At 42.3% G+C, this 285,191-nt stretch overlaps 16 protein-coding genes and 1 long non-coding RNA gene across 36 annotated transcripts; 6 read left to right on the top strand and 11 right to left on the bottom strand.

The window, feature by feature from the left end:
* Positions 1–426: 426 nt before the first annotated feature.
* LOC105014959 (phospholipase A2) lies at positions 427–1,760 on the bottom strand. Its single transcript, XM_010877687.3, has 4 exons — positions 1,702–1,760; positions 1,308–1,461; positions 796–929; positions 427–653 (listed from the first exon to the last, which is right to left on the bottom strand). The coding sequence occupies exons 1-4, from the start codon at positions 1,748–1,750 to the stop codon at positions 535–537; spliced, it is 456 nt and encodes a 151-aa protein (XP_010875989.1). The 5' UTR covers positions 1,751–1,760; the 3' UTR covers positions 427–534.
* A 6,320-nt stretch (positions 1,761–8,080) lies between these two features.
* Positions 8,081–14,129, bottom strand: prkab1a (protein kinase, AMP-activated, beta 1 non-catalytic subunit, a). 4 transcript variants are annotated; one of them, XM_010877688.4, is made up of 8 exons: positions 13,971–14,129; positions 13,112–13,283; positions 12,318–12,481; positions 10,718–10,811; positions 10,446–10,572; positions 10,126–10,259; positions 9,925–9,993; positions 8,081–9,758 (listed from the first exon to the last, which is right to left on the bottom strand). In XM_010877688.4, the coding sequence occupies exons 2-8, from the start codon at positions 13,253–13,255 to the stop codon at positions 9,681–9,683; spliced, it is 810 nt and encodes a 269-aa protein (XP_010875990.1). In that variant the 5' UTR covers positions 13,256–13,283; positions 13,971–14,129; the 3' UTR covers positions 8,081–9,680. The 4 variants fall into 4 exon arrangements, with proteins under 4 accessions (XP_010875990.1, XP_010875992.1, XP_010875991.1 ...); XM_010877690.4 differs by having other exon boundaries at positions 13,127–13,283; positions 13,971–14,128; XM_010877689.5 differs by having other exon boundaries at positions 10,458–10,572; positions 13,971–14,127.
* Positions 13,263–15,810, top strand: LOC117595576. Its single transcript, XR_004576825.1, has 2 exons — positions 13,263–13,451; positions 15,106–15,810. It is a non-coding gene; the product is annotated as an uncharacterized LOC117595576 (long non-coding RNA).
* A 5,030-nt stretch (positions 15,811–20,840) lies between these two features.
* phf24 (PHD finger protein 24) lies at positions 20,841–50,372 on the bottom strand. Of its 2 annotated transcripts, XM_010877692.3 has the most exons (9): positions 49,898–50,372; positions 41,857–42,293; positions 32,806–32,991; positions 27,472–27,550; positions 25,210–25,412; positions 24,948–25,114; positions 22,524–22,556; positions 21,656–21,736; positions 20,841–21,278 (listed from the first exon to the last, which is right to left on the bottom strand). In XM_010877692.3, exons 2-9 carry the CDS (start codon positions 42,289–42,291, stop codon positions 21,182–21,184), a joined length of 1,281 nt encoding a protein of 426 aa, XP_010875994.2. In that variant the 5' UTR covers positions 42,292–42,293; positions 49,898–50,372; the 3' UTR covers positions 20,841–21,181. The 2 variants fall into 2 exon arrangements, with proteins under 2 accessions (XP_010875994.2, XP_010875995.2); XM_010877693.3 differs by lacking the exon at positions 22,524–22,556 and having other exon boundaries at positions 49,898–50,369.
* Positions 50,373–74,872: 24,500 nt separating this feature from the next.
* Positions 74,873–76,094, bottom strand: ccl19b (chemokine (C-C motif) ligand 19b). The gene is made up of 4 exons (NM_001304077.1): positions 75,993–76,094; positions 75,617–75,737; positions 75,339–75,463; positions 74,873–75,211 (listed from the first exon to the last, which is right to left on the bottom strand). Exons 1-4 carry the CDS (start codon positions 76,051–76,053, stop codon positions 75,180–75,182), a joined length of 339 nt encoding a protein of 112 aa, NP_001291006.1. The 5' UTR covers positions 76,054–76,094; the 3' UTR covers positions 74,873–75,179.
* Positions 76,095–83,282: 7,188 nt separating this feature from the next.
* pigo (phosphatidylinositol glycan anchor biosynthesis, class O) lies at positions 83,283–91,753 on the bottom strand. Of its 2 annotated transcripts, XM_010877695.3 has the most exons (11): positions 91,580–91,753; positions 89,643–90,121; positions 89,381–89,524; positions 89,181–89,304; positions 88,843–89,002; positions 88,564–88,746; positions 86,719–88,315; positions 86,413–86,616; positions 84,622–84,809; positions 84,141–84,211; positions 83,283–83,975 (listed from the first exon to the last, which is right to left on the bottom strand). In XM_010877695.3, the coding sequence occupies exons 2-11, from the start codon at positions 90,118–90,120 to the stop codon at positions 83,846–83,848; spliced, it is 3,279 nt and encodes a 1,092-aa protein (XP_010875997.2). In that variant the 5' UTR covers position 90,121; positions 91,580–91,753; the 3' UTR covers positions 83,283–83,845. The 2 variants fall into 2 exon arrangements, with proteins under 2 accessions (XP_010875997.2, XP_010875998.2); XM_010877696.3 differs by lacking the exon at positions 84,141–84,211.
* A 2,276-nt stretch (positions 91,754–94,029) lies between these two features.
* On the top strand, positions 94,030–99,015 carry stoml2 (stomatin (EPB72)-like 2). Its single transcript, XM_010877699.4, has 10 exons — positions 94,030–94,413; positions 94,614–94,775; positions 94,885–94,984; positions 95,090–95,148; positions 95,238–95,339; positions 95,425–95,559; positions 95,908–96,052; positions 96,329–96,408; positions 97,140–97,268; positions 97,354–99,015. The coding sequence occupies exons 1-10, from the start codon at positions 94,372–94,374 to the stop codon at positions 97,471–97,473; spliced, it is 1,074 nt and encodes a 357-aa protein (XP_010876001.1). The 5' UTR covers positions 94,030–94,371; the 3' UTR covers positions 97,474–99,015.
* Positions 99,016–101,974: 2,959 nt separating this feature from the next.
* Positions 101,975–182,059, top strand: unc13bb (unc-13 homolog Bb (C. elegans)). Of its 6 annotated transcripts, XM_034296867.1 has the most exons (48): positions 101,975–102,218; positions 108,499–108,528; positions 116,317–116,416; positions 119,126–119,243; positions 120,259–120,382; positions 122,190–122,263; positions 123,669–123,726; positions 125,185–125,398; positions 137,161–137,469; positions 137,961–138,051; positions 158,082–158,128; positions 158,259–158,337; positions 158,645–158,650; positions 159,223–159,297; positions 159,391–159,610; positions 160,111–160,338; positions 160,518–160,659; positions 161,386–161,555; positions 164,339–164,454; positions 164,542–164,705; positions 165,388–165,538; positions 165,656–165,724; positions 165,828–165,917; positions 166,355–166,492; positions 166,863–166,993; positions 167,411–167,496; positions 169,554–169,680; positions 169,768–169,864; positions 170,482–170,625; positions 171,361–171,438; positions 171,698–171,775; positions 172,350–172,370; positions 172,738–172,779; positions 172,865–172,900; positions 173,482–173,514; positions 173,778–173,819; positions 174,158–174,172; positions 174,566–174,589; positions 175,290–175,316; positions 176,164–176,252; positions 176,717–176,863; positions 177,049–177,172; positions 178,124–178,255; positions 178,474–178,621; positions 178,992–179,048; positions 179,270–179,362; positions 179,464–179,623; positions 179,743–182,059. In XM_034296867.1, exons 1-48 carry the CDS (start codon positions 102,197–102,199, stop codon positions 180,026–180,028), a joined length of 5,052 nt encoding a protein of 1,683 aa, XP_034152758.1. In that variant the 5' UTR covers positions 101,975–102,196; the 3' UTR covers positions 180,029–182,059. The 6 variants fall into 6 exon arrangements, with proteins under 6 accessions (XP_034152758.1, XP_034152754.1, XP_034152755.1 ...); XM_034296863.1 differs by lacking the exons at positions 172,350–172,370; positions 172,738–172,779; positions 172,865–172,900; ... (3 more) ...; positions 174,566–174,589; positions 175,290–175,316 and adding an exon at positions 126,742–136,566; XM_034296864.1 differs by lacking the exons at positions 158,645–158,650; positions 172,350–172,370; positions 172,738–172,779; ... (4 more) ...; positions 174,566–174,589; positions 175,290–175,316 and adding an exon at positions 126,742–136,566.
* A 1,082-nt stretch (positions 182,060–183,141) lies between these two features.
* On the top strand, positions 183,142–197,291 carry atp8b5b (ATPase phospholipid transporting 8B5b). Of its 2 annotated transcripts, none has more exons than XM_010877708.4 (28): positions 183,142–183,534; positions 186,593–186,674; positions 186,852–186,910; positions 187,037–187,150; positions 187,494–187,592; positions 187,717–187,778; positions 187,981–188,053; positions 188,249–188,319; positions 188,440–188,522; positions 188,640–188,798; positions 189,164–189,252; positions 189,656–189,849; positions 189,992–190,200; positions 190,329–190,372; positions 190,510–190,675; positions 190,812–191,000; positions 191,163–191,278; positions 191,572–191,736; positions 191,855–191,966; positions 192,054–192,159; positions 192,443–192,593; positions 192,733–192,916; positions 193,356–193,579; positions 193,854–193,937; positions 194,059–194,304; positions 194,521–194,659; positions 195,393–195,523; positions 196,256–197,291. In XM_010877708.4, the coding sequence occupies exons 2-28, from the start codon at positions 186,620–186,622 to the stop codon at positions 196,520–196,522; spliced, it is 3,591 nt and encodes a 1,196-aa protein (XP_010876010.2). In that variant the 5' UTR covers positions 183,142–183,534; positions 186,593–186,619; the 3' UTR covers positions 196,523–197,291. The 2 variants fall into 2 exon arrangements, with proteins under 2 accessions (XP_010876010.2, XP_010876009.2); XM_010877707.4 differs by having other exon boundaries at positions 183,142–183,744.
* A 2,219-nt stretch (positions 197,292–199,510) lies between these two features.
* LOC105014968 (iporin) lies at positions 199,511–206,691 on the top strand. The gene is made up of 10 exons (XM_010877709.5): positions 199,511–199,642; positions 200,167–201,396; positions 201,556–201,844; positions 201,953–202,957; positions 203,838–203,914; positions 204,091–204,265; positions 204,380–204,485; positions 204,591–204,637; positions 204,742–205,450; positions 205,539–206,691. Exons 2-10 carry the CDS (start codon positions 200,713–200,715, stop codon positions 205,648–205,650), a joined length of 3,204 nt encoding a protein of 1,067 aa, XP_010876011.2. The 5' UTR covers positions 199,511–199,642; positions 200,167–200,712; the 3' UTR covers positions 205,651–206,691.
* Positions 206,692–206,807: 116 nt separating this feature from the next.
* On the bottom strand, positions 206,808–212,422 carry fam166b (family with sequence similarity 166 member B). The gene is made up of 6 exons (XM_010877710.4): positions 211,971–212,422; positions 211,299–211,522; positions 211,041–211,186; positions 209,564–209,696; positions 209,235–209,447; positions 206,808–206,966 (listed from the first exon to the last, which is right to left on the bottom strand). The coding sequence occupies exons 1-6, from the start codon at positions 212,033–212,035 to the stop codon at positions 206,869–206,871; spliced, it is 879 nt and encodes a 292-aa protein (XP_010876012.2). The 5' UTR covers positions 212,036–212,422; the 3' UTR covers positions 206,808–206,868.
* si:dkey-106l3.7 lies at positions 211,457–217,680 on the top strand. The gene is made up of 7 exons (XM_010877711.4): positions 211,457–211,528; positions 213,404–214,205; positions 215,415–215,579; positions 215,741–215,921; positions 216,047–216,126; positions 216,820–216,920; positions 217,256–217,680. The coding sequence occupies exons 2-7, from the start codon at positions 213,507–213,509 to the stop codon at positions 217,371–217,373; spliced, it is 1,344 nt and encodes a 447-aa protein (XP_010876013.2). The 5' UTR covers positions 211,457–211,528; positions 213,404–213,506; the 3' UTR covers positions 217,374–217,680.
* A 741-nt stretch (positions 217,681–218,421) lies between these two features.
* rnf208 (ring finger protein 208) lies at positions 218,422–225,627 on the bottom strand. Of its 2 annotated transcripts, XM_010877712.5 has the most exons (3): positions 224,683–225,627; positions 220,070–220,473; positions 218,422–219,604 (listed from the first exon to the last, which is right to left on the bottom strand). In XM_010877712.5, exon 3 carries the CDS (start codon positions 219,438–219,440, stop codon positions 218,640–218,642), a length of 801 nt encoding a protein of 266 aa, XP_010876014.2. In that variant the 5' UTR covers positions 219,441–219,604; positions 220,070–220,473; positions 224,683–225,627; the 3' UTR covers positions 218,422–218,639. The 2 variants fall into 2 exon arrangements, with proteins under 2 accessions (XP_010876014.2, XP_019909283.2); XM_020053724.3 differs by having other exon boundaries at positions 218,422–220,473.
* Positions 225,628–234,250: 8,623 nt separating this feature from the next.
* Positions 234,251–242,517, bottom strand: slc5a1 (solute carrier family 5 member 1). Its single transcript, XM_010877713.3, has 14 exons — positions 242,313–242,517; positions 241,579–241,650; positions 241,011–241,115; positions 240,843–240,902; positions 240,630–240,734; positions 239,819–239,924; positions 239,070–239,150; positions 238,769–238,980; positions 237,927–238,170; positions 236,287–236,437; positions 235,964–236,132; positions 235,573–235,788; positions 235,361–235,469; positions 234,251–235,247 (listed from the first exon to the last, which is right to left on the bottom strand). Exons 1-14 carry the CDS (start codon positions 242,409–242,411, stop codon positions 235,033–235,035), a joined length of 1,944 nt encoding a protein of 647 aa, XP_010876015.1. The 5' UTR covers positions 242,412–242,517; the 3' UTR covers positions 234,251–235,032.
* A 1,669-nt stretch (positions 242,518–244,186) lies between these two features.
* ywhah (tyrosine 3-monooxygenase/tryptophan 5-monooxygenase activation protein, eta polypeptide) lies at positions 244,187–247,234 on the bottom strand. Its single transcript, XM_010877715.4, has 2 exons — positions 246,756–247,234; positions 244,187–245,788 (listed from the first exon to the last, which is right to left on the bottom strand). Exons 1-2 carry the CDS (start codon positions 246,840–246,842, stop codon positions 245,135–245,137), a joined length of 741 nt encoding a protein of 246 aa, XP_010876017.2. The 5' UTR covers positions 246,843–247,234; the 3' UTR covers positions 244,187–245,134.
* Positions 247,235–247,908: 674 nt separating this feature from the next.
* Positions 247,909–272,798, bottom strand: depdc5 (DEP domain containing 5, GATOR1 subcomplex subunit). 7 transcript variants are annotated; one of them, XM_013137110.4, is made up of 43 exons: positions 272,759–272,798; positions 271,598–271,662; positions 271,416–271,503; positions 270,761–270,807; positions 270,522–270,607; positions 268,801–268,884; positions 268,663–268,712; positions 268,507–268,576; positions 268,312–268,390; positions 268,101–268,162; positions 267,919–267,988; positions 267,755–267,827; positions 267,533–267,636; positions 267,360–267,434; positions 267,136–267,270; positions 266,970–267,031; positions 266,301–266,374; positions 266,061–266,130; positions 265,768–265,804; positions 264,764–264,881; positions 262,915–263,147; positions 262,621–262,821; positions 262,299–262,434; positions 262,103–262,206; positions 261,861–261,920; positions 260,425–260,608; positions 260,166–260,326; positions 259,378–259,498; positions 259,118–259,285; positions 258,779–259,016; positions 258,531–258,664; positions 258,332–258,428; positions 257,963–258,025; positions 257,454–257,584; positions 257,278–257,358; positions 256,953–257,085; positions 256,741–256,849; positions 255,207–255,446; positions 252,258–252,427; positions 251,553–251,724; positions 250,421–250,481; positions 248,673–248,755; positions 247,909–248,505 (listed from the first exon to the last, which is right to left on the bottom strand). In XM_013137110.4, exons 1-43 carry the CDS (start codon positions 272,788–272,790, stop codon positions 248,207–248,209), a joined length of 4,860 nt encoding a protein of 1,619 aa, XP_012992564.2. In that variant the 5' UTR covers positions 272,791–272,798; the 3' UTR covers positions 247,909–248,206. The 7 variants fall into 7 exon arrangements, with proteins under 7 accessions (XP_012992564.2, XP_012992570.2, XP_012992566.2 ...); XM_013137116.4 differs by having other exon boundaries at positions 255,267–255,446; XM_013137112.4 differs by having other exon boundaries at positions 260,425–260,581.
* A 169-nt stretch (positions 272,799–272,967) lies between these two features.
* rab36 (RAB36, member RAS oncogene family) lies at positions 272,968–284,901 on the bottom strand. 2 transcript variants are annotated; one of them, XM_010877718.4, is made up of 11 exons: positions 284,771–284,901; positions 284,296–284,411; positions 281,756–281,847; positions 281,570–281,644; positions 281,375–281,476; positions 281,208–281,272; positions 281,057–281,108; positions 273,908–273,989; positions 273,549–273,639; positions 273,266–273,382; positions 272,968–273,059 (listed from the first exon to the last, which is right to left on the bottom strand). In XM_010877718.4, exons 2-11 carry the CDS (start codon positions 284,371–284,373, stop codon positions 272,998–273,000), a joined length of 816 nt encoding a protein of 271 aa, XP_010876020.2. In that variant the 5' UTR covers positions 284,374–284,411; positions 284,771–284,901; the 3' UTR covers positions 272,968–272,997. The 2 variants fall into 2 exon arrangements, with proteins under 2 accessions (XP_010876020.2, XP_010876019.2); XM_010877717.4 differs by having other exon boundaries at positions 284,296–284,396.
* Between the last annotated feature and the right edge of the window lie 290 nt (positions 284,902–285,191).

The following is a 285,191-nucleotide window of genomic DNA, read 5'->3' as shown; positions in this document are numbered from 1 at the left end:
TTCTATAAAAAATTGCTGTGAAAAGAAGACAGAATATTTATTCTCTCACAAGGGGTTCGGAAATATTTTCTTGGATGCAGGCGCACTTATGAGGAAAAAGGTTAAGAACTACTAAGATACAGGAAATAACAGGTTACATTAACAGGTGGAAGTCAAATACAGCTCTGGAAAAAATGAATAGACCACTGCACCTTTTTCTTTCCTCCAAAGAAGTCGAAAATGAAGGTTTTGAGTGAGGAACAGAAGGGTTAAAATTAAGACCACTTAAAATTGAACGCTTCTGTTCCTCACTCAAAACTTTCCTTTTCAACTTTTTGGGAAAGGAAAGAACAAGGTCCAGTGGTCTCTCAATTCTTTCCGGAGCTGTACATTCAAACAAAGAAACCCATGCATTTAAGTCATTGTTAAGACTATGGGTAAGGTTGTTTTAGCAGTGGTAAACAATTAAGTAATAATTTGCACTGAAGGAGCTATTTGAACAATTTTTATCTGGCGGTTGTAGGTCCGTCCTGCAGGAGAAGGGTTTCCTGTCCCTTATTTGCACCTGTCGCTAGGAAGATTCAGATGCTCTGGATTCCAGGTGCTCCTGGCAAAACACTCAGCAGCCTTCCTGTCACACTCGCAGATAAACATCTCACATGGATTGTTGTTGCCTAAGAATGTCAGAGAAAGAATGGTAAGGAGGATGTATGAGGAGAGGGAAGATGAAAGGACAACCAAGGTGAAGATGGTGATGAATGCTGTGAGCATTACTGTAGTGCAGAACATTAGGGAGGTGACTCTAGAGCTACTCACTCGTGCAAGTGACCTTTTTGAGAGTCTTGTCGCATTCATAGGCATATAACTCAGTGTAAGGATTGTCAAAGATGGGCCAACAGTCCTTGTGTTGCATGGCATCATTGTAGCACTGGTCATGCACCTGACAGCAGCTGTTAAGTGATGCCATAACGGAAAAAAAGGTTTAAAACTGATACATGCCCACAAAACCTTGGCCAGTGTTTGGTAGGAGAAACAAAAAACAAAGAAGAAAAAGCATCAAATGTACTATTTGTATTGTCTTTGTTCCAGCACTAACTTCATTCATTGAGTTCAACGTTTTTACTACTATTGAGTGCCGAGATTTTTCAACCTAGGTACCATGCATGCGCCAAATACAGTTCTGCTAAATGACTTTTACGAAAAATGTAAATAGAACCTTAATTGATGTCAAGTCAACAAAGTAATTAATGGTTAGGATAAAATGTGTATGGACTGGAGGTGTTAATGCTATATTCCCAAACCCAGTCCTTTGCGCCTTTAACCCTGACCTGTCCAGATCATCCACAGGGGTACCGGAGCCTCCCTTGCCACAGTAGCAGCCGTAGTCAGCATAGTCGAGGGTTGGCCAGCTATCAGGGTTGACGCAGAGGATCATCTTTCTGAACTGCCACAGGGACTTTTCATCAAAGTTAGATGCCTGGGCTGTGAAAAAGCACAATAAAGGATGAGCCAGATTGAGTAAGTTGAAACAAAGGTATTTGTCTGATCTGTATATGTACAGTGTTAACATATTGTTTTCTTCATCCATTTAATAAATTTGACCACTTCACAAATATTGGAAAATGCTAATGATGATGACAAAGATAATAATTTATACAAATCAATGACAAAATGCTAATTTAAACTGTTGTTAAAATTTGATTGTGTTAAGCTGCTGCTCACCAAATGAAAGGCCCAAAGCAACAAGGAATACTGCTTGAAATGTGTTCATGCTGTCAGCCAATGATAAGTAAAAAAACATTTGACCTAAACTTCAGCAATCTGGTCTATTTATATTATCTGCAACTTAGCGTCCTTGAAGCCCTTTTCTGAACCTCTGGTTTCCCATATTTGTGCATAGCCGCAGGTACAGAACGCGTGGGAATATAAACAGTGTTGGGCAGCATATGTAGAGGCAAATGGAAAATCCCACGTTTTTCATTCTCACATGACTGCTTTGAGGTTTCTGTCATCTTACTTTCTGTCAATTTGTTTTAAATCTGTCAATTTCTCTCTGATCCACTGACCACACATTGGCCACATAAAGGTCCAGAAAAAATAAAGAGACCACTGCACATTTTTCTTTCCTTTCCAAAGAAGTAGAAAAGGAAGGTTTTACAGTGTTCAATTTGCAGTGGTCTCTTCATTTTAACCCTTCTGTTCCTCACTCAAAACCTTCTTTTTAATTATTTTGGAAATGAAAGAAAAAGGTGCAGTGGTCTCTTAATTTTTTCCAGACCTGTACTTCAGATGAAAAATGTTTTATATATTAGAGTTGACTTACAGAAATGCAAATCAACTAGGTATGTTGTGTTTCAAACACAAAAAAGTGTTATAGGTTGTGGCCAACGAAAATACAAATACTGGTCAGTTGAAGTACTGGAGCAGACATGTTTTGATTTAAATTTAAAATAGGCAAACACAGTCATCATGAAACGTTGTCTTTTTATTCCCAAAAACGCAGCCATATATTCTTTCAAAAACTCATCATCATAGCTCCGCAAGCACAGAGGTAAGGTTAGCGAATCGGCTCGCGCTACTTAGCCAGCTAAATCCTATTATTATAGCAATCTTTTTTTTTAGATTCAACTTTTTTGTAATTGAACAAGTACACGTACAGTATAACGACATGTAATATATCCTGATGATAAGATTTATTGACCATTACTACACAAGATGTTTTTTTACCAGTAACATGTTTGATGGCCTTAATTTGCAAGAATCTTATTTGCAACACAGATTAATATTAGAAATACAGAATTATTTATTATTTATTTTCTATTCTGCATTGCTATGGGCTCTGGAAAACCAATGCCTATTCAAACACTAAAAATGCAGTTTGCATTTGTACTTTCTTAAATAATGTTTCCTCGTTGTTACTATGGCGTTATAATGACTTGAAATATGTAACTAGTACTCAAGTACTTGGAATTGCATGGTTAACTGAGGTATGATAGTAAATTGTACTCTTGATGAACATATAAATAATATATCACAAATCCAGCCCAAAAGGGCAAAGTTTGAAAAAAATTGATCATCACAAATGCTTAAAATTAATTAACAGGATAATTTCCATTTGGAATGCCTCTGGGCTGCTTGAACTGATGTACTCCTGATGCCAGTGCTGTTGATGGTAGAATGTATGGATGGTCCTGCATTTGGAAGCAGTTTTACGCCATACTGAGATCAGAAGCCCAAGATTACCTCCAGAAAATATCTTGGACATAACTGCAAATACTTCACACTCTTTTTTTAATTTATTTTACATAGAAGCCCTGAAATATAGATGTAAAATGTGGGGACCATATAAACATTACCAAATTATTATTCAGGAAAAGTGGCTCAATAATAATCTGAAAAAAAGATTTGTGTCTAATTTAAAAAATGGAGGAACCAGAAATATACAGTTTAATCCAACAGACTAAGATATCTTGATTGAAAGGACTAGGTAACTCCAAATATTGAAGTGACCTATTAGTCCCAAACCTCTTGCATTGAATACGTCAAATAACAATAAAAAGATTATTCTAGCAGAATAATACATCTCCATTCCTTTGAAGACAATAGAAGTATGCATAGAATTGAACTATATTCATATTACTGTACTTTACTGTAATTACTTCACTGGATATCTGTAAACTTGCACATGTTGAATAAAACACTCCAGGTATTTAAGATATTTGGATGAGCCAATGATTAACATGTCAATCAATCAATCAATCAAATGTATTTATAAAGCCCTTTTTACAACAGCAGTTGTCACAAAGTGCTTTACAGAGACACCCGGCCTTAAACCCCAAGGAGCAAACAACAGTAGTGTTGAATTTCAGTGGCTAGGAAAAACTCCCTAAGAAGGTCGAATTTTAGGAAGAAACCTAGAGAGGACCCAGGCTCAGAGGGGTGACCAGTCCTCTTCTGGCTGTGCCGGGTGAGATATTAAGAGTCCACTTAGAATAATAAATAAATTTCTCTGGGCTAAATCCAGAGTCTATTTGATTTTAGACTAGGTCAGAAGTATGACCAGGTGGACAAGGACAGGGACAGCAACGGGCCCCCCAAACCAGGTAATCCGCAGGTGTGGACCAGGACCTCATCTCCTCCTAAAATTTTAAACTGGAGGAGACTGAGAAAAGATGTAACTTTCAGTAAACATTTGTTTTTTTTAATTTAAATTGTATCTGTCTGTGCCACTTTGATTTCAGTCTATTATTATGTGTACATCAATATCAATTAGGGCAGTTATCTGCATACACCTTTACAATTCACAGGTCAATCTTTGGTTTGAACATGGGTCCTGACCTGGTTGCAACACATTAGGCCAATTTCACAGACACGGATAAAACTTTGTCTAGGACAAAACAATCTAGTTCAACAGAAAACTCCACTTGAGTTTTTATTTTTTTTGTCCTAGACTAGGCGTAATCTGCATCTGTGAAACCGTCCCCTTATGTTTGTTCACCTAAGTGGCTGTTCTCTATTTGCGTAGTAAATAGTTTGTGGCACCACCTTCTGGATTTTTGTGTGCGGTGCAAAATGTTTTGTGTACAAAAGTTGGTGTCGCTTTCTTCCTTGTGTTTGTCACAAATTAATTTGGATGTGGTAAGACCTTTCAGTACCATGAATGTCGAGGACAGTAGCAGGGCTCCAGTGTCCTGTCTCATGGTGTTGGTACCAATCAGTATGTGCTGCTTGGATTCGTCTGCAATTGGTCTGCATTTTCATTTCATTCATAGTAGTTTGATCTGTGCTGGCACTGTTTTCATCTGACTCCCCAGATCTCAACACACTAAAGGCTGCAGCAGTTTATATTGCAAATTGTCCATTGGAGTGTTCCTGTACTCCCAACAGTAAGAGGTACGGGTCCATGCTCTCTGCTCTTGGTTTTTCCTGAATACACTTTGCTGCTTGGTTGGTTTTATCCAAGCTGATTGCTTTGATCTGTTTGATGTCTGTGCAACTCTGCCCTTTTATCTGAGCTGTAGCCAGACCCACTGTCGCTATGCCCAGCTATTGTTTCTTTTATTGTATGTTTGCGTATGACTGTTAGTTTTTTGCTGAGCAAGCCAGGCCTACTCTGGGCAAAATGCCATAATTTGTGAGACCCAACGTCCACCTGATGACTTTGCCGACTTCTTGTTAATGGTTCACAAATAATATTAATGGGGAACAGCAACCTCCCAATGTCTGCCTTTGATTTATTTATTTCCACCACTTTTCGCTTTTCACCTCAGACGCTTCCAAGGCAAGTAAAGTGCTTGACCTCATCTTTACAGGAGGACGCTTGTCAACTAATCTCACTGCAAGACCCCTTCCTGTCTCTAGTCCCTATGGTCATGCACTGTCGCAGTCTCACTGCAAGCTCACATCCGGACTGCAGACGGCTTAGTGAAATTGGAGGAAAGCAAAACTTCTGGATGAACTTTCATCCTGCCACTCTCCTCACTACCTATTCTTTCCACTTTCTGTCCCAATACAATCCAAATGCTATCTCTAACCAATGCTCCTGTTATTTCTCTCAGAACAATCTCCTCAACCTAACCAGTCCGATTTCAAGACGGATTAGTGAACCGAGACTGCTTTCCTCTGCGCCACAAAAGCTCTTGGCACTGCCTAAGCTGACTCTCTTTTGTTCTCATCCTCCAAGTTCTATCTGCTGTCTTCAGCACATACAAGATCTGTACCTAAATAAGCTTGACTGCAGTTCTTCTATTCCGGAAGCCAAGCTGGCGATAGAGCATTTCAATAGTGTATTCACTTTCTTTGCAGATAGGCATGCTCCGTATACAGTCATGTGAGTACACCCCTTAGAAAGTTGTTTTATTTTTTATGTTTTGACATATGGGTATGTCCTCTACACTATTGATAGATAATGGTATCTTAATTTAATAAATAACACTGAATGATTATATTTTGCCATCATGTATTTATCAAAAATCAACAGAAATTCATATTCATACTGCTGAAAAGTAGTACACCCCTAGCTTCAGTAGCTGGTGTTGCCTCCTTTGGCTTTTATAGCTTAATGTAGCTTTTTCCTGTATCGAACATCTAAATAATTCTTGCCCACTTCTTTAACTGTGCCATGTTACATTAAGTTAGCATTTTGTTGTGGGCTTTGACTTGGTCATTCCATATCTCTGTATTTCTTCATTTTGAGCCTTTCTGTTTGACTGCTGCTTGTCTGTTTTAGATCATTGTCCTGTTGCAAGATCCATGTTCATAGTTGGTAAGCCAGACTCAAGGGGGAGTGTAAGTCTGCAAAAATAATATGGCAAATGAAATTGATTGGGCATGATTTAGAAAGGCACACACCTATCTATGTAAGGTCCCACACATCACAGTGCCACGAAATCCAAGGAACTCTCCCTAAAACCGTGAAATTGAGAGAAATATGTCCAGGCATAGATCTGGGGAAGATTATAAAAAAACGATTTACAAAAAATTGGCTAAATCATTGTAAGTTACCAGGAATCAAGTGAGCTCCATCACAGAGAAATGGGAGGTTTGGAACCACCATCTCTGCAGCACTCTATCAATCAGGCCTTTATGGTAGTGTCTAGACTGAAGCCACTCCTAAGTAAAAGGCATATGACATGCCGCCTAGAGTTTGCCAAACGGCACTTACAGGACCCGGGGGGATGCTTCTCAGCGGCAGGGACTGAAAGACTGGTCAGGATTAAGGGAAGGATGAACAGCTCTGGCCTCATCTGGGCTCTGCTCCAGTGTTGTAAGAGCCCGACGAGATAGAAGAGCAGGAGAGATGGGTGGAGAGGACACTAAATGTAGGACCGCCTGAAGTACTTCCCTCCAAAATGCCGCCTTCTCAGGAAAGCAGTTATGTTGATTTTGATGAATCCCTCACCTCCTGCCCTATCACCCCTGTTTTCTAGAATATACCATCTACCAGGGCTTTAAACACATACAATAAGTCCATTCTCTGTTTGTAACACAGGGCTCAGGTCTCACACTGACTTAATAATAATCAAATGCAAAAAAACTAAAATGTTACTTGATATATAAAGATTTGAAAAAATGTAAACCAATGCATGGATTGCTGACTAAAACATTTCCAAAGGCTGCTTACAGGGTAAGAAAATGAACATGTTGTTGTATAATTTTGTTGAACGAACTCTTCAAAGGACTACAAAAATACATTGTGGCTGTAATCAAAAAGTTGAATCCCTGAGTCGACAAGGTGTACAACATGTTGTTGTGCCCTTGAGTAAGAGAAGAGTAGTTGCTCGCTTAAGCTGCATTTTTAAAGGAGACAGTGGACTTCAGGAGAAACACAGCTGCCCACCCCCATCACCCTAGGTGGCTCCCCAGTCAACTCTGTGGAGTCCTTTCACTTTCTGGGCACAGTCATCGCTCAGAACCTCAAGTGGGAGCTGAACATCACCTTGCTTACAAGGAAAGCTCAGCAGAGGATGTACTTCCTGTGGCAGCTGAAAAAGTTAAACAAGCTACGCTGCAGCCACTTCCATGGACAAGGGCAGTTTGCAGCGCTTCATCCGCTCTGCAGAGAGGGTGATTGGCTGCAATCTGCCCTCTCTACAAGACCTACACACCTCCAGGATGCAGAGGCAAGCAGCAAAGATTGGGGCTGATCGCTCTCACCCTGGAAATGGTCTTTTCAGAACTCTCCCCTCTGGCAGAAGGCTGAGGTCTATCAGGACCAAAACGTCTCGCCACTAGAACAGTTTATTTCCTACAGCAGTAGGCCTCATGAACATGACCCTGGAACCAAAGTCCCTTTCACCCTAAAATGCATATACATGGAAAACATTTCTATTACTTTGGTAAGATTATTTTTTACCATGTCATTATGTCTGTTTTCACTTTTAGAATAACATCTCTCTCTTTCGCCCATAACAACTAAATAGATTCCAAATATTAACATTCTAGAAATACTGTGAGAAACCAATAAAAAGGGAAAGGAATAAAATTAGATCTCCCTTTTGGTTAGATAATACTAAAATTGAGTTAAGAGGCTATGTCCATTTAAGAGTTGTATTCCATAGTGGTAAACCCTGCATTTTAAAGATGACAAATAACACCATAATACTATAAAACCAATGTTCTTTATTGGGATAGAAAACTGGCACAAAGAAATGAATGTACACCACATCATGGTCCAAGAGGATTACATAAAGAAGGATGTCAAAGGAGCAGTCCTCCTTAATCTGTCCAACTTTACCAGTCCATTGCACCTATGAGTTGGTCCCTTGGATTCACATGTAGGGGAGTTGTTTTGACCATATACAGGACAGGATTCAATCAGATCTAGTGTTCACAGGTAATAGCTGACATTTGCACAGCTGGTGTTTTGGCGGTGTCAGAGCTGCAACGGCATTAGAGGTGTCAGGTGTGTAAGCAGAAGCCATACACCCCAATCACGTTATACATTCAGAATGAAACATCTTAGTTCTATAGCATATCAAGATGACACTCAAATTAAATATCATTCAGGCCCTGGCATTTGTGGAAACAGTTAGTGTTTCTGCGAATGCTCCTCCCCCACCAAAACGTCTTTCTCTAAGACTCTGCCTCAGGATGAGTTCAAAAAAGTCTTCACTTTTTTAATTATCATGAATTTTGTTTTAACATGTAGAAATTACAAGAAACATAAAATTTAACACAATTTCAATCTCCTAAAAAGCATTTTATCAAACACTTTTTTTCAACATAAATGTCCATGTATTAGCAGTGCTGTCTAGCAGAACATAGCATCATGTTTTCGAGAACGCATTGGGGTCCTGAGGCCAAAACCTTTGTGAAGAACTTGACAAGTGACAACTAATGTAGTATCACCTCCAACATAGCCAAATGCACCAGTATGCAGATATGTAGTCTAAAGTAAATCTGATTGATTGAATTAGGCAAACTAAAATACATATACACATTATCAAGTACTTTCTAATAAAATACATTCCTGTTCACCTACTTAATATGATTTAAAAATGTGCACTGATGCAAACTGATTTAGCTGGTAAAGTACACTGATAAAGTACAAATTCCAAGCATACCAGTCAAATGGCAAGTAATAAAGGCTGAAGAGCAAAGCACAATGAAAGGTGGGAAAAAACTTCCCTGGAAAAAACTACGATTATCACAAGTGTATAGCAACACTGGAGCTTCCATCCTAGATCGAACCCTGTATGGGAAGATCTCAATCTCATAATCTTTGGATCTTCTCTCCTTGTGTCCTTCTCAAAACCCACTGGAGGTCATACGAGAGGGACCCAACTTAGATCTGCTAATGCTCTTCTATTATGCTGAATCTTATTTACTACTTCCTGTCTTAGTATTTCCCTTTCCTGTCTCACAAAAGGACCTCCTGACATCAAGGACAGGATGAGTATCTCTTACAGGTCCACAACACAACCCTTCAGTATTATCAGTCAGGATTCTCTATCACCCTGCCAAAACTAGATTCTTCAGAAGTGTCGGCTTACTAGTGCTCCTCTACATCTATAACAAAGCAAAGCTGATGAACATAAAATGGCCAACACTCATTGAACAAGAGGAAAGGCAGATTGGGGATGATTAGGGCGATAGAAATCATTCTAAACTGAGTTATTTCAAAGTGTAACACTGAAGGCTGTGCTGTGTGAGAAGCCATGGTGTCTGCTGAGAAAGCCTGAGAAGTCATAGGCCTATGATTAGATTGGCTTATACAACAGGGTGGTGACATACTTCTTCTTGTAGCGATGAGTCGCACTAAGCACCATCACACCATCCTGAAAGAAGAAAGGGGAGAAATTGCATATTCCTTGATTATCATATACTTTATATTTTGTCATTATTAAAAAAAAACTCAGGTTCTGAAGAAAACATTCAATGGTTGTATTCTATGGTTGAAAATTGCTCCATCTACTAATTCCCAAGTAATTTTTTACATTTTACCTTGATGGACAAGGCATAGAGGTGATTGAGCATGACATGGTTGGGTTCTGGGAGCAATGCAGGGTCACACTGAAGAGGAATGGAGAAAAAATCTTTAGTACAATCTTCAGTTCAGTACATACAAATTACAATCAACGACATGAATAGCTCTCTCATGTCTTCATCATTGATATTCCTAGAAGGGATTGGCCTTGTACTCACAGAGATTCCTGTGTCCTTGTTTAAGATGACCTGTAGCAAGTGAGGTGGGAGAATGGGCGGAGACTTGAACTTTTCTTCTTGCTTGTGTATGTAAGGTTCCTGATGATATGGTCCAGGGGGGGAGCTGGACATGTCTGAATCACAAACAGATGCAAATTAATAAATAACAGAGAACAATTAGGTTTTCCTAGTTAATATTAAGCTGTTGCCAGTTACTATAATACCTTTGAATGTCTTTGAAACGTTTTCCAATTGAATAATTTGCCATGGTTACACAGTCATTAGTGTTATGCATGGGTGGACAGTTAGTGGACACAGACCTGGATGCTGACCTGATATATCAGAGCATTTCAGGGAGTCCACCATAAGTGCATCAAACACCTCAAAGTCAGTCTTCTTCACTTGGATGATGTTGTTGACTGTTCCTAACTGGTTGGTAACAACAGGCTGGAGGCCAACAATACAAAACAGAGAACTTCAAAACATCAATTAGACTACAGTCATTCACTACCATATGACTGAATTACAAGAAAGAGTGGTTCCAATCACGTCATTAAAATATGGTATTGGTCCCCCAACACATACTCCTCACCTCGTTGGGGTCGTGGGTCCACGTTCCGTCTACATAGAACTTATACTGATGCTCCCCTTCAGGGAGATCAACAATTGCCACAAAGTTGTTCTGGCTGAAAGACAGAACAAACTAACAGTAAGCATTGAGGTGCATACACAAACTACCAACACAGTGTAAACTGTACTGTCTGCAGGTCAACAATAATGTTATGAGTACCATGACTATTCCAAGTCTAGTGTAAGCAATGGTCCCTCTAATTCTTCTGGTTACTTAGCAAATGTCTGGTCACCAGAGCACAAGTCTAAATATTCTGCAACTTCTGGCACAGAATAACAGTGAACACTGTGACTGAGTGACCAATAGGCTATTGGGGTTATTTAAGCATAATTAAGGCCTATAAGAGTGCACCATGAAGAAAACCAGTTGAGCAATGCTATAGAATAGAAATACATTAGCTTTTACTTTAAATTCTGCTAGAGAAGCCTTTGTGTGGTATTTATTGAACACTTACATTCAATAAAACATTTTACATTAGAGCCTGACACTCATTCTATTTTACTTGGTGTGTAACACAGTGGTCCACCACTTTAAAAAAATAAAATAACAATAATAATCAAATGCATTATAATTTCCATGATGTGTGATTTAAATTAATTGGCATTGGTTAAATGGGTACCGCGATCTGACCAGCAAGTTCCTATACTTGTAAGTGACCAGGTTTGTTGTTAGCGATCTTTGACGGACAGATGTATAATTCTAGAGGGTTTATCTATTTGTTTGCTAATCGCTCTAGTGGATATTCTTGCGTACTGTAGGTTGATGTGCTCTATTGAGGGAGAGTGAGGCTTGTGTGGACTATGGCATAGGCTTATTAGCATATACAGTACATCCCCCGTATCTCTGCGGACCCTCGCAGATGCGGAAAACCACGGATAAGTGACGCACCCTTAAAAATCCCTCCCTGACACCCAGTTATTACTTTTTTGATTAGCATATAGAAGATATAAAACACTTATAAATACATTAGATATACATAAAACTATGTGTTTTTATGTTTTTTTGATAGAAAAACTTTAGAATACTTGTGGATACTTGAGTTCGCGAATGTGGAACCGCGGATAGCTGGGGGTACTGACAGATACTGACTGGTTTTCAGACCCCCCCGGACCCCCCCAATACAGTGAAACTGCACATTTTAGAGTGGCCTTTTATTGTGGCCAGCCTAAGGCACACCTGTGCAATAATCATGCTGTCTAAAATGCCACACCTATGAGGTGGATGGATTATCTTGGCAAAAGAGAAGTGCTCACTAACACAGATTTAGACAGATTTATTAACAATATTTGAAAGAAATAGGCCTATTGTGTACATAGAGAAAGTCTTAGATCTTTGAGTTCAGCTCATGATAAATGGGGGCAAAAACAAAAGTGTTTATATATACATGCAAAATAATTTTGTTCAGTGTATATTGCAACGAACTGGGCAAAATCAGTGAATTTTTTTTAATTCAGTCTGTGTGGGCTGACATTTTTGTTCTGCAGTGCAGACACTGATGCGCGGCCGAGGATGCGCGGCCGAGCATGCGCTCAGCTTACGGGGAACATTGCTGCTAACCCACCTCCTGGTTAAGGGAATCTTGTTGGCCCAGTTGTTGAAAGATCCCGACAGAAAGACCTCCTTCCCATTTCCGGTCCAACGGAACACAGTGGGGCGGTCCAGAGGCCCTTTATCAGCTTCCAGGTCCTGCCGCCATGCAAGGTACTCCTCTTTCTCTAACGGAGCCTGGGAGACCAGGAAAATGGAAAGGATAAGCCTCTTTGTGTTAGACGGGATGGGCAAGACATGAGTCTCACTGGCTGCATTAACACTCATGTAAAATATTTACTCTGGATTGAGATTCCAAGATGTATGCATAAAGAGTAGAGAGTCGGCTATGATTTGAAACCTTCAGAGAGGTAATTAATCCAGAGTAAGTTTACAGAAATGCATAATTATGTAATTAATTATGCAAATTAAATGTATGAGAGACAGGACAAGAGGGAGATGCATTTTGTGAATGTTTTCACACTTTGTCTCTTACAAGCAATTTTTTAGAACTCAGTGTAGTTTAGCAAAACATTTTATGCGGTGGGAATGCTCCCAAAGCAACACACCCCTTCAACAGTCCCTCTGAAGCTTAGCATCCTGAGACCAACTGGAGAGGTGGTCTGAGTTATTTCCAGTGGTCCCTGGATTGCATGGCACTGTGCCCAATGTGGAATAAATTAAGGTTTGGAAAATATAGCAATGTGAATGCAAATAAAGTAAACTTATAGAAGCAGAGTTCTCCTTCAAAAGTAAGTGCATGCGTCGATACAAAGCTTAGAGTTGGTTATTTTAAGAATGCTGTTTAAGTGACTATTTGTGGCTTACACCATTAAAACCGACCTTGATGTCCTCTCCATGAAACATATCTGCATCCTCTGGACTGTCCATGAGGATTTTAGGCCTGTCGCCCTCCTTGGCGCGGCTGTCCCTCCTGTGTCCCGTGCCCATGCCAGTATTAGTATTACCCATCGTCCCCTCAGTCACAAAGCCTAAGTCCCTGTGGATAAATGGATAAACACTTGTTTAAACCAACAGGGCAACTCTCCAACAATAAACAAGGGACACAATTGTCAAATATAATGTAGGCTACGACCTCGAAAGTCTAACCGTCTGACGTCAGCCAACGTCATATCATCACATGATCATGCAGCACATAATGTGACAGGTGAGCGGGCATAACATATTGCAATATAGCGGCAGTCGGTAACGTCACTGCTATACAGCGTTGTCAAGATAGTAGTTACCCCAATAATAGATATAATAAGAGAATACACTAGTAACAGTAAGCGTTAAAGTGCATAAACAAACAATGTGAATTGTATTGTATTGTACACCTCAGACAGCTATGGCTAGATCATGCGTACAATATCGGACCGCAAGATGTGATATTAGGCTAGCTAGCAAATATCACATTTCTGTTTGTGTCCCAAGGGTCACAGGTCCCCAAACGATCAGGTATTACATGTTTTCTGGGTAACAAATAGCTCTAAAGATGCCATGGTGTAGGCAGTAGGTTAAGCTTCAAGGACGGGGGCGCTGAGCCGATGCGAGTGAGTGAAGAGTAATGTAATGCTAAGCTAGCTACCTAGAACCGTTATCGTGTTAGCTAGCTAAATACCGCTCTGTCTACAGCTACGTTGTTATAGCGCATGAAGAAAAATGTATATTAAAAAACAATTCATACCTTAAAATTGATGGTAGTTAATACAACGTAATTCCTTGTTTCTTTTATTTTACCATTTTATTAGCTATGATCTGTTGTTTTCAACACGACCTTCTGCGTCATTCCACAGTGCCCCGCCTTCTTTTTTTCCTTGACTGTCAGTACGTGCAGTGTCACTTGCTACCGCAAGGTGGAGATTATGACCTATGAAGCCTGTGTCTTCCAGGGAAAGGTTTAGCACCATGAATTACAGACCGTATCCCAGTTAAACGCTAATTATTGAAGTATTATTGAGTTCAATTAGGATTCACAGTTAAAAAATAATTCATAATCCGTATGCTAAAAATCAGTAGCCTTGGTCCTTGTGTTTTTCATAGTCACTGAAGTTCCTTTTATTATGAGGTTCACGGTTAGGAATACAACAATGAAGAGCTATTCGCCCATAGCTTAGAATTTTACCACAACCTACAGCTCTCTCCATTGCATTAAAAAATACAACCTGAGAGTCAACAGATTTAAGATGCTCTGTCAAGGACTTGTAATGGACCATCAATATTGTCAGTACAACTACTTAAGGCCACTTATGAAATGTGGAATGTCACACTGGGTCCTCTCCAAAACTATTGCTTCATCACTGACAGAATCCTGACCGGCATGCATCATGGCCTGGTAAGCAAACCGTTTTGCATATGACCAAAGAGTCCACCTGCTGGTCACGAAGAAAGCCCAACGCATCACTGGGGTCAGCGTTGTCTAGGACCATTCACACCCCAGCCATGCACTGTTTATTTTCCTACTGTTGGTTGGATGGGGACCATGCCCGAAGCATAGAGTGTCTTACTAAAATACTCTATCTTCAAGCCATCAAACTGCTGAACACTTGTCTTGGTCTGACCACCTACACTGAGTTGACTGGTCTACTGGGCACAAATGCACTCACAAACAGACACACACAGACATACACACACTCTGTAAACACATTAAATGTTATTCATCCTGTTTCATGTCATTACTTCACATGGAATGGTACTGATCCTGTGTTATATTGTTATTGTCTATTTTTTTAATATTTTGTATCATATTTGTATTATTACATTGTTGAGCAGAAACCAAGTAAGAATTTTGTTGTTTTGTTTTCCTCCTTTATCTTGTGCAGATGACCAATGAAAACATAAAACATGAACCTACCTCGGCGCTCCCCCCTCTGGCCGCCCCACCCTGAGTGTCTGGCTGTAGCTGCACTGTCTGGTGGCTCCCTATCTACAGTTTGGCCATGAGAACAGCTACAGGGGAGACTGATGATTATTCTGTCCATGTTTCATCTTCTCTGCATATCCTGTGTGCCAGTACCAATTACGCTTGCCTCCCTCGAAAATACACAGTGAAGTCATTTTAGCAGACACTATTCAGAGCAACTTAAAGTACCGAGGGCATACAAACTTTTTTTTCAAAGGCACATACACATAAACAGACACTCATTAGTTGCAAATAAAGTCAGTTATCCACATAAAAACACTCTGTTTCACCCTATATCTTATGCATGTCAGGTACACATGCCAACAGACAAACAGGCTTGCTCATACTTTAGGCATCTTTCCAGGCACAAACACATGGATACCCTTCCGTACTGCTTGCACAGTGAGCCTGTGTCCTTTGGTGTGGACCATAATGAAGTCCGGGATCACAGGGGTGCTGGGTTGTGCTGCTCATGGACAGTTGGAGGCTAATTGTCTTTACCCTATATAAAACAGGAAATCATACAACAGAACAACCTTACATGGATGTGGTGCCACATTCCTGATAATAGGCCCGTCGCTGAATCACAATTGGCTGTGTACTGCAATAAAATGGACGTGTGGCATCCAATCTACTGTGAACCTCATTTCCTTAATAATACAAGACTGACCTTAACCTTTTCGAGCTGTGAAATGGGTTCTATAAACAATTCTCTTTTGTGGAATTGTTTCATGAAGGATAAGTGTATTATATTTAGTGACCCAACCCCACTCAATGCTTAGGAAGATGTCTGCTAGCATGGCAAAAACTGGGTTAAATGTAATTCATTTGACTAAACTGTGTCTGTGTGTACTGGGGAGAGGTGGTGGTGTTGTATAACATTGGAGAATTATATTTGTTGATCACTTCAATATTCCATAAAATTAGCTCTTAAAAAATGCAACCAGAGATGTTAGACGTGGTGCCCTAAAGCCAGATGACTCTATCGGCGCAAATACAGTACACTGGCTGGAAGGAAGCATTATGACTGAGGGAGGTAGGAGGTACAGTGTTTTGTTTGTGTGGGCAGGTGTTAAAAGGGATTGTTTGGGGAAAATGGAAGGTTTGTGTGGGATGTTTAAGTTTTAGGGGGATTTAGCTGAGGTACTGTGTCAAAATGTACAGTACATGATGACCTATGGCTGTCGCTGCAGATTTATGGGAGAGTACAAATAGCATTACACACACTTGAGAACAACCAGAAATACAACTGCACTTACACACCCACTTGAGCACTTCAACATATAGCATTACACTCACACAACTGTCTAATAAGTAAATGGATCCTTTGAACTGTATGAGGTAAACATCATGATACGTAGAATAGTATGCCCTGTAACATACTCTGGTTTGAAGGCACGTCAATGAAATAAACATTTTATAAAAAAGGCATAGTTCAACTGCAGCAATAGTCTTTCAGCACTGTCCAATTAAAACACAATCAATTCAAGTATTGATCACGACTTATCACACTTGTTCAAATAAGACTACATATGAAAACTTGGATCAATAGGACAAACAGTTCACAAATAATATGTAATAAGCATTAGCAAACATGATAACATTGCATGGTAAGAATTCATTTGCCTAGTTTTCCTATATTTTAAAATATCATAGACTTTGACAGTCATTCATTGTAACATTGTCAGCATTATTAATAATTGGGTTGAAGGCCATAATACGTTTTAGTAAAAAGTTAAAAGCATTTGTAATTTGGCCTATATATTGTTTTGCACGGTTACAACATTTTTACTGCCATTTTGGAACACAATGCTTAGCTTTGATCAAACTTTGGTTAGACATATATCATGGATCCACATATAAAATCTTTAATTGATTGGCATTACAGATTGTTTTTAGTTTTTTCTAAGGTTTTTCCAAAAAGTTATAAATTGTGTAAAAACCATCATTGGAGACTTTAGGTGTTCTTGACCAAAATGTGTCTATCATGACTATAGAGGCAAGTACACACATTTCCATGCCTTATAAACAGTATTGACAAACACTTGGTGATAGTGCTCACAGTGGTGTTCATGGCAGCTACAATTCACGGTTAAAATGTACATTTCCAGCTTACTGTGGAGGGAGTTAACTGCATGATCTTAACCCAGTTACACTTGTCCCTTCTAAGCATCCTACATAATTTTCCGAGTTGTCAAGTTAAGCCAAACTGTGCATAAGGATAATGGCACCACTGTTACGGATGTTGCTTAGCAAGCACCGCTTTCCCCTGATTTGACTCATTCCTGGCTTGAACTCTGAACCTCTGCTTCGCAACAGAGTTGCCTTCCCTCCTTGGAAAATGTCTAATGAGTAGAGATAAAAGGTGCTCCTGGATTTCTTTACCTGCAATATTTCAAACGAACTGTGATGTGAGTTTACATTTCAAGCTACCTGCAGAGGAAGTTAATGACTCAGGCTAACTGTAGAGTTAATTGGTTTCAAGCTAATTTAGGATTTAGTTTCCTGCATATTCTTGACTCAGCATGCACACCTCAGGGGGGTTCCAATGAGTTGCTTCACTCCACTCTTCATTTAACACCCCCAAAGAAAAGATTTGTCCAGTCAGCTGCTAAGACAATGGTTAGACTAATAACTATGTACAGCATGCCTGATATTTATTTCCAGTTTTATTATTTGTACCTATTTGCTGTGTCAGGAATGTAATACTCCCTATAGATTAGGATCACTAGTCTAACTCAACTTCGCAAAGGTGTTCAATGCTGTTGCAAATGCACATGTCAATTCCAAGAAATCTACAGTGAAAATTTGGTCCAATATTCACTTCTGATCTGTTTTCACACAGAATATGTGCTGCATGGGTTAGTTCTTGAAAAACATACACAGATCTTAAGTAATTTTAGCAAATGAGGAATCTTTGTGTAAAACATGTTAGAAAGTTGAAATATGGAAGTAAAACTTTTGGAATTCTGCAAAAAAACACTTAAATCCTACATTAGTTTAGCCCCATTGCAGAACGTTTAAATTATATTGCCAGTGCCTTGGGTTCTCAGTCAATTTATCTGGTACAAAAATATTAAATAGGTGAATAAAATATAAATAAAGGAGCTAATGCAACCTAGTAAACAAAACTCCCTAAAAATCTCTCTACTAGCATTTCATCTTTTGCTACTTTAGGGAAATTGTGAGATAATGGTTGATGCTGTGTTGAACTGAAACTGAATTATTTATACAAAGCCATTATTTTGTTTCTTGGGTATTGGAGTCTTAACAGAAAGAAAACAGTATATCCAGTCAATTAAGAGGGTTAATGCCATGCATTTATTTTAGCACTGTCACAAATTCCTCAGCCTTTATCCTCTTACGATTTAAGTACCCGACATGAGACTTTCATTACAAGAGCCTAAACATGATATTCTGGAGCACCAGGGGAAGGTATAAACATGTCCCCTTAGCAAACCTCCCCATGCAGTATCTCACTTCATGAAACCAATACATTTCAAAGTTAAAGCTGCAGTCTGAGATTTGTGGCCAGTGGTTGTTAAAGTGGTGCAGTCGAACGCAAAAATAGGTTCCCAAGAATTGTGTACTATGTACTATGTATATGCCAATTGGTGCCCCAAGTCATGAAAACCACTTGCTCTCCATCTTAGAATTTCTTGGCTAACTAAGATCTAATAATGATTCTAGATATAGATTATGCATATATGAACAATATAAGGGTTTAAAAAAAGTATTTGGTAAATGGCAAAAGTCACAGACTGCCTCTTTAATGTATCAGTCAGATCTGAAGCAATACAATAAAAACGCAAGTATCAAGAAGGCCTGCGTTCATAATCATCCTAAAGAGATCTTCCCTTCAAAGACATTTTTAAATTGAATTCTAAGACAAACATCTGTACAAATCTGAATTTCAGTGTCCAAATAAAAGATTGGGATGTAAGCAGCAGCTATTTCAACTTTATCATAGCATCCATGTGCAGTGGTTGTAGTAGGCTACTACAGAGTAGTATCTTACTACAGAGTAGTATCTTAATGTAAATGTGGCTAAGTGAACGGCCAGCTACTGGGTTAGTGTCCAAAGCTAGGTTTCCATTAATTTGTATGATTTTATTTTCAACATTAACACATTTCACACAGAAAGTAAATATGACATTTGCCATTTGTGTCAATAAAGACATCCAAACCTAACCACGTTAACTACATTAAAAAACAAAACTTTTTCATTCAAATAGAATGCGGAACTAGGAAATTGCACATTTCTACTACTTAATTCTGAAACTTGGAAACTGGAAATCAAAACAATCTTTGGCTTGATAGCCAAATTTATTTTGCTATCATTTAGCTTAGGCTTCTTTAAATGTGGAACTCATAGTTAGACAATTACATATATATATTTTAAAAAGGGTAAAAATAAATGTAAATAAAATACATCTGCCGTTTTAATTACAATTAAAATATTTTCTAATAGGAACAATGCTTTTGTTGAACAATAATGGGTAGATATAAAATCTGCATCATTACAACACTGATGACATGAGTAAAGTTGTATAAAACAAATATAACAGATGTGATGTTAGTAAAATATAATTAATGTAAACAGGTTATTTCTTCACCTTTACATGACCAATATATGACAGATAATTATGTTCTGTGGTCTTCACAAATTGGAAAGCATGGATTATTAGACCAGAGAGGAAATGAGTTATGATGAATTTCCTTGGATGGTAATTATGCTGTTAAGGCTCTTATTCAGGTAAGATAATTGATGCGTGGTTGCATTTGACTAATCCATATTAATATAATGTTACCTAGGCTAGTCTACCAGCACTGGATTTCTGAGCTGTTGGCTATTGTGCAGGTGTCAGCACTGGACACATATGCAATTTACTGCAAGCATGTTTGTGACAAAACTATTCATAAAGCTGAAAATGTGTTGGAAACATGTAATTTCAGATACATATTTGATACATGAAAACAAAAAAGTGCTTGGATTTGCACTACGTCACCACACACTTCATTAAAAAAGTTAGTTTGATGAACTGTTGGGAAAATGCACACGGTATATAATCTGTAGCCTATTGGATGGAAGTCTAGCTACATTCACAAACTTCAACATAGTTTTCAGATAAAAATAAATGGATCTTGAATAAGTGAGTGGAAAACTGAGCTTGAAAAGGTTTGAAAAAATCTCTCAATCACAGATATGCCTACTTGAATCAACAATTTCAATGCCAAGTGATACAATAGTGATTATATATATATATATATATACATACATATACATACACATATACATACATATATATATATATATATATATATATATATATATCAATACAGAAACAAATCCATACATGATGCTTAAATACCAGGAAATGTGATAGCATAAGACAGCCAGCCTCTCAATGTTATTTTCATCCAATTAATTGAATCACGAAAAGGTGTGTTGGACTGTTTGATGACAAATGGAATGTATAGTAGTTATCTTTTAGGGGATAATTAGCATCCCAGGATAGCCCGAGCCCAGATATCAGTGAATTGTTGCCTTTTTCCAAAGGGTTTCATGAGTACCTATGTTCAGTTGGTTGTCAGCTTGTGTTTTCTGTTGGTGTTTCTGGTTGTGTTGTCTGGTTGTCTGGTGGTGTTGTCTGATTGTGTTGTTTGGCTGTCTGGTTGTGTTGTTTGGCTGTCTGGTTGTGTTGTCTGGTGTCTTGGATTCTGGTTGTATGTAATTTTACAGACAGTAGTTACTTTCAGGTCATTGTTGTCAGTTGATTGTTGATTGTTGCATGGATCTCCGGAAAACCAGAGATCTGTTGATGGCTTATTCTGTCCTGTCCAGTCTCTTAGAGGTGCAGTATTCATCTGGTGGGCTCGGGTTTGTCCCCTACAGTGCCATGGTATTTGCTCTCCACCTCTCCTTCAAAGAGACTTAAAGGAGAGGCCTTCTCTCTAAGGTGGGGACCGTCCCAGGAAGGGTGATGTCGCCAGGGCTATAGAGGCAAGCGGATATGCATGGCAGAGCTGTTGGGCCGGGCAGCCAGGATGTAGATGGCACTCTCCCTCAGAAAGTCATCCCAGCTCACTGGTCTGGAGATGGGGACAGAGAGAAGGTTAAGGAGCAATGGGTACAAAAGTTGTACTTAAAAAAAATAATTGAGCTAACCCCTAACCTTAACCCTTATTTTAACCTCAATAACCTAACCTTGCCATGCTTAACAACTTACCCTAACTGCTAAACCTTAACCATAACCTAATTCAAAGACATATTCTAACCATAATCCTAAACTTAATCCCAAATAAAATAAAGGTTGTGGTTAAAGTGAGGACCGGGCAAATGTCCTCACTTGGTATTATAGATTTTCCTTGTTTTACTCATGTAGAAAAAAATTGACACACACACACCAACATACATTCATTTAGGCAAGCATACAGGCCTGCTTAATGCAAAAACAGGCAATACACACCTGTTGTCATCTTTCTGAGTGCTTCTCTCACTGCTGGAGCTGGCTGGGCTGCTCTCAGATATGGGTCCCACATGGCTAATACTGCTCCAGGATACACACACAGAAAATACAGGTATAGTTTTACAATGGGAGGCATTGAGCTTACAACTGTCTTGTTTTGAAAAGCGCTTTTTTTCAGTCGTGAAGCGGTAACCTGCAAATATAGGGCAAAACTACATTCGCACACTGATAATATCTCAGAGACCTTGGCCACAGCCAACTGAGGAAAGAGAGACGTAATGTGTGCTATGAGAACCTCATCTATAAAAGATTCATATTTTAACACTTTCTGCTAAATCCTCAGTCTTTTTAAACTCTCGGGCTTTATATTATGTCTATATTATGCACGTTAAGTGAGCCCTAAGCAGAAAATGTAAAGCACAGCTTCTAGCTGTGTCTGACCTAAGAGGTGAAATAAAATCCATGCTTAGTCCTGGGTGTTGGGGCCAGAACCCTCACATCCATTTCCTAGAAAATGGATCAGTGAAGGCTTGTGGAGCTTCTCAAAGATGAACAAAAGCCACTATTTTGATAGTTCTAATATGAGGACTGAATCTTTCACATCCACAGCTCAAGCCAACAGGGAATTATTATATGCAGGATTGTTAGTGTAGACTAGACAACTTGTTCTTTGAATTCTGTAGCTACCACCTGTAATGTTTGACCAATCTATGACATCCTGAAGTAAACTTATTCCTGGACTTGATGAGTGAGGGGGTGAGAAGATGGGTGAAATGTAAAAAGCAATAGGTGGGGTGAGATTACTTGTGAATTGAGGTGCTGAAAAGAAGAAAAAGACATACAACCCGTGCTGTGTTGTGTGACTTACCCACAATTCAAAGGAGAACACAATCCCATGAGTCTGTAAAGGATGAAAAATAAGGTGGATGGAATGGCTTTACATGACAATTAAGGACGCTAACACAGGTTAAACTGTTAAAAATAAGGTTATTTGAGGGATAGGTTCTACTCCTGTTTTGAGTTAAATACTTTTTTACGGGACACAAGAGTTATTGATCTACACATATTTTTGCCAAACTATTCCCGGCATATTTTTGACAAACTATCACACCTAGAGAAAAATGGAGGAGGGTCAAACCTTTCTATCATTTCAGTTTGAAAGAAAATCTGAAACAGGAGGGATTTGTTAGAGATTACATTTTAATATTGCTGAATGCTTTAGAAGGAGTTGCCTTTATTATTTTTGATGGTCGTCTCTTTTTATGAAGTCAAAAGGTTGTAGTTAAAACCTTTATATCCTGAGAATTTGTTTTTGGAAGAGATTTTGTTTTGATGATTCCTTTCGAATGTTTAGTTGAATGTGTTTTTCTGGGACATTGATTGGTTTATTTTTTGTTACTCTCATTGTGTAATCCCCTTTTCCCCTTTTGTTCCTATCCCAGTGTTGTCATATTCAACTGTATCTACAACCCAGTCTAATCACAACAACTTCCAGTTGATTCGGGAGAGTTGAAAAAGCTTTCCTCATACACGTCTTTGCCAAGAAATTCAGCTTTTTCCATACTGCTCTTCCAACCAGGACATCACTTTGGTTGAAGCCTTAGCGGGCACTAATTGCTGACCTCGGTTAGCTTGGCAGGCATGCAAGCCACCTGAGGGAGTCCAGAGTCTGTTGAGATCAGGAAATCCTGATGATGATGCTTTCCCATTCCCCCAGTGATGCTGGCCAATGTGCAACATCCTAGTCCTGCATGGGTATGTTTTTTTTAGAGATACTTCCGAAATGCTTTGGTTATATCTGTCAAAAAAACACCCATTAACCAACAGATTCTTCTCCACAACTGACCCACCTGCTTAGATTGATTTCTGAAATATTTTACAAAAAATAAATCACCCCTCCAGCCTGCTTCCTTAGACCATTTAACGCTAGCACGCTCTGTACAGTATGTACAGAAAGTTTTACTCTTCCTACTCTGAAACAAACACTGCTTGTGCAGCCCCTGTGCATTCTGGTTTATTCACTCAGGATAGGCTTTCATTGAATTCCTCCCCTTCTAGTTACATTAGGTACACATTTTTGCCCAAGCTAAAAACTAGGCTTGATTTATTTTGGTTCCCTGTGGGTTACCGACCCAATGCAGCACTATACAACACCCATGCAGCTAAAGTGCCCTGTGTCATGGTTCATTTTATTTTATTACACATGAATCCAATAGAGACACCACGTTTTTATCGAACAGGGTTTTCCCTTGTTTTGTATATGTCTATGCGGAATCCTGTCTGCATGAAAAAACAATTCCATGCTGTAAAGATCTGAATGGATTCACATTTTGAGAGTTATGTTAAGGGTATGTGATTACTAAAGCCCATAAACCTGGAGGTCCTGACCAATAGAACCACCACTTGCGGGACCCCTATGCTAATCTGTTACCAGGATTCAAACCCTGGTTTACCACTGCGCCACTGGGTCTCCCCAAAATTGTAGTTAGTTTTACCTGTATTTGTATTTATGCTACACTTATCTATAGTCATTTTTTCATGAGCAAATGAACACTGACCGGATTAATCATTTTAAAACATATTCTGAAGTGGTCTTAGATGTTTACACAGTATTGTATTTTTTATGCATAGACTACTTCGAGAAAAAGAAGAACAAAAAAAAAAACATACAATGGATTATGGCAATATTGTAGAAAATGTAGAAGTGGCGGTGGCACAACATACATTTGCACCCCTATTTTATTGTGCTTTATGATGAAGTGCAGCCTACGCTGAAAAGCTGTCAATCGCAACATGGAAGAGCAGGTGTTCTGATGAATACATGTTGTCATGCTGGTGGTTGCTAACATTCAAAATAAACCAGTTCCTAAACCATAACACAGGCTTAAAAGAATGTACATGTTATATCATAAGAAAAATTATGTCATTTTCAATTAAACATCCCAAGAAGGATCTGTGTTTTTTAAACTGCAAGGCCAAATACTGGCCAAATACTTACATACTTTTTCATATTCTGACTAAAATACAAATTACTTATTTGGTTGAACTGTTTTACAACATCATAGGCAAGCTATCTTTATTCTGCTCATTAAATCTAATTGTATAAAAAAATCTGTATTTAAGTGGAGTTTGATGAGTATGAGGCGGACAGAACAGGACTGAAATTTGTCTTTCAACCATGTACTGAGCAAGTTTTGAGTGATTATGAGTCTGTGACAGAAAGTTAATTAACTTTTCAATTCTGTGGATGGATGGTCACGGCCCATTCTCACCAGCATTCTGCTTACTGTACCTTACATTACAGGACTGGGATTCTTTGCTTTTCTTCTGAAACCAGGACTGCTGTGCCAAGCGGGTCTGTGCTCCTGTGACCAAACCATCTTTATCCAGGTCCAAACCAATGAAAAGTGACCGCACACGGTCCCTTTCCTTAGCGCTCAACAGCCGCACCAACGAGTTCTGGGAACAAGAGCATCCAGATTATGTGGGTTTGTATGTGCACATGATTTCCACAGGCTTAATGAATTTGGATAAATTCTAATGAGTTGTGGTACCGCTGTGCGAAACCTCCTTAGCACTCCTAGGGACTCGTGGTAGAGGAAGTCGGACCACTCGATTTGGCCCCTCTTCTCTGGGTCTAGGGCAGCGAACTGAGCCAGCACCTCCTCCTCCTGCTCATCCGACAGGTCCTTCTCAAACAGCTGCTTTGACACAAAGTGTCTGTACTGTAGCAACTCATCTGACACCAGGCATGACTCTTTACAGAAAAAGAGTAATCAACACCCGAAATTAATCATAACATGTATTCATTATTGGTATTATTTTCATGTTACTTTCAAGTTGAAACCGCTTCACATTGCTTTTCCTTTGGATCCTTGGACATTGTGGGAATGTATGTTTTTGGGTTCACAGTGGTTCTGGGAATGGAGCCATACATTTTCTTACCAGTAAAACTGAATGTTTAGCAATTTTGCCTGATCTGGAAATACAAAAACATGATTTGGAACCATCCCATAGAATTAAAAATAGTTATGAAAATCCTGTTAGGGACATTGAGGAGATCTATGAAAACAATCCTATATGATGGTTCCAAATCCTGATGGAAAACCATTGCTTGAACACGGTTACAGGGAGCTTCTAGTCTTACTCTGGTCCCCTTAAAGTGTTCCTATGTTTTTTTCCTAAAAATGGGATTCTTAGTTGTTATAGAACATTTTCGACTTCTTAATTAATGATTTACTATATATCCACTGATTCTTTAAGACCAGAACTTGTAATTTCCTCATTGGCTTAAAATGCAAAGAAAAGATTTCAGATTTGCTCTTCACTGCGAATGGCGTAGGACCCAAGAACTGTGGCACCTCGTTCCCTTCATCAGGGAATAAAGGTTATATATATTAGAAGGTTCCCTTTAAGTTGGTCACTTTGGTGGCACAATGGATACAACAGGGTCGCTAAGATGGATAGGTGGAATAATGACGTGAGGGGCCAAAAAGAAGGTGGCAAGATAAACCACAAGCCCCCCCCCCACCCACAGCCAAGGTCGCTAGGCCATCCAACCCCTTAGCCAAAAGCACCAAATGGACTAGGGGCAGTGACATCAAGGTGGTAGAACTTCACAAAGGTGTGCAAATGTTTGCCACAGACTAGCCTTTAAAGAGAGCCCTGGAGGCCAGCCGCTCTGCTAGTGGAGTGATCACACAACCAAAGAGGCACTGCTAGGCCAATGAACCCCAGCTGCAGAGTACAATTCTCTGAGCCAGTCACGCCTGAGCCGGTCACACACAAGCCTAGTCTGAGGATCAGAGAGAAATGAGCCCCAGAGGAAGTCACCGGAGCCAATCAACAAACTGATAGTGTAGCTTGGGACTTAAAGCTGCTACACACATGTAGGGCCTTATCAAATATGATTGTATTTGTTTTCAGGGACATGATCGATGCATGCCTGTTCCCCACCGTGGCACCAAAGTGACAGACCAAAAGGGAACAGATTGTGATGCAAGATGTGCTTTTTGTGCTTTACTCAAGACTTTGTAGGGGTTTAGTGATTGTTATCTGCTTTATCATCAATGTTGGCAATCATTTTAAAGGAATGAATATTGTAATTATAATTGAAATGTTCTCATTATGGTGAAATAAGTTTGTACTTATAAGAAATGAGGAGCAGTATTTACCGGGCTAAAAGAGAGCGCAGTATATTTTGTTAACAGCAAACTCACTCTCTACCGGTAGAAAGAACTGGATCATTTTGAATGTGCTATTGGTTGAAGAACAGATTTGACTTGTTCATTTTTATATGGTCCAAATAAGGATGACACCCAACATTTTTTGTATAACAATATATTAAGAGCACAAGCAATGAACAGTCACATTACTATTTTAAGTACATTAAGACCGACTCTGCCATGTGGACCTATAGAGCCACTGACAGCCCTAGATTTATCCGTAACTAGGTATGTTCAAATAAAGCCATCATGTTTAAGTAAAACATATAGAATAGTGGGAAAGTTCATCGAGTTACTGATAATTACTGAGATATTATTTACTTACTGTGAACATATTTAAAGTACAAAACAGAGAGCTTCTGGCATATTTCTGTATTCAATCATTTGGAATGTGTTCAGACGGTTGATTCAGAGATATTACAATACTGTATGGGAACAACCATGTACAATGTTCCCTGGGGGTAAATTAATCTCTCCTGTTAACAGTGCAATACCCAATAAAGCCTGTGTGGCCCTATGCTATGTCAGCTGTGAAATGTATTGTTCATTATACTAGTCTTGCATCGGTACCACCATGAGATTATGACTCACCAGGTATGATCTTGCACTGCTTGAAGGTTTCCATTAGGCTGTACATTTCCTCTTCAGTCAAAAGCAGGTTCACATTGTCCTGAGGAAGGAGGCAACGTCACTGTTAATTTAAGAGAGATCTAATTCAAAACCTAATTCTGAAGAATAGTGGAGCAGAAGGTATAAATCATGCCAAAATTTGCCCCACTGCCCTCATAATGTATGCACTATAATGGAGTTGTGCTGTATTCACTATCCTGCAGTGGATTATATGGTTTGTGCTCAGATGGATAAATGTGCAGTGTGTCTGAATGCATTATGTTCAGTGTGTGTCATGCATGTTGCGAAAAGCCCTAGTGTGATTATTATACAGTTTCTCTGAAGCTATTCTTATTCTATTTCAAGTGTTTTTTGTATTATAATTTGTTAAGGAACTGCCATGGAAAAAACAACTATGGTTATAGCAATATACACGCCTATCAACAATTTTACTAAACTCAGAAAAGGTGTTAAGTCTGAATGTCTACCTGATTGAGCAATGTGTCCAGCTGATTATATCTACCATGCCTTTTGCACCAAAAAAACTGAGGTAGCAGTTAATCAGTTCAGACTGCCTTGTATACTCTGCATGGGCCAGAGTCAGTTCAGACTGTCTTGTTTACCCTGCATGGGCCAGAGTCCGTTCAGACTGCCTTGTTTACCCTGCATGGGCCAGAGTCAGTTCAGAATGTCTTGTTTACCCTGCATGGGCCAGAGTCAGTTCAGACTGTTTATCCTGCATGGGCCACAGTCAGTTCAGACTGCCTTGTTTACCCTGCATGGGCCAGAGTCAGTTCAGACTGTTTACCCTGCATGGGCCAGAGTCAGTTCAGACTGTTTATCCTGCATGGGCCACAGTCAGTTCAGACTGCCTTGTTTATCCTGCATGAGCCACAGTCAGTTCAAACTGCCTTGTTTATCCTGCATGAGCCACAGTCAGTTCAGACTTCCTTGTTTATCCTGCATGAGCCACAGTCAGTTCAGACTGCCTTGTTAACCCTGCATGGGCAATGACCCAAAACATACTGTGAAAGCAACTCAGCAGTTTTTTAAGGCAAAGAATTTGAATATTCTGCAATGGCCAAGTCAATCATCTGATCTCAACCCCGATCAAGCATGCATTTCACTTGCTGAAGACAAAACTTAAGGGAGAAAGACCCACAAATAAACAACAACTGAAGACAGCTGCAGTAAAGATCTGACAAAGGAGGAAACCCAGCGTTTGGTGATGTCCATGCATTACAGACTTCAAGCAATCATTGTCTGCAAAGGATTCTCGACAAGTATTAAAAATGAAAATTTTATTTATGGTTGTGTTAATTTGTCCAATTATATTTGAGCCCCTGAAATAAGGGGACTGTGTATGTAAATGGTTGCAATTCCTAAACGTTTCATATGTTCATTTTGTTAAACCCCTTTAATTAAACTGAAGGTCTGCACTTTTTTTTGCATCTAGGATGTTTCATTTCAAATCCATTCAGGTGGCGTACAGAGTGAAAACTATAAAAATTGTGTCAGTGTCCAAATATTTCCAGACCTAACTGTAAGTTCTGTATCTCTACATGGAGAGATGTGGAACTTTTGTGTATATAACAACACACAACCCAATTTCTTGGCTAATGTACGTAATTATGTTTTCTGTGTCAGGTTTTTTAAACTATTGCAGAAGCACAAAAGACATCCATGGGGAAAATAAACCAATTTCAAATCTTCAGCAAGCATACCAAACAACAATAATACCTTGGATGATCTGCCCTAGTAGATGTTTCTGATCAGATTTTAGTCTTCAGGATAATGCTTTAAGCAAAGTTCTTCTATGTATATCTAAAATTCTAAAAAGTTTGAATAGGTTACTTGAGCACTTGGGGGATTTTTGCACCATACCCAAATTACAATGTATCAAGGAAATTACATATTACCTTGAAAAGACTCTAAAGCAATAACAATTCAATCATTGGGACACTGTAGGGTGACTTTCTGGTCCCTTTGACAATCTCGTCAGAGGTGACAGCAGCACCATCTCTTAGCACTTTTGGCAAAGCTCCAAGCCTCATGACTGTGTATGAGAAGAGAGGCTAGAATGGCATGACACCAAAGCTGTGAAATTAAATGTCAAAGGCAACACAGCTGGACATTTTGGATGACTGTCCTATAAAATAAACAGCATTTATCTCAGCAGCTTCATTCACAGTCCTTAGAGCTCAACTATTCAGAGATAAAAACATTTATCAGTGACACTGTTATGCTCTGTCACTATTACTGTCACGTTCTCCCTTAAACCCATTTTGTATTGTGGGATAGCAAGGACATATCCTATTACTAAAACTCTCTTATACATAAGAAATACTGGCAATTGGTTTCTACTTTTACAGCGTGTAAAAATAATACAAACATAATCCCTCAGCTTCAGTTTGAAGATCAGCATCACTTGGTTTGTAGTTTAATTTCACCACATTGCATGATGCTTCAACAAAAATCATTGGACATCTTTTGAAAAGCTATTAAATGAACTGTAATATTGAGAATCTTGGCAAACATTCAACTTTGGCACAAAATGACGTTACTGACTTTTAATTTAAAAACACAGGGGCGAAGAGGATCTGGCTGTATCTTAAGAACAGATGTGTGTGGGTGCAAGGTGTGTTCAGGTTCCACAAGTACCTGTTGTTTCACATTGTGCCTGTTTTACTTGTGGGAATTTCATTATTCTGTGGGCAAGGTCACTTTGCCTTAAGGGGCTGCCTGATCTGTCAGGCACTGAGGCAATAAGCAAAATGTCCAATTCAGTGGCTTGAACATAAGCAATTAGAGTGGAATAGTGATTGAAGAAAGCTTGTATATGACTGCATGCCTTAGTAACTTGTAACTACTCTGTCCCTCCCTTCTATTCTTCTTAGGTGTGTGTGTGTGTGTGTGTGTGTGTGTGTGTGTGTGTGTGTGTGTGTGTGTGTGTGTGTGTGTGTGTGTGTGTGTGTGTGTGTGTGTGTGTGTGAAATAGAGCAGCAATGAAAAAACATTTATATCAAGACTTCAAAATAATTTCTGGTCCACCAGCTACTGCATCAGGTAGAAAAAAAAAACTACTAGCCAGACTATTTTACCAGACAAAATATTTGTTTCCCCAGTTACATTATAAAACATATAACAAATCAGTATGCTATGTACGTTTTAATTTTTAAAAATGTTTTCCCAATATAAAAAATATGGTATGTTGCTCAATTTCTGTCACTGGCTGACCCTGCTGCACACTGCATTGTTCTTAGCCCCAGGCTATCTTAGCCCCAGGCTAAGACTGGCCCTGGGCTAGCTTAGCATATGTTCACACAGGAGTTTGTTAACCCCGGGCTAAGGTTAAACCCTAGGCTAAGGACTCACACTTGTACTTCTAAGCCCTGGGCTAACAGACAAATATGACCCGAGACCATTTTACATTCTATCTGTGAAAAGATAGAAATGTCATGTTCTAATTTGGCACGCAACTAATGTTACATTTTCATCACTGACATGCAATGTTTATGCTGACTTTTTGACATCCGTTAATCAAGATGACCACTGTGTCTGCTTTTACTTTAAAAAAAAGTTGTTAGACCTAAAAGACAAAAACAACGACGTAAAAATATTAACTTGAGTTGGAGAAAGTGCAACGTTTTTGAACAATTTAAAACTTACGAAAGGTTGGGTCACGCATACTTTCCTGCACTAACAATAGCTGAATAACTTCAAAAGACAAATACAGTAACAAACTTGCTAAGATAAAGCCAGTAAATTACATCATTTGCTGAATGAAAGGACGGAAATATAGCAACAATGTATCTGTTGTGAATGGCCCTTGTCACAAGCGTATGTAAATTGAGTAAAAGTGCAGCTTTGTGACTGGACAATAAATATTCTATGGTTTTGTTCTTGACCCTGTTTCACACTGGTTATTTTGTCACTGCGTTTCTTGGGCCAGCTAGCCCTTGGCTAAGGGTGGTGCTAGCCCACTTCAATATATGCAAGTGTGAACACTTGCTTAGTCCTGGGCTTAAAAGGCTATTAGCCCTAGGCTAAGGTGCAGTGTGAACACACTTTATTAGAGATTCATAGTCCAGATATAAAATTAAACAGCAGAACTACCTTCAAAATAGCTACAGATTTTTCTTTGTTAATAAATGATGATGTATATAAAGACCTATTATTTTTGTTCCAAAAAAGGCACTTGGATGGACCCTGCCAGTTTTCTTTTGGCCACAGGTCAAAAATAATGAAAAATACTAAGCATTAAGTGGATCATCCGACCTACATTCATATTTGGGTGAAATTCTTGTTCTTGAAGACTCATGAGTTGTTCTTGAACGCTCATGGAGTCCTTTTTCACCCAAATATGAATCTGAACTATAGCTTTAAGTTCAAGGTGGGATAGAAAAATATGTTGGGTCAATGTCTGTGCTGCAGAGTGTGGTTGGTCAGTGTCTGTCCCCACTGCAGAGTGTGATTGGTCAGTGTCTGTTTCCACTGCAGAGTGTGATTGGTCAGTGTCTGTCTCCACTGCAGAGTGTGATTGGTCAGTGTCTGTCTCCGCTGCAGAGTGTGATTGGTCAGTGTCTGTCTCCGCTGCAGATTGTGATTGGTCAGTGTCTGTCTCCGCTGCAGAGTGTGATTGGTCAGTGTCTGTCTCCGCTGCAGAGTGTGATTGGTCAGTGTCTGTCTCCGCTGCAGAGTGTGATTGGTCAGTGTCTGTCTCCACTGCAGAGTGTGACTGGTCAGTGTCTGTCTCCGCTGCAGAGTGTGACTGGTCAGTGTCTGTCTCCACAGCAGAGTGTGATTGGTCAGTGTCTGTCTCCGCTGCAGAGTGTGACTGGTCAGTGTCTGTCTCCACAGCAGAGTTTGATTGGTCAGTGTCTGTCTCCGCTGCAGCGTGTGATTGGTCAGTGTCTGTCTCTGCTGCAGAGTGTGGTTGGTCAGTGTCTGTCTCTGCTGCAGAGTGTGGTTGGTCAGTGTCTGTCTCTGCTGCAGAGTGTGATTGGTCAGTGTCTGTCTCCGCTGCAGTGTGTGATTGGTCAGTGTCTGTCTCTGCTGCAGAGTGTGGTTGGTCAGTGTCTGTCTCTGCTGCAGAGTGTGGTTGGTCAGTGTCTGTCTCTGCTGCAGAGTGTGATTGGTCAGTGTCTGTCTCTGGTGCAGAGTGTGATTGGTCAGTGTCTGTCTCTGCTGCAGAGTGTGATTGGTCAGTGTCTGTCTCTGCTGCTGAGTGTGGTTGATCAGTGTTTGTCTCTGCTGCAGAGTGTGGTTGGTCTGTGTGAATAGCTATAGGCACTTCAAATTGACTGAGTGACTCACACAATAATAACAACTCCAGCCTGTCGCGGTGTGGGCTGTCTCCCTCATTTCCTGCAGGAGTTCAGTCCTCAGGTAGCCCAACTCCCTCAGACAGCCATCATGGAAGACTTTTGGGCAGATCCTGCAGGGGAACAGGTCATCGGCTGTCCACACTTCACACACGTCGCACATCTCATCATTGACCGGCTGGAGGAAAATACAACTAAGGTCAATGAAAATACAACAAGTCTATACTCATAATTCAGAACACTAATAACACTATGTAACACATTTTTTTACCCTGGGTAGAAAGTGTTATTTCGTAATTGCTTATGCCTAAAAAGTATAGAAAAGGGTTATCATTCCCCATAAACTTTGCTTTTGTGACCAGGACAGTGATATTTTAAAATTTTAATATTTCCAATTAGAAAATTTGGCAAATTTGTGTCTTTTCGTTCACATGAAGGCAGAATAAATCTACATATGAATCCAAATTAACGTATTTATATTAAGTAATACAAAAATGTATTAGAAGTGAGTAGTTTTTTGAGATTTTCAATTGTACTGTAAATCACTTTAACAAATCAGCCCGAACATGTTGTCTCTCATCATGTTTTCTTGTAATACTGTGCTTGGTAGCGGGGTTCAAAGTCCAATATATCCTGGTGGAAGTATTTACTTTGCTCCTCTGACTATGCTCCCATGTTCTTCTTGAATATATCAAGATGAGCATCAAGGATATGGACTTTAAGGGATATCATACAGCCCATTGTACATCCTATAGTTCTTCACCAGAGTCTCAACCAGCTCCACATAGATTTTGGCTGTGTGACTGCCCAGGAAGCCCTGAACTACTTGCACTCCAGGATCTTCTTTATCAGTAGTCTGACGAAGACACCAGCTTTGACCTTTGTCTCAGTCAAGTTAGGTAAAAAGTATTGAAGTTTGACTTGAAGGCTGCTGGTTCCTTATCTAGAGCTCTGACAAATTGTTTCATAAGGCCGCTGCTTATGTTGCTGGAGTAGAATTCTCCAGAATCTCCAGAGTAGATTCTCCAGAATCTTTGCATTACATAAGTATTTGATACATCAGAAAAGCAGAACTTAATATTTGGTACAGAAACCTTTGTTTGCAATTACAGAGATCATACGTTTCCTGTAGTTCTTGACCAGGTTTGCACACACTGCAGCAGGGATTTGGCCCACTCCTCCATACAGACCTTCTCCAGATCCTTCAGGTTTCGGGGCTGTCGCTGGGCAATACGGACTTTCAGCTCCCTCCAAAGATTTTCTATTGGGTTCAGGTCTGGAGACTGGCTAGGCCACTCCAGGACCTTGAGATGCTTCTTACCACTCCTTAGTTGCCCTGGCTGTGTGTTTCGGATCGTTGTCATGCTGGAAGACCCAGCCACGACCCATCTTCAATGCTCTTACTGAGAGGGAAGGAGGTTATTGGCCAAGATCTCGTGATATATGGCCCCATCCATCCTCCCCTCAATACGGTGCAGTCGTCCTGTCCCCTTTGCAGAAAAGTAAAAGAATGATGTTTCCACTTCCATGCTTCATGGTTGGGATGGTGTTCTTGGAGTTGTACTCATCCTTCTTATTCCTCCAAACAAGGTGAGTGGAGTTTAGACCAAAAAGCTCTATTTTTGTCTCATCAGACCACATAACCTTCTCCCCTTCCTCCTCTGGATCATCCAGATGGTCATTGGCAAACTTCAGACGGGCCTGGACATGCGCTGGCTTGAGTAGGGGCACCTTGTGTGCGCTGCAGGATCTTAATCCATGACGCTGTAATGTGTTACTAATGTGGTCCCAGCTCTCTTCAGGTCATTGACCAGGTCCTGCCGTGTAGTTCTGGGCTGATCCCTCACCTTCCTCATGATCATTGATGCCCCACGAGGTGAGATCTTGCATGGAGCCCCAGACCGAGGGAGATTGACCGTCATCTTGAACTTCTTCAATTTTTTAATAACTGCGCCAACAGTTGTTGCCTTCTCACCAAGCTGTTTGCCTATTGTCCTGTAGCCCATCCCAGCTTTGTGCAGGTCTACAATTCTATCCCTGATTTCCTTACACAGATCTCTGGTCTTGGCCATTGTGGAGAGTTTGGAGTATGTTTGATTGAGTGTGTGGACAGATGTCTTTTATACAGGTAACAAGTTCAAACAGGTGCAGTTAATACAGGTAATGAGTGGAGAACAGGAGGGCTTCTTAAAGAAAAACTAACAGGTCTGTTAGAGCCGGAATGCTTCCTGGTTGGTAGGTGATCAAATACTTATGTCATGCAATAAAATGCAAATTAATTATTTAAAAATCATACAATGTGATTTTCTGGATTTTTGTTTTAAATTCCGTCTCTCATAGAAAAAAATGACAGACTTCTACATGCTTTGTAAGTAGGAAAACCTGCAAAATCGGCAGTGTATCAAATACTTGTTCTCCCCACTGTACATGGGTCTACACTTTGAGAAGCCATTAGCAATCATGCTAATGAAAACAGGTCTTCTGGTAGATAAAGGCATTCCGAAACACCCTGTTCATCAATTGTACATTTAAAATGGCATTGCTTACCTGGCATAGTAACATCATGATAATTTTTATTAAACAAGTGAATATTTGTTTTGCAAACACAGTCACATGCGCTCAATAGTCACATAATCATAGATAAAAAGCAAGGCCACTTAGTACTAGAATCAATGTCTAACTATGCCCCAAAATCTAAATTTTATGGATTTTTTTCCAGACCTCAAAAGTAATCTCCTAAAGTGTTTTCAGCACTGTTGTGGGCTTAGGCTGTTTTTAGGCCCATCTACTTGGCTCCATTTTTCTCAATCTTTGTAAATCACCACACACCCTGAGTAACACATAATGCTACAGCCTGTAAAGTGTTTCACAAATATCATTTCTGGTAATATATCATGACTGTCACAGGCTCTTGGATACTCGATTGGCACTTATATTTGACATTTTAAGTCATTTATGGGGATTTTTTAAATTTTGAATATATTTAAACACCCTGAGATCGAAGGCATTCATTATCTATTATTTTCTGGTTAAAGTTATATACAATTGTCCTAAGATTAATTTCTCATAGATCATTCTGCCATTTGATAACAGGTTTTTGGACCCCAAAAATTATGGAAAGGTATGCAAGATTACAAAAAAAGTTCCCATCAAGTTTTCCAAAGAAAAAAATGTAGATTCATTTTCCATTTCCCAACTGCATGCTGTGCTTAACTTTACCATGTAGTTCTGCTTGTGGGCATCAAATAGCAAAACCAGAAACACCTCTAAAAGACTGTATTCTGCCAACGCAATAGGCGGACTGAGTCTGTGCATGTCTTACTTAAATATTTCTTAAGATTATTATTAAAAGGCTCAATACAGATGATTTTGCTGTACCACTAGAATAAATAAAAGCAAACATTATATCTACAGTTATTGTTAAGTTAATGTTTCAAATAGTAATTTTCTACAAAGCTGATCAGAGTGCCCCATTTAACTTCATTTGTTTTTTAACATTTTACATTGACTTGTTATCTCCTTACACTCGTTTTAGACAATCACAGTTCTGTCCTTCCCATGCTAAACCACCCTGTACTAGCTAATACTCATTTGGCAAGGGTAGATGAGGAGGAGACAAGTCATGTTATTGTTTAGAGGCAGGATTTTACACAGTCCCCCTTTTACACAGACTACTATAGTAGCATACTGTATATACTGTATAAGTAAAGTAAAGGTAGGCTTCTTGCCACAAAATGATTTTGCTCAAAATGAGCGATTTTGCTAACACACAGTGTTGCAGTCTAAAGCAACTGCAACACACCTGGTCCTGTCATTGCAGCTGCCTCAGCTCCAAGGTTTTACGCGGCTATATTATTGTGCTGGGGGAGTAGGGTCAGTTTCTCCTTCTCAACTGTAAATCCTTGGAAACCTAAGGAATGCACTCTCTAATTTTTCCTTGTCACCTGCTCTGTTTAAAATTAGGAGGACATGAGGTCTTGGCCCACACCTCCCGAGTACCAGGCTCTAAAGACTTGTTGCTGGCCCAGTCCAAAGTCCTCCTGGTTGTGCTGCAGATCAAGACGATACCTGACAATTCCAGCTGCCACTTTGCTGACACCCCCCACCCCACCCCGGATGTCTCTGTCCTTGTCCATCTGGTCATGGTTCTCACCTGGATTAGGTTTTATAGACTCTGGACACAGCCCAAATGCATTTATTAATCATTACAACTTGTACTCTTAAGATGCTCACCCGGCACAGCCAGAAGAGAACTGGTCACCCCACCAAGCCTGATTCCTCTCTAGGTTTCATGGTAAATTTCAGCCCAATTTTCAATTTTCAGCTTAGGGAGTTTTTCCTAGCCCCTCTGCTTCAACACTGTTGTTGCTTGATCCTTGGGGTTTCAGGCTGGGTGTTTTGTAAAATCCGTTTGTGACAACTGCTGATGTAAAAAGGACTTTATAAATACATTTGATTGATTGATTGAGCTGACAGGGAGGAGGAATGCAAGAGAAAGTTGTATACATGTAACATGACTCCAACAAGTATCCAAAAATATTTTACAATTTGGCAAGCCTGAACTGAGCCTGGCCCGAATGCACTCTTTACACATGCCAAATCTGGCCCAAGCCTGTCGCAGGCCGTTGGGTAACTGTTGGTTTTGGGCTGTTATTGGCCACTCAAATCTGCGGATGTAAGGCCACTTTGATGTACTGCCAATTGCTCTAAAATATTGTTGGAGGTGGTGTATGGTAGAGAAATGAACATTCAATTCTCTGGCAACAGCACTGATGAACATTCTTCCAGTCAGAATTCCAACTGCTCTCTCTGTCAAAACTTGAGATATTTGTGGCATTTTGTTGTGTGACAGAACTGCAGTGTTTTGTCACACAAAGTGTGGCTTTTTACTGTTGAAGGCAAATGGTGCACTAATGATCATACAGTTTAGGTATAATGATTATACAGTTTAGGTATAATGATCATACAGTTTAGGTATAATGATTATACAGTTTAGGTATAATGATTATACAGTTTAGGTATAATGATCATACAGTTTAGGTATAATGATTATACAGTTTAGGTATAATGATCATACAGTTTAGGTATAATGATCATACAGTTTAGGTATTATAATCATACAGTTTAGGTATAATAATCATACAGTTTAGGTATAATGATCATACAGTTTAGGTATAATGATCATACAGTTTTGGTATAATGATCATACAGTTTTGGTATAATTATTATACAGTTTAGGTATACTGATCATACAGTTTAGGTATAATGATCATACAGTTTAGGCTCTTTATATGTATTCCATTGGAAAACTATTTTATTCTAGCTCCTGAAAAATGTGACCAAGACTTTACATGTTGAATTTATATTTTTGTTTGGTATATATAAGGTTAAAGCCAGTTTTAGATGAGTTTCAAGATTCTCTGATTGATGGGTCTGTTTAGGTGGGTGCTTGTATGAGTTGGCAGTTGGAGTTTCTTTTCATTTTTACTATGTGAGATGATCAGAACGTGTGAATAATGATTCACACCATATTTTCAGTAGAATATCATTTTTACAATAGGCCAGTAGAGTACATCCCTTTTGACATGATTAAAACAGAGTTCAAACAATTCCTTACAGTGTGTGTGTGGTGAATTTGCGGTGCGCTACAAGCTCTTCCTTTTCCTTCTGCTCTTTTCAAATGCCCAGTCCATTCTGTCCAGTAGTGTGATATAAATGACCAAATTGGCCATAGTGTGTAGGCTTTGATATCAATTTGTTCTGGTTGAAATTGAAACTAATAGATATCTGATAGGTAGAAATTGATCTTACAAGCACCTTGATTGGTCACCTTGTTGGTCAGGATCTTCTGGGTTGGTCAACTTGTTAGTATGAAGAGCTTTCAACTGTGTTGGGACAGCACACATTTAGGAGCTGCTTGCACAATGCATTTCAATGTAAGATAATTGTTTTCCCCCACTTATTAAGATAGTACAAGTCCAAAATGTTTATTCTCCCCTGTCAATTCTGCTCCTCTGGTTTTTATCTTGAATAAATGTGGATATTATGTTTAGCTAGCCTTTTCTGGGGCAAATTTAGAAGTAATTCTTTTTGTGGTCCATGAGTGTTTTCCATGAGTGTTTTCCTTAAACCTTTACAAAAATCCCCATTATTTTGGTTTGGTGATTCCTTTTTTACCTGTTTGTTAGATAATATTTCTGGTTTGTTACGGGGGAATGTAACAAAACTATGTGTGCCCAAATTCCGTATTGAGTTTCTGTCACTGAAGAACAACATTGTGATATGTCTGGTGAAACAAGTTGCAAAAAACTAGCATAACAAAGAGTCAAGCAACATATTTGGGGAAGAGCACACTTGAGGAAATAGCAGCCAGATGTACAAAAGCAAATCTGTTTGACATTCAAAAGATTTACAATACCAGTGTAAAATCAGCCCAGTCATCAGTAGTCAAAGAGTTGTTTGAGGTTGCCTTAATGGAGTAGGGGTAATAATCTTTGCTTAACCCATTTGAGGTTTGGATTGTAAGAATCAAATTCTCCAGGATCATCTCTTCCATGGCTGCCTGAAATGGACCTCCATCAGCCCATAGCTGTGTCTGTCTGCCCTTAGTTAGCTTATATCACTGCGCCCATACTCAGAGTTTATGTTTCTGGGTGATTCGAATTGGTACTCTCCATGCTCAATAGTCCTTGTCTGTTGCAGCTAGCGTTTATTACTCAAAAACCCTTCCATATGAAACAGGAACCCTGTAACGTTGCATGTAAGATGTATGACACAGGCGCAGGGAGAACAGAGGACTTTAAATAAATGAACTAAGATGAAACAAAACTAAAACAAAACATGGACAGAACAACAAAAAGTAATCACCGTCAAGATACACTAGGGAAGGAAGAACTTCAATAGGCACAGTGATCAGGAACACTGGAGAGGGCAATGTCAATAAACAGTCTGTGCACCAAATGAGGAAGGGAGGGCATTGCATCTTGACACCCAAGATGTGACAACAACTTTGATTAATAAGAGCTCTCTTATAGCTCATTGCTATTATTCTAACTAACATGCCTACCAAGAACAGTTTTCATTGAAGGCTTTAGGGAACACTGTAACATTTACTCTTTCCATAACAGTACATCTGTTAAATGCCATCATTTCCTTATTGTGAAACGTTTGTTATAACACTTGAATGAGAAGGCCTGATTGGCTTCTATATATTGGGGCAGATTCAGCGTTAGGCCCTCCATTTCTGAGTTGGTACAATTTTAATAAATCATTTTTTTAATTTCAGATGTTCTTTTTTTTCAGATGCACTAAGCCCAGCTACAATGGTACAGCAAAACATTTTGAAAGCCATGGGAAGTAGGGTTGCTGCAGCGTTTATGTTCTTCTTCTGTTCCAGACCTTTAGGACTTATTCTTCTGTGTGTTTTTCCACAACACTTCTAATTCTGCTTTTACCTCAGGGTGAAAAAAACATTACTGGTTTTTGAGTGATATGGCAGGTGACAGGTGATCTCAGCAAGATGGAATCATACACCCTCCATCCACAATGTTGAAATGTATTCATTCTATCCTTGAAACAGTGTCGTTTATAATCTTATCGCATCATGAAACAAACAGATAACTCAACAATAGTTTCTAACTATCTTGTATCATTTTGCAGAACTGTGTGTGAGTATGCTTATTCTGTAGATGTTGATAGGAAAGGAGAAGTTTGATTTGACCAAAAATGAAGGAAGCTAAATGCGAATACTTACTGTAACTCCTTAATGAATTATCATGGTAAGTTGTACTCTCTTTAGTAAACTATTCCACAGCTCCAAATACAAACAGTTTTATTTATGCCCGATATCTTTAATCTAATGAATTATATTTTAACATGTTTATCTGTTAAATAACAACAGTAGTATGTTTTGTTTCAGCTACAGCAATCTATTTCAGTCAGGTGTTAATTTTTCACTCTTCTGCTGCTGGTTATTAACGTAATGATCCTTCTTATAGTCCACACAGTCTTTTCCACTTATTACTTGCAATTACCACCATTAGAGTGAGAAAACATAACATAAATCACCTCTCTGATAATCCTATAATAAAAATGTGCTCTTCTCAATATCTTTGACTGGTCATCTGGTCCACTCCTAAACACTGTGTTCGTCCCTGACCACCACAGGATCCCAATTAGTCACGATGACCCTGGGCAGTGATGGAGAGGCCATGGCCTCTGCTCTGAAATGGCCTGAATACTCGCCCACAGCACAGCATGCTATGTATGAAGAGCACTTAGACACAAAGTCTCTAGCATGGAGTTGAGTGAAAATACCTGCTGTAACAAAATAAAGTCTTTTTTTCAAACACATTAATTCACCATTTGGAGGAAGAGGTTACAGAGTCTGCATACTTAGCATATGTCTACAGTAGATCTCCTTTCAGGCAAACCATCATACCTCAACTAATGCATGGGAGATAAGACTTCCCTGTTGCCATGGTTATTCTGTAAAAAATCATACCATATCTTGAAAATCACATTTTCCAAAGGTTTAAAGAATTAAGTTAGCCAAATCTTTCTTGTACTTTATACTGTTAGTGATATAGATTCCTGGAAGAACGTTATGAGATTCTAAATGCTCCGTTATTTTGGCTATCCGTTTGAAAAAATTTAATTTGATCGTCTTATTAAGTTTAGTAGTTAGAAGTTTTAACACAAATATAACTTCCAATTCAGGAATTTGCATATGCTCTTGACAATCTTACACCTCCGTAAGCCTCATTGAACCTACAAAACTGTCAGTGTTAATCCTTAAAATGGGATGGAAATACAACAGAACTACAGTTACTCTAATACCTACTAAGCCTCATCTCCAGTCCTGGGTTTACTCAATGAACGAGTTACAACATTGAAACATTAAATGTTCCTCCAAAAACCCCTAAACCTTATCAAATGTAAATAAGAACCATTGGTCATTGAGGAACTCCAGTGATTCTTTGAGGATCTCTAGGGTTTGACTGGGTCACCACTAATTCTGAGAATGTAGCCAACATTACCTTACCTGCTCTCTCTGTCCGAGTGCTATTTCCACTGGCTGGTCATCATTAGCATCTCTCTTGGGACGTACAAATGCAGGTGGGGTGAGCTGATGGCCGGTTTTGTCCATATCCTCAGGTTCCACCCCCTTTCCATCTCGTAACCTATTCCAGGCCTCCTGGTTGACCTTACATTCGTCCCTGGTTGGAGCAGGGGCTGAAGCTTGCTGCGAGGTCCCTGAGGGCCCCACTTTGCTATCTGCGTCTCCGTGTTCCCCTTCCTCCTTCACCTTTGAGTTGGATTGTGGCGAGACCTCAGCCTCTGCTTCTTCTCCAGATCCTTCCCCTTGGTTTGCTGCAGATGAAGCACGTTCCTTCAAGCCTTGCTGAAAGGCAGAGACGACCGAGGTGCATTTCTGAACCTTCTCTACCTGCTGCTTCTTAGACATGAGCACTCCCATGACTAGAGGGAGACAGAAAGCAAGAGAGAGAGAAAAAAGAAAATAAGAGAGGAGTTTATTACTGTCTGAATGGCATACATATTTTTGGAGATATTGCTAATTAGACGTGCCAGTTAATCTAAATATAATTTTCTATTAAAATGACATGCTAAACAACTGTGTGTGTGTGTGTGTGTGTGCACGTGTGCACATGCCTGGTGAGTGTGTGTGCACGTGTCTCAGGTCTAGTGACACATCATGATCTATCACCAGACTGAGCTCAGCAGCTCATGGTCCTTGATTGCCGCCTTCTTCCCTGTTCATCAATCACATTATATTACTTCAGATAGGAGCAGTAAACCTGAATCAACCAATAAAATGTATGAGAACAGTAGAACCAAGACAGTGATCTTCAAAGACTCATGTAACAAACACAAAGACAACAAACTGTGGTACAAAAGACTTGTTCTCATACGCAGTTGCTGGGAGAAGTTTCACCCCCTGCAACCCATTGAAAATCCTGCGACCCATTGATCCTAAACCACCCCCAAAACGTGACACAAACCTACGCCCTTGTGTGTCACTATCTGAAATACAGCCGTGCCCCAGAGAGCTGGTTCTGAGATATCCAAGCCCAGTCATCCTAAAACTACAAGTACATTTACTCTCTGTCCATGTCCTTTTTCTACTCCTCAATGAATAGGAATAAAAGAACATTTTCAGGTCATATCTACAGACTTTAACTGCTGATAACACATTCTTATGAGAACCTCTTGTACGAGGGAGGGAGTGAGTGAGCAGTGGGACATGATGGGAACACAAGCTCATCAAAGTAATCAGAGTGACAGGAGAAGTTAATTATGCTTGTATAATCAACCTCACCCAGTGATGTGTCCTTCTTTCATTAGCTCAGAGTGCTGAGGTGATAGGGGATGGTGACACAGCAGATAGGCAGACACACTGATGAGGCACTGGAGCCAGGGTGTCTGAGGAGCTGTCTCTCAGGGTACTCAAATGCCTGATTTTATAGGATTTACAAAGTTAGGAGTAATGGCATGTTCCAAGGTTGGTTATCGTTGTTGATTGTACTTGGTAGTAAGCAAAATGTAAGGGGAAAATGTATAATGATATCTTTAATTCCAGTTTCCTGAGGGATGGAATGAGGTACTAGAATAATTTTTTTTTACAAACACAAAATTCCAACTAAGACTTCCAGGGACTAGGAATTACTGTTACGTCCTAAACAGTAACCATGAGAGCCATAATCTTAAATTCCTTTTCAGTCAGTCACTGTATGACACTAATGGGTTAAACATAATGATTCCTGAAGCTCACCTCATTTCCACAAAATGCTCCAAACACATTGAGTTACATCAGAAGTTATTTATTGTCAATTGAGCAGTACGCAAAAGTATTTTTGCGTTGCCAGGCAAGGCTCCTGCACAAACTGTGCACCGCATGCATTCAATATTTTCAAATCTTGCTTGTTTTTGCTCTATGAGGTGCCACCAGAAGTTGATAAAAGATTCAGTATATAAAGAATATTAATTTGGCTAATGCATCTTAAAATGCAACCTAAAATGTATTTGAAATGTTTTTGTTTTTTTCATGAGTATTCTTCTCTTTGGATTGGTGGATACATCTTGCTATTTGAATGCTAGTTTAAATATTTCATGAGGGTTGTTGAAATCAACTGCCTGTATTCAGTGGACTGTAACATGCTATGCTTGTCCATTGAATTTAAACAGGGACAAGCAATTCTGATATATTTTTTACAAAGTTGTTGGGATGTCACATGCATATTACTACATTTGGAACAAATGTAATTTACATTAAGTCAAATGAGCTTCACGAGTCAAGGTAGCAATTTATTTTCATCTGAATTCTCGTTTTGCCCGCATGGAAAAAAAACATTTTACTTTCTTTATCATGAATAATCTCAAATTCTGGAAAAAGAAAACTCTGTTGCATCACCTCTTTTAAAAAACAAAACATAATCTGCCTCTCATCCTTAAACACCCTCCAAATGAGATGGAGATTAAGCTGGTGACAGCATGACTGAGCAGCATTGCAAACCATATTATTTTAGGTTACTTATGAACTTTAAATGAGGGCCTTAATTTTCTTCTTTGGGCATGTGGAAGCTGACACAAGTGGGTCAATGCTTTGTAGCTTGATTTATTAAAAGGGAATGGAGAAATCTGCTACTGGTTGTGAAGTGGGTCTGCTAACCTAAAGCTTGACATGAAATTGTAAAAAAGGAAAGCATTTTCATCCCTAAACTGTCAAAATGGTAGTTTGTTTTAACATGACAGCCATAAAAATAATATTAAGGGTGTTTCAGCAAGTGTCTTCAAATCTTACCTTGGGAGACACTCAGAATGTGTTGTCTACTGTAAGCTCCAGAATCTATAGTGGTGAACGCCTATTTTATTTACAAAAGGACTAAAGATTTTATTTTGGCCCACTTAATACAATCTAAATCCAGATACAGTATGTGCATGGGAGCAGAGCCGTGGTTCCCTCTGGATGGGTGTTCACTGGTTTCCTACAGAAGCAGATGCCTGCGTTGCTCTGCACAGATCTGCACTGACGGTCAGACCGCTCTAAATAATTTAAATGCCACTGGATGAAAAAATGATATGTAAGTGGATGGGGTGGAAAACATAGCGACTCCTTGGGGCAGGACCTGACAAATATTCAAGGCAGATTAAGAATTGAACTGAATAAGCTGCACTGCAAAAGTCCGAATATTTTCCTGCGAAGTTGTTGAGATATAGTTGGGACATTAGACACTTAGGCAATTGAATCTTTAGTATTGTTCCATATAAGAAAACCTTGATGGAAAGGAAGATGGTTGCGTATGCAGGAAAGTCTCTCAGCTACCTCTTACTGAAGACCCATGCTAGGATCTAGTTTTGTTCATGTTAATAGTAGGGCCGCGAAGATTTTACATGATGGTTGTGTAGTAGAAGCAGAAAAGCTTGGTTATATGCTGCTGGGTGAAAAGGCAACAGTTTAAACAGGCATCATAGCTCACCTATTTAATGGACTAATTCCAAATGTTACCAATGATACTGGTAGTATGAACTTCCTCTGTATTTGTTTGATGATAGAATACCACAAGGTCTAATATGCAGAGCATGGGTTTGGAATTCTGAGTTGAAGGTCTATTTAAAAGATTCACTCTGTGAATCCCAAACCAGTCCCTCTCCCCCACCCACTTGCTTGGATTGCTCTCCATTGTCAAGTGTTTCTGACAAAAGTCTGACTTCCAGAGAGTGGCTGGGGAATCTATAAATCCACTTGAATTATTTGAATGATGCCATTCAGATTCCACTTTCACTTTCAAGTCTTTGCCCTTCCTTTCCTCTTAATTTGCAACTTGTACCAAGTTAACATGTACAAACGTTTTGAGATGAGTTCTTTAGTGTTACTGTGCATAAAAACACATTCTAATAACAGACATAACTTGGCTGAAAACAATATGTCAACATTATGTCCCTGTCACAAATCATAGCTACCAGCAAGTGATGATTTCATGTTCAGGGAGTAAAACGAGAATGCTAATAAATTCCCCCTTCTATTTTAAAATGAATAAAACTTTTAAAATTATTAAACACTTAATTTAGAAGGTATCTAATATTATCGAGTCTCAAAATCAGCATAAAATGTATTCATGAGAAAACAGCTGAAAAGACTCTTTTAACTAGCTAGAAAATCCACAGTTGTTGGGGCAAGGGAGTGTTACATATGTTATTTAGTTTTAAGGTAACATTCATAAAAGTGTGTGGTAATTACTGTTTATGGATCTAATGCAAGACATGTTTTCCACCATGTTTTTTCATTCTGGTCCGGGGACCTGGAGATGACGTATTTATACAATGACGTCACATACCAATTCAGCGAGTCCAATACAGGAAGGGGATACACTAAACAAGCATGATTAACCAACACTCGGAGGGTATTACTGCTACCACTGCACTGATGAAAGACAGTCATTTTAATTCATTATTCATTTTGTAAATTGAATGCATAATAATTTTTAAGAAAATTGTTAGGTACTTGGTTGTTACATTAAATATATTTTTGTCCTGTAGAAACAACATTTTGGCAAAGGCAGAGTAGTGGCCAAACAGGAAATTAATGTTGGGTTGGAATTCGAATCGGTCGGCTCTTGTAAGCTCTATAACACAGTGCAGCAGCAGCTGATAAAGACACCTTGGTTTTCAGACACCTCCTCTGCACAGGTGACACTGTGGAATGTCAGCCAAGTTCTGCTTCACCAATAAAAAAAAATGTATCCTCCATTATACAAGCTGGTAGATTTAACACATTCTGTTAAATATAGGCTATTTATCATAAAGAACAGCCATACCACAGATTATGTAATGGGCCCTGTTCTACAGTGGGGATTGAGGTGTTGGGTCTGACTACAGAGTTCCATTTTAGATGTGACTATAGTGCATTGCTGATGTTCACAGGTTCATTCTTGGTGTGTGCTGATTAGAATCACTACCACCCCTCCTTATCAAGTCAGAATCATGGGGGGAATGTCTGTGAATGTGGATGCAACAAAGCATTCCTGTTCCTCGGAAGAGCCGCCATTTAGAACTCATCCACGGAAACACAGAGCAAAGACCTGGAACTAATTACACTAACGAGTTCACCAGGCAGGCCTTTGCCAGTGAGCAGAATCGTAAAAAGAAATACACACAGAACAATGTCCACACGCAACAACCACACACACACTCACAAACTAATCATATACACAAATGGCAGAGGAAACATAGGCAAGCAGGAAACCTCTCTATAATCACAGCTGCTTAATCACTTTGTAGCCTTGAAATGTAAAAAATGCCAGAGACAAAATGTCTCTGCCCTGCTGGGATTCCTTATCTCTGGGTATAACAAGAGCACCTCTTTGCCATTCTGTACCAGAACCAAACAGACACCCAAGGGGATTGACATAAGTTGGTCCAAAAAAAAACATACAGGGAGTTTAAATTCTGTTTGTCGTTCACAGAGAGGCGCCTAGAAGTGGAGGAATTTCAATATAAATGCATCCTTAGAAAGGAGCCCCTATGTTGGCATTCACAGGCTGCCAGGAAAACAGAAACGATGTGGCTCTGCCAGCCCAACACACCGAGGAAGGCTGAGAGAAGCTTACAATGGGCATTATGAGAACGGCAGGGGAACCCCACAGGCTGTCACAGGCCGTGGTGGAAATATTAACCAACGGTAATACTAAAAGTAAAGATACCTTATTACAGAATGATCTCAAGTAGGTAGAAGGGACGCTGTAAAATTCTAATTCAGAACATTTCTAATTTTAAACTCTTTACATGAGGCAAACCAGGCAGCATCATATTCTTCTATTTTCAGACATAATTTGCAAGAAAGCATTTGTGAGTTTGCCAGCTCTGATGCAGTCGAAATGACCAGGGGTGTTCTCTTCTGGGTCCTTTTACTATCCTGCCAAGCATTCAAAATGTATTATATATAGTATATCGGGTATTATAGCATCCTAAACTTCTGTCTCATGGTAGATAAATAATAAATCTTCCGTGATCTAGCCACCTGAATTATACCCTAAATTCCACAAAAATGTCTCTTTCAAATATAACATATTTCTTTTTGATAACTGGTCAGGCTTTTATTATGGATAAAATTATCAATCAATGTTGAAATTGTTCTGGATGAAATGTGTGAGGTTGTCAAAGTGTGTTTGTTGATATCCCATACAGTAAACACACATCAGCATTTCCTTCATTGGTTGGTCTACTTCTGTTTTTGATAAAGGACAAGATGGAAAACTCCAAGCATACAAGCTCTGCAACGTATGCTGGCAGGAGAGTCGTAGAGATAGGGATTGCACTCCATTGGTATGAATGGACATCCACTGCAATGCATAAGACTTCCAGAGTGACCATTGGGTCATTTGTCATCTATTTCCATTGATGCCACACGGCATAAAAAAACAGAAGTAGCAAAAATCCAATCCGTATTGGTGCAGATTCAACTCCACTGGAATGAACACCGCAACACATGGTTTGATGCATTCTGTGTGCACCTGACATTTTTACAATGCCAATTGTTATAAACACATTTCACAAGTATCAGACAATCAGAGCAACTATTTCATTAATCAAAGCAACATTAACATTGACACACCCCTGTTTAGTGATACACTTTTCAAGCAATCTTTAATCACTTCATGTTTAGCTAGTTTCCAGCAAAAGATAGTTGTATTGTGGGTCAACGTAAATACGTTGAACATTTCGAGCCACAAAACTGCAAAATAGTATATCATTCCTACTGCAGAAGTATATCATTCCTCATTAGTATATCATACCTAAGGGACAGATGCAATATTAAAATGAAATTGTACTTAAAAATGTATGGCCCGAAATATTTTATTCAGAACATTCAATAAAAAATATCTATATTTGTAATTTGGAAGAAAAAAAATACAAAACTGAAAACCCAACTTTGGAAACTCCTACAAAATTTGGGGCACCCTTTATAGTTGTTTATTTTATCACATGTACTGACATAAAACGTTGGGCTGGATTTACTCTAAGAACCTAGGAAAAATTGCTGCGAAGAGTAGAAATGAATGTATCCAATAGAAAGCAAATTAAAAAAAATTGTACAGTAGCTTTTTTAAGCTCTCATGTTAAATTTCAGTAAATGAAAAAAACTATCCACAGAAAACAACCTTTCCCCGTAAGTGCTACCAGTCCATGGCAAGGTGTTAGAACACAACATATAATGTTTGTAAACACCTTATGATGTTGTGTTTCAATAGGCTACTCAAACTGTTAAAGTTTTGCTTTCTTGGTTGCAGCTCAGTTACCACTACTTTTTCAAAGCACTTTGTAAAAACAATGCACTGATCATATGTTGTCAAGCAAGGTTCAGTCTAGGGCTAGAGGACTCTGAAGGAACAGGACCTGTATTTACCCAGGATTACCACAGGATGGGACACATGCCTGAGTCCTACTGAACTTAAAGCTGGCAATTAGAGGACATAGGCGACAGAAAGCAACTAATCATAAATAGCCTGTTGGAGATAGCCTACTAAGTGGAACATGATTCATCTTTTGGTCTTGAGAAGTAGCAGCAGGCTACGCACAGGAGACCTGGATGATGTTGTCTTTTGCTTTTGGAGGGTTCACTTACACACCCTCTCAAAAAACCTCTCAAGCAACACAAATAGACACACAGTTGAATTAATAATCCAGCCTTAGCAAAGGTTTCCTAAATTGCCAAGAGAAGGTTATGATGCACGGAATGATCACATGCTGAGAGCATCCTCACACGTCCGAATGCTTACCTAATATCGGTTGCAAAACGCGCTCTATTAGCCTACGTCACCCATCCGCAAATGTTTCACTGCTCTAGCACACATATAAAGAGATGCGAGGAACTTGCATTAATGTTTATGTTAAAAACACAAACACTAATCATCTGAAAATGCCATAGCCTAGCTGATGTAACCAAGATGTGAATTTGAGCATCAATCAACAACTCATTGGATAAGATTGACCTACTGTGTAGTGAAACAATTCTGCTGTATGTTCTGCTGTATGTTATCTTGAAAATATAAATAAACGGAATTTACCTCAGATAAAATTGGACAAATCTCCACTGCGACTTGGGACTTTCTTTTTCCTTGTGTCTTACGCACGAATAGCAAGCATTGCAAAGGTTTCGATTGAATGAAAAGTATGGGTGCGTTTTGCCTACTCGAATAGCCTGGACTTCACGGTTAGCCTATATACTGCAAATGTGACATCAATAACCTATCTGTGACAAAAAGCTTGCATGGACAGCTCCAGTGCTGAAATCTTTTTCTTGCCGCTTGCGCGTGTGAAGACCGGCAGTGAGTGTAGCTTTGCTGAGAAGAAATCGCCCTTGAAAAAGCAGACACAGTCCAGTTACAGCGAGACTAAAGTTGAATCATGAAGCTACTGCTATTCACTGATCGCACCCACACTGGGAACACGCCTGGCTAGTCAATCAAAAGCATGGAGGAGCTAGAAAACTTGTAGGCTACTCAATCTAAAATGTTACCTTCTTGATTGGTTGGGGACTAGTTCAACACAAAAAATACGTTTGTGCCAGGATACAATAATAACCAATAATCTCCCAGAAAGGTAGAGAACGTCATTTAAGGTGGTGTGGAGTGTGGAGGCTTTTACAGCCCTCCCTCACTGCTTTCCTGGATCAATATCATCAAACATGCAAACTATAGTGGAGATCTAATGGAAGCCTATCGTTCTATTGGAGTTCAAATGTATGAAAAATGCATTTAACATTATACTTCGACGTATTCAGTTTCATTTTTGCAAATTTTAACTGAGCGGTTGAGAGCAGATTTTGTTTGCCATTATGCCTGAACACAGCATGCCCACATGACACCCCTTCAGTTTCTAAGCACATGGCTTCACAAATATTGTTTCAATTATTCGCATGTTTCCTCAAAATTTTGGCTACTGGGCTCCATACTCCCGCTTTTTAGATTTGAGTTATCTATTTACCACCTTTAGAAATGTAAGTAGTTTATGTATCTAATTCTTCCATTTCGATAAGTATGACTATGACATGGATAGTCATGAATGGATCATGAATAAAGATTCAGTGCCCTCCACTAATATTGACTCCCTTAGTTAATATGAGCAAAACGGGCAGTGAAAGAAAATGTTAATTCGAAATATTAACAAAAATCGAATCTTTAATTAAAATGAAAAAATTAAGAAAAATTCAACTAAATATTTTTCTAAAATATTTGTGTGCCACAATTGTCGGCACCCCTTCATTTAATAATATGTGCAACCTCACTTTGCCAAGATACCAGCTCTGAGTCTTCTTGTATAATGGATCATGAGGTTGGAGAACACATGGCAAGGGATCTGAGACCATTCCACCACACAGATCATTCATATTCCAAGGTCCACAATTGTGGACTGCCTCTTTAGATCATCCCACAGGTTTTTTCTGGGGATTTATGTCAGGGGACTGTGATGGCCTTGGCAAAACCTTGATACTGTTGTCAGTGTACCATTTATGTTTTGATTATAAAGTGTGATTTGGGTCATTGTCTGGCTGGAAAGGTCCAAGTTTAAGCTTCCTGGCAGGCAGTCAGGTTTTGATTTAATATCTGCTGGGACTTGATGGAGTCCATGATACCATGTATCCCAACAAGCTGTCCAGGGAAGAAAAACTACCACACAACATCATAGATCCATCATCATTTTCACAGTGAGGATGGGGTACCTTTCTGTATGCCTATCTTTCTGTCTATCTTTCTGTCCGTACCCACCACTGGTGTTTTTTCCAAAAAGCTTTGTTTTGGTCTCATCTGACCATAGAATCTAGTCCCATTGAAAATTCCAGTTACAATTGGCAAACAGTAGTCACGTGAGTTTATTGTTTAATGAAAGCAAAAGTGTTTATGGTAACCCTCCAAAACAATGTGTGGGTATATAGGTGGTGTCTGATTGACCCAAAGACCCAACTAACATTTGCAATACTCCAGGTTTGATCCTTGGAGATTCATTGTCCACTCAAACCATCCTCCTTGATGTGCCTGAGGTCAATAGAGACACAAGTCTTCTTCCAGTCCAAACATCTCCTGTTACTTTTAACTTCTAAATTATTGCCCCGATAGTGAAAATTTGTATTTTCAACCACTGAGCTATTTTCTTATAGCCACTTCCAGATTGGTGCAGCTCAACAACCTTTTCGATGCATGTCATTACTGTATTGTCAGGTCTTTCCTGTAGTGATGGATGACTATGGGGATTCAGCCTGTGTGTCACCTCACATGCATACCCTAGTGAAACTGGAAGCTATGGCTTACCACTTCAGTGTAAATACCTCAGACGAACTTAAAAATGCAACAACATCTTTTTGGGAATATACTTATGTTAAATTTCACTCATAAAAATTACTAGGGGTGCCTATAATTGGCACACATTTTGGAGAAAATATTTGTTTAATTTATTTCACATACATTATTTTCCCCAATAATTTTACTTCAAATAAATGTTTGGTTTTTGTGAATATTTTGAATGAAAGACCAAAGTATAAACAGCAAATCATTTTCTTTCACAGCCCGTATTTACCAAGCGTGCCAATATTAGTGGAGGGCACTGTAAGTAAGGTTGCAGAACCACAAAAACCATACCTGCCACAAAATTCTAACCTCCCTTGTTTTTAATAATGGTGAGTGGTTTGCATGATTTGTTGTGGACTTGGTAACCTTCTCACTCATTATTCATGATACATTCATGAGTTTTTCCTAATCATTAATAATTCAGAATTGTTCTAAAACATTTTATCTGCTCATTTAAAGGACAAATATTGCGTTATCGTTCACTGTTCTGTAACTGTTGAGTGAAACGTAATCCTAAACACAGCAAAAAATAGACAGATATACTGTATATGAACACCCTTGATTAAAAATGAAATTCAACATGGATTACTGATTACAAATCCAAGATGTTGGAGTGTACAGTAAAATTAAGAAATGTAGCTACACTTCAAATTCGACAAAAAGAAAGCAGTGCTGTATGTTCAATATGTACTGTATAGTATGATGATGCTTTCCTATGATGATGCTTTCCTATAAGTGCTAATACAAAAGCCTCGAAAGCTCCCAGTTTATGGTTCCAGATCATGCAGCATTATAAGCATTTAGATCTATACATTATTTATGTGGAGGTGAATGCATACTGACCCATGGGTCTCTGGGGGCAAGTCTTCTACAGACAAAGGGGTTTTTTGTGCCACACAGGAAAACTATCCATACTGTCCCTTTCTGGACTGCTCATGATATATGTATTTTGAACTCTTTACAGGTTTTTTCTAATTTGACAGCATGTGAGTTGTTCTCCAATTAAATAGTTGGCATACAAGCAAGATAATTAGAATTATCTTGAAGGTGGTACACAATAAACATTATGTATTGATGTTTCATTCTCAGTCTATTATTCTTGTCTGTTCACTTTTAGGTCAAAATAAAATGACTTATTGTCAGCAAGAGAAGAGCAAAGGACTTTGAAGTTCCAGATTTTTCTTTCAGTCTCCCACAAATGTGGTCCAAAGAAGATAAACAGATCAGATTAAGCCAGGTTTAAGACGAGTGAGAAATCAAAACCCTATTAATTGTTAATCGGTTGGGATAATGCAATGGAGCATATTAGCAGTCCTTCCACAATGCAACTGTTTTTAATTAGCATTCATTCTGCTGGATTTAGGAGAACAGCCTTGACGGCTTGTCTTTCACTCTACTGAACAAATGCCCCAGCACAATTTCAGTGCAGCTACAGTGTCTACTCCCCTTCTCTCCCCAGCCATACTAAACTATGTGAAGGATAATGTTTGGTGGGCCTTGTGGTTGGACCAGGGTGCATTTTTGGGTGTGTGCTTGTCTCTTTCTATGTGTGTTTTGTGGTTTTCTGCCTGCCTTGTAGTCATTGTATTCTGCTTCTTTTTGTGGCTTTCTTACAAAGACCCTCAACTCCAGGGCTTTCCAAGCTCTTTCATTTTTCGGTGGCATTTCCTGCAGTGATCCATGTGACCATGTCATTGTCCCACTGTAGATGGAGTTTCTGAAATGACTGACTGGTCAGGATTCAAAGCAACGAAGAGAAAAGTACAGATGTTTGTTGATATGAATCTCTCACCTCTCCCTCCCAATCTAACACTCAGCATAATATTTAAGGCCTAATTCCAAATATCTCTCATTTTAAAGAATTATGTGTTTTCAAACAATAAAAATACTGAATGGAAGCTGATTTTTAGAAGTTGTTTTAATGTTTTGATATGCAGTTCTGCATGTAAACTTTGAATACTTTGTTATAGTAAAAACAAGTAATGAAATCTTTATTTTGCTAGCCTAATCCTATCTGTAAGCAGTTGGATTTATTGCACCCATTAGTGAGATGTTTCTTCCAGTTCGTGTAGTTTAGCTGGTCTTGTTCATTTAGCCTTTCATCATTACAGTCAGTTGGAATGCATACTGAGGGTGATAAAATGGTGTACAGTGTGATAATTTCAATTTAGCATAAGAGCTGATTGGAAATAATGCATTATAGAGCATTGACTGATCTTCTGGGTACGGGAGATGGCTCTAAGACTATCCTATTAGCAGTCTGTGTAGGCAATTACAAAAATAAAGACAATTAAAAACACTGGACAAAATGGGAAGAACAGTGAGTTTGAAACTTTGACAGCGAGGCATGCTCTCATTCAGCCTTATATGATTTAGTCGTGGAAACTGAGGCTGTACAATGTAATACTTTATATGCTGTAATACTTTATAAAGTGTGATGCTTCACATTCATGATACAGAGAGATTCATGCACTGGCAGCAGGTCCTGCTTTTGAGGAGCGCGTTTCAAGTCTTTAAATAGCTACAGTACAATAGAATGTTCTAGAAAAGCAGGTTTTTACATAAAGAGACAGAACCCTATGGGTTGTCAATCCTCTAAAAATGATCTAACCCAGAATGGTTTGCATCCTTCATTTATATTACTGACCCTACATCCTTCTCAATTTAGGATGCAGAAGTAAGCATTCTGAGGGGTTCAGAGGGGGTTAAATATAGACTTGCAGAATCTTAAGTAAACATAGATGCACATCCCTAAACTCAACTTGAATAGATAGATGTTGGTTGTAATAATATAGCATATATCATACAATAATGCCAACACCGTTGCCTAGCAACTAAAAGGCTCCCACTGATTTAGAATTGCTCCAATTTGTGATTTGTTGCTTAGTCAAAGTTTCATGTCTAGACCAACCTGGTTGGCACCGTGCAACTGTGGTTAAAGGCACTTCTTTGGTAAACATGGGAATGATTCCCCAGGGCCACTGCCTTGGGAGTCAGCACAGTGCACAACGTTACAAGACGTAAGAGTGACTACTTCAATCAATAATCTCCTAGATGCAGGTGTGAATCTCAATTACACAACATTACTACTTTGATTTAAGAATACATAGTGTCACCCCATTGAAACAAGCATTATCCCTTGGTCAGAGCCTAGGATCCCAGGAGTGGTAAATTAGCCTGTGGCTTAACTTTAAAAATCAAACATTATAACTAGACTGGTATTAAGAATAATAACACCAGATACAGTACTTCTTAATCTGATATGTGGTTTCTTATGTATAAGGTTACACAGCGCTAAGAAACTTACATTGAAATGAGCCAGTGGCCATAGTTCTGTTTCAGGCCTGAGTACAGACAGGTTACGCTTGATGGTTTACAATCTATCGATAGTGTCTCCTGCCCAAGCAATCAATTACAATGCTTTACGGTCTTTGAAGGGAGAGAAGAGTACATTGGGCATCAGTTTGACTCTATCACCAAGTCATCAGTTCACAAAATGGAAAGAAAGCCTGCAGAAGGCTGCTTGTCTACTTTTGGGTAGAAACATCTAAATCTTGAGATTTGAACCTTTGACTTTTACAGCTTGTACCTTATCAAGACCCGGTGATGGAGCATCAGTAGTACAATAAATAGCCAACAGTGTAGACTTGTCATACAGTCATATGGACCGGAAACATCCATTACGACCAGTGAGTGGAAGGTCCGGCAGAACTACTGACAGCTTAAGCAATTAATTGAATTAAATATGTCACAGGTTTCTGCCTATTTACAGCACGGCTGCAGTCCAGAGGACAGGCAGTAACTCTGGGGGCTCCCGCAGGAGATTCATGTCACTAATCTCCCCTGAACCCAAACATATAGAAAAGAAAACTAAATGTTAGACAATTCCTCACCTGAAAATAAGCAAATGGGTGATTCTCTTTTTTTTTTAATATAAAATAGGTTATACACTACTGTATAATTTTAGCTGAAAATCTACAGAATTTATGTTTTTAAAAAATACATTTCGAAATGTAGATTATTGGGAGCCGATTATTGAGTTAGCTATTAATGTCAGCTATTAAATTAATTAACAATTCAACAGTTCGAAGGTGGCAGGATGTGAGCACAGTCCAATTAGTCTCTGTCGTACAGATGGTTGGTTGCCAAGGACACAGCACAGGGAAAGAAACTGTTCAGGTCTTCTGAAGGATAATTTTTGGAGCAGTGTGTGACAAGAGTGGGAGGGGTCAATAATGATCTAACCTAGACACTTCCTCACCCAGGAGTCATGTAGGGTCTCGATATAGGGCAGGTGGCAGACGATGACTCTTTCTGTAGACCTCAACCAGATGGTAGTATAACAGGTGAGAATGGACTCTGTGATTGATGTGCAGAGCAGGATGAAGGTTGACCGTGAGATGTTATATTTTTTCGGCAATCAGAAATGGTACATGGTGGTGGGCCTTCGAGATTGCTCTAAAGTCGTCCCAGGATTTGAATAATTCAGCCGAACTAACAGGCGATCCATCAGTCTAAAATACAGGTAGCAGATTTTTCCTGAAGTCAACCACTACCTCCATGGTTTTGTTTGTGTTAAGATCCAGGTTATTTTGACAGCACCACACCACCAGTCCGTCGAGCTCTTTATAATATATGGAACGTGATGACAAAAAAGGGTGGTGTCATCTGCAAACTCGGGTGGTTTGACAGATATATTTTTGGAAGTGTACACAACAAACAGTTCCTGTCTAAGTGCTGTGTTGTCAATGTGTGAGAGAATGTAGTGGAGTCCAATATTGACTAGCCTCGCATAGTCACTTGAACAGTGTTGAGATGAGAGAGGACTAGGCTCTCAAACGTTTTCATGACGACCGAGTCATTCAAGGTGGGCCTCCAAATATTCCCTGATTACATCTGTTGTGATTTCCTTTAACTGCTAATTTAATTAATGTGATACATACTGTACATATATATCACCTACAGTGCCTTTGAAAAGTCTTCACACCCCCTCACTTTCTCCACATTTTGTTGTGTTGTAGACTTAAGTCATACTTGATAAAAAAACAGAAAGGGAACCTGCCAAGCCTAGTTCAGCCAGCCTCCAATGTTGTTGCCTGCACTGGGCGTGTGAGAGGCTATTAGCCACTGCATCACGGAAATGCATGCTTATCTAGTATTGGTATAGCATCTCGACATTAGATAATTCTGTCACCCATTAACGCTATTTAACAAGGGGTAGTCAAGTCAGTCAGTCAGTCAGTCAGAAAGAGACATTTGCTTTTCTAGGCTGGCTCTACTTACGTGGTCCGGCATAAATATGTGCCATCAATCCAAACAAATAACCCATAATGAAAATAAATGAAATGTGTGAATTTCTGAAAGATTCTAAATACATATATCTAAGTAAATCTAAATGTAAAACAATTAGATATTTAAGTATTCAGAAGATTTGGGCAGTTTCCCATATGGGAATAACAATAATTGTGTGAGCATGTTTGGTGAACATTTGTTAAGAATGTTGAGCATCGGTTGCTTTCACCACCTATCACACAAGTAAACAGTTGAGTGTCTAAACAAACTGTTTCTCTGACTTGGTGATGTATTTTGCTAAACGTAAAATACTCTTCTCATGCAATTGAATGAGGTGAACTTCAAGTTGTTTTGATTGATGTGTCCTTCTAATGGGTGTATGTGCATGTATGAACTTGTTAACTCCTTCTATGTCCATTTACCAACCTGATTATCAACATACAGTGGATATAAAAAGTCTACACACCCCTGTTAAAATGGCAGGTTCTTGTGATGTAAAAGAAAGAGACACAGATAAATCATGTCAGAACATTGTCCACCTTTAATGTGACCTATAATGTGAACAATTCAATTGAAAAACAAACTGAAATCTTTGAGGAAAAAAATAAATAATCAAAAAATCCACAATAACCTGTTTGCATAAGTGTGCACACACTTAAACCAATACTTTGTTGAAGCACCTTTTGATTTTATTACAGTGCTCAGTCTTTTTGGGTAGGAGTCTATTAGCATGGCACAATATTTGCCCACTTTTCTTTGCAAAAGCGCTCCAAATCTGTCAGATTGCGAGGACATCTCCTGTGCACAGTCCTCTTCAGATCACCCCACAGATGTTCAATTGGATTCAGGTCTGGGCTCTGGCTGGGCCATTCTAAAACGTTAATCTTCTTCTGGTGAAGCCATGCTTTTGTGGATTTAGATGTGTGCTTTGGGTCCTTGTTGTGCTGAAAAGTGAACATCTTCAGCTTTCTAACGGACACCGGAAGGTTTTGTGCCAAAATTGCTAGATATTTGGAACTGTTCATAATTCCCTCCACCCTAACTAAGGCATGTAGCCCTGTTCCAGCTGAAGAAAAACAGCCCCAAAGCATGATGCTGCCACCACCATGCTTCACTGTGGGTATAGTGTTCCTTGGGTGATGTGCAGTGTTGTTTTTGCATCCAACATACCTTTTGGAATTATGGACAAAAAGTTCAACCTTGGCTTCATCAGACCACAACACATTTCCCCACGTGCTTTTGGGGAACTTGATGTTTGTTTTTGCAAATGTTATCCCGGCTTGGATATTTTTCTTTGTAAGAAAAGGCTTCCATCTTGCCACCCTACCCCATATGAAGAAAATGGGAGATTGTTGTTACATTTAGCACACAGCCAATACAGCCAATACTTTAATGTTGCTGTAGCCCTCTTGGAAGCCTCCCTGACCAGTTTTCTTCTCATCTTTTCATCAATTTTGGAGGGACGTCCAGTTCTTGGTAATGTCTCTGCTGTGCCATATTTTCTCCACTTGATGATGACTGTCTTCATTGTATTCCATGGTATATCTAATGGTTTGGAAATTCTTTTGTACAATTCCCCTGACTGATATCTTTCAACTATGAGATCCCTCTGATGCTTTGGAAGCTCTCTGCGGACCATGGCTTTTGCTCTGAGACTAAACTAATAAAATGTCAGGAAACAGAGAACAGCTGAACTTTATTTGTGATTAATCAGAGTCACTTTAAATGATGGCAGGTGTGTAATGACTTCAATTTTTTTTTTATGTGATTGGTTAATTCTAAACACAGCCACATCCCCAGTTATAAGAGGGTGTGCACACTTATGCAACCAGGTTATTGTTATTTTTATTTTTTATTTTTCCCCCTCGAAGATTTCAGTTTGTTTTTCAATTGAATAGTTCACATTATAGGTCACATTAAAAGTGGAAAACTTTCTGACATGATTTATCTTTGTCTCATTATTTTACATCACAAAAACCTGCCATTTTAACAGGGGTGTATACTTTTTATATCCACGGTAGGACCCAAAAGTTGACCCTGTGGAAACTCCTTTGTGTACTGCAAGAAACGTAGATTTAATTCCATCAGCTACAATAGTCGATGTTCTTTCACCAAGGTAATTTTGAAACCAGAGGCGAGTGTCCTTGGCCAGGCCCAATGAAGACAGTTTTTTGAACATGTTCAACAGGTCAACAAACAAATCAACACAGTTCATTTATATCCTAAGGCTTTGACAATATAATTTACAACCAGTGTTGTTGTTGTTGTAGTACTGTGCTCAGGTCTAAAACAAGATTTAAATCTGTTCAAAATGCAATTTCTTATAATAAGGCACATAGCTGCTTATTTAGAGATGTCTCTAGGAATTTAGCGAGGGATAACAACTTAGAGATGGGCCGACAGTTATCAAGGACATTAGTGTCTTGACCCTTATGCAGCGGGAGCCCTATTTTTCAGCCTTTAGGGATAACTTCCCAAATTATTGTTGGATTAAATGTACGTGTTAGAGCTCAAGAGATAATTGAAGCGGCATTAACCAATAAGCCTGGATCTGGCATATCAGCCCCTATAGTTTTCTTAGTGTCTATAACTAGCATTAAATCAGGGACCTCTTACATGCCCCATGCTCAGTCGGTAGAGCATGGGGCATGTAGCTCAGTTGGTAGAGTATGGGGCATATACCTCAGTCGGTAGAGCATGGGGCATGTAGCATAGTTGGTAGAGCAAGAAGCTTTTATTCCTATAATAATGAAAGCATCAGACAACACTGTGGGGATGAAAAGTTGAAAAAAATAAGAAAATCTAGTTACCTGTCAGATTGATGTTATGTCAACATAATGAAATTATAACCTAGCATTTAGGCTAACAAAAGCTGTAATATGATAATGATTCTAATGTCTTGTCCCACCCTTGCCCTTTTTTCAGGAGCTATCAGGAACATATAAGTCTGATATGCATTTTCAGATTGGGCCATGGGTTGGGTTTTTTACAAATAGTTTGTTCAGGTCGTACTTAGAAAGACTAATAACTTTCCTTTTAGATAGTAAGTAAAATATTATGGATTACAGAAATGTAATTCTTGTCGGTATGTATTCTCATTTCCAGTTGGTATTGTTCATGCTGTATTTGGAGACCAGACCGCCTAACTTTCCTTTTAGATAGTAAGTAAAATATTATGCATTATAGAAATGTAATTCCTGTCGGTATGTCTTCTCATTTCCAGTAGGTATTGTTGATGCTTTATTTGTGTAATGTACTTTAGCAATATACTGTATCCATGATTTACTCTGAGAGCACTTCACTTAAGATTACCTTCATAAAAGGGGTGAAGCTCTAAATGTTAGACGGTAATGAATTGAAAGTGCATTCGGTTTCGGGTAAGGAGAGAGGGGGCCCCGTTCTGTCTGCCAGACAATCACTCAGATGTCAAATGTAAAAACAGTTTACAGCACAAAAGGAATCCCATCTCATAGTGGCATAAATCCAACAAGACGCTTTATAGAGCTTGAAACTTTCAAAGAATCAAAGGAAAAGTCGGTTAGCAGAGTTTTTGCTTTCAGCACGTGTAACATACTTGACAAAGCCTATTTCAGAAATGTCCCCGTCTGTGAGTCTTGTCCAATTGCAAACTTCACACATTCGTTTATACAGTCCTTTCTTGGTCGTTACCATTACTGCTCTCATTGCACAATCAGCTTTGTATTGTGTATAGCACATGCAGTACCTTTCAATTCTTTCTATAGAACCATTACTATTAAATACTCACATTGTGTGCTGTGAGTACATCATTAGGTCCTGTCATCATTAGGTCCTGCAGTTAACAATAGTATTTATTTAAATAATACAATAATCAAAATGTTTGTGAATATTTTGTTTGGTTTAACCTTGAAGATTGAAAAACTGTATTTGAATCATCTCATATATGCACACCTTTTACATTCTCTGCATTCTGGAATGTGTGAGAAGATGTGTCTTTCGTTTCTAAATAAGAGTAATTAGTTAAGGTAAAATGACTGAAGTTCAACAAGTCGGTAATATGACAATTGTAAAGTATGAAATATGAATAAAAATGATAGAAAATGGTTATAGGAATATTCCAACATACTATGGGGTTTAAAGATACATAAGCAGTACTACACTAACAATTTGCACATCTTAGTATATTTGATTGTGCCCTGGAGAGCTGTTTAATAGCTCTATAGGAAAAGATGGCTGACATCCATGAAGATCCTGGAAAAAGTCAGATATAGAGCAGGACATGCCTGTAACATGAGCTGGATGCCATATTCCTCCACAGGAACTAAAGCATTAAAGACTAATTGCCTAAAAGGACTACAGTTACACTAAACACTGTCTGAAAAGTGCAGGCACTATAAATATGTCAGAGGAATTAATGGGATAGAAATAATATTCAATTCAAAATTTTACTGCAGAGGGCTGTAATGGCCAGGTCTCTCTTGGAAAATAGATTATTAATCTAAAAAACTATTACAATTAGAATTTTTTTTACAAGAAAATGCTGAACAGGGTATACTATAACGGCAGATAGACCCATTAGCAGGAAATTAATGGGCATCTATGTAAAATGAAGCCTAAAGACTAAAAATGAAGCCTTAAGACTAAAAACAAACTACAATTTGTAACCTAATACTAATATAATTACTAAGAAATAGACAGCTGTAACAATGTAGCTAGGCTAACAGGGATAAGTTAGCATGGTAATGGTAATGTATACATCATACATAATATGGAATCAGTGCAATCCGGAATACTCACTTTGGCAATAACACACACAGAACTAAAATAGTAAAAGTTAAGAACTCTAAATAATGTTCATAGTGGGAGCAGCTTGTCACTAAAAAAGCAGGGACTTTTTCATAAGTAGCAGGATCCAGAAACACTGTGGACAGGTTCCAGAAACACTGTGGACAGGGCCAATCAGACAAGAAACAGTTCCACTCACTTTGCCATGCACCAGACCACCAAAGGAACACAAACTGACGCATGGAGATGCATGCCCGGAAGGCAAAGACAGTAGGATGGTTTGTCTATCCTGTACTTTACCATTCACAATCAAGGCCCTGGCCAAGACTACAGATAATCATAGACCCCATTGAAGAGATGAGTATTCAGTACACACTTAAAGGATACAGTGGTGATTCAACATTGAAGAAGAAAAGGCTGTTTCAGCCTGGCTCTGTGTGTCGTGTAGAGGGGCAACTACAGAAAACAACCAGCCTGGCTCTGTGTGTTGTGTGGAGGGGCAACTACAGAAAACAGCCAGTGTGGGCTTTGATACATTTCTCTGGCAGTGCGTGACTGGCTCACTTGGTCTTGGACTGCTGTTTTCCATAATTTGACGGCTCCTCCAGTAATCCCAGATAATCATATAAACTTAAAGGACTTCCCCATTAATGAAAGATATCGGCATTATTACATTGGCATCATATCCAAAGCAACAACTCTTTACTGCTACTGCGCCTTACTGTTTTCCTACAAATGAAAAAGTAATGACTCCATTGTGCAAATCAACCCAACATAAGACGGGCCAACAATAAGTGGTAAACAAATGACTGTTGCATAAGGGAATACGTGACAAGTAATTTGGTGGTAATGCTTGAAAACAAAGAGCTGCTGGGGAACATCTAGAAGCTCAGATTTAATTACCCTTCTTCAGCACGTCTTTGCAAATGACTGTACGGCTGTCTTACTACAGCGCAATTAATAAGTAAAAAGTACCTCTCTACACGGAACCACAACACCCGAGTCACATCGACCCACTGCACTCAAGTTTGCGTTCAACGGATTCAGCACCAATAAACAGAGCAGTGGTTCTTAAGATTGGGGACGGATCACGGGCGCAAAAGAGACGCCCGCTAATGACATACAGGCATCGCACCTAAACTGCAGGCTTCCTGTCACTGCGCCAGCAAGGATGCTCTAATGTACTTGAGTCAGAAAGACAGGCTCATCTTGCATACATAATTGATTTCGTCACTAGGCCAGATGAAAGATGGGCACAACGTTGTGTATGATGAGAGGCGGAAAAAACATTTCCCTTTGGCTTAGCCCTAATGTGAAAGGAAATGGACTGCCACTTATCGGAGATGCACTGTTATGAATCCTTTGTTCGTTGGATGAACTCATCCTGTTGTCGGCATGGATACAGTGTGAAAAGAGAGGAAGAAACAAAGAGGTCAGAGATCAACATGCCGAATCTATAAATAAGGCAGCCTTGCAGTGAGGATGTGTGCCTAACTGGAAAAAGGGAGCTGTGTGAATAGTCACACTGTACTAACTATCAATGGATCTATGACGACAGCCTCCAGGTCCCATAGATTTAGGAGGTTGTTTGATGGTGATATTTGAAGTATTTTACACTTGTCAATATACACCCGGTTCGGTCATCTCTACAGGTTCTTTCTTCTGCATTTTTTAACAAAATTAAATCTGGCTATTACACAAATCTGGAGATATAAAAATTTGATTAACAGTTATTTCTTTACATTCTCTCTCCAGGAATGGAAAGTTATGAGTATACATTAATTGCAAGAACACCCACCTAAAGATATACTTTATTTTAAATAGCAACATTCTGTGTTCCAAATAATAATTACATTGTACTTGAAAAAGTTGTACTTTGTACTTATTGCAAGCTTGAAAAATTTGCATATATGGAATATGTATTTTGCCCATAGGGTCCAGAAATATGTTAGCTTTTTATGAAAATCTTCCATGCAATTCTAATTCAATTTACATGACTAGAGATAATCTAATGAAAATCTGAGATCAATAACAAATAACTGTGTTTTAAGTGTATAAAGCACATAGCCCTTACAGAAGGTATGTAGAAATTCACACTGAAGATTACAATATAGGCAGCAAAATATAGTCCTTAAAAAGCTTTCCAATTTCAATGACTCACCCAGCTCAGTCATTGGAAATGTCAGAAGTCTCTCTCTTTCTCTTGGTTTTACTTTGTATCTAGAATAAGCTACTGTTCAATATACCTATTTATATAAAAAAGCTATACACACTCAATATACATTTTTGGAGGTTGCTGAACTATTTGGCCTAAAGACATATTAGTCTTCTATGTTTTGCAGAAGACATACGCTTTTCACAGAATTGTATTTAAAAGATTGTGAATGAGATGCTTTGACTGAACGTATCACTGATGAGAAACATTTCCAACCATAGGATATGTCCATTAGGATGTGTCTTGTTGTTGGGCTACACATAAGCTACATCTATTACTCTGCTGTTGTAGTATTCTGAATCATTTATTATCAGTTTTATATGACAGCAGTAGGTCTATATTTCTAACTTTGGCAAATGTATAAGAATTTGTCAGGAGCGTCTCTAGAACCTTTCCTATATTATTCATATAAAGAAGAACATGTTGTGCTATACTGGAGAAATGAGTGTTGCAGTGGAAAAGAGTTCATGTGAATATCAGACTAGTTCTGTGAGCGTGCGCTCCGCTCTCCCTCACCACAGTTATGGCTTTGCTTCGGTCTCAAGACAATGTGGCCCAGAACCATAAAATAGCCACATTGCAAACAGTGACTATTACTTTTAATGGCAGATATTCTGGAATATACCAAATAAGTTCAGGAAGAAGTCCAAAAAAATTCATCACAGCGAATATAACCATGTAACTATGCTTAATATCTTTCAGACTGTAAGGAAAGTTGACTGTACATTACAACACATGTCTAGTAATTATAACAACAAAGTCATGAGAGTGATGTAACAGTAAACCAGTCCCCTGCAGTTAGTACAAAACTACAGAAAACATTTCTGTCCAATATTTGCAACAATGAGAAAGTTATTCCAGGTACTAAGTCTTTTGAACACTCAAGGCAATGATGACCAGGTATCAATGGAAAATATCTTAATAACCAGGGAGACGCATCGCAACACAGGTCAGGATTTGGCATCATCTAGAACGGGCTACACTTTGTAGACCTGAGAAAAGACCGGCTTGATTTTTGACTTCCCACTGAATCACAGTTGGTCTGACTTCTTGTTATGATTTCAGGCTTGAAAGTAACATTTTAGCAACTGGAAAAATGTGCTTGTGCCTTCTATGGCCTGGCATGGGATGGGATATAGGGCCATGAGTGGGATAGGGCATAGGGATGGGATTGAGCATTGGGATGGGATCGGGCATTGGGATGGGATAGGGCATAGGGATGGGATAGGGCATTGGGATGGGATAGGGCATAGGGATGGGATAGGGCATTGGGATGGGATTGGGCATTGGGATGGGATAGGGCATAGGGATGGGATAGGGCATAGGGATGGGATTGGGCATTGGGATGGGATTGGGCATTGGGATGGGATTGGGCATTGGGATGGGATTGGGCATAGGGCCAGGGATGGGATAGCTGTTTTCAAAGCTGTGGGTTACACAGTGAAGTGGCTTGACCCAGATGTTTTCTATACTCCACTGCAGGGCTGAAAAGCTGTCCAGGGACATTTGGGTGCTTTCACAGTTGTCTAGTTCTCTGGTCACTAACTCAAACGTGTTATGAGATGCATGGTCTGAGGTCCAGGTCTGTATGGTTAGGCAGTCATGCGATGACATGTGTGGCAGGAGGCTTCATTTTTCATGGTTTCATCTGGGGAAAACATCCACTACTACTTCTACTTTGAATTCCTCCATATTAACGCATACAGTGAGTCGATATTGCTAGTCGTAATGAATGTCAGATAGTGTCTGGCCTACTGTCCTTGCCACGGTGAACTACAGCACACGGGACTGCCCAGAATCTTCAAAGATCATTAAGGAAGAACTGAGGCTGACTTCAAAGTCATCAATATCAAGCTTAGCTGAAGACGCATGCTGGACAACATGTAGCAAGGCTGAGCTTTCTATTGACTCTGTGACTAGTTCTTTGGAATGATGCCACTGACCCATCCTAAGAACTGATGCTCATCAGGTCGACTACACTGCACATCTTTCAACATAACTTTTATGCCAGGAAAGATTGACCTGCATGTTATTGATGTTCACCCTCCGTGTACATCTAAGAGCCATTCTTGCTCCTTTTTTCCGAACCAACTGCTGTTTTAAGGCTCACAGAGTTTAGCTTAACCATCCAGGACTTGTTTGCAGCAGACACAAAACATCCAGCATGTTGTAAGCGTTTCATTAAAACCCCAGCCGTTGGCTACTGTAACCTTCAGGCTAACCTGTGCTGAATGCACATGCAATCTTGATCAGATTTAATCTGCAAACACATTCAGTGCAACACTCAGGCAAAACGAAGTCGAGACTTTTCAGCATTCCACTTAGTTGTAATTTAATTAAAAACTTGTTATTGCTTTATTTTAATGGGGTTTTAAGGGCAGGGTGAATGTGAAATATTCAAAATACATCTTCAGACAAAGTTGTGGCTAACAAATAAGGTTAACTTAGGTCACAAAAACAGACTATTAGGTCAATATCACTGCCTGGGATCTAATTCAACTGTCAGCCCAGAAAAGGGATAATATATATTGGAATGTTAATTTGTTCTGGTACCCCAGAGCCTCCCTTTTAACCCCACTATTGCTCTCACTTTTGGTTATGGCTCCTCCTGTTCTACAAATTAAGCTTTGTACACTCCTAGTGTTCAACATAACAGCTCATTAATTGCTCAGCAGCTATTAAAAAGCTTTAACATTTCCATAAAAGTAATCTTTTTCTGCCTTAACTGCCTTCCTGTAGTCTACCACTAAGTAAGGCAATTAGACAGCACACCGGGCACATGCTTCAAAAGAAAGCTTCGCTCAATCAGTTACACGTGTTCCAACACCATCGATTCTGTTCACCACAGGAAATGAATGGCAGAAGATGAAGAGGCTTCCTCCCTATTGTTCAAAGAACATCCCCCTTCTTCCAGGAGCTACGGTACAAGATAATGACGAACCTGTGATAGACAGCCGCCATGGAGATGGTTAGAAGACTTTCACTGAGGTAAAAAAACGAATCCAGCAAAGACATAGCTGATGAAGGCATCCACTATTTTAATGTTGTCAAATGGGGGGTACTTCTAATTTCATTGGCTGATGCCTCTTAATGACTAAGTTGTTTATTGGCTGATCCCTCCTGGAGACTTTGTTGGTTATGTGATCATAGAGAGAAATCTGCCAAGAAATGATGCTGAAATTATTTACTGACCTAATCATGAATATCAGGTGGTCTCACTGGTACTTCACATCCCGGAACAGACATCTTAATGGCACAGCTATACAGATGATACCACATTCTATCTCTACGATAGTTTCTGGGAGTCAGGCAGGTTTTCATGACCCAATCCCCAAAGATTGGTGTTGCTGAACAGGCTTTATTATGGTCCCCTATAGGTCCACAGGGCTAGAGCCATGTACATTCATTTTACAGGGCTCCTTAAGAGCACTTCAGGGGATTACTAGAGAATAAGAGGCTGCCTGAGTATCCACTCTCTGACCTGGACTTGCTTATGTAATTTAGTGTCCAACAATAAGACATGGAGCATTCTGTCTATTTTGGCAATTTAGTGTGACCCTTCCATTTGTTTCTTCCTACCTCTAACAGACAGCCATCGGAAATCTCTGCCCTTTCTTGTAATTGATAATGATTAGTTATGGTAATTTTTAAGTCAGCATCCTCATCGTGTTTCAAACCTGTCAATCCCAGTGTTAGCCCCTCCTGCTGTCCAGTGATATTCACTACTGGAGATACAAATAGTAAATGTAACAGGATAGTGAAGTGATATGAAGGCTTGCATCCTGCCCCCATCCAAAAAATATTATATTTACTGTTTCTCAGGTATTCATTCTAACTGCATTCCCTACTCAACAAAACTTTTGAAAAGTTTTTTGCCGGATTAAATCAAATTAACTTATATTAGTCGCATACAAAAATTATTCACATGAAATCACAAGGGTGTAGTAAATGCTTATCTTCCAAGCTGCTAACTATGTAGTGAAAAATAACTAATAAACAGCAATCAAATCAGGAAGATGAGAATACATATTAAAAAAATTTTTAATGAAGAGATTAACGAGAAGCACTGTACACTCCAGTTGAGGATACGATTATCTGAATACAGTGGCGCCTGAATGATAACAAGGTACAGTTGTGCTCATAAGTTTGCATACCCTGGCAGAAATTGTGACATTTTGACAGTGATGTTGAAAATATGACTGATCATGCAAAACACTCTCCTTTCTTTAAGAATAGTGATCAAATGAAGCCATATATCACCACATAGTTGTTTGGCTCCATTTTAAATAATAATGATAACAGAAATCACCCAAATGGCCCTGACCAAAAGTTCACATACCCTTGAATGTTTGGCCTTGTTACAGACACACACACGTGAAAATGGCAATTAAAGGTGAATTTTCCACACCTGTGGCTTTTTAAATTGCAATTAGTGTCTGTATATAAATAGTCAATGAGTTTGTTAGCTCTCACATGGATGCACTGAGCAGGCTAGATACTGAGCCATTGGGAGCAGAAAATAACCTTCAACAGACCTACGTAACAAGGTAATGGAACTTTATAAAGACAGAAAAGGATATAAAAAGATATCCAAAGCCTTGCAAATGCCAGTCAGTAATGATAAAACATTCAGGGATCTCTTGATACCAAGCCAAGTTCAGGCAGACCAAGAAGGATTTCAACCAAAACTGCCAGAAGAATTGTTCGGGATACAAAGAAAAACCCATAGGTAAGCTCAGGAGAAATACAGGCTGCCCTGGAAAAAGACCAAGTGTGGTTGTTTTAAGGAGCACAATACGACGATGCTTGAACAAAAATGAACTGCATGGTCGAGTTGCCGGAAAGAAGTCTTCACTGTGCCAATGCCACAAAAATGCCTGGTTACAATATGCCCGACAACACCTTGACACAGCTTCTGGCACACTGTAATTTTGAGTGATGAGACCAAAATAGAGCTTTATGGTCACAAGGCTTATGTTGAACAGAATACCATCCCCACTGTGAAGGATGGTGGTGGCTCACTGATGTTTTGGGGGTGTGTGAGCTCTGAAGGCACAAGGAATCTTGTGAAAATTGATGGCAAAATGAATGCAGCATGTTATCGGAAAATACTGGCAGACAATTTGAATTATTCTGCACAAAAGCTGCACATGGGACACTCTTGGACTTCCTATCATGACAGTGACCCTAAGCACAAGGCCAAGTTGACCCTCCAGTGGTTACAACAGAAATAGGTGAAGGTTCTGGAGTGGCCATCACAGTCTCCTGACCTTAATATCATCGAGCCAATCTAGGGCGATCTCAAACGGGCAGTTCATGCAAGACGACCAAAGACTTTGTATGACCTGGAGGCATTTTGCCAAGGCAAATGGGCAGCTATACCACCTGCAAGAATTCAGGGCTTCATAGACAACTATTTCAAAAGACTGCATGCTGTCATTGATGCTAAAGGGGGCAATACACAGTATTAAGAACTAAGGGTATGCAGACTTTTAAATTGTTGCCATGGTTTGTTTTATGATTGTGCCATTCTGTTATGACCTACAGTTGAATGTAAATCCCATAAGAAATAAAATATTTGTTTTGCCTGCTCACTCATGTTTTCTATACAAATGGTACATATATTTTCAATTCTCCAAGTGTATGCAAACTTTTGAACAAAACTGTATATAGTTGCCAACAAAAACATTGACACCTTTTGTTACTGTATCATTTAATCAGCCATTAGGTCAGCGTTCAGAACTGTCTTATGATATTATTTAAATAAACCGCATTTGTCAAGAATAAACAGGCTCTATATTTGTAGAAACCTAGAATGTAGCTAGGTTAGGTTAATAATCTCATCCATCAGCCAGCTATCTTCATTTGAATCCGACTGCTTTAATAGCTCCTCAGAATTGAACTTGAATGGAGATGAATAGAGGGCAAATCACCAGCTACTTTAAACACACTATTTTAATACTCTCAGTCCATCATTCACTGTTGCTTTGCAAGTCAAAATGTGTAACTTGTTAGCCGCATCCCATCTCGACTGCGGTAGCTAAAATTGTGACGTCGTTCCATCCCACATGATTATACTTGGTTAAGGATAGCAGCCTGTGGTACACAATAAATAAAGTATTTCTGAATATTGTTGGTCAACTGTGTAACCATTTTGTCACCACTATTCAGTCTACTGTTCATTGGGAAGAGTCGGCCCCTGCAAGACGGAAACAAAACAACACTGGAGGAAAGTGTGTTGGCTCTCAATTGCAGAGCACTGCAGTCGTTTATTAAGAACAGAGGGTGGTAGGGGAGGACAGCAGCTAGATCCATAATCCAATACCATGCCAGGGTGATAACTAAAACATTTACTGTGGTAATGTTCATCATCAGTGTCATCAAAAAACTATTCCAGTTAGCTGTGTCATTGCGAGACAAGGGTTCAAATTATTTTCGCTGATTAGCCCAGGGGTATCGCAGAGGCTGTTGCAATTAATCAAACCTTTCCATGTATGAGGGGTCAGTCATCGAACATGGTTGCCCACTATATTCAGTGGCCACAAAGTACAATTCCTTAACAAAATTCACAACTGGCCAGGCCTATGGACTGGCTAGGCCTATATAATGCATTTGTTGAATATATGACTAACAAGTAAATACCAATAAATTTGGCATGAATTATATTTAAGTGCTTTTGGAGTCTCTCTCCTGCCATGATCTAGAGCCGTTCATCCCTTACTTCCACACAGTCTCACCCTGTTCCTAGGCTTTGAGCCCGGGGATGAAGTTTGTTCCCTAAAGGTTCTGCTGTTAAACACACACACACAGAAAAACTCCAGCAGATTCTTCCAGAGAAACCCAGTGAATACCCAGTATGCTTTGGGTAGATGGTGCATTAGTGAACAGCGGTTGGGTAGGGTGTAAGAAGTAGCCCACTGGCTCTATCCATTAGCCTAATGTGTTGTTCCTTTAGCCTATTCAGTAGCACTACCCCATCCCATCAATGCCCCCTCACTCTTTTCCACGCACAAAAACACTCCTCCCTCCTCGTTGGATGTACTGACAGTGCTCTCCTCCAGGGAACTGAAAGAAAGGCGATATTATCACAGCCCCTCACTCGCTTGCACTCTGTCAGCCTCAAAGTGCCAAGAGACTGAGAGGAGCGGAAGCAGCTCTTTAAATTGCCCATGTGAATGTAGTACAGAGGAACCCAGAGAGCGGGGAGACTCAGACGGATGGAGAGACACAGAAAGAGAGGGAGGGGGAGAAAGTGAGGGGGGTGGGGATTACAATGTTTCTTGGGTGAGAGGCTGAGTAACAGGCTGCTGATGGGTCTGTGGTTGCTGGGTGTGGTAGGTGTTATTGGGGACTAGTACAGGAGGCTGAGACCGCCAGGCTGCACATTGGCTTGTGGTCAAGAGAATTGCGCAAGTAAACAAAAAGCTGGTTGCAATCCGTGAGTCGTCAAGACAAAATACAATCTGTTTCCGTGCCCTTCAGCAAGGCACTGTCGGCAAAATAACTCAAATATAAGTGCAGCGTATATGACTGTCAAAGTGACTGAATGGGCAAGGAAATACAGCAGCAAAAGATAGGATAGGAAAATACATTTTTTACACAGAACTTTTCCTGCTCTTCTCTTGCACAATTTAAATAGGCTAAACCAAAAAGTGCTTTTCAAACATAGATGACATAGGTCGTTACAATTGAATTTTACAATAAATGAAACAACAGATACTATCCCTTGCTGAGAAATCATCTAACCATGGTAGGACCAGATTGGTCCCTTATCCTAGAGTTTATGACAGTAATCAGTGCATTCTGGGCTGCAGGCAGTGAAGGATTCTGGGACATCTGGGATGTTTGTGTGTGTGAGAAAGAGAGAGAAAGAGAGAGAGAGTTGTGAAAGTCTTAGTCACAGCCCCAGAGGAGAGAGAAATCAGTCTCAGCCCAGCTGAGACAGACGCAGAGGATTACCTGCCAGCTGGGAAGATTTCATATCCAAAAGGACAGAAAATAACTCTGTATGTATGTGTGATGTTCGTTTCTGTGATATACAGATCCAGTCAAAAGTTTGGACACAGCTATTAATTTGAGGGTATTTCCTTATTTTTACTATTTTCCTCATTGTAGAATCGTAGTGAAGACATCAAAATGATTGCTAGGAATGGAGCTATAAACTAATAAATACACTGTTAGAGTTGTGGTTTTCCTAAATGACACTAAAGCTTATCTACCAATCAAAAGGCAAGCTGAGTACTATTGATGGGGAAAACATGGACAATGAGCTAATGGAAATTGAAGCCTATTTCTTCCAAAACAGTTAAATAAATTACAATATAAAAAAAAAACTGCAAAACAATCTTACCACAAAAAAAGAAAATACTAGCTGTTTCTTGTTTTTTTATTTATTTTATATTCATTTTAATGGTGCATATAATGGTGCAAAATATCTGCTTTTAAACAACCAATTTCACTGTAATTACAAATAACTGTAGGTTTAATCATTGTTTTGGGATACCTTCAAGTCCCAGAACTCGTTCTCTCAGGATTATTTTACATAAATATTTGGCAAACGAATTCTTAAGATATATTACGTTAGGTATAGTAATATTCGAGTAATAATCCAGAAAAAAAAAAGGTGGGTGGTGTTTCAAACTGGGGCCCTTCCACTCCCCAGATGGGCGCCGTGATGGCAGTTTCAAAAATCCATACAGTTTGCGAAAATGGGAGGTAAGACAGAGGAAAACTTTACTGCACAATTTAACAGTTTATTCTTGCAAGGACAGAGTACAGTCATGAGATAACAGTAAATAATCTCTAAACCATTTGATATTATTCAAAACCTATAGAAGAATGTGTGGGGGTAGGAATCTGCATGGTCGTACTATGAAAGCATATGTCCCTTATCTTTCCTACCCCCTGTTGTGGGTCTTCCTCTATCCTGTCCTAAAACCCATTGATCTGCATCTATCTCCATCCTGAAAAAAGGTTTTCGTTTACCTCAACACCTCATTCTTCCTTTCCCACAGTTACAGCACAACCAACATTCCTTCTCTTATTTAAACTTGGGAACTCACTCACTACACTACTTTAATCAGTAACTCCTTCAAACATCTATAGAATTAAGAATACATCAGTCAAATAAATTCCCTAACAGGGCTCTACCCTCTGCTCCAGACAGGAAGTTGCAGTGAGAGGAGGCGCGTAGTGGTGTTACAAAATCAATCAGTCATGTGATTTTCTTTCTAACCCTAACCCAAACCTTAACCCTAACCTTAACCTGTCAAATATGTTTATCTGATGTTCGTATTATACATTTTAATAGCGTTTGTAACATATGATACGTTCTAATAGCGTTCGTAAGATATGTTAGGTTTTAGCCAATTCGTAATGTATTATACGTTTTGGTAGCGCATTGCAATGTAACCTAAGGTAACGTAACATATCATACGACATGGAGACCACGCTGCAACATACAGTACCATGGTATATATGTTTTAAAAATACTTCATGTTAATAAGGGAGTAATAAGAATTTCAGATAATTTTGAGAAGCAAAATTACTATGTTATCTTATTCAATTACCCCTTCAGCCATCAACAAAATCACTTATGTGGAGCCAAGAGGTGAATAAAGCTCATTTCAAAGCATGCATTGCCTCGGATAAGCTTCATAAATCTCCACCAGATGCCGCACTTTCACTTTCACCTCCTTATTACTGAGGATTGTACTCAAATTGACCCACTTGTATCAGGTAATGGAGACAACCTTATGCTGAAAGCGACTGCCCTCATTAGATAAAGAACATTCAGTGGTAGGTTAATTTAATATGCATGGGTTAGAAAGCAGAGCTATCTGAAATCTATCGTATGTACAGTGCATTGCTGCCTCTGACTGAAAACAATGTTTTTTTCTGAGTGTAAAGAAAGTTGGCATTTATGGGTGTAGATCAATTCTACTTCACCCACATAAATGTATATGTCACACAAAAATAAATAATTTGCTGGTGAGGTGAAGGGAGGCAAGCAGCTGATGTCCCAGTGTTTCTTTAGGTGACATATAGCCATTATTTAAAGAGAGCTATGCTGCTGTAGGTCACACCTTGGCCATGACTAAGTGATTTTATCTTTACTTTTTTAGAAGAAATTGAACATGAAGTAGAATTATCAGAATAAGGTTATGGGAATAAAAAACATTCGGATGGAGTAATTCTTGGCAGAGAATATATTTGTTGCACCAGCCTGGCTCAAGAAAACCTGATCTGAAAACCAATCTAATAGAATAAGACATAGTGCCGTTCCCCTCCAATCCATCAATTGATGTTGCTAGAACCTGTTTTGCCCAGAGATTCTACTGCTTTAAATTCCTCATTGTGTTTTATGAATGGACATAAGACAGAAATGTAACCAAATCTCTAATGTAATACAGTGTGAAGATCAATATGTAGAAAAATTCAATATTTATTAAAAAAATATTTTTTTTATTTACATAATATGCCTGTAATGTCTTCCATTATATGCCAGTAATAAAAAACAAATCAAATCAAGTACTGTTAACTTCTCTGCAGCTATATCACAAATGAAACAGTTTTGATTAAAAGAAAACAGTATAACAGTACCATCCTTTTCAAACAAATAACTAATGTTTGGTTCACAAAATGTAGCACAATGTGACAAAGCAAAGATCGTAATTTCAAGGATGAGCCTGGAGAACCTTGTCAAAGGACCTATAGTATACTGAAGGTCTGTGTTCAGGTAGCAGCCACAGAATGTTGTCTCTTGCCTGAAAAGAAGGAATGTTCATAGAGGTCAATACAAAGAAAGGGTGGGACCATATTCAAGGAAGAATATAGACAAGGACCATAAATACAATTAATTTAAATTAATATAATTGTTTAATAGAAACTTACCATTTTTCCCTTTTCTGGCCTTTCCCTTTTGCAATTTTGTCTTCAGTTGTTTTATGAGCTTAGCCACCCACTTTTTCTTGGTGGCAGGAGGAGCACACAGCCTACGATTCTTTTTTGTGATGAACCTGTGTGCAGAAATGTATCAGATCAGACACAGTTGCAGTAACACACAGCCAGGAAACATTTACATAGTGGGAGGTCATTGACATTTTGCCTAAGTGGTGCATGGGTACATTTGGTGACCTATTGTACAAGTGTGATTTAATTGTGTTGCTTACACAGTGGCTGGAATCCGGCATCCTCCATTGGATGTCTGGATAATGTAGGTCTTTGCCATTCTGCTGGGAATTCTGGCATCTGTAGTTGTCAAACAGCAGTCCAGGGCCTTGCCTGTGTTTGCTGCATTGGCCCAAATGAACACACAGTAGGTTTGATTATTCCCTTAGTGTTTCTGTGCACATCCCCTTTGCATATGGCTTTATAATAACATTTTATTTCAGCATTCTCTTGAGCAGATCAGAAGAGCATAGGCAGAAGTTTGATGATAACTACTAGACATGGCTCTTTCTCATAAAACCAGGTTATAGTTGTAGGTACTGTGATGACTAAAAGTAGTAATGACAGCATCTCTGTAGAAGAGGAAAAGGATCTCACCTGCTACGTGGCTCCAGAGCACTGATGCCAACAGAAGAAGTGTAGCCACCCGTAAATACATCCTGTCTCAGCTGTTCTGTCTCTGCCTGTCCTAATGCGTTAGACAAGGACATGCAGAGGCACAGCTTTATATCCCATCACCTTTCACTTTCACTCTCAAGTCCCACACCTATTTTCTGTAAAGCCCTACTCAACTCAATAACTTTTTAAAGAAAACGTAAGTGCTGCCAGGGCATTCTTTGGAGTTAAAAGAGTACTTTCCCTGCAATTAGGCTCACAGCCAATAATATTTAGATACCATTCTTGCCATTGACGGGGGAGATAAGTAACCTGCTATTACTGATAAGGGTATAAGAATGGTCAGGTGTGGGTGTTTGTCAGTTCAGGTGAGGTAAAGGTTCATGTTTATTTTAATTGACTGCGTATTATTGTCATGTACTCTATTGTGACAGAGGACACACGCCCAAACCTTATGTATTCTCATGTTGAGTCTCTCTGCTTCTGCTGCATCATTCCTTGGGGATCAATAATTTGGATTCTAGTCTAGAATATACTTTAGAGAATGGTTGAATAACCAATGTGAGGTCTCACAGTGGTATGTGAATCTTTTTCATCTGCAGATGTGAGGTCCTCTGATAAATATAAAACAATATATAATTTTAAATATTGTTTATTGAACACATTAATAAAATCAGACATGCAAACGTAGTGTTGACATACATTATAATAGTGGGTAATATTTTTTGGATATCAATCTGTAGATGCTTTACAGCGCCTGTCTACAGACTATCAATAACATATCAGATAACTATCTACTAACACTTACCTTAACTTTAGGCCTCGTCCTATCCCTAACCTTAACCCTTTCCCTAACACTTATAGTAACCCTAACCTTAGCAAGCCTTTACTTAGTTTTTGATAGTTTGTTGGTGTCAAAATCTGTTGAAAATCTACAGATGGTAATTTTGACTATCAAAATAAAGCGTAACCAAATTGTGAAACTAATTTGTACTCAAATATCCTTCAATAAAATTAAAAATAATCAATACCTTAACCTGTTTGATGTGAAATGAAGGTTGATTACTCAGCTTAATTTATAGAGAAATTTTATTTGAGGGGGTCTTTGTTATTATAACCATGTAATTTCTACATGTGATCTGATGGTTTGTGTGGGAGGCTTGATTTCAAAAGCAGAAACTGAGTAATTTAGCATCAACCAGGAATTCAGGTATAAACATTATAAGCCAAAGAGAAAAAGGAATACTTCCTGCCGGTGGGGTTGGAGATAAATAGATAACTGTTCTTGATGTAGGTGTTCAAGGACACTAAATAGGTAGGAGCACGACAGTCTTTCCACTGGTTCAGTTTACGGGCATTGAAACATTTAAATAAAAATATTATTATTTTGTCCATACATATACTGTATATAGGGTAACTAAGGTTGAATGGATGAGTCTCACAAGAATCACAGTAGACAGTAATGTTTCTCACAGATTTCTTTGCTAGAGATTTTAATCTGCTAGTTTAAGAGCCACACATAATCCCCCACCCTGAAAAAAGCATTGCCAGGTATTCCCCTTGAACGCTGGTTACTTGCCATATTTGTTTTATATTTTTACTCAGTGTTACTTGGACTGTTACAGTACTAGTCAATTGTAATTATTTACAGGAAAATTGCTATATTTCCAAAATACATATATGTGGGCAATAAATGTGTCTTTGCAAACTATAATTGCATTTTTATAAATACAGATCAACATAAATACAATAAAGACATACAATGATTTATTATGTGGTCCAAAAGGTAGATGATATCTTTTGAGAAAATAAATGTAAGGAAAAAAAGAAAACATTACAGGGTCTTCTATTGTAATCTCTTTTTCCAACTTGATAAGTTCATATACATTTCTTTAAGAAATGTATTACGCTGTCTCACAAAAAATCACCTGACATTTGGGACAATACAAGAAATTGTTGATTATAAGTTAGGTATGAAAGTTATTTAGTATTCACTCTTATGTACCTCACCGCTGCATTTCAGTGGCACATACACCTTGAACATTCCATTTGCCTCTTTGCACATTTAGAATTCCCATTGTGCCTGGATTTCTACAGTTGTTACACATGCACGTCTATCTCGGGGCCTCACTGCTGCTATCTCTGCATCTCGGATGCACATGCTTAATACATCACTCCTTCATTTGCACATCTTGAATGCCATTTTGAAATTGCCATTTGTACCCAAACAACTATTATCCCAGTTATAACATACACTATACCTCACACTCGTAAAATGTCTGCCCTCCTCTATTTGCCTTATTGCACATTTAGTATTGCTCATCTACACCTTCCACTACTAATATACTTAATACTTGTACATTTTCTGCCCTCCTTTATTTGCCTTTTTGTAGATTTAGTTTTGCCATATGTACTGCATTTGCCTTCACTGAACATCTATACATTCCACTGGTAATACACATATACTTGTAACGGTCCCAGCCGAATGGGATCATTCCGGTTCATGTTTACTGTCTCCTTGGGATTTTCATGTCCTTGTTTGGTCTTTCCTGTTCACGTCTGATTTCATCAGTTCATTCAATCCACCTGTGTTTAGCCCCCACCTGTTGCTGTTCTCCTATTAGTCTATGTATTTAGTTCAGCCCTTGCCTCCCAGTCTTTGTGGATCATTGTTTAATGTTAGGTTCCTGTCTGTTGGTTTTTGGCCATTGTGGTTCTTCCTTTCAGTTTTGTACATTTCCAGCACACATTTTGTTTGAATTATATTAAACCTCCTTAGTTAATCCTGCATTTGATTCCACCTTCATTGAAACATGAAAATACTTCATACTTGTAAATTTTCAGCCCTCCTCGATTTGCCTTAATTCCACATTTAGTATTGCCATTTGTACTACATTTGCCTTTATTGCACATCTACACATTCCACTGGTAATAAACTGGTAATAAACATATATAATATTAGAACATATACTATACTTTTCTGCCTTCCTCTATTTGCACTTCTGGTTAGATGCTAACTGCATTTTGTTGTTCTGTACTTGTACTGTTCTAATATTAAGTAGTGTTTTTCCAGGTAAACACTACACAGGTAGCTTTAGAAAAGTGTCCTCCAACTTTTACTGGTACTGTATAAACACATTACCTACATTATCGACTATGCCACCTGGAGGATAGTTTGAGGGAAAGGAATCTTTAATCTTCCGTTTCGATAAGAGTGACAACTATGGTCAATCATGAAGGCAGAACTTCAACTAACAATCTGGGCATTTATTTGTAATGTAAATAAATGGAGGAAACTGTTTCAGCATGTCGCCCACACTCTTCTCAAGACAATATACACAATACAAGGGAGCAAGGGCAGTGGTTAGAAAATAATAACAAACCACACACTGAGCATGGTTAAGTTAATTGTGTGGTGGCTGAGTTATTACTAATATCTCCTAGACGCATTATATAAACTGTCCCCCTTCTGTACTGAGCAGCAGGACGGAAAGCAAACTTTTGATGTGTGTCACCATGTGGCCACTGCTGATTAAAAAGCAACATAGTTCAACTGTAGTGGTGGGAGACAACAGAGAACAGACCAACCACATTGAGACACATGACGCAGCAGGTAGCTTAGAGTTTAAAGCATCCGACCTGTAACCAAAAGGTTGCTAGATTGAATCCTGAGCTGACGAGGTTAAAAATATCTTGTTCTGTCCCTAAGCAAGGCAACTACACATTCCACCTGTAACATACAGGTGCTGGTCATAAAATGTTAATATCATCATAAAGTTGATTTATTTCAGTAATTCCATTCAGAAAGTGACACTTGTATATTATATTCATTCCTTATACACAGACTGATATATTTCAAATATTTATTTATTTTAATTGTGATGATTATAACTGACAACTAATGAAAATCCCAAATTCAGTATCTCAGAAAATTTGAATATTACTTTAGACCAATACAAAAAATGTATTTTTAGAAATGTTGGCCAACTGAAAAGTATGAGGATGTACAGCACTCAGTACTTAGTTGGGGCTCCTTTTGCCTGAAGTACTGCAGCAATGCGGCCTGGCATGGAGTCGATCAGTCTGTGGCACTGCTCAGGTGTTATGAGAGCCCAGGTTGCTCTGATAGTGGCCTTCAGCTCTTCTGCATTGTTGATTCTGGGTTTGGGTTTTTCATTAGTTGTCAGTTATAATCATCAAAATTAAAAGAAATAAACACTTGAAATATATCAGTCTGTGGAATGAATGTATACATTATACAAGTTTCACTTTTTGAATGGAATTACTGAAATAAATCAACTTTTTGATTATATTCTAATTTTATGACCAGCACCTATATAAATTCGTAATATTTCTGCCCTCTTTGCACTTCTGGTTAGATGCTTACTGCATTGCGCTGTACGGTACTTGTACTGTTCAATGACAATAAAGTTAAATCTAATCTAACCTCCCAGGGGGCTGCTGTAAATGAGGATGTGGTCTTATTACATTGACTTGGTAAGACAGCTTAGAACAGTCAGCATTCACATTCACTTATCAGCAACCAAGGCCAAATATTTTTCCAATAATACAATTAATCTTTCTGCTTGGCCAAGTTACAGTATTTACTCAGCATGTCAAACAAACTGGCAGAACTGCAGATTTGCAGTCTAGCTGTCATCCCCAACACCTTGACCAAGTGTGAAGTGGTATTACACAATCCACGAGTGCAAAGCTTTAGATACTTATCCAGTACGGTGTTTCTACCTGCCTTTTAACATCACTGATGTACAAAAAAATAATCGCCATTTCTTTATATCACACAATATTTTGTGGAGATTGTTGACCAAAACAAATCATCCATTCTGATCACACTTTACAATGCAAAAGTCAGACAGGGCTGAATAATAAATCAACTCAGTAAAATGCCCACACAGTGCAGATAACTTTGCCAGTTCCAACTTGTCACATGTCTTTATGTACGTGATTCAGATCACTTTCACTGTGACAGCTCCTTAACAGTGACATTTTTATAAAACACCCTATTGTGCATCAATTTCCCACTTTCTCACCATTTCACTGCCAGATCTCTGTTGGCATCAACATTGTATACTCTGGGAAAGAAAGCCCCTGATCCTGCACTGGCCCGAGGTGCCAGATTATGCAGGCATGGCACATGGGAAAGTAGGTGGCAGCCATCCAGGGGTTGTAAGTAAGCTGCTAAGTCAGGGCTTTTACCAATGCCTCTGCAAGTACTAAGATAATGGTAATGATGCTGAATGAAAGATGAAAGTGCAAACACCCATTCTCATTTTTTCAAAGGCCAGGACTGTTTAAGGCATAGCTAGACAATTAACCCGATGAAGAGGCGATTAATATTAATGAATGCAACTTGCTTCAAGAGTGTTCGACAATGTGTACCGCACATAATCTTGCAGATCTATTCCTTCATTCTTACGACCGGGCCTCACATGGGATTTCCAATAATTAACCTTGTGCTCGGGGAAGGCGATAGAAGTGGAGCATGATGATGAGGTTAATCTTCTACTGGTTGATAAAGGAGAGCAGGGAGCTGTGGAAAGCCCCAAGTTAACCGCAACAATCACAGATAAGGCAGCCACCCTTACCAAGGGGTCAATGGCTACAGTTCCCAGAATTCATCTTGCAGACAGAGGTGATGTAACCGTGACTGGAAAAACACCAGACCTCACAGGCTGAACCAGTCTGGTTCCCCAAGCGGTGTAGACTACATGGCGTGCTGTTCCATAGACTACAGGTGATACAGGAGTCTGAAATCATAGAAATTATTCTGCTTCACTTAGTTTATAACAGATACTGGACAGCGTTTGAAGTCTCAGACAGTTTAGCTGTAACTTTATAGACAGTGCTGATCTCTATACTGGATTATGAAAGAGGTTTTTGAGGAGTTTGGTAAATTTGGCCTGGCTGGGTTAGTAACCGATAAGTCTCTGGCTTCAGCCCAAGTAAATGTGTTTTGGCATATATCACTTTATAAGGTCATGTTTTGTCCAGGTTCATTTCTACTGCAACAAACCACTGTGACTTTCTCTGAGGGCAGGACATTTCACTGAGCCATCTGAAAAGTGGCATGATCCCATTCATTTAAGGAAATCATATTTTTATAAACCAGATGTTTGTTGTATTATACTATTATTAAAATACCAATTGCATCACAGATTTTGTTATAATAATAGGATCCATCCTAAAGTTCATGGAAAGTACGCACTGCCAAAGGCAAGTGTTTTAATGTGGCACTGACTCACCAATGGACTGATGCACTGACTCACCAATGGACTGATGCACTGGCTCAATGGAGAGCTTGGCATTCAGCCAGTCATGTGACATGCACACAGACACAAGCCTGCGTTTTAGTGGCGGGTGGATTAGCAACATCCATCTATTGTCAAGGTATAGATAAAGCCTGAGTTGCTTTATAAAAGCTTGTGTAAATCTAGATGCCAGTATACCATGAGGTTCTGTCCAGGGGTTTCCTGGCTGTCTGGTAAGTGACATGTTAAAGTACTAGATTTATTAGCACGTCTGACAGGAGGACTTCTGTGGTCCCACATATATCCAACGCTGTCGAACTGTGGCAGATGAAAGAACTGCAACAATGTCATGATGTACAAAATATTTAATTTGATTTTAACAATAATAGCAGTTCATTAGTTATATTAAACAAAAATAATATTAAACAAAAGTATTTTTAACAAACAGTATCTGTGCCAACTGAACCGATCTCCACTTCTCAAAACAAGGCGTGCCTCAGATTGGCACATATTACCTACTACCTTCCACCCTGAGCAGTAGACATCCAGGCGCTAACTCAACCGGAGCCCGACTTCCATCCCTTGTGATTCATCACTTCACACTGACGCAGAGAAATTAAATGTCATAGCTTTATGTGGCGATCTACAACACTCTGTACCTACTAGAGAAAATAAATACTTACAGTACCAGGAGGAAGTTAGGATACACTTACCCATTCAATAGGTGTGTCCAAACCTTTGACTGATACTGTATGTCCTGGAGTTCTATGTTTTCCTTTCACCAAACACGATCACACAAGGAATTCATTAAAGCTAGGGACTTGTCAAAGGGAAAACATTTTTCAATGGCCCACGTAAATTACTAAAAAGTATGATCAGAAAACATTTTATGATATTATTTTAGATTAATTAAGAGCATTATTCCTGATGGTGTAAAATAGTCATTTTATCATTGACAGTAAGAAAACCATGCGTAGATCTTTTAATCAATTTTTAAACATAAAAAGTTATAAAAAACATTTATTCAGCAGACACTTGAGATGACAGACATAATGCACTTTGCAGAGAAGGATTTATTAATTGCTTATGAACGCTATCCACCCATTTCCTGTAACCTGTCTCACATAACTGAGCATGTGCCAGAGAACATTGTGGGTCTCCAATCCATCAACAACCTCATTAACTGCCCATCAGATAGGCAATCTACTGGTGACTAATGTAATGAAGGCTTGAATCTCTCCCATACACAACCAAGGAGGATTTAGCCGGGTATGACAGATGCTTTTTTGATGAGTTTGTCATCTTGACGATGGACATGAACACTTCCAAACATCCAGTTCCATTGTGGTCCATCTTCTCTAACCGAGCACGAGAGCCGCGTTGAGACATAACGCTCTCCAAACACTGACGCCAGATACGTTCATCTGGCAACGTCCCCCGAACAACGTTGGAGACCCTCTGTCCATCTCCCCACCCCTGCCACTCTCACCTCGCCCTGAAACCGGAGGGGGGGTGTGCAGAGTAGGGTACCAAAGACTTGAGTCCTGGGCAGCTGGAGGAGCATTGCTACCTGGACGTGTCAGGGAGGAGTCTCTGAAACCAGCGCCCCACTGCCAGGTCCACCCTCAACACCAGGGACACACCGGCCAGCACAGACACACTGCTCACCAGGAACCCTGAGGCCTCGAACATCAACCTGAACGTTCAGAGGAGATATGGTTGAGAAGACAACGCTAGCGGGAGCATCACATGGGACTGGGACACACGCAGCAAGCGTAGGTGCGGTCACGCGTAGTAGGAAGGAAGGACAGAGCATTCAGACGCGGTTGGAGGTGGTGGTGGGGGGGGGGGGATTACTTACTTGGGTGCAAAAACCTTCCACACCATGAGATGTCTCCTGAGAATAGCAGCCGCACAGACTGATGCAAACACCTGAGAAGAGGGGACAGGAGGTCCTGAGACAATGACAGAGGACTGTGTGTGTGCGTTTGTTTTTGTATCTAAGTATATTAAAACCTGAAAAACATTCCTCATGGGGACATTTTTGAGGGCCCCATGAGGCAAAAGTCAATTTCCGGCTCAGGGTTTAGGGTCAAACTTACAATTAATTTTAGAGTTAGAATTGTGGGTTTTTTAAGGTCCAGGCATTGTTGGTTAGGTTTAGGGTTTAGGTTAGGCATTAGAGCTAGGTAAAGTTTCGGAATAAATGTTACTTTATTGAGGTTAAGGTTAGGTTAAGGTTAGGGTAAGAGTTAAGATAAGGGCTAGGGAGCATGCAATTTTGTTTTTCAGGTCCCCATGAGGATATAAAAACAAACGTGTGTGTGTGTGTTTTTTTTTACCTGTGCTCCGGTAATGAACAGGTAGCGTGTGGAGAGCTGAAGAAGGGCAGAGCTGAATTGCCGGGGACTTTCCCTCAATCGCATCTCCATGATGGCATTGTCATCCACTTCCTCCCCGCCCCTTCCTCCTCCCCGTACCCCGCGCACCTCACACACCAGCGGCCAGAAGAGGAGCAAAGGAGAAGCCACTGCGCAGACACACACACACTTCGGTAAAACAGACCTTGATTTTCATGATCACTACCGTAAACAGACACTGAAATATAGAAGAGACATGATTCATATCATAGACAGAAGAGACATGATTCATATCATAGACTGAAGAGACATGATTCATATCATAGACTGAAGAGACATGATTCCTATCATAGACTGAAGAGACATGATTCCTATCATAGACTGAAGAGACATGATTCCTATCCTAGACTGGAGAGACATGATTCCTATCCTAGACTGAAGAGACATGATTCCTATCCTAGACTGAAGAGACATGATTCCTATCCTAGACTGAAGAGACATGATTCCTATCCTAGACTGAAGAGACATGATTCATATCCTAGACAGAAGAGACATGATTCATATCCTAGACTGAAGAGACATGATTCATATCCTAGACTGAAGAGACATGATTCCTATCCTAGACTGAAGAGACATGATTCCTATCCTAGACTGAAGAGACATGATTCATATCATAGACTGAAGAGACATGATTCCTATCCTAGACTGAAGAGACATGATTCCTATCCTAGACTGAAGAGACATGATTCCTATCCTAGACTGAAGAGACATGATTCCTATCCTAGACTGAAGAGACATGATTCCTATCCTAGACTGAAGAGACATGATTCCTATCCTAGACTGAAGAGACATGATTCATATCCTAGACAGAAGAGACATGATTCATATCCTAGACAGAAGAGACATGATTCATATCCTAGACAGAAGAGACATGATTCATATCCTAGACTGAAGAGACATGATTCATATCCTAGACTGAAGAGACATGATTCATATCCTAGACTGAAGAGACATGATTCATATCCTAGACTGAAGAGACATGATTCATATCCTAGACTGGAGAGACATGATTCATATCATAGACTGGAGAGACATGATTCATATCCTAGACAGAAGAGACATGATTCATATCCTAGACTGAAGAGACATGATTCATATCCTAGACTGAAGAGACATGATTCATATCCTAGACTGAAGAGACATGATTCATATCCTAGACTGAAGAGACATGATTCATATCATAGACAGAAGAGACATGATTCATATCCTAGACTGGAGAGACATGATTCATATCCTAGACTGGAGAGACATGATTCATATCCTAGACTGAAGAGACATGATTCATATCATAGACTGGAGAGACATGATTCATATCCTAGACTGAAGAGACATGATTCATATCCTAGACTGAAGAGACATGATTCATATCCTAGACTGAAGAGACATGATTCATATCATAGACTGAAGAGACATGATTCATATCATAGACTGAAGAGACATGATTCATATCATAGACTGAAGAGACATGATTCATATCCTAGACAGGGTGGTTTGAATGTTTAATAACACCAGTTTATAATAGCAACATGGCTCCTGGGGATGGTGGTATATAGCGTTGAATCCAGACAGCTCTCAGTCGTCGTATATTGGCCATGTACCACAAACCACAGGAGCTTTATTGCTATTATAAACTGGTGCATTAATGATGAAGTATCCTTTTTGTCAATCAACCTCCAAAGACGGCAGCATTGTTCCTGCGTGTTGAACGGTTACCTGCGAAGAGGATGTTAGACGAGAAAGTGTTGAGGACGACCAGCGACGCGGGCAGCACAGTGCCCGTGTGCCCACCGGGGAAGCCCACGAAAGCTGCGGCCCACTGAATGGAGGGGAACGTGGGCAGGTGGCCGGTGGCGTGGAAGAACTGGGTGGCAGCCAGAGACCACAGAACCACCGGGGTCCAGGGCACCGTAAAGCCACCTGGCAGACACAGAACCGGCAGCACCTCTCAGTCAGCCGTGAAACAAAGAGAAACAGGCATCTACAGGGTCAGACCACATATCGACACGGTCAGCTTCTTACCAGAGGGCGCCCCCTGCAGGCCGTTTAGGGTGGCAGAAGAGGCGTGAATCTGCAGCATGGCTCCCATCTCCAAGAGGATCAGCAGGAAGGACAGGGACATGCCCTCTGGATGCAGCAGCAACAGGCCCAGCCCCAACAGGCCACACAGCAGGACCAGGGGTGCAGAGTATACCGTACCCAGGCCGTAGGCCTCCACCGCAGGCCTGCCGTCGCCCTCGGGGACACTGGCCGGTTCTCCGTCCTCCAGGGAGCGCCGCATGCGCTGGTACAGCTGCGGGATGAGGTGGTGCAGCTCCGCCTGGGGACTGACGCCCGTGCTGGCCCTGTAGCGGGGCGGCGGGTGCGAGACGGGGCTCCGGACGGGCACCGCCGCCCTGGCCTTGACGAACACGGTGAGCGGGTCCAGCCAGAGCAGGGCCAGCCCGAGGCCCAGCAGAGAGAAGGCGGCCATGGGGAGGGCCCGCTGGCCCACGCTGATCAGCTCCGCCAGGTTCCGGAAGCTATCCTCCGGGGTGGCCGAGACGGCCCAGTGGAGCCCCAGGCAGACCGACAGCAGGGGGACGACCCAGCGGGCGGCGAACACGGCGCAGCCGGGGCTGTTCAGGTTGCCGTAGTGGCGCAGCCAACGCCGCAGCGCGTAGGTCCAGGCGCCCAGAGAGGCCAGAGACAGGACGTAGTGGAGGTTCTTCAGCCGGCTGTCCTGCAGTCGTGACAGGGGGGTGAGAAACAGCGAGGGCTGGCAGGAGCCCTGCTCCTCACGACAGCCGTGGAACCACAGGGAGAGGTAGACACAGCCGGCCAGGACCCCCAGAGAGGCCAGGAAGGTGCCGCTCTCCCTCCTGACGGCGGGGAGGGACAGCCCAGGGGAGGGCAGCAGCCCGGCGGGTTTCAGGGGGTCGTGGACGGGCGGCAGTAGGAGGCCGTCCCAGTTGAGGCGGAAGGGGACGTAGAGGCTCAGGGAGAGGAGCAGGAAGGCGACCACGCGGCCCTCTGCGATCACATAGCTGTCCGACAGCAGGGAGGCGCAGCGCAGGAGGAGCACCAGGAGGGGCGGGTTCAGGAAGAAGTGAGGCAAGGTCAGCCACCAGCGCCTCGGGGAAGGCTCCTCCCCATCGGCCGCGACGGTCCTCCGGACCCGCCAGGCTCTCCAGAGGAAGAGGGCCTCAGAGGAGAGGGCTGCCGCTGTCAGAGCCCAAGGCCCATCCACATTGCCCCGGGCCAACAGCTGGCTCGCAGCCACACACGCCCCCGCCACCGCGGCCGCCACCAGGGGGGCTCTCAGCAGACGACTCTCCCGCGCCAGCGCGGAGGACATCTCGGAGAGGACATAACACAGAACGCAGGCACACGCCAACACAGCTATGCCGGCAGCCATCTTGACCGGATTGAAGCGGGCCCAGGTGGCACGGCAGGTGTCCCGGACTGAGGTCAGGTAGCGCTGAAGGGAGGCCACCAGCTCTGGGGCTGGAGAGAAGCCCTGTTCGACAGTGCTGAGGTACTCATTGGAGAGGCGGGTGAAGTCTGCCTGCAGCCGAGACAGACTCTCAGGGGGGATGTCTTTAGCCATGCTGGAATATGTCTCCAGGAAACGGTTGACCTTCAAAAGACAAAGTGGGTCAGATGAATGATAAAGATGAATAACCAAGCGGTCATGTTTAAAACTGAAATTAAGCGTGCAGTCACGCATGCGAGAAAATAAAATTTAGAAAATCACTGCAGCACACGACGTCGCCCAACCCTAGGCTGACGAGCCTTTCCATTTCAAAAATCTTTCCATTTCACGCCGACACACGAGGACATGAAATGTGTGTGGAACAGGACACATGAAAAGTTCTCTGCGGTTACCTGTTTGGCATTGATCCACAGCGCCTCCGCCTGGCTGAGACCTGCCGCTGCACCTACTGCCCCAGCGTCTGGGGCGAACAGAGGCAGCAGGACCTGCCCCACACTGCTGTAGGGGATGGGGACGCCCAGGAGCAGGGCCAGGGTGGGTACCAGGTCTGTCTGGGGCACCACCTCAGGATCACTCTGCCGGGGGACGAGACCAGACAACGCTCGTTCATTGTGGACCAGAACACTCTTCCTATCACAGGCATTCTGGTAATGAGCAGCTGTTATGCACACCTGGGACGGGGGTTCTGGGAAGAGGGGAGAGGGGCTGTAGAGGAAGATGGCAGCGTCGGTCTCCTTCTGGCTCTCTCCCCCGTGGTCACCGGTATCCGTCATACCGTGGTCCCCCATCACCACTAACAGGGTGTCGTTCTGCAGCCGATCGAGGACAGATCTGCGGGACGAAACGACAGCCGAACAGTCATCAGGACCAACGCAGCACACCGTATTTCAGAAGCCCTTGTACTACCGAGTTACTAAGCTCTTCAAATTGACATCGATGTATTCAAGTCTGCACTTGAACGCAACGGGAGTGCGCTGTAGCCCGAGAACAACATTTTCTTTCTACTGACCTGATGACCTCGTCCATCTGGGTGAGCTTGTCAGCCATGGCTGGGTGGTCAGGACCAAACCTGTGGCCACAGTGATCCACCCCCAGGAAGTGAGCTAGCAGCACATCCCAGTCGTCACCTACCACTGTGGAAGACAGGACATGTGAAGGGGAAGTCCAGGACTGTGCATCAAATGAGTCCGGCTGTCTGACGGCGCTTACTGATGTTGTAGAGGTGCTGCAGAATCCCATTGTCCACGGTGTGCAGATCCTTGACGTTGAACGAGGGGAAGGGCATGGAGCGGTGGAACTTTTTGGGGAAGAGATTTTCCCAGGTGTCATCGCCCATGAAAACCACTCTTTTGCCTACAGGAATAACGGAGTTCAAACTTTCTGTCCCACCTGTGCCTTTTCTGAGTATCGGCTGAGCTTTTTTAACTTACTGGCTGGCAAAATTAACCAGACTTCATGCAATGCCACTCACCTACTTCTCCCAGCTGGTGAACTAAGTTGTCCTCCAGGATGGCGCTGGAGGCAAAGTTATTGCCCACATCAATAAAGGTTGGAAGGGAGCCAGTGGTGAAACCCTTGATTCTCTGCATGGTGGTGGTTGGGGGGTCGGCACGGAACGGGTACAGGCGTGCATGGGAGGGCTTTGATGAGGTAATTTCCTCTAGCACGGGCAGCTTGTTCTCGAATGGGCGGGGCTCTTTGTTTGCACGGTCAAAACGGGCAAAGTCAATCTTCAGAGCATCTATGATGAGAACCACAGCCCTGCGAAAGCGTGGCTGTGCTTGGCAGAAGTCCACCTGCTGGCCCCCTGGCAGCAAAACATCCCCACAGGTGCTGGTCCGGTTGACCTCAAGCCTCACCAGCAGAAAGCCGCCCACAAACAGGAAGATGCCCACGTAGAACAAGGCACACAGCCACAGGAGCAGGGCTAGGATGGGGAGTTTCTTCATCCTGGGGACACATTGTATTAGAATATGTGGGCCAAATACATTTCAGTGTAAAAACAATTGGCAGGATGTAGCTCGAATCTTGATCGTTCAATAAAAATCTCATCAGCCAACTGATGATTACAGTTATTGCGTTAGCGCCAGCACTTGTAATGTAAAGTTAAAACTTAATTAAGGCTTTTAAACATGAAGGTTCATCTCTACGACACATGCAAAACAGTTCTTGAAACAAGGCACTCATCTTTAAAATCAAAAAATGTTTTAACAGAACTAAAGAGGATACAATTACTGCAGCAGATTTGCATAGATCCATATGTTTGTGTGCCTCCAGCTGAGGAACTACACTACCTTTCCAGTTAGCTAAGTATGTGAACACCTTCCACATCGGTGTCTGAAGCATGTGAACACCTTCCACATCGGTGTCTGAAGCATGTGAACACCTTCCACATCGGTGTCTGAAGCATGTGAACACCTTCCACATCGGTGTCTGAAGCATGTGAACACCTTCCACATCGGTGTCTGAAGCATGTGAACACCTTCCACATCGGTGTCTGAAGCATGTGAACACCTTCCACATCGGTGTCTGAAGCATGTGAACACCTTCCACATCGGTGTCTGAAGCATGTGAACACCTTCCACATCGGTGTCTGAAGCATGTGAACACCTTCCACATCGGTGTCTGAAGCATGTGAACACCTTCCACATCGGTGTCTGAAGCATGTGAACACCTTCCACATCGGTGTCTGAAGCATGTGAACACCTTCCACATCGGTGTCTGAAGCATGTGAACACCTTCCACATCGGTGTCTGAAGCATGTTAGGCACCGAGGATGCTTGTGTATCCTACCATAGACAAGACTTGAAATCTGCTATACCAATTTCTGAACTTTCACTTAAATATTGCACATATAGTTTTGGAAATTCAAAGACCAAGTGCGTTAGTCAATCAATGAGCTGATGCTAAGTGATTGGCTAGATTTTGAATCCAAATCCTGCGACTGGCCAGGAATAGTATAACCTATCCCTGGACTAAACTCATTCTCCTCGCATGCCAGGTGGCCTTGTAGGCGCCATCACCCTCTGACAACAGTTTTTTTTAATCAGAAAGGGAGTGTGGATGAACCCTCAAGCCCACCACGCCATCGACTTTGCCTCAGAAAAATGCAGTTGACATTCGATATCACCGCTTAGTTATAAACGAAAACGACACAGAACTTACTAAACAAAATATGGCCATTCAGCATCATAGATTTGGGTGAGAAAGTACTATACTTACTGATGTCTTTTTCAGAAGACTTGATTAGAATATCTAAGCTGTATTAGCTAGCTTGTTAAACAGTAACTAACGTTAGGCATAACATGTTTTAAATTACCAACCCCACTAGTACAGTCGTTGACCAGCTAACCTTAGGGCTAGCTAGCCAAGCTATGTTTGTGGTATTAAAAGGCTAGCGCTACTGACCTTGTAAATCTCCGTTTTGTCCTCCCTCAGTCAGGGGCAGTCGATAAAGACTATACACACAGCAAGACAGGTACCTCAGGTATACACACTGCGATAATACTCCCCCTTTGCTACCTTCATTGGAACTCAGCTATTCATTCAATTGCCAGCGCCTAGCACAGCAGAATCGCAATAGCGCATGTCCCATAGAGATGGAAAGAAGTTTCTTATCTGAGAAATCGGAGTACATCTGTATCATCGTAGCGTGAAGAGGATTTAATGTTAAACCCAAATGGTGCAACCTAGCCAGATTCGATCAGCGTTTATTCAGATGACTTGCAAAACTGTTGGTGTATCACAATTTAAATAGAAAAATAATATCATGACCCGGCATTTGTCAGACCACACCTGGGTAATGACCAAAACTACTGGAACAAGTTGTATGACAGATGACTCACTGATGGAGTTGTCTGGCTGGCATGTTTGCTGGCAAACTGAAATAAGCCTTTGAAGAGTAGAAACTCATAAACCCGTAGAGTATGGAGGCTGTAGCATTATGGTTTGAGGCTGCTTTGCTGTCAACTTGCCATCATTGATTCAACCAAATTCCGTAGAGAATTCTTGAGGACAATGTGAGGCCATCTGTCAAAAAGTTGAAGCTCATTCAAACATGGATCTTGCAACAGGACAATGATCAAAAACAGAAAAGCAAAGCTACAACAGAAGAGCTCAAAAAGAAAAAGTAAAAGCCCAGATCTTAATCATATCAAAATGCTATTGGGGAAAGAAAGAATGCCCTTGAACATAATACAGTTGAAGCAGTACTGTTAAGAGGTGGCAACAGGTCAATAACATGATTGGGAATTACAAGAACATTCCAGAGAGGATGGGTCTGTCAGACGTGAGGATCGGGAGGATTTCACCACTCTGTGAAAGACTGCGCAGGCAAATAGTGCTATAATTTAAGAATAAAGTTTCTCAAATTAAAATTGCAGAGTTCCGAGATCTCATCATCTATGGTACATATTATCATTAAAAGATTCAGAGAATGTAGATAAATCTCTGTACGCAAGGGACAGCACTGCCTTAAAAACAGCCACAATTCTGTAGTGGAAATCCTTGCATTGGCTCATGAACACTTCAGAAAACAACTGTCTGTGAACCATAATAAGAAACCATAATAAACAAGATCCAGAAATGCTACCGCCTTCTCTGGGCCTGAGCTCGTTTAAGATGGACCAAGGCACAGTGGAAAACTGTCCTGTGGTCTGACAAATGAACATTTGAAATTATTTTGGGAATCATGGATGCCGCATCCTCTGCCGCATCCACTATAGAGGAGTGGGATCATTCAGCTTCCTATCAGCACACAGTTCAAAAGCCAGCATCCGTGATGGTATGGGGGTGCATTAGTGTACATGGTATGGGTGACTTGCACATCTGTGAAGGCATTATTAATGCTGAACAATATATACATGTTTTGGAGCAACATATGTTTTCATCCAGACAACATATTTTTCAGGGAAGTCCTTACTTATTTCTGCAAGACCAAACCACATTCTGCACATAATACAACAGCATGACTCCGTAGTAAAAGAGTCTGGGTACTAAACTGGCCTGCCTGCAGTCCAGACTTGTCACCCAATGAAAACATTTGATACACTATGAAACGAGAAATATGACAAAGAAGATTCCGAACTGTTGAGCAATTGCAATCCTATATCAATCAAGAATGGAAAAACATTTCACTTTCAAAACTACCGCAATTGGTCTCCTCAGTTCCCAAACGCTTACAGAGTGTTGTTAAAAGAAGAGGTGTTGCAACATAGTGGTAAACATGCCCTTGTCCCAACTTTTGTTTCAACATATGAATTGTTGTCTTTGTACTATTTGCAATTAAAAATGGGGATAAAGGATTTGCACATCATTGCATTCTGTTTTTATTTGCATTTTACAATGCATCCCAACTTTTTTGGAAACAGGGTTGTATATTACTATGAATCCCAAACCAGCCCCTTCACCCTTAAAACTCCACATTATTGTTTAGTCTCGCAATATCAGACAACATTTCACCTAAGGTATGTCTTATTATATGAGATGCATTTGTTTAAGCCTGATTTCTAGACATATAACGTAGAATACATGTCAATTAAATAGTTTATTGTACTCAGTTTATGTATTTTTAGAAATGTATGATATTTCCTAAAAAAATAAAATATTACACAAGTGTGTTCTGAAGATAATGGGTCCATTGATACCATCGACAATCTTTTAAATTGCACGTCTCAAATGAACCAATCCTTTCTCCGCTCCACCCTTGTTTCTAGGATGGGCATGGTAGATTGGAATTCAAGGACGTCTAACCATCTCTATGGCATGTTCCCACACGGTCACCTCTCACTGTTACTCCACTTCCTGTCTATGCCGGCAGTATGCCAGTCTATGCTGACCGATTCTGACATGCGCACTGAAAAGGAGTGCATATGGAAAATACTGGAATATCGGACTCAGGTTGTTTTAAAGGCCACATAATTATATTAAAAATATCATAATATGTTAACGTAACGTTTTTAGCAATATTTTCTGTATATATAATTTCAACGTATATTTATGGCAGTAATTTACTTATTACCGTTTCACCTGGAACGTTCCGTTTCCACAAAAAGGGGGACACTTTTGATCAATGCTCTCCAAGTTGATGTAATTTCTGTTTCCTAGCTCGGCAAGGGTCACACATGAGAGCATAATTCATACGTTTTTCCACTTAGCTAAAACACATAGCTACTCATTGGTGTCTATATTAGAATAAGAAAATGCTCCGAACATTTTGCCGGACCAGCGGTGTCCTTTTAAAGGTAAGAGGTATGCTTAAACAAGCTGAAGATAATGGGGTCGTTTAGCTGGCTATCTAAATACTGTGCTCGCTACGTTTTCAACCATCTCATGTCATGCTGTATTTAATACATTGCATTTCATGATGCTACTCTCTAACTTTCAGATGCAACACTGTGTAATGTACTCTCTGGTAATGGTTGTTTTTGTTGCATCCCTTCAGCATTCCCAGAGGTCAGTGCCCACAGTGCCAGCGTTGTGGGCGACACAAGCCCAGCACCGATGGGCATCCAGTTTGCCCATGAACACGGTGGTTTTGTTTGTGCCACAACAAGAATCCTGGGTTGTGGAAAGGATGGGTCGCTTCCATCGCATCCTTGAGCCGGTAATTTATCTATTCATTTCCAATTGGCCTGTGATCATCACATTATAACCCCTGAATGCACGAAACACATTTTGCTAATATGTCTATCCCTCTTCTGGATGTTATGCAGGGCTTGAATTTTTTAATTCCAATCCTGGACAAAATTCGTTATGTGCAAAGTCTTAAAGAGATTGTTATTGATGTTCCAGAGCAGTCTGCAGTCTCTTTAGGCAAGTCATTTTACTGTCACTCATTTACACCGTAAACCAGTCCTCATCCTTTTCAGCCACTCAGTCCTAGTCTCTGAATTAAAAGATTTCTGATTACGTCTGCAGATAATGTCACACTGCAGATTGATGGAGTCCTCTATCTTAGGATATTGGATCCTTTTAAGGTAAGTTGGTGAAAACAATGTTATGATTTTTCTATGGAAAGTTGTTGCTTTGCTTATAGATATCGATAACAAGCTGTCCTTCCTATAAGGCCAGCTATGGAGTTGAGGACCCAGAGTACGCTGTCACCCAGCTTGCCCAGACCACGATGCGCTCGGAGCTGGGAAAGCTGACTCTTGACAAAGTATTCAGGGTAAGACTGTTCTATTTTCCCCAATTATTTAAATATGATTAAAAAATAAATAAAAAATTTACCTTTCCTTATTGTTTTACCGTAGGAAAGAGAGACCCTGAACACCAACATAGTCCATTCCATCAATCAGGCGTCTGATGACTGGGGGATTCGTTGCCTTCGATACGAGATCAAGGACATACACGTTCCCCCTCGTGTCAAAGAGTCCATGCAGATGCAGGTGGGCTGGCCCTGCCGCTAGACCAGTACATGAGACGTTTTCTTTCAAGAATAAATAAAATCACAGTTTAATTACATTTACCAGTGACAGCTGGCATAGGATGCGCATTCTTTCAGAACTGTGTAATGGTTACAAATACCGTGCAAAGCAGAGCATGTTTTTAGTGAGGACTGGCACAGTCATTGTCTTAATACAAATCTCATGCACTTCTCCTGTGCAATGCCAGCAAATGGACTGTTACTGTTTAGGTGGTTGTTCTTTCCATTCCATTTCAGTCCGGTGCTACCACCGGACTGAAAGACGCGAGTGATACATCGCCCATGATTCTGACTGCCTTTCATTTTGTAGGTGGAGGCAGAGCGGAAAAAGAGAGCCACTGTGCTGGAGTCTGAAGGGCACAAGGAAGCAGCCATAAACGTTGCTGAGGGTCGCAAGCAAGCTCAGATCCTGGCGTCAGAAGGAGAGAAAACAGAACAGATTAACAAAGCAGCTGGTAGGTTAATGCACGTCTACATGACTTAAGAACTTTGTTTTCCTGATGATGATGTTGTGAAACGGATGCTAACAAAGCAGGCCCTGGACATAAGCCAGTTCACGTTGGTTTTATCTGACCTGTTGTTGAATGCTGGGTTGATTTCTTTAGATGTGTTTCTGCTAAATTACCATAGTGTTTCTGTAGTTTCAATGCAGCTTAAAATACTTCACACCCCCTAGGCAAAGATTCCAGTGTTTTTAAGATTTCCACTGAATTACTTGAATCGTCTCCTAGGTGAGGCCAATGCTGTGTTAGCCAAAGCAGAGGCCAAGGCTAAGGCAATCCGTCTGCTGTCAGAAGCTCTAGCTGAACAGGTAAAGTAACTGCCGGCATTGTGGTGTACGTGTAAGTTTGGTTTGGGGATGTACCCTAGACCTCAGGTTTTAATTGTTCTAAATCCATCATGAAGCAGCCCAAAAATCAGTTTGTTACAAACTGTTGGTTGTGTTTTCACTCATTTTATTTACCCCCTCTAAAAATAACTAATCTTTTTTGTTTACAATATTTTAAATCATTTTCATTAATTATTCAGGATTGTAACAGTGAGGGAAGATGGAGAATATGGTATCTGACATTTGACTGAAATGTTGCCAAAACAAATCCCTGAGCCAGCAAAGTGAAAGATATGCTGTTCTATAGATGACCAAGGCAGTTAACTCTAATTGATCCCAGATCATTGCTGTAAATTTGAATGTGTTTTCAGTCAACTTACCTGGTAAAGTTAGGTACAATTAAATAATTCACTCACACAGGGCAGCTCAGAGAAGGTAGGTTGCATATCCATCTCAGAGCATCGATAACAGGAATGGATAATGAATTTATCTGTGCCGCAAATTCTACTGCTTCATATTGATGTTCATTGCTTGTAGACTAATCAATGCTCAAGAGTATTTTCAAACTAAACTGTTTTACTCATGTATAGTATCGGCGTTCATATATATAGATGTATATCGAATAGCGCTTCTCAGGAGAGATGCCCATTGCTGTTGTTGATGTATTATGTCTGGAAGGTACAGGGAACTAACTATGACTGTTTTTTGGACAGAATGGAAATGCGGCAGCCTCTCTCAGTGTGGCAGAGCAGTACGTCTCCGCCTTTGCCAATCTGGCCAAAGAGTCCAACACCATCCTGCTGCCCTCCAACTCTGGCGACATCAGTGGCATGGTCACACAGGTCTGTGTCTGTTGTCTTAACTGTTCAGCCCACCCTCCTCGTCTCTCTCCTCCTTGCCGTAACCGTCTCTTTCCTCTTCCTTTAGGCTATGACTATTTACGGCAGCCTGGCCAAACAAAGCTCAAAGAAGGTAGAGTCGGTGTCCTCTGTGAATCCAGAGTGGGCGGTTCAGAAGGAGGAGCCTGCACAACCAACCCAGCAGTGATGGACGTCAACAGAGCTGTGTTTTAGCAAAGTTAAACACAGAACAGGAGGCAGGGCCAGACAACCATCAGGCACTGGGGCATTGTTGCCTGGTCAGCGTCACCACACTCTGGCCAATAGGACACACTAAACCGCTGAATATGGGAGGACGTTGAAAGAAGACTTTGGGTGGGGTTTATGACCTGGAAACATCGATTTAATTTGGGGTGGATTCATGTCAATTTTTCTTTACGTGTTATTGTACATGCACATGTCCCTGTTACTGATGCATGAGCTGATGTATTGATGATCTCTTTGAGCCAATGGTCAAAACACTGCAGTGTTGCTGTTGACCTATGGTAAATGAGTAACCTTGTTTAGAATATTCTAAATGATGTCCCTCATGTGCTTGATTTGATAAGATGGGACCTGTTTAAGTGATGTTTGGATGATTCTCCTGTCTTTTTTTATATTTTACTTTGTCCAAATCCCAAGTCTGCCTTTCGGCCCTACACCATATCCACTTGTGGAGATCTGATGACATTGTAAGCGATACCATAATGGCGCCCTCTTGCCCTCCAGGCTTGGGTAAAGTTTTACCATGTTATATATGCCAGTCTAATGATCTCATATCTCCATAAGTGTGTTGTGTCTAGGGAGGTGAGTTGGGATTGGGCCAAAGTCTTTTACTTCATCTAATTGAGTGCTTTTGCCTTGACATTCAGAGCCTTCTGGGTTGCAAGTAAACAGTGGAGGGATGATGATTGGATATGAAGCAAGGCAGGGATGCTGTCTCCCCGTAATAGTTTACATTTTGGGCAATTCTGTAAATGATTTCAGTGAAACATGTCTTTTGTTTCGTTTTTGGTGTGAGAGGGTGGGCATTGGTGGGTTTAAATTGTCTGCAAAATCAAGTTAAAAGTAACCACTCAGTGAAAATCTCCCATTTTAAAGTATATGTTATACACAAATAATGGCTTTTGTGGCTTGTCCTATTCTCATTGTTGTGGTCAAAACATACATTTGAGAACAAACATCAGCCATATACTTGTATTGCTAACACACCATTTGTACACCTTTCAGAGGTCAAAGCTCTCCCATTATATTCCTACATTGAGAAGCTGCTTCTTAACATAATTAAAGATTTTTGGAAGTAACTATTTTATTAATTTGTAAATTATACTACATGGAAATCTGGAAACAATGTGCAGTTACCTGAAGTTACCAAAATAACTCAAAATGCATTTTGGAATATTGGAATGTTTTATTTCCATTTGATAGACATAATAGTCAATTAATTAGTACATCAAATCTTGGATTGGTGAATTATTTTAAATTGTTAGTTTCAATGTATTTTTTCCCCGCTGTCTCTGCTATGTTTCTCCTATGCTACCATTGAGGGGTTTTCATATTTTATAGAAAATGATTTCCAGAACAGTATGCACGTTACATGTTTATACCTCAGGGAGGTGGTGTTGAGTTATATATGAATATGTGGTCTGCTAGTCCCAACAATGCTGAAAACCATGACTGTTGTTTGTAGGCCAATAAAACATCAATCCATTGTTTAGTTTTCTGTTTAACAGCCTTTACACACTTTCCCTCAAGCTACTGCTAGCTAAATATCTATGGAAGCGATGAGGTTGACAAGATATGCCAAATATCTAAAATAACTGTTAAGAGCCATTGGCCAGGCATCAGATTTGTATCTGATATCAAACAACATATGGATGTTGTTTAAATGTCTTGAAATATCAGATTCTCTGTGCTAAGAGAAAAAGGCCAAAAATGTCACTTCTATGTTCAAGTCTTCAATACAAATTCAATCGAAATTGTATATAAGTGTGTTCATTTGGCAGCATGTTTGGTTTTGTTCGGCTCCTTGAACAGAACGCGTCCATCTAAAGTGAGCTCCGGTTAGTAATAAGGTGACTTAGCTATATTCAATTCTTCCATTACAACAGAATTCTGTTATAAAACAATGCATGTTTCACAGAAACATGTTTGTTTGGGCTTTTCAATGTAACTTGATCAGTTGAAGGGAGCTTTGGTTGTTAAATTGTGTTTTTAGAAGTCTTATCCATTATGTGTTTCATGACTTTATTCATATTTAAACAATTACTTAAACCTGTTTTGAATAAAATCTGGAAAAGTGTGTTTAGAAACAGTAAATGTATGTTAATTTATTATAGACTGTAGTTGACAGAAGAGAGATATATCCTGACTAATATAAGTGGCATAATGGGTTTTGATCCATATGTGGCGGTTTCATGACTCTGTGTAGTGTAGTGCACGTTCATGTACATGTATACACTACCTTTCAAAAGTTTGGGATCACTTGGGAATGTCCTTGTTTTCCATGAAAACATCCCTGAAATGAATTTGAAGAGGAGATATTGCTAAATGAATAGGACATCTAGTCATTGACACGGTTAGAAATAATGATTTTTCATTTAAATATTAATTGTGTCCTTCAAACTCTGCTTTTATCAAAGAATCCTCCATTTGCAGCAATTACAGCCTTGCAGACCTTTGCATTCTAACTGTTTATTTGTTGAGGTAATCTGAAGAGATTTCACCTTAACTCCCACCAGTTGGATTGGGTTGACATGTAATTCTACCATACGGTCAAGCTGCTCCCACAACAGCTCAATGAGTGTGATGGCCACTCCATTATAGACAGAATACCAGCTGACTGCTTCTTCCCTAAACAGTTCTTGCATAGTGTGAAGCTGTGCTTTTGGTCATTGTCCTGTTGTAGGAGGAAATTGGCTCCAATCAAGCATTGCCCACAGGGTATGGCATAGCGTTGCAAAATGGAGTGATAGCCTTCCTTCTTCAAGATCCTGTTTACAAATCTCCCACTTTTCCACCACCAAAGCACCCCCAGACCATCACATTGGCTCCACCATGCTTGACAGATGGCATCAAGCACTCCTCCAGAATCTTTTCATTTGGTCTGTGTCTGGCGAATGTTCTTTGTACAACTATTTAGATATTCCATAATCTTTTTTTGCAATTTCCATTTACAATAGTCATTTACAACATTAACAATGTCTACAATGTATTTCTGATAAATGTTATGTAATTTTAATGGGGGAAAAATGCTTTTCTTTGTAAGTGACCCTGAACTTTTGAATGGTAGTGTGTGTCATTCAATTATTCTCGTAAATATATTTTGCCTTTCATGGTATGACAGAGTGGATACATTTGGTTGGACAACACTTATAAAAGCACAGAGTGGATAAAGAAAGCTGAGACACAAACTGGAAAGATGGAGGGGGGAAGTGAACCCAGGTGAAAATGTTACAATTGCAAATCATCAGCTCTTTCTAGACCACAAGATATGTTAATGTCAGTGATAACTCCTCTTGGATTCCAACTCCCCTTGCCAATAGATTTCAGCTTGAATATAATGAAGGCAACATAACTTTGAGTAATGGAACTAAAGTGTATTCCTGTGGAACAAAAGTGTTTTCCTACTGTTCTATGCACTTAATTGGAGTGCCCTCCATAGTAATTTATTGTTACTACAGCTTTGAAGGAGCAACTACATTGCGATTTGGGATTTAACATTAGTTTCCATGGAAATGGTGGAGAGTGATTTAGAACTGAATTATGGTTTCACAACAGAGAAGAGATTCTGGCAAAACACTGACTGCAAACCCTGGAACTGGCTATCGGCAAGCGTTCGCAGCTGGAACTGTGGTTCAGAACGTGTCATGGGCGGTGGAGTCTCTAGGGTCTCTGGGTGGTGGAGTCTCTGGGGTCTCTGGGTGGTGGAGTCTCTGGGCACAGCGCTTACAGAGATGGCTTAGCCTAGTTATCAATCGGTTATCAACCAATTTGAGCGGTAAAAAGTTATGTTATGTCATACATGGTATGCTTTCATATAGGCAACTACAGTTATCAGCCAATCAACAGTCATCAGGATTCAAAGCACAGGGTTTACAATGCTAGTCATAACCGTTACTTGACACCTTTTTAAAACAGCATAAACTATTGCCAACATCCAGTACTACAATGTGCATTGATGATATCTCATAATTTGATTTAATAACAAATGTAATCGATTTCCTATGATAAGCTTGTTATTTATATTTTATAATAGGCTATAGGGGATTGGCTGTAATTGAATTGCTCAAAGGAAGTCGTAATTGTTACAAAGTTATGAATCTGGAAAGGGTGTGACTAAGAAAGACTAACCTACAATATTACAAATATGCATTAGTCATATCTTTAAAGGGGGGATATGCAGTCATATGTTGCGATTGTGCAAAGTTATATACGGTTATAACAAAGCATTACACAAAAATATAATGTATTTTGTGTATGTGAAAACTACAAAACCGGTCTGGAAGTGACAGGTCAGCGTCAGCACCGAAGATCACCTGTTCCCTCAACCTGCAGGTTTTACTCTTTCTTGGTGATTGGTTAGAACCTAATGTTTGGTCCGCCCTTTCCCGAGAGTATGCTTCCTCAATGGATGGGCTTGATGTCATTACAAAGTAATGCAGCGCCGCCTTCTAATCTCGGTCTCTTCAGGTTAGTTTAATGAATTTTGTCATGGCGTGCCTGTGGCAGGGGGCTTTTGCTCTCTGCCGAACCTTTATTATACGTTTTCCAGCATCTCAAGGAGACCTGTAACTCTGGAAATTATGCGACAACTTTGAAAGTTAATCGATTCTTTTCGGCGACCTTTGGTGATTTGTTTAAAATAGAGTTGTCAGAGAAAAGCTTTTGCCATGTCTCTACTCTGTGTAAGAGGTGAGTTATTCTTTGTTTAATAAATTTGTATTGATTTTTACTCCGTAAAACGAAAGCAAAGCACTTGTTTCTAATGAGGTACAATGTGAATCACAACAAACATCCATTGAAGCCAGTTTGACAGCGGGATGGACCAAACAGGATGGATTTTAACTTTGACGCTGTGATTGTTTTTTACTTGTTGAAGCATGTTGTTTTTGTCTGTCTCAATATGATTGAAAAATAATCTTAAGTCAGATTTTAAAATTATATATATTCCAACATTTTGATTCATAGGAGACTTGGCTGTTAAGAGTTAATTTTGCGATGAAGGTAGACACTGCTACTGACAGCTGTTTTCCAGTGTTTGGTCTTGTTAGCTGTTACTCAACATTTGTTAGTTTTCAGATTACTATAGTGGAATATGTAGTAAAGAGCAGTTTCAATTGATACACATTGTGTGCATGTGTTATAGTTTTAATTGTATTTCAAAATTCGTTTTCTAATTTTGTTGACGTTTATATCAAGTACTGTAAACCAAAGCCATTAAATCAGCTGGCAGCTTTAGTCCAACAAAAACGTGAGACTACCTTTGAATAGCCTACTACACCTGAAACCATCTGACCCCGTCTGAAACCACTCTAGAGAAATGTATTTGCAAATGTATGAGCCTGAACAAGTGTAAGCCCCAAAATTTGACCCTATTAATTTTGTTTTCAATTTGGATTATGTGTACAATTTAGACAAATCTAAGCATATATATTTTTTTAATATAAAGGTATTAGTTAGTCCTTTAATGCACAGCTAACAAGCCATTATCAAGTTGATCTTTCATGTGAAAATCCTCTCATTAGTGATTGGTAACAGTCATAACCTTCTTAAAAGTAATTAACATATTACGAGGGGTTACGCAAGTCTGCGTAACACACGGTTCTTTAATGATTAAATATGAATGTAACCACACCTTGTACCCAACAGGTTGGGACATTTTACAAGGCAAAATGAGAAATTTGAGTAGAATTCGCTGGATTTTTTGTCCTTGCACATAATGATAAGCCATATGAGAGTCATAAAAAGCATCTATTTATGAAAAGTAACGTTTTGTTTTGGTTAGCTGTGACTCCAGCAATTAATAGTAAATACATAGTTTGTGTGATATGTATTATTTGAGCAATTTCTTGCAATAAAGCACCAACTAATACCTAACAAAATGCATGAATAGCATAACTGAGGCACTAATTATAAGAAAATGGTACAACATTCAAAGTACAGGTGAGCACTGTATACAATTTAGAGTATGGGTTCTGTACAGGAGGGAAACAATGTATTATATTTGACTGTACTGAAGTATTCTGCAGAGCTGTACTATACTTTGATAAACTCAACTGCACTGCTACTGTCTTCACTGAACTCCACTGTGCTCTCTTGTTCTCTAGTTTGATTTCCAAATGTGTAAATTATAAACTACGATAATGATTGGTATAGATAGTTACTGTGTAGAATAATAGCTACTAGAGCACAGCATATATGTGCAATCCCTTCTGATTATGCATCACAGCTCCATGGGCAACACTGGTCAATTTTGATTGCCCATTGTGCTTTCTAGGCACTCGTCATTTAGTAGCACAGTAAAGACTGGTAGTCCGCTTGGTACTACCGAAGTGTGCATTAGAATGCTGCGCCATCTGAAAGGCCTCAGATGAAACCTTTCAAAGTAGCTAAAATGTTTTTAGGCCATTATCTTCGCTTAAAGTACTAGAGATTAGCTGTGGGCAACAACCATGCTTGGTGTAGTACTACGTTACAATACTTGATAGGATCCATTTTCATAACAAAGCAGGGTACTCCCAGAACTTCAAATGCCATTGTCTTTGTGTGTTTATTGTGTCAAGTGATGTTGTGGCCTTGTCTGGTGTCTAACAATGGTGTGGCCCTGCCTTGTCGTTTTGTCCAGCAAAATGAATGACATCCATTTTTTTTGATTAGTATTGGGAACATTGAAACTGGAGCTACTGTAGATTACACTACGAGCCCAAACACAACAGATAATTTAGTCCTAGACTGGATGGGTGGTCATCCCAGGTGATTGGCCCCTGTGACTCAGTCCTTTCCCTGTATAGCAGCATCATGGGATTTTGTATATTTATTGCCCTAGGATGGCCCATCTCCATGGCAATGTCTTTACACAACAGATAAGTGGTCTCCCCTATAAGTGGCCACTTGTGACAGGGGCACAGTCATGGCTTACATGGACACATGATATGGTCCAGATTGTAAGTGTGGAGACTGGATAGGCATCCTAGTTCTTGTGTGTTTTTGCTTAAAAAAGTAGTGTTTGGAACTACCACCAAGCCTTTTCAAATGCTAAATGTACCATTGACCATGGCCTGAAAAGAACACTGAGACATGTCTCTAAGTGCTATAAAAACAGTGTTCCTGACAGTCTTTATGAAATGAAAGCACACAATGTAATGATGAAATGGGCCATGTTGACTTAGGCCCGGATTCTGTTCCGTCAATAATCTGATTTATAGCGTCAGAATATGGACAATATGATATAAAATGGTGTAAGTTGGGACTGACATGGGATTTTGATGGAGAAAGGAGCACACGACAGAGAGGACCGATAGAGATTGAGTAGTGAGAGGTAGAGCAGTGCCATTGTAAGAGCAGAGAGAGCAAGGGATAGAGAGAGCTGAGAGATTGCAAAAGTAATCCCCTGGCCATCTGTTTCTCTCCCGCTCTCCCATAGGCTCCACCTCATCAGCTCCAGTACGGTGTGTAAATACAGAACAATACCAGACGCAACAAATGCCTCTGACCCCACTTCCTGCTCCTCTCTTCCTGCTTCCCGTGTCTCAGGGTGTCGTGTCCATCTCAAGTGTTCATGTGACAGGTCTCTTCTAATGCGAATTTAAGGGTTGCCAGTGCTAATCCTCAGAGCTGTGTAATAGTCACGAGCACAGTCCTTTCTTCCGGTGAATTGTTTTATTGCTCTAACTTCTGGATACAGTTACTTATCCTGTCCTTCTTATCATAGCCAATATCAAATGCTCAGTTAAAATGCTCTGTCAAATACCCGTGACCATGCAGTAGAGCAGTTTAGAAAACAGTAGGTTGAAAGGGTAACTAACTGTCCGCTGGCTGAATGCCCATGGCTTCCTCTAGCCATGTCCAAAAAGATGGAGGAATGAATAGAGGAGCGATAAGCATCAGTTTCCATCATATTGGCCTCTTGCTTTATAGCCCTCTTCTGTGTTTGCCTACAATGACGTGTGCTTGATGGGGACTTCGTGCCGCTGTGCCAACTCAAAAGCCGGAGTCACAGCCTGGTGGCCTAGAAGAGCTTGTGTGGAAACACAGAGAAGTCACACCCCCTCTGCTTTTCCACTGCTCTCTTTCCTCTTTCCAGAGAGCCGGTGGAAAAATCTCAATTCAATGTACTTGTGTTCTCTTATTCTTATCCTCGTGTTGAAAAAAGGCAACTGTCGAGATTAAAATGGTAAGGAGAGGAAACATCTGTTCACGTGTTAACGTGTTGACACCACAACACTTGGCAACCACTTTTTGGAGAGGAGGATGGGGGAGTTGAGGGCGCTAACCTTTTTCCAGTTGAGAAACTCTGGGAGGATGGGAGGGGGCCCTTAAAGAATGGAATATGGCATGTGGACAAAAGCACACCATTGTTAGCATCTACCTGTACATAGAAAATACAATTCACATAGATCGGTTATTACTTCTAGTATAGAAGTGACAATTTGGTTACCCATCTAATAACAGGTCGGACAGCTGGAATTCTTCAGAGCATGGTCTCTGCAAGGTGTCGAACTTTCTGTATGGATATTGGTCAGTGCTGATGCAATGACATCAGGCAGTTGCTTCAGATACGACGGCAGCACATTCATGCTGGGGACAGCCTTTTCCACCTCATCCCATTGGGTTAAGGTCTGGTGACAAGTGCTTTGAGACATGGCTCAAATATACTGTGGCATTTAAACATTGCTCAGTTTGTATCAAGGGACCAAACGTATGCCAGGAAAACATTCCCCACATCAATACACCACCTCCACAATCCTGTACAATTGACTCCAGACAGGATAGGTCATGGTGGTTACACCCAATCCTAACTGCCGTCATCATGACACATCAGAACCCAGAACACCAAGAATTGTTGATCCACTCCTCAGTTGTCCAATGGCACTGCTTGTTGTTTTTAGCTGATCGGTGTGACACCCAGTGTTGTCTGTTGCAATAGCCTGTTAGTGGAAAAGACGTGTTGTGTGTTCCAAGATGCTTTTCTGCACTCCACCATACTATTATTACTGTACCTATTTGTGGCCTGCCTGTTAGCTTGCACAATGTTTTGCCATTTTCCTTAGGTATGATTAGCCATTCTTATAGCAATGTTACGTGGCTAACCTTTAGATTGGTACCAAAGCTTTTGCACATTCCAAGGCAAAAACATGAAGATTCTCGTGTTCCAGAGATTACTAAATTTTAAATGTTTGATCATTTTTAACTCCAACAGTTAGGTCCCTTCTGTTATTTTTGTGATTAAACTACTTTAGGGAAAAATAGATTGGCATTGCAGAAAGGGTTTGTATCAGTCATAGCCAAAAGGAGCACCAAGATGATTGTGTTCCCTAGCTCAAACCGTTTGGGTACTTCAGATGTTTTATTTACTTTTGTAATTTCACAAACTTTCACTCTGATCAAACACTGCATTCCCAAAGCCATATGTAGTACAAAACATGAATGCCTTATACCACAGTGGATTCAGAAGAGCCAGAGAGATAAAAAAAACCAGGACATTTCTACCACAAACACATACACAAACTGTTTATGACAAAACGTAATGACGTCAAACAATCTCCCGGGTAAGACACTCAAGCTCTGGGTTAATCTCACAAACCACAACATGGCAAACTAAGATAGCTCAGTAAATAGAGCGACGCTCGTTTAGGAGGGACGGAGGGGGCGGAGGAAGAGAGCGAGCTATGTGCAGATATTAAAATCATGTAATATCAGCTCCTGTCACTCAACGCCACCCAATCCTGCCCATCTGCCGTCCCTGCCCTACCATTCATTCGCCAGAACCTAAGGCTGGAGCAGCGATCTCCATTAATCCCCTCTAAATCGTCTTTCCATCGCAACTGTTATTTTATTTTACAGGAAATCTCTAAAATAACCAGTGTACTAGAAGTTGTTTTTCTATTCAAATTTTCCAGACTGTAGGTAGATTAAAAGATCATGTATCGTTTTAGGCAACATTCAAATAAAAAGTTAAAATTTAAACATCTTGTGGCCTTACCGCGATATCACCGCCACCAGTTCTGTTCTAGTGATGCCCATTCTTGTTTGGATTAATCTGTCCTTCAAACCATGATTACCGCATTCAAAGTGTTCTTCAAACACCTTACAGTGGAACAATAGGCAGAAGTTGTGTTATCTATTTGCTGAATTTATGTATATTTCAGTCTATCGGGTTGTGTCCTGGAACATTATGGTTTGGGATTATGATTCTGGTGCCAGAGAGCATGGCCTGGCTAGGCTCAGGTATGAAAGAGGGTTACACAATAAGGGATTTGACGGTGAAAGATTACAGCCCAGAGATCAGTATGAATGTGGGGTTGCCCCAGACTAGTGGTCATCTTATTAAAAACATCTGCACATTTATATGGGAAAAAGAAACAGATAACCACATTAGTTCCTCTAATGTCATTAAATGCTGTATTTAATTGCCGTCATTTCTTTAGTGTTTTTGCCATGCTGTGCTCCATTAGAGGAACTTAATTACTTTCGTGCAGACATCTTGAAGACTGGCTAAAGATTTACATTGATGGATTTTCTTGCTTGACCTTTTATTCTTGAGTATTGGTGTGTAGAACGTGAGAGGCTGTTATCTTCTGACGCCAGTAAGAGGTTGAGTGTTTGGCCCAGCAGATGTTTTTCTGCTGATGACGACAATGCTCTTGTAGACAACACCTGGTTGGCCGTGTCTCAATGTGCTCCAGCTCTACCTGCACACTAATATTGGTTGAGCGCTTTGTGACAACTGCTGATGTAAAAATGGCTTTACAAGATTGGTATAGGAAGATTCACTAGTGTGCACGCTCTGTTGGAATATACTCAACTTGATGGATCTGACTGTGACCATTGAATTGATGGGTAGTGCCTATGTTATCAGTCAGCATGCACAATGTAGCTCACAGCAATTTGATTCCTGTGAAGCTGTGCGGGGTGGGCTTTTTTAGTTGTTGTGTCTTTTGTTTCTAATGGTTTTTCTTTCTTTATTTTTCAGTTAAGAAAGCCAAGCTCCAAGGATCTGTGGGTAAGTTCTTAAATCCTATCTGTTTTGAGTTGGCATACTGTATGTGTTAATGAGGACCTAAACTGCAGAAAATACTTATAATACAGTTCTCTAAAATGTGCATACCCTTGGAGAATTGGTAATATATGTACCATTTGTAAAGAAAACATCAGTGAGCAGGAAAACACATTTTATTTCTTATGCGATTCACATTCAACTGTAGGTCATAACAGAATGGCACAATCATAAAACATAATCATGGCAACAAAGGAAAAAAAATGAACTGACCCCTGTTCATAAGTCTGCATACCCTTAGTTCTTAATGCTGTGTATTGCCCCATTTAGCATCAATGACAGCGTGCAGTCTTTTGTAATAGTAGCCATAATTTTTCTTGTGGGTTTTTCTTTGTATTCCGAACAATTCTTCTGGCAGTTTTGGCTGAAATCTGAAGTCTGCCTGACCTTGGCTTGGTATCAAGAGATCCTCGAATTTTCCACTTCTTCATAAGGGATTTAACAGTACTGACTGGCATTAGAAAGGCTTTGGATATCTTTTTATATTCTTTTCCATCTTTACAAAGTTCCATTACCTTGTTACGTAGGTCTTTTGACAGTACTTTTCTGCTCCCCATGGCTCAGTATCTAGCCTGCTCAGTGCGTCCACATGTGAGCTAACAAACCCATTGACTATTTTTACACAGACACAAATTGCAATTTCAAAAGCCACAGGTGTGGGAAATTCACCTTTAATTGACATTTTCATCTGTGTTTGTCAACTTCTGTGTCTGTAACAAGGCCACACTTTTCAAGGGTATGTAAACTTTTGAGCAGGGTCATTTCTGTTATCATTATGATTTCAAAAGGAGCCAAAAAACTATGTGATAATAAATGGCTTCATATGATCACTATCCTTCAATAAAAGACAGTTGTCTTGCATGATCAGTCATATTTTTAACATCAATGCCAAAATTTCACAATTTCTGTCTGGGTATGCAAACTTATGAGCACAACTGGTAATGATACACACATTTTCTCCACTCAGTTTAGTCTGCATCCAAACAGTACCCTATTAACACCAAAAGTTTCAAGAAAATATTGTTAATTATTTTTGCATTCTGCACTTTGTTGATCGTTGTCTTGATGACTTTTATTTTAAGAGGTTATAAATATGGCATGACTGCATGAATGCTGTCCAACAAACCTGAGCACCTGGTAAAGGAGGCCTGTGGTCAGAGAAGCCACCAACTTAACTCTGAAGGAGCAACAGAGTCAAATTGTATCTGGATGCTCCACAAAGCTGGGCTATATACAGAAGAGTGGTGTGGAGAAGAACATTACTTAAAATCTATAAATATTTTAATAAGTTTGGATTTTGCCATAAGAAATGTGGAATAAGTACTTTAATATTATACTTTGATATTTTTGTAATGAGGCCCTTTATCTATTTACCCCAAGTCGGTTGATCTCATGGACATCATTATGTCCCTTCATCCAGTATCAAGGAAATTGGAGGTTGTTTTGTAAGTTAATGCTGAAGCACAATGACTGGAAGTCTATGCTACAGTGTCTGCTGTCATTCCAACAAATTCCCATAGTATGCCTTTAAAAATTATGTGTGTTTTTAGGTCAAACAGTCAAATTTTTCCGGGCAGTGATTGGTTGATTTCAGCTTTGTGTAATCTCATAGAGCTGTGAGTCCCTTCTTCCTGCCTAGCTCTAACCCATGTGCTGCAGGTGAGCTGCTCAGATCAGTGCTGGCTAATTCAAAATCCCCACGCCCTACACCTAGGTAAATCCCTCTACTGTTTGCCCTCACACCTTTCCCATTAGTCCCATGACCGAGTTTCAAGCTGTGCTTTGCTGAGTCACTGCTTATCTTACCTTAGCATGTGTAACTCTCACTCCACAGGTCCCTGATAGACCGGCTTCTTTGTTAATATGCTCACTGATTCTCCAGGTTAACCTCCGATAAAGTTGTTTTAATGTTTTCTTATATGTTTTTTGTTCTCCCTGTTAAAGGCTTATGTTTTAGCACATAAGAGAGTTCTATCCTTCAGGCCCTATCTCCACTTGTGGTATTAGTCAGAGACAGTTTAAACATTTGACACCATGTGTATCAGAACAACAGAGCTAAAGCCTGTTCGGTCACCCAATTTGCATTTCTTCTTTTGTCTGTTTATTCACTAAAATCGTCTCTGTGACCATGGCCTGATTTGTGACTGGTAGATTGCTAGTAGGGTTTACATGCTAGCTAGTCAGTTGACTTACAACACTCAATTGTGGTTGTGTGGATTTATGTAAATTAAACAAGTCGAGGTTAATTGTCTGGTAAAAAAAAAAACCTGCTCCAATATTCCATTACTGTTATACTGCAGTTTTGGCAAGATTCTGGAGCTCAGAGTGTTGACTTGATAAAAGGCTGTGTGATTTCTAGTCACCCGAGTTCTAGTCATAGATGAAGATGCACACACTACTGATGGTTACGAGCAAATGTTTACTTACCAAATACAATGAACACTTCATGACACAACTACCCGGTTGCTTCTGCCGGTGACAGAAAAATGCCTTCTAACCCATAAAAAATGTATGACATCCAAATTGTAAATGTCAGCCTTCCAACCACTCATGTTTTTCTGCCTAATTTATTGAAAAACTCAGTATGCGTTAATAATGAATAAAGACACTTGAGAAAATGCATTTGAGGTTAGTTGTGGAGAAAGGAAGTGCTGTGAGCTCCCAGAAAGTGGCTTAGTAACCTGGACAGATCGTAACATAGTCTTGTCAGTAATTAGACTCCGTATCCTAACAGTATACAGTCTGCGTTCATTCCCTGCTTAAAGCTGGACTGCCTCTGCCTTTTGATGGTGGGTCCAAATGTTCACCAGTGAACCAGTGAATGTGTGTTTGAGTGAGTGTGTTTTGACAGTGGGTGGGTGTTTCCTTTACTGTTAGACAATATCAGTCCTTTGTGCAAGGTGAAAGAGCTCTTTTCAGGGACAAACCACAATCAGTAAGTGGCTCTGAAGTCATTCAGGCCACCTCCTCCTCATTCTATTTTATTACGTATTCGATGGGTGAAGCATGTGTGGTCTAAGACCAGGCATGGGGGATTATATTAGTTAGAGGGAGTTGTAAGAACACTTGTAATGTAATGGCTGTATTATTGTCACTGCTGTCGTCCTTAGGCTCTACCTGTTGCTTACTGCTGGTTTCAATGTATCTACTCTGGGACCTACAGCATAGCTTTCCTCTTTGCAAAAGTTGTTGAAAGGATGCCTTGCTGGCTGAGAAGATGTAGCAAATACATTGAACAGATGTCTTTTAAATTATTTTTCTCAGTGGGTTATATTTCTCAGTGGAATGTGGCCTGTACATTGATCACAAGACAGTCTCATTGTGCATGAGTTCTACCCACTGATCTGAATTATTGTTGAGATTTTCTCCATGGCAAAATAAATGTTTGTTGCTGTCTCCTTGGAAACCTGTGTTAACAGGTTGAGAGGCCTTGGGATGTGACTAGTCTAAAGCTGAACAGCTGGTGGCCGTGTGTCTTTTCCCAGGTTGACTTTAAAGTGGATTGTGTAAGGTGACTGTGTGATTAAAATGGACACTTTTTTTTGATGATTGATCAACCCAAAATATTCAAATATGTCAAAGTGAAATGAGAAATGAATTACAATCTAGTTGCATATGTTTTTGACAGGGTTGTCATGCCATGGCTGACATCACACATGCTTTTAATAAACAGGAGATTTGTGCTTTAGATCTTGTGTTGTGTTTGTAATTGCTGGTTTATCTGACTTCATTGATATCCAAATGCTCTGGGCTGATTGCTGATAGCTTGTTTGTGTATAGCCATGATACTGCTGCCCTGTCAGTTCATCTGATAGTTTAGATTACTGTTGGCTTCTAATCCCGGGCCCCGCCCCTTTGCCCTTGTCTCTAGGGGTCAGGGAGCTCCCGAAGCACTTTGGCTAGGCGGGGTATTGGTGGCGCAGAGGGGCTGCTGGCATAGTGCATCCCACCCTCACCCCTGGCACAGGAAATTAAAAGGGGTGGTTATGTCACACAGGCCCTCTAATCCCTCTGGGCTGGCACTGTTTTAAAAGGCTACTGGCTTTATTTTTCAAGTGAAAAACGGTCTACTCCTCTACAGTGCAGATGGGCTCATTCCTCCATACTCTCCTCCCTTCATCCATGGCAGTACTGCTGATGGGATGGAGTTACCACAGCCACGTCAGACTGATGGGTCAGGGTCAACTAGGATCTCATGGTCACGTATCCTCTTCCCACAAAAGTGGAGTCTTTCATATTGTTGCGTTTATTTCAGAAATATTTCTCTACCTATTATTGGGATTTTCCCAAAATGCTTTTTTGTTTTTCAAATAATATTTTCATTTACTTTTTAAGTCATTATGTGGACACTCTTATCCTGAGTGCCTTACAATAGTAAATGTGTATTGTTTCCTACTGGCTCCCTGTGGGAATTTAACCCAGAACCCTGTTGTTCCTACAATAAATATGAAATGTTGCACATGATTATTTAATGTTGTACAATAAATATGAAATGGTGTGTTACTATTTAGTATCCTTCAAAAAATAGTAGGCTTTACCTTTTCCTATCCTGTAATAAATATGTAATGGTATGATTTAATATCCTAATGTAAATGTAGCCTGGAGAAAAAAAACATAAATACTTAGGGTAGTACTTGATTGAAATTATTTATTGCATATCAAAATGTATCAAATACAGTACAGGTGAAGTACAAAGAGTATTATTTTAAGCTAATTGAAATGCATCACAAAGAAACGGTAGTGGATCTCTTTGCTAATGAAAACAATGCAAACACAGGTTACCAATAGAGAGAACCTAATATATTCCACTATGCAATACAAAAATACCATACAAGCCATATGTGTGTAACGCTAAACCCACATGGAACAGCCACAGATTCATACAATCTCCAAACAATACTAACAGAAATGACAATAACACGTTTGAATGTACAGTTCCGCATGAAACACTGTACATGAAAATAACACCACCCTGATAATGAGCCTTTCTTTGGAGAATGTGTTACCATACTGTACTGGTGTACCTTAACGTGACAAGCTGATATCTCGTGACTCTGCAGCTGTGAGCACTAACCTGCAAACCATACAGTGCATTTCATCTTTTCCTGTGCTAGAGTTACATCAAAATAATATTTACCAAACAAATCCGCATTGGACCTACAAACCAGATTCCAAAAAAGTTGGAACACTGTACAAATTGAATAAAAAAGGAATGGAATAATTTACAAATCTCAAACTTATATTTAATTCACAGTAGAATATAGATAACATATTGAATGTTGAAAGTGTGACATTTTGTAATGTCATGCCAAATATTGGCTCATTTTGGATTTCATGAGAGCTACACATTCCAAAAAAGTTGGGACAGGTAGCAATAAGAGGCCGGAAAAGTTAAATGTACAGATAAGGAACAGCTGGAGGACCAATTTGCAACTTATTATGTCAATTGGCAACATGATTTGGTATAAAAAGAGCCTCTCAGAGTGGCAGTGTCTCTCAGAAGTAAAGATGGGCAGAGGATCACCAATTCCCCCAATGCTGCGGCGGAAAATAGTGGAGCAATATCAGAAAGGAGTTTCTCAGAGAAAAATTTCAAAGTGTTTGAAGTTATCATCATCTACAGTGCATAATATCATCCAAAGATTCAGAGAATCTGGAACAATCTCTGTGCGTAAGGGTCAAGGCCGGAATACCATACTGGCTGCCCGTGATCTTCGGGCCCTCAGACGGCAATGCATCACATACAGGAATGATACTGTAATGGAAATCACAACATGGGCTCAGGAATACTTCCAGAAAACATTGTCGGTGAACACAATCCACCGTGCCATTCACCGTTGCCGGCTAAAACTCTATAGGTCAAAAAAAAGCTGTATCTAAACAGGATCCAGAAGCGCAGGCGTTTGCTCTGGGCCAAGGATCATTTAAAATGGACTGTGGCAAAGTGGAAAAGTGTTCTGTGGTCAGACAAATCAAAATTTGATGTTCATTTTGGAAAACTGGGACGCCATGTCATCCGGACTAAAGAGGACAAGGACAACCCAAGTTGTTATCAGCGCTCAGTTCAGAAGCCTGCATCTCTGATGGTATGGGGTTGCATGAGTGCGTGTGGCATGGGCAGCCTACACATCTGGAAAGGCACCATCAATGCTGACAGTTATATCCAAGTTCTAGAACAACATATGCTCCCATCCAGACGTCGTCTCTTTCAGGGAAGACCTTGCATTTTCCAACATGACAATGCCAGACCACATACTGCATCAATTACAATGTCATGGCTGCATAGAAGGATCCGGGTACTGAAATGGCCAGCCTGCAGTCCAGATCTTTCACCCATAGAAAACATTTGGCGCATCATAAAGAGGAAGGTGCGACAAAGAAGACCTAAGACAGTTGAGCAATTAGAAGCCTGTATTAGACAAGAATGGGACAACATTCCTATTCATAAACTTGAGCAACTTGTCTCCTCAGTCCCCAGACGTTTTTAGTCTGTTATAAAAAGAAGAGGGGATGCCACACAGTGGTAAACATGGCCTTGTCCCAACTGTCCCAAATGTGTTGATGCCATGAAATTTAAAATCAACTTATTTTTCCCTTAAAGTGATACATTTTCTCAGTGTAAACATTTGATATGTCATCTATGTTGTATTCTGAATAAAATATTGACATTTGAAACTTCCACATCATTGCATTCTGTTTTTATTCACAATTGTAGAGTGTCCAACTTTTTTGGAATCGGGTTTGTATAATGGATGGCTGCCGGAGTCAGGAATTAGCACGGGTTTCCCAATCCATTGTGCAGGGGCAATCCCATCACACCTGGCATGCCTAAAATCTTGACCTAGGACAGTGCTCTAGTAGAACTAAGCAAACATGCCTTAGCTTTCCCCACATGGCTACATATTTATTGAATGTTAATGTGTGACTTAATGAAAATACCTGGCTGCTTCACTGTACTTCCTCTTCAAAATGATTATGAATCAAACCGCTTTGTTTTGTCATTGGTTTTTCGGTTGATGGTATGGGTGATGACAGTGACCTATTCTGCTGTACAAGCAAGTCACAAAGGTCCTTACTGTCGTTGCGTCATGAAGTCCTACTGTACTAGCCAATATCTCTGTGTTGAAGGTGAAGTGGTAATCCTGCCCAGAGCTATGTTAGGCAGGAAATCAGATCAGCCCGGTGTGAAGATGGCTGTGCTATATCTGCTGCCTGACTGGCTTTCTTGGACTAGTGAGAATGCCAGGGTCAACCCATTGGACTGGAGGCAGGGCATGGGGGGAGGGAAGAGGAAACCAACTTATCTGCTTTCACTCTCACTAACTGACCGACAGTCGCACAAAGTCGAGGTGATGCTGCTAACCAAACTAGCATTACTTCTGCTGTACAGGCGTCGTGTCTCATTTCTGGTTAGCTGCTGTTCATTCATGTTACCAGTCATGTTTTATCCCATGTCCCTGTCTACCATCAAGTATTTGGTCCGGAGATGTTCTGGCAAATTATTTGATATCCTGCAGTTCAAAATAAGGATACCTTTTCTCGCAGTCTCTTACAGGCATCCATGTTTCCTTCTCATTTGTCCCCTTCCACCATTACTGAGGTACTTTCAATATCGCAATCCTTGTTTATTGTGTGGCAGGGAAAAGATATTACTGGTTCTATAAAGAAAGATATCGTATTCCCCTCCATGACCTCTACCATTTACCGAGTTCATCTCTCCTTGATGTTTTGCAGATAAGTTCAATTCCTATGTGACGCTGAAGGTGCAGAATGTGAAGAGCACCACCATCACAGTGCGAGGGGACAAGCCATGCTGGGAGCAGGACTTCATGTTGTAAGTGACCAGTGCCCAGAGACTGTCCTATAGACCCACTCACGTGCTGTGTCTGTGGAATCTCGGAAGGTCCTGTCAAAAGACTATGTGTCAAGTATCACTGCTTTCATACACTGTCAATAGAGGATCAAGTAACATCAGGTTTGTTTTGTTTGCATTTGGATCATGGAGAGAAAATGAAGGGAGGGTCTGTGGCTCGACAGGCTCACGGCGACTGCGTATCCTCCAGGCTCTGTCACGAATACCTTAATTTGATTAAGGCTGACATGCTGATTGGCTTTTGCAGCGGATGCATTCACCCGCAGGTTAGCGTAGGGAAGCGAACCTGTGTCAAGGGGTAATGCTCTGTAGCTCCAGTTCAGATGTTTAGCTTCCAGACTGGAAATACCTGGCGGCAGGCTGCGGTCGGCTGTTTCCAGGAATGTTTATTCCCTTAGGCGTGGTGTGGTTTTGGGAACGGTAGTTAACCTGTTCTTAGCTTTTTACTTCCTCAAGGTTACTGCCCTCATTTCACCTTATTCAGTGTTCTGTATATAGGCTGTTGTGTTGCGGTTTAGGCCTACTTGCATGTGTAAAGTGCTCATTGTTCTGAGTTTTTGTCCACGCGTGTCTGTGTGCTCACTGGGTCTGAACGCTCTGCCTGTGGGCCTGTTCGTCAAACACAATATGATCGTTCAGGGCATCACTTGGCACTCTTGCATACAGCGTAGGCCCCTTGACAAAAGAGTCACCTGTTCCTCCTGTATGTAAATGATAGTGATAAAATTCAAATTAGAAGGTCTATGCCAACAAACAGGATAGTGTGTGGTTGAGCTTTAGGTCAGAAGTGTGTCTTATAAATGTTTTGTTTTGGATCAGTCCACTCCAATGGCCTACTCCCTGCCTGGAAAATACACATTTTCTTATTTCATAACAGATAATTGATATTGATCATGTATTAGGTATGTTTTTTTTCTCTCAGAATACTTGAGTTGATGGATACATTTTGGTCTTCAAAAGAGATGTGCTGATTGCCTAATGGTCTTATGGTTTTAAGACCAGGCATCTGTTTCTGTTAGCCAGAGGGCCTTAGAGACAAGAGTCCAGACCAGACCACACTTTCCTTGAGAGATAATGACTATTTCCACTCAGAGACAAATTGAAAGAAAACAGACGTGGAATGACACAGCAATGGATGGATATGTATGCCATACATCCCACATTAAACTTATGTATTGGGCTGTTTTTACAGCACCTCGGCTGTGCTGCTCGGGGTCATTAAATACTGCCATTTATTCTTGTAGGGGTATGTCTGAAATGCTGGCGGTGCTTTGTGTAACCTAGTGTAGCCTATGTGGTGTTTAATAGCCTTCATGGCTTATGTATACTGTACATATGCTGTGGTTGTGATTCCTTAGACAGTTGAGGGAATGGGAGGATTTCATCCTGTTTCCGCAACATGGTTCTCCTGGAAGTGACATGGAGAGGAGCCTTAATGATTCTCTGCCTGAATGAAGCCTAACAAAAATCAGTTTCTATGACAACCCATCAATTAGTTGTTAATCCAGTAAAAATATCCAGTTTAGTCTTTTAGAGAAAGTGGGGGAAAAATATAAATAAAAATAAATGCAGTAGAAGAAATGTTCCTGTGTAGTGTTTTTTTCCCCCCAGTGTTGTTTCTGAAGCCTGTCGGGGTCCCTGTGGTGCAGAAGTCTGTTCATTCCCATCTCATTCCACAGACAATGGAAAGCTCAAATGAAACATTAATGGATTTCTAAATGCTGCTTTCACAGAAGAGTTGTTCCGTGCCGTGGGTTCTTTAATTTGTGTTTCTGTGCTTCAGCAAGAATGAGACCTCCAAGTGAAGTCAGTGTGATTTATGATTGAAAAGGTTTTAATATTTCAAAATGTCTAAAACAGCCATCTTGTTGTTTAATTTGTTTTATAAAGGATATTGTTATGACCATTTGCTGTAGGCAGCTTATGCAAGTACATTTGCACTTAATCATTTCTGTGTTTACTCTGGCCGCATGAAAGCCTGATAGCCTTGACAGCGGTTAGTCTCCTCATTAATGCAATGGTTTACATAATTTGGTGCATTCTCTTAAGTGTAAGTGATTCAGAATATCTTTGTGTTTGCACCTGGCCTCACTCTTACTGCCCCTGTTAATCATGGCAATGTACTGTTGACAATGTTCTGTTCTCGTCTTCCTTTTCAAGTGCCTCACTGAGTTGTTAGCCATTGTCGATTCTAGAATGCAAATGTGTTGGAGACATCATGAGCAATGGTCGCTATCAAACAAGAGTTCTTTCATTATCAGCAAGCTGTATTTGTATAATTTTGAATGGCAAATTAGGGATGAAATACATCAGGCTATCGACAGAAAAAGGATCATAAGTGGTCATCGAGCCGCTAGGTAGTTCTCATCCCAAGTTTCTGAACGATATACTGAGTTTCATGATGGTGACATGCTAGCAGGGGCGCAGGAGTGAGTTTGATATGTCTGGGTGGTGGGGGGGGGGATTACCTGTTTCGTACATTGTGGTACACATGTGCCCCTGCTCTTATACCCCCTTGGACATTAGATACTAGTCATTGCAACAATTCTAACTTTTATAAACTCGTAAATCCTAATGATTATTAGAAACAAGATTTATCACTGTTTGCCTGTCTATCAAACAGGGTCTTTGATTGAATGGGCCTCTCTTTCATTCCCTCTCTTTCTAAAGCGAGATCAACCGTCTGGACCTGGGCCTCATCGTGGAGGTTTGGAACAAAGGCCTCATCTGGGACACCATGCTGGGGACTGCCTGGATCCCCCTCAAAAGCATCCGCCAGTCAGATGAGGTGAGGAGCATAGAGAACATGAGCCCAAATGAACACACTGCCAATGGGACTTGGAAAAATAATGACATCAGAGCTCAAATGTATAACTGACCATGTACACTCACCTAAAGGATTATTAGGAACACCTGTTCAATTTCTCATTAATGCAATTATCTAATCAACCAATCACATGGCAGTTGCTTCAATGCATTTAGGGGATCTCAACCCAATAGAGCATCTTTGGGATGTGGTGGAACGGGAGCTTCGTGCCCTGGATGTGCATCCCACAAATCTCCATCAACTGGAAGATGCTATCCTATCAATATGGGCCAACATTTCTAAAGAATGCTTTCAGCACCTTGTTGAATCAATGCCACATAGAATTAAGGCAGTTCTGAAGGCGAAAGGGTGTCAAACACAGTATTAGTATGGTATTCCTAATAATCCTTTATGTGAGTGTATATAGGGTAACTAAGGTTGAATGGATGTGTCTCACAGTAATCACAGTAGACAGTAATGTTTCTCACAGATTTCTTTGCTAGAGATTTTAATCTGCTAGTTTAAGAGCCACACATAATCCCCCACCCTGATAAAAGCATTGCCAGGTATTCCCCTTGAACGCTGGTTACTTGACATATTTCTTTTATATTTTTACTCAGTGTTACAGTGCTACAATTGTACTAGTCAATTGTAATTATTTACAGGAAAAGGCAGTTCTGAAGGCGAAAGGGGGTCAAACACAGTATTAGTATGGTGTTCCTAATAATCTTTTAGGTGAGTGTACAGTACTGTGCATAAATCTTAGCCACCTGAAAGTCGAACTAATGTCACTAATTTGGATAGTGTTTTTCTGTAAAACAAATATTATATTAATGTTTGTATATTTTATATATTTTTTTATTATTAAAACACTACCCGAATAAATGGCCTTAGTTAAAATTTCATGTGCCTAAGACTTTTATGCACAGTACAGTAGGCTGAGGTGTTTTCATTTGGTCTGTCTATCACCTTTGTCCTTGTTGTCCTCTTCCCACAGGAGGGCTCAGGGGAGTGGACTTTCCTGGATGCTGAGGTTCTGATGAAGGCTGATGAGATCTATGGCACCAAGAACCCAACACCCCACCGTGTTCTCCTAGACACGCGCTTTGAGTTGCCCTTCGGTAAAATCTAGATTACATTGGGTTCTTTTTTTGGCACAAAGCTGTCATAGAATGTGTATTTTATGTAGTAGGCTCTCTCTTTACAATATTTAGTTGCAGTTCATTGTGGAATCATGCTCAAATGTTCTAAATCTGTTTTTTTTCTTCCATTGGTTGATGTGACTGTAATGATTGTAAACCTGTAGTCATTCCCAGTGACCTGTGCTCTAATGTACGTCACCACACCTGGTATGGATTGGCTGAAATGCCAACAGGTGGAGTGGTGAGGCTCTTGGATGAAGCTTCTGAAAGGGAGCAGTTATGTAATACAAACGCAATTTCCGCATCATTTCTCCAACATTGACCCTTAACCCCTTACATCTATATGGATATAGCGAAATATAAATATTTGTATCAATATTAAAAGCTTACACATAACCATGGTACCAGCTAAAGGGTAAACTGGTGATTTATGGGGACATAATTAGATTATAGACACAAACCCAAGCATTACTGTTTTGATATTATGCACATTTAACACTGACTGTACCTTCTGCTTGATATTTCTATCAAATTCAGAAAATACTCTGGATACATAATACATTTTAAGGTAGGAATAAAACGAAACCAATCTGAAATGGTTTGAGGTATAATAGATGTCTTGAAGTGGCCACACACAGTACCTCTGCAATGTGAACAGTTAAATGGATCAAATAATTTCAGTGCCCTTTTAATCAGTGAAGGCAATGATCTGTAAATATTAATTTAGTTCTCCTAGCTGTGCTGTTGAGTAACACTTAGTAGTTGTACTGAGGACTGCCTACCTACCATGGCACAATTAGGGATCCTAAAACGTTATGTAGTTCATTATAAATCAACATCTGGGTTGAGGGCATTATTTAAAAGCATATTGCCAACACATCTACCTTAAAATGAATAGGTTGTTAGTGTTAGGCCTTGACAAGGCGCTTGTGAATCTGTCAGTTTGGTGAGCATAGAAGGGAGTCATGAGTGCATTTAAGTGCCTGTTCCACGGCTAATAAGCTGAATAATACAAAGATCTGTTCTGAACGACCCAGAAGATGATGGACATGTTGTCATTTTACATTGATATCAAACATGGCGGTCATAAATGTTTGCTACTGTATGGAAACATGTTCAGATTTTGACTCAGTCTTGTGGTAGCTTCAAAGCTAAAACTGTGTGTGTGTGTGTGTGTGTGTGTGTGTGTGTGTTTGATAGGGGCCAGAGCAGCTTTCAGGTGTTTAAGGGCAACCCTTTGAAAGTAGGGGAGGGGGTTGAGTGTTTGTTTGGGTTCTCTGTACCTGTGATCCCATTCATTCACCAGTCCAGCGGTTTGGTTTCATCTGTCTTTGAAGCCCAGGTCTTTGTGTTCAACTCTCTCTTTAATGTCCAGTGTCTCTGTGAAGGATCATAGGCCATCCATGCACAGAGAGGGATGCTCTAAAAGACCTATCTAAATGCCTTAATTTACAAGTTTGCAAATTGCCAGCTGTTGGGCTGGTTAAGTCATGAAGTAAAGACCGTTTTGAAAGTCAGCTTTGCACTGCTTATGTTATTATAATATTGTGTTCTGCTCTTCTGGGCACTCAGGGTTTGTCATAGAGCCCTGTCATCACTTGTTGCAGTCCCTCAACGATACATTTGGAGGGCTAAAACAACTCTCTTGGTCCTAAGAGGCTCATGATATATTGAATGGGCCTTAAATATATTAAGACAGGGTGGCTTTTCTGGGAGCAAGATGGGGTAGAGTGTGATGCAGTTCACCAGTGACCCCTCTCTTTGTTTGTACCTCCCTGTCTTCCAGACATCCCAGATGATGAGGCACAGTACTGGACTTGCCAGCTGGATCAGATCAACACAATGAGGATCCATGATGAAGTAAGGGTCCACATAGGGTGCTTTTTCCTCCAGGAACATGTCAGAGATGTAGCTGCCTTGTCTTGTCCCGCTCTAGCTACTGTTTGTGGATAGGTTTGCCTGCGAGCTCAGTCATGGTTGTTGGCCGAGAATTGAATTTTCCTCAGCACTTGTGTACCGGTGAAAATGTTCTGATCGGGCGAGTAGTGTGATAAGAATTATAAAGGCTGGATGAACTTTGAGGAAACTTATCAGTCTTTACCAAACCTTCTCTGGAATTGTTGCAATGAGGCAAGGCCATCATTGTGAATTGGACGTCATGTAATTGGGAAGGTGACATATGTAGAAAATGAAGCCCAAAATAATTGTGATTGAAATTGATGGTATTTTTATATTTTATCTTATTCACAAAATATTTTTGTAATGTCAGATTGGAAGAACAGTTCTAAACTGAACAGAAAATTAAAAGTCTAATATACTTTAAGTTGATTGACTCAATACACCTTTGGCAACAATTATGTCTGTAATTCCTCTTAAGTCTCTTTGCACACCTAGATTGTGTGATATTTTTTCCATTATTATTTATAAAATTCTTCACTCAATGCCATTCTTCAAGTGTTGGGGATCATGGCTATACGGACATATTCAGGTATTGCCATGAATTGTGAAACAGTTTTCTATGTCAATCATACCCATACCGCCATGCAGCCACCACCATGCTTAAACAGTAAGGAGCCAGTTACTCAGTGATGTCTTCAACTTCAGTCTAATTATTAACTTGACCATGCATAAACTGATACTGTCTTATTTAATGATTTGTTAAGACATTTGACTCTTGAACTAAATTAAGATTTTAGGCAAACCTTAACAAAGGTGGTGAATACTTATGCAGTTAGTATTTTAGTTAAGCCATAACATTTTTTACATATAGATTAAAAACGGGAAAAAATCTAAGAGGGGTGAATACTGTATTCTGCTGTATTTATAAAATATCCTCTATATATTTGGATACTATAAAATGCCAAGTTGATTGTAGTTGAATGTTCTGTTACCTATCTCTTGATTACACTAGGCTCTCTGCATTTACTAACACACAGTAAAATGTCTGGAGTTTCAAGATGAGATGTTCTGTGGTCATAAGAAACGTCTTCACCCTGCTTTTGCATGTCACAAAAAACACAAAATGGGTCCAGTATTGACGTTAGTGTGTTTTAATCACTGTTTGCTACGCTCTGAAGTGACAGCATAGATTCTCGACATTAGGCCTTAACTATTGTGTGCACTGGTGTTGAAGTTATGGTGGTGGTAAGATTATTTTGTCTGCAGAAATTTAAGTGGTGTTTCAAATGAGGATGGCGATGTGTTGTGGGTCCGGATGATGAAGGCCAGCATTCACAGTTACTGTTCTTTCCATTACTCTCTCCAGTACCCTCTGCAGGATGAGGTTCAGGGACACCCCTTGCCGCTTGCTGCCTCTCAATGCTGTAAGTGGGACTGACTTCCAAACCATGATATCCCACTAGGTGGAGCTCTCTTTCTTGCTTTATCTTTTTCTTTCTCTCTCTCTCTCTCGCTTTCTCTCTCGTTCTGTCCCTCTCAATCTCTGTCTCTCTCGCGCTCTCTCTAATTCACGCACACTCTCGTTCTCTCTCACTTGCATTCACTCTCTCGCTCATTATTAGTTCACGCTTTTTGAGTAATTTATTTACCTGTCTCTTTCCTGAGTTGTGTGCAGATCTTCTACCCCAGATTTAACATCACTTTTGCTTAATCTCCATTTTCCTAAACAGTCACTATGTATGCAGAGTTGTGAAGAATGTCAATGCTGTGATGTCACTTCCATGCATGTTTAAGTGTTGTTTCTAACTTTTTGTCTACTGTGTACATTATGGTCATGATGTCCCCTCCTAAGTCAGGCACTGTCTTTGCATACTCTTCACTACCTCTTACCTTACTTTTCTGCCAACACCTTCACCAGGCAACTTTTTCGGATGGGCTGACACACTGAGTATGTAAAACACAATATTTTTGTGATAAATTCAATCCTATCCCAAAGCCTCACCTTGGCCTATCCCCAATGCTTTGTCCACGTTATCCAGCACCACCAACAATTGCTACAGCCATGGGAACGTCATCTGAGTTCTATTACAGTACATATGTCCCCACAGGACAACGTTTTTCTTTACCATTACTACCTCCATGTAAATGCAAATGTACAGTAACAGAAATGCTTATATACATTTTTTTTTATTTGGATAGAGGCGTTTGGGTCTTACATAGAGGCAGTTGATGACTTCCTGAACAGTTGCTGGCGAGTTGTAAGGGCCGCATCATGCAGACAGAGGGCAGTGTTTGGCAGCCTGTGTTCAGATGTCACCTTGAGAACATGTTTTCCCCTCTCAGTTTAGAGATATCAAAACATCGGTTTGTCCTTTGCCACTGTATCTATCTAGCAATCTATCTCCCTTAACAGTCTGGAACGCTTAAGCCCAGCTCAACTGTCCCCTTAAGCAATCCACTTGGGGAGGGTTACCACCAAAAAACCTGTCTGATGCCAAATCTAAGTCTAGGTCACTAAGATGAGATAAATCTTTTATGTCAACATTGCATTTGAGTTCCTTAACTCATTCTGTTTGGATTGTCCCTTTTTGCCTGTATTTAACATCACAGTTCTGTTTACATTGAAGTGTATTTCCTGTTTGCCTTGCATTCGAAGGTGCATGACTCTTGCCCTACTTCCTCCTTTTGTACCTGACCAGTCCTTAATCCCAGTGTACCCTGTATCACTTCTTGTTATTGTCAGATACTTTTGTCACAGACCAAACTCTACTTTCAATGTGTGACATTGTGACCATAGGTGAGAAAGAATAGAGACTGCCTCTGCAATGCTTTTAGCACTTTTGATGAGAAGGTCTTCGTTGTGACCTGTTGCCCTCCTACAGCACTGGATGACCATGACAGTGCAGTGGAAGACCGGGACAGTGACTACCGCAGTGAAACCAGCAACAGCTTGCCCCCGCGCTACCACACCACAGCCCAGCCCAACTCCTCCATGCACCAGTACCCCATGGGCCCTCGCCTCCAGAACAACCTCGACTCCTGCACGGACTCTGTGCACAGCTTTGACATGGACCCCAGAGACCACCACGGGAGCAGGTAGAGCTTCTAAATAACACCCCTACAGCTTATTACTCACCTCAACACAGAAAAGATACATGTATATTGCAGATTCACAAATTCAATCCAAGAATATGACACATTCTGAAGCCATAGTGTTGGCCTATAGTAAAGGCAGTGCTGGAGTTGGGACATTCATAAAGTGTTTGTTGTGCAGTATCAGATATTCTTTTCTTGTGTTGGTCTGTTTGGGTGACTGGTTTAAAAACATGAAAAACAATTAAATGATCTTACTATAAATTGAGCCAGTTAGCTGAATGCCTGAGTCTTAGCTCTTTGGTTTCCTCCTCCAGGGCCAGAATGTCTCCCTTTGTTGAGCTCAAGTAATATTAGAAGCTTTAAATCTTATCAGTTTGTTAATTGCCTAGGACACTATGCTAAACAATGTCACCTGCTTCAATTAAGTTTGCCCAAGGAAGTGGTACTTCCATCTCGTAATGCTGTTCGCTGCAGTGCAAGTTAACCCATTATCTACTGACGTTTTGTATATTTTAATTAAGTAGATACTTTTTATTGACTTTCATCATGTTAATGCATTGTGGAAGAAACAGATATCATCTTAAGCAAATTTTATTTTCCATGTCGGAAAAAAAATCATTTAATTTTCATTCATGTATTCAGTCTAGTGGGTATTTGCTCTCTTACGCTTGTGAGTTGTTGTGGTAAATGTGGTTCAGTAAGATTGTGATAAATCTCAGTCTTTGTGGACAGATAGAAAGCTGATCCGGATAATTCCATAACATCTGAATAGAAAAAATGGATTATAGCCAGGAAAAGCAGATGTTTTTTTATTTTTCAGACTTGTATAGCTATATGAAACGCCTTTGGTAGTTTGAGTGAAACAAAGCTTAGTTTAGAATGCTCTTGTCATGCATTTGTCTTTGGGACCCTGGTTTTGGGAGGGAAAGGTCAGTAAGAGGGAAAATCCTACCCCGTGACCATGTTTGTATGTGGTCTGTAAAATGGCTTTGGACAGAGATGCTTCAGGTTGGATTTGAGGGCTTTTGTGTTGTTATTAATAATCCCAGAAAATGAAGGGATCATGCGCATAACCCACACACGTAAAACAATCTTTATAACACTCTTTCCAATATACTTAGACACATGAACACAGAATAATCCTTATTAATACATTCCTATCATATTTTTGTTCATATTTATTTATGTAATGCTTATTGTCCTTGCCACATTGTTTTTATATTACTTTTCTTGTCCTTTCATAATTTGCTATTTTTCTATTGTTTGCTTCTTTTCTTTTTTCTTCTTTCTTTCACCCCAAACATCCCATATTGACTCTACTTTAAATCATGAACCTAAACTAGATCCATAAACCATAAAGGGAGGGTCCGGATCATCCCTGTAGATTCGGGTATGGGTGTGGAGGATTGGGAGAGCAAATACAAAGTGCAGGGACAAAATCAGATGAGTGAGATCCTAGACAAGGAAGAGAGTCATTTGGCAGAGGATGATGTTGTCCGCCGCATGGGCAGAGCTCTGTCTGAACCCTCAAGCAGTTCACTCTTCCAAAGCACACAACGGACAGGCGTCCTACCTGCCACCTACCCAGCGGGCTATGACACTATTGATCGGCGGAGAAGAAAGAGGATCCAGGATCCAGGAGGGATGTCCTTTTCAGAGGCTGAGAAACTCGCAGACGAGCCTTTCCCCCCTGACCTTGCACTCCTCCGCCAGAAGAGAGGAGAGCTGGTGCTCCGGCAGGTGGCAGAGCTTGAGGAAGAGGAGGAGCAAATGACACCGTGCCTCAAGCCATACAAGAATGGACTTCTTTACAAGACTAGAATGTGGGCAAAAAACAGATTGGGGGACACCTTGGAGAACTATGTGGCTTATCAGGAGGAGGAAGCTGCCAGGATGAGGACAGGTTTGGCCTATGATTCAGAGGAGGAGCTGCAGTACTCTATGGGATCTGAGGAGGAGCTAGAGGAAATTGTCTCCTTAGCAGAAGCCATTCATTCAGAGAGTGTGAGGGGTTATGGTCAAACCAGGTATGCTTCATGTCTTGGGGGTCACACAGACAAGCATCAGAGTTATCTGATGAAGAAGAGTGGAAAGGGGAAAATGGGGGGATGGGCTCCTGAAGCCATGCTGTCTCCAGTGGAAGAACCAAGTGATGAGTATGTAGATCCCATGGATGAGCTCCAGTGTCTGGTTGAAACTGTATCAGAGTACTTAGCGGAAAAAGAGGAGGAAATAAGCAAGTATGGGTCCCTTCCCAAGTCATCCAAGTCAAGGTTATCTTCCCAAGGCAGCATAAGAACAGAATCCACTGGAGAGGACCCTAGGACCCCTAGGGATATCAAGGAGGAGATTCAGACAGAGGCACCAGATGAACCAGGAATTTCTGGAGTGAAAAATGTTATGACTTCATTGTTCAGTTCCTTCAGTGATAAGGTTGGTTCTGCTCCAATGCAGCCAGGCTGTAGATCTGCAGAAACCAAAGATGTACCGCCTGCACATTCTTCTCATTCTGGTATATCTAGATTATTTTCTTTGATTCCAAAATCCACTGGCCTTGCTCCTGCTCCTGTGGCTGTCGTATCTCCTACAGCTCACCCCAACAGAAGATTTTCCTTCAGTTTGTCTTCCCAGGCTGATGCCAAGACTCAAGTCCAGAACCAAGCCTTGCCAGCCATAAGAACCGAGACTCTAAATAGTATGAGTAAAACTGATGGCATTCAGGACTCTGCAAAACCACACACACCAGGAGTCTCTTCAATTTTTGGGAAAATAAGCTTTGTTAAACTCTTTTCTGGTGAAGAAGTAGTGAACTCTACGGAGGGACAGCAATCCCCAGATAGAGGTTGTTTAAGAGAGGACTCTCTAGCACACTCAGATGAGAAAGGTGAACAGCCAAGTGCTGTGGAAGGAAGAGGACTTAATAATTCAAGAAATATACACCCCCAAAAAGGAAATGTTATGAATGAGATTCCTGACTCAATGATTTCCTCTCAGCAGAATTCAGCAAGTGGGCCACCCATTTGCCAACCAGAACCAAAAACCTCTGGGTTCTTCAATCCTTTCAAGAAATCTTTCAGCTCATTGATTGCACCAGTTAACCCTGTTCCCCCACAGCATCCTCCATCTGTTGAAGTATATCCTGTATTTGGGACAGCACCAGATACTGCACCAGAGAAACCACTGGAAGAAACATCTACAGGCAGTAGGATAAAACGTCAGTTTCTTTCCTCTGACAATGTCTCTACCCAACAGCCTCCAAAAGCAGAAGGAGGAATGTTCGCTGGGTTAATAAAATTTGCTTCTGGTGAAGATATCAGTGCCTCCAAACCACCAGAAAATCCCGGTCAACAACATGTCCGGCATCGCCAGTTGCCCCAAGTTCCACATCAACAGCCTACACAGCAACATCACAGGCCCCCACTAATGAATGTTGGAACATCGCAAGATTCTACTCAACCTGAGCCTCAAGGATTTTTGCCAAGTCTTTTTAAAGGGACCACCATCGAGGACACATCAAAGCCCCAGCAAGGAGGACTGTTGTCAGGACTTCTTAGATTTGGCTCTAAAGGTGACTTATCTGAGAATCCAATGCCACAGCAGAATCCCCCAAACAGTCAGCCTCCTGAAGCCATTAATCCTCAACTTCATCAACATCCAACACAGCAAAGTGCATCTACTTCCTCTCAGCAGGGGGGTATTTTCTCAGGTTTACTAAGGTTTTCGACTGCCGAAAATATTTCACCTAATGTTCAACCTCCCCAGACCAAAAAACAAGGGGCTTTCCCACACAATCACCCCAGTCCACCGCAAGCGTCAAACCAGTCTCAACAACCACCTCGTCGACAAGACCCTCCTCATCAAGCTGGTCTTTTCTCTGGGTTGTTTAAATTGGGTTCCTCTGATAATGTTTCCAGCACTCAAATATCTCCCATGCCGCAGCAACAAACTTCCTCTGTTGGAACTAATCAGCAGAAATGTAATCAACAGAATATGCAAGCTCCAATCCAGGGTCCACTGAGGGACCAGGCTTTTTTAGACAACAAACCAGGGTTTTCTAGACAACATACAGTTCCAAAACCCACTCAAGAAGGTGGTCTTCTTTCTGGACTTTTTAAGTTTGCATCTGCAGACAACGTATCTACCAATCAGTCTCCAATAACTCAGACACATTCTGCTGCTCCTGTCAATCAGCTGCCTAGCCTTCCGTATCCCAACAAGCAGTCTTTGCACTTACAAGGCCAAAATCAACCAAATCAACAACCTAGTCAACAGTTACAAAGCCAATATCAACCAACACAAGACCCTAGTCAATCCAATGGTTTACTATCTGGGTTACTGAAAAAGACAGACACTGTAACTCAGCAGCTGCAGTCAACACAAATCTGCCAAGAAAGGCAGCAACATGTAATCTCACCACCACGTGAAACACCGCTCCCTACCACAAAAAGTCAGACTCCTGCTTCACAGCAAGATACTGCAAGTAAGTCTGGAGTTCTGTCTGGACTGTTTAGCAAATTAACAAAATCCTCTGAAAATGGTGAGGCCTGCATTCAGTCACCACCCTTGCAAAAACAACATTACACAAACAATTCACCTGGTTCGCTCCCACAGCAAGCAACACAATCTACACATACACCACATCAGGTACCACATGAATCCAATACAGATGCTGACAAAAAGCAGAGCTTTCTATCAGGACTCTTCAATAAAAAGCAAACAGAAAATATGTCCACTCATGAATCAAGTCGCATTCTGGAGCACAATCAAGAGTCAAAGACAAAACCTGCAATCTTATCAGGTTTGCTCTTGAATACATTCAAGACTGGCCCAAGCTACACTGTAGAAAACCCTACCTTTGGATCTGAAATGGAGGGGAACGAAAGCTGTCTCTCCATTCCCAGGCAAAACAGAAATATTGCAGAAATTGCCCCTGGCTCATGGGAGGCTGCGAGTTTAGACTTAAGAACTTCAACTACATATGCCAGGTCTTATCAAAGTCACCCTTCATACACATCATACAGCACCGGCCATTTACCTCAGTTGCACTACCATGGTTCTCTTCAGTCACTTCACCCATTAGCTTATAGTGCAGGAAATATGGTATCCCTTGCTCAAGGCCATCCAAACACAGCAGTGATGTCATCCCAACAATATTGCAATCAAAGTAATAATTCCTTATATTCATTAAATGCACAGGAGGGTTATCAAGAACCGTTGGCATCAAAGGTAACCAATTCTAGTTACAGTGAAAATCAATGGATCCAAGAATCTGTTCTGTGGCAGCAGCTTCAAAATCAATCACTGACGCCTCACCCAAATGATGTGGGTTACTTACTGCCACCAGAAGATGCAGGATTGCGAGATTCCTCTCTCTACTGTAACTCCACAAATATGAATCATCACTATAGTTCTACCCCCCTTTGGGATGGAATTGTTCATAATCAAGAACCGATTAGGCGCCACCAGAATGAGGTACCAAGAAACCTTGACAGCAATCCATATGCTAAGAAAAAATTATGGAATAGTTATGAAGACTTGGTTCTGTATTCTAACCAAATGATGGAACAGAATGAATACTGGACTGAGGAGGAGTGTGCATTGAACTTGAGCACAAAAAGCAGTAATGCACAATTTGGTAAATGGAACTCCTTTGATAATGGTAGCTGCCATAGTCTGAATTATGTTTCATATCATGAGGGTTATTATGAAGAGAATCATCCACCTAATCTATCTTATTCAGCTAATTGGCAATATGGTGGTCAAGAATTGCAAAGACAAGACATGATTAACCAAAGCCAATGGAGTTTGCCTAGGTCATTTGATTCCAGTTACCCTAATCCTTCCAGTGGAGAGATGGAAGAGTCTATGTACCTAGAAGAGACAGAATGGTACCAACAATGGCTTGCACTTTTGGAGCAAGGAATGTGGTGGCCATCAGATGATGGAGATTGTGGGTACTTTGTTTACACTGATCATGAATATATCTATGCCCTGCTAACAGATGCAGCAGGTACAATGGTCTATGCGTTTTCTCCTGAGGGAGAGTCTTTAGGAACTGGGCCTGATGCCTTCCCAAGTGCTTGGCTTCATAATGAAATGGTCACAGTATGTGGATTTAAAGTACCTCTCTATAATGAGGATGAGCTCCTCTGGCTTCCTGGACAAGACCAGGGTGATCTTCAACTTGTCAATGCCCCCCTTAACTTATCTGCTGCCTATAGTAAAGGAAATCAGATCATGAATTTGAACCTGGAGCGCTTCTCTCAAATGTTTGAGAACTCCTTTCATGCACAAAAAGAACAACCTGTAGATTTTTCATTGTACAGACTGAACAAAGTTAGTATGGATCAGAGACAACCCAACTATGCCTATCAAGACCCATATTCCGAAATCATGGACCTTTCATGTTCAAATAGGGATCAGAAAGGCCCTTATTGGAACAATCAAGAAATGAAGGCCCTTCTTTCTCAGAAGGTTGCTATCTCACACACAGCTACCGCCACCACAGATTCATTTAATCAACTCTTAAACAACTGTTACCGGCCTCGTCAAAGAAGGCGTTCATCTGCTGGGGTCATAGTAAGGCATGTAGATGACACCCCAGAGGAAGAATGGCGGCAGAGAGTGACCCCTGGAGAGGAAATCCCTAATCGTCAAGTAAAAAAGATCTCGTCATTTCTTTCTTCCATGGTTGGTAAAACTGAGCCAGATGTGAAAACAGGAAAATCCTTTCATGCTAATAGCGAACAACAAAAAACATCTGGGACCGGTGTTAGCCCGGTAGACCAACAGGCCAAGGGCGTACTTTCATCAGGTTTCCATAGTCTTAAATCAAAGATTATCAAAGAAAATCCCCCTGCTGCAACAAATTTCTCTAAGATTGAAAATCAACAGTCACAGAGGCCAGCTACATCTACATCTTCTAGAATTCTGCCCAAACCTCCCACATCTGGACAATATGGGCCACCCACAATACCATCACCAACTGTGACTCAATCGGGACAATATGGGCAACCCCCAGAACAACCAATGAAGGTTACTCCAAAACCTAGACTTGCACGACAAGCCACTATGTCTCAGCAAGCTGCTCCACCAACCCAGCCCTCAGTGCCAACCAGTTCCCTGGGCACACACATTAAATCTACCTCTCCCCAACAGCCACAACCCCAGTGTACCACCAATATATCAGCTGCTAAACCAGTGGAAAAACCACCAGAACAACCACAGGGAGGGTTTATTAGCTTTTTCAAGTCTGCCCTGCTGATGGAGGAGTCAAAACCAGAGTCTCCCACACCTTCAGAACTATTGTCAAAACAACAACATAAGCTAGTAGCAGACCCAGCTTTATCAGGAAGTACAGCTCCAAATACACAAGATGACACAGGAGCTTCCAGTCTTTTTGGGTCAATTGGTAGCTTCTTTAGTGCAGATCCTCCTCCCTCACAAAAACAGCAACCAAACCCTGTTGTAAGAAATGAGCGTAACAGAGTTGTTACACAAAGTTCTCAGTCAACATCATTAAGACCTTTGAAGAAACAACAAACAATAGATGGAGAAAAATGTAAAGTCCCACAGCCAGTTCCTGGTCAGCCGCCAACTAAAAGCATGTCACAAGTATTTCCGCCCAATACTAGCGCTGACCCAACACCGGGTCGATCACAGACTATGCCACCAACTGGACAAACCATACCGGAGCCACCCCCCAAACAATCAGGTGGACTGTTTGGCTTTATGGGAGAAATCGGAGATATGATCTCTGGAACAACAACTTCTACTCCTACAAATACTAAAGAGGAAACTACAGGTATTGGGTTGTTGTCAATGTTTGGTGGGTCTAGTCTGCAGCAGGCACCAACACAAACCAGATCCTCATTTAAAACGCCTCCCCCAGAACAACCCGGTGAAAGTGTAGTCTCAATCTCCTGTAGACCAAGTCCACCAGAGGAACCATCACATACTACTCCACAGGCATCTCAATCTGTGACCACCCCACAACAGGCAAAACCCCACCCAGAATCTAGCACTGTTCTTGGGGGACAGGTTTCAGGTTCCTATGCCAATGAAAGCCAAGCAAAGGGATTGTTTTCCATGTTTGGCAGCCCTACTGCCCCACAGCCTTCAGCACAATCTGCATCAACTTCAGGATCCTCTTTTCCAAGCTCTACAACGCCTAAAGAACCACCCAGTAAAAGCTTATTTTCCATGTTCAGTAGCCCTCTGTCACCCCCACAGACTAGCTCAGTTGAATCTGCAACAACCGTACCTACTTTGCCACTGTCCAAAAAAGAATCCATCCCAGTTCTACTTCATGAACCTGACCAGCCAAAAGAGCCAGATGCCCCTAAACAGCCCCCTGCTACAGACACACTTCAAACTGTGGGCTCTATGTTAGGAGGATTGTTTGGAGGGTCTAGTCCCCAGCCTGCTACAGCTACTCCTGCATCTGTGGGTTCTATGCTCGGAGGGCTGTTTGGCGGATCTAGTCCCCAGCCAGCTACACCTACTCCAAAAACAGCAGGTTCTATGTTTGGGGGATTGTTTGGTGGAGCCAATCAACCTGGTCCACCTACAGCACCAACCCAAACAGCGAAACCCACTGAGGACCGAATTTCCACAGCTGTACCTGGTATCACTTCAGTAGATGGCACAGCCAGAAGAAAAGAGCAGGGAAACACCCCTAAAGATTGTACTGTAGTTCCGGCTGTTGATTCTGCAACCACAGTATCTTATTCCGAGTGTGCCACTACCCAAAAGGAATCCATCTCTGTTTTGCCTCAGGAACCTGCCTTGCCTAAAGAGTCAAAAGTCTCTAAAGAGTCACCAGCTGCAGACCCTACTGAAACTGGTGGTTCTTTGTTGGGAGGGTTGTTTGGAGGGTCTAGTCCCCAGCCACCTTTAGCAGCCTCCCAAACTGCAGGTTCTATTTTGGGAGGATTGTTTGGAGGGTCTAGTCCTGAGCCTCCTTCAGCTGCCCCTCAAACTGCAGGTTCTATGTTTGGAGGGTTGTTTGGTGGGTCTACTCCACAGCCAGCTACAGCTGCCTCTCAAACTGCAGGTTCTATTTTGGGAGGGTTGTTTGGAGGGTCTAGTCCCCAGCCTCCTTCAGCTGCCCCGCAAACTGCGGGTTCTGTGTTAGGAGGGTTGTTTGGAGGTTCTAGCACCCAACCAGTTACAGCTGCCCCACAATCAGCAGGTTCTATGCTAGGAGGATTGTTTGGAGGATCTAGTCCCCAGCCAGCCTCAGGTCTTTCTCAAACAGAACCAACAAACACCCCAGAGAACAAACTACCCACTGCTGTATCTCATACTACTTCAGCAGATGGCGCTGACAAAATAAAAGAGCTGGGAGATACTATTGCTACTACTCCACCTCAAGATGGCACTGAGGTTGAAACTCTTGACTCTTCAACTACCCCTGATTGTGCCACTGCCCAAAAGGAGTCCATCCAAAAAGGTGCACATCAAGAACCTTTGCTACCTAAAGCGGGAGAAGCCCCTAAAGAGCAACCTGCTACAGGATTTCTCTCAATGTTTGCAGGTTCTACTCCACAGCCTGACACAGCTACTTCTCAAACTGCTGGTTCTATGTTAGGAGGGATGTTTGGAGGGTCTAGTACCCAACCGGCTACACCTCAAACTGCAGGTTCTGTGTTAGGAGGATTATTTGGAGGGTCTAACCCTCAGCCTGGCAAAGCTGCCCCTCAAACTGGAGGTTCATTGTTGGGAGGGTTGTTTGGAGGGTCTAGTACCCAGCCATCTTCTGTTGCCCCTCAATCTACGGGTTCTATGTTAGGAGGGTTGTTTGGAGGGTCTAGCCACCAACCAGCTACAGCTGCTCCTCAAACGGCAGGTTCTATGTTAGGAGGGTTGTTTGGAGGGTCTAGTCCCCAACCAGCTACAGCTGCTCCTCAAACGGCAGGTTCTATGTTAGGAGGGTTGTTTGGAGGGTCTAGCCCCCAACCAGCTACAGCTGCTCCTCAAACGACAGGTTCTATGTTAGGAGGGTTGTTTGGAGGGTCTAGCCCCCAACCAGCAACAGCTGCTCCTCAAACGACAGGTTCTATGTTAGGAGGGTTGTTTGCAGGATCTGTTCTGCAGCCAGCTAAAACTACTATTGAAACAACACCAGAAAACAAAAACCTTGAGAACAAAATAGCAGCAGCTGGCCCTGCAACCACCCCAATACATGCCCCTGCCGTAGTAGAGCTGGGTGACACAGGCATTGTTACTTTGCACCAAAATTCATTATTGTCTGAGGCAGCAAGACATCATGACACCAACAATGAACTTAGGATGACAGGTTTCCTCCAACCTGATAGTAAGGCTATTGAAGTAGTCCAAGGGATTGATAAACCTCCATCAGCCACGGACTGTCAGTCAAATGATGCTGATACATCAGGGCAACGTGCTGAAACAGAACAGGCCTCAAAGTTGGTACAGCCTACAAAAATGGTTCAGTTAAACTCTTCTGGAAAAGAAAATACTATGTCTGTTGAAGGAGCAGTAATACATGAGAAGCCAATTATATTTATGGAAGATCCCGAGAGTAATGATTCAAACAAGTCAGGCCCACCAATGGAATCTGCCCAGAAGATTCCCACGACTGATGCGTTGCCAAACACTGAGGAACCAGCCCCAAAGTCCCTGTTTGGTAGTTTAATGTCAGGAACCGGTGATGCTGGAAAATCTTTTGGGTCAATGTTTTCATCGCCACCTACCATTCCCAAAGCCCTTCCCACAATGCCTCAAATAGAAGCTGGTGGTGGTCTGTTTTCAGGATTCAAAACGATTTCTGCAGGTTTATTTCAAGAGGAGAAGACAAGTGTAGCAAAGCAAGAACCAAGCACTGCCTCTTTATTTGGGGCAAAATTAGGTGGTTTCTGGAGTGCCTCTGCAGAACCTCCCAAGCCACAAGCTCCCCCAGTTTTTACCACTCAACCCAAATCTATTGATAAGCCAACCAAGGAGACAAGTGATCAAAGTTCGGTAGGTCCTCCTGGTGACTTAGCCAAACCCCAGATTTGCATCTCCACACCCGAGGTAGATCCTTCAGCATCCCTGTCCCAAAAGGAGAAGGAAAGCCTTGTAGATCCATCCCCTTCTGCAGATCCCACCTCTGAAGTGCAGCTGGTCAACCAGTCCATGAAGGACCTATTGAATGCTAAAAGGCCAGTAGAAGCATAATAAATGGTCTTCTCCGACACCATTTATGATGCATTAATATTTTAGGGCGTAACCCTGGTCCAGCTCTGCCATCCCCCCCACTGAGTTTTGTGTTCTGTGTTTTTCCTTTTTACTGTGTTTGTTTTTTTAAATATGCGTGTTATGTAGCTAGTGGGTTTGTGGATGTTTGTGAAGTGTAAAATGCTGGTCGTTATATATTGATAATAAGCAAGTCCAAATTTTAACCTTACCAAAAGTTGCCATTAAGTTTGATCAAGTCAGATTGTGGAAACTCATTCTCATAAAAATAGAAATTCAAGTAAAGACTACACCAATACAAACATTTATTTGATAAGACGTTAATATCCATGTATCCATGTATAGACGTTGGTATATGTATTCAAATTTGCCAGAAGGTAGTAGTTTTCTGTAAGTTGAATGTCTTTAAAAATATTGTACAATTCAGTCAATACTCATTTTAATAATGTCCATATGAAATTATTGAGCTCAATTATTTGCAGTATTCATTGTTTTTCTTTATCACAACAAGGATTTTTCTAATATTGTGTCTCTTCCATCACACTTTTTTCTTCCTCCAGTCCGGTGGAAAGTAGTCGCTTTGGATCCTCAGGGAACCTGAGCCAGACCAGCTCCCAGCTTAGCGAGACTGGCCAGGAGAGCATTGCAGGCTCAGGACTAGAAGAGTCTTTCCACTCCTACCACAGTACCAGCTTCCGCTCCTCCATCAGTGGCCAGCAAACCATTAATGGACATCTGCAAAGCAATGGACCCCCTGATTTAAGGCAGGAGGATTTGCGAAGACCCTCCATGGAGAAGGGAAAGAGTTTAAATGGCAGTATGAAGTTAGACTACTTAGTTGAAAAAAGGTCCAATAAACATCTGCAAAGGTAAGTAATTTGGTGTTAACATTATGCACTTCTAAATCTTTGTAAGATGTTTACCCACTCTAATTCTGAGTGGGTTATTATACACTTTGGTAATGGAATTTTCCTCACAAAATGCATTCTACCAAAATCTACCTGAATTACTATGAGATCTTTCTCACATTATTTAAAAAATACTTTTAGGTTTGGGAGTAACATCTGTAAAGATAGAGAACATTAGAAAGGCAAATTATTTTCAAGGCAATGTATGCAAACTTGACCCATAGATGTAATACATTTAATTGCAATTGGAGGACACGTGGGCTGGATTTCATAAAAAAAATTATTTCTATGGACTGCCATAATATCAGCACTAGATTATAAGATACGAGTACAAATATTTTCAACAAACTGTGTTGTTGATTTTAAACACTAGATTTTGATAAGCATCCCCTCTGTCTAACAGTAAACAAGTACTGTATTAGTAACTTGTAATTCTCTCTTAAAACCCCCAGCTTCCCAGACGATGGGCCTCCTTTGCCCTTCTCTCCATCCAGAATACGCTGGTTAAAGGCTATCAACAAAGTCAGGGTACAGCTTCAGGAGGTAAGTTTTCATAGTAAATTCTGTCCTGTCTTCTGATATCACCTCTTCTTAGAATCTTTTGCCCACTTCTTACATACATTGGGGAGAACAAGTATTTGATACACTGCCGATTTTGCGGGTTTTCCCACTTACAAAGCATGTAGAAGTCTGTCATTTTTGTCATAGGTACTCTTCAACTGTGAATGACAGAATCTAAAACGAAAATCCAGAAAATCACATTGCATGATTTTTAAGTAATTAATTTGCATTATATTGCATTACATACCAGGTGCTGGTCATAAAATTTGAATATCATCAAAAAGTTGATTTATTTCAGTAATTCCATTCAAAAAGTTAAACTTTCATTCCACACAGACTGATATATTTCAAGTGTTTATTTCTTAAAATGTTGATGATTATAACTGACAACTAATGACAACCCCAAATTCAGTATCTCAGAAAATTTGAATATTGTGAAAAGGTTAAGTTTTGGAGACACCTGGTGCCACACTCTAATCAGCTAATCAACCCAAAACACCTGCAAAGGCCTTTAAATGGTCTCTCAGTCTAGTTCTGTAGGCAACACAATCATGGGGAGGACTGCTGACTTGACAGCTGTCCAAAAGACAACCATTGTCACCTTGCACAAGGAGGGCTAGACACAAAAGGTCATCGCTAAAGAGGCTGGCTGTTCACAGAGCTCTGTGTCCAAGCACATTAATAGAGAGGCAAAGGGAAGGAAAAGATGTGGTGGAAAAAAGTGTACAAGCAATAGGGATAACTGCACCCTGGAGAGGATTGTGAAACAAAACCCATTCAAAAATGTGGGGGAGATTCACAAACAGTGGACTGCAGCTGGAGTCAGTGCTTCAAGAACCAAGACATGGGTTTCAGCTGTCGCATTCCTTGTGTCAAGCCACTCTTGAACAAGACACAGCATCAGAAGCGTCTCGTCTGGGCTAAAGACAAAAAGGACTGGACTGCTGCTGAGATGTTCTCTGATGAAAGTACATTTTGCATTTCCTGAGTCTGGAGGAACAGATGAGAGGCACAGAATCCATGTAGCTTGAAGTCCAGTGTAAAGTTTCCACAGTCAGTGATGGTTTGGGGTGCCATGTCATCTGCTGGTGTTGGTCCACTGTGTTTTCTGAGGTCCAAGGTCAACACAGCCGTCTACCAGGAAGTTTTAAAGTACTTCATGCTTCCTGCTGCTGACCAACTTTATGGAGATGCAGATTTCATTTTCCAACAGGACTTGGCACCTGCACACAGTGCCAAAGGTACCAGTACCTGGTTTAAGGACCATGTTCTTAATTGGCCAGCAAACCAGCCTGACCTTAACCCTATAGAAAATCTATGGGGAATTGTGAAGAGGAAGATGCGATACGCCAGACCCAACAATGCAGAAGAGCTGAAGGCCAGAGCAACCTGGGCTCTCATAACACTTGAGCAGTGCCACAGACTGATCGACTCCATGCCACGCCGCATTGCTGCAGTACTTAAGGCAAAAGGAGCCCCAACTAAGTATTGAGTGCTGTACATGCTCATACTTTTCATGTTCATACTTTTCAGTTGGCCAGCATTTCTAAAAATATTTTTTTTTGTATTGGTCTTAAGTTATATTCAAATTTTCGGAGATACTGAATTTGGGATTTTCATTAGTTGTCAGTTGTAATCATCACAATTTAAATAAATAAACATTTGAAATATCAGTCTTTTTGTAATGAATGAATATAATATACAAGTTTCACTTTTTGAATGGAATTACTGAAATAAATCAACTTTTTGAAGATATTCTAATCTTATGACCAGTAAGTATTTGATGCATCAGAAAAGCATAACTTAATATTTGGTAAAGAAACCTTTGTTTGCAGTTACAGAGATCATACGTTGCCTGTAGTTCTTGACCAGGTTTGCACACATCAACAGGGATTTTGGCCCACTCCTCCATACAGACCTTCTCCAGATCCTTCAGGTTTCGGGGCTGTCGCTGGGCAATATGGACTTTCAGCTCCCTTCAAAGATTTACTATTGGGTTCAGGTCTGGAGACTGGCTAGGCCACTCCAGGACCTTGAGATGCTTCTTACGGAGCCACTCCTTCGTTGCCCTGGCTGTGTGTTTCGGGTCGTTATCATGCTGGAAGACCCAGCCACGACCCATCTTCAATGTTCTTACTGAGGGAAGGAGGTTGTTGGCCAAGATCTCGCGATACATGGCCCCATCCATCCTCCCCTCAATACGGTGTAGTCGTCCTATCCCCTTTGCAGAAAAGTATCCCCAAAGAATGATGTTTCCACCTCCATGCTTCACAGTTTTGGGGTTGTACTCATCCTTCTTCTTCCTCCAAACACGGCGAGTGGAGTTTAGACCAAAAAGCTCTATTTTTGTCTCATCAGACCACATGACCTTCACCCATTCCTCCTCTGGATCATCCAGATGGTCATTGGCAAACTTCAGACAGGCCTGGACATGCGCTGGCTTGAGCAGGGGGACCTTGTGTGCGCTGAGGATTTTAATCCATGACGCCGTAGTGTGTTACTAATGGTTTTCTTTGAGACTGTGGTCCCAGCTCTCTTCAGGTCATTGACCAGGTCCTGCCGTGTAGTTCTTGGCTGATCCCTCACCTTCCTCATTATCATTGATGCCCCACGAGGTGAGATCTTGCATGGAGCCCCAGATCGAGGGAGATTGACCGTAATCTTGAACTTCTTCCATTGTAATTGCGTAAACAGTTGTTGCCTTCTCACCAAGCTGCTTGCCTATTGTCCTGTTGCCCATCTCAGCCTTGTGCAGGTCTACAATTTTATCCCAGATGTCCTTACACAGCTCTCTGGTCTTGGCCATTGTGGAGAGGTTGGAGTCTGTTTGATTGAGTGTGTGGACAGGTGTCTTTAATACAGGTAACGAGTTCGAACATGTGCAGTTAATACAGGTAATGAGTGGAGAACAGGAGGGCTTCTTAAAGAAAAACAAACAGATCTGTGAGAGACGGAATTCTTACTGGTTGGTAGGTGATCAAATACTTATGTCATGCAATAAAATGAAAATTATTAAAAAATCATACAATGGATTTTTGTTTTAGGTTCCGTCTCTCATAGTTGAAGTGTACCTATGATAAAAAATTACAGACCACTACATGCTTTGTAAGTTGGAAAACCTGCAAAATCGGCAGTGTATTAAATACTTGTTCTCCCCACTGAATATGCTACCAACATTATACTGCTTCCTATTAGTATCATTTCCTCACCGGCTTTGTTGAGTTTCACCTCTATGGTAGCTTGAACTTGGCATACACTTCATGCTTACTCAAAGAATATATGTACTTTCGTGTTTGCTTTTTAAAGGAAATTATCAATGGCTGCGTTGTCCATTTTTGCTTACTGGTCCAAAGAAAGGGTTTTCATATTGTTCGCTCATATATGAAGATTAATCATCATTCATTGGGCTACTTTGAGATCTTTGTCATCGCAGAGCAATTTCTTTCAAAATAAAGGCCTGTTTGCACACACAGTCTAAAAAAAAAAATATCTCACTTTGTAATCAAACTAGACTTAATCTGTGTCATTGGAATAGCCTCTCAGATTATTGGTTTACTCTGCTTGGTATTTCAGTAAACGTTTACTCTTGGTGGATGTACAAACTTCCCTCTTCACCTTGTGGTTCACTTTGAAGTTCAATGTGACCAGTTGGATCTGTGTTTCATTGATGTATAATTGACACTGATTGATTGTTAACTCAGAAATCAATGGCACTCTCTCACACAATTAGAGGGCCTCTTAAATGTAGTCTTCTCCTCCCATACTCTATCATATGTTTTCGATATTACCATCCAAGCTCAAACTAAACAGTGGCTATTTTGTGAGGAAGTAATTGATTGTGTTACATATACTTGTATCTAGTGAAAAACGTAGTCTACTTCAGTAGCTCTCCAATCCAGGGCTTGGTACCCAGAGTACTGGTGGCTTTTCATTCTATTTCATTCTATGGACCTTGGATGCCAGGTGAATGTATTGAACTAGCAGGTAGAATATAAAACTAGTAGTAGCCTGGGTCCCCAGACTCAGAGTTGGGAACCACTATTTATTTTGCACCATGATCATAGTTGTCATCTTTACTGTCTATATATCTATCCACCCTTTCTCTCGATGCTGCAACTGAGCTAATGGAGTGGAGTTGAGCCTGGGGGAGAGGCTTGAACCACTGAATGAGAGAGAGAGAGAAAGCTGCACAGAAATAGGCAATGAGTGTGAGGGGAATAAAGTAAAGCTTCAGTGTTTATCCCATTTTTCTTTTGCGTATGTTGCAGGGAAAATGTAGGCCATGCTTTATGCTGTGATGAAGTTGCTCACTTTAGGAAGTGAAAGGCTAGTGAAAAAGTTTTGTCCATACGGACATAAAAACTGGCACAGCCATTTCGATTTAAAAAGGTACAGGGGTATTACTTGAACTGCGGGACTCAAGGAATTCAACTAATTCAAAAAGGGAATTGCTTCTTTGTAAATTTCAATATGTCATGTATCTTGTTTTTGGTAACTGCTTTGACTCTTGGAGTAAATGTTCAAATAAATAAAATGGGTTTCATATTTGTATTTGAGTAATACTGCACCGTATTCGTTTTTTGCTTTCATTATTAATTTAATGTTACCATTCAAATTGTGCATTGTAAATGTTGATGTGATTGGTGTTTAAAAAAAAATTACCGGTAATCCTATTTGACTGAAGAGGGGTCCTTTGTAAGTGCTGCATCAGGTGCAAAACCAAGTCTGTGGTCAGAAGTGCAATTCATCCTGGGTAGTTAGGTAGTGACAACAAGCCAAATCCCTGGGGGAGATGATGTTATGCTTGGTTCTGCTTTAGAAATTAGAAGTGTGAAGATAAGAATGTAGATGTACAATATCACAAATATTTCTATAGAATACCGGTATTCATGAACACTGAGTATATTTGGATGGTAATGACTTGGTCTATGCGGTATGTTATTTAAACATTGTCATTTCAGCTTGGTACAGGTTGCTAAATTCAGGAATTATTGATGCATTAGTCTTGGTTAACCTGGAACTAAAATCTTGTGTAATTTGTCAGCTGCTTAATTAAGGTCTGTGTCCACGTGTTTTGTGATGAGATCATAACCGAAACAAAGAGCTCCAACTCTTTCTTATTCCAAACGCCCAGCATGTCATACCATATCTCCCTACCTTTTGTGAAGTTTGAAAGATGCTAACATTTGCAAATGTAGGATTTATTGACCTTGTTTGTACTTTGATCATCAAGACCAGTGCTGGTTGTTAACAAAAGCTTACAGTTGTGCAGTATGTTAAGATGCACTCCATTTATTTAGGCATGGAGCTTTAAGGAGGAGTTTCCATGTGTGTTCCATTATACTGATTGCTAGATGGCTAGAAAGATGATCACGTTAACACCTGCTGACGGAAGGCAACATGAGAGAAGGGAAGCAAAGTGAAAGCCTTATAACGGTTATTTATTATGGGACATCAGGAGGCACTTAAGACACAAGCCTATATCCTGACTAGACTGAAATTAATTATAGTAAACCATTCATAAGTCAACAATGGACTCCAAATGGAATGGATGCATTTTTTTGTTAATCGGGTGCTCTGAAGCACTGTGTACTTTTGACACTTGTTTTTGTGGGTGGGTGCATCATTATACATGTCATGAACTGTGTGTTTAAAAGGGCACCACCAAATCAAGAGTAAGTGAGGACAGCGGGGGTGGATGGGTGAAGAGGAGAGGGGATTCGAGGGGGGAAGTGGAGAGAGGGAGACTGAGAGCTGGCATTTTCACAGCTTCAGATTAGCTTTGTGCTGGAATACAGCACCAGAGGACAGAGCGAGCGAGTGGGGGAGGGTGGGAGGGAGCAGGAAAGAGAGCGAGCGCATGAAAGAGCTGGTGAGAGGGAAGGGATACTTAACAAGGGATAAACTGTCATGTGAGCCGAGACTTCTTGCACTTGCCTTGCCTGTGTTTTTACATCTGGAATTAGCCACCACTTTGTCTGTCAGCCTGGGAAAAGACGAGCAGTCGCATGTGCTTGGGATGAAATGCACCTGGAGATTTGTAAAGAAAAAAAAATCCATCATTACTTTTACAATTTTGCGCTTGTCATTTTCCACATGGAGTCGTCGGTCCCCACTAAGTAATTTCTCTTTCCTGCACAGGTTGTTACAGTTTACTTAATTTTTTTTGCCTTCATAAGGTAAGGTTTATTGAATTTGTTTGTACCTATAGACATTGTTCTTGCATATTCTTGCTTTTTTGATTCATTAGTGAAGTGTACTGCTAATAGAAATATGCTTTTTGTAAAAATATATATATAATTTTATATAAGATTATAATAGACAAAATAAGCTCCTGTTGCATTAAAAAAAATAAGCTCCTGTTGCATTAAATGGAATCGAAAGTGGCTGATGAGTTGTTTAAAAATGACCAAAGCAATCCAGACATTTTCCAGGCCACAGACCATGGAGGATTGAGAGAAAATCCATTGCCCTGGGGCACTTCAGTGACTCTTCTGTCAGAATTACCCAGACAGACTCTTACCAGCCGACTCCCTGTAGTCTGGACGGCATACAGCTAACGCTGAGCTACTGGCCATTCAGACTATGAGCCTATTTAAACTCTGTCAATTTTCAGAAATGTTTTAATTTAAATAACATTAACTTAATATGTAAATAACAATTTTGTTTCTCACTAGCGACAAAATAATCTTGCTCCCCTTGACGGTGTAACACATTGAAAACAATTAAATTTAAATAATATTAACATAATATGTAATTATGTGATTTGATTCACAATAACAACGAGAAACCCTCTCTTTGGCCGGACCACTGACCTGAAAGGAGTGTAAAATCACTGACGTGGTTTACCTGGTAACTGACATGCTGCTCTGTTGATAGTAGAATTGTTTCGTGCCGGCTCGAGACATTTTCAGTTGCTTACCTAAAGCATTAATGTTTTCAGGTTTTGTTTATGAAGCTAGATAAAGCTACAGAACAGGACCTCCTACGTCTTGCTCATTCCACTCCGTTGCAAATTGAGCGAGTCATTGTCTTTAGACCTCAGTAACCGCAGGGTGTATATGTTGGAAAAGTGTCCCATGTTATCACAAAGTAATGTGCCCTAATTTACAAGTCACGTTCATCTGAATTAAACTATTGTATTTAAAAAAAACTATTGCAAGTCTAAGATAAATGGGCCTCTAAAAGTCTTTAGGAAACAATGCTAAAAGGGATTCGTCTCTGAACCTCATTTAGTGTGTTTTTACACTACAGTAGTTTTGTTTTAATGAATGAGACTTGTTGCCAGAATTGTGCTAGAGATGAACATCTTCAATGTCAATTTTCTAATGTCACCTGAGGGTTTCTCGTTGCTAGTGTGAATCAAAAACTGTATTTGCATATTATGTTAATATTATTTAAATTAAATTGTTTTCAATACAATTATTGTGAACTAATTTGGCTCTTAGATAACTAATTTATATTTTACCTCAAAATGGCTCGATGTATTTTACATTTTTTTGTATGAAACAGCTAAAGCAAGTAATTTAAATGGAAAGTGAATGTCCCCGTGTGGATTTCTGGTTCCTGACGGTCACCAGTGTTGAATTTATATTGCTAAAAACCTCCTTGGCTTGATATCTAATTCTTGACAGTCATGGGCAGCTGTTATAAATGTACATCACTAATAGTCCCATGGGTCTATCAGGCTAGCTGTCCTTAGTGCTGTGCATGATTATGCCTTCCCGCCAACTGTGCTCTTATCATGCTAATGCACACCTCCAGTGCTTGAGTGGTATTGGACAGAGGTTAAACCTCTGGTGGACGGATAGCTTAATGAAGTTTTCCACCAGCGGAATGTCCTGCGCTTACTGTCCAAAGGCTGGAGAGACACTAACATTTGTTTACTGTAATTTTATATCTCCTAGTGTCTTTGGCTTAACACTAGTCAGAGAATTTCTCACCCGTCAATAAAGACGGCACCAAAGCCATTTTTGCAGAACCATTATAATACTAAGACCATAGAAAAAAGAAATCTGCTTAATCAGTTTTTAAGAGGAAGGTCCAGTTTAACTTGTCTGTTTGGGTTGTGTTCTGTTCTCTGACCATCTATTTCTATTATGTTGGAAGAATAAGGGGGTGTAGACATTTTATCCAATTCCTTTACTATACAAACTTGAGATCATCCTCTAAACCCTATCATAACACATTTCCCCAGTTCTATATGTCCACTGTTTCTGAGTCACCAGGGTTTGAATCCATGGGCCAATGTTATGATGATTTTTTTTATTGTAAGGTTCATGTTTGTCAGTTATATTTCTAGGGTTACTTTACTGACCTAAATATTACTCAATAGCAGCAAGAACGAGGCAATGCTTATAGGTACCCCACAGCAAATCACGGACCCCTACAACATCTGCCCTGCCATTGATGGCCACATCCTTCCCCTCTCCTCAGTAATCACCAATCTAGGTGTGAAATTTGAACCTACTCTCTCTTTTCTTTTAAGGCCCACATTAGACATGTTTGTAAAATGTCATTTTTCACCTTAAGAACATCTCTCACCTTTTCTCTCACCTTTTCTGATGCAGAAAACTTTCATTCATTTGTTTTCTCTAGATTGATTATGGGAATGCAGTACTAGTGGGCCTGCCAGCAAATTAAATTAGTAAAATACCGCTCCAATCTGCCCTCATCACACCTCTACTTGCTAACCTTCATTGGCTTCCTGTCCCTCAAAGAATTGACTTAAAAATGTTCCTTTTAGTCTATATGTTTAGTCTATATCAATGGCAACGGACCTGCTCTCCCCCTCTGACCTGCCCCCCCCTATGAACCTCCACACCCTCTATGGTCCAGCAATGCCAGTGTGTTCAATGAACCAAGAACCTGGCTCTAAAAAATGGGAGACCGTGCCTTTTCTTTCCTTGGACCTCACCTCTGGAACTTCCTTCCTAACAGCCTCAGGGCTGCACAGACTCTCATGCCTTTTAAATCAGGCCTTAAGACACCTTTATCAGTTGGCCTGCCCCTCCCTTTAATCAAATTACACTGTACATTATAATATAATGATGTATTATTTTGGTTGACTATATTATCATTATAGTTTAATATATACACCGATCAGCCATAACATTATGACCACTGACAGGTGGAGTGAATAACACTGTTAATCATGTTATCATGGCACCTGTCAGTGGGTGGGATATATTAGGCAAGTGAACATTCTCTCCTCACAGTTGATGTGTTAGAAGCAGGAAAAATATGTAAGCATCAGAATCTGAGTGACTTTAACAATGGCCAAATTGTGATGGCTAGTTGACAGGGTCAGAGCATCTCCAATACTGCAGCCCTTGTTTGGTGTTCCTGGTCTGCAGTGGTCAGTACCTATCAAAAGTGGTCCAAAGAAGGAAAAGTGGTGAATCGGCGACAGGGTCATGGGCATCCAAGGCTCATTGATGCACGTGGGGAGTGAAGGCTGAGCAACAGATGAGCAACTATAGTTTAAATTGCTGAACAAGTTAATGGTGGTACTCATAGAAAGGTGTAAGAAAACATGAAGCATCACATTTTGTTGCGTATGGGGATGCGTAGCCACAGACCAGTCCGGATGCCCATGCTGACCCCTGTCCACTGCCAAAAGCACCTATAAAGGGCACGTGAGCATCAGAACTGGACCAAGGAGCAATGGAAGAAGGTGGCCTGGTCTGATGAATCACGTTTCCTTTTACATCACGTGGATGGCCGGGTGTGTGCGCGTCACTTACCTGGAGAACACATGGCATCAGGATGCACTATGGGAAGGAGGCAAGCCGTTGGCGGCAGTGTGATGCTTTGGGTAATGTTCTGCTTGGAAACCTTGGGTCCTGCCATTCATGTGGATGTTAGTTTGACATTTACCACCTTCCTAAGCATTGTTGCAGACCATGTGCACCCTTTTATGGCAACGTTATTCCCTGATGGTATTTTTTTGCTCTATCAGCAAGATAATGCGCCCTGCCACAAAACTAAAATGGTTCAGGAATGGTTTGAGGAACACAACAAGTTCAAGGTGTTGACTTGGCCTCCAAATTCCCCAGATCTCAATCCAATCGAACATCTGTGGGATGTGCTGGACAAACAAGTCCGTACCATGGAGGCCCCACCTCGCAACTTACAGGACTTAAAGGATCTGCCGCTAATGTCTTGGTGCCATGTCTTGGTGCACTCCTTCAGAGGTCTAGTGGAGTCCATGCCTCGATGTGGTCATAATTTTATGGCTGATCAGTGTATATTCTGTATATATATATTGTATTTTTATCTGCGTTATTTTATTTAATATTATTTACCATTTTATAATTTTCTTTTTCATGCACTTTGAGATTATTCCTTTTAATGAAGTGCTTTACAAAGGCAATAAATTACTACTACTGTTATTATTATGGTTAGGGACCGTGGGATTATGGGAAAAATTTGAGGAAAAAAACTTGTTTTATTGTTAAGCAACAATCTTCTTAAACTAATATTATTCTACAGCCATGTGAAAAAGTACACCTCCTACATATCCATATTTGGACATAAGTATATGTCATCTTAACTTCAACACTTCAATATTGTCATATTAAGGTAACCTAATTTCAAATGGCACTGAAAGGTTGGATTTTTCAGAGAGAAGAAAATAGCTTCTATAGCTGGTGTTGCCCCCTTTGGCTGAAATAACTAGCTGAACCCTTAACATTTGGGATTTCAATCGTCGTTGTCTGTCTTTAAGTCCCTATAAATAAAACAGTTTAAGTCTGGAAAATGTGAAAGTATTTTGAGTGTCATATCATCTTGACAGGGAACCATTTAATAGCATTCAACCTTTACCATCCTAAAGTGGACAATTTTCTGTCGACTCCATGTCTCCCACAGTCAGAGTTTCGATTAATTACAATGACGGACGGTATCCCATGTGGTAGGGCAATCAGAATGAGCTTAGCACAAGTGCCAATACATAGTATTTTCCCGTGAATATTAGCGATAGATGTTGTAATCCCTCTGCTGTTTAATCGTATTTGGCCCCAGTCTGTTTTTCTGCATTGTTGACCATTTTCAAACAGAACTTGGTTAACGCTTTTTGTTGGTTGTCGTTAATGCAGAGGAGGGAAAATACACAAGTTTTGTGCTTGTTACAAATGGATGATAAGAGCCATTGTAGGTGCTTAGAAACTGCGGACAGTCCAAGTTAGACCTGTCGGGGCTTGCCAGCTTTTCTGGACTGTAACGCCATTTTAATATCAGCAGTTTTCTATGCTGATTAAACATTGACAATAAACAACTTTACTTTCCGCTCTGATAATACATTAAGGCAGATCAGGCAATATGTATGATTTTTTGTTTAGAAAAGAACATTAAATCATTGATGTTCTTTTACCCACAGTCTGATTTATTCATTAATCTGGTCCATTCTGTTCCAAGGGATTGAGGGAAACTAAGTATTATATGTCTCATCAATAAGGGATTTGGTCATACTTTTTCATGTCTATCATCACACGGGTGTGATTGAATTTGTTCATGTCATTATGCACCCCCTGATTCTGTTGTTTCTGCTAGTTACACCATTTTTCTATTGCTATGGTCAGCAGAATCTTGCAAACAAGGCGATATAAGCCACTACATTAAATGCATTTCCAGAATGTTTCATTTGCAGTCTTTTTGCCGAGGTGGGGTGGCCTAACAAGACGTCATCTGTAAGACCTCTATGCATATGAAACTGTTTGTGACACAAATGCGTGCTAAACATCAGTCGAAAGGGGATAGCCAGAGGAACACGCCGGTCATTGCATTTCCCGACCAGATGCACAGCGCCTTAGATATAGTAGAGTTGTCTATGGCAGATGTTTTGGGGGAAACAAAATAAAAAAAATTCCCAAACAAAATAAAAATTTACACTTTCCAATCTTTTGGATACAAAATTGGCAAAGCAGTAAATTGTGTTGAAAATGTGGCAAATAGTTTTGTGATTTATAATACAATAACACTAAAGGCATCCACATCTTCGGGAATGCTACTTAGATCCTTCCAGTCCATATCAAAATATAAAATGATCTATGCAAAATTCTTCTTTGAATATGTTAACTTTGCACTCACAGAATGTAATGGCTTGGATCTGTATGCATTAAACCATTAAAAAGTAAGCCAAATTAGGAAGAAATCACCTTTCTTTTTACTGAATCGCATTCACAGTGACCAGAGTTTACTCATATTATTCAGGTTCTATGTATCAAGCACAGTTTTATTTCCTCAGTTTCTCTCGCAACCATATTTTTCAAATTAGTCCACCCAACATGTGGTTGCAATCCCTTGTAGGTGGTCAACTGGCTGAAAACAAAGGAAGAGGAAGTTTAGCTAACCCTGTGCTCAGAAATAGACAGTGATTACGCTACCCAGTTTATCTGTCATACAGTTGGAGACATGACGAAAGCACAGAAAGGGGGATTGATGCATGGTGCTTATAGACTACAATGTAATGGCAAAGTGAGTGCATAATGTTTTCTGAAACTGAACTGAACTGCTTCCAACACAGGATTAGTGGGGAGAGGCAGATGAACAAGTTAACCCCCTGCAAATAACCTTGTGTTCGCTGTTGTGCAATATTGACTTATTGTCTTGCTAGATTGAGTGCAAATCTCCTTGTAGAAATATTGAGTGTATGCCTGTAACATCTTGCATTCTCTTCTGTAGTGTCTTACATTACTTTAGAGTTCAAACCAAGTCAGAAAGTGTTGTCTTGATTATGGGTACATGTCATGTCACCCAACTGATTCCCTTGCATCCTTGTCTCTCTGCTAGCTCAATGTGTCTAGCTAGGGTGAGGGGCCACAAGTAACCCTCATACCTACACCCTTTAGCTAGGGTGAGGGGCCACAGATAACCCTCATACCTACATCCTTTAGCTAGGGTGAGGGGCCACAGATAACCCTCATACCTACACCCTTTAGCTAGGGTGAGGGGCCATGGATATATTTCTCCTACCTACACTATGTAGCTGGGAGGAAGGGCCACAGATATCTTTGCTTGCAGCTGGTGTGTGTACACAAGAATCACACTGACTCTAAGGAGAGAAAATGGAGCTGTCAACTAATTACCAGGCTGTCTTCGGATCACATCCAAATTATAGAGTTTAGGCCAGCTGTATGGTGTCCCATCTTTTGCATGCTCTTTCCTTCTTCACAAAAGCATTGAAGGGTGTGTGGCCAACCTACTGGGAAGAGCATTGGTTTTTAAGTTCAGGGATCCTCCAAAATCAGTGTTATTTTATTATATTCATTCCAATTCAATCTTTGTCTTAAAGCCTACCACTCCCGCTCTACCATGCCTGGGTTTCAATGTTTTGTATTGCCTAGAATTGTTCCCGAAGTTTAGGTAATGCCACCTTATTCTCTAACGTTACTATTGGCGCAAATTAATTATTTCTCACAAATCAGCGAAAGTACGTGCATACTTTTGCAATTGTTATTGACGGCCACAGTTTCATTTTATCCTCCCAGCCGGCAATGGGTGACGTTTATTTCCATCTCTTATAAATTGATATATATATATATATTTAATCCGCTTTTGTAATAAATGTAAAGCCATTGTCATCAATTAATGTGAGATGATCATTTTAGCAGCGCTTTGATTAGGGCAGCAACATTGCAATCCTTTTAATGGTTTCTTAAAAAAGGAGATCCCAAGTTTGTTCAGAGTTTTTCATGAATCTCTGTGTAGATATACAGGTGCTGGTCATAAAATTTGAATATCATCAAAAAGTTGATTTATTTCAGTAATTCCATTCAAAAAGTGAAACTTGTATATTATATTCATTCATTACAAAAAGACTGATATATTTCAAATGTTTATTTATTTTAATTGTGATGATTATAACTGACAACTAATGAAAATCCCAAATTCAGTATCTCTGAAAATTTGAATATAACTTAAGACCAATACAAAACAAATATTTTTAGAAATGCTGGCCAACTGAAAAGTATGAACATGAAAAGTATGAGCATGTACAGCACTCAATACTTAGTTGGGGCTCCTTTTGCCTGAATTACTGCAGCAATGCGGCGTGGCATGGAGTCGATCAGTCTGTGGCACTGCTCAGGTGTTATGAGAGCCCAGGTTGCTTTGATAGTGGCCTTCAGCTCTTCTGCATTGTTGGGTCTGGCGTATCGCATCTTCCTCTTCACAATACCCCATAGATTTTCTATAGGGTTAAGGTCAGGCGGGTTTGCTGGCCAATTAAGAACATGGTCCTTAAACCAGGTACTGGTACCTTTGGCACTGTGTGCAGGTGCCAAGTCCTGTTGGAAAATGAAATCTGCATCTCCATAAAGTTGGTCAGCAGCAGGAAGCATGAAGTGCTCTAAAACTTCCTGGTAGGCGGCTGCGTTGACCTTGGACCTCAGAAAACACATTGGATCTACACCAGCAGATGACATGGCACCCCAAACCATCACTGACTGTGGAAACTTTACACTGGACTTCAAGCTACGTGGATTCTGTGCGTCTCCTCTGTTCCTCCAAACTCTGGGACATTGATTTCCAAAGGAAATGCAAAATGTACTTTCATCAGAGAACATATCTCAGCAGCAGTCCAGTCCTTTTTGTCTTTAGCCCAGACGAGACGCTTCTGATGCTGTGTCTTGTTCAAGAGTGGCTTGACACAAGGAATGCGACAGCTGAAACCCATGTCTTGCATAGGTCTGTGCGTGGTGGTTTTTGAAGCAGTGACTCCAGCTGCAGTCCGCTGTTTGTGAATCTCCCCCACATTTTTGAATGGGTTTTGTTTTACAATCCTCCAGGGTGTGGTTATCCCTATTGCTTGTACACTTTTCCTTCCCTTCGCCTCTGTATTAATGTGCTTGGACACAGAGCTCTGTGAACAGCCAGCCTCTTTAGCTATGACCTTTTGTGTCTTGCCCTCCTTGTGCAAGGTGTCAATGGTTGTCTTTTGGACAGCTGTCAAGTCAGCAGTCTTCCCCATGATTGTGTTGCCTACAGAACTAGACTGAGAGACCATTTAAAGGCCTGTGCAGGTGTTTTGTGTTAATTAGCTGATTAGAGTGTGGTACCAGGTGTCTTCAATATTGAACCTTTTCACAATATTCAAATTTTCTGAGATACTGAATTTGGGTTTTTCATTAGTTGTCAGTTATAATCATCAAAATTAAAAGAAGTAAACACTTGAAATATATCCGTCTGTGTGGAATGAATGTATACATTATACAAATTTCACTTTTTGAATGGAATTACTGAAATAAATCAACTTTTTGATGATATTAAAATTTTATGACCAGCACCTGTACTTATATTGTTACATTAAAGCTGGGAAATATTGGCTTGGTTGAGGTTTGTGTTTATGATCATTAGTGTAGTTGCTTAACACTATTGATTAACACAATGCGTTAATTAACACTATTGATGTCTTAAACACTATTGATTGCACATTGTTAGCATTTCATGTAAACTGGATGAATGTACTCCACTCCCCTTTGTCTGATAATAAGTCAGTGGTTTTGGGTGTAACTAAATCTCCACCTTCAGCCTATATTTGGTATCTGGCTGTGCAAATAAGTGTAGATAAACAACATTTATCACTCATTTATGAACGCAAAAAATATTGCAAAACATTTTCTATTGACTTCAGTTATTTGTAATTGTTCCTTTCAGAAAAATGTGTGCATTCATGAGCTATGTATATGTTTATGTATATTGTAAGAAATCTTGTTAATTTGAAAGGTTGAACACAGAAGTACCATTTCTTACCAAGCTCAACAGCTTTAGTTATAAAAAATTTTTTTGTTGTTTTCCCACTTAAACCAGAGTAGAAATTGTAGTAGCAGGATGTTGTTTTAATTTTTCTCTCTGCTTTCTGGTCTGTTGGTCTGAAAAATTTTAATACCGGCAAGCTCAAATTAGATGGGTTTTTGCACTATGCCATTGACTAAAATGTGAAGGATGAAATTGCTTAGATGAAATAATTAGGGAACTTTTGCAAAAGATACAAATCAATGCATTCTGCAATATTTTTATTGGGGAATAAACAATCTTATTATTGCACTCAGTCTCTGTCTTCTTTTGCCAGTCATGGACGAGGCTCTGTGAGAAGATTGGTATTTTCTAAACTGCCAGGATGTTATGTGGTCACACTGAGATCTGTGGGCCAGGCTGTTGGGTGTCCTCTGAGAACAGAGACCAGTGAAGCCAAGTCCCTAGAAATTCCTAAGGGAATGTTCCCCAGGGGCCACGAGAGGGGCCTCAGTGGACCAAATGGGTCCAACGGCATAGAGGCACCTCCAAGTCCTCACAAGTGGTCTAAGAAGAGGGAGCGGGAGGGTAATAAGAGGACTCAGAGCCCCAAGGTGGGCCGCAGCCTGCGAAGGAAGCTCCAGAAATTGCTAAAGGGCCCGGCAGTGTCAGGGGACCCCTCCATCCCTCTGCCACGGGATAAGCGGTCTCCTGAGGAGGTGGAACCAGATTCTTTGTTCTGTGGTCTGAAGACAGACCCCTCCGCTGGGTTTCATACAATAGTCTCTTCTCTGCCCAATGGCCGCAGTTACAGAGGGAACGTGGCTCAGGATATGGAGCTAAACAAAGAGGCCTTCCCCCACACCCCCTGCACTGTACCCTCAACCAGCCTCCCCACCTCTCCTTCTGGGGAGAACAGCAGCTCCGAATGTCAGGACGGGATCGGCGTTGTGGGGGACATGGAAAGGCCCTCTCCTAGCGACGAGGAGGAAGACGAAGAGGGAGGAAAAGGCTCCAGTGATCTAGTCGAGCACATCTTGACTGAGCTGAGAGGGATCAACAAGATCCAGGAGGAGATCTCAGACCTGCGGCAGTACCTGACCTCTGTGAGAGGCTCTGTGGACGAGGTCTCCTGCTGTGTGGACGCTGTGCTGAATGAGATAGGGGAGCTCTATTCCTCTGGAGCCCCAGCGCCCGGATCCCAAACTCCGACTCCTCAGAGGCTGAGCATCAGACGCGCTAGCCTGGGCCGACAGAACGCTGTCACCGCACTCCACCGGAGGGCCACCAGTCCTCTACTGGACTGCCGGCCGGGGTCGTGGGACAACAATCCCCTGATGAGCATGATGACTCCATGTCAGGGATCACCACAGAGATTGAGGGAAAGGTCAGCTCCCTGCCAACTGAACCTGCCAGACCAAGAGAACTCAGACCACAGTTCAGACGTTACCTGTTCAGGCCGAGAATCCGGGCAAGCCGGCCTCGCCTCCCTGGAGCGGCGCTACGGTCGTGACTGCCCCAGTACCAGCTCCGTGTCCTCTAGCCGCAGTTCCAACCCTATGGACCGGGGCGCCAGGTACCGCTCCGATGAGGCCGGGCTGTGGCAGAGCGCCTGGGCCTCGGGGGGTATGCAGCACAGTGAGAGCGGAGAGGGGGGCTGGAGCGGCGACAACGGCTGGAGCGAAGAGGATGTCTGCTCCTGTCTAAACAGCGGGGAGGAGCTGGAGGACCACTGTAAAGGGCCAAGTGGCTGGGAGAGATACACCAGGGAGACCAGCAGCACCCCGGGTCAGTCCTCTCACAGCAGCTCAGAGCACCTGTCTCTGTTGTTCGGCCGTAGTTACAACCCCCCCTCCGGTTCCTCCAGTGCGGGGGACTGGCGCACTTACAGGCAGCAGAGCGTGAACGGACAGCGGGAGTGTGACTGTTCAGCCAACTGCCCGTACTCCCGAAGCTCTGGCTACCACACCATGGACGTCTACGGCGACGACCTGGGGAGCTACGGGCCGTCCAGGAGCGCGAGTCGCTCCACTGTGCTGCTCACGGACGGTGATGATGGCTACCTGGAGCCGCGCTCCTCCTGTGACCGCTATCCGTTCTCTGCTGACCCTGTGGACTTGGGCTCCACTGAGAGGCTGGAGGGGGAGTGGCCAGAACCGTTTGCCCCAGGAGACGACATTGGAGGGTGGAGGTCCGGGGAACTGCCTTGTCCTGAGCCTGAGAACACACAGCCCCTCAACATGGGATTTGATGTGAAGAGCATTGGAAAGGCTGTGCTCACTTTCAGGTCCGCTCTGAAAGGGGCTCTGAGGAAGCTAGATGGTTCTAGCCCAGAGCACGGCAAGGGGGACAGTGAGTCTGAAGCAGCTCCTTCTCCTGTCAGTCCATGTTCCCATGAGCCCTCTGAAGGTGACCTCCCTCTGCCAGACATAGAGTGGGAGGTCGCACAACCAGCTGATCACAGCTCAGGATCTCCACAGGAAGAGTACAGTGAGGCCTCAGTCTATGTGGACTGCAGCCCAGCCCAAGAGAACCTTCCTTACACCATACATGCATCCCCTAATGACAGGACTCACTCCCCTTGCACTCCTACGGAGTATCACTCCATGGAGCATTCAGAGAGCCGAGGGGAGTGTCAGACCGATGGAGAGCTGTCCATCACAGAGCTGACTCCAGACCGTTGCCCTCCAGGAGGGTCAGGACGGATCCCAGCGGAGTCCACCCACATTCCAGAGAGGTTAAGTCCAATAGAAGTGGACCATAATGTCGGGGATCAGGACGAGTTTAGTGAACAGAACATTGTTAACCCTAAGGAACGCCTTGCTAACCTGCAGCGTATCCTGAAAGAAAAGAGACAGAGACGCAAACTTTCCAAAGCTTCCCAAGGATCCCAGTCCACTTTCTCTGAGGAGTTTAATCCAGGTAGATTTCCTTTTATTGGTGCTATAGTATATACAAGCCTCCTTATTGCTTTTGTTCTGCACCTGAACTTTGACTAAGTTACCAGATTTCTTTTTTTTATATACCAATCGATGTAGCATCACAAAATATGATTTGTCCTGAATCCTGAAATGTCACATAACTGCTAGTGCAGTTGGACTTTTCATGATGATCTTAGCTTTTTGTGTCCTTGAATCCTAATGTTGTCTTTTTTCACAAATGTCATTCCTTTCAGATGGCAGCAGAGATGATGACCAGGTTACTCTCATGAATTTCAAATGAGCTCCCTTTTCTGTTGTTTTGTTGTTTCCATTAGAAAATATATATTTTATTGTTTTGCACCACTGTTTAATTTGCCATCGGGTGTTTTTATATCATGAAAAAGCATGGGCCTCTTCTGTTTTTGTCATTTCTTCAACCAAGTTGTGTGCTTCTGTGCTTCTGATAAATCATTTATTGTTGGCTTTATGTTTTGATTGTTTTTGATCGAATTCAAAGTACCTAATATTTCTGTGCTTATAAATCTGAATAGGTTAAAATATAGAAGTTTTTGACACCATCTGGTCAAAAGAGAACATTGCTGTGAAGCTGTTTTGGAGAAGCCATATTCTCAGCACCAGTGTTAACCCACCACAGATCCTGCCTGGTTTCCTCACAATGGTTTCCTGACTTGTCAGAACCTCATATTAAGGAGGGAGGAGGGCCCTTGAGCAATCCAGCATCCCAACTGCTGCTCTGTTTTCTGAGAGGAGGACGCGAACAGGCAGTGATGAAACACTTTACCTCGGAGGATTTGAGATGAAATACATCTGCAGTTGTTTTTTCAAGTCATTGTAATATTCCAGAAGGGTTCTCTGCGTTACACCCCCCCCCCCCCCCACACACTTCCTGATATCTTCCCGGTACTTTGAGCATGTGCGCATGAAAAATAAGTTGTGCCTTGTTTTAGCTACGTTCGTTCATAATAGTGATGTGTCGAACAGCAAACAGGTCATTTCTTTACCCATCTTCCCATGTCTCATTTGACATGCACCTCCCTCCTGCTATTCATGTATTTCTTTGTCTGCAATGATTGGCTTTTCAGTTTAGCAGCGATCATTACATTTGATGTGTAGATAAGGAGAGGATGACATTTTATATCAACACATTACTTTAACTGTTGGTGTGAATATACTGTACTTTGCCCTGCATGCGCCATCGTAGAGGTGAAACTCAATCAGCTGGGTCTTGTCATTCTCTCATTCTTGTGTTGCATTATGTACCATTTTACATGATGTCTATTGCTCTGGGCTAGTAACTTGAATTGAAAAACAACAACGGAGTGTTAATTCCTGCAGGGGGGAGATGATGGGCCAAACTCCAGACAGGCTTGGATCAAACCAGGGTATGATGACAACCAAATCATTTCTGTTCATTTCAATTTGGCATGCGTTTTTCTATACTGCAAAAGCTGTTTAATATGTCTCTGTTTTCTGTTTGATTTTAAATGTATTGTTCTGTTCTGTGTTCCTCAGTGGTGGAAGTGGTTTGTTTGGGATTGACAGCATGCCAGACCTTCGAAAGAGAAAGCCTATACCCCTGGTCAGCGACGTGGTGAGTGTTGAAGCCCGTCTTTCTCAGCACTTAGTCAGTGTCTGTCCAGTCTTTCTGTGTCTGTCTGTCAGTACTTTGGTTTTTCTATCATGTAATACCTGCATCTTGATAATTACGGATCCAGTTAATAAGTTAATTGTTTTTTGAAGGTTTATCTGGTATGAAAAAGTGATAATATGAGGAATCACCAAGATATCACCAAATGGGACAAATGTGAAACCAGTCTTATAATCTCTCTCTCCCTCCTCTCTTAAACCCTTAATTACCTTCCACAACTCTCTTGAATGCAATCATTCTCCTTGGTCAGGCTATGGTAAGTGGAAAGAACCCAAATGCCCCTCCCCTTTATAGTCTGAAAAAGGTAATACTGTATATCAAGTAGGACAAATTGCCCTGCTTATTCAAGAACATTATACAATATGCAGTTGTTCTGCAAAGAATGTGCACCGATGTGCATCAAGATTTCTATAGTGCAAATAAGTAACCATGTGTTACAATGCAACTACACTTGTTCCTACTTGATATAATAACTTCAAATAAAGAGAGAACCATTTCTCTACTCTTACTTTACCACATTCCTGGGTTAAGTTTTGGTTTCTTTGACTGGCCAGTGATGGTCCAGTTCCTCCCATGTTGTCACTTCTCAAACAACCTGTACTGTAACAACCCTTATATTAGTTATTTCATTAATCTGGTTTGGGGTGTTAAACGTCTATGGGCCTCGGGTTACTTGGCTAGTGAACTCACTGGGTAAAGGTCCTTCCAATACTGCTACACTTCCAATAAACAACTACTCTTTGTGATCCCGGTTTGGGGTTAGTTGTGGGCTGGTTGGTGTGGTAACATCGCAACTTGCAATATTTTCCCCTGTCCTCCACTGTATAGTCCCTGGTCCAAGCAAGGAAGGCTGGAATCACCTCTTCAATGGCCGCACGATCCTCCGTCAAAGACGAGGAGCTGGTGAGTGCATTATGGGATAGATATTGGCTACTCTGCTCAAGTCACTGGAGAGGACACCCGTCAGTATTCTTCCTGTCTCCACTCCCTCTATAGAAAAACCATGTGTATAAGAAGACCCTCCAGGCTCTGATCTACCCCATCTCCTGCACCACGCCCCATAACTTTGAGGTGTGGACGGCCACCACGCCCACCTACTGTTATGAATGTGAGGGCCTGCTGTGGGGCATAGCTCGCCAGGGCATGAGGTGTTCCGAGTGTGGGGTCAAGTGTCATGAGAAGTGCCAGGAGCTGCTGAATGCTGACTGCCTGCAGCGTGAGTATAACACAGCGGAAGCTGGACAAAGAGCTTGCATGTTTAAGATCCCTTTGCGATGAGCTGCATTGCTGACCATGGCTGCCTAATGCATTCAGAGGGCGGTCACATGAATGACGGTGCATGACCGGCTATTTATATTGGGTTTTTACTTTAATTTCTCGGAAGAAATTGACACTTTTCCCCCGTTTGGTCTATATGGAGTTTGTCTCAAACGTTCCTGTTTAATGACTTTTACCTCATCACCATCCAAGAAAACGGGTCCATTTAATGTAAATTGGATGATTTGTGTTCTACTTTGCCTATGATTGATGTTGCATTAATGATATACTTCCGCATGCATTCATTCATTTTAATCTCTCGAACTGGAAAATAAATGCATTCAACCACTGGACAGATATTAAACGTATTTTGCAATTTATGTCAAAACCTTCACATAAGGTGCCAAAATGAAACGATGTATCCATTTTCTGTGTGTGCTTTCTGATTTTCATTTTCAGGCGCTGCTGAGAAGAGTTCCAAGCATGGAGCTGAGGATCGTACCCAGAACATCATCATGGCCATGAAAGACCGTATGAAGATCAGGGAGAGGAACAAGCCGGAGATCTTCGATGTGATACGGGATGTGTTTGTCGTCAGCAAAGTGGTCCATGCCCAGCAGATGAAGACCATCAAACAGAGCGTGCTGGACGGAACCTCCAAGTGGTCTGCAAAGATCACCATCACAGGTGCCAACGGTCTTGTCACCCATTGCTGTTCTACTATAGTTGCTCTGTTTCTCCAAGTTGACTTTTTCCAGGTCCCTCTGGTGATGTCTAATGGTCCTTTGTCTCTGTTGTCCTGTCTGTCCGCCTGTGGCATTTTGTCTGACTCCTGGCCTGCTTTCTTGCTGTTCGTCGGTCTCCAGTGCTGTGTGCCCAGGGCCTGCAGGCCAAAGATAAGACAGGTTCCAGTGACCCCTATGTCACGGTCCAGGTAGGAAAGACCAGGAAGAGGACCAAGACCATCTACGGCAACCTTAACCCTGTCTGGGAGGAGAAGTTCCACTTGTGAGTCTGACCTGGCTCTGAATGTGTTGGGCAGTTCAATCAATCAAATTTATTTATAAAGCCCTTTTTACAACAGCAGTTGTCACAAAGTGCTTTTGCAGAGACAGTTGTATTGGCTTGTAGGACTGGGAGATCTAGTGTATAAAAAGGCTGAAACTTTTGACAGCGGCAGACAGTCATGTATGCAGAGTAGCGGTGCACCTGGCTAATGTTTCCACAACGTCTTAAATGACAACGGGTTATCTTACTTTAGTTCCCTTATCTACAGTGATTTTCACAACTAAAAGCTTGGGAGCGATTTCCTCCCCTAGTTTTGTTAGTGCATTAACAACATAGCGTGATTCGCTCTGAGAATGTGGTCTCGATTGAATTCCATTTGCCACAGGCGAGAATGTATTCCATACCTAAAACAGGAAATGACCAGGAGGCACTCAATATTATGGGTTGTTTTACTTCCAGCATACTATTCATATTAGGGGAGACCGGCTACCCCGGGGATATAGGTTACTGAATATCACCTATCTAGGTTACAGTGGAACATCCATTATCTCCTATGTGCATAATTTTAAAGACCGTCATTACGTGTGGTTTTGTTTAGGCCTTTTAATTAATTTCACATTTGGCAATATGTGGACCAATGTAGACCAAATTAATAAAAAAGAACTAAGTAAACTCTAACTGAAATCTGTTTGTCTTCACATTGACACCACCCAATTTCTCCCTCAGTGAGTGTCATAACTCCTCCGACCGTATCAAAGTACGTGTATGGGATGAGGATGATGACATCAAGTCCCGGGTGAAGCAGCGCTTGAAAAGAGAGTCCGATGACTTCCTGGGTCAAAGTATCATCGAGGTCCGCACACTCAGTGGAGAGATGGATGTCTGGTACAACCTGGGTATGTCTACTTTCTTCTGCATACTGTAGGGTCCCTGGAATTTTCCCTGTTTTGTCCCAAAATCCCTGTATTCCTGGAATGAGAAGAGAAACTTGAAATGCACAGGAGAAAAGGACCTGCATTCATGAACAAAAATGAACGGATAAAAATATTTTGGCTGTTAAGAGTGGGTTGACCTATTGAAATACGTCAATATTGTTTGATAATAATGTTGTAGTTAAATGACATGAACTTTTCCAATCAGTGATATCGGGAGAGTTCCCAAAATGTTTGTTTTGACTTATTCCATCAGACCTTTAAAATTCCCAGGTGTCTGCATTCGTCTGCAGGGGGATGCTCTCTATATGGGCATCAGATCCCTTTATTTACTTTTGATTCTTCATCGGGAGTGGTATGATAATAATTGTGGCGTGGACACATCAACAATTGCTGAATCAGCATTGCACCAACGCCCCAAATGGATAAAGTCGGTAGCTTCCAGAACCTTCCAGGTCAATCTTTTTACAACAGCAGTTGTCACAACATGCTTTACAGAGACACCCGGCCTTAAACCCCAAGGAGCAAACAACAGCAGTGTTGGATTTCAGGTAGAGCTAGCAGTGTCAGTTCCTCCCCATGCACACCAGCATCCCATGTGGACCTTATCATGGGAGGTATAAAGGCTATTGGAGATCTAGAAGAAAATGAGTAGCTTGCCATATCAGTTTTTAAAAGCAGCTCTCATTTTTGAAAAGGCTGGAGACCTCTATTCTAGCGTATGTGTTTTTATGTTATGGTTAAGATGAGTCACAGGACCTAGAAGGGCCGCATCATAGCAGACCATTACACCTCATAACAGCCCTGGGTAATAGTAGTTGCGGGGTGAGGAGATTCTTCTTTTTAATAAACTGTTCATGTCGTCTCTGGAGAGAAGCCATGATTGAACTGTCCATAACAGCCAGGCTGACTCAGAGCAGGTGGGAATTGTCCAGTGTACAGGACAGTCTCTGATCTTTACAGCCAGTGTGTGCAGCGGTCCTTCCTGTATGTGGTCTGGCATTGCGACCCTCTCATATTCACAGCCTTTCCTCAGTTCCTACATGTCACAGTGCCCCTCGATAATTGTGTCCGCGAGGCTCGGTTTTACTGCAGCGCCGTGGGTCTTGATCGAAATCAAGTGCTCTTACAGTTTGCGACTCAAACATTTCAGATGATCAAAAGGAGGCAAGTTGTGTTTGTTTTGTTCCTGCATCTTTTATCCTGGATTCCTCATTTCCTCTGATATATACTTTAATCCCCATCCTGCTCTTCTAACTCAAGCCAAAGGCGTATTTTGGAAATTTCCACATCATCCACACAAACCCCCTTCATTTCCATTTTGCATTATGCTTGATCATTAATATATTCTATAAGGCGGCTTAAATCAACACATTAAACTAACAGACATTTTGTTGCAGCACATTGCTTTGTCTTTATGGAATGTCTGTCCAACCGATGACAACCAACCGTGTTTGTTAATGATAGATGGAAGGCCAAAGAAGTCTGAAGATATGTTATATTAGCATAGTTTAGCTTGCTTAGCATTGTAGCATAAATAGTGAAGGTAGCATAGCATCGTAGCTTCCTTCCTCCCCTCATGTCACTTTCTGCGTTTAAAATCTCAGCACTCTTTTTGTCCAGCCTGTGTTGTGCTTGTACCTCATTACCCATGTTTCCCTTGGCCAGCAGGTCCATTTTTCATGCCCAATTACCCAGGCTAGGAATGGCCCTCCTAGCTCCTACTTGCCCTGGATGAAAACATTGGCTTTCCCTGCCATGTTTTTACTTTCCCTTGGGCTTAATCTCACTCGTGCTCGCTCATCATGTCTATAGAAAATGCTCCTCTCTCCTTTTCTTGTCTACGTCGCTTATTTTATTATTCTGTATTCTCACTTGGCTAGGGAGTCTGTAGTCTCCAGTTCTAAACCCTTTTTTTCCCCCTGTTAATATAATGTTTCTAATATCAAATGGATAGAGACAGTGGGGAAAGAGAGGGTCGAGTTTTTGATGAAGAAGCACTAGCCTGGATATTAATCTATGCTGTAGTAGTATAGTACATGTGCTCAAGACTCAGCCTTGGACCACTCTTCTAAGTCAGTTGTTTCATAGCATTTCTATGTTCCTTTTTCGGTGATAATGTTTGTCATTGACTTCCTGCCCCGTCAGTTACCAGTAGGTCATTGTGTTCGTTCACATAGTCCTGGGATTTCAGTGTGCAGTTCTGAAGATGTAAGCCTCTGCTTTACTTAATCCTCATTTTGACATCACTACGCTAACATGACTTAGTGAATCAGATCTGTCTCGGACACGCCACGGTGGAGAAGATAACAGAAATCCCTTGTCAACCCTCAATCTCTCAGCCTCCCTTCCCTCCCCCTCCCACCCTGTTAGGGAAGAGATCCTCCTTGATTACTATGTAGCATGCTCCGGTTGAGAATCGACCGGTCCAGCGACACATGCATATTACCCTAATAATGTGGCTGTCAGGGAAATGGACAGGGTGAGCAGCTGAACACAGCACTTCCAGAACAAGGCCGTAAGAAGTGTCCTCGACCGGTAGGAACAGATCCATGCAACCCCGAGGCATTGTCCTCTGTACAAACTGCGGCGCTAGTCCTTTCCATATAGCACACCTGGAATGACGCGGTAGCAGGTCCACACATTCATTCATAGTAACAGTCTGCAGATGGCGTTCATGTGACCTGGTTTAATGTGACTGGTTGACATTGAGCTAATTGATCCGTTGGGTGTCTCTGTTGTTGCAGAGAAGCGGACCGACAAGTCGGCCGTGTCGGGTGCCATCCGTCTCCACATTAGTGTGGAGATCAAGGGAGAGGAGAAGGTGGCCCCCTACCACGTCCAGTACACCTGCCTGCACGAGGTGCGACATTCCGTACGGCTTCACGTTCACTTTGACTGATCCCAGGTCAGCCCTCTGTCCCTGACACTGTGGTTGTCTACCATCCAGAACCTGTTCCACCACTCGACGGACGTTCTGGGCCAGGGGGTAGTGAGGATCCCGGAGGCCAAGGGAGACGACGCCTGGAAGGTGTACTTTGACGAAGTGGCCCAGGAGATAGTGGATGAGTTTGCCATGCGCTACGGGATCGAGTCCATTTACCAGGCCATGACGTGAGTCTGAGGAAAGGGACAGTTTGCATTCTCTTTCCTTTTTCTTGTTCTCGCTCGCTCTGTCCTCTCTCGTGCTGCCTCACTCACTCTCCCTTTCTCTCTGTTCTCTCTTATCTCTCACTTTTGCGCTGTGAGGGAGAGTGTCCTTCTGCTGCCGTCCTTCCACTCTCTCTAGTATGAAATTGCCGTTTGATGCTGCTGTCATTCCCTTGTGGCCTCCAAATGAAGGAAAGTCAATTATAAATTGTCTGGGATGGGATCTGTCTTCAAGAGGTACCATTCTCCAAAACAGATGCCTGTTAACCGGCTCCATCACTCACGCAAACCACTCTCTGATAGCCATCCCTCAGCCAGAATGGGGCAGGGGCCTGATGGGAGAAATCAGACATAGCCTCCGGCCATTGGGTGAAAATCTGACCCCTCAGAGGGGTTTCCAGCTAGCTAAACATATGACTGCTTCTCAGACATCCACTGCTACTCTAGATAAAGATTTGTGCGTGCTGTGGATTAAAACAAATAACAATACTTGTTCTTCATATTTTAATCTGAATGTTACATTTGCTCATTCTGGTATATTAACAAGTGATATAGTAAATGCATTAAATAGCAGGTCCAACCAATTGTCTCGTTGGACCGCTGTCTCTGAGCCCTCCCTGACACTGCCCTCTCCTGGTGTGTTTAGGCACTTCGCCTGCCTGTCCTCAAAGTACATGTGCCCTGGTGTTCCCGCGGTGATGAGCACCCTGCTGGCCAACATCAACGCCTTCTATGCCCACACCACCGCCTCCACGAACGTCTCCGCCTCCGACCGCTTCGCCGCCTCCAACTTTGGGGTTTGTATGGCCCCACACCCCTTTCCCTCCCTGCTCTAACAACACCTAATAACATCGACCTTGTCATATATCACATGTTGCCTTTTTCTGAATGATTCTCCCTCATCTTCCCAACAGAAAGAGCGCTTTGTCAAGCTCTTGGATCAACTCCACAATTCCTTGCGCATAGACCTTTCCACATACAGGGTAAGTTGAGAATATTAAACTTGAACCACTTGGATGATTCCAAATGCGCCTTTCCATGAACTCTGTTTTCCTAAAGGATGTTCCCCTTGTTCTTCTCCATCAGAACAACTTTCCTGGTAGCAGTAAGGACCGTCTTCAGGACCTGAAGTCCACAGTGGACCTGCTGACCAGCATCACCTTCTTTAGAATGAAGGTATGCCAAAGGTTGAGCTGCAAAGACTCTGTGCCCCCCACAAAGACTCTGTGCCCCCCACAAAGACTCTGTGCCCTCCACAAAGACTCTGTGCCCTCCACAAAGACTCTGTGCCCTCCACAAAGACTCTGTGCCCTCCACAAAGACTCTGTGCCCTCCACAAAGACTCTGCGCCCAACACAAAGACTCTGCGCCCAACACAAAGACTCTGCGCCCAACACAAAGACCCTGCGCCCAACACAAAGACCCTGCGCCCAACACAAAGACTCTGCGCCCAACACAAAGACTCTGCGCCCAACACAAAGACTCTGCGCCCAACACAAAGACTCTGCGCCCAACACAAAGACTCATATTCTCTCTGCAAACACTGCATTCTTTATGTATTTTCTGTCTTTTTTGTCTGTATCTCTTGCTCACATTCTCCCTCTGGTGTCCAGGTCCAGGAACTGCAGAGTCCCCCCAGAGCCAGTCAGGTGGTAAGAGACTGTGTCAAGGCTTGTCTCAACTCCACATATGATTACATCTTCAACAACTGTCAGGAGCTCTACAGCCGCCAGTACCAGCTGGCGAATGCAGTGAGTCACTCTGTCTGTCTCAGTTCTGCTTTCTTCTTTTGGATGTCATTTTTATGTCATTTTTAATAGATTTAATGCAGATTATTGGTAAGTAAATTAAGTTGTTTTATTCCAGCTGGAAGTCCAACAAAAGGGAGTCAAAACAATTAGTCAGTGAAAATGTCCCTTTTTCATAAGCTGTTGCCATAAAAGTGGTTAGTACGTTCAAGCAGTAAGCACAGTGGGTCAGAAACTTTCTGGACAGGTTGGAACCCATGAAAACAAAGGCTCTGAGGGGTGGCCAGTTCACCTTAATGGATGGGATTATGGATGTGTTCTGATCCAGAACAAGCTGTGGTGGTCTTGACTGGTTTTGTTGATTTTTGTCCAGCACAAAGATGATCTTCCCCTGGAAGAGCAGGGCCCTAGCATCAAGAACCTGGACTTCTGGCCCAAACTCATCACCCTCATTGTCTCCATCATAGAAGAGGATAGAAACTCTTACACACCTGTCCTTAACCAGTTAGTATACACACACACACACGTGTGCGCATACATACATACATACATACATACATACATACATACATACATACATACATACATACATACATACATACATATACAGTCACGGCCAAAGGGTGTGCAACCAAATATTAAGTTAAGGGTGCCAAGAATTTCGTCCAGCCCATTTTTGGAGTTTTGTGTGCAATTATGTCCAATTAGCTTTTTTTCCTTTTTTTATTTTTTTTGAATAACCATGTTTATAGCAAAACATGTGTTAATGCAATACTTTTCTGTGAGTAAAACTAGATTTTCTGGAATTATTTCAGGGGTGCCAACACTTTTGGCCATGACTGTACATACACACACACACACACACACAATTTTTTTTGGAAGTCATGTGTGTTATGATAATCGTCTCCTTGTCTTCTCCAGGTTTCCTCAGGAGCTGAATGTGGGCAAGGTGTGTGCTGAGGTCATGTGGACGCTGTTTGCCCAGGACATGAAGTATGCAATGGAGGGTGAGTCGCCTGACAGGAGCTCAGCAGAAATGTTCCCACCTGAGTCAAGATCTAGTTCCATATTTAGACCGTATTCCTTGATTCATTGGCTCTGCCTGGCCTCTCACCTGGGAGTCTTTATTAGGTGGAGAGACTGAGGCCAATGGGACACCTGTGTACTATACTGTAGCCACTAAGCAACTGTACCGATGAAATAAGATCTCAGTGTCTGTCACCTGCACCTCCCAATCTGTGGCTGTCTCAGCCTTTTCCACCCAGTCGTAATCAGTAATGGATAATGTTCACCTTTACCAGTGGCTTTAGGGTAGGGCTGACTATATTAAAACAGTAGCATTCCTTAATACATGCAAAACATCTTCTTATTATGCTGTGCTATGACCTAGTTTTCTTTTAGCCGTGTTAGTGTTGAATATAATTTTAATCCTGCTCCATTTTGTAAATCTGACCAAAGAAAATGTCAGTAGACTGAATTAAGAAATTCATTAATATTTGGCAACCCATTTGTATTCATGAGTTCATGGCTGTTCTTCATTTTATCCTCCATAACTTTTCACTTCATTTCTTTGAACTTCTGTTGTGCCTTTTCTTCTTGTTCATTTCATTTCTTGCGGCCTGTGGTCATTCTGTTTATGTGATAATTCTGTCATTTAGCGAACACTAATCCAGACTGACTTTCAGTTAGTGTTTGCATATTCTCAGTAGAAGTACATTCTACTAAATTGATTAGGGTAAGCCTACCTATTTAGCAAACCAATCTCAGTTTAGATATTTCTGATATACTGCATCATCTTTTCAAACTAATGGATGTTCTGCTACTTCCCATATGATGAGCTGGATGCACTTAACTTGATCATGGCAAATCTTATTGCTATAAAATAAAATGTTACATAGATAAGTATATAAATTGGTAGAGACATTAAACATGATCATTTATTTTTCTTATTGTTATAGGCCAATCTGTGCTGGAATGGTGACAGTATAAATAGTATACATAGCATGTTATTTCATGACAATAGAAGGCATGTCTGTGGAGTTTTCTTTAATAAAATTTTGTGTTGGGGAGAGTATCAACCCCACACAGTCACTCCCATTGTTTAGTTCTCCTGTTTGAATTCAAAGTCCCTATTATACAAACAGAGTTAGAGCTGTGTTTCCTGCAGTGCAGGCAATGCAGTGCAGTGCAGTGCAGGCAATGCAGTGCAGTGCAGGCAATGCAGTGCAGTGCAGGCAATGCAGTGCAGTGCAGGCAATGCAGTGCAGTGCAGGCAATGCAGTGCAGTGCAGGCAATGCAGTGCAGTGCAGGCAATGCAGTGCAGGCAATGCAGTGCAGTGCAGGCAATGCAGTGCAGTGCAGGCAGTGCAGTGCAGGCAATGCAGTGCAGTGCAGGCAATGCAGTGCACATACAACAGAGATGTAGAAATGCAATCCTGTCGAGAAGGCAGTTGTTTTTTTCCCCACTGTGGTCAAAGTTTCGGACTATATTTTATATATTCATTGTCTTCTCTGAGTCCTTTGCCGAGGCAAGATAATAAGGATTAGAAAAAATATATTCCATGGGAGGATGAAGGAGATCCATGAGGCAACATACAAAAGCCCTGTGCAGTGCAGGCAATGCAATGCAGTGCAGGCAATGCAAAGCAGTGCAGGCAGTGCAGTGCAATGCAGTGCAGTGCAGGCAGTGCAATGCAGTGTAGTGCAGGCAGTGCAATGCAGTGTAGTGCAGGCAGTGCAATGCAGTGTAGTGCAGGCAGTGCAATGCAGTGCAGGCAGTGCAATGCAGTGCAGTGCAGGCAGTGCAATGCAGTGGAGTGCAGGCAGTGCAATGCAATGCAGTGCAGGCTTTATCTCAGTGTTGGTGTGGTTTAACCATTTCAGGTCCTTTTTGATGTGCAAGAAACGTTATGCTTTTGAGCTTCTCTACAGTGACCCCTGTCGATTGGGGGGGGGGGGGCATTCTGTAAATATTTTTTGAGCTTGAGCAAGAAATTCTTTACCTGTTAAAAGTGGACCTCTTAAAATGTTTTATCCTGTTACTGTGTGTTTATGTCTCCACAGAGCATGAGAAACACAAACTGTGTAAAAGTGCTGACTACATGAACCTGCATTTCAAGGTCAAGTGGCTGTACAACGAGTATGTGAAGGACCTGCCAAACCTGAAAGGGGTTGTCCCAGACTACCCATCGTGAGTTACCTTATTGGTAAACTGAACAGAAATGTGTATGGAAATAAGGTCACTCTGTTTCACCACTTCACCCTGTTTATTGTGCAGGTGGTTCCTACAGTTTGTGCTGCAGTGGTTGGATGAGAATGAGGAAGTCTCCATGGAGTTCATGCATGGAGCTCTAGAGAGAGACAAGAAAGATGGAGTAAGTAACTGGAAGTTATTTCACTACAACCAGTGAACTAAAATTACCCAAGGTCTCATGGATTAAAATTAAAGCTCTGCCACATTTTCCATATACACAAGAGGGTTATTTCGCTCAAATATGTCCCATTTATTGATAACTACATGGTTAATAGGGAATAACATACAAATAGACAGAGGGAACTCTAGGTTTAATAGGGAATAACATACAAATAGCCAGAAGCAACTACATGGTTAATAGGGTATAACATATAAATAGCCAGAAGCAACTACATGGTTAATAGGGAATAACATATAAATTGACATGGGTAACTAGTAGTTGTTAACAATGTTGTTAGTGTCCCTCAGTCGATTTGTGTTATTCAGTATTAACCATGTTATTACCTGTGTCTCTATGATTTATTCACTTTTGACCATGTAGTCACCTATGTGTCTTTATGATTTATTAACTAGTTACCATGTAGTCACCTATGTATCTTTATGATTTATTAACTAGTTACCATGTAGTCACCTATGTGTCTTTATGATTTATTAACTAGTTACCATGTAGTCACCTATGTGTCTTTATGATTTATTAACTAGTTACCATGTAGTCACCTATGTGTCTTCTTTCCTCAGTTCCAACAGACTTCTGAGCATGCGCTCTTCTCTTGCTCAGTGGTGGATGTCTTTACCCAACTGAACCAGAGCTTTGAGATCATCAAGAAACTGGACTGTCCAGACCCCAAGGTTATGGCCCACTACAGCCGAAGATTTGCCAAGGTAACCGTCCCCTCCTAATCTTACTAATCTCTCTACCTGATCTATATGTACTGTAGACCTGGAGAATGTCTGGAGGGACAGATTGACCTCTTATATCTCCAACCTTCCTGAGATTCCTATTAGAGAGCCTTGTCCTGAGTTGTGTTTGGCTAGTATTTAGGTCTTAAGTGTGTTTAGAACAATGGAAGGACAGGTTTGTTCTTTGCTATCAGTGATCTATGATCATAACTGCCCAGGGCAGTTTCTTCTTCAGAAAAAAGCCAACTTCTGCCCTTTACAGAAATCCTTACAATTGCTTTTCTTGTTTTAAAGTGCTATCCCCTTATTGCACACATTAGCCCCAGAAAGACACATTCCAATAGAAACTGCCTGAGGATTGTCTAGGGGGAATTTTGTCTTAAAGAATGGGTTATGTTCTCATTAAATAGAAATACCTAATGGGGCTGGTCTAGTCTGGCACAGCTCAGAGACTGTGGTTATCACAAAGAAATATTTAAGGACTGCTTTCATGCTTTGAGAGTCATTTTGCGACTCTTTTCATCAGTAGTTCACATGCTCCCCCTTCACCCAAAGGAACACACTGGCTTTAAGCCAGTGTTAAAAACCATGTCCTATTCAGAGAAAAGGATGGGCACACTTGACAGGAATTGTGTGGTTGTGATGAGATATATTTGCCATAACACTGAAACCTCCAACATGTTTAGTTTGACCTTAATGATGTCTCTCTACCCATAGACCATTGCCAAAGTTCTCCTGAAATACAGTGCCATTCTGACCAAGAGCTTTCCTTCATACTCTGACAAAGAAAAGATTGTAAGTATGCCTTTTGAAATGTATTGTTAGATTCTGTCCACTTTTGAACAGACTCATGGACAGTTCCTGGCAGGGGGTATGGACAGGATACGCGGGGACCATCACATGTCCTATCTATTTTCCTTAGTTGTCAGTCAGCACATCCATGCGTTGTCTTAAGCTTTTCATGCCCACAATCTCACCGTATCCCTGGCGTTTTTAATGGTAGTTTAAACCTCTAAATGATGTGTATCTTATTATATTTCTGTCCCTGTTGTAGCCCTGCGTGCTGATGAACAATGTGCAGCAGTTGCGTATCCAGCTGGAGAAGATGTTTGAGTCCATGGGTGCAAAGCAGGTAAGCAGCCAATGTACAGGGAGGGGTCATGGGAGCTTGTTTGACAGCTGGGTCAGATGGTGTGGAGAGTCTACGTCATCACTGTGCTACAAACAGTCAGGGAATTCCTGGAGAAGACTACAGGTGCAGAGTGTCTCAGTTGACATTGGAGTCGCCAGGTTTGGATTTATAAGAGCGAATGTGTTACTCTGGCATCACCTCTAGAAAAGGTCAAATTTAGAGATGGCAGAGAAAGCCCATGTCATGGTCATTCGCCTGATTGTATGTGATAATTACCTCTCTCACAATGCGTTTACAATGTTAATATGCACCACAATGTCTTTCTATGATTATACGTTAAACAACAGCTTGTGTAATGGTTGTATAAACTGTGTCCCAGTAACAATTACCAAGATTAGCAAACATATGGTCATGAACAATGTCAGCTTCATGCCTGACATAATCTGCATGGTCGATGTTTTTCAGTTTATCATCCCAGCTTCTGTTCCAAGACATAGAAATGGATTGCTTTTGTGGGTGATTTGGGAGCTTCACAAACAAGACTATAAACATGGAAATTGTTTTTCTGTACCAGATTGCAAAAGCGGAAGCAATGGTAGGGAGAGCTTCTGCATTAGAGTAGAAATGGTGTGTTCTACTGTAGTACAGTTGGTGTGATCCTCTAGCTGGAACAGAGCATTAGATCAGTAGCATATCTAAGGCAGTGCTTTTTGTGTAGGCCAGAGTGCAATATTAGCATATTCCCCTGGTTATGTTATTTCCCTAGATACCATACTGTGCACTTTACAAAATATATGTTCACAGTCTGCTTCATTCTTAAACCCTGTCCTATTCTTATTGAGTAATCGCTGTATTACTATTTGGTTTGGGTGTCAGGTAGTGTTTTATAGTTGATCCAAGTAATCACTTAGTTTTGGCCTGGATGCACTGCACTTCACAATATGTTTCCTTTGCCGCGGAAGATTGATGAGCAGGTGGATGATGAGGAAAATGAGGAAGAGCAGGTGGGTGTGTGGTTGACACTTACCATAGTGGTATTTGTTGAGATCCTATTGCGTATTCATTATTCTGACTTGCCTCCTTCACCAGCAGGTGATAACAGAGGATGACAAGGGAAATACACTGGTGGGTAAATTATATAACTAAATAACTGAATATATAAAAGGTAGAAAAGAGTTCCCAGTCTGTAGAGCTTTAGGAATCCTCCTAATAACGCCCTAAAAACCTAGGAATCTAACATGATAGATTCCTGTGGCCAATTAGAGGAATAGATAGATTTCCTGTTGATGAATGGCACGGCTTGTGGTTGGTTTTTATACGGAAGAAAATCATTCTTACGTTTTAACATTCTAATGAATGAATAGAATTCCTTGAACTTCTAAAAAAAAAATTTGTTTAGGGGTGGGTAGACACATCTTATATGAGTCTGAGCTTGATGTGCGCCTTGTGAGGAGTTGAACTTGAAAGGTGGTCTTGTCCACAATTCTATAGAGAAGCAAACCTTAACTATATGTATTATGTCTTTATTTTACTTAACTGTAAAACAGTCGTAGACCGTAGAGTGGCAAAATCTATTCTACATGGCTATCTTTGAAAGCTTATAAACTGGTATTTACAATTATCAGTCAGACCTTCAAACTGTGGTACAGATTTTTTCAATTATCAGGAATGAAATCCATTTGGCCATCCCCTCTTGTTCCCCCCAGGACAACATGGGCAAACTGATAGCATGGCAGCAGGTGGGTGTAAGACGAGGCCATTAGATATGTACATGTGTCAACATTCTGCACATGGATGGATATATATATATATATATCACACACACACACAATGTAGTTTTCTATTTCCAACCTCTAATAGAAAATGGGCTATGATTCCTTCTACGTAAGTACGTTATATTGTCGTCTCTGATACTGCACTGCCAGTGGTTGAGTTATTTCAGAGTCTGCCTCTGACTGGAGGTCCCCTGAATATTTTGTGTTGTCTCACTCCAACTCTTCAGGAAAGTGAGGAAGAGGTGGTTGAGATGGAGGAGCAGGTTGAGGTTTGTTGTTGGTGTAGTGTCACTGATACGGTCATGGTCATTCTCCCATTCACTGCCCCTCTCTCTCCACTCATCTGGTACTGGTCCACATTCACTAGTCATGGTTCTGTCTCGTAGTGAAACCTGACGCTGTCATGGATTCCCTGGTGGGTGATCGTTTTCACTGGTCATCTGTTTGGTGCAACTCTCTCCTCCCCTAGATTTACATGACCATGGTGCTGTTGTGCTACATGTTCTCGAAATCCAGTTGTCACTCTCCATTACAAATACACATCTTCCCACTATCACATTTAATTCAAGTGCAATTGAGTTTTTCTTTTCTTTTTTGCTTTCAATAGACTGACAAAGAAAAGGTTGGTTCAATATAAACACATTTGCCATACACACAGACTGGACTCATACAGTATGGAATCATTCAGAATGGACTCATACAATATGGAATCATTCAGACTGGACTCATACAGTATGGAATCATTCAGACTGGACTCATACAGTATGGAATCATTCAGACTGGACTCATACAGTATGGAATCATTCAGACTGGACTCATACAGTATGGAATCATTCAGACTGGACTCATACAGTAAGGAATCATTCAGACTGGACTCATACAGTATGGAATCATTCAGACTGGACTCATACAGTAAGGAATCATTCAGACTGGACTTACTCTTTCCATCCGATTTAAAGTTATTGCAACACAGCAGTGATTTTAAAGGTTATTTTTTCTTTCCCTTTTTTCAAAGATGGATGCACTAACAGAGGATAAGGTGCGTTTGATATTCTGTCTTTCTGGCCTCAGTTATATAATGGAGAGGTAGTTATGAGACTTTCTCCCTGGGTTATTTAGTGGCGGGGTAGTTATGAGACTTTCTCCCTGGGTTATTTAGTGGAGGGGTAGTTATGAGACTTTCTCCCTGGGTTATTTAGTGGAGGGGTAGTTATGAGACTTTCTCCCTGGGTTATTTAGTGGAGGGGTAGTTATGAGACTTTCTCCCTGGGTTATTTAGTGGAGGGGTAGTTATGAGACTTTCTCCCTGGGTTATTTAGTGGAGGGGTAGTTATGAGACTTTCTCCCTGGGTTATTTAGTGGAGGGGTAGTTATGAGACTTTCTCCCTGGGTTATTTAGTGGAGGGGTAGTTATGAGACTTTCTCCCTGGGTTATTTAGTGGAGGGGTAGTTATGAGACTTTCTCCCTGGGTTATTTAGTGGAGGGGTAGTTATGAGACTTTCTCCCTGGGTTATTTAGTGGAGGGGTAGTTATGAGACTTTCTCCCTGGGTTATTTAGTGGAGGGGTAGGTATGAGACTTTGTAAGATGGTCCACTCAATATCATTTGCTTTTATGGCACCAATGTTTATTTTCCATATACTGCTAGCAATTTGGTTGTTTTTTACCCTATATTATCTCTTGATAAGAGACAGCAATAAATGCTGTCTTATCTTCTTTTTCCAACTGCCCTCTGCTAGCCTGAGAAGAAAGAACAGGAGAAGCAGGTGGGTGTAGTAGGTGTGAGGTCCTCTGAGTTACTATCCCCACTGACATCAACGTGCTTCATTCTCATTCGCTAACTCATTAGTACAGACACGTACCCGATGCCATGATGAACATACCCCATCTTTCCCATTGGCTCCTGTAAGCTCTGCTCGTAGCTACTGGGGCAGAGCTCCTTCACTAGTATCTCCTACAGCTGTTTTGTACTTTGGTCTAGAGGCACGATGCCTAGTCACTGGCAGGCCATTTAGCATCCAGCCCATTGGAGCATTAGCTTAATGGACCACGTCATGTTGTCATCTGTTCGGCTGGTGTAGCTGTAGGCCTCTATAAGGTGGTTTCCGCAAGACCAATGCTGTGGTTCTGATGAGGACACATTTGTGACCCCTGGTTGTCTACAGTTCTTTGTACATCTGAGTCTGTATCATGAATATTAAACATAACATTTCTTCAATCTTCTTTCTTTTAAGGTGGCAAAATGGTGGGTTAGTCCTGCAAGAGTGTGTTTTGTTTTTTAATAGAAAGAGTGAATAATTAGAAAAATATTTTGGAGTAGCAGTTTTTCTTGTGAGTGTAGGGATGTTTATTACTTAAAACATTTCCTATTTTCATTCTGACTCAGGACATTTCTGAGTGGGCGTTGCCCTTTCTTGCTGTGTTTGTTTATCTCATGAACAAAATCGCTGCTGGTGGACAGCTGTGTGATCTGTACTTTGGTTCCTCTTTTTTTAGGTGTGTATTACCCGAAGCAAAGGGATAACTAGAATGATGATCTCCCCTTAAATGTGCCCAAGGTAACCCAGACTCTGTGTTCTTTTGTCTACCCGTCTCTTGTGGGTCTGTTTGCAGTTGGACCCAGATGCCAGTGACATCCTGAATGAGCTTCAGGTCAAGTTAAACAATGTTCTGGATGAGCTGAGTACCACGTTTGGGAACAGGTAGACCTACGTACACACAAGACATTTTTTGTTGTTGTTAACTCCTCTGAGATTATCGCTGCATTTATATATATCTTCAAATTACAATTACAAAGAGCTTTCTTTTCACTTTTTAAAGAAAAAACGCTTGATTTTTGTCATGTCAGATTTTTTTCAGCCTCATGATGGCCAGCTTGACTATCATTTACACAAAACCTAGAATCTAAACTAGCCAACTGTCTGAATTGTTTGAGTACCCTAAAATGGTGGGCTTTTTACGAAACCTGCTGAAACATGTACAAGATCCTTCCGATACGGATGGAAATGCCTTCAAATAATTCTAGCCAATTAATTCCAGGACATGCTAAAATATATTCATTGATTAATAATTGTATTGTATTGAGATTTTTTTTTATAGATCCCATCTGAATTATCCGCTGGGATACCTGCTCTGACCCCTAACCCCTGTGGCTCAAATTCTGTAGTTTCCAGGCACGAATTGATGAATGTATGAGGCAGATGGCCTCTCTGCTGTACCAGATCAAGGGCCCCGTCAACGCCAATAGCCGCAACATGGTGGAGGCCGACTCCGACAACATGCTGCGGCCCCTCATGGACTTTCTGGATTCAAAGTGAGTGCGTCGCTCCTGCTTCCCTATCGGCTGCTATTTTGGCGGCGGCCATTTTGTGGCCTTCTCTCTGACATCAAAGGTGTTAGTGTCAGTATGTTAGGCCTCGAAGCATTACATGTTGTCCTTTTAAGTCGCTGTTTAAAGGTTGTTGGGTGTTTTGGCTCTCATTGAACGCCCTCTTGCAGGTTGACGCTGTTTGCCACGGCGTGCGAGAAGACCGTTCTGAAACGCGTTCTGAAGGAACTGTGGAGGATTGTGATGAGCAGCCTGGAGAAGACCATTGTCCTTCCCCAAGGAAATGACACCTTTGTAAGCTCCCTTACAACCTTTACCTTTTCCAAATAACATGTTTCCTGGGATGTAACGAATTCAGCCAATAGGTGGACATGGGTAGCCTGCAATACATCACGGATCAAACTTGCTCAGTGGACGCAGGGGGGTTTGGTGCAGGGACTGACGTGTTATCTGCATTGGGTTAGCTGCTCTGGGGCAGGTCAGGTAATGTCATTTTGACCTGTTGGGAAGCATGGTAGTAATGGGGACAGGAATTAATTGGGGAAAAAAACATCCACTGGAATAATGAAGAATCTGGGGTGATAATTACAATCAAGCATAGTAACACAACATCTGCTGCGATGACTGCTGCAGAAAATCTGGGACGTCTGTCTGTTCTCCTCCATTCAGTTGCAAATATGAAAATGCAATAATGAAATATGGTCACCAAACCCATGACACAAATGGAATTATTCGTTGAGATAGACCTGTTCATTCTTGCTGTTGGACCTGCTCATCTAAAAAAGATGAAATAAACGTTAGAATGGGCAAACAGTTTTCCTTTCCGAATTAGCGAAGGTGTTTGAGACGGAGACGGAGAAAGCACATAAGCTATATGTGCTTTCTCCGCACATATTGACTATCTAAAAAGTGTTATCAAAATGATTTTGTGTACACATTACGTTGGCTATGAAAAAATTCCTAGACAGAGGACATCGATTAGAGGCTGGTCATGTTGCCGCACACATCCCTCCAGGCCACAACCATCCCTTGGCTTATCCGGCCGTGCATGTCAATGTAAACTGAAATGTCATGTAAACTGAGATGTCATGTAAATGTCATGTAAACTGAAATGTTTTGTAAAATAAGGCACATTTAGTCATTTGCTTTGTATATCATAATTGGAAAAAGCCCCTAGGAATTGGGCCTAACGATTGTGCTGTGCTCTGTTGCATACTAACTTAATGTTTGTGTTCCTCTATGCAGGGGGCTCAGATTCTGTCTGCAGCCAAAGAACTGGGGCAGCTCTCCAAGCTCAAGGATCACATGGCAGGAGAGGCCAAAAGCCTGACGCCAAAACAGTGTGCTGTCATGGATATAGCACTGGACACTATCAAGGTGTGTCATTTTTGGAGTTTTTAGCCAAACATGGATGTATTGAAATGACTACTTTGATGCAGAGGAGACTTTGTTTTTGAGTCCACATTTATCACAGTAGTGAAACAATCCTCCAATCTCATAAATCATTATTCAAACCATATCAGTCTAGTTAGCTCTTTTAATCTCTCTCTCATTATTTGCAGTAAACAAATCCTCTCAAATTCTCTGCTCTGCAGCAATATTTCCATGCTGGAGGGAACGGTCTGAAGAAGGCATTCCTTGAGAAGAGTCCAGAGTTGTCGTCTCTACGCCACGCTCTGTCCCTCTACACACAGACCACAGACACACTCATCAAGACCTTTGTCACAACACAACATGCACAAGGTAACACACTGGAGTGCCTCTTTCAAGATCTGATCTGGTTGTAACTTTCTCCTACATAATGAGGTTTAATCTGGATTTGACTTTCTCCTGCGTAATTAGGATTTATCTGGATGTGACTTTCTCCTGCGTAATTAGGCTTTATCTGGATGTGACTTTCTCCTGCGTAATTAGGCTTTATCTGGATGTGACTTTCTCCTGCGTAATTAGGCTTTATCTGGATGTGACTTTCTCCTGCGTAATTAGGATTTATCTGGATGTGCCTGGTCTGAGAGTGCTGACTGTAGTTGCCTAACAACATGACTCTGCCATTTGACGCACCGTTTGCTGTTTGTCTTCTCTCTTGGTGTCTCCTATGCTGCCTCCTCACCAGTGCACAATGGGAAGGGTATTAGGTTAACCCCCAATGAAAGAATCCAGCCCTCCAGGGGTAGGTTGTGCCAGCAATGGGTAGCATGTGCCAACCCCCCCCCACCCCCCATCTCCAACCATTTTCTCTGTTTGCCCTAAACACCAACCCTGACTCCTCCTGGTTGTTGGACCCTCCCCAAGCTCTTTCCTCTTCCTCCTCCCCTCCTCCCTCAAGGATACTACTCCTGCCAATCACTGACCACTGTTAAACCATCATGTCTTGTGTCTGTGTTATACCAGGCTCTGGCGTGGACAAGCCAGTGGGTGACATATCCATCCAGATAGACCTCTTCACCCACCCGGGTACTGGAGAGCACAAGGTCACTGTCAAAGGTCTGTATTGGGATTAGGAAGCAGTGAAGGGAGAACAACTCAGCTCAAACCCGTTATCGGTCTCTCCCCAACCTAACAAGTCATCTCCTCCCTCTTATCAGTGATGGGAGCTAATGATCTGAAGTGGCAGACCTCTGGGATGTTCAGGCCCTTTGTGGAGGTCACCATGATTGGGCCACACCTCAGCGATAAGAAACGCAAGTTCCAAACCAAGTCCAAGAACAACAACTGGGCACCCAAGTTCAACGAGACCTTCCACTTGTGAGTGCAGAACCTAGCGCCAGTTCCGAACCCTTTTGCCTAAAATAATCTGTGATAGTCTATTCAAATAGCCATATTTCATTGTTTAAAAAAAAAATTCCCTCTTCGTTCCCCCTCAGTATGCTGGGCAACGAGGACGGCTTTGAGTGCTACGAGATCCAGATGTGCGTTAAGGACTACTGTTTTGGCCGCGCCGACCGGGTGGTGGGCATGGCCGTGATGCAGCTGAGGGACGTGGCAGAGAAGGGCAGCGTGGCGTGCTGGTGCCCCCTGGGCCAGAGGGTCACCATGGACGAGACGGGCCTCACCGCCATGCGAATCCTCTCCCAGCGCTCCAACGATGAGGTCGCCAAGGAGTTCGTCAAGCTGAAGTCGGAGGTCCGCTCTGCGGAGGAGGGCAGATGAGGTCCCTGAAGGAAGGGCAGAGGAAGCAGGTTAAAGGGACTCGAGTGAAAAGAGGGAGCACTATGATGTCACAGGAGGAAAGCGGAAGCCAGATGATGATGTCGCTTTTAGAAGTGTGTTGGCTTAGATGGCCACTCGCCTGCTACTTAAGACTCATTTTATTTGGCTGCTACAGGTGGTTTGATGCACACTGGTTCAGACACACTGGTTTTCCCCCAGACTCACCCTTTCTGTCCCTCACTGACCACGAACTTCACATCCATAGTCCCCGTCCCCCCCAGTACTGTTTATCTTGTGGGTTTGCCACTGTTTAAATGACATGAGCATTGTCTCAGCCTGTGTGTAACTGTGGCCATACATTTCATGCCTTACACTTTGGAAGCTGTGAATGTGTCAAGTTTTTACACTAAATCTAACTGTGATAGAAAGCTGTTTATCTTCTTCAATCTCACTTTAGTGTTCTTCTGGATCCTTGTCAGCATCTCATGGGTTCTACTATTAGGATCCAAATTCAGGATGTCATTGTTATTGTTGGTGCATTAATCAAGGTAGATTCACTTACTTTCTACTGTTTTGAGTTGTAGCACGTAGACAGCTCTTGAACTCTAAATGTAATGTAAAATCAACTTGTTTCTCCTGTAGAGAAGTGCTGTGTTTTTGTATTGAAAGTGGTTCCGTGTGGTGATTCTGAAATGAGTTTTTCCTTTTATTCTCTGTTTTCTGATGTGGGGTACTGTAATGGCAAGTTCAGTGTGCCTTGCCAGGCATTGGGCTCATTCCTGATTCAGTGTTAACGATGCTCTTCAAATTAGTGTTTATGTAATGTGATTTAGTCTAAATTGTCATTGATGTGTTTAACCCAAGGAATGCCTTCTGTGCAGAGAACGTCCCATTAAGGCTGGAGTGGTGAAAACTTTTACATCTGGACCGTTGCTTAGTACATCAAGAGCTTCAATAGGGGAGGGCCTTTGGGTGTATAACCCTAGAGACGATAATGTTTGGCTTATGCAGCCAACCCAAAATAACATAGTGTTTATGAATTTATTCCAAATGTAGTGTAGGTTGTACTATTGCAAACAAAGAGGGCTGCTAGATAGCATATGAGTATTGTTTGCACTGTGGTGGTTTTGAATGACTTCTTACATGTATGTAGTTTCCAAGTTGATACTAACAGGTGGATCTTTTGGGGCTAGAGGAATTTAAAGAGTTTACGTCTTACATGAGGAAAGGGCAATCCAAGCCCTAGGTTTGCAATATTTTCCAGCTATATTTCCATTTATCTCTTTGTGGCCTTACTTTGGTGGTGATAGAACATGTCATAGACCTCTTGTTTTCTGGGTATTTCTTTTGTCTTGCAAAAATGCAGGGATCGGTCTATTTGCCCCAAATCAATTTATTGTCGTTAATGCTGTTACTTTTTTGTCTTTAATCCTGAGTTCATGTTTTAATGTTTGTTTTTATAGTTCCCAGTTTAATTTTTTTATTAATGTTTTGGTTTTTATAATTTCTTTACCATTAAGATCTGGTTTGGAGACATGGCATGATTCGTTCAGGTCAGTTGTGTACAGATACTGTCAGGTAAGCTGCGGGTCGCCACTGTGGTCAGCACGGTGACAGTCAGCTTGGTGTTCACTCAGAGGAAACCACTTAAACGTCACCCACAACAACAGCTATACAGATTCCACAGAACCAGTGTGAATACATAATGATGTATCTTTGTCTGATTGAGGGGCACACTGCCACTCTCGCTAACATAACATAACACTAACATATGTTCCTTGTGCCAAGCTGTGCAACATCATTTAATATTTTTTTTTAAAACCGTTTTTTTTTTTTTTTTATCTTGTGAACCCTTGCACTATGAAGTCACTACAGTAGTCAGCATGTATTGTATGTATTGTATGTAAGAGTAACCAGAATTTTATGAAATTTTATTTGTATTATTGCCACTGGAGAAGAAAACATGGTATTGTTTATTAAAATGTGTACATTCCAATTTATTAATTTTGTATAAAGTATTTAAGAAATCTCCGGATGTGTCTGACTCGTTATTTAATGTTTTGGACAAAATAACATGGTTCTTGTCTCTTGTTATTTACCACCCCATTTCCCAAAAAGTTGGGACGCTGCTTAAATTGCAAATAAAAACAGAATGCAATGATGTGCAAATCATTTTTCTCTGTATTTAATTGAAAATAGTGCAAATACAATATATCAAATGTTGAAACAGACATTTCATTGTTTTTGTAAAAATACATGCCCATTTTGAATTTGATGCCAGCAACACGTGTCAAAAAACTTGGGACAGCGTCTGAATATTTGTGGGTGATACATTTTCTCTTTTTTGTATGAAACATACAATAAAAACATATCAATAATTCCAGCATAATAGTAAGTATGCATAATACAAAAAGCATTTCACGTTATGTGTGAAATATCAGCATGATTGCTTGCCGGTTTTCTCAGACTCCAAGCTGTGGCGTTTGAACTTTAATAGTCTCTTCTACACAGTCTTGTTAACACCTTGCTTTATACAAGACACAGGCCAACAAAGAGTAACAGAGGGTTCTTGAAGTGTCTGGAAGATGGAGTATATCCTCTGTTAGAATGACTGTGTGTCTCTCCAACATTCCTTGGTTCAGTGTTCTGCATCAGTTTCCCTATGTGACTGCTCGGTAGCCCATTGGTTCACTGTTCTCCATCGGTTTCCCTGTGTGACTGTGCTCGGTAGCCCATTGGTTCATGAAGAAGTCAGTGGGACTACAGAGGGACCCTTTGTACTCAAATCCACGTATTGGATTTCTCCTGTGACTGTGAGGCTCTGTGATTCAGATCAACCTCCTGTCCCCCACATTTATAACAATCACCATCAAGATCACTGGAGTTCAGTTGGTAGCGCATGGCTCGTGTACTACTAGAACAGTAGGTTCAATTCCCAAGACCGCCCATATGTGAAACTATTTACGCATTCATGGCTCCTTAGTGTAACAGTTCCCGCTGTTTGTTCCATTATATCATATACGTACAATGTAATTGTCTGATAAGGCTAACATGTATAGACCTTGATACAGATTGTTGAATGTAACACCTGTTTGCCTTTTTGATAGAAATGTGTGTGTGGGAAGTGGAAGATGGTCTGTGTGTCTGCGCATGCGTCCACACTTCAGCCTGTGTGACATACCTGGTGTCGTCTGATCTCCTAGTTCATTGCCCCATTGTTTGTTCTGATTGGTTAGTCAGCGCCCTGCCACACTGTTTTACTGCCTCTCTGCTCTGGCCTTGCTCTGTGTCTCATTGACCAGGTCCAAAGATCGCCGCCTGCTGTGTTTGCTCAAGCCCTTCGCCGTTACACTGAGGGGATCTCGTTCTGCTTCCTACTTCCTGCTGTTGCCTGAACCTGTGCCTCCCCCAACCTCCCCAACCCTGGGTCTCCACCTGCTCTGCTCCTGCCTCTTACCAAGGAGCCTGTCGGGAGCCCGCCTCCCTTGGTCTGCGTCTCGCTGTGTGTAGGTGTTTGACCAGGCTGAAGTGAACGTTCTGTCTCCTGGATGTATTTAAGTGTTTTTGAAAGGAAGTGTCTACTGAGAGTGGGAATCGAGCGTCATTCGAGTTGCGGAAGGCCTACCTTCTCCCAACCGCTCTGGGGTTTTCCTGTTTGCGTTTGTGCCTGCGTTTGTTCTAGTGGTGGTTCCTGCTGTCATATTCTTCTCACTGAGGTATGTGATCAGAAGGATTAGCTTGTGTCCACTGACACTGATTATGAACAAATATACACATATGTCCGGGGGGTGAATGGAGGTTGTTTTCAAGTTTATAGACTTTAGTTCCAGTATTTGGCTAATGACGAAAAGCTGATTCAAATGAGTCTGTTGACGTCCAGTATCCTAATGACCTTGAACACACAGTATGCCACTTCGTATACAGTTACCCAGGTGTGTCACTGCAGTGCAGGAAGTTGAAATTCCAATGTGAAGGTCTTTAACTTAAACAAAAATGAAGGCATGTGGTTTATTGGCAGACATTCAGCTACCCGGCAGTTTAGGTTTTATGTGTATTGGTGAGGGTGAGAGGGTGAGATCACGTCATGTTGGAAGTTGTGGCTGTAGCAGTTGATTTGTTTGGATGTAATTGGGGGCCCAATGCTAAATCCACCCATAAACCCTACACTCTATATGGTCTTTAGGAGTTCTGGGAGGATTGTCTGAGATTCGTAATAGGGTTAGGGAGTTTATTTGGGAGTGGTCCGTGATCACTGAACTGCATTGTTATGACAAACCTTTTACGCAAAAAAACTTTTAATATATGTTGCTCATGATGTGAACCTGTTTCAAAGTTTACAACAAGATAATATAAATAAATTTACATCAAACATTGTTTATGTACTTCTAATGCTGTCTTTTTCTGTTGAAGATGTGGGCAGCGATAGAGGTTTTTGAGCTGAGGGTGCCCATAACGAAGGACATACAAAAGAGATAAGAGAGATAACAACTCAAGTGGAGTTGTTGTGTCTCCAGGCAGGCGACCATTATTAAAGAATACCTGGTCTAATGTTTATGGTTATCTGACCTGTAATAATTGACTTTGGATTATCAACTTTTGCTCAAGTGCAAAAGGTTGTTAAGGAGTGGCTGTACAAAATCTCAAAATGAAATATGCTCATTAATTAAACTTAATCCATAGCAATTTAATGTAGATGAGATTTCATTTAAGTTTCACTATTGATTTAATAAACCAGCATGGTGACAATGGCCTTTGTAGGATATTATTGAGGTTTGATGTGCTTTTATATAGCTTTTTTGCTATTTTTAATATCACTCCATGAGGCAAATGAGACCATAGTCACTATTTGTAAAGGTTTGTCTTAATGTAAATGGCCTGACCTTTTCTGTGATTACAGTTCATTTTTAGAAAATACAAGAATTAACTCATATTAATGTAGGTTAATATAGCCTACCTATGAGTTATATATGTTTCTTTATTTATTTAGGCCTAATCCAGGATACATTTTATCTGTTGAAACTGTTTTTGAAATCCTGCTCCTAGACCAACAAGTCAACCTGTTGTTGCTTCACATAAGGATCTCTCATTCTATGTTCATTCAAACATCAGGCAGCCGCTGTTTGCACAGGGATACTGTGTGTATGGAGGGGCAGAGTAAATCATTGCTGCTTCCTTAAATTGTGTCATTTCCACTGATACTACAGACACACACCATAACCTTGTTTTGTCATGATTATAGGTGTTCTACACTTTCCTGCCCACACATTGGTTAGATTGTACATTTTAGTCATTCAGCAGACACTCTCACCCAGAGTGCATTCCTCTTAAGATAGCTGGGACAAGCAGACAATACAGTTTAGATATTCATGTATTGAGATTCTTTTTAAAAAGGGGTTTCAGAAATTCTCAGGAGACAGATGGGTTCAAGGTTAAGCTTTAAAGGAAAGCCGGTTCAGCCGTTGGGATTCCGAGACAGGAATCCATTTTGAATGGGGTCAGCGGGTGCTCCCCTAGCCAGGGGACTGGAGTCGGGAGGAACTCGGGTTGGGATGTGATGTCGGATCATTGGCTGTAGGTGAGGAGGGGGTTTCCAACACACCAGGGTTCTGCCGTGGATGCAAGCTTTTACCGTTCCACTGGAAGTTGGAAGAGTGTGCTGAGGTGCAACGTGACATGGGTACCGACTTCTGTTCTGGACAAAGTTACAGCGTTTGAGATCGACAGTGTGTTGCCCAGGGTTACGCTGGGGTTCTTTTAATTCTGGGAGGGCGATGCTGTAGAGTTTTCAGTCATGATGGAGTTTTCAGCATTGTGGTCGTGGACCAACACCAAGCGGAGATGTCAGAATTAGTGAAGGAGAAATATAGTTGAGTGTCCTTCACTTATGAGACAGTTCCCACTTTGCCCATCACAGTATTTTATCGCTGGATCACACCTCATTTATTTATTTAATAGGATAAAATCTCTTGAGCTTCACATATCTTGTTGTTGTGTCTAGAAAAACAAAACAACAACTCTAGAATGTCAAATCCTTTCTAATAATAATAATAATAATCAGAAGCATTCATTTACAACAACAACCAATAAATATGTATTTATTATTAATACAAAAGACTGCTACTGCTCTATCATTACAGTTAATAAACAGACGTACCTATAATACATAAACACATACATCATCTACATTATTTACAAATATCTTCACATTCATATCGATTCAAACAAAGCTCTAAAACAAATTCAAAATTGCTTTTTTTAGGCCTTGATTTCTAACTGTCAGCTCTTCCAGTCAGTTAGGCATTCTCTAGCCTCATAATGTACATTTGTCATCGTTGCTGATGTCAAAAGAACCAGTATGACTCATGTAAAGTGAGGTGTTCCTTCGAATACACTGGGAAATATAAATTCATATATTTTTAAAGAAGTTGGCACCAGTGTTGCCTTCTGTTTTGGGTCATGACGGCGTGACTAGGATGGAGACGTCAGGGTCAGTTTAAATAAATGAGCGTCGCTTCATCTTAACTAGCTATAATTCCTCACACAACCCAATCTGTTTTCTCACAGGTGTAATATGGAACTATTGAGCTGAACATGGGCTCTCTACTATCACGGTTAGGTCTGGAGTGTGGGGCGAAGGAGGTGAAAGGTGAGTTAACGGACCTGCCGCCATTTAATTCCCCCAGTTTATTATGTCGCTGTCCTGAAGGACGCTACAACTGTCCAAGCCCTGAAGAAAGCAAAAGCGCCAATGTTCATTTGTGGAAAAGCTGAGATGTTTTGGCCATCTGCAATGTTTAGATTAGTTCTTGTTTTTCACCCACAGAGGAGGAAAGAAACATACGAGCAAATGACAGAGAATACAACTTGTCTTATAAATATGCTGTGAGTATTTAGGTTCATTATGTTTACATTATGTTTGGACATTAGTGCGTACGTTGTATCCATTCTATATACTATATTTGTCCTCATGTGTCACAGTAACGTATTCCCCTCTGGCTCCCAACACAGAACAATGCCATCAAAACCTCCAAGTACAATATCTTCACCTTCCTGCCCCTCAATCTGTTTGAGCAGTTCCAGAGACTCGCCAACGCGTACTTCCTCTTCCTCCTCTGTCTCCAGGTAACTGTTACAAAGCATTAAAATGCAGGCATACTGAGGCCTATCTTCTAAATGTTCTCAAACAGATTGGAACAGTTCAATCTGTTTGAGCGGTTCCAGAGAATCGCCAATGCGTACTTCCTCTTCATCCTCTGTCTCCAGGTAACCGTTTAAAATGCAGGCACACTGGGGCTTATCTTCTGAATGTTGCTCGGTGGCCTGTGGCGTGTACTGTAAGATACAAAGGGACTGTAGGACAACAGTATGAGACCGTGTAGTCTGTACAGTACTGCATAGTATTACTATGAGCGGCAAAGAGGTGTTTCGCTGCTGATCACGTTTTGTCTCTCCTGGCTGCTCTCAGCTCATCCCAGATATCTCGTCCCTGTCCTGGTTCACCACCGTGGTTCCTCTGGTACTGGTTCTAGCCATGACCATGGCCAAGGACGGCAGTGACGACATAGTGAGCGCAATACCTTTTAACCCTAGTATCAGGACTGCATGAGATGGTCTGTTTGGACCTGTGTGTTCTCACAATTTTGTCCTGGTCACCAAATTGTCCAATTTTCTCCCCTTCCACTGTGTAGAACAGGCACAGGTGTGACAGGCAGGTGAACAACCGGAAAGTGGAGGTCCTCATTGATGGAGAGTAAGTCTCCTTCAGTCTGGGTTATATTCTCAGTGCTGGGAAAGGGCTTGAGTTAAAGATTAGCCATGTTTTCATTTTCTGTGTATTTGCTTTGAAGGCGCCAGATGGTGATTTGTTAGTCAATGTAACATTAACACCAGAGGTCACTGCAGGCTTGTTCAGCTCAGGATCAGAAACAGTTGACGATGTTCACTCTTTACAGACTGAGGAGTGAAAAGTGGATGAATGTTCAAGTCGGTGACATCATCAAGCTACAGAACAATCAGTTTGTCACGGTAAGGTTTGAGGAGATGTCTGCAGACGGCCAAGGGTGATGAGGTCAAAGGGCAGATGTTCAACAGAAAAACAACCAGCCAATGCAGCTCAGCTAACTGATGTACAGAATATTTCAGCAATAAATCATTAACATTCTGTCGCTCTCTCTTTATTTCCCCGTCTGTCTCCCTTTATCTATCTCATATTGACTCCAGGCCGACCTTCTGTTGCTGTCCAGCAGTGAGCCGCTCAACCTGGTCTACATCGAAACAGCTGAGTTAGATGGGTGTGTATCTGTGTTGCCTGCGTCTGAGTTTGATGTGTGTGTGTGTTTGTGTGTCTACACCTGCATTTCTTTTAAAGATCCTCTCTCCCTGTTCGCCCTGCTGCTATTTTCCTCCTCTAGTGAGACAAACCTGAAGGTGAAGCAGGGTCTAACCGTGACAGGGGAGCTGGAGGATAGCATAGAGAAACTGGCGAGCTTCGATGGTGAGACTGGAAATAAAATGGATACATGGTCACCGCTCAGAAGTTTACATTTACTTGAATCAAAATACTTTTGGTCAGTCTGTTATCCGTTCCCCGAACCCCTCTGTCCCTGTTTAGGCCAGGTCCGCTGTGAGCCCCCAAATAACCGCCTGGATAAATTCACTGGCTGCTTGAGTCTGGATGGTGCGATGTACTCCCTGGATAATGAAAAGATCCTTCTGAGAGGATGCACGCTAAGGAACACTCAGTGGTGCTTTGGCCTGGTCCTCTTTGGAGGTGAGCCCTCTCATGCCACAGCATCACAGAGAAATTCCCTACAAGATAAATGTGTCATTCATGGCACAGGCTTCCTTTGTCCTCCATATTGGAAACAAGGGGGCACTAATCCATTCGTTAGGATATCAGACCCCTGGCACGATTTTTACTAATTGTGGGAGGATGATGCATCTTGCCAGAGAGATACAGCATGCAGAAATGACAATCATTTTCCCAAGGCAGAAGCCATAGTAATTAACTGAAATGAATTAGTCTCAATGGATGTCTCAGTTGGCTGATGGGGGGCACCGCCTCATTTGTGTGGGACAACATGTTTAATGTGGCCTTGTTTAAAGAGATTGTAATACTGCTAATGACTTTTCTAGGTCCAGACACCAAGCTGATGCAAAACTGTGGTAAAACCACATTCAAACGGACCAGCATTGACCGCCTCATGAATGTCCTGGTGCTGAGTGTGAGCATGAATATCATTCTTAAAAACAGTATATATGAATATCCCATAGAAATACAGTATACATCCACACGCACACACGCACACTCACACACACACACACAGCACTATCCATGTGGGAACTACAGAACCAGAAATTCTGATTCCCTATTTCCTAATCCTAAACTAACCCTCATCTTTACCTTACCCTAATCCGAACCACAAAAACCTATTTTTTATTTCTAAACTGTGTAAACCTAACCTGTAATGCCTAAACCTAAAAGTAAGCTCAATTCTAACACTAGCACAGCCATTTTCCTATTTGGGACCAGCTATAAGCCTTGTAGGGAACAATTTGTCATGTATTATTATCTTTTTGGGGACTTGGATCACACACACGTCTTATGTGTTATGTTTTGTCTTCCAGATCTTTGGTTTTCTTGCGATTATGTGTTTAATCCTGGCCATTGGGAATGGAATCTGGGAATACCAGGAGGGTGCTACATTTGCAGCATTCCTGCCCAAGCCAGAAGGGGTTAACCCTCCCTTCTCAGCTTTCCTCACATTCTGGTCCTACGTCATCATTCTCAACACTGTGGTGCCTATATCCCTCTATGTCAGGTCAGTGTGACATTCAACATCCTGTCACACTTATAAACTAATATTTTATCTATTATCTATCTTTTGTGTCCAAATGTACTGTGCATTTAATTAATTTCACTTTTCTATTTCTCTTTCTTTTCCCTCTCATTGTTGCTGGCAGTGTGGAGATAATTCGCCTAGGGAACAGTTTCTATATAGACTGGGACAGAAAGATGTACTATCCCAAGAATGACACACCTGCCCAGGCCAGGACCACGACTCTGAACGAGGAGCTGGGCCAGATCAAATACATCTTCTCAGACAAAACCGGAACACTGACACAAAACATCATGACCTTCAATAAGTGCTCCATCAACGGGAAGTCCTATGGTTAGGCTGGGACCTGGAACACATATTTAAGCACTTAACACATGTTTACAAACCTATACTGTAAGACGTTGACATTTTAATGCACACAGGTGCCTTTCATGTAACTGAAAAAATATTTTTTTCTCTAGGGGAGTTGTTGGACTTTGCGGGACAAAGACTAGAGATTAATGAGGTAGGAGGGGAACAGGGTGTGTTAATAGAAGTAATGTATGAAAAGAAAATCTCAAAGCTCTTTCTTTGACAACAGGTCTTTAAGTTCAGTGACTCTTACATTCCAAAACCTCATTTATCTCTCTCTCTTTCCAATAGAAAACAGAGAGGGTGGACTTCTCCTGGAACAAGCTGGCTGACCCCAAATTCTGGTTCCATGACCACAGCCTTGTGGAGGTGGTGAGAGGGGGCAATCCAAAGGCACATGACTTCTTCCGCCTTTTGGCGCTGTGCCACACTGTCATGCCCGAGGAGAAGAAAGAGGGTGAGCGGGCGTTTCCTGCTGGATGCAAATCTTTTCGGTGTTGTTGACTTTGTAGGCTTGAGTTTGACAACCGCTGCGTAGTCCATAGACCAGACAGGGCAAAAAATAAACCGGGCATAATATTGTGATGTCCTAGGTGAGCTGTACTACCAGGCCCAGTCCCCAGATGAGGGCGCTCTGGTCACGGCAGCCAGGAACTTTGGCTTTGTGTTCCGCTCACGTACTCCGGAGAGCATCACGGTGGTGGAGATGGGAAAGCTGGTCACCTACGAGCTGCTGGCTGTTCTGGACTTCAACAACGTCCGCAAGAGGATGTCTGTCATCGGTAAACAACACTACCGTTGCACATTTGGAATCATATGGAAATGTTCTGTTAGCTCTGTGGAGTGACCTGAGTTATATGTGACGTTTGTTTGACGCTTTACTGTTACCGGTCGCCTTTGAGATTTGAGAACCAAACCTGCCTATATCTTGCCTGGCCCCTTAGTCCGCAGCCCAGATGGAAGGCTGACTCTGTACTGTAAGGGAGCTGACACCATTATCTTTGAGAGACTACACCCCTCCTCCAAAAATGTAATGGAGGCCACCACCCAGCACCTCAATGTGAGTCACCGGTGTGTGTGTGTGTGTGTGTGTGTACGTTTTAATAACCTGAACAGCAAAACAGCAAAAGGATTAGCAGCTTTCGGATTAGGGTTACAATCAGATTTAGGCGTTAGGGTTCAAGTTAGGTATTTGTAGTTAGGGTTAAAGGGTTACAGGGTTGGTTCGGGTTTAGGGAAAATAGGATTTTGAGTCGGAATAATGTTTGTGTGCGGGTTAGTTGTTAAAAGACTGACTATGTCCTACGTGTCAAAGGTTCAACGTGTGTCTGTAAGTAACTGTGGTGTTGGCAGGAGTATGCTGGGGATGGTCTACGTACACTGGCTCTGGCCTACAAAGACATAGACCTGAACTATATGGAGGATTGGAAAAAGCGCCACCATGAGGCCAGTACCGGCATGGAGCAGAGGGAAGAGAAGCTGGATGCCCTCTATGAGGAGATAGAGAAGGGCCTGCTGGTGAGTACCAGAGACACTCGACTGTGTACTATTTCAATGTCTTATGAGCTCTACCAGACACCCCACCAGATCCACTAGCACTATAATAATTCACTGTTCTGTGCGTTGATGTGTGTAGCTGTTAGGAGCTACTGCAGTAGAGGATAAGCTACAGGATGGGGTGCCACAGACCATCGAGCAGCTTGCCAAAGCCGACATCAAGATCTGGGTGCTGACTGGAGACAAGCAAGGTAGGTTGTCTCCATGAGAATACCCTGGCCTATCAACACTTGGACACGTGCTTTATGGTACCCTTTCCTTTCTGCCTGTCGGAACAGAAACGGCAGAGAACATTGGTTACTCCTGCAACATGTTGAGAGAGGAAATGACCGAGGTGTTCATTGTGGCAGGGAACACCGCAGAGGAAGTCAGAGTGGAGCTTCAGTGAGTCCAATGACAGGAATATTACATACTGACTGACTACTGACAGGAATATTATATAAACTGACTGACTACTGACAGGAATATTATATAAACCGAATGACTATTGACAGGAATATTACATACCGACTGACTACTGACAGGAATATTACATACCGACTGACTACTGACAGGAATATTACATACCGACTGACTACTGACAAGAGTATTATATACCGATTCACAACTAACAGGAATATTATATAATATTACATATTTAAAACGTTCTTCCTCTCTCCCTAACCAGGAACGCCAGGAGGAAGATGAGACCTGATGGACCAGAAGAGCCTACTGTCAGGATGAGTAGGAACGGCCTCTTCTGTCTTCTGAAAAAGGAGACGATGGAAGATGAGCCGGTGAACGGCGAGTACGCTATGGTGATTAACGGACACAGTCTGGTGAGGACAAAAAACCCTGTCACGGGACACCTTATTGTTGACATGAAACTCAGAAGCAGTGAAAGACACCTGTACTGTCTGCTCCAATATTTCATGAACGTTCTATTCCCTGACCCTCTCTTCACCCCTGCACCCCAAGGCCTACGCCCTAGAGAAAGACATGCAGAAGGAGCTTCTGCGGACGGCGTGTATGTGTCAGACAGTGATCTGCTGCAGGGTGACTCCGCTTCAGAAGGCCCAGGTGGTGGAGCTGGTGAAGAAGTACAAGCAGGCCATCACTCTGGCCATCGGCGACGGGGCCAACGACGTCAGCATGATCAAGGGTAAGAGGAGATAGCGTTGTTGTTCTGTAACATTTTGACAGTATCAACCTTTTTTCATCTTAGAGCTAAATGTTTGACTGCTATTATGTGTTGGTTTGTTCCACAAATTCGGTGTCTTTTATGAAGTATAACTTACAATACATTTGTTTTCATGTAGTTTTAGCATGACATGAAGAACACATTTAACTCAATAACAACATGCTTCCCTGTCTTAAATAAACCAAACACTGCTTTTTGACATGATTTACTGGCCGAGTACCACAAACCTCTGAGATGCATTGTTGCAACTCTTACTATCCTCATTCACTCTCTCCACCTCCCACTCTGTCTCACCATCCCTTTTCTTTCTTTCTTTCTTTCCTTCCATCTTTCTTTTCTCCTCCACATTTATCTCTGTCTCCCTTTCTGTTCTCTCTCTCCTACCTCTACTGTCCTCCAGCTGCTCATATAGGTGTGGGTATATCAGGTCAGGAAGGTATGCAGGCAGTGCTTTCCAGTGACTACTCCTTTGCTCAGTTCCGCTACCTGCAGCGCCTCCTGCTGGTCCATGGCCGCTGGTCCTACCTGAGGATGTGCAAGTTCCTGCGCTATTTCTTCTACAAGAATTTCACCTTCACCTTGGTTCATTTCTGGTACGGCTTTTTCTGTGGATTCTCTGCACAGGTAAGATAAAACTGCACACACTCAGGCGTAAGGGAAAAGCTGTGATGCGTCTTTATGTCAAGCAAAGAATTTGTACTTTCCATCAATATATTTGTACTAGTGTTGGGAGATATTGAGCAAGTAAGGACAGCTCAACTAGTCATGTACAGTGTCTAGTGAAAGTTTGTTTTCTGAATTTGAACATCTAGAGTAGGTTGTGTGGATTGGAAGGGAAACATTGAATGTAATTATAACTGTGGAATGTGGTGTGTGTGCTGTGTTCTGATCTACACAGACAGTGTATGACGAGTGGTTCATCACCCTGTACAACTTGGTTTACACAGCTCTGCCCGTCCTGGGCTTGAGTCTCTTTGACCAGGTAACCACGGGGACATAATCTGACGAACCACAAATGCATATCGCCGACGTGTTATTCAAACTAAGTATCTTGGCTGCTGTAAGTTCTTCATATGTTTGTATTGATGTGTGTTTCTATGTAGGATGTGAATGACCGCTGGAGTTTTCAGTATCCTCAGCTCTATGCTCCCGGCCAGCTGAACCAGTACTTCAGTAAGAAGGCCTTCATCTACACTGTGTTACACAGCGGCTACAGCTCCCTGGTCCTCTTCTTCATCCCCTGGGCAGCCATGTACGACACGGTCCGGGATGATGGAAAAGACATCGTGGACTACCAGTCGTTCGCTCTGCTCGCCCAGACCTGCCTGCTCATTGCTGTCAATATACAGGTGAAGATGCGCATTCATTTCCAATATTATTTTGTTTGATGGATACACTGATGTCTTGTTAATGAATGTTCAGTGGAGTTCCACCTGATGTCAAATCATATCCATAGAAACGCCCATATGCAAACAATGAAAGTACGATAGAACCACACTAGAAAACCACAAAATTCACCAGAGGAGTAAAACAGTCTGAGGCAGCTGCATGTGTCTTTATTAAAGCTGGGTCTGGACACCTATTATTGGACAGCAGTGAACCAGTTCTTCTTGTGGGGCAGCCTGTCAGTGTACTTTGCTGTCACATTCACCATGTACAGCAACGGCATGTTCCTCATCTTCACATCCTCATTCCCCTTCATCGGTGAGTAGTACCCCCCAGAATCCATCCATCCATTCAATCCATCTACCTTTCTCATCATCATTCATATGTTTCTCTCTGAACAGCTGGACCAACTGACGTATGTACGTGTGTTCATACATGTAGTGCCGTGACAAAGTGGTTGCCCAGCGTTTTGCCTATTTTTACATTGAATGTGCTCCAATTGTCAAACACAACCTGTTATTGGACTGAAAGAGACAGTAAACAAAGTAAATGGCCCCTTCGACTCAGTAACTAGTTATACCAGCTTTAGTAGCAACTAGTCCACCTAAACGCTTCCTTTAGTTATTGATTGATTTCTCAAGGAAATTCGGCCTTTCATTCATGCAGAACTGCCTATCCTCAGTGACGGTATTCCATCATGACCTGCTCAATACGGGTTAGGTCTGGGCTTTGAATAGGTCATGTCAAAACTTGTTCCGCTACACGTTAGATGTTGACTCGCTGGTGTATGTATTTATTTCCTTATTCCTTCTCTGAAGGCCTAGAACATGGTGACCTACCTCTTACCCCACAAAGCCTGGTGGTTTTCTGTTCTACCTCATCATTAATAACACCCACCAGGTGTCCATGCTCTAAACAAGTCCCCGATTAGAGGATTTCAATGAGAACATGGAAATGGCTTGGAGGTCCAGAGTTTAGTGTGAGGGACCTCCAAGGTCCAGTCATTCCCTGCTGTATTATAACATGTTTCGTGCTGTCCTTTATGTAACAGGCGCTGCCAGGAACTCCCTGAACCAGCCCAATATGTGGCTGACTATTCTGATCACCTCCATCCTCTGTGTTGTTCCCGTGGTGGCCTACCGGTTCCTGCGGATCCTGCTCTGGCCCACCATCAATGACAAGGTCAGTGTTAATGCTGGCGGTACTGAAGGCCCAGGTGGTTTCTGGATGATTACCGTTTCAAAATAGATTCACTGGATACTGCACACTCCACGGGTCTGCTAAAAGGTTGTCTAATATGGCGTTACAGTTTATATTTTCCTTAAAGGTTACAACAATCTGTTTCACACAAATGTTCCTAATAAATAAATAAGAAATACCTGATTGCATTTGTCTTCTCACCCTGGAGTTATTCGTTGGTGGAAGCACCTTTGGCAGCTATTACTGCTGTGAATCATTTTACGGTATATTCTAACAACTTTTTACAACTCTCAGGGAAACACGATTTCCATTGTTTAAAAAAAAAGAAAACACAATGTGTCAATGATTCCCAACTGAATTCACAGAGCATCGGCCATTTTAACCGAAACCCACATGTTGCCCAAACAGTTGTGCAAATTCGCCATGATGTAATGGCAGTCAAAGGAGCTTCCACCACCTATTAACTCTGGGGTTTGAAACATAAGCAAACAATACACCCTTATTTTGTGTATAATTTGGAAAATGATGTGTGGATCTGTGGGAGGAAGAAAGTCCAACGTCATCCATATTCAGTAAACATTTTAGGCAGCACAATGTGAAGATTGTAGAGAGTATAGGCTGTATATGTATGTATAGACTATTCCTAGGGACTGTACAGTATAACACATGCAACATGTCCCGACTCACATCTTTCTGTCTCCCCTCTTCCTCTAGGTGAGGCACAAGATGAGACAGGAGAAGGCCGTGCTGCCTGCTGCTCCTCGCCGTATTCAGCCCCGACGCATCAGTACCCGGCGGTCAGGCTATGCCTTCTCCCACGCCCAGGGCTACGGTGATCTGGTGACTTCGGGCAGGTTCCTGCGGAGGACCCCAAGGAGCCGGGGAATCGTCTTCTCCCACACCGACTCCCCGCTGGCCCAGGCTAAGCCTCAGCTGTATCGCACCATCGTTGAGGGTGAAGAGCCACCACAGATTCCTTAGAATGATGAAAGGGCCCCCGGCATACAGTATGGTGATCAGGTCATTCAAGTCTCAAAAGATTTAACAAAGAACATTCAGCTACTGTGTGTTTCCGTGAAACACTTGTGAACATGAGTTGATTTCTACTGATGAAAGAATGAGTAATGTTGTTCTTATTGAATAAAAAGATGGAAGGACAACTACAAGCCTGAATTAAGCGTTTCATGCCAAACTTTCTTTCTGCGATGGATGTGTAAGAACGCTTTAACTGTGAACTGGGAACTCTTTGTGATCCAGCAGAAATGTCATGCTGGGCAAAGTAAACATGATGATCAAGGTACGACTTTCAAGATTTTACAAAGCTGATTTATAATGTTTTATTATAGATCCAAACATGTCATGTAGTTGTTTTTGCGTTGGGTGTTATTGGTGAGACTGAATTTAATATTTTATACAAACGCTCTTTGAATATTGTTCAACTGGTGTTCAAGGGAACTGTCTTTACTCAGGATGTTGCACTTGCTTACATGTATTATGTATTACATGTATCAATTATCTGAGATATCATAAGGTTATGTCTATATCTGTCTTCAAGTGATTTATGTTGGTAGACATTATTTAATTGGTTGGATGTACATTTTAAAAATGTATTTGTGATGTATATAGAAATATTTGTTTTTACTATGTATTAATGATTGGTCTTTGTTATAGGGCATTATCTAATTGTTTTCTTAATCATTGAAACACTATAATTATAATTTGAATGTTTTACTTATTTTGCATTCTAAGCTACTGCTATAATAAATATTTGATATTTTTGTATGCCTTTTGTTATTGATAATCACTGATCACCTTTCATAACTATAATATCTGAGTGAAGTTCATTGGATAGAGACGTTGTGACGCAAACATACCGCTGAGTGGTCTTGCCTCTGTTTTTACCCGTAGCAGCGCGTGTACTGTCGGAAATAAGGAACCGTCCTGCAGCGGTTGGGACTTTGCCATCACAATAATTTACAAGATAATTACCGATCGATGCATTCAAACTACAACCAGTACCAACCGTACGTATTTTAAATGTTGCTGTTTTACGTAATTCTATACAAAGGAATTCGAGGGGCAGATGTTTTATTAATCAGAAGACTTTAAATCGCATTTATTTCGTGATATTATATATATATAAAAAAAATCCACCCATTGTTTCTTCAATTTGAGAATTCGGGATAAGATTATCCTCCTGTGGGAGTCTTCACGTATGAAGACTTATTTGAATAGGATGTAGGTTAGCTTATGCCTATTATGCACTCATTAAAAATGTAAATGCATTTCTTGTTTATTTTAACGCTTTTTAACTGAAGTCAATTTAGACGTCTTTGGTAATTACAGTGTAATTTTCTGATGTTGGTCATCTGTGTTTTGGTAGATTTTTGGCATTATCCACTGATATTCCCATCTCTCATGCAGACCCTCTGTTATATTGGAACTGATGCACTGTTGTCATCCTAAAAGTGAAAAATATTCTGATAGATTGTAACTTTCACAATATTCAAACCTAACCAACTCACATGACAGAAAGAGTTTTCCTTCCATTCTGTTTGTTAACCCACCTAAAATCTTCTGTTGGAATGACAAAAATAGCCCTGCCAAACCAATTTCCCTTTCTTACCATCATTTGTTTCCACTGGATGCATATATGCCAGGTTTTTCTAATCCGGGCACCTTAATGATGCCCATATACAGCCTTTGAACTGCTCAATACAGGCTAACGCTGTAAAAAACAGACAACAATAGCATGTTTATTTTCTTGATCTGTGGTTCACTAGACCACATTATATAATTCTAGGTTCCAAAAGTCTGTGTGTCTCTGGGAGATGAGTTAGTAGAACTGACAGAAATGTCACCATTCCAACAGTATAAAAGGTTAATCAAGTTTCCTCTAATATACCTGTTTCCAGGCTACAGTCAGTCTTTTCTCCACTGGTTGTGTTTTTTAATTAGCAGGGCAGGAAGATGGGGGGTGCTGTCTGGGACATATAAATGTGCAGTGCAGTAGTTAGTCATGTGCAAGACCATGCTGCAGCCTGCATGGCCCACTTTCCACAGGAATTCATCCCGGTATTTAACCCACTGGTCTTATTTAAAAATGAGAGGCTCCAATGAACTGTCAGGAAACCATTCCCAGTTCTCACGGATATGATGCCAATGTGATTAGAGAAACTTCAACTGTTCCTCTGGGCCAAAATCGGGAGCAGTCAGTCTGTTGATGACAAGTGATGTCGTTGTGCATCTCTCGAGTAAACAGATTAACTGAGACCGAGATACACAGGCCTAGTTCCAGTGATTAAAGCATGAGGGTGTTTATGAATATGTCAATAATGGATAATACCACAGTTATTATGATGTTGTGGCAGTGGTGGATATATTTGTTGACATGTTGTTTGTTATAAACCTTTAAAGATATAGTGGATCATTCCTGTTTTACCCTGGTCCCTGGCAGCAGATGTTGCTGAGATTATTTTCAGATTACACCCAGAAGATGGCCTATGATGGGGTGTGAACTGTAGCCTGTGAAAGACAAAACCTCTCATAAACAACTTCTCATGAACAGATTATAATCTTGACCATTGGTTCTCCTCTGGGGAACCCAAGGCATTCTTCAGTTCCTTTGGAAAGTCTGTAGACGCCTCCCCTTTCTCCACCGTTTGTGTTAAAGACTGCATTTTTAACTGAGGTACATTTGTTTTTTTGCAAACACAATCCACACACGATACCGCATAATCTTAAAGGAAAAACGTGTATTTAGAAACAGGGGCCAGTGTATTGAAAATAAAATGTATTCCAAGGCTGGCAAACCTGCGTCTACTAATGATCAAGCCTGTGTCTATTTAATTCAGGTGAGGGTGACCGGGGCTGTGATGAAACTGTGAGAAGTCTGTGGGTCCCCGGTAGGGGTTTGAGAACCACAGCTACGGGCAATGCAGCAAACGCAGCCGCGAAACGCTGGTCTGACACACACCCAACCGACTCCGTCGAAGGAAGAACAGTCAGGCACCCTCTCCAAGTCTCCTAAAATGGCTCACTCTAATCCGTGACTCTGTCATCCTGGGAGGCTGTGAGGCTCAGAACTGTCGCAACAGGGAGGTGAAACTAGCTGACAGATTTGGGCTCAGAATGTGTTGGTATAATTGTGTGAACAGAATGCGATAGAGTACCTGAACGGCTGCGTTGTGTAACACCGGGTCGCTGTGTCAGCCTCTCTCCGCAGCGTTGCCACCGAAGTTGCAGTGCAGTCAGACAGTCTATGATTAACAATGTCTGACTTTTCTAGGTGGGGAGAAGGGGGGGTGGGGGTCTGGGAACCACGGCTGACTGGCTGAATCATGGAGCTCAGGCTGACTGGCTGAATCATGGAGCTCAGGCCGACGGGCTGTTTTGAATGCTTGGGGCTGCCGATGCAGTAGTCTGAGTCTGACTATGGGTTTCAGAATTAGCAAAGGGCATCGCAGGAGTTTATCTGTTCTCCTATCATAACTTACTGAATGCTTTCCTCCTCAGGTGCTAACTTCAGATATGGAGGCTTGTGGTCATAACCACCGGAGACAATGAACAGGACTGCCAGCCTATCAGGGGACACCCTGATTGCCTGTCATTTCCCCCTGGTGCAGCTTTCCCCCTGGCAGCTTCCTGTCACGGCGGCTCTGTGCAGCAGCTCCGCTAAGAGGCCGGGCCGCTCCTGCTCCAGCTCCGTGGGCCTGACCCGTGCCGCCTCCCTCCCCGAGCAGGACAACCTCCACAGGGAGCCCTTCCACAGCAGCCTCCAACATATCTCCTCCAGCTACAGGAGCCTCAAGGAGGACCGGGGCGAGGAGGACGGCGATGGAGAGGGTGGAAGCGTCAGCAGCGGGAGGTGTGACTCCGGATCATCGCCAGAGGAGGCGTCAGAGGTCACCGCCTGTCGAAGACATCAAGACCAGGCTGTAGTTAAAGGCACATTACGGTCCCACAACTCCTTCCTCCTCAATGAAGGCGTGGATGATGAGGATGAAGACAGTGAAGGAGATAACCTGCACAGGTATCACGAGGACTATTCTTTTGTGCTGCAGCTGCATGGCAACTCTAACTGGGCCCTGAGGAGTGATGGCAGGAGGACCGCCAAACCTTGCCAACCGTCCAGTCAACAGAACCATGACACTCGAGGTGAAACTTTACGGATGGACTTTGGGGAGCAGCCGAGATCAGAGGACGTGGAAGACAACATGCTCAAATGTGCCGACGAGGGCTACTCCTTCAGCTACGGCGAGGGGAAATGTTTCCCTGATTCCTTCTCTGACGGCCATGTAGAGAATGTCACAGACTCCTCATGCAACAGCTCTGATGGGGTTCTTGTCAACTTCAGCGCCATCTATAACAAGAGCAACAACCCTGCCGACCCACACAACCTCCGCAGTCCTGCAGTACAGTCATCCCGGCCAGCAGATGGCTCTGTCTTCCTAAGACTGCACTCTTTCCCTCAGGAGCCCCAGGAGCCCCAGGAGCCTCAGGCCGCTGGCTCCAGTCAGTGGGGCAGAAAAACCTCCTCTCCTATCGACAAGGCGCCTTCTTTCCCCGGCTCACCGCCGCACACACTGGACTCCAACTGTAACGTCTACCCCCCTGACACCCAGGGTCTGCTGTCCTCCCCGGAGGTGTCGGACATCACTCGCGGCCCCCAAAGCCAGGCCAGGCTGCTGCCCACAGGGACCACCCAGAAATACTACAAGCTGGTGACCTGTGACCTGTCCTCACAGTCCGCCTCGCCCAGCCCAGCCTGGTCCAGCACCACCAGCGTCACCTCAGAGGGCCACTACTTCCTGTTCAGTAAGGCCCGGGGAGAGACGGTTCAGACGGAACAACAGGTCAGCATACCACAATGACCAGTTATTGGAAACGACGCACAACTTTTGCTCATGTTTCGACTAATTTGTTAGATGTTCTATGCTAAGGATGGTTTTGATAATGGTTGATATATTTCTATTGTCAACGAACCCATTGTTTCCCTGTTCTTCCCCTGGAAGCAGGAACAAGGCTTGGACAAAGGGAGGAGAGCAACCCCACTACACCGTCCTTGCTCTATGACCTGGGACTCCTCCTTTGCTGAGATTGCCCACTGTAAGAGAAGTACAGACTGCTGCCAGAGCTCCAGCCACTCCCACACCTCACTGGACCTTTGTTCCATCCAGGAGGCAGTTTCCCCGGGCAAGAATAGCAGCCATTGCCCCCGTCTCCCTAGTCCCAAACAAGGGAGTTGCACTGTTTCCCACTACCCTGCTGTGTCAACAGACTATGACATAGAGGAGGAAGAGGGTAAGAAAACAAGCCAGATCATTTCTTTTGTACTTGTCATTTGAGCTGAAACAAAGTTTTTTTGTTTTTATTTTCCTAAAATGTCTATCCTAATCATGTTTTTCTCAGGGGCATGTTCATGGGCCCCTCCTGTGGTTCGCTACAGTAAAGCCCAGAGGCCCACCTCCCTTCCCATTCAGCCCTTCGTCCTGCTTCCTACGGCATGTAAACCCCAGAACCAGCCCCTGGGGTCCCTGCTGGACCAGTACATCATGAGCAAAAACACCAAGCCTGACTCCAGCACCCAGCTAGGGTCCAAGTGCAGAGGGAAAGCCAACAGACTCCTGACCCACTTGCGTCCCTCACCGCTGGGCAGCTATGGGCCGATCCTACTGGAGGGCCCCTCCAGCTCCGAGACCTGCTCCACCTGCACCCCCAGTCCAGAACGCTTTCAGTGCAGACGCAACTGGACACAATACAGTCCATACAGGCCCCCCGCTAGCCCTGAGATCTCTTCAACCTGTCCAAAACAAGCACAACCAAGGGTGAAACAATCTTGTGCTGAACAAACCCAGGGTAATTCACACCAAGACCTGCTCTATGCACAGCTAGACCAAACCAAAGCTGGCCCAGTTCATGCCTATGGTAGCCCAGACCCGTTTCAACACAAAGATTCAATCAAACGTAGCCAGGGCATGGCTCAGATCTGTCAAGACCTCCTTCGTCTGACCCCAGAGGAGAAGAGCTTGGTCCCGGTCCACCTGAACCGAAGCCCCCAGAACCCTGTCTCATCCCGTGTAGCACCTCCTGCCGATCACCTTGACCAGCCAGACCGGCTAGCATCGTTCTGTACAGACCCAGCCTCACCTCCTCACAGGAGGACCACGCCCTCCCCTGTCCCAATGGCTGGATCTGCATCGTCTCACTGTAGCCTGACTGTGGCTCTGTCGTCCGTGGCCCCTCTCTCCTCTCTGGGTGCCCTCCTTCAGCCCCTGATGTCTTCCAGTGGGAAGCAGCGTCCACCCCAGCCCTGTGACTCCTTCAGCCTGAGTGACAGCAGGCCACCTGGAGAGTTCTGCTTGTCACCTGAAGCCTCCTACGAGTCCCTGTCCATCAGCCACCTGCAGAGAAGAGGTGAGGGGGAGGGGGGGGGCGACATGACCCAGACAGGTGACAGGCCCCAGATGGAGAGATGCCTTGGTGTTAATGAAGGTCATAATATTTGTGGTTAAGGGCGTGTTGAGTTGAGAGCATGTCATGTGGATGGGGGTGTGATGTGATGTTGACTGTATGATGTTATTTAATCATGGGATGCGGTAGGTAGACAGTGTCAGTAATCTAGTGTTATTTCAAGATGGTGAGGACTGTCTGTTGCTATGCTGCTGCTATGTAGAGACAGTATCTGAGCAGAGCTCTCTAGCAGTGCCTGCAAAACCCTGAAGGGGGTTCTTTCAAACATGACCTATTTTTCTCTCTCTCCGCACAGGATTGGCTGAGCTATCTTGTGTGCACGTGTGTGTGTGTGTGTGTGTGTGTGCGTGTTTGCAAGCTCGAGTGAGTGTGTTGGAGTGGGTGTGGTGTTGCCTGTACTACAGTGTCAGAATGTATACAGACACACATAATGATAACCAAACAGGGTAAATGTTAATCACATGCTTGCGTGCACATTGTCTTGTGAAAGCAAAGCTTGAACGGTGAGGCACTGTCCGTGTGGCAGGGGGAAGCACTGTAGTCAGATTCAATATGCATGAAGAATGCACCCTGGCATTTTAAAGAGCCACACCAAGATGGAGGAGGGAGCGATCGAGCATTCGTTCTCTGTCTCCCGTCTTCACCGTGATGGATGAATCATGTCCCTGTGTGTTTCTTTGCATTTTCATAATTCCGTTTATGATGTTTCTGGTCTATTCATCTAAACGCTGCTTGGGTTTTAATGTGAGTCCCTTAGGTGTTTTGATGACACCCTGTATGGCAGAGAATAGGAAATGATCTAACTGCTGATGTGCTTCTCCAGGTCTGTTAAAATCTGTGAGCTTGGCAGTGGATTTGATCATGGCTCATTTTGGCACCAGTCGAGATCCCGGGGAAAAGGTACAATAGAACTGAGTTAAAAGCAATGTGAAGGAACTAGAATATCCGGAAGGGACACATCCCTAACACTGACTTTAGCCTCGAAAGGGATCAATGAACTCCCATGAAGATATGTTCCTTTTTTAGATTATATTTATTTATCTTGATATTAAAGTGCCTCGCTTTCATGCCTCCAGATACGTCTGGGGAACAGCTCTAGGAGTCCCACCATAGTTGGGCTCGTCCTGGAGCACCTCTGTCCCACTATCCAGAACATTCTACAAGACGGCCTGAGGGACCACAGACTGGATCTGATCATCGGTCAGCGACGCAACCATGCCTGGAATGTGGTAGAGGCCTCCACTCAGACAGGTCAGACATGGTAGATGATGGTAATGATGGGATGACAGTGGTTGTGGTTGTTTTAATTGATGGTATGACTACATCCTGGAGGTGGTAGTTGAATGGTCTCTGTTCCTGTATCAGGCCCTGCTACCCGAGTATTACACAGCCTTTTGTCCAAGGTGAGGCAGTGCCATCTGCTGGCCAGTAACTGTATGAGACTACGGGCCTTCATCATGGGCCTGCTGAAGTGAGTTCTGTCATGCCTCTGGTCATCTTTATAATATAAAAATGTGTTTATTCACTTATCAAATGTTATTATCGTATAAAGATGTACTTATATTGTCTTTTTTAGCCTGAGGGCCTTGGAATTCTGGCTAAATCACCTCTACAGCCAAAAAGGTATTGTATCAGATTAAAGGACACACTCTTTTTAATTTGTCATCCAAATTGTGATTTTAAGAAGTTTTTTTATGTACATACTCTTTTCACTCTCCTCTTCCCAGACGTGGTGACATCTCTCTACCATTCTTGGGGTTTCCTGGCCATGTCGCAGGGGCAGTGTCAGCCTCTCTTCCAGGAGCTTCTCCTCCTGCTGCAGCCACTCTCCATGTTACCCTTTGACCTCAACCTGCTGCTGGAGCCCCGCCTTCTGCACAACAGACAGCTGTGCTCCGAGGAACAAGCACCACCCTGCTCCACCTTTCTTATGACCAGTTGGCCATTGTTGAGAGCAGACAGAGACAGACACCGGCCATATGGTTCCATGGATGGAGCCCGGGACAGCGACAGGCCAACAGGTGACCCACACTTCTTGGTACCTTTTCAGGGCTCATCTCCGGGGTCAAAGGCCATCATTCAGGAGAATAGGGCGAGGACTGTAGGCGGGTCTAGCAGTAGCCAGTGGCCCTCCACCAGTCCAGGGTGGTGGCAGGGACAGCCTGCGTATACAGAGGCGGTGGTGGAGGGGGTGGAATGTGGCACGAATGACCTGGAAGTGGTCCACGCTGAGGGGAAGAGAGGAGAGGAGAGTGCATCTGAGGGCAGCAGCATGGGAAGGGGGTCGGAAACTATCAGGGCGACAGCGGACCCCCAGATTGAGAGCCCCTCCCATGGTCGGCTACGCTGGGCAAAGCTGTTTGGATCAGGAGGGGACCCCCCCGCCAGGACACAGACAGCATCCCAGAATCTCAATGGGACGCGAACCCAGAAAAGGTCAGATCAGTCATTGACCTACGGCTAACCTATCATGTGTTGTTTTCACGCTCCACTCGTTAAAAGCGGTGTTCATCTTGTCTTACAGGAGACCTTCACAGTGGCTGCATTTGGACAGGTCTCAGCTGGGCATGTTGGCCCACAAAGTGTGGTCAGGGAACCTCCCGGCTCCACATCCTACCGTGAAACACCCACCATAGAACCGGGCCATAGATGAGTGAAGACGGTTAGGATGGAGAAGGGATACACTAACCAAAACCTGCATGATCCTGAGCCAGTGATATACTGCTAAAACACACAGCGTTAAGAAAAAAAAACCTTCGAACCCTGCTGATGCAGTATATCATTGTCAGGCAATAACCCCCCCCTATCCGCTGTGTACTATGATATCCTCCAATGTTCACGTGCCACGAATTGGGATACGTGCAGTGGTTTCTCCCTGTGGGCAGACAGCCTGCCTCTGGGTGAAATCCCGGTTTCCCCCGGAGAAAACCAGTCGGTGTTTAATGGTGCAGCATGTTAACCGCACATACTGTACAGTGGCATCCTCTTATCCTACACTGTCACTCTGTCCCCTTTCCAGCCACTGGAGTGTCTGCGCTAATGCAATGAAAACGATTCCAATGGACAATCATATTTTGCCATGCTTACTAGAGCCAAGTGCAGCCCTTCTGTAGCAGCAAATCTTTCTGAAGGAGGTTAACCTGGCATTCAACTAGGCACGTCGGTGTGTGTTTGTGAGGTAATCCTGACAGTAACGTGGTTGAAGATTTCAGTGCATGTGTGAAGAAAATATATCTTACAGGAGTTATTAGGTGCTATTTTAGGCCTGCTGCTGTGTGGGGTACTAAAATGGCCTATCTTGTTTTTTAATGAAAGAGAAGTAGAGTTTAGTAGATATTTAGGTAATGAATTCTAGATTTGTGGAACCTTTAGGCTCCTATTGGAGTATGTTTTTTGCACATTTAAAAGCTATCATGTCGTGATTCATGTGTACACTGTTTTGATAACTAGAACTACTAATCTAAAAAGAAAAACAGATGCCAAGTCTGAATTTGAGTGACAGGAATGACTAGGTTATTATGACTTCTGCAATAATGTGAATATGAGTTAAATATAACCCCACGTCATCTTTCCCTCCCAAACTGACTGTTCTTTCCTTACACCCGAGAGTGCATCCTCTGAATGTAGGTTCCCTGTGACAATCAACCTTTGTGAATAAAGCTAACTTTTTCAATTTATTTTGTGACTCATGTTTTACATTTGAAATATTTTGCCACTATTTAAGTAAATAGTCAAAAGACATATGCTGTATTGTCATTTGATTCATCACTCCAAACAATTCCATGATGCGTTCTCTGTGGTAATCTTTTATTAAGCCATGGGAGTGAATCACTATCTGCTGGGGAGTTACTCCTTCAGTGGGCTCTGGGCTCTATCTTCCTCTGAGTACCGCACAGCCCCAGGGCATTCTGGGTAAGCTGCCCAAAAGTGTGACCATACCTGAACTTGTATCCTGTGGGCAAATTGAAGGTTAACATATCATATCAACTATTATAGTGAAGTTATTATACCACATGATCTACCATGTGATCCATTTACAGTTTTTCTCAATCACTTTGGCTCATTTTTTAGTCTTAACATTCTCTATACTGTAAGTATAATCGTTTCATGGGACATCACAACTCTATGGCATGCCTGCAAAATGTAGTAACTCACACATTTATCATGAGCTGAACTCAAAGATCTAAGACTTTCTCAATGAAAACAAAAGGCCTATTTCTGTCAAATATTGTTCACAATCTGGCTAAATCTGTGTGAGTGAGCACTTCTCCTTTGCTGAGATAATCCATCCACCTCACAGGTATGCCATATCAAGATGCTGATTAGACAGCATGATTATTACACAGGTGTGTCTTAGGTAGGCCACAATAAAAGGCCACTCTAAAATGTGCAGTTCCATCACCCAGCACAATGCCACAGATGTCGCAAGTTTTAAGGGAGCGTGCAATTGGCATGCTGACTGCAGGAATGTCCACCAGAGCTGTTGCCCGTGAATTTAATGTTCATTTCTCTACCATAAGCCGTCTCCAAAGGCGTTTCAGAGAATTTGGCAGTACATCCAACCGGCCTCACAACCGTAGACCACATGTAACCACACCAGCCCAGGACCTCCACATCCAGCATCTTCACCTCCAAGATCATCTGAGACCAGCCACCCAGACAGCTGCAGCAACAATCGGTTTCCATAACCAAAGACTTTCTGCACAAACTGTCAGAAACCGTCTCAGAGAAGCTCATCTGCAGGCTCCTCGTCCTCATCGGGGTCTTGACCTGACTGCAGTTCGTCGTCGTAACCGACTTGAGTGGGGAAACGGTCACATTCGATGGCGTCTGGCACTTTGGAGAGGTGTTCTCTTCACCTACGAATCCCGGTTTTCACTGTACAGGGCAGATGGCAGACGTGTGGGTGAGCAGTTTGCTGATGTCAACGTTGTGGATCGAGTGGCCCATGGTGGCAGTGGGGTTATGGTATGGGCAGGCATGTGTTATGGACAACGAACACAGGTGCATTTTATAGATGGCATTTTGAATGCACAAAGATACTGTGACGAGATCCTGAGGCCCATTTTTGTGTCATTCATCCACGACCATCACCTCATGTTGCAGCATGATAATGCACAGTCCCATGTTGCAAGGATCTGTACACAATTCCTGGAAGCTGAAAACATCCCAATTCTTGCATGACCAGCATAATCACTGGACATGTCACCCATTGAGCATGTTTGGGATGCTCTGGATCGGCGTATACGACAGTATGTTCCAGGTCCTGCCAATATCCAGCAACTTCACACAGCTATTGAAGAGGAGTGGACCAACATTGCACAGGCCACAATCAACAACCTTATCAACTCTATGTGAAGGAGATGTGTTGCACTGCGTGAGGCAAATGGTGGTCACACCAGATACTGACTGGTATTCGGACCCAAACCCCCCCAATACAGTGAAACTGCCCATTTTAGAGTGGCCTTTTATTGTGGCCAACCTGTGCAATAATCATGCTGTCTAATCAGCATCTTGATATGGCATACCTGTGAGGTGGATGGATTATCTCAGCAAAGGAGAAGTGCTCACAAACACAGATTTTGACAGATTTGTTAACAATATTTGAGAGAAATAGGCCTTTTGTGTACATAGAGAAAGTCTTAGATCTTTGAGTTTAGCTCATGATAAATGGGGGCAAAAACCAAAGTGTTGCGTTTATAATTTTGTTCAGTGTATTTCATTACTATGTCACCTGGCAGGTAGTTTTCCAGTTTAGCAGACATCACAAACTTTCCCTGTTATATATATATATATATATATATATATATATATATATATGTATGGAATATACATGTATATCTAACAGATTTTGATAATTGAATGGGTCATTTTGCATGTGATGGCTCACATGATGAAAGAAAGTTGTGAAGGGTAAGATTTCCCTGAGAATCAACTCACCGGTTGTGATCAGCCAGCCATGCACAGGCAGGTATTGTGCCTATTGTAGACAATTGTACTTACACCTTTGCACACATGTGCCACAACGTATGCAATTTGCTTAAATTAATAAGAAATTCAAATCTGGTGTGAACAAGAAACTAACTGTTCAGAGATTTGAACTTACTGTTTTGAAAAACAACTTTCAATTGAGAATTGAGCCAAAGCGATTGAGAAAAACTAAAACATTGATGGAACTCGGAGCTGTGTGTGAGGAGCATTACTGCTGGAGGTGGCCCACCTGGGACATGGCCTGTGTAGGAAGGCAGCAGGCCCCGGTGGGAGGGATAGACAGTGGCTATGCTGGGAAGGGCTTCTGATTCTTCCCCGGGGAGGAGCAGGGAAGTGGGGTCACACCTCATTTCCTTCCCAAACTGGATCAGGGCTTTATTGGTGGTGATGGGGTAGCCCATGCCAATCAGGAAGCGAGACTTGGGCACGTACCCTGTAAAACCTAAACACATGGCCCAGTGGAAGATGAAGAATCACAGAGAGTCATACGGTGGAGCGTACTGTACACAGGATCATAAGGAGGTATTTTAAATGGTACCTCTGCCATAATGTTTCTACCTGAGATAAAGTACTTGTCAGGACTGTTGTCCTCCAGGAAGTAAGGAGAGACGTTGGGCTTCCAGGGGTCAAAGGTCTTGTAGGGGACTGGCTCTCTGGAGATGGCAGTGAGAGGGGTGCTCAGTCTCCGAGGCTGGGACACAAAATGAAATGCCCACATGAGCTCACACGATACTGTTTGGTATACTTTTGAGTACATTTGGGAACAATCTAGTTTAACCGTACTTTTGTGTACCCAATATTTTGAACAGACAAGTGTGGCTTCATTTTGGGTGTAGTTTTTAATCCTTTCACAGACAACCTGTGAGTTTAAATGTTGATTATATTAATAAAACTGTCCACGGTTTTGGTGATTAAACTGTGGTTTTTTGAAAGTTATTTACCAGGATTTTTTCAACCAGATAGAACTAAATGAATAGAAATAGAACAACTAGAACAGGAGTCCACATTAAAAATCAATGATTGTCTATTATATTTATTCATCCATTTACACACATTTAATCCTCTTCAATAGGTAAAATCCAGGTAGGTAACATTTCAAAGTCTGCCATGAGAAGTAATGATAATAGATTGCGTAAGAGTATGTGACTATAAAATTGTAATGCCCTCAACTGAACGCTGAGCAACATTGTTGGTTTGGCTGCTGCTGGACCCAGGTTCAAATCATGGTCTCAGACAGTGGAGAGGTGTGTACATCAGAGCCACTGGAGTGATGTCTGCGGAGGTAAAACATTTAGCCACAAAGGTTTTGTCACTGTGGTTGTAAACGAATAAGGCCCACTCGTATCGTTTTTTGTCCCTAGGTTCATTTAAGGTACAAACAGGGCTTTATTGGTACAGTGTTAACCAGAAAAGCATGTGTTGTTGTTCTTTTCACTTGTCTCCCCTCCCAATGTCTTGACGTCCAATTGGGACAATCACAACAACTCCACACCAGGTTGGAGAGATTTGACTAGCAAGATATGTCACTCAATGCACATTCTGCTTCTTATCTCACTGTTCGCTCAACCATGAGGTATTTGGCAGCAGAAATGTGCCGGGTAGAGTGCATTCCACGGACTATCACCACAACCGAGCAAGCAGGTGTCCCAAACTTCCGCAAATAGTTACTAGTGCACAACGGGACAAGGCAGCCCAATCTGTCATCCACTCATTGAACTCAGCCGCACTGAATCAAAGTACATTATGCAGCCTTCTACAGGACTGCCGGGCCCTGTCCATATGCTGTGACCAGGATTGGAACCAAGACTGGAACTGAGAGGCAGTGAGTTTTTCTGTCAGGTTCAACACATTGGGAGATAATGGGTGTAAATCTCAGGGACTCTGAATCTGTCCAGCTCTCCAGGTGATGCACCTGGTCTCGTTTCGCTAGAGACAATAAATGATACATGACACTGAGAAGTGACACAGGATCTGAGCTTGGATTATTAAACAGGGCTGGCCCAATACACGTGTGTGTTTGTGTGTGCGTGATTACTTTGAACTTGTTGTTGTTGCTGATTGGTATGTCTGTTTCTGCCAGGCAAACCGTTTTTCGCTGGTCTCTGTCAAACTCAGAGAGCGCCTCGCGACATGTCTCAGCATAAGTACGGGAGAAGTAGTTCTGGCTTTTAGGAACAAAACCTGTTGAAGGAAACAAACCTTACTGGTGAAAGACCACAGATGAAAGAGAGGGTGTGGTTCAGTTTTGAATGGTAAATATGAACAGAAAAAACATGGGGCCTTTGGTTTAAACCTGTGTAGCCCGGTATCATCTTCTCCAGGTTCCGGCGTTCTCCGTGTCGCAGCCTCCAGATCTCGTCCCATGGACCTTTGTCTGTCTGCGTGGAGGGGAAGCTGCCTGTGTGGAGAACTAAGTGACGTGAGCGTGACACCTCTGGAGAGGACAACAGCTTGGCAGTTAACTGGCCATAGGTCTCCCCCAGATGATATTTCAGCTGAGGGCAGTAACCTGCATACCTAGTGGTAAGGAATGTGATTAGATTTCAAACAAGACTTTGTATGCCCTATCCATCAACCCTTGTGTAAATATTTGAAATGTACCATATATACCTTCTTTTATTTATCATATATACCATAATGATATCAAAAAGCCTTTATTGGGGTTAACGTGGCTGTATCATGTTAGTATATTTAAGCTGTTATCCCTGATTATGCCTTCCTGACAGTAAGTTTGATTTCAGCCTTCCAACAAATGGTTGCCACGGTGACTGCTGTGACCAAATACTGCCTCGAAAACTTAACTTGCTCTTGTTCATGGAAGAAAGCGAATTAATCAAGTAAAAATTTATGCGGACCAATAAAACAAACAAATTTACCATGACTTGTCATACAATAAAAACGATAGAAAAATTGAATAGCTCAAATACAAAGCAAATGTACTTTACTTTCAATGTGAACTACATACCCTGGTATGTACTGTGGATCAGGTGTCACCAGTATCTTGCTGAATTTAGGGGGGAACTCCTCCATGTTGGTTACACTGTACTGCCGAAAAATCTAACTCAAAACGACAACGCACTGTACCACCGACCGCAGGACTCGAGTTGGACAACTGCCAGGAGCGTAGCAGTTCTGTTTACGAGTGGTTGTCAGGTAGAGAGAATGTGGACAGCACAGATATGTCTGGCGTCTACACCAGGTCGCAAATACATTATTTCGTCATTATTGTCATTGTGAGGTAAACACGATGTTCAGCGTGCTTTTTGCCATCAGGAACTTAATTTAAAACTTGCTGTGGTTACATTAGGCTACAATGCTTCAATCCGCAGTTTTCACCGCGGTTACATTAATTCTCATTTAGAAAGTGTATAATGTGAATAAATAAATGAACCTGAAAAAAGTGACATTGTGATATTGTTCATTGAAACAAAATAAAAAAAAAGATATATCTGAAAGGTTCTGCAGTTTGTTGCAAAAAAATCCATGCTTGGTATATAGCGACTCCTGGCGAAATACACCAGCATTGCTGCATTGGCTGGAATATATTACTTCAAATGAAATTCTATTTGCCATTCTAGTTTCCATAACAGATATAGGCCAACAGTAAAATGCTGGGCCCTATAGGCATGTATTTTATTTAAAATAGAGAAAATGTCAATCTTTATTCTAATCTCAATGAAGGTAAATGAAGCAGAATGTTCTGTTCTCTCTTTGCGAAATGAATTGTTTATATATTTTAACCTGACAGGCACCAAAAACTTACAACTTCCCCTGAAGGGAAAAATCCAAATTTTTTTTTTGTAGTTGAACATCAGAAATCACTCATGTGATCACCAATTTTTTTACTTATATTTAATAAGAAACAGTGAATCTATTGTCATCAAAGGTTACATGTTGCTGACGGACAATTGCATTACACGTCAGTGTTTGCTGGTGCAAAATCGGTACACTGTGTCCGAAACAAATGGGTTATAGCCTATGTGTGTATGCAATCCTCATAAACGTATATACGCACCAACACCCCGACTGGGTGACAGGTGTTCTTGACAGGTGTTCTTCATGTCTTTTGAGACATTGTTAATTTTCACTAGAGAACTAGAAAGAGGATCTTAATCAACGGACAGGAAATTCCAAGAAATCCTGAATATGAGATGTCACACGGTGTTGCTTTGGTTTGGGCCTTGTCGTGACTGGCCCTTGTCATACCTGAGTTGTACAGTGTGGCTGGGGGAGTTTGATTACTCATACTGTATCTCAAAACACAGAGACATTCCAGAGAACAACGGTGTCATGCAGGTCTTTACATGCATGTCAGCATGACAGATGAGGAGGTGTGTCGTAAGAATGTAGACAAAACGTCAAGGAAGTTTCAAATTCTACACCACAATCTCTCCTCAGTATGGGCTCCTCTTAGACCCAGTACTCGACATTATACTCCTTAAACGGCTAGCCTTTCCAACAAGAAGTGTGAAGAGGAGAGGACAGGATTTGGGCTTTTGATATGAATTTGTACAGGAGCTTTGGCAGTCTTTTGGAGACCTGGGTGACTAACGGTGAACCCCACAGCCACAGCGCAGACCCGTTGGATGGGGTAGCTTTGCAGGAGTGGTTGGACGGAGGTGACTCTGGAGATTCCCTGGCATCTTCAGGCGCAACTCCCAGGTCTAAATCTGACTTGGGGACCCTGGTGGAGTCTGATGTAGAGGATTCAGGGGTGGAGATGGCTAGCTTGGACCCTTCCCTCCCGTCCTCTCCTCACCCTCTCTCGCTGGGTAAAACCGAGATGGCCTCTGACGCCACAGCTCCAGACAGGGACAATGATGAGCTCCCTTTGAGCTCTCCGTGTTCGCCTGTGCTCTCCCCGACGTCCTCCCGCTCCTCTTCGTCCCTCTCGCACGGACCCATCACTGGGTCTCAGAGGCGACGGGAAATGCACCGACGGGTGGAGAAAGCGCTGCAGAGGGCAGGCTCGGGTGTCAAGCAGCGGGTTCTGAGGCCCAGACGTCAGTGGCACAGCGCTTCACTCCCGGCAGCTCCAGCAACCGTCCGCATCCAGAGGGCAGGAAACAGGTCGGCAAGTGTTCATCTCAACAGGACGTCCAGCCTGTCAGTAGTGGACGAACAGGCTCCACAGGAGATGCTGCGCCGCAGAGACCCCTCCTCTCATCACAACTCTCTGCCCGGACTGAATGACACAGTGGTGGGTGTGCTGAATGAGTATGCTTTATTCTCTAACCTTCAAAGTCATCTGCTGTAGGGGAGAGACAGATGGAGAGATAGTTCTTTTTTGTAAGCAGCATTAGTAGTCGTTTAGTGTGGCTTAGTCCTAATTTGCCTTCATTTTTTAATTGGTTTAGTTAAGCAATGGTGGTGACCATGACTGAATTCAAACGTGAGTGTGTTCAAGGTGTGGTTTGATAGATAACCACATTGTATGCAAACATGTTTTATTTTATTTTATCAACGATGTAAAAAAGCTAAAAATATTGTTCTGAAACAGGTTATTTTACACCAGAACCTTCCTCCACACCGGATGGAATTCCTGTGTAAAAGGTGTACGCTGCAGAATGTTTCTGACTTCACAGGGTACTGAAAGACATTGAGGTGCACTGATCCGGCTACCTTTAGCACAGTTATGATTGCAACACACACGAACAGTTAGACAGGAAGATGATTGCACTGACTGAAATCCTGTGGCTGCGTTGTGGTTGCCATTTATATAGTGAACCAGTTCGTGAACCAGTCGGCCCAGATAGACGCTCAGCCGTAGGAATGAGTGGAATGGAGGCGACCTGGTGTGGTTCTGGCTGGCCTGATGTTGTGTGTGGGTTGTTGTGTTCAGCAGGATTCTGTGTTGTAGACTTTGTTGGGTCAGATGGCGAAGCCAGCGCAGTGTCATTAGGGAAGAAGTCGTTACATACGAATATTGGTTGGGATACCGTTCCATTGTTATGCAAATTGTCAGTCTTCTAATGATCCCTTTTTCGTAATGCTATTGTGCCGAGGTCATGAAGTGTGTTGAAAATGGTTGGTATAATCAAGCAGAAAGATGTTACTGTACTGTGTTTTCCACGCTGTAATACAGGAACATGAAGTATTCATTTGGAGATACTAGTCGCTGTATGGCATCTGAGACAGGGTGCTGTGTATTCATGAGAAGGGAAAGGTCAATTAAAGGCCACCTCATTAGCTGAGCTCTGTATGGGTTAGAAATATATTTCCTGCCAGTGCACTTAATTGTCACTAATCAGCAACTGGTCCGCTGCCATAGAAGCAATAACACTTATTGTATTCTATTTAGAGCAGTAACTGCGTTGAGAGGTCATACGCCAATGGCCCTTGACTGTATGCTTTCCATTTGCATTGTTACCATCAGTGATATCTCCTGCCTCTTCTGTATCCTGTCCAGGTCCGGAGGGAGAATGTGGGTGAGGAGGGAAAGGAGGTGCTCAGCCCAGGGCTGGGCTACTTGGAGCAGGTGTGCCGCATGCTGGAGGAGATCGCCAGGCTACAGATGTGTAACCAGGAGTTACAGATGGAGATGGAGTCTCTCCAGGAGCAACAGACAAGCAAAGTAAGACGATATGGTGTCGTTTGACCTCTTAGGGTCACGTATGAATGGAGAGTCATGTGAATAAAGCTTCTAACGTCCAGATGTTTTCGATTATATAATGAGAGCACTAACGTAGTTAGTGACACTTATCAACATACGACCTGCTGTTTCAATCCATACAGAATTCAGAATGCGATCAGCTAGACTGCGAGGCTGCTAAGAGGCGCGACAGATCTGCCAGCAAAAAATTTAAAGTCAAAGATCATGAGGACTTACCCTGCCAATCATCTCACAATAATAATGTTAATCAGTATTTTCGACGGAGGTCAGCATCAGACACCAGACTCTTGATGACACACCTGAGTAAGTGACCTGTAACACGCTCTCTCATTTTACAGTGTACAGTAGGTCTACACTGTAATACACTGTCTCGTCTCACAGTGTACCGTGTAGTTTGTTTTGGGCTAAGTGATGTGTGTTCGTTTCAGGTAAGGTAAAGGAGATGTCTGAAGGGAAGTGTCTGAGTGTAGACGATCTGCAAGAATGTCCCAACGACGACAAAGAGCAGGTAAGACATTTTACACAAAACTTAAATCCACACAACATGCAAATACGCTCAAACACACGTATGTGTACATGCGCACAAAAACATGCTTGTATTACACACACACTGAAATAGGCAACTGTTTAAGCTTTTGATACGGGGAGACACAGGGAATGGACACAGGGGACGTGTTCAGGGCCCTGGTGGGCGTTTTGTTAACCGGAAGACACGTGAAGGAGGAGGGAGGGGAGGCACTGTGGTTGGGGAGGCAGCATCAACTCGACAGCCTCCCAGTGAGAGTTTGGGAGGAACTGGTGACGGTGGTCGTGGTTTTGGCGGCAGCTCCGGTACCCTTTATCTCCTGGCCGTTGTCCTCCAACTCCGTCTTCCAGCTTTGTCCTGTTCACCATCTTTTGGTTCTGCTTCTAAGCCTAAACCCCCAATGCTGTTCCATGGGAGCCCTTAAAGGCCCCGTCTGACGAGGTCCCATGGGAGGCAGTGTGTGAGGGCCGGGTTGACCCAATTGGTAGCTTCTGGAAGGTACCAGCTGTTTCTGTTGATGCAACGCTGATTTGTGAGGGGTGGGCGCGTTCGTGCCACACCATATCTGTTCTTAGATGTGTGCAACCTGATGCTAGAGGATTTCTGTGAAAGTCTGTGTGTGCATGTCATTTTTTATCAGTGTCTCTACTGACAATTATTTATGTTTTTCTGCAGGAGAAAAAAGAAGCTGTACAGAAAAAATCTGAAAACAAGACAAAAATTTGGAGGCTGCGGATTGGCTCTCTGAAGAGGGAGGAGACTATGGGGAAAACAAGGTGAGACTACAGCGACATCTAGAGGACAGCGGCTGCGTTGTCTCCACTATACATGATGTTATTATGAAAGTTCCATGCCTGCTCTGACATGGCACCTAACCGGGAATGATGCACTGTTGCATGGATAATGGGAAATGTGCTCAGAGGTGCTGTGGCGAGCACATATTTAGCCTCAGCATCTGTTCATGAAAATTCACTCCGACCAATCCCAAAGGCCTCTTTGTTTAATAGCATGATTTACTGTACATTTCAGGAATTACGTTATAGTAAGACTTAAATATTTAATCCCTGCAATCTTTAATGGTTCTAATGTATGACATTTCTTCCGAATGAAGCCAACAGATTCAGCCATCCGGCAAGAAGGCTACAGTACACTTTAGGAAGCTGTTCAGGAGAAGGAAAACTGTGTCTGAATTAAAAGAGCAGAATGTTTTAACCACAGAGAACCATTGATAACATTCCTGTTCTACAGCTCAGAGAATTCCAACATTTTAGCACAGTAAATGAGCAAACTGTAAATGCACAGGACTCCAACCTATTGTATTGGTCTTACTGGTGGATATGTATGTGTTTATTTATTGTCTGCTGCTACATTTTGACAGCGATGCTCAGGTGTTATATCTTTTTGTATTTTAATGATATGTTGCCAATGTGTTTATTTGATTTCAGTCAAATACATAAGCTATACAATATAATGATACTGATTGCCATAACTGAATGACATTGCAGTGTACTATATATTTAATCAGTTATCCATATCAGTCTGGATCTCTCTGTCGATAACAGAAAGTTTATTGTCACTTGTTTTTATAGTCTATTGCTAAATGCATTTCAGGAGAATGCTAATAAGATAGCATGGTGTTTTACTTTATGGAATAAAAACACATTTAATGTGAACAAACTATTTACAAGTCCAACTATTTCTTTGTCAAACTATTCACAAAGGTAGATTGAAAACAAACCTTTTTTGATGGGATTCATCATCATCACTGCTGGATCTTGATTGAAGCTGTCATTTTTAGATTTCCACTTTAACTAGCCCAGCTGTGTTGCACTAGATCAGTATTCCAGTGAAAACCGCTTTATTTACCGAAACTGACTTTGGTCATCAGCACAACCACGTTGGAAAATACATCATCGGTGGGACGTAATTACACTGACACAGAGTTACAGACGGTCATTAATGTAGCACTTATTGCTGACAGGAAACAGTAGAGTGGTCATCCTATGCAGAGAAGTCTCATGATGAAATGGGGCTGCAAAGCAAAGAGATGGTGGGACTTCAGATGGAGTATCAAGTCATCCATCTACCAACCCCTTTTTCAATGCTTTGCTGCGACTAGACATCCACAGCCAGTTGAAACCAGACAGTAGTGGTTGCTTTTCATTATTTATTCTTTATTCACCTAGGTTGAGGGGATAGACCTCCCCTAGCATTCCTATGTAAAGAGATGTCAATGACAAACACACCTGAACAAGAGAGGGGGAACAGGATTCATAGTTCATACATAAAATACATTTATTTGCTATTGCCCTGTTTTTTCGTCTGCAAGACGGTGACCTTCACCATCCATCTGACCCAGACAGCATCCGTCTGTGCTATTAAATATAGAGATACATCTGTACGGGGCTGTATGTACGTGAGACAGAGAGGACGGGGGAGGAGGAGGAGTAGGACGGGCAGAGTTAAGTCATGCCAGTTTGGCCTCTGCCCGGTCTCTACATGATGCCGCACGAAGACAGGGGGTTGGCGATTTGGCATGTGCAGGCTGATTGGCAGTACTGGCGCACCGTCTGGTAGCAGCTCCGGTCGGCCTCGCCCCCCCACTGCACCGGACCGTTGGGGTCGGAGGGCAGCCGGCTCAGGATGCTGGTGTTGATGGCCAGGGCCGCCAGCCCGTAGTCGGTGAACAGCACGGTCTCCCGCCTACACGTAGGGCATGAGATGAACTTGTACTTGGGGCAGGACTCATAGAGGATCTGCAGGCACTCCTCGCACACAGAGTGCAGGCAGGAGAGGATGCGCGGGCGCTTGCCCGCAAAGTTGTAGGTGTGGCTGCAGGTGGGGCAGTCCAGGGGTTCGCACGGCATCACGGGACCCGAGGAGCTGGAGGAGGTGGAGGAGGAGGTGGAAGAGGAGCGCAGCACGTACTGGTTGACTATGACGTCCTCCATCTTGTAGTGGAACTGGTGGTAGCAGATCTCCGCGGCGCTGGCTTTGCGCTGGGCCAGGTAGCTCTCCCGGCGGCCCATGCGGACGATGGGCCCGGGCGGAGATGAGACCATGGGTCGGGCGGGCGCCATGTCGGTGCGGGTCACCTCCAGAGCCAGGTCGCTGCACGCCTGGTTGACGATGATCTCTCCCTCTCCCCCTCCGTCCCACGCCACCCGCGGGGGAGGTGCGAAGCGAGGCTGGGTGGCGGGCACCTGGCACTCCCGGGGGAACTTCTCCGATTGGATGATCTTGACGGTATCCATGGGGATGGTCACAGGCTGCCGCCTGAGGCAGGACATGGACATGAAGCTTATCTGTGTGTTTGCGTTAGAGAGAGGGGGCCGCGGCGGGAAGTGGACTGGGAGTGTCAGAGTCAGCCATTAGAGGGGACGTGGGGACGCATGATTCTGTCCATTGTTTTGTTTTTTATCAGAAGGGCCTCTCTGGATGGACTGCTGTTAGGAGCACTCTGTGTGAAACAGAAGGACAGAGGACTAATGGCCAGAAACACTCAAACAGTCAGAAACGCTGTCCTTTGATAATAGACCCAGAGAACAGTCCTTGCCTTTTAAGACTACCCTGTAAAATCTTGTGTGTGTAATGAAGATATGTTCCTGTGTTCAACCACAATAACAGCCAGACGACAGACAGGACTTAATGCATCAGCACAACAATATGTTTTCAGTGGAAACACCAATAAATAATCTTGTATGTACATATATAGATGCTCACATAACACAGTCACACACCAGGATTGTGAAGAGTTCTACGTTCTGACAATGACGTGTTCAAGCAGCACTGGCTGTTCACTAGCCGTTTGGTTCTATGTTCTCACACGGCCTTCTGTGGTTTGCCAAAGGGAAATTACGCAAACAGGGGCTTGATACTTTCTATGTGACGGCAGCTGAAACCAGCATTTCCTCTCAGTATCTACCTTAGATTGTGAGACGGTCTGGTGTGTGAGAAAAACCTGCAAACACTCAGACTGGAACTTTCTCTGTCTCTCGCGCTCGATTATGGTTCCATGACCTTTGGCCCATTGGCTAGGGCCTGATAAGGCAGAGGTATTTTTGTGGAGGTGATTCAGAGTCAATGGAAAGCTCTCGGATTGACTCCTCTGCTCCTGGGAGCACCACTCCTGAATTCCAAGTTGGTGCGAAGGGTTGGTAGACTTTCAAACTCAGTCCTTAGTTGGCTAGTTGGCCAATATCAGTCTCCGGGGAGCACCTTACCGCGTTACTGTTTGCCTTTCCCTAAAGAGTTTCAGAGTGACACCCGTGCTTTCAGAGGGTCAAATGGTCTGACTGTCATCTTCATAACCATCTTAGGCTCTGATACCTGAGGAAGAAGAGGAAAGTTTGACTGAATATTATTAATAACAAACAATGCCACATGAATCTGCTATGGCTATGTACTTTTGTGAACTTCAAATTATTGCAATCTTGAATCTTGAAAATAATACAACCTGTGGACGGATATGGGTACTGTCACTATTTCAACAGAAGTATTACAAATTGAAAACCTTCCTTAGAAATATTGAGAAAACATGTACAAAGTGCTATATTACTTGTTTTTAAAGTGTACAGTTGATGGAGAAGCCTGGTGATCAGAAATAATCCTGGTCTGTGTGGTTCTAGTCTTCTCTTGCCGCCAGCATGATGTCAACCCCCATTATCTTCCTCTTACACGGTGAGTGAAAGAGATGCATATTTGGTCAGAGGCAAATAAGCCAATCCTTTGGAAAACATGAGTACGTAGATTTGAGCTATAGTGTGCTTTCTGTAGGTGGTGTGAATGTACAGTTGATTGTACTTTCCACACTAACACAATAATGGAGGGAAACAAAACCGTTTTTTCTCGTCCACACAAGCTTCTGTGTAGACAAGATGCGCGGAGAGAGAACAAGGGACAGAGAGCGAGGGAGTTGACCTACATGCCGAGAACGAGAGATGGGGCGAGGAAGAGAAGAGGGAGTGCAGCATCGTTCATGGTTTCTATTTATGGTCTCTTTATCTACACACGCTCACTGTGGTTTCCTGCCCCCAACCTCCTCTGAAGATTCACACAGAGCAATACCTTTGGAGGCAGAAATACCCTTTCCCATTAACCCTAAACCCCAACACCCTCAACCACGGCTAATCTCTCTCCCTTCTCAGTGTCTGTATTCACACTTAGTCAGAGTTAAACCAGCTGGGTGCTGTGCTGTGTGGTCATGTGGGTTGCATCAGCGAGCCTTTTTCACCTACTGTTTCAAACATGTTCTCTCCCGGCAGGTGGAAGGCTAGTGGGCAGTACAGCTCAAAGAAGACCAAAAATACCTCCGTCTTAACGGTTTCTCATCCCGCATCGTGGCCCTCATCAAGAGGCCATCTGTCCCTCAGAGACAGGACTATGGCTAGGCTCATCGAGACACCTTCTAACTGTCCACCGCTAATCGAACTAAACAGCACTATTCTAGTACCAAAACACTGCCCATCCCACTACCTACAGTATGTTGAATCATTCAGCAGCTGTTGGCCCTGTCCTCCTCCAGCTGCAGCCTGAAAGACGAGGCTGTCAGCCAGTGTCACTCACAGTGGCTCTCAATGCGTCCCTCTGGCACCGCAGTGCTGCAATGTTGTTGTCTTTTAAATAACTGCTCTCTTGCCCTTTCTCTTGTTCGTTGACAAAGCCACACTCTGTACAGGCATGAGTCAGGCTGTCAGCCTTCACTTCGATTCACACCAGCATCCGTGACAAACAATACTTCATCACTGGTTGGTTATTCAAATCAATGTGGGCACGGTGTATTTGCTTTTTTCGTAGGGGTTGTTATAAACAGTTCCCTTCAGTGTCCATTCACCTCCCCTCCCACCACACACACGTACACTTCACACACACACACACACACACACACACACACACACACACACACACACACACACACTGAGGTGCGTATTCATGTCCGTCAGAGATCAGGGAGGCGTTTTATGACTGACGTGTTTGACAAGTAACATTCAGGCCGACGGCCTTGCAGCATCACAGCCTCAGATATTAAGAATCTAAATTTGTCTCGTTTGTCGACAGCGTTATAAAAATGGAAAGTGATTCAGAAGGAGGCCTCCTGCTGTAGTGTAATGTTAGTGCCTTGTGATAGGCGCATCTCCTCTCATCTCACAACAAGAAACTAGACCTCCATAGATTATTCGAATGATTGTACTATACCAATCAGGCCTATTGTAGTTTTTTGAGATTCAAAGTCTGTCTGTCTGTCTGTCTGCAGCCCTGTCCATTAGTCAGTCAGTTTTCCCACCCAGGACAAGCTAATTTAATTATGGGCTGCACAGTTGACCCAATCAGCACAAACAAACAAGGAAGAGCAGAGCAAGCAGGAGAGACGAAGACAGAATTACTGAGATCTGAGAGCCCATGTCAACCATCACGCACAACACACATTCCTATGTACGTACACACATTACCACACACAGGACAACATTCTCATCCCACACACGTCACTCATGGCATCCCTGGGCATACTGAATAGATAGGCCAACACCACCGCAGAAATGCTATTAAACACTAATAAGGAGTAATGGTCTCTTCACTCCTGTACCCATTGAAGCTATAACACTGTAGTCAGGCTTATTTAGTCTAATGGCATTTTGGCATCCTTGTATGTGTTGGTCTGTTATTCTAAAACCTAAAAGTAACTTAGCCAACACACCAACACGCACGACCAGCGAAACAAAACACACCCAGAACATTCCGATCATCATCCACTCCCCCGCTCCTCCTCCTCCTCTCTCCGGTTGCCTCCACCCAAACTGCGGAGACCATCCGTCTCCCTCCCTGGATGCCTCCTGCCAGGGCAGTGCAGGGAGCAGGAGAAGGGCACCGCGTCCTGAATGTGGAGGACACTACGAGCTGCCTGACTCTAACGTCCATCTACCTCAGCGTCTCCATGACACGAGGCTGACCTCCGCCAGCTGACCTGAACCGGACTGGGCAGAATGACCGGTCGACTGGGCTCCCAATTACGCGCAAAGCAACGGGTACACAGAGAATGCTGGCTGGGATCTGATTTGTGTCCCGAGCTCTGTCTTGGCTGATAAAAGGCCTCGTCTCTGCCGCTCTGCTCTACCCTGTGGCGTCCTGAAGTATTATGATTACATAAATGGGATGATGACCGGAGAGTGGACAAATCCCCAGATGTACTGTATCCGTGGTGACTACAGTCAATCTCTATACAATCCTATACAGCAACTTCCATAGAGCCCAGTGTCTTCAGACACGTTGTTGTGTAGCACTTTTACAGTGTTTCGGTTTCTTACCTGTCGGCTGGGTTTTCAGTGCCGGTCGTTGAAAGCCCATGTCATGTGTGCTACCATTGATGTCATTTAGCTGTGTTTATTCAATTGTGCCAGATCCATTTACAGTAAGACATCTCTTTCTGTGATTTGTGACTATAATATATTCCTTAGGACAGCTTTGCATTGGGGTCCTTGGGAACATTATGTAACTCCATCCGTAAAGCCGGGATGACGAGGTGCATTCTTCACAGTCTTTCTTACATTGTGACTCGTGAACCTATTCAGTGAAGAGATTCAAATAAATTCAACTCAAAGTCATTCAAGGCAGACGTCGTCAGCCATTTTCCCCGCAATTCATTACAACGAAGTACTCTTTGTTCTCGCCTGTCTCTCCTCCTCTACGGCTCCCAGGCAGCCAACTGGGAAATATTCGCAGCAACAATAATGGCCCGTCCTGACACACAGAGCTATTATCAATCAATATTCCAGCGGCCGATCGATTGATCCGATTGATTTATTGACGATACTCGTCTCAGCTTCCGAGGGGAGTGGGCAGACTCAGACATGCTGGCTGTGGTGTGGGATGCGGATGGTGGCATGGAACACAGATGCCTGTGACTAGTGGCGGCTGAGGTGTGTTTTCGGGGAGCCTGGAGACTCGGCCAGGAGGAAGACGCAGTTTGGCAGGGCAGCAGCGTGTGGGAGGGGTTCGCAGGCTGCGGTTATGCAATCGCAGCACAGCAGCACGGGTCCTCTGGCTGCAGTCAGCACCAGCCCCCTTGCATGGTCAACATGGAGATTCCAAAGGGCTGCTGACAGCTGCAGAACAGGCAGTTCCAGCCACGCACACATACACCCCACCCCCCCGCCCACCCCCACCAACACACACACACACACAGACAAACATGCACTTCCCCTCCCATTCTCATCCCTCTCTAGACAGATCTGTTGTATGTGATAACCTCCAGGGTCTTGATCCCACAAAGATGCAGTCAACACGCAATTAAATATCTGTGGACTGAATTGGAACCCCAGCACGTGTGTGTGTGTGTGTTTGTGCGAGTGCGTGTATACGGCTGGCTCAGAACTGCAACAACCCTCTAAACTGCATGTTGAAATACACAAAGAAGGAAGTAGAAACTCACATATTCATCAGCACATACAGTACCTTGACACATACACACAGAATGGAATTATCACAAAGACGTGTAAAAAAAATAACAAAAAGACCAGCATACACACACATTAAGCATTTTACCTGTGTTGTGGTTGATTATTCCAGCTGTAATGTATCGTTCAAATCATCCCAAGAATGGAAAACCTGGCTCTGCCTGGTTCTGGTGGTAGGTGGCTGTTGATGGTGGGAGGTGCTGGGAGATGCAGTCGTAGACCTGTGTCCTGTGCTCTGAGGTGACAATAGTTGTGTTACACCCCAGCCGTTTCCTACGTGGGTTACGTGGCCCTCTGGTCTAAGTGCATCTAACAGCAGAATGGAAGGAGGAGAAGGACCAGACAATGTGCTCATTCCTTTCCGTGAGACCCTGAGAGGCTGAAGGTGGATGTTTGTAGGTACAGACGGACGGAAGGTAAGATGGAGGCTGAGCTGTCAAAGGATGCGTCACTCCTTCCTTCAGCCACAATGATGGAGGACAGAGGCTGGTGGTGGAGCGTTCCTTCTCTTCTTCTCTTCCTCCGTCTGGTCGCTTCGTCCGCCACACTCTCTCCCGGTCTCCTGTGGTGAGGCCCAGCAGTGGCTTTTAGTGGCGCCCTCTCTTCATCCTTCCTCCAGTCTGCCCGACAGCCAAAGAGCTTGTGTACCACCAGAGGTCCTGCGATGCCTCGCTGGCTAATTTTCCTCTCTTCTCTGTGTCTGGTTATGCAGCCTCAGGTCTTCAGGTATTCACTGCTGTCTTTTCTTCCTTCCCTCTGTTGTTCTCCTTCACAGCCGTTTCAGCGCTGCCGTTCTCTCACAGCTTCTCCTTCTTCTCCGCTTCTGTAAATGCGCCTCTATGCACACACTCTCACAGACACACGCACGCACGCACACACACACACACACACGCTTGTCCTCTGTTATTCTCTCTCTGTGTGAGTGGCCCTGTCATCCACTTTTTCTCTCTTTCTCTCTCTCTGTCTTTACTCTCTCTGGACCTGAACATTTCTGTTGCATGCTGTCTCCTCCCCCTCTCTTGCTCTCTCTCTTTGCTCTGTCTTTCTCACTACCCTCTCTCTCTCTCTCTCTCTCTCTCTCTCTCTCTCTCTCTCTGCAGTCTCCGCTGCAGTGCCTCTGCAGGCTGGATCACGTTTTCTAGTCGCCAGTGAAAATGTTTCAGCCAATGAGGGCACTGTAAACCGCCCCCCCCCTCCCCCCTGCACACACACTCACCCAGCCTACTGAAAGATGAAAGCTGTGTACGGAGAGTACTGAATAATATTCCACATAGAGTATTAATCCATGACACAAACACACACACATTCAGGGATGCAGAAAATAAATGAAGCTGCTAACAAATAGATATAATGTGCAGAGAAGAACACATCAGAATTATAAAAAATAACAATTCCACTGTGCACATTTAACCATTTGGAAGATGTTATGTAAGCATTCACACAAAACAATTCCCTTATATTTACCCCTCCCTAATATCCCACCTGTGTTTTGATAAAAAGATGTAGGATTTGTATGAATTTATCCTTACAACTCTGAAATTCAAATACAAATCAGAATTAGGGGTTTAAGCCTGTTTTGAGCCAATACCATGTCTGCTTAAATTGACATGTTTTATCTATTCTATTTTGAGTTTTGATGGTGCCCAACAGTTGCTATGTAAATTTGTAAATTATAACCTTCAAGAATCCTTTAAGAATCAATGGGCATAAATACTAAAGATCCCAGCTTTAACACAATACACCTGAATCAGACAACACAACATTACAAAGCAACGGACAACACTGAGCCTATACAGGAAATAGTACTCTGCATTATTCAAAACAACATTATTATTTAGATTATAAATGGGTGAAGGTTAAGGTGAGATAGTAAGATATCACTGAAAGGCAGGATTAGCCACTCTACTGTTTTCTGTCAACAAAGATAATAATATTGTAATATTGAAGTTATTTTAACAAACACATTGTGGTAGACAAAAGCAGCGTTACTCTCTGGCCATAGCCTCAACTCTTACAGATAGACTGTTACATAAGACTGATTTGAAGCAGTTCCCCCATCTCCACAGGCCTGCATGTTGACCTATAATTAATCCTCAGCTCAGACTAAAAAGATGATCTATAAATGTGTATATGTGTGTTTTTCTGTACAACCCACAAACTGAGAAAACATGCCATTGAAGTTTTTTTATCCTTGTACTTTGTCTGTGAGGAATTACTGTCTTTCATCTCACACATTTATGTAATAATTGAGATAACAGTACCATGTGTAGAATAAAAATATACAAGGAGCAGCCGAATTAAGGACACGCTTGAGTGGTTATAATGTGCATTTTTAAAGTGCTTTTTTTTACACCTTAATCATCTCAAAGTGCATAACAATATTAGAAACTCAGCGAATATATACAGTACATATCCTAATTACAGTGTAGGAGGCTTAGGCCAGCTGAAAAAGCCTCAACAATCAATCAACAGCCTGAGTGAGGAAAGGGGTTACAATAGGTGTCTATGGGGGGTGTACAGTTTCCCATTCTCACAAGCCAGGCCCAGGGTTCATGAAGCAGGCATGGCTTAACCATAGGGTTTTGAAGGTTAATAGTGGGAGAGTAGATCAGATAGTTGGGCAGGTCCGATGCCAGTTACAGCTTTGTAGACTAGGAGGAGAATGTACAAGTCAATTCTCTAACGGACAGGATGTCAATGGGGGTCAGCAAGGATGTGGTGATGTTGGCAGACATTTGTTTGTGTCAGGATCTTTGCAGCACTTTTTTTGAATCAGCTCTAACTTATGAATTGAGTTTGCAGGAATGCCCCCAAAGTATTGCATTCCTATAATCAATTCTGGAGACACCGAAACCCCTTCTGCATCAGAAGTGGCGAAAAAGGATCTTAGTAGAGAGATGCTTTGTTAAACTGTTTAAATGTGATTCCGTTTTACAGACATGACTAATGTGGAAATTATAGGTGAGAGATGGGTTTAAGTTCAAACCCATGTTGGTGATGATTGAAGAGAGGTGTATTTATGGCAGGGCAGATGCTGAAGGAGCTGTTATTGAGATGGAGGAAGTTCTTATGCATCAAACATTTTCCCTCTTCCAGACACTTGGACAGGGTTGACAGAGCAAATGTTGTGTCAGGCTTAACTGGCGGGGATCGGCCGCAACGAGCTCCCAGGGAGCAATTATGGTTAACTGCTTTGCTCAGGGACAGAACAACAGATATTTAATCTTGCCTTTCAGTAGCCTTTCAGTTACTGTTGAAATGCTCAAACCGCTAGACAAAAAAAATACTAATCAAACCAGTTCTCCTTAAACATTGACTCGGTGACGACTCGGTGACGACTCGGTGACGACTCGGTGACGGCTCGGTGACGGCTCTGTGTCGACTCGGTGTCGACTCGGTGTCGACTCGGTAGTGACTCGGTAGCGACTCGGTGACGACTCGGTGGCGACTCGGTAGCGACTCGATAGCGACTCGCTGACGACTCGGTGACGGCTCGGTGACGGCTCGGTGACGGCTCTGTGTCGACTCGGTGTCGACTCGGTGTCGACTCGGTGACGACTCGGTGTCGACTCGGTGACGACTCGCTGACGACTCGGTGACGACTCGGTGACGACTCGGTGACGACTCGGTAGCGACTCGGTGACGACTCGGTGACGACTCGGTAGCGACTCGGTGACGACTCGGTGACGACTCGGTAGCGACTCGGTGACGACTCGGTGACGACTCGGTGACGACTCGGTGACGCCTCGGTGACGACTCGGTGACGCCTCGGTGACGCCTCGGTGACGACTCGCTGACGACTCGCTGACGACTCGCTGACGACTCGGTGTCGACTCGGTGACGACTCGCTGACGACTCGCTGACGACTCGGTGTCGACTCGGTGACGACTCGGTGACGACTCGGTGACGCCTTGGTGACGCCTCGGTGACGCCTCGGTGACGACTCGGTGACGCCTCGGTGACGCCTCGGTGACGACTCGGTGACAACTTGCTGCGAGGGTCATGCTCTACAACATTAATAGACTATGATGTTATCTTACATAAGAAGTGGCGCTGGTTCTAATCCTGGTACTAATCATTTCACGTCTGGACTACTGCAAGTTAGAATTGGTAGAGATGGCTTGTGCCATCAAACCCTAGCTCTGGTTTCTTTGGCCCTCCTGACCCCACAGGAGGAAAGCTCCGTCTGAGCACAGTCATAGCTACTCTAGACCTTTGCTCCCCTTTAAGTTTGGACAACATAGTCCCTATCCATTTTAAGAAAACTGAAACCCAACATTTAAAAAAAGGATCCATAATATGTTAACTCCACACTACCTGGATTGGCCACAAATGCCCAAAAATTAGCCACAGTACAAACCAAAGTATTAACATTTTCTATTGACCTTGTCAATAAAAAGCTTACAGGGTAAAGAAACGTATTTGTCGTTTAATGAACGTTTTAATAAAAAAATGTTTGTGAAAACACAAAACCCTGGGGAAAATAGTAGAAATATCATAGAATAGGTTTCTATAAAAATGTTGTACGAAGAAAATCCAAAATTATATCTTAAAAATAATAATCCTATGGGAATATCAGTTACCAACAGATCAGAAGTGTAAACTACTAAGGTTTTTTTTGTCACACATGTTGCAATATCACAATATAATCACATTCAGGGCTTTAACAAACCAGCTTTTTGTATACACAGTTCAAAAATTATTTGGGGAATTTAAGGCAATTTACTGAAAATAGAAACCTGACGTATGTATCTACATCTACAAGTAGTATCTTCCGGAAGTACTGAATAAAATTGTGTATGCCTCTACCAGCTTGCACACTTTTCTTCACTGTTGACGTTGAGACTGGTGATTTGTGGGTACTATTCAATGAAGCTGCCAGTTCAGGACCTGTGAGGCATCTGTTTCTCAAACAAGACACGAATGTATTTGTCCTGTTGCTCAGTTCTTCACCAGGGCCTCCCATTCCACTTTCTATTCTATTCTGAGACAGTTTGCGCTATTCTGTGAAGGGAGTATTTCACAACATTGTACGAGATCTTAAATTTCCTGGCAATTTCTTGCATGCAATAGCCTTCATTTCTCAGAACAAGAATAGACTGTATCAGAAGAAATGTATTGGTTTTGAGCAGGCAATCAAACCCACAAAGCCTCTGTAAACCTATGTAGAAATTTCATTTGAAATCAAATGTTTCCAGCTAAAATAATAATTTCCAAAATTAACATTGTCTACACTGTATTTCTGACCAATTTGATGTTATTTAATGTTTTCTTTTGAAAACAAGGAAGTTTCTAAGTGATCCCAAACGTTTGAACGTAGTGTTATATGCTGTCAAACGTATAAAAGAATTGATTGCATCTTCTGTAGTTTTTCACGATTAATCATGATTTTAGAATGTATTCACATTTTTACTTTGAAAAGCAGTGCATTATGTTAAAAACATACTGTTTTATTGCGAACTATGGACATTGCTTGATTTGGATAATTGCAAGTTGTCACAGCCCTTAGTTTAGTTGAATGTACATACAATGTCAGTCCATACCTTACCACAATGACTGGCTGCATCTAGATGTAACACGTAATACTAAATAGAAGGTTGCTGGTCTATGATCCCATAGTTCTACCATCTCATATTGTTCTCATGATTAACCCACCAAGGACAATAACAGTTACATTAGCCACACTCAACTAGAGAGCTGCAGGGTGTGTAGGCATTTAACCCAAATAAACACACCTAAGCTTGTCAAGGTATTGTCCTTTGATGTTTAGGCTGAAATGTGGTTAGAACCAACCAAATGCATAAGGTAGGCTACTTGAATAGGCAATGGCATAAGGTAGGCCTGTTTGCTAAAGATGTTATCTACAAACATTAATCAGTGGACATATGTAATTCAAGCAGAGCACATGTTATTTCATAATTCCAGTATTTGATTAGATTAGATTTAACTTTATTGTCATTGAACAGTACAAGTACAGTAGAACAAAATGCAGTAAGCATCTAACCAGAAGTGCAAAGCAGGCAAAACATTTACAAATATTATGTATATCTATATTACAGGTGGAATGTGTAGATCTGCAATGAAGGCAAAAGCAGTACAAATGGCAATACTAAATGTGCAATAAATGCAAATAGAGGAGGGCGGAAAGTTTACAAGTATTAGGTATAGTGTATGTTACTGTAACGAGGACGCGCATGGAGGACGCGCATCACCCCTCCCGACGTGGTGTTCGGCGCGCGTCATCGCCGGCCTTCTAGCCACGCCGCTCCTCCTCCCACGGCACTGTCCTGTCTTGTTATTGCACACACCTGGTGTCCATTCCCTCATTAGATCGCTTATATAAGTTCCTGTGTTTCTGGCTGTCTTTGTGTGGTATTGTTCTATGTTTGGTGTTTGTATTGCGTAGCAGTTGCACGCTTGTTTGTTTTACGCGTGCCTATTCTCTAAATAGAAAGAAGAGTAACTACCTCCCTGCGTTTGGCTCCCTTATTTCACGCACCTTGACCATAGACTGTATATATAATGGACGACGCCCTTTCGCTCTTTTCCATTGGTGAAAAATGAAGCCACCAGTGTCCTGATACGACGCTGACATCTTGGACTTGCGTCTGCGCAGATAGCGATCTTGGGACCAGTTCTGCGCAGTAGTTATGCGCAGTAGCGAGAAGGAAGTAAAGCCGTAAAGCCGCGAAATCAACCCCTGTGCCCCGCCCTCAATCTCCCTCGCAGAATGCGCATACCGTAATCAATCGCAAGTCCAAGTACAGTACAACCTTTGCTTGTTAAACCTAGACGATATGTTATAGCCTAACTTACATCATGTTTAACCTTAATTTAGAATAGGCCTAATACAAAAATAATTGGTAACTTCTAGCTAACGATCACCTGATAGCTATTAACATGGCTATTAACGAGGCTTGTTGTCTTTTAGCTAACGTTAGCTAGCCCATTACATTTATTTACTAATTAAATAGCTTATAAATTTAACTTACCGAAAAAAATTCAAAGATCGATTGGAAATGCCAGATCGGTTAGCACAATGTACTGCAGAACAACCCATTATGTCCGTGTGAAATTATATTAATTATAATTTTGAGATTAAATTTAAGTTCCAATCTCCTCAGTCCTCCGAAGATTCAGTGGCTCCTCGGCTCAGATAGCTGTCAATCACAGCTGTGAATCACGACGTCACACCACCGTTTTTAGAGCATTAAATAACTAACTAAAAGCAAACTTATTTTAAAAACAAACTCTTGAATTTACATTAGCGTGATACAAACTACAGTAAATGACAGAAACCAGCTTCGGAAAAAATATATTTGAAGGGTAATTTAATTGTTTAGTTGGTCTCGCGTCCCATTGAATAACATGGGGAGGGCCTATACTGGGACCACTCACCAGGGGGCGATCGAGACGTTTTGGCTTCACTTTTCAGGGCTTGTGCGGCACGCTTGACCTTGACACACCTTTGACAGTTACAAGTGGGATAACAGTTGTTCAGGTACAAATGGCAATTTCTAAATGGCATACAAGATGTGCAAATGAAGGAGTTCTGTAGTCGGGTAGCAAGAGCAACCAATAGATTATGCGTAGGTGGAAACGTTAATGCTTAGCTTAGATTAGCAAAAACATTATTATTATTAAATAATGACAACTTACCATGCTAAAAGCAAAGTGTTAGCAGGTGGATTCACGCAACAGAGTTAGGGGAGACAAAGTTAGCATTCTCGTTTGATGGGTTTTTGGAGTTAGACTGGAGTGCGGTACACAAGGACAGGTGAGATATTTAAATTTCCTAAAATTCAGGGCCAGACCTATCCTTTTGCGGGCCCTAAGCAAAATTAGATTTTGGGGCCCCCTCTTCTCTAGTGGTCTGAGACTCGTCCCCTTGAGGTTGGGCCACCGATGAACCCATGCTGATCCCTGTACTCATGAAAGCGCCTACAATGGGCACGTGAGGATCAGAACTGGACCACGGAGCTACGGAAGGTGGCCGGGTCTGATTAATCACTTTTTCTTTTGCATCACGTGGATGGCCGGGTGTGTGTGCGTCACTTACCTGGAGAACACATGGTACCAGGATGCACTATGGGAGGGAGGCAAGCCAGCGGAGGCAGTTTGATGCTTTGGGAAATGTTCTGGTGGGAAACCTTGGGTCCTGCCATTCATGGATGTCAATTTGACATGTACTACCTACCTAAGCATTGTTGCAGACCATGTGCACCCTTTCATGGCAACAGTATTCCCTAATGGCACTGGTCTCTTTTAGCAGGATAATGCGCCCTGCCACAAAGCAAAAATGGTTCAGGAATGGTTTGAGGAACACAACAAGTTCAAGGTGTTGACTTGGCCTCCAAATTCCCCAGATCTCAATCCAATTGAGCATCCATGGGATAAGCTGGACATTCAGGTCCGATCCATGGAGGTCCCCCCTCGCAACTTACAGGACTTAAAGGATCTGCTGCTAATGTCTTGGTGCCAGATACCACATCACACCTTCAGAGGTCTAGTGGAGTCCACACTTACACAGTATTAGGCAGGTGGTCATAATGTTACGTATATATATATGTACCAGGTATACAGCTCCGGAAAAAATGAAGAGACCACTGCACTTTTTCCCTTCCAAAAAAGTTGAAAAGAAAAGTTTTGAGTGAGGAACAGAAGCGTTCAATTTGCAGTGATCTCTTAATTTTAACCCTTCTGTTCCTCACTCAAAACCTTCCTTTTAGACTTTTTTGAAAAGGAAAGAAAAAGGTGCAATGGTCACTTAATTCTTTCCGGAGCTGTATATATACATTGTATTTATTATTATTTTAAGAACTCTGAAGATCATCAAGGACCTCTGTATTTTGTTCCATTCATCATTCCCTCAATCCTGAACAGATTCCCATCCCCAAAGCATGATGTTTCCACCCAGGGACGCTGAGAGGAATGACAGGGCCCGGGACAGAATTTAACATTTAGGACCCAAACCATGGGCCAAAAAATGTATTAATAGTAATTAAATGACTGTCCAAAAAACAAGTCATAAACATTTTATTGTTTAATGCTTTTATTTATAACTAGGCCACATTCAAATCCCTTTGTTTTCAGCACAGGTAATTAATTGTGTCACATCTTTTCAATTCATAACCTACTGAGTTCCAGTCAGCCATTACTTAACTACTACACATATTTATACGTTCTCTTTTAGATTTGTCCTTCCATTTCTGTGCTCCTAGTTTTGGTTGCATGATGGCAATGTTTTAGCCAGATAGCTACAGTACTGTAGTTAGACAAATTTATTGGTTAAATGGGAAAATTTGTAAGCACCACTATGTAGGATTTTTTCAGTAAAAAAAACAATTACAGTATTTTGCAATTATTCATCTGTCAGAAAGCGGTTCTGCACCAATGCCCGACAGAGAATCACATTCCGAATAAAAATATATAAAATGGAATTACCTGTTCCAAAAAAAGCACTAACTCAGAGTTTGACGATGTTCTTCTTAGCCTTGCTATTGTTAGCTTAGGGTTTCTGGTAGCTAGCTACAGAGAGTTGGTCAAAGCCTTCTTTCGCTTTTCTATTTATGTAGTGCATGCTGTAGTAGACAAGGGAGAAACTGATGGTTTAGAAAAGGTCAATATATGAACATAGAAAAAGCGATATCTGAATGTAGATTTTTTATTTTTATTAATTGTTATTCCCCTTTAATGGGAATAATGTTTGGTGTCCATACAACGGGAGACATTTCTAAAACAATTGTTTGAATGTGTGTTTTTTTTTATTGTGTGTGCATATTTTTGCAGTGGGCTATTACTCCAGTACTATGAGGAAGTTTCATTTCACCTATCATTGAGACATCATTCATTAACACGTAACTAAACAGAATTACAGCTGGAGGAAAAAGGAAATATGACACCGTTATGGACTTTGATCAAACATTTCAAGGATATCAGGCTCCATTCCAGGAAAGGAGAATGTGTGATTGTAAATTTGTGAGATCTTTCCTCATCTCTGGAAACAACAGAGGGGGCTACAGTTTTTAACAGAATGTTACAAGGTAAATTACATTGTCTCAATGTCATCTTGTTCATGATGAAATAGTGAGTTATACATGTCTATTCATGTTGCAGCCCTGCCCAGTGTTTGAAGGAAACAATAGAAACTAAATGAAGAACAAAAAGGTCACAGCAAACATGGACACTGAAACCTATTTTCCTATTAAATTACCTTTTTTGCTTCACCTTCACCATCAAGCAAAGAACCCCAAAACGAGGAAGTGCTGAGACTCCCCATGTCTAAATCAGTCAAACAGGCATGAGCAGGGAAAGCACAGTGCATCGTGGGCCTGGATGTCTTGGGGGGGATCTCAGGGTCGAAACAGAAGGGGTAGTCAAAGTTAATGTTTAGACCTTCCGAACTCCAGATGTACCGAGGTCCTGGATGAGGGCCAATTTAACCATAGAAGCCGTGGAAGAAGACACAGACACACAGGAGGATGATAGCGTTGGCATTGACCACGTTCCTCCACAGGGGTTTCTCAGTAGTGTCTGTGAGTTTCCTCTGAAGCTCCGCCTGCTGCTCAGGAGTCAGCTTAATGGCCTTTGACTTCTCCAGGCCACAGAAGCTCAGCACAGCCTTCTTAAAGCAGCCCGGCTCCGTTGCGGGCTCTGCATAAACACACACATACAGGGATGAGGAAACGGGGTTTGTGCGTGTAGATATACAAAATGTATCGACGTGTTTTGGAATAACCAGGAGGAAGTGGGTGAGAGAGACCTACCACTTTCGATATCCATAGAGTCAGAGTCTTGTTGGTCCGTCCAGTTGTCTTCCTCCAAATCCACCCTCTCCTCAGTGCGGTTTCTAAGCTGCCAGCACAACCGGTACAACTGCAGAGAAACCAAGGACATAACCCTTAGATAACAGAACGGCTGATTTAGGGTGAAAGAATAATCCAATCAGTTCAGGTTATCACTGGGGGTTTTAACTGACATGTTTGTCGTCAATGGGTTTGGTCATGAGGGAGATGGAGAGAATCAACAGGCAGGAGATGGTGAACAGGATGATGGAGAAGTAGAGGTAGTGGACCCCGCAGATGATCTCAGGACAGGTTGAGGGTTTGACACAGCTGCCCGTCCCGTAGGCGAACTCAGCTATCATCCTGGTCAGGCCAATCGCCAGGCCGATCGTGAGGCCATAGAACGCACCCTACAGGGGTGGGTTGGGGAAGTCAATAACACAAACAAGCGGACACAAGGAAAGAGCCGTGAGCGGAAGTGGTAACCGGGGACCTTTGAGGCCAGCCTGCAGATGAACTACACCCCGTTACAGTACAAGGTAAATGAATCGGTTCTTATAACAGGCTGATTGGATGGAGACTCACCGGCTCGTTGACGCGTTTACAAAAGATGGCCAGCATGAACGTGGCGGCAATGGGTGGGGTCAAGTAGCTGGTGATGGACTGGATGTAGTCAAAGAGCTGACCGCTCTGAGCCGACTGAACCACAGGGATCCAGGCTATACTCAACCCGATCAAAACCAGAATAAACACCCTATAGAGCCAAGTACGTCACGTCAGTATGGATCTTTCCTATTCATCAAAATGCAAACAGGAACCACTAAACACACACATAAACACACACACACACACACGCGTGTATCAAACCAACGGAACTCCAGAGAGCAGCTGAATGTGTGTGACTCTACCTCCCGGCGATCATAAGCTCTTTCTCGGAGGCCGAGCCACGTATCTTAGTGTAGATGTCCATGGTGAACAGTGTGCTGGCACTGTTGAAGATGGATGTGAGCGAGCTCATCAGAGATGCCATCATCACAGACAGCATCAGGCCCCGCAAACCTGGAACCGTGGGGGTAGGGTTAGGCGTTTAGGACAGGTGTGTGACAGATCAAACAGGAGGCCTGAGATAAACAAATGTGATAATTGGTTGTAGTAGCAGAAGCAGATGGTGTCTTGGTACAAGGACAATAGTCACTCTCACTGTTACATCTACTACATTAATCTGCTGAGTGTCATTGGCACTCTGCCCGAGCAGGGTATTTGATTGGTTGGTGTCACTGATTTACTGTGGGTTGTCACCTCTATGTAGCTATTCTTCTACCATTCACAAAGCCAGGTTTTTGACAAGACTGGCCAACTAGCTATCACAACCAGGCACTGTCCTGAGAGGGCTGATTGTACCAGGCCAAATATCTCACTGTTGCTAGCTTGGTGTTTGGACTACAAGCAGAGAAGCTGCATTCAGAAACATGTTCCCTGATGTGTTGTTTGGACTACAAGCAGGGAAGCTACGTTCAGAAACATTCTCTGATGTGATGTTTTCTACTACAAGCAGCAGAAGCTGCGCTCAGAAATATGTTTTTCTGTGCCTAAATAGGCAATTTTAAACAGAAGTGGATTATACAATGAATTCTACCGTAAGTAACTCTTCAAATATTTCTGTTTTTTACTGAGCTCCAACACCTGCACCAATGAGCAGTGTTTAGTAAGAGGGTACATAAAAGAAACCTTGGAATTTCATCAGTAAACCCGCTTCTTTTTTATTCTCTTTCCATGCTTCATATATATTCATGAAAACATTTTAATGTTTTGGAAGCATATACTACCATGTGTACAAAAGATACACATACATTTTCTGTAGATTAACAAAATGACTGAATAACATTTCCAACATTGGTTAGGTGTATTATATTGTGTAAGACTGTCAAAGGTAATGGCCAAGTGGTCAAGGGGGTCCCCAGGTCTTATCCCCTGGGCTCCGGTGTTCATGTAATGCTGCCTTGTGGGTTTAAATCTGGCCCACTGCTCGTTCAGTAAAAACCCTCTCCTCTGTCTTAACCACTAACACAGCAAAATTCCCCAACAATATAATTTAAACCGTTAATTGTTAACGCATTATATTTTCCTTATCTTGTCTTTAGTCTTGTCTTGAACATGTTTCACACAACCCAGTACGCATTAAACTGAACAACATTTCAGCAATTTCAAAAATGTTGATTAATCGACGGAAAATACAGTTATTTAAATTACTCTAATTAATCGCAATAAGAATTGTTCATCGTTTTGACAGACAGAACGGTATTGTATTTCTGTGTCATTCTTTCATTTTTCATACATCCATAGTATATCCCAGCCTCTTGGGTTTTGTATTTGTATGAGTTAAGTCGTACCAAGTCCAATATTTTCCATTTCAACACATTTCCAACATATGTTAACTTATGTTAATTATTCAACCCTGTTGGTGCCGAGTTACAGTAGCAGCAGTCATTTTGTTGGAGTGCTGCAAATTCATTGTTACTGGACGGGCAGGTGTAATTTCTTTACCCACCATTTGGCATGAGGTCCACCACCAATTTGGGGTAGGCGATGTTGGTGCAGCCCACAGGGGTCCCACAGTATTTTGTACACTCCTCTGGTTCCACACATGCCACCTCGTTGGCGTAGAGGATGCGGCTCATCATGCCAGGAAACACCATGAGGAACATGGGAAGCAGCTTCAGGTAGCCACACAGGATACAGCCAGCTTTGACGTGAGACAGATTCTTAGCAGACAGACAACGCTGGACAATCACCTAGAGGACAGGGGAGAAGATAAGGCCACTAGTGACTGAAGTGATGGTGGCTGGGATCTTTGTTGGCGCAAAAGATGGGTGTTTTTGTTTTAAGGGAAAAGAGAAATGTAATGCAAAATGTATGTATTATTCCTTCCATACAACGAGTTGCACAAACATGTATGCAGTTTTGAGACCTGACTTATTAATCAAATAAAATGTTTTCCTTTTCAATCTTGAACCAAATCAATGAGTGTGGGAGAATTTGTGTACCACAATCATTTATTAATAAGAGAAACATAAACACAGATATGCTTTGGAGTTCTGGTAATTAACAGAGCTATTTCAACGTACTGTATTTACCATGCGTGAATCAACATACTGTTCCTTTTTTCCTCACCTCAGCGTGGCCGGCTCTTATCTTTGTCACCACGAAAGCATTTGGGTCAACCTAAAAGGGTACCTCTCTTTGCGGTCGCTTAAGATAAACACGCTGAAAGCTGTTTGAAAACAATGGCCATGATAACCCCTGCACAAACGAGTTTTAGTGGGTGTGGAAACATTAGATCCAGTCCATGTTTACATGTGTATGTTCATTCCCTACTAAGCAGTTGGTTACCTGATCGGTGCACCAGTACCAGGTGGCCTGGACCGTGAGCCCAAAAACCAGGCCGGGCCAAGGCAGATCACCTGTCACGGCGTTCCTGAAGATGTGGAAAGAGTCCGGTCGAGGGGTGTAGCAGGACTTGCTGATGTTGGTGTTTGTCACGATAGGTATGGCCTCCATGTAGCGGTTCACAAAGCTGTCATAACCTCCCACTTCATTGAAGGCTGGGGAGACAGATCGCGGGTGAGAGGGACGAAGAGCGGTGGGGGGGGACAGTCTGTGGGGGCGATGCAGAAGCTTAAAGAGACGTTACCAAAACCCATGAGGATGAAGGAACCCACGACCATAATGATGGTCTGCAGAGTGTCCGTGTAGATCACTGCAGCCAGTCCACCTGAGAAACAAGCAACACACACTTCAGTACTCGTTTTAAAAGCACTGATGCGTCGCAGGTGCCAAAGTGTGACTGTGAGTCACTCAATTTTAATCTTCTGAAACACCTATGATGTTTACAAGATTTTGAAAAACCTGCGCTACACTCTACTGTGTTCATTCTGTGGTGTTTATTTTAATGGAGTTTGTTGTGTGACTGACCATGAGATGGTTGCTAAGTGAACCAAAGTCTGGACATTAATGCATCATTACAGAGATTATTTACGGGAAGTATGGGCAATTACTCATGATGCACTGGAGATAAACGAACCAGAATAGGGCATATATGTTGTTGGCCAAGGTTTGCTATAAGTACCTAATTCAGTTGTATGTGACGGACTTTACTCCCTTTTGCCATGGAGCAGTTAACAGCGTTGTCAATGAGACTTCTGTATTGGTTAACTGGAGACAGTCCATGACATTTGAGTCATTTAGCAGATGCTGTTATCCAGAGCCCTTTTCAGGGGTGAGTACACTTTCTCATAGGTTATCCACACCAGCCCTCGATTGGAATCGAATCAACAACACAATAGTCATGCTATACCAGTTAAGCTACATTAGACACAGTACTCCATCAGGGTCTCCTTTCACAGAATTGAAACAGTTACGCAGTATATGTGAAGAGTATACCCGTGACTGTGTACAGAGCAGTGATCAACAGTAGGAGAACCACAGCAATGTAGATATTCAGCCCCAGAGCCTGGTTGATAAAGATGGCTCCAGAGAACATATCTGCCTGAGAGAAAGAGAGAGGACAGAGGAGTTAACAATGGGACGAAGAAAGGGTTTGTATAGGCTATGTGGCTTTATTACACAAATAAATGTGTCTGGAAGAATATTTTAGGGATTTAATTTGTCACATTGTTCCTGTGTAAAGGTGAAAATCAGAACCTTTTAAAAAAGGCTAGGGTAATATTTTGAATGTTTTTCCAACCCTTTAATGTAATGGTAGCTTATTAGATTAGAGGCATGGCTTATTGGAGGCCAAGTCATTTTTGACCACCTGTTAGTGTGAACATTCCGGTTTATCTTCTGCGAATATAATAACAACATTTCTGACATTACCTCAAGGAATAAAAATGTCATCATTCCAACTTTGAAATTCACAAAGGTTTTTTTTTGCACCTCTTTTAGACTCTTTGGATCTCAATCAACAATAACAATACGACATGTGGTCACTTTAATGGCTGGTCAAAAACAGGTCTGAAATGGCCCCTGCTAAGCCATGCCTCCACTCCAGAGTTCCCCCAGGAACCTGTTGTTAACTTAAAGGTTCCCCCAGACACAATTAAGCTAAAGAAAGGTGCAAATATGAACCACCGACTTACAGAGGCTCCTTGAGGCTCAGCAGGGTTCCTGGAGTCATTACTTACTGTGAGCGTTGTCATTTTTATGGACTCAACTCAAAGACTGAAAGTGAACAGAGAGATGTGGTACTCACTGAGATCTTAGTGAAGACATAGAGGAATAGTGACAGCACTGAGAGATAGATCCGAATGCGTTGCCCTCCAAACCTCTTCCTCAAGTACTCTGGCATGGTCACCACCTAAACACACCCGGCAGACACGATTACGCTGTGTAAAATCACTTGATGATACCAAATGGCGTGGTGAAATGCTAATTACACTGTGATCACTGGAATGGCGGTTCTCACCCCGGCTTTGATGTAAATGGGCACGAAGAGCCATCCAAGGATGATCACCACAACCAGGGCCTGAATTGAATTAATGAAATGACAAGTGTAGCTTTTAACTCAACTGTAAATGTTACTATTGAGAGGTTATTTCTAGGTGTTAACTTGTTTTATTAGATTGCCTCTTACATTCCATTCAAACCCGCCAATGGCAATACCAGCAGCAGCCGCGGTCCCTGCAATGCCAACAAAATGCCCACTGCCAATGTTGCTGGCAAAGAGAGATGCCCCAATCTAAGGAGGGGAAGAGAAAGGACAAAGAGATGTTCATTATGAATATATAAAGTAATCAAGCAGCATTTTGAAATGGAAATTGACGCATATTCATAAAGGAACACAGCTGAGGCTTTGTCATGTCGGATAATGGGGTTTGGGCTGCCAAGTCCACAGTTCTCTAAAGGCCAACATGCAATAAAGTGATACAATTCTTATGTTATTGTAGCACAAAAGCTTGTTGTTGAGTAACCAGAATATTGAAAGTAAACAATGTGTGGGCCTTCATTGAAACAAGATAAAGCATAATGACGTTACAGGACAAAGTGTGAGTTGACCACTTCCAGGGGAGAAAGGTAGGTATTGGGACAGTTCACAAAGGTGCGTCAGTTTAGATATGGACAGTTTGTTGAAAGATATGGCAGTCTATGATAGTAATAATGTATTAGGTAACGGACTGTCCTGTGGGAAGAGTCTTACTCACAGGCCACCACACCATGCTTCTTCCTGCCAGGAAAAAGCCTCCTACAGTGGCCCGGTTTGTGCTGACCATAGCCTGCAAAGGGAGGCAGGTTAATTGTTTTTAAGATACTATATCAGTGTCCCAGAGATCATTGTTGATCAGTAAACTTATGGTTACATTAATGCAGTCGTTAGATCCTCTTTGGGTTGTATATAAAGTACAAGGTTAATATACATTTGCGTGGTGTTAATTGGACTGTACGTCTCACACTGTGGATGGTCTACATCTTCACCACCTTGTTTTTGAGTCAGTCGTCAATTAGCATTATAGTACATACTTGTGGGTGTGACAATATTATCAAATGTGCAGCTGAGAGCATTGACAGATTGGTGCACTTGTTTATAGACCTGGCATAAAAGACATACCCTTTTGACAACCGGCTCACAATCTGTAATACCAGCCCAGCCACAAAATAATGATTTTCAAGGTCATCCAAATTAATTTGTAAAATAAATATAGAATATCATGTTAGAACTTTGTCATATTATCACTCAGAAGTGCATGAAAACATTATCCAGAGACGTCTAGTTGTTTTAGGCAGGTTTTTGATTTTTTTAATATTAAACATCCAACTTTTTCCACATTTAACTTAACCATGCCATGCCTCTCTTTATCATTACTCAGGAGTTAACTATTCACAGACACAGATTTGTTTTAGAGTTTGTAGACATGTCAATGGAAAGAAAGCAACTCACCCATATTCCGACGGCCAAGACAACAAGAAAGTAGATCACAATGACGGATATATCGCCCGGGTTGTTGAGAGCCACAGTGCCATTGTTAGGAAGACTCATTTTGTCTAACGTGAGCTGCAGAAGTGACCAGAGGAAAGGTGTGTTGTCTAAGCCCCTCTTTATGGCTGCGCTACTGACTCCTCTGACACCTGCACTGCTGCTTATGTACAACTGACCCTGGAGATAGGTATGTGTGTGTACGTGCTCGCCCACAAATATGTGTGTGTGTGTGTGTACTAATTGTTGGAGCTCGTGCAAAGGTGTGTATGTGAGCTTGCCTACCAATGTATCAGGAATCACAGTATGTGATTCATGGCTAGAGTCAAAAAGGAAATAAACAGCAGCTTTCCATGATTTGATTAATAAATGATACATTAAAATAGAGATTTTTAAATATATATAAAAGATTCTGAAATGAAAGCTACTTTACACAATCTACATGTCTTGAGTTTTTTTTTCTAGCTTGACAATAGACTGTTTTTTCTTTTCTATTCTGCCTTACAAACTACCCAGGTGCTGCACACTTTCTGTCATCATATGTTAAAGAGTCAATAATAAACATGTCAAAGGCTGCATAAAATCTATTTTACATTTTGCCCGGTATTTCTTAAAACTGTTTATTTGCTGTTGAACACATACAAATCACATATTCAGAGTAGATTATAGCTACTCATTAATGGGCGGTTAACTACTGGTAGCTCAACCTGTTGGAGACCACTGCTCTACAGCATAGATCATGGTTTAAACTATCATTTGGAAATCATGAATGTGTAGTCCTCTCATCCCTAGCTTTATTTCCCAGCCATCTGAGCATTTTTGGCCCCTTCCCTTCGTTTCCAGAAACAGGAGACAATTTGTTACTATTGATTGTGACTTTGATATCAAGTGAACATGAAATACTTGGGAGTAAATAAACATATTTCAGTGTAGGACAACTCGGAAGCACATGACTCTCATATTACAATTCCACTGTCACTAGGCCTACAAATGATTAAACACAGAAAGGAAGGGAAAAGTTGGAGCTGTTGTCTGTCTGCAATAGCAGCAGTTGAATTTGGTACTCCTCTGAGAAAGAGCAGCAAAGACCATACATCTAATACAGTCTGGGCTTGATAGAACACAAAGAAAGGTCCATTATCTATAGCGACCTCAGCCACAGAATAAGAACAGATGGGAGAAGATTATTATTATTAAGTTGCTGCTGAAGTAATTAGTGTATTTTAGTAACATGGTGCTGCTCTTGAAATACTGATATAATTTTGTACACCAAGTTAAGAGGGCAAAAAGTGCCAAAAGCAACCACTAGGTGCTGCTATATAGTCTGATGCAACCACAAGACAACAAAGGGCCACTGTTGTGTTCAATTGGGAAAATAAAAACAGTTGTTTCACATCTAATACTAGCTTACCACCCATTTTGTAGTCTAGAATCATAAAAGATGGAGCAATTTTATTGGAAATTATGTTCCATCAGGAACTAAAACAAGGATTGCAGCATCCTCACAGAACGCACAATGAACCCCTACAGTGAAAAACATGAGACCATCTTCGACTCCCTGCTTAATACGAACCTAACCCGAACAAGGAAACAAAATTCACATTTAGCAGAACACTTGATGACCAGACAGCGCCTGGCTGCAGGGCCATAGATTCACTGATGATCACTAATGCAAGTGAGCATGCCGTTCAACCAAGCATTCACACAGAATAGGCGAGACACGCATGCGTGCGCACACGTCCACGCACAAACACGCCAAACAGCCCACTGAGAAGACACCAAGGCCATTCAACGCAATGAAAGATCCCTCTGAAGCACAGGACATAAACCCACACAGGTTCCCATGGTAGGTAATGTTTTAATGACAATGCATTATTCATTATAATAAACAAAATGTACTAGCACAACTGAAAAATCCAGACACCCATCGTGAACCTTCAAAAGGTGGACATTTACGGATGGGAAGATGGCTGGCACACGTTCATAAGGGCTAGCGGGTGCCAGCGGGCAGAGTGGAAAGGGCAACAGACAGGAGGAAGAAGAGCGGACACCTCACAGTGACAGGGGGGCACAGAACCGGTTCAAGTCAAGGACATTCTGCTCAACAGTGACATTGGCACTATGCTGTGCACCTAAATGAAACGGTTTCCCTAATCAGCATTACAGACATCCACTCATGACAGATCCTAAATTGTCCTCACGAAAAAAAACATCCTGTGGAAATGTCACATGAATACCAGTCGGTCAGTTGATGGTCGGCAAACTACGGAAGGGAGATGGAATGGATAGAAGGGGTAAAAAAAAGATGGCTAGCTCTCAGAAGGGGAGCCAGGGACAGAAAGCCCTGAAGAAGGACCGAGGGGAGAGGAGAACAGGAGAGAGTGGAGGAGGACAAAGGAGGAGAGAGGAGGACAAAGGAGAGAACAGAGGAGTCGACGAGACGGAGGAGGAGCGCAGAGGAGACTGGAGGGCAGTGGAGAGAAGGACAGGAGATAAGGAAGACAGGGGACAAAGGAGGATAGAGGAGGACAGAGGAGAAAGTTTGAGGGAAAATGCAGCAGGGAAAGGTGAAGAGGAAGGACAAAACCATAGGGCACAAGAGGAATAAATCATCCCTATCAGGCCCCAACCGAGCATTAAAAATGGCACAAGACAAAGTGGCGAGCAATCAGGAACAGATAAGAGGACAGAGAGAAAAGAGAAAATATCTGAAACTAGAGAACAGGAGAGCAGTGAGGGGACTGGCTAACTAGCTAAAGACTATCAGGGGTTTGGAGGGGGTGCTCTCAGGGCTGGGCTTCCCCCCCTTCGCTGTCCTGCTGGTCACTGGTCCACAGGGTCAGGTTGTCCCGGAGCAGCTGCATGATCAGGGTGGAGTCCTTATAGGAGTCCTCGTTCAGATTGTCCAGGTGTCCGATGGCCTCATCAAAGGCCTCCTTGGCCAGCTTGCAGGCCTCCTCTGGAGCGTTCTGGATCTCGTAGTAGAACACGGAGAAGTTGAGCGCCAGGCCCAGGCGGATGGGATGAGTGGCCGCCATGCTTTTGCTTATCTCGTAGGCCTCCTTGTAGGCCCCCTCGGAGGACTCCACGGCGGAGGCCCTCTTCTCCGCCGTCGCCACCTCGGCCAGATAGCGGTAGTAGTCGCCCTTCATCTTCAGGTAGAACACCTTGCTCTCCAGCTGGTCTTCCCCGCAGCTCTTGATGAGGAACTGGTCGAGCAGGTTGAGCACATCCTGGCAGACAGTCTCCAGCTCCTTCTCAATGGTCTCCCGGTAGCCCTTCACCAGCTCCAGCTTCTTCTCGTTGCCGTCAGCCAGGGCCCTCTGCTCGATGCTGGAGGTGACGCGCCAGGAGGACCGCCGGGCCCCCACCACGTTCTTGTAGGCCACGGAGAGCAGGTTGCGGTCATCATTACTCAGAGGCTCACTCAGCTCGGTTACCTGATGAGGACATCAAAATAATGATTATAGGATGTGGAAATGCTACCATATGAATAATAGAAATAAGAGAAATCTAACACTTTAAACACTACATTGTATGGACATGTTTTCTCAATTGATTCGTTTTTTTGTTGTCCCACAACCCGGGAAAAATATTTTGAACAACTTTGTTGATAGTGAGGAAATGTTTTTTTTTTTATCATTACAAATACTTATACCATACAAATACCTTTATATCATATTCTTTATGTCAAATAGGAGATATTTAAGTAATAAGCTGAACATTTTGTCATCAGCATCAATAGTATACATCTGACTGCAGCCAGTTCCACCCTTGCAGACAAGCTATCTGTGAGCACGTTTATAAATGAGCAACATCTGTTCGTCCATACATTCCCATCATAACGAATCTGTCCGTTATCAAGTTAACCATAATTTTGTTAATAAACAATTGCAGAAAATGCATGAGACGCTTTTAAGCTTGGACTATGTAGTTGCATTGAATCGCAAAAGTGCTGTAGGGAACAAGCGCACCTATGCAGTGTGTGTGCCCCCGTTCAGCCTGGGCTAGTATTGCTGCTATCAAACACCAGACTTAGCCACCACCATCAGTTTCATTGTTAGCACAGACAGCTAGCTCTGTAGTTGCCACATTGATTTCGCAAAAAAAATAAGATATGGCTAAATAAAATAGCAACAGAACCGAACATTATTTTATTGTGTGTAACTTCACATTCATTTACCTGTGATATAACACACAATTCTGGAAATGTATTCTAAAGTCAAGACGATTAAAACAACCGGCTACTAATGTTAGCTAACGTTAGCAGAGGCTACACCATTGTTAGACTAGTCACTAGTGAATTATGTAATTGATTACATTTGTTAAGAACGGATATCAGTAATTGTCGGTTTAGTATTTCTTAAGAGATATGCACTATGCAAAATGATGTCTCTCCAATGTTACCTGTTTCATCGCGGAGGCCATGTCATCGTACCGTTCCGCCTGCTCAGCCATACGGGCTCTCTGGATCAGTTGCTCTCTATCTGCCATCCTTGCTGTATTGAAGTGCCTAAGTACGGGAAATCTGTTCCACAATACAGGAGGCTATCGACTACTACTTTTGAATACACAGTTGTGTATTTTCCCGCTGATGTCGAAATGCTACAAAAAGCACATCAAATGATGTCACTGCGGATTTTCTCTGATATACCAGCGTACATACGACCTTAACAATGGTGAAGCACGTCGGTTGTAATGCTACTGAGGCGCAAATTAGAAGTGAAATAAATGTGCAACTACCCTCCCAGTCCTTGCTCCAAACCCTGCCCGACTCTCTCGCTATCTCACTACCCGATGGCTAACTAGTTATTGCGGCCTCCCACTGCTATCGACTTGGGGTGCTGCAGCAAACGTCCTGTCAATCCAGTCTATCGGGTGGTGGGGGTGGGGGGGGGCTAAGGCAGCCGCTGATATTTGAGGGTGACGTCACTTTCTAAAAATAGTAACGTCCGCTGCAGGCGTGCACCTGCGCAGTGCGATGTACTGCATCCTCTGTTGCAGCAGTTGACAGCGCGTGCGTCCAGGGTTGCAGCTCGTGTGACCTCTCCCCACATATGGTATGGAATGCCTACAGGCATAGGATGGAGAGAAGCACATAGAGGACATAAGCAATGTCCTCCCTCACTTCTGCCCAGTGACTAAGCGATGATAGGGCAATGGTGGTTATGTTGGCACTAATGCCTAACATTGTAAAACACTACACAACATAGAAGGGTGCAGAAGACCTGTATGTTGCTAAGAAGCCTTCACTCTCTTCGAAAAAGGAAAACACTCCCAATTCCAGTTTCCATCTTCTCTTCCATGTAACCTGGCCCACCAAAACTAGGGGGTGTAGCAAACATATGGATGGGAGGATGAAAAGGAGCATGACATTTCTGTATTTTGTTAAGCCTGTGATGTTTTTCCCAAAACACATCAGAATAACAACTACATACCAGTCATTAAGGGAAATTAGCATACATTATCCCCATGCAATTATACCACGAAGCACATACTAACATCTTGATATTTATTTTGTATTCATTTCTGCCAAAAAATTAAATGAAAGGATGTTTGCCAGGTTTAGATTAGTTCTCTTTATTATTCACTTCATATAAAGAGTAGCAGCTCATCAGATGGACCAGAAGAAACAGTGTCTCTGCACCTCAGGCAATTTAAATTTCAGCAGGACCTCTACCTAGATAAGGCACAAGTCTTGCCACATTGGGGACAGAGAACACAAATACAAGGTGTTCTTGTGGAGAATTCTTCATACAAAAGCTCAACACCAGAGACAATGATGACTTGTATTGTAATGCTGTCAGATTTCAACAGAGGTGTCCGTACCTTCTCAGTTTCACTACACTTTGTCTTCATCACGGAGCACTAGCATTCATTTTCTCCTGGCAGCTGTCCCAAAAGTTGACCAGCCTATTGTCTTTATTGGCACAGAAGTCAGTGAAGTCTCTGAGTAGGCGGTCAGCCAGCTTCTCATCCCCAAGCACGCCCGTCCTCCAGGCTTTGGTCAGCATGGTGTTGTAGGCCCAGTAGTAGCCCACCCGCTCCTCTGAGCCAAACAGACCCTGACTGGCAGAGGCTGTAGAGTTCCTCCTTCTACGCTGTTGTCCACTGGAGTACTTTCTCTTGGAATAGGGCAACTGCAGGAATACTGTACCTAGAAAGTGGAAAGGAAAGGTGAGGCAGAAGGGGAGCGTGAAAAGATGGAGTGGGGGACAAAATTCAGTATATGGGAGGATTGTAGAGGTAACAAATGGCATAGACACAAGTACAAATCATGCTGCTTCTTGTACAATTCCATGTTACACACACACACACCCACACCTGTTACGTGGATATATTGGGGCTTGTTCTCTGATGGAAAGTTGAAAGTAGAGGCAGAAAACTTGTCTTGAACAAATCCAAATCTTAGGGAGAGATCAAATGTTTAGATAAACACAAAGCCCTTTGCAGCTCTAAGTCTCAGTTTACATATATAGTTGTGCTCATAAGTTTGCATACCCTGGCAGAAATTGTGAGATACGACTGATCATTAAGGATAACGATCATATGAAGCCATTTATTATCACACAGTTGTTTGGCTCCTTTTAAAATCTTAATGATAACAGAAATCACACAAATGGCCTTGATCAAAAAGTTCACACACCCTTGAATGTTTGGCCTTGTTACAGACACGCAATGTAAAACACACAGGTGGAAATGGCAATTAAAAGTAAATAACCCACACCTGTGGGTTTTGAAATTACAATTAGTGTCTGGGTATAAATAGTAAATGAGTTTATTAGCTCTCACGTGGTTGCACTGAGCAGGCTAGATACTGAGCCATGGGGAGCAGAAAAGAACTGTCATAAGACCTGCGTAACAAGGTAATGGAACTTCATAAAGATGGAAAAGGATATAGCCTTGCAAATGCCAGTCAGTACTGTTCAATAACTTAGTGGAAAATCAGGGGATCTCTTGATACCAAGCCAAGGTCAGGTAGACCAAGAAAGATTTCAGCCAAAACTGCCAGAAGAATTGTTTGGGATACAAAGAAAAACCCACAAGTAACCTCAGGAAAAATACAGGCTGCTATGGAAAAAGATGGTGTGGTTGTTTCAAGGAGTACAATACAACGATACTTGAACAAAAATGAGCTGCGTGGTCGAGTTGCCAGAAAGAAGCCAATTCTGCACCAATGCTACAAAAAAGCCTGGTTACAATATGCCAGACAAAACCTTGATACACCTCACAGCTTCTGGCGCACAGTAATTTGGAATGACGAGACAAAAATAGAGATTTAAGGTGACAACCATAAGCGCTATGTTTGGAGAGGGGTCAACAAGGCTTATAGTGAACAGAATACCATCCCCCCTGTGAAGCATGGTGGTGGCTCACTGATGTTTTGGGGGTGTGTGAGCTCTAAAGGCACAGGGAACCTTGTGAAAATCGATGGCAAGATTAATGCAGCATGTTATCAGAAAATACTGGCAGACAATTTGCATTCTTCTGCACGATAGCTGCACATGGGATGCTCTTAGACTTCCAAGCACGACAATAACCCTAAGCACAAAGCCAAGTTGACCTTCCAGTGGTTCTGGAGTGGCCATCACAGTCTCTTGACCTTAATATTATTGAGCCACTCTGGGGAGATCTCAAACGTACGGGTCATGAAAGACGACCAAAGACTTTGCCTGACCTGGAGGCATTTTGCCAAGAAGAATGGACAACCTGCAAGAATTCGGGGCTTCATAGACAACTATTACAAAAGACTCCACGCTGTCATTGATGCTAAAAGGGGCAATACACAATATTAAGAACTAAGGGTATGCAGACTTTTAAACAGGGGTCAGTAAAGGTTTTACCTTTTTGCCATGTTTGGTTTTATGATAGTGCCATTCTGTTATGACCTACAGTTAAATGTGAAACCCATAAGAAACAAAAGACACGTGTTTTGCCTGCTCACTCACGTTTACTTTACAAATGGTACATGTACTACCAATTCTCAGAACGTATGCAAACTTTTGAGCACAACTACATGCAGGAATCACCATCCCCCATTTACACAAACCAATGCTTCTTGAATACTGTACCTGTAAAGTATGGCCTCCTGGAAGAGCTGCATTCTATCCCAATACGTCTCTGGTTCAAAACCTGCCGAACAAGGGTCACATGGGAATATCGCTTACATGTAGGCAAAACCAATACATGTTCACTGCCTGTCACCTCATCATCATAATTTGTCTCCCAGTAGCCAATGTGAAAACGTTTGCCAGGCACTGGGCCAGACAGAATACCAGAGTGCAGGAGCAGAGAAGCAGGCCTGTGTCCTAACAGACAACTTCAACCTTCCCTGAACAAATGAGCAGACAGTCAAGGTCTCTGCCTATTTCTCTCCATTCCAGAAACATATTGAATAGAGGAATGTGCGTCAGAGTAATAACTGAGAACCATCTCTCTAGGTTTCTTCCTAAAATTCAGCCTTCTTAGGGAGTGTTTCCTAGCCACTGAAATTCAACACTACTGTTGTTTGCTCCTTGGGGTTTAAGGCCGGGTGTCTCTGTAAAAGCACTTTGTGACAACTGCTGTTGTAAAAAGGGCTTTATAAATACATTTGATTGATTGATCTGAAAACATGAATGCCATCTGGTCCTCCTGTGACTGTAGTAACTTCAGGGGAACTCCTGGTCCAATATGATTGCACATTTCTGTAATAGTACTTCTGTTTTGGTCAATGATTAAATGTTGTATATCAGCAGAATGGATGTTGCCCATGATTATCTATCACACCCATTGCTTGCATGTCTCCTATTCATTCTTTTATCTTGTCAGATTAGTTTTAGAGACTTTGGTCAATGGTCTTGAACATAACACACACTTGCATGGAAAATTACCACACCCATCTTATCCCTTACAATCAATGACAGAGACAGAGACCTTATATTGTGACTGGAGACAAACAGCAAACAATGACTTTCACATAGTAACCTAACACCGGAAACACCTGACACTAGATGCCCCACATAATGATCTCTACTAAAGGAAAAGCCTGGAGATCTTATTTTCTGTACTGTGAAAACAACCCAGTAAATGTAAAAGCGTTATCATGGTGTCTTTTTGCTAACATTCAAAAGTGAAATGGTCATTACAGACGATCCCCCTCCAAAAAAGGAACATCTGCTTGTTGGGAAAACAGTGGAGGAGGATCTTCTAGCATCTCCTCACCCTCAAACAGATTGTCACTGCCATCCCTCAACAGACAGTGGATGTGAAGTGGGATGAAGAGCTGGGCCCGCAGGGGGTCACCGTACAAGTAAGAGGGCAGGGCAAAGGGCACCTCCAGGACGGGCACCAAGAGGAACCCACAGGAGGCAGCTTTCCTGTGCCAGCCTTGGACCTGAAGAGGGGGAAAAGGCTAGATAAACCTGATTGAAAAGAGGTTACCCAATTGGCAAGTGCCGTACATCTTTTGCAACTTACCGTTTCCTTACTTATTTCTTGAAATCCAGACTGGATTAATCAAAATGCAATTGACTAATCTGTTATGTTAAATAGGAATCTCATGTCAGTTTTTTTTTTTCTTTCTTATTTCACTCACAGCGTCATAATACACATGCTTTAAGGAAAAATGTACATGGGTCCTGTTGTTCAACACAGATAATGGAATGTTGGAATGTTCTCACACTTAATGTAAAGTGTAGTGTCTGGATGTGTCGAGTAGCAGAGCCTTGTGGAGCTCGTATGGACAGATAATCAGCAAACTGAAATATCTGAAGCAGCCTGTCACATATTCATGGAGACACATACACATATATAATACCTCTGTCAGGAAAAGATTTAACAGCAAATAATGTTGAGCGAAACATCGGCGTCTCTAGAAACGTTGACCTTTTATGTCTGCAGGAAGTCGATGGACTGCACTGGTCGTACCATCTCAAAGAGAACCGCTGCAGTGACAGCCATCCAATGCAGCTTAACCTCGAAGGCCGCGTTCAGGGAGAAGTTGCCATGGTAATAGCAGCTGCACCACTCGGTGCGATCGCTGCGGTTGTTAACGTCCACATCCAAGGTCACCGTCTTCTGCTCCGGAACAGTGGCGGCTGAGGGCAGAAACAGGGGAAGGGAGACAGAGCCACGCCGACACAGAAAGAGGGGGAAAACGCAGAAGCGAGGTCAAAACGGAGAGATGGACAGGGCAGGGAATGCATGGAGTGATGAAGAGGGTGAAAGATGGACAACATGAGATATGGTCAACGGGGAGGAAGATGTGGGGACACCTAATGTTTGTGATGGAGTAAGAAATACCATAGGAGTATAATGCTTGAAGAATGGGTTTAATAAGCAATCAGAAGTCAGTGAAGACCCAGTATCCCTCCTCCGTTAAGCATATTATTAGTCTCCTGTTGGATTCCATACGCAATGTTAGATTTGTGAAGGTACTGTCAATTCAACCATGATATTGTCTGTATTACATTCTTAGACAGCTGATTGTTATGATCAGAGATCTGTGTAATAAGCAAGGATGTTCAGTGGGGACCATAAAAACATGGTCTTGCCACTGTTTCATAAACTCCTGTAAAGGAACTATGGAATCCACTCATGTATACATTACTATATTTGACTGTTCTGAAATGTGAATTCTCATTTACAACTACCAGGGAATTTTGTCAAAAGTAGTTTGATTTTATCAGAGAAATGTTATGACATGAATCTCTGAGCAATGTTGGTTACATTGACCATAACTACACCCATTTCCTTGCCAGGGTTAGATATTTTAGTTAGATACTTTATATAAACCATAAAATCAACACCAAACACTTAAATAACTTACACATCATCAAAGCACATTTTCAAACAGCATCCAATAGAAATCATTGCAAGACAGAGAGGAAAGATTACTTATAGGAGGAAGACAGTCACATGATCAGCCATCTGAAATCTCCAACTGATTTCTCACCTTGCCAACAAATCATTGGTTTAGAAGACAATACTAGAGTGACAGACTGTTAGGCCATTGAAACAGACAGCAGTGTCTTGCCAAAACAACCTGTTCCTCACCAGAGTCTCATTTTGATTATCTGTGACAGGGTGATTATCTTTTAGACAAGGTATGTAAGATCACCTTTTAAGAACAGTGTCATTTGGGAGGAGACTGGGATTCCTTCTGTGGAACTGTGGTTCCTTCTCATTTGACTGGTTCCCCTTTTAAGACTTCAGCAGAGCAGTTGCACTGTCACAACATTGTATAGTGGAAATGTGGTTACGTTAGACATACCCTATGGAAGTGGCATGCTCTAACATCATACAACTGTACCCAGTCCAATCATTATTTTAGATTAATTCATCAAATTCATGAAAACGTGTTTATTTATAAAATTATATTCCGTCTTATATTATTTTAGGCATACACAATGCAATTCATTAACATATTTGAGGCTCAAGAAGTACGAGACATTGCTATATTTAAATTTTGTTTGAATTGCAACTTTGTTTGAATTGTTAAGGACAAACAGGATGGTAAAAACCTGTTTGATTTGTTTTATATTTGTTGATCCCCTGTCGTTTTTGATGAACATTGCTAGAAGGTACTTATTTTGTAGACCGGCAAAATGTCAAGACAGACATACATGTGATGGGAGTTGTAGTTTTTGCTTATTTTTCACAATTCTTCTTGCCCAACAATCTCTCTCAAGAAAAAAGAAAATAATTATAATATTGATCTTATGTTGTGGTTTCATGAATTTGACAATGCAAATTTAAAGCCCATTCTTAGTCTACAAAACAAGGATCCAGGAGGCAGGACTTTCATAGGGTATTAACTAGTCAGGAGAGAGAAAGCAAAGAGAGGACAGGTGCACTGCACACCACTGCACTACTGTACCACAGCCACTTCTACCACAGCATGCACTAAACACTACAACAACAGCTACAGCAGGGCTCGAACTGGACGTCAAACAGAACCCCCGCATTGATTCGTGCTCTGATTCGTGCTCTGATTCGAGGATGTAGACGCAAATCACATCCATCCGATTGAATGGAGTTGCTGTCAATTAGGCGTCAGTAGCACAAATAGCTACTACAATTGGATGTAAGGCATATTGCTTTGTGCTGTACATACTGACATGCCAAATCATGCCACAACAGGTGGGAAAGGGAGTTGGGATGAGAACAGGAAAAGGTCTGGGGTGTACTAACAACGCAAGCTCTAAAACGCTGCAGAAGACAGCTCCCCAGAAACCACAGGCCGCCCTGTTGACTGATAGGCACTGAGGTCCCTTGACTTGTGTCACACAAAAAACAACATCACCAGGACAATTATTAGTTACATGGCAAGTCATTGATTCAATGAGGTGAGAGATGCAGTGCTGCTGAGAATTCCAACTCATGCAGAAAGTAGTCCGATGACACAGACTATATTTGTGGTTAATACATAATGGATGATGAGCAATTATTAAAAATCGGAGAATGTACTAGCGGGAACTGTGGTTTTGATGGCTGTTTTTGAGTACGTTTCCTGCATGCCTCAATCAAACTGACCATAACCTTCACTGTCATTACGTGATTTATATAAAAGTTAACCACACATACCATTAACAAGTTACTAATCACCTACTGTCAACATATCGTAAACCAAGTTAACAGAAAATCATCCGGCCAGATCTTAACCATCTGCCGGCCGATCCGTGGCATGCAGGATACCGGCCCGGTGACTCTTTGTGTGACACAGGCTACGGGCCACACCCTCTCAGGCCCCCGAGGGCAAGTTCCTGGGTGGGTGTGTCTGACTGGGCGGGACAGGGATTCATGCTCATCCGGGGTGGGGCAGTGGCGGTGGGTGGGCTCAGGCTCAGCTCTGGGGGAGGAGCGGACTGTGTGTACCTAGCAGTGCCGCGGCCTGGCTGCGTCCTCCGAAGCTGCGGCTGAAGGAGCTGTGCCTACTTGCGTATGAAGCGGGCCGGCTGGGCAGCCACGGCAGCAGGAAGGCCGGGAGGTCACACGGCCGACGCTCCTCCAGGACAAAGGCCACCTCAAACCACTTCCTCTGAAACAGGGTGAAGTCCTCCAAGGCTGCAGTCGACCAGCCCTGTGCAGCAGGGGTGGGTAGCTGGGATGTAGGACCTGGAACAGACAAGAGACAGCAGAGGGGCAGCAGAGACAGGTGTGGAAAATCAGTAGAGACAGAGCAGAGATACAGCAGGGAATGAGACATTAGAGACACTGTTTCTATTGTATCTCTACTCTCTGTACTGTCTCTCCACAACTATCGGTCTCTACTGTCTCTACATCTAGCTCTGCCATGTCTCTTCTGTCTCCCTACATCTATCTCTACCGTCTCTCTACATCTCTCTCCACCATGTCTCCACTGTCTCTACATCTATCTCTACCATGTCTCCACTGTCTCTACATCCATCTCTACCATGTCTCCCTACATCTATCTCTACCATGTCTCGACTGTCTCTACATCTATCTCTACCATGTCTCGACTGTCTCTACATCTATCTCTACCATGTCTCGACTGTCTCTACATCTATCTCTACCATGTCTCCACTGTCTCTACATCTATCTCTACCATGTCTCCACTGTCTCTACATCTATCTCTACCATGTCTCCACTGTCTCTACATCTATCTCTACCATGTCTCCACTGTCTCTACATCTATCTCTACCATGTCTCCACTGTCTCTACATCTATCTCTACCATGTCTCCACTGTCTCTACATCTATCTCTACCATGTCTCCACTGTCTCTACATCTATCTCTACCATGTCTCCACTGTCTCTACATCTATCTCTACCATGTCTCCACTGTCTCTACATCTATCTCTACCATGTCTCCACTGTCTCTACATCTATCTCTACCATGTCTCCACTGTCTCTGCATCTATCTCTACCATGTCTCCACATCTATCTCTACCATGTCTCGAGTGTCTCTACATCTATCTCTACCATGTCTCGAGTGTCTCTACATCTATCTCTACCATGTCTCGAGTGTCTCTACATCTATCTCTACCGTGTCTCAACTGTCTCTCTACCATGTCTCGACTGTCTCTCTACATCCATCTATCCCTAAAGATGTAGATATACAGAATACCGTAGAGACAGATATACTGCAGATACATGGTAGAGATAGAAGGAGATATACAGCAGATATACTGTAGAGACAGAAGTAGATATACAGAACACTGTAGAGATACATACAAAGATACACTGTAAAGATAGATGTAATTATTGAGCCTGGTCACCAGCAATAGCTGGAAACTTTAAAAAGAGAACAATCAATATCTGCATCACTGAGAATCAATGCCTGGAAAGAGGTCAGCATGGGGAGAATGGAGAACTACCTTGTCCTACGAGAGGAAACCAAACACAATTTTTTTGATGTTTATGTTTTTGAGATGTATGACTCTATCCAACCTCGCTCATAGTCTTTCTCTGCCACAATCCGGTAGAAGTAGAAACCATAGACAAAGGTCCTCATGGCATCCCCCGACGCATGGGTTACCAGGCCTTCATCCAGCATCTTCTACAGAAACACAGAATCATGGTAAAACATTAACAAACATTCACTAATACAGCATGTCTGTAGGACGCACTTGAAGATAGAAGTCCCATTAACAAATGCCTACCTGCATGATGTCAACCGCCATGCCTTGTGTGGCCACTCCCTCGACGTTGTTGACCAGCCAATGGACGATCTCAGCACTGATGAAGCAGTTAGGGGGCAGGCCTTTCTGCTCAGGTAGGAGCTGCACACCTGTCCTACATCACGGAAGACATTGGGAAGCTCAGACACACACCCATGGTCGAGTCATTGACGAATCCCGGAGAGGACACAAATGGTACATTAAAGTACGTGCTCAGCATGCTGAAAACACACAAACACACGCACAAACAAACATGGACATACAGACAAACAAACCCAAAGCAGTTAGATCCAGAAGAATGTCTTACGTGGGGTGTTTGATGGCCTCTAGTATCTCCATGAGGGTTGAGGACGAGGACAGAGACAAGGCCCCGCTACCAGACTGACCACTGAAACACACACACACACACAGACAGAACAATCATTACCTGAACCTTTCCTTTAGAAACAGGGACACACCTTCCTACACAAAGACACGACCCACCTGGTTTCTGTGGTAACGCTGGTCCCTCCAGCATCCCCTGTCGTCTGGCCTGCAGCCCCGCCAGTCAACACGCCAGGCCCTGATTGGCCTCCTTTCTCCGTGGCCCCTCCTTCAGCAGGATCTGCAGAAATCTACCGGCCAATCATCAAAGGTTATCATTCTGTCCCTCACAGACAGTCACTCCCCTTTCAGTTTCCTTATTTGACCTGAGGTAACAATGGCTCCCCCTCGGATGCTGGTCAGACTGAAGAGGAAGACTTAGATCAGGGTTTCATTAACAGGGTTCAATTGGCTCAAATTAGCCGGGGCTCTCATGCAATGTAGCTTTTCTTCAAAAACTCAACTAGCCGTAGTAATAACAAAGGTCCGTGTTAGTTGGAGATACATGCAGACATGCAGATCCCAGTGCAGCACACCAGGCAAGCGTGACAGGACAACATAGACACACACACACACACACACACACACTTCTACTCTAACAGGGATGTCCAGGGGCCCTAGTTACTGACCTGGGTATGATAGATGTAGGAGGAACGAGGGCTACGTATAAAATCCAAAATGTAGGCTGCATCCTGTCAGCATAGGAAGAGGAATACAGCACACAGGATGACAACCCCACAGCCCATCAACAGGAAAAGACGAGGAGGAGGAAAGAGGTTGGAGGCAGAGAGGGAGACAAAAGCAAAGCAAAACCCCATAAGGAAGCAGGGATCCACCCTGTGTCCATGCGAATAGGCACTCATGACAGAAACAAAAACACAGAACCGCATATTACCCAGCTCCCTCAAGGCACCAAGCCTGTGTATTTCCCCAGCTGAAAAGAACCCGGCTCCCACAAGGCACCAAGCCCGTGTCAGACCCAGACGCGAGGGGCTCACCTTTCGGGGGCTGTCTACGTATGTGACGCTGGTGGAGGTGCTGAACGAGTCGCTGGCGGCGGACGAGGGTTTCCCCAGCTGCTGCTCCTCTAAAGCCCTGCGGACGGACAAGGCGTCGTCACCCTGCGACCTTCAAACGTCACATACCTTCCGCCGGCTAGCGGCGCTGAGAGCACCGACGCAGGACGACTCCGCTCACTTCTGGTTCTGCTCCAACTCCAGGAGGGCTGACAAGGCGGAGGTGCCTTTCTTGCCCAGTGGGGGGGCAGCAGGCTCTGGGGGGTAGGAGGAGAGCGGTCCAGTCATCTGCAGGCCTTTGATCGCCGCTCCTTTCTGCGCACAGAATGAAACCACTGACAGGAAGCTCCAAACAAGCTCAGCACAACGACATGCAGCTAGTCTTGGCGGTTGTGCAGGACTGCTCGTTCCAGCGTTTAGGGGCTTTACCCTGATGATCCTGTCGGAGCGATGGCGTCTGCGGATGCGGTTGAGGCCTTCCAGGAAGCGGATGAAGCCGTCCAGGAGGACCCCGTCCCCGGTGCCCGTCCCCCCATCCCTGGCCGCCGCGGTGCCGGCCCCGTCCCCGTACACGTCCCAGTGCCCCTCTCCGTCCGCCACTCGCCTCGCCCCCCCGGCCGGCAGCAGCAGGAACCGGGTCCTCCAGAACTTCAGAGAGTCTATCAGACTGCGGCGCACGGCGGGAAACACAGGGGAACAGTCATTTAGAACGGTTGCCGTGTCACGGTCAGCCTCGTCCGTGCGTGGCCGCCGGCGACCTGGACGTACCTGAAGTCCTCGGAACCGGCAGAGCAGATGTACTGGTCCAGATAGTTCCACTTGTACTCCTCCAGTCTCTCATGGCCAAACTCCACCCAGCAGGACAGGAAGTGGGCGTCGGAGTGCGGGGGACACAGACTGTAGCTGTACTGGATCTGAGCTGACTCGCAGGGGTACCTGAAACGCAAACACACAAAGTAGATGGCTGACAGGGGCACCGCGGGTGACTCAGCCGCGAGAGGGGATCTGATGTAAGGCGGCGGACTGACTTGGGGAGGTAACGGGTAACAGTGATGATCTTGTCCTTGAGGCAGACTTTGTGGAAGGTTCTGCCCATACTGAGCCAGTACAGACTCTCCTCCTCTTCCGGCCGGTGCCGAGAGACCAGCCCTAAGAAGGACAAACACAGAGGGGGAGATAACTACTAGATTAATATTATGTAAATTCAAATGTATAGGAGACTTGATTAGCGTCTCCAGCTATGACATAAGTGAACAACGGTGCGTTAACACACATCAGTATTCAGATGATTATGATGGAAGGCCGGGGATGGCCTCAGTCATATAAAGGCCTTCATTAGCATTCCCGGCGGTGTACTGGATCTGCGTGTGTGGTGGAACTAGCCAAGCGAGACATCCAGTTTCATTAGGGCAAAAATGTGTTCACAACAACTGAAACTACTCAAGTCATCTGGACACACAAACTCAACGTGTCGGTCCTCAGAATCAAATAGGCTTGTTAAAAATAACATTTCACATTAGAGCCAAAACACTGAAGTCCCGCTACTTGGGTCCTGTCAGAGGCAGGATTTCAGATGCATCAATGTAAACAGGATTACTGGGAAACTAACTCTTCTAGCAGAGCAGCGTAAACGCTTTAATCAAACCATTGCATTCCTCCAACTACCCACACTAATTCCATTATAGTTGGCCAACGGAAATGCTCTCACTGTCGGCCCGTAACTACATGTGACCGCGCAGGTCCGGGGGGGGGGGGGGGGGGTTTAGACAGAGAGGAACCCGGAGAAAGACAGAGACTGTGGACCACGATAGAGCACCTCTGGTGTAGAGAGGACTACTGCTGAGGGGCGGGGCCACGGCGGGCTGGGGCTTCCTGTTGTTCGGTTGGACGATGATCTGGTAGCCCTGCATCAGCCTCTGACAGATGAACTCCTCAAACACCTGAGGGGCAGTCATGACCGGCGCCTCGTCGTCACGCCTGACACAGAGTGGGGCACATGGGGGGGGGGGTCACCTAGTTTCAACCCATAAAGCAACATTACAGTTTCAGGGAATGTGGGAATGTGTGCGCCGTACCTCTCCAGGTCAGTGTGCGGCAGCAGGTCGTAGCAGCCCTCGGTGTAGTCGTTCTGCAGGGTCTGCCGGTCAGGAAAGTAGTCCGTGGTGAGGGGCAGGCAGGCGGGAGTGGTCAGAGACTTCCAGTCTACCCCCACCGTACAACAGAAGCTGGGCACTGTCGGGGGCGTAGACAGCAGCAGGACTTCAGGGGAACCCCGACACACAAACACGCCACGCAGACACACAAACATGCCACGCAGACACACAACCACAAAGACAGACACACAAACACGCCACGCAGACACACAAACACAAAGACAGACACACAAACACGCCACGCAGACACACAAACACAGGCACACAAACACAAAGACAGACACACAAACGCACAACCCAGAGACAGACAAGCAAGTTTCCCATGACAGACACGCATACCCAGACACACACACACACACACACACAAACAGCACCCAACATGACACAATATGTGGAGGTTTAGGTGGTGGGTAAGGAAACAGGAAAGGAACAGCAGAGGAGAAGATACATTTGAAATGAAAGGAGTGAGTGCAAGAGTGGTTGAGCAAGGTGGAGGAGAGGAGTATCGTTGGAATGTATGGAAAAAGGATCAACGGAAAGATCAGAAAGGAACAAAGATGCAGACAGGAATAACAGGGTGGCATGGAGAAAACAACAGCCCACATCAGACAGGAACAAACAAACACAAAAAGAAAAGAAAAAGAGAGGGAGAGAGAAAGAAAGAGAAAACAGGGGGAAGAGAAAAGAGGAGAGTGTTATTCTCATTGCCTTCATTGCGCCTGATGATCATTCCAGTGACAGAAGTGGAGCTCTGATCAACACATGCAGGAGACCGAGCCTCTGTGACGATGTGATTAGCAAGTCTGAAATAAGTGCGAGCGATCCGATCAGCGGCGTGATAACAACACACGCACACACATTATAAACAAATACAGCACACATGCAAACATACATGCCAAATCTAAATGACAGATGGATGTCCATGCAGTCGACCATGCAAACTCCAGGAAGGGGCCAATTGACCATGGGAGCAGATTGACACCATTAGGTATGACAGTGAAAGATAGTCAACAAACTGAGGAAAGACAGGTGAGGCAGAGAGAACGAGAGATAATCAGAAGTAGAGATAAGGATACGGGGGGTGGGGGGGGTAGTGGTGGGGGTCCGACCTAGGGACGTGTGACCCTACATGAGCCCTAACATCCCCCAGTATTATGTCCAGATCCACAGAGACACACACAGGATCAGGAGTCCAACTGAATAAACTGTGGGTTCATCATGTGAGGGCTCACTCCAATCACGTGCAAGGCTGTTGGACACTCTCAGCCATACCGACGTGATCGCGTGCGGAGCGCGTGTAGCTAGGTCAAGGCCTGCCTGTATAGGGTGTTTCATCCCTCGAGCCGGGACAGACTCACTTGGATCCAGACCGCCAGAGGAGAAGTCTTCAAATGACGAGCCGCGGTTTACCGGCGTTCCTGCCGAAACACGACGGCAAAACAAAATCAATGGCGGCGACCTGCATTCTTTTCAAACGTCCCGGGATGTAACCGGCACAGGTTATAATGTAACCGTTAGAGATTTTTATTTTATTTCCGCTCAAGACTTTCAATTCTGTGTGTGGGTGTGTGTGGGTGTGTGTGGGTGTGTGTGGGTGTACCGGTGCTGTTGCTGCTGGCTGGGCTGCCGTGGGTGTAGTGGTCCATCCCACCAGTGGTGTACAAACCACTCTCGCCCGCCTGCCGCTTCTCGGATGCCGTCCGTCTGAACAGGTCACAGGCGGACCACAATCAATACCGACTCCAATACAATGACATAACAGCTGCATGACCTTGGGCTGGGGAGGCGTGTCTGACCTGCCAGTGGCCTCGTGATAGGCCAGCTCCAGCAGCTCGGCAGAGGTCTGGGTGGGGTCCCTCTGCTCGCTGCCCTGCAGTTCCACCATGTTCTGCCTGGTCTGGTGGTGGATCTGGATGGCCTCTCCCGAAGGACCTGGATCAGACACACACCGATCAACATTCCATCGGCATGTTCAATACCCTTACAGCCTTGTGCCGAAGCGCGAAGAAGGCGAGTCAAAAGGCCACATCAGTAGCATCTCTCCTGCCCCGTGTTCGTGACACACTTAACCCTGTCGAATTCGTAGAAGGAGCGCACGCGTATTGGTCGGTAACTCACCCACGGGGAAGGTGTGCATCCATCGCCTGCGGTTGGAAGTGAGCTTCATGGGCATGCGTGAGGGGGCGAAGGGGTTGATCAGGGCCCTCTGAGGGGTGTAGCCCCCCGGGCGCACATGGAGGGTGGACTCAGCGCTCCCCACCGTGAACCGGCCGGGAGCACTGGACTCCCGCTGAGAATCCATCATCTTCTCCAACAACTCTGAGAGCGGGAGGAAGACACACAGACACACACACATTAGTCCGGTTGTAATTCACATGAAGCCAAACACTACGAGGGTGTGTTTCCTGGTACCTCTGGTGCTGGTATAGCCCAGGGAGCTGCTGACCTCTCCATACTGGGCCGGGGGCAGACGGGGAATCAGCAGGATGTTGGACACCCGACCCAGGCTGTCATCAGACGCCAGGCTCTTCTGCTCGTCGGGCCCGCCGGAGCGCATCGGCGGGGACGCCCCGCTCCCTACGCCCCCGCTAACGTCGGCCGAACCCCAGCTCTTCCTCCCGCTGACGTCCCTCTCTCGAACCACCCTAGGAGACAGACGCAGGGTTGCTTCTAGTCTAGTTTGCCATCGCTATACGTCCCAAATCACGCCCTTGTCACTCCACCCCTTTATCAGAAACTGGTTGACTGGGTAGGGAGCGTTATGAAGAGAGGTTTCTTTAAACGCTAGTAAATAACATCTGAGAAAATGGAAAAACCCTGAAAGGAACTGAATTTTGTTTTGCCAGAAGTGTGCTCTATACAGAAACGGTATCACATACACTCACCTAAAGGATTATTAGGAACACCATACTAATACTGTGTTTGACCCCCTTTCGCCTTCAGAACTGCCTTAATTCTACGTGGCATTGATTCAACAAGGTGCTGAAAACATTCTTTAGAAAAGTTGGCCCATATTGATAGGATAGCATCTTGCAGTTAATGGAGATTTGTGGGATGCACATCCAGGGCACCAAGCTCCCATTCCACCACATCCCAAAGATGCTCTATTGGGTTGAGATCTGGTGACTGTGGGGGCCATTTCAGTACAGTGAACTCATTGTCATGAACAAGAAACCAATTTGAAATGATTCGAGCTTTGTGACATGGTGCATTATCCTGCTGGAAGTAGCCATCAGAGGATGGGTACATGGTGGTCATAAAGGGATGGACATGGTCAGAAACAATGCTCAGGTAGGCCGTGGCATTTAAACGATGCCCAATTGGCACTAAGGGGCCTAAAGTGTGCCAAGAAAACATCCCCCACACCATTACACCACCACCAACAGCCTGCACAGTGGTAACAAGGCATGATGGATCCATGTTCTCATTCTGTTTTACGCCAAATTCTGACTCTACCATCTGAATGTCTCAACATAAATCGAGACTCATCAGACCAGGCAGCATTCTTCCAGTCTTCAACTGTCCAATTTTGGTGAGCTCATGCAAATTGTAGCCTCTTTTTCCTATTTGTAGTGGAGATGAGTGGTACCCGGTTGGGTCTTCTGCTGTTGTAGCCCATCCGCCTCAAGGTTGTGCGTGTTGTGGCTTCACAAATGCTTTGATGCATACCTCGGTTGTAACGAGTGGTTATTTCAGTCAACGTTGCTCTTCTATCAGCTTGAATCAGTCGGCCCATTCTCCTCTGACCTCTAGCATCAACAAGGCATTTTCGCCCACAGGACTGCTGCATACTGGATGTTTTTCCCTTTTCACACCATTCTTTGTAAACCCTAGAAATGGTTGTGCGTGAAAATCCCAGTAACTGATCAGATTGTGAAATACTCAGACCGGCCCGTCTGGCACCAACAACCATGCCACGCTCAAAATTGCTTAAATCACCTTTCTTTCCCATTCTGACATTCAGCTTGGAGTTCAGGAGATTGTCTTGACCAGGACCACACCCCTAAATGCATTGAAGCAACTGCCATGTGATTGGTTGATTAGATAATTGCATTAATGAGAAATTGAACAGGTGTTCCTAATAATCCTTTAGGTGAGTGTATATACATGCATCAATTATTTTAATTTTTTATATTTTAATCTCTAATTTTCATGACCCCTCATATTTCTCTAATTCTGTTTCATGGACTTCCCCTGACGTCTCATTAGTGTCCCGGGAGGTGTCTACTGGTACTGTGGGAGGAATGGGTTTGATCAGCACCTGAAGTTGGTGCTCCTCTGAGCTCGGGATGGCCCAGGGAGTCTGAACACCTGTGCATCATATGCATCGTAGTCCACCTGAACCGGAAGGCTGTTCTCGTCCTTCGGAGCGCCAACAGCTAAGAGAGAGGCAATGGAGGAGAGGTGAAGGTACATGAGAGATGAAGACGAAAGAATGACGGCACGGAGCAGAGACAGGAATGACGGCACGGAGCAGAGACAGGAATGACGGCACGGAGCAGAGACAGGAATGACGGCAGGGAGCAGAGACAGGAATGACGGCACGGAGCAGAGACAGGAATGACGGCACGGAGCAGAGACAGGAATGACGGCACGGAGCAGAGACAGGAATGACGGCACGGAGCAGAGACAGGAATGACGGCACGGAGCAGAGACAGGAATGACGGCAGGGAGCAGAGACAGGAATGACGGCAGGGAGCAGAGACAGGAATGACGGCAGGGAGCAGAGACAGGAATGACGGCAGGGAGCAGAGACAGGAATGACGGCAGGGAGCAGAGACAGGAATGACGGCAGGGAGCAGAGACAGGAATGACGGCAGGGAGCAGAGACAGGAATGACGGCAGGGAGCAGAGACAGGAATGACGGCAGGGAGCAGAGACAGGAATGACGGCAGGGAGCAGAGACAGGAATGACGGCAGGGAGCAGAGACAGGAATGACGGCACGGAGCAGAGACAGGAATGACGGCAGGGAGCAGAGACAGGAATGACGGCAGGGAGCAGAGACAGGAATGACGGCAGGGAGCAGAGACAGGAATGACGGCAGGGAGCAGAGACAGGAATGACGGCAGGGAGCAGAGACAGGAATGACGGCAGGGAGCAGAGACAGGAATGACGGCAGGGAGCAGAGACAGGAATGACGGCAGGGAGCAGAGACAGGAATGACGGCAGGGAGCAGAGACAGGAATGACGGCAGGGAGCAGAGACAGGAATGACGGCAGGGAGTAGAGACAGGTGGATGGACAAATAAAGACATTCTCTCTTACTGTTCTCTCGGTTGTTCTTCAATTTGTCTGCATGGAGCTAGAAGTAAACACATGGAGAAATCAACTGACAGCTGAGCTGGAAGTCAACCACTCAATCAGATCATCGGAAGGAAAAGGCTAAGTGCTCACTTGCCATTAACACGCCCATCTTTTATCATAGCGAGGAAGGCCATTGTATTTCAGAATATTACCTTTTAACTTTTCTATAATAACATATAGAGTTTTTAAATGGTGAACAAAATGTGTCCCTGAAAGCCCATAAATCTTGTCTGCCAGACAGGGGCCTGAGGTACCTTGCGTCCTGCCAGCTTGATGCGAGGAGTGAAGCAGCTGCAGGAGTTCTGGCTTTTGGAGGTATAAAAGCTGCAGACATGGTAACAAAAGAGACAGCATTAGATGAGCAGCCCTGCCCTAAACCCAATTGACTATTCAAAAACATCTTCAAACATATTAAAAGGTATCCCATCCTGGAAGATGGCCCCATGTCATGCTCCATCCCTTCTTCCATAGTCCTCCATGTCTGTGGGTCATACCTGTGGTTGATCCAATGTGGCAGGTTGTAGTCATCCCCCAGACGGGAGTCTCCAGGCACCGTCCTGTTGTGGAGCTGGTCAACATCACAGCAGAAACGTACAATTACCATCCAGTAAAACATACAAGAAAGTGATATGATGTATCAAATACATTGCAGGGGAAAAAAAGAAAAAAAAACAGCTGCAGAAAAGAAACTGCTTTGGCCCAAAGAATTTGGTAAGAATGAGGATGAAGGTACAGCAAAGCGAACCATACTTTGGTTTCTTGCTAATGCGGTTTTAAAAGGGGAAGTGTTTGCTCTCATACTTCCTGAAAAGGTGGTCACTTGAGGAAACTAAAACAATGGGGAAAACTAGGGCAAAAAGCAGTAATATCACTCTGGGACAGCAGAGGGCGATAAGCTGCTAGGAGTCATGTGCGGCCACATATGGCTTCACTAAGGAAAAGATACATCCATCGCTGCAGTTACTGCCAAAGTTGCAGATAAATGCAATCACTAGGGCGTAGTAGACTTTGGTTACCTGACTTTCATTTGCAAAACTGTTGTTTACACAAACACACGAGAGGACGTCCAAAACGACACTCATTCGCCATGACGTATGCACACGCTGTTGCGAAAGAGAAGCAGGCAATCAAAGCCAAAATGCATACTCTGCCTTAAGCCTTACCTTAAACAGAGGCACTGCATGAAGTGGCTGTTCTCCTAAACACACCAAGTCCACACCAATACCTACCAAAGGGAAAAGACAAGTCAGCATAATCACCTCCCACCAGCAAGTCTGAGCATCGATCATGCAGGACTGGGCAGCCCACATTGGAAGTGTAACAACTGACCGTTGTCAATCATACGTTGCTTGGTTAGGATCATGAGCAGTCTGTCTACTTCAAACACGCCCACCCCCGGAGTGATGACCACAGACATCTGACCGGTGCGGTCGAAGTTGCGGTTTACGTAGTGCTTGTCAAACACTTTAAAAGACACAGAAATGAACAATGGTATTAAACACCAGACGATCAGTGTTTCATCACCAAAAATAATGACCAGACAATTCGCTCACCATTGAAAGACAGGTTAATGGCCTCCAGGTAGTTCCCCTGAGCAGCGGTAGAGTTATAGCCGGAGGGAAAACCATCTATCACCAAAATGAGAATGTGTACAACCAGTGAACATAAATAACACAGTGACGTTCGTAAGTGGCCTCAGTGCACAGAGTGGTGTCCGGTTCATTACCCGCTTCTTTGAGCCGCACCAACACAGGGTACTGGATGAAGAGCTTCTTAATGGTGACCAGTAGAGATGTCCACTCATCACGCCTCTCGGTCTGAGCCACCACCCTACAGAGACACAACCGGAAGAACACTGCTAGTCAGTCCGACCTTTGACATTTGGTGGATAGATTGACAACAGAGAGCATAAGGATATCATGAATATTTGGGATGAACAAGAGTATACCTGTAGAAATCTTCATAGAAACGGCCCTCGTGGTCTTGTCTGACGGAACCTCTCAAGATTTCAGGAAACTCCTCTTTGATAGCAGGGGGGGAAAACCGTATTTAGTATCAGCTAGCATGTGACATTCCTTAGATATTTCATCAAAACAGGAAAAAAAGGCTTACCCAAGTTTTTAGCATTGTAGAAAGTGCGTGAGAAAAGCACTACTGTCACTTCATGGCTACAATACTTCTCCTGAAAAAGTAAACAGAAGCCTCACCAAGATGTTTACCTCATTCACTGCCTAGAAATGTCCATATTCTATTTGATAAATGTGCGTATGCAGTTTAAGTGTTAAGTCACAAACCTTCCATTTGGCAAAAAGATCAGACAAAAACCCACTGATTGCCTTTTCGAAGTAGAGATCCCCTGAAAAAAATTATTTAAGTGTTATCTTCCTCCTCATTGCAAAATGACATTCACTTTACAAATCAAGACTCACACACTGAACACCAAAAGCAACACATCTATCTAAAGTACCACCTTCTAGACCACCACCTGCAAGACAAGAAACTAACCATAAATGTCAAAGTCCCACATCTCACAGCTCATCTGGATGAAGATATAGACCATGGCAGAGGTTGACCTGAACACCACCTGCATTGTACATCAAAAATAGTGAAAGCTCTGGGGAACAGATTCCAGTAACCTATCTTCATAGACATTCATTTTAAAGGTGAAAAAGTGTATTATGTGGTCAGATTATTGGTTACCCTGGTGTCTTCACTGATGTAGCCACAGGTGACCTTCTCTCCTTTCACCCACAACTCACTGGCCTGGGCTCTGTGGGAAACAAAATGGAAAACAATTGAGGGACAGAAACTCACAATTACATGCTTTACTAATGTGCTAAGTCAAGTACTGCATACCTGATCCCTGCAAACTCCACTTTCTGGCTCACATAAGCGCAGGTACTAACCTATGAAAAATAGTGTTAATTAAGTTCTTCCGGAGACAGATTCAAGAAGTAAGGTACTGACCACCCAGGTACACAGACTCCCTCTTACCAAACTCTTCTTCAGCCTCCACATGTCTCCCCTTCCAATGTATTGGTCTTTGAAGGTGAGCTCCACGAGGTCCAACGTTACATCCTACCATAGAAATATATATATTTATTTGTAAAATCGGCAGTGTTTCCTACTTATAAAGCTTGTAGAGGTAGAGGTAATTTTTATCATAGGTACACTTCAACTGTGAGAGATGGAATCTAAAACAAAAATCGATAAAATCACATTGTATGTGTAAATAATTAATTTGCATGTTATTGCATGACATAAGTATTTGATCACCTACCAACCAGAAAGAATTCCGGCTCTCACAGACCTGTTAGTTTTTCTTTAAGAAGCCCTCTTGTTCTCCACTCATTACCTGTATTAACTACACCTGTTTGAACTCGTTACCTGTATAAAAGACACCTGTCCACACATTCAATCAAACAGACTCCAACCCCTCCACAATGGCAAAGACCAGAGAGCTGTGTAAGGACATCAGGGATAAAATTGTAGACCTGCACAAGGCTGGGATGGGCTACAGGACAATAGACAAGCAGCTTGGTGAAAAGGCAACAACTGTTGGCGCAATTATTAGAAAGTTAAAAGTTCAAGATGACAGTCAATCTCCCTCAGTCTGGGGCTCCAAGCAAGATCTCACCTCGTGGGGCATCAATGATCATGAGGAAGGTGAGGGATCAGTCCAGAACTACACGGCAGGACCTGGTCAATGACCTGAAAAGAGCTCAAAGAAAGTCTCAAAAGAAAACCATTAGTAACACACTATGCCGTCATGGATTAAAATCCTGCAGCACACGCAAGGTCCCCCTGCTCAAGTCTCATGTCCAGGCCCGTCTGAAGTTTGCCAATGACCATCTGGATGATCCAGAGGAGGAATGGGAGAAGGCCATGTGGTCTGATGAGACAAAAATAGAGCTTTTTGGTCTAAACTCCACTTGCCGTGTTTGAAGGAAGAAGAAGGATGAGTACAACTCCAAGAACACCATCCCAACCGTGAAGCATGGAGGTGGAAACATCATTCTTTGGGGGTGCTTTTCTGCAAAGGGGACAGGTCGACTGCACCATATTGGGGTGAGGATGGATGGGGCCATGTATCGCGAGATCTTGGCCAACAACCTCCTTCCCTCAGTAAGAGCATTGAAGATGGGTCGTGGCTGGGTCTTGCAGCAGGACAACGACCCGAAACACAGCCAGGGCAACTAAGGAGTGGCTCCGTAAGAAGCATCTCAAAGTCCTAGAGTGGCCTAGCCAGTCTCCAGACCTGAACCCAATAGAAAATCTTTGGAGGGAGCTGAAAGTCCGTATTGCCCAGTGACAGCCCAGAAACCTGAAGGATCTGGAGAAGGTCTGCATGGAGGAGTGGGCCAAAATCCCTGCCTCAGTGTGTGCAAACCTGGTCAAGAACTACAGGAAACATATGATCTCTGTAATTGCAAACAAAGGTTTCTGTACCAAATATTAAGTTCTGCTTTTCTGATGTATCAAATACTTATGTCATGCAATAAAATGCAAATTAATTACTTAAAAATCATACAATGTGATTTTCTGGATTCCGTCACTCACAGTTGAACAGTACCTATGATAAAAATAACAGACTTCTACATGCTTTGTAAGTGGGAAAACCTGCAAAATCGGCAGGTTATCAAATACTTGTTCTCCCCATTGTATGAGCTCTGAGGTCTTATGAGATCCTATGGGAAATAGCAACAACAAATCACCTTTGGGTCTACAATGTTCACAACGACATCCTGGTATGCTCGGAGTTTGAAGGCTTGTGCCACTGTCTGGTCCACACTGATTGTTTCTACAGGTGTGAGAAAATACATTGTATTTAGACTACAGATAAATGAGCTTCATGGGTGCATGCCATTTACAATACATTATGATACTGGTCAGTTCATTAGGTAGGTTATAAAAGGACTTTCCCTAAAACTGGAAGAAATTTGTCATGCTTCACCTTTCTGGAGGTCTTCTTTAAGGCTCTTCACCTGCAGCAAGAGAGGGCTGTTGAAAAAAGAGGGCACTCTGTCATAACTGGTGGATTCCTGGGGGGCCAGGATGCAAAAACGTATCAAAACGTACGCCCTCTAAGTTACTCTGAATATGAATGTTGGCTAAACTAGATTAGATTCAGCTTTGTCATTGAACAGTACGAGTACAGTGTGCAAATAGAAGAGGGCAGAAATGTATGGACAGTGAAGGCAAATGCAGTACAAATGGATCTTCTAAATGTGCAATGAAAGCAAGTACAGGAGGACAGAAAATGTACAAGTATTAAGTATAATGCAAGTTACAAGAGGGATGGATAGTTGTGAAATTAGTTAAATGAACGTACAAATGGAAATTCTAAGTGTGCAATGAAGGCAAGTTGAAGGTACAAGGTGGCATGTGCAACTGAAATGCAGGGATAGTAGCAATAAGGTTCCCGAGATAGCATGTACATGTAACAACTGAAAACGTCCTTATAATACTTTACAAAGCAGTGTCAGAATCCAGTATTACCGGATTCTGACACTGCTAAACTACTTCAACAGGTAAACACCAAAAACTATTGACCAATAGCCAATATAGACCCATATGGCCAAAGTAAATTCACGCGGATTCCTGCTCACCTGTATTCATCTGTGTGGTGCGCAATCTCAATAATATCCCCAAGTGAAACTTGAGGGAATACCTTGGGGTTCACCACCAATTCATCATCTGTGTAGTAGCATGGGTTATTGTAAACAACAGAATCGCATTTGTCCACAAAAACCGTGATCAATAAAGCTGTCTAGACAAGGAATTAACTTACCACTGCCTCCAAAGCCTTTTTTGTGCACCACAAGTTTGTATGTTTTATTCTTCATTTTGAACAAGCTATAAAAAAAAAAAGCAGACAATGCATGTTAACAACATCGTATGATGTACACGTTCAATTAGCCAGCTGTATCACAGCTAGCCAGAGAAAGAGAAGTTCTGCATTTAATAACACTGCGGAAAGTTTTACATTACGGCAATACTCAGTGCATTGGGACACTACGGTACTACAGTATTTCACTGAATTAATATTACGACTCGTAAATACCGAGCAATGCGGCTGGTGCTATATTTGAGGTTTAATCAAGAAACGCTACGTCAGCCCACACACACATACATCGGATGAAGACTTGCCTTTAAAACACATTTACACGAAACTGAAGAGTATATAAAGCCTTGAAACATCTACATCAACATTTTGTGGATTTCAACTCAGAGCAATTTTTCGACTTCCTGGAAAATATTGCACGTACCGCCCACAGGATACAAAGCCTTAGGTGATTGGTGAATTGCTTTGCGAACACCCAATCAGCTTACCTGCAAAGTGATTGCCTGATGACTACAACCAAAACCTTCTAACGTGTGCGTTTGGCTATTGGCCGGAAAAATAATTTAGGTAACCAAGCAAACCATAGAACTGAGCGAATAGACTTATCAGGATTTCATGAACAATTATTTGAAAATGTTTGGTCAATTTCATGAAAATGAACATTTTCTGTATTCGAGGGTGGACATATTTAACGCTTACAAAGCTATGCCACAATAGCATTTTTATTTTTTGCAGTTTATTCTGTTCTGAGATTCGCTGATGGGGTCAAAGCATTATTTTGAACTTGAGATGATTCACTGAGCCATAATTATCTCATGAATAGACCCATACCAAAACATTAAACTTTTTGATTTGTTATTTCATTCACCAGTTGGAGCTCTGAGCAGTAGCAGTTCGGCATAGCGACATGATTATATAATAATAACCTATAATAACCATAATAACCCATTATATAAAACAACTACAAATCACTTCTATAAATTAGTATGGAATGCACACACATTTACTAAATAACACAAAATACTGTGAAATCAGAAAATACTTTATAATGCATAAAATAAACAATTGATAACCATATTAAAAGCAAATATGTTGATTCATTAATACCACAAAAGGCAGTGGAAAGGCGGTTGACTCATGTGTCCTTCCTAGAAAAAGAGTCACGTATGAATGCTGCCAGTGACGACTGAAATAATTTATGGCATCAGTCACTTTTAATATCCACTCTTTCGCCACCTTTCTACCCATCTCACTATCCTCTTTCTTTCTACTCCGCCATTCAAATAATTATCTCTTTTTGGAGGCACTCCTTCCTTGTCTTGACATGTACTTGGCGTCCTCATCTCTTAGCAGCAATTCATTTTCACTAGTTTGGGCTGCGGATCTTCCAGGTTGGCTCGGTCTGATTCTAATGGAAAAGATAACATTAATACAGAGTAATGTGATATACAAACATGAATGTTTAAATCCCATCTCAGAGATTACTAACTAACTAATAACATTCATAAAAATTTGTAAAACCTATATTTGTAAAACCTGTATTTTGGCCATTATTATTTTTCCTTCACACTCTCTAGAGCCTAAACAACTACTGATCTTTGAGCTGCTTCTTACTGATGCTGTCTCTTCCTCCTATACTGAAGGGGGTGATGCCTCTCTCCATGTCCTTCAGTACATAGTCTTCAAAAGCTAGAGCTGCCATCCGGAAGAAGAACTCCTCCACGTTCTCCCCTAAAAGACAGTCACACATTATCAGATAATCAAAAATTTATTTTTACAGTAACAAGACCAGCCATGCATTAATTGCACAGCCCAGACATGGTTGGTCCAAATCATAAAGGAAAACAGTTGAAGACATTCCCATGTAATTAACAGTAGTATCTGCTCTGGTCTGTACCTGTCTTGGCTGAAACAGACCAAAACTCAGCTTTCATTTCATTTGCCATCTTGACTGCGTCTCTTTCAGTTCGCTGGTGCTCCTCTGGAGCCTTGGGCACAGGCAGAAAAAAGATTCAGCAATCGTATTTGCAAATTTTGTTCTCAGAACATTCTGAGAAATTGTTTTTGGGAGGGATTGTGGGAACATTCCCTGACCGATGAACAAATGTTTCCAAAGGTTTCACACGGATGGTTTTCTACATGTTGTTTAATAAGAAATTTGACCAAAAAGCACGATCCATCCATGTCTGGGTATTCAAAATATTTGCATTTATGATAGATTATATAGCTAACCAGAATCACATTTTGTGCACTCACAAGTAGGTCACTCTTGGTTCCGACCAGGAAAACCGAAAAGGAGCCAGGTTCATTCTCCCTCATGGCCTCCTCTAACCACTGCCTGTGAAAGATGGGCATCATCATGTGGCTTCATTATATCAAGATTATAAAAAAAAAAAAAAGAAATGCCACAACTCATGTCTTCTCTACTTAAGTTACCAGGGGTGGGTTCCAAAACAAACGTGTTAAGTGCATTAAAAAGAATTAGGTGATTTGTGCAACTTATGGATAAAACAATAAGTTGCATATTGTAACTCTGTTTCCAAAAAAGTTGGGATGATGTATAAAATGCAAATAAAATTCGAATGCAATGATGTGCAAATCATTTATTCCTGTATTTATTTATTTGTATAATTTGATGCCAGCAACACTTTTCAAAAAAGTTGGGACAGGGGCATATTTACCACTGTGTTCCATCACATCTTCTTTTAACAATCCTCTAAAAGCGTTTGGGAACTAAGGAGAACAACTGCTGTAGTTTTAAAAGTGAGAAGTTTTTTCATTCTTGATTGATATTGGATTGCAGTTGCTCAAAAGTTCGGGGTCTCCTTTGTCGTGTTTTTCGTTTCATAATGCGCCAAATGTTTTCATTGGGTGACAGGTCTGGATAGCAGGCAGACCAGATTAGCACCCAAACTCTTTTACTACGGAACCATGCTGTTGTAATACGTGCAGAATTTCGTTTGGCATTGTCTTGCTGAAATAAGCAAGGCCTTCCCTGAAAAAGATGTAATCTGGATGGTAGAATATGTTGCTCCAAAACCTGTATATACACTCACCTAAAGGATTATTAGGAACACCATACTAATACTGTGTTTGACCCCCTTTCGCCTTCAGAACTGCCTTAATTCTACGTGGCATTGATTCAACAAGGTGCTGAAAGCATTCTTTAGAAATGTTGGCCCATATTGATAGGATAGCATCTTGCAATTGATGGAGATTTGTGGGATGCACATCCAGGGCACCAAGCTCCCGTTCCACCACATCCCAAAGATGCTCTATTGGGTTGAGATCTGGTGACTGTGGGGGCCATTTCAGTACAGTGAACTCTTCAAGAAACCAATTTGAAATGATTCGAGCTTTGTGACATGGTGCATTATCCTGCTGGAAGTAGCCATCAGAGGATGGGTACATGGTGGTCATAAAGGGATGGACATGGTCAGAAACAATGCTCAGGTAGGCTGTGGCATTTAAACGATGCCCTATTGGCACTAAGGGGCCTAAAGTGTGCCAAGAAAACATCCCCAACACCATTATACCAACACCACCAGCCTGCACAGTGGTAACAAGGCATGATGGATCCATGTTCTCATTCTGTTTACGCCAAATTCTGACTCTACCATCTGAATGTCTCAACAGAAATCGAGACTATCAGACCAGGCAACATTCTTCCAGTCTTCAACTGTCCACTTTTGGATAGCTCATGCAAATTGTAGCCTCTTTTTCCTATTTGTAGTGGAGATGAGTGGTACCCGGTGGGGTCTTCTGCTGTTGTAGCCCATCCGCCTCAAGGTTGTGCGTGTTGTGGCTTCACAAATGCTTTGCTGCATACCTCATTTGTAACGAGTGGTTATTTCAGTCAAAGTTGCACTTCTATCAGCTTGAATCAGTCGGCCCATTCTCCTCTGACCTCTAGCATCAACAAGGCATTTTCGCCCACAGGACTGCCGCATGCTGGATGTTTTTCCCTTTTCACACCATTCTTTGTAAACCCTAGAAATGGTTGTGCGTGAAAATCCCAGTAACTGAGCAGATTGTGAAATACTCAGACCGGCCCGTCTGGCTCCAACAACCATGCCACGCTCAAAATTGCTTAAATCATCTTTCTTTTCCATTCTGACATTCAGTTTGGAGTTCAGGAGATGGTCTTGACCAGGACCACACCCCTAAATGCATTGAAGCAACTGCCATGTGACTGGTTGATTAGATAATTGCATTAATGAGAAATTGAACAAGTGTTCCTAATAATCCTTTAGGTGAGTGTATATTTCAGCATTATTGGTGCCTTCACAGATATACAGTGGATATAAAAAGTCTACACACCCCGGTTAAAATTCCAGGTTCTTGTGATGTAAAAGAATGAGACAAAGAAAAATAATGTTAGAACTTTTTCCACCTTTAATATGACCTATTATGTGAACAATTCAATTGAAAAACAAACTGAAATCTTTGAGGGGGGAAAATAAAACACTCACAATAACCTTGTTGCATAAGTGTGCACACCCTTAAACTAATACTTTGTTGAAGCACCTTTTGATTTTATTACAGCACTCAGTCTTTTTGGGTAGGAGTCTATTAGCATGGCACATCTTGACGTGGCAATATTTGCCCACTCTTCTTTGCAAAAGTGCGCCAAATCTGTCAGATTGTGAGGACATCTCCTGTGCACAGCCCTCTTCAGATCACCCAGAGATGTTCAATTGGATACAAGTCTGGGCTCTGGCTGGGCCATTCCAAAACGTTAATTTTCTTCTGGTGAAGCCATGCTTTGGTGGATTAGGATGTGTGCTTTGGGTCGTTGTCGTGCTGAAATGGGTACTTCCTCTTCATCTTCAGCCTGAGAAGCCTGAACCTTTTGTGCCAAAATTGCCTGGTATTTGGAACTGTTCATAATTCCCTCCACCCTAACTAAGGCCCCAGTTCCAGCTGAAGAAAAACAGCCCCAAAGCATGATGCTGCCACCACCATGCTTCACTGTGGGTATGGTGTTCTTTGGGTGATGTGCAGTGTGGTTTTTGCACCAAACATACCTTTTGGAATTATGGCCAAAAAGTTCAACGTTGGTTTCATCAGACCATAACACATTTTTGCTTTTGAGGGACTTTTTGCAAAACTTCAGAACTGCAAACTTCAGCTGGGCTTGGATGTTTTTCTTTGTAAGAAAAGTCTTCCGTCTTGCCACCTTACCCCATAGCCCATTCATATAAAGAATACGGGAGATTGTTGTCACATGTAGCACACAGCCAGTGCTTGCCAGAAATTCCCGCAGTTCCTTTAATGTTGTTGTAGGCCTCTTGGAAGCCTCCCTGACCAGTTATCTTCTTGTATTTTGTACACTTCTCCTGACTGATATCTTTCAACAATGAGATCCCTCTGATGCTTTGGTAGCTCTCTGCGGACCATGGCTTTTGTTTTGAGATGAAACTAAGAAAATGTCAGGAAAATCCTACTAGAACAGCTGAACTTTACTTGTGATTAATCAGAGTCACTTTAAATGATGGCAGGTGTGTAATGACTTCTATTTAACATGAGTTTGAATGAGGTTAATTCTGAACACAGCCACGTCCCCAGTTATAAGAGGGTGTGAACACTTATGCAACCAGGTTATTGTAAGGTTTTTATTTTTCATTTTTCCCCTTGAAAGATTTCAGTTTAGTTTTCATTTGCATTATTCACATTATAGGTCACATTAAAAGTGGAAAAAGTTCTGAGATGATTTATCTTTGTCCATTCTTTTACATCACAAAAATCTGGCATGTGTAGACTTTTTATATCCACTGTATAAGTCACCAATGCCATGTGCACTAATACCATCACGGATGCTGGCTTTTGGACTGTGCACTTTTTTTTTTGAAAACAAGCCTGTTGATCACTCTCCTCTTTAGCCAGGAGGACACGGCATCCATGATTCCCAAAAATAATTTAAAATGTTGATTTGTCAGACCACAGGACAGTTTTCCACTTCACCTCAGTCCATCTTAAATGAGCTTGGGCCCAGAGAAGCTGGCAGCTTTTCTGGATCTTGTTTATATATGGTTTCTTCTTTGCATGGTAGAGTTTTAACTTGCATTTGTGGATGCAGCAACATACTGTGTTCGCAGGCCATGGTTCCTAAGTCCATGCAGTGATTTCCACTACAGAATCCTGTCTGTTCTAATGCAGAGACCCCGGGCCATCCAATATTGGTTTTCGTCCTTGTCCCTTGCGTACAGAGATTTCTATGGACTCTCTGAATTTTTTAATGATATTATGTACCATAGATGATGAGAACCCCAAACTCTTTTTACATTGAGAAACGTTATACTTAAATTGTAGGACTATTTGCCCATGCAGTCTTTCACAAAGTGGTGAACCCCTCACCATCTTTATTCTAAAAGACTCATCCTCTCTGTTATGCTCTTTCTATACCCAATCATGTTACTGACCTGTTGCCAATTAACCTAATAAGTTGTGAGATGTTCCACCAGGTTTTTTTTTTAGCATTATACAACTTTTCCTGTCCCTGCTTTTCTGAAACGCGTTGCTGGCATTAAATTCAAAGTGGGCATACATTTTTCAACACTCGACATGTTGTCTTTGTACTATTTACTATTGGATATAGGGTTGAAATTATATGCACATCATTGCATTTGTCACGGTTTGGTGTTGACCAGCAACATTGTGCCGTGCACTCCCGGTTCCCGTCACTTCATGAACTCAACCTGGACTCATTCATTGTCTTGTCCCCATTAATCATGCACACCAGGCCCCAATTTCCCCATCAATTTGTGTTTAAATGTTTCTCCTCTCCTCCCTTCACTTGTCAGTTATTGTCTCTATATGTCACACGTAGCAGGTGAGTGTTTCGATTTGCCATTAAGTCAGTACTTTCCTTTGTTTCGGTATTTGGTGTTTGTTCCCATTAAATACAACATACGTATGTAAGTCTGCCTGCGCATGGTTCCTCCTCTCCACTACGACGTTACAGCATTCTGTTTTTCTTTACATTTTACACAGTGTCTCAACATTTTAGAAAACTGTTTTTTACACAGAACCAAATTATAAACGCCCCCATTTATCATGAGCTGAACTCAAAGCTCTAAGACATTCTTATGTACACAAAAGGCCTATTTCTCTCAAATATAAGGCACACCTGTTCAATACTCATACTGTCTAATCAGCATCTTGATATGCCACACCTGTGAGGTGGATGGATTATCTCAGCAAAGGAGAAGTGCTCACTAACACAGATTTAGACAGATTTCTGAACAATATTTGAGTTGCTGCAATGAAGCAGTGCCCAATTTACAAATTGGATCACAAACTTAGGGAGAAAATAAAAATACATACGTTCATAGAGATATATTTCTAAGACTCCTTAAGCATTCGAAATGCTCGGCCTACCAGTGTGGGCAATATGCAGACAAAAACCTGATCACAAGACAATTCATTCATGTGAAGACTCAATAGCCAGGTTATCGCGTCTCCAGGATACAGTATAGTATTATTATACATTATAGAGTTAATCCAGGACACAACGTTGCGCAGGCTGGCTCAGTACTGCCCTCTATATTTGATTATCTAAAACTGACTGACAAATTACAGAAACTACAGTAAAAAACTCTTTCACTTTTCGCTTCTTCTGTGTGTGTTTTTTATAATCGGTGAAATTACATGGTGTAATATAAGCAAAATCTGATACCAGGATTGTCTTTGGAAAATGAAATCTAAATTGTGGGTACTAAATGTATGTAATCAATAATGCTTGTAAATCGGTTTGGATTAGTGTCACATACACTCACCTAAAGGATTATTAGGAACACCTGTTCAATTTCTCATTAATGCAATTATCTAATCAACCAATCACATGGCAGTTGCTTCAATGCATTTAGGGGTGTGGTCCTGGTCAAGACAATCTCCTGAACTCCAAACTGAATGTCAGAATGGGAAAGAAAGATGATTTAAGCAATTTTGAGCGTGGCATGGTTGTTGGTGCCAGACGGGCCGGTCTGAGTATTTCACAATCTGATCAGTTACTGGGATTTTCACCCACAACCATTTCTAGGGTTTACAACGAATGGTGGGAAAAGGGAAAAACATCCAGCATGCGGTAGTCCTCTGGGCGAAAATGCCTTGTTGATGCTAGAGGTCAGAGGAGAATGGGCCGACTGATTCAAGCTGATAGAAGAGCAACTTTGACTGAAATAACCACTCGTTACAAATGAGGTATGCAGTAAAGCATTTGTGAAGCCACAACACGCACAACCTTGAGGCGGATGGGCTACAACAGCAGAAGACCCCACCGGGTACCACTCATCTCCACTACAAATAGGAAAAAGAGGCTACAATTTGCATGAGCTATCCAAAAGTGGACAGTTGAAGACTGGAAGAATGTTGCCTGGTCTGATGAGTCTCGATTTCTGTTGAGACATTCAGATGGTAGAGTCAGAATTTGGCGTAAACAGAATGAGAACATGGATCCATCATGCCTTGTTACCACTGTGCAGGCTGGTGGTGTAATGGTGTGGGGGATGTTTTCTTGGCACACTTTAGGCCCCTTAGTGCCAATTGGGCATCGTTTGAATGCCACAGCCTACCTGAGCATTGTTTCTGACCATGTCCATCCCTTTATGACCACCATGTACCCATCCTCTGATGGCTACTTCCAGCAGGATAATGCACCATGTCACAAAGCTCGAATCATTTCAAATTGGTTTCTTGGACATGACAATGAGTTCACTGTACTGAAATGGCCCCCACCGTCACCAGATCTCAACCCAATAGAGCATCTTTGGGATGTGGTGGAACGGGAGCTTCGTGCCCTGGATGTGCATCCCACAAATCTCCATCAACTGCAAGATGCTATCCTATCAATATGGGCCAACATTTCTAAAGAATGCTTTCAGCACCTTGTTGAATCAATGCCACATAGAATTAAGGCAGTTCTGAAGGCCAAAGGGGGTCAAACACAGTATTAGTATGGTGTTCCTAATAATCCTTTACGTGAGTGTATAACAAGTCAAGGAAATTGCTTCCATCAATGTCTCCTCCGATCCCTGGCGATGCTGGCCAGTATTTCTTATCCTTATTTTTAGGAAAGTTGACTGAGAACACAATCTCATTTACATCAACAATCTAAGGAACAATAAGGGTTACCTGCCTTCCTTATTTTTCATTTTGCCAGCTGAAGGATTTGAGCTTTTAACCTTTCAGTTACTTGTCATGTTCTCTAACCTCTAGGCCTGGGGCTGCCACAACAACAGCTAAACGACCTTGGAGCAATTGCATGAATGTTTGCAATGTTATTACCAAAAGCTCCTACACAAAAGGTTACCACAATTAGTTTTATTTTGAGATAAAATTGAGGCAATCTCATCAAACAAACAGGAAAATCACACTTTAACATTACTGCCCTTTAAATAAACATACCGCGTGTTCTCCAGAGTCTTAATGTCTGCCATGTCAAAGACTGTGATTATCACTGTAATAAAACACAAAGGTTGGATTGAGCAACACTAAAGTCCCCATGGTTTTCATTTACTGTACTCTACAAATGCATTTCACTGGTAGTCTCTCTTACCCTGAGCTCCTCTGTAGTATGCTGAAGCAATGCATTTGAATTTTTCCTGACCAGCTGTGTCCCAGCTACATAGAAAAAGGGAAGCAAAAAAATACTTTTAATAGAAAATATCTCACCTCTAAACAAATAAAACATCCCAATGATGTAAGAGCATGAGCCTCACTCACATTTGAAGGGAAAATGGAACTCCCGAAAGCTCAAATCTCTCAATCTCAAAGTCTACTCCTATGGTGGCCTTGTAGTCTCTGTCAAATACATCTTTGCAAAACCTGAAAGTGCACCATAAAATATAAACTTTAGTGGGCTTTAACCACTTAATAGAAATAAAATTTAGCAGCCAAGTTACAAGCTGAATAACTTACCGTTTTATTAGGCAGGTCTTGCCCACATTAAGGTCACCAACAACCACAGCTTTGGACATCTTCAGTCTGTCCCATCTTCAAAGGAAATATTCAAATAAAAAATAAAAACATTATTTCTGGAAACTTCCAAATATAAATCAATCAAGGAATCAGTAGACAATACATTGACCTAACCAGGTAACTCACCCCTGATGCCTGTCTGTTCTGTGTTTACAGGCAGCCTTGGCCTGACTATCCCAGTCATCCTTCATCTGTAGACATGCCTGTGGAGTATAGCACTGGAAACAAAAGTATTTTAAAAAAAACAGTACATACTACTAAGATGTACAATCAAACCGACCGACCGCCTGACCGACTGACCCTTGTTAACTAGCGTAGTGGTTAGCGACGGGGGCTCCCCAGGTCCCGCATTCGTTTCTCGTAACAGTCTAAACAAATTATGCCTGATGTTCAGGACAGAAAAAACTTTGCTGGCTACCACTTCATGTAGCTACATAATAGGAAGCCTGAAATAAAACGGTTCTGGTGGATATTAGGATTTGTTCAGGATAGACAAACACTTTTCAGGCTTCACGATTCTCTCGTCTTTTCACTTAAAAAAGTCAGTTATCGTTAGTGATGCCCATTCCAGGTTTCATTACCATTCTTCTAGCAGCAAGATATTATGCTAGCAGTGCTAACTCAGATTTTCTTTTTCAAAATAAAAGCCATCATTGAACTATATATATTAATAAAGTTAACAATCTTGTCTGTACATTTTATGTTTAATGTCCGTTCCAACGTTATTCTTGTCTGTTCTTTTTCACAGACTAGATTGTTAACTATATTACCTTATACATTTAAATTGTGGCTTTTATTGTGATAAAGAAAATCTGAGTGCTGCCAACATAATATCCTGCTGCTAAAATAACGATAATGAAGCCATGAATGGCCATCACTAGTTATCGTCACCTATATTGATAGATACTGTATCTATGTCATTCACAAATGGCTAATTAGCTGTTAAACGGACAGTGGCAAAAAAGGATTTGTTCAGGATTGACAAAAACATTTGCTGGCTACAACCTTGAGTAGATATGTTATGGGAAGCCTAAAATGAAACTGTTTACTATCTTTGCGACTATTTCTGGTGGATTTTCGAATTATGTCTCAGGATTTGTTCAGGATAGACAAACCACTGGCTACACGATTCTCTCGTCTTTTCACTTGATGAAAAAGTCTGTTATCGTCACCTATATTGATACAGTAGTTATTGTATCGATGTCATTCACGAATGGCTAATAAGCTGTTAAAACAGCAAGTGACAAAAGCCATAAAGTTCATAGATGCTATTTGTGGTGGAGGTAAACTTAATAAGAAACATTACTCAGTTTAACGCTAGTTAATGGTGTCTAACAAAATTTTCAAACTTGGCGTGATGTTAATGAGTGAAAATAATATGATGTTAAGAGGGATGCCTGGCATGTGTGCAGTTCGGTGGCGTAGTGGAAAACAGCAATTCCTTTTATGTGGGCAACTCGGGTTCGATTCTCAAGAGGTTAGCCGCGATTAACACATTATATTGCGGGCGCCGGCTGAACTAGTCTTGCCTGGTTTCTTGTTACCATACTGGATAAAATTTCAAGCTGAACATTGCCTGAGAACATCAATATTATCCTGGGCAACAGAACAGGCCTTGTGTCTTCTCACACCGCTGAGATGTGCAGTTATTCACTGGCAACGCACAGTCTGTGTGTTAATGCTTACTTGTCTATCAGGTAAAAGTGTATTTCTACTGTTGTTCTTCATACTAGTGCTATTTTCAGGGAAACTGACTATAGCCCTCTGATCACACATATTCAGACAACTGTAGACCCCCTATATGTTCCTACTTATACTAGCTAACAGTTCAAAACTGTGGGGTCACTAAGAAATGTCCTTGTTTTCAAAAGAAAAGCTTTATTTTTGCGTTGAAATAACATCAAATTGATCAGATATACAGTGTAGACACTGTTAATGTTGTAAATAACTATTGTAGCTGTAAACGGTTGATATTTTAATAGAATATCTACATAGGCGCACAGAGGCCAATTATAAGCAACCATCTGCTAATCTAAGTTTATCATTTTAAAAGGTTATTGGTTATTAGAAAATTATTTTGCAATTGTTAGCACAGCTGAAAACTGCTTGAGACGCAGACCAAATGAAAAGATGCTGGAAGAGTGCATGAAACCATCTGTCAAACATAGTGAAGGTAATGCAATAGTCTGTGGGTGCTTTGGTGGTGGTGAAGTGGGAGACTTGTACAGGGTCAAGGGATCTTGAAGAAGGAAGGCTATCACTCCATATTGCAACACAATGCCATACCCTGTGGATGGCGCTTGATTGGAGCCAATTTCTTCCTACAACAGGATAATGACCAAAGCACAGCTCCAAACTATGCAAAAACTATTTAGGGAAGAAGCAGTTAGCTGGTATTCTGCCTATAATGGAGTGGCCAGTACAGTCACCGGATCTCACCGGATCTCACCCTATTGAGCTGTTGTGGGAGCAGCTTGACCATATGGTACGGATGAAGTGCACATCAAATCAATCGAACTTGTGGGAGGTGCTACAGGATGCATGGGGTAAAATCTCTTCAGGTTACCTCAACAAACTGACTACTACGGAATCCCAGAGCCGTAACACAATTATGTTAGCTTCGAGTTGATATGCATATGGCTATAGCTGGTATGTAGGTAACGTACCTTTGGAAACTTGGAAATGACCCTGTCTCTGGTCACATGCGGTGCGAAGTGCATCATCCCGTTGCCCATATCCTGCATTATAGTAGACTGCGGTGGTCAACCTATAAACGAGAATCCTGGCCATGACCAATGTACTGATAAGCTATATTTTCCGTGCAGTTTCAAGTGAAGGAAGCAACTCCTTCGCTAAAACATTGTAATGGTTATCAATCCGTATGAAGACGGGTTGTGTGCCGTGCTTCATTACATTACAGAACAGCAATAGTTTAGAGACCGTTATAAAATATAACACTTGATGACATGCATATAATCCAATGTTGAAGGACTATTTTGGAAGTCTAAGCTACGTAGCAACTTAAAAAAATCGATAAAATGACAAGACATTGTCAATTAAAGTACGCTGTCCGCTATCACAATATGCAATATAGCAACGTTTAAATCCTGAATATATGTTATAACTTGCAAGGTAACTCACGGATTTCTGTAAATCGTCCCGCTGTTGCTGCAAAAATATCTTAATTTGATTTTGATTCTCGAGCTGCGTGCATCAGATCCTACCCCCATCTCCATGACAACAACCACGTGAGGAAAACATGACGGCTAGTCTGACAAACACCAGTGTTCAACGATTTGTTCTTAATTTATGGTAATTACAAATAAAATGTCCTAGTTGTTTCAGTACATAGCATGATATAGAATTTCAAATTACAGTATGTCTAATCGGAGGCGGTGACTAGCATCCGTAAAGTCGGTGTGCCATGTGAATATTTCGGCAGACACAGCGACGTATCCGTGTGAAATCCTAGTATAAATTAATGTTGTGTACTTCGTTTTGTTGTTTCTAATATTATGCACATTTATGTGGTGAAAATACTTCCCTCTTCGGGGTGAAATAT

The sequence above is a fragment of the Esox lucius genome, chromosome 14 (assembly GCF_011004845.1).
Source record: "Esox lucius isolate fEsoLuc1 chromosome 14, fEsoLuc1.pri, whole genome shotgun sequence".
Taxonomy (NCBI): domain Eukaryota; kingdom Metazoa; phylum Chordata; class Actinopteri; order Esociformes; family Esocidae; genus Esox; species Esox lucius.
Note: the sequence above shows the minus strand (reverse complement) of the source record. Positions and strands in the feature narration are given on the sequence as shown.

What these genes read in the sequence shown, in the direction of transcription:
- depdc5 (XM_013137110.4), bottom strand. Translation starts at nt 272,790, where the DNA reads ATGAGTCAACCGCCTTTCCACTGCCTTTTGTG. An exon ending in TAAAGAAGACCTCCAGAAAG is followed by an intron (nt 270,608 to 270,760) that starts GTGAAGCATGAC and finishes TCACACCTGTAG; the next exon opens with AAACAATCAGTGTGGACCAG. An exon ending in GGAGGCTGAAGAAGAGTTTG is followed by an intron (nt 268,713 to 268,800) that starts GTAAGAGGGAGT and finishes TATTTTTCATAG; the next exon opens with GTTAGTACCTGCGCTTATGT.
- atp8b5b (XM_010877708.4), top strand. Translation starts at nt 186,620, where the DNA reads ATGGGCTCTCTACTATCACGGTTAGGTCTGGAGTGTGGGGCGAAGGAG. An exon ending in AGGACGGCAGTGACGACATA is followed by an intron (nt 187,593 to 187,716) that starts GTGAGCGCAATA and finishes TCCACTGTGTAG; the next exon opens with AACAGGCACAGGTGTGACAG. An exon ending in GGCCCACCATCAATGACAAG is followed by an intron (nt 195,524 to 196,255) that starts GTCAGTGTTAAT and finishes CTCTTCCTCTAG; the next exon opens with GTGAGGCACAAGATGAGACA.
- phf24 (XM_010877692.3), bottom strand. Translation starts at nt 42,291, where the DNA reads ATGGGAGTGCTCATGTCTAAGAAGCAGCAGGTAGAGAAGGTTCAGAAA. An exon ending in CACTCGGACAGAGAGAGCAG is followed by an intron (nt 32,992 to 41,856) that starts GTAAGGTAATGT and finishes ATTTTCCTCCAG; the next exon opens with CCGGTCAATGATGAGATGTG. An exon ending in ACTCAGAAAGATGACAACAG is followed by an intron (nt 21,279 to 21,655) that starts GTGTGTATTGCC and finishes CCCCATCTCCAG; the next exon opens with ACCAGTGAGCTGGGATGACT.
- rab36 (XM_010877718.4), bottom strand. Translation starts at nt 284,373, where the DNA reads ATGCAGGATATGGGCAACGGGATGATGCACTTCGCACCGCATGTGACC. An exon ending in TCATTTCCAAGTTTCCAAAG is followed by an intron (nt 281,848 to 284,295) that starts GTACGTTACCTA and finishes TTTTGTTTCCAG; the next exon opens with TGCTATACTCCACAGGCATG. An exon ending in GAACCAAGAGTGACCTACTT is followed by an intron (nt 273,640 to 273,907) that starts GTGAGTGCACAA and finishes CCTGTGCCCAAG; the next exon opens with GCTCCAGAGGAGCACCAGCG.
- prkab1a (XM_010877688.4), bottom strand. Translation starts at nt 13,255, where the DNA reads ATGGGTAATACTAATACTGGCATGGGCACGGGACACAGGAGGGACAGC. An exon ending in TATATCAGGTCAGCATCCAG is followed by an intron (nt 10,260 to 10,445) that starts GTCTGTGTCCAC and finishes TTTGTGATTCAG; the next exon opens with ACATGTCCAGCTCCCCCCCT. An exon ending in ACAAGGACACAGGAATCTCT is followed by an intron (nt 9,994 to 10,125) that starts GTGAGTACAAGG and finishes ATTCCTCTTCAG; the next exon opens with TGTGACCCTGCATTGCTCCC.
- ccl19b (NM_001304077.1), bottom strand. Translation starts at nt 76,053, where the DNA reads ATGTATTTACGGGTGGCTACACTTCTTCTGTTGGCATCAGTGCTCTGG. An exon ending in GCTCTGGAGCCACGTAGCAG is followed by an intron (nt 75,738 to 75,992) that starts GTGAGATCCTTT and finishes GGGCCAATGCAG; the next exon opens with CAAACACAGGCAAGGCCCTG. An exon ending in TGCCGGATTCCAGCCACTGT is followed by an intron (nt 75,464 to 75,616) that starts GTAAGCAACACA and finishes TTCTGCACACAG; the next exon opens with GTTCATCACAAAAAAGAATC.
- unc13bb (XM_034296863.1), top strand. Translation starts at nt 102,197, where the DNA reads ATGTCTCTACTCTGTGTAAGAG. An exon ending in TGGGAGGAGAAGTTCCACTT is followed by an intron (nt 160,660 to 161,385) that starts GTGAGTCTGACC and finishes TTTCTCCCTCAG; the next exon opens with TGAGTGTCATAACTCCTCCG. An exon ending in AAGAATCCAGCCCTCCAGGG is followed by an intron (nt 179,049 to 179,269) that starts GTAGGTTGTGCC and finishes GTGTTATACCAG; the next exon opens with GCTCTGGCGTGGACAAGCCA.
- LOC105014968 (XM_010877709.5), top strand. Translation starts at nt 200,713, where the DNA reads ATGGACTTTGGGGAGCAGCCGAGATCAGAGGACGTGGAAGACAACATG. An exon ending in CGGTTCAGACGGAACAACAG is followed by an intron (nt 201,397 to 201,555) that starts GTCAGCATACCA and finishes TTCCCCTGGAAG; the next exon opens with CAGGAACAAGGCTTGGACAA. An exon ending in AGAGGCCTCCACTCAGACAG is followed by an intron (nt 204,266 to 204,379) that starts GTCAGACATGGT and finishes TTCCTGTATCAG; the next exon opens with GCCCTGCTACCCGAGTATTA.
- pigo (XM_010877695.3), bottom strand. Translation starts at nt 90,120, where the DNA reads ATGAAGAAACTCCCCATCCTAGCCCTGCTCCTGTGGCTGTGTGCCTTG. An exon ending in GCAGCACCTCTACAACATCA is followed by an intron (nt 89,305 to 89,380) that starts GTAAGCGCCGTC and finishes TGTCTTCCACAG; the next exon opens with TGGTAGGTGACGACTGGGAT. An exon ending in TCCCAGAACCCCCGTCCCAG is followed by an intron (nt 88,747 to 88,842) that starts GTGTGCATAACA and finishes GTCCCCCGGCAG; the next exon opens with AGTGATCCTGAGGTGGTGCC.
- slc5a1 (XM_010877713.3), bottom strand. Translation starts at nt 242,411, where the DNA reads ATGAGTCTTCCTAACAATGGCACTGTGGCTCTCAACAACCCGGGCGAT. An exon ending in TCTTGGCCGTCGGAATATGG is followed by an intron (nt 241,651 to 242,312) that starts GTGAGTTGCTTT and finishes CTCCCTTTGCAG; the next exon opens with GCTATGGTCAGCACAAACCG. An exon ending in AACCCATTGACGACAAACAT is followed by an intron (nt 235,470 to 235,572) that starts GTCAGTTAAAAC and finishes GTTTCTCTGCAG; the next exon opens with TTGTACCGGTTGTGCTGGCA.
- fam166b (XM_010877710.4), bottom strand. Translation starts at nt 212,035, where the DNA reads ATGGAGGAGTTCCCCCCTAAATTCAGCAAGATACTGGTGACACCTGAT. An exon ending in GCAACAACAACAAGTTCAAA is followed by an intron (nt 209,697 to 211,040) that starts GTAATCACGCAC and finishes TTTGTGTCCCAG; the next exon opens with CCTCGGAGACTGAGCACCCC. An exon ending in TGACAAGTACTTTATCTCAG is followed by an intron (nt 209,448 to 209,563) that starts GTAGAAACATTA and finishes CCATGTGTTTAG; the next exon opens with GTTTTACAGGGTACGTGCCC.
- si:dkey-106l3.7 (XM_010877711.4), top strand. Translation starts at nt 213,507, where the DNA reads ATGAATTTGTACAGGAGCTTTGGCAGTCTTTTGGAGACCTGGGTGACT. An exon ending in CCGGACTGAATGACACAGTG is followed by an intron (nt 214,206 to 215,414) that starts GTGGGTGTGCTG and finishes TATCCTGTCCAG; the next exon opens with GTCCGGAGGGAGAATGTGGG. An exon ending in AGGAGCAACAGACAAGCAAA is followed by an intron (nt 215,580 to 215,740) that starts GTAAGACGATAT and finishes CAATCCATACAG; the next exon opens with AATTCAGAATGCGATCAGCT.
- stoml2 (XM_010877699.4), top strand. Translation starts at nt 94,372, where the DNA reads ATGCTCCGAACATTTTGCCGGACCAGCGGTGTCCTTTTAAAG. An exon ending in GCAGTCTGCAGTCTCTTTAG is followed by an intron (nt 94,985 to 95,089) that starts GCAAGTCATTTT and finishes TTACGTCTGCAG; the next exon opens with ATAATGTCACACTGCAGATT. An exon ending in CAGAAGCTCTAGCTGAACAG is followed by an intron (nt 96,409 to 97,139) that starts GTAAAGTAACTG and finishes TTTTTTGGACAG; the next exon opens with AATGGAAATGCGGCAGCCTC.
- LOC105014959 (XM_010877687.3), bottom strand. Translation starts at nt 1,750, where the DNA reads ATGAACACATTTCAAGCAGTATTCCTTGTTGCTTTGGGCCTTTCATTT. An exon ending in CCTGTGGATGATCTGGACAG is followed by an intron (nt 930 to 1,307) that starts GTCAGGGTTAAA and finishes ATCACTTAACAG; the next exon opens with CTGCTGTCAGGTGCATGACC. An exon ending in CAAAAAGGTCACTTGCACGA is followed by an intron (nt 654 to 795) that starts GTGAGTAGCTCT and finishes TGACATTCTTAG; the next exon opens with GCAACAACAATCCATGTGAG.
- ywhah (XM_010877715.4), bottom strand. Translation starts at nt 246,842, where the DNA reads ATGGCAGATAGAGAGCAACTGATCCAGAGAGCCCGTATGGCTGAGCAG. An exon ending in TGGCCTCCGCGATGAAACAG is followed by an intron (nt 245,789 to 246,755) that starts GTAACATTGGAG and finishes TGTCCTCATCAG; the next exon opens with GTAACCGAGCTGAGTGAGCC.
- rnf208 (XM_020053724.3), bottom strand. Translation starts at nt 219,440, where the DNA reads ATGTCCATGTCCTGCCTCAGGCGGCAGCCTGTGACCATCCCCATGGAT.